General features: G+C 39.6%; 12 protein-coding genes and 1 pseudogene across 26 annotated transcripts in view; 8 read left to right on the top strand and 5 right to left on the bottom strand.

Moving 5' to 3' along the window:
* The window catches only part of LOC101163756 (transmembrane protein 47), a 12,947-nt gene extending 5,947 nt beyond the window's left edge, over positions 1-7,000 (bottom strand). Inside the window, exon 1 of the mRNA XM_004076348.4 lies at positions 6,655-7,000. Within this exon, the coding sequence (XP_004076396.1) occupies positions 6,655-6,871 (217 nt within the window). The 5' untranslated portion in view covers positions 6,872-7,000. The remainder of the gene's footprint in view (positions 1-6,654) is intronic.
* An 11,481-nt stretch (positions 7,001-18,481) lies between these two features.
* Positions 18,482-37,489, top strand: dcx (doublecortin). The gene is made up of 7 exons (XM_023962522.1): positions 18,482-18,672; positions 21,588-22,013; positions 23,078-23,418; positions 30,963-31,065; positions 32,481-32,570; positions 34,791-34,888; positions 34,974-37,489. The coding sequence occupies exons 2-7, from the start codon at positions 21,650-21,652 to the stop codon at positions 35,028-35,030; spliced, it is 1,053 nt and encodes a 350-aa protein (XP_023818290.1). The 5' UTR covers positions 18,482-18,672; positions 21,588-21,649; the 3' UTR covers positions 35,031-37,489.
* Positions 37,490-41,362: 3,873 nt separating this feature from the next.
* LOC101157719 (calpain-5-like) lies at positions 41,363-49,639 on the top strand. 2 transcript variants are annotated; one of them, XM_023962732.1, is made up of 13 exons: positions 41,363-41,433; positions 41,603-41,628; positions 41,814-42,002; positions 42,149-42,280; positions 43,001-43,209; positions 43,385-43,577; positions 43,658-43,848; positions 45,061-45,138; positions 45,239-45,368; positions 45,443-45,565; positions 45,807-46,003; positions 46,360-46,410; positions 49,390-49,639. In XM_023962732.1, the coding sequence occupies exons 3-13, from the start codon at positions 41,838-41,840 to the stop codon at positions 49,406-49,408; spliced, it is 1,488 nt and encodes a 495-aa protein (XP_023818500.1). In that variant the 5' UTR covers positions 41,363-41,433; positions 41,603-41,628; positions 41,814-41,837; the 3' UTR covers positions 49,409-49,639. The 2 variants fall into 2 exon arrangements, with proteins under 2 accessions (XP_023818500.1, XP_023818501.1); XM_023962733.1 differs by having other exon boundaries at positions 41,381-41,433; positions 41,770-42,002.
* A 12,419-nt stretch (positions 49,640-62,058) lies between these two features.
* On the top strand, positions 62,059-73,236 carry LOC111948689 (annotated as a pseudogene).
* Positions 73,237-93,977: 20,741 nt separating this feature from the next.
* LOC101158220 (calpain-5) lies at positions 93,978-123,957 on the top strand. 5 transcript variants are annotated; one of them, XM_023962155.1, is made up of 13 exons: positions 93,978-94,003; positions 94,144-94,376; positions 94,523-94,654; positions 95,374-95,582; positions 95,758-95,950; positions 96,031-96,221; positions 119,204-119,281; positions 119,360-119,552; positions 119,643-119,765; positions 121,112-121,314; positions 121,715-121,836; positions 121,918-122,054; positions 123,051-123,957. In XM_023962155.1, exons 2-13 carry the CDS (start codon positions 94,212-94,214, stop codon positions 123,231-123,233), a joined length of 1,929 nt encoding a protein of 642 aa, XP_023817923.1. In that variant the 5' UTR covers positions 93,978-94,003; positions 94,144-94,211; the 3' UTR covers positions 123,234-123,957. The 5 variants fall into 5 exon arrangements, with proteins under 5 accessions (XP_023817923.1, XP_023817921.1, XP_023817922.1 ...); XM_023962153.1 differs by lacking the exons at positions 95,758-95,950; positions 96,031-96,221 and adding exons at positions 116,990-117,182; positions 117,263-117,453 and having other exon boundaries at positions 93,980-94,003; XM_023962154.1 differs by lacking the exons at positions 95,758-95,950; positions 96,031-96,221 and adding exons at positions 116,990-117,182; positions 117,263-117,453 and having other exon boundaries at positions 93,988-94,003; positions 94,188-94,376.
* LOC101162700 (serine/threonine-protein kinase PAK 3) lies at positions 123,338-169,134 on the bottom strand. 4 transcript variants are annotated; one of them, XM_011483447.3, is made up of 17 exons: positions 169,046-169,134; positions 168,311-168,618; positions 138,427-138,620; positions 138,186-138,286; positions 135,911-136,064; positions 135,799-135,836; positions 133,066-133,128; positions 131,702-131,860; positions 131,455-131,629; positions 130,519-130,588; positions 129,157-129,205; positions 128,962-129,074; positions 128,112-128,229; positions 127,880-127,979; positions 127,600-127,796; positions 127,055-127,192; positions 123,338-126,321 (listed from the first exon to the last, which is right to left on the bottom strand). In XM_011483447.3, exons 3-17 carry the CDS (start codon positions 138,596-138,598, stop codon positions 126,232-126,234), a joined length of 1,737 nt encoding a protein of 578 aa, XP_011481749.1. In that variant the 5' UTR covers positions 138,599-138,620; positions 168,311-168,618; positions 169,046-169,134; the 3' UTR covers positions 123,338-126,231. The 4 variants fall into 4 exon arrangements, with proteins under 4 accessions (XP_011481749.1, XP_011481750.1, XP_011481751.1 ...); XM_011483448.3 differs by having other exon boundaries at positions 130,519-130,582; XM_011483449.3 differs by lacking the exon at positions 133,066-133,128.
* A 10,580-nt stretch (positions 169,135-179,714) lies between these two features.
* mepce (methylphosphate capping enzyme) lies at positions 179,715-190,864 on the top strand. The gene is made up of 5 exons (XM_023962449.1): positions 179,715-180,189; positions 181,941-183,757; positions 188,401-188,619; positions 188,718-188,841; positions 188,924-190,864. The coding sequence occupies exons 2-5, from the start codon at positions 181,988-181,990 to the stop codon at positions 188,956-188,958; spliced, it is 2,148 nt and encodes a 715-aa protein (XP_023818217.1). The 5' UTR covers positions 179,715-180,189; positions 181,941-181,987; the 3' UTR covers positions 188,959-190,864.
* Positions 190,865-193,990: 3,126 nt separating this feature from the next.
* LOC100301589 (beta-defensin) lies at positions 193,991-195,341 on the bottom strand. Of its 2 annotated transcripts, XM_023962098.1 has the most exons (4): positions 194,990-195,341; positions 194,654-194,803; positions 194,383-194,494; positions 193,991-194,256 (listed from the first exon to the last, which is right to left on the bottom strand). In XM_023962098.1, the coding sequence occupies exons 2-4, from the start codon at positions 194,760-194,762 to the stop codon at positions 194,235-194,237; spliced, it is 243 nt and encodes an 80-aa protein (XP_023817866.1). In that variant the 5' UTR covers positions 194,763-194,803; positions 194,990-195,341; the 3' UTR covers positions 193,991-194,234.
* Positions 195,342-195,672: 331 nt separating this feature from the next.
* spag7 (sperm associated antigen 7) lies at positions 195,673-200,737 on the top strand. Its single transcript, XM_023962524.1, has 7 exons — positions 195,673-195,901; positions 196,472-196,539; positions 196,620-196,708; positions 196,777-196,861; positions 198,586-198,675; positions 199,618-199,774; positions 199,848-200,737. The coding sequence occupies exons 1-7, from the start codon at positions 195,817-195,819 to the stop codon at positions 199,961-199,963; spliced, it is 690 nt and encodes a 229-aa protein (XP_023818292.1). The 5' UTR covers positions 195,673-195,816; the 3' UTR covers positions 199,964-200,737.
* A 1,502-nt stretch (positions 200,738-202,239) lies between these two features.
* On the top strand, positions 202,240-211,228 carry chrdl2 (chordin like 2). Of its 2 annotated transcripts, none has more exons than XM_011483452.3 (11): positions 202,240-202,395; positions 202,602-202,714; positions 202,812-202,905; positions 202,977-203,122; positions 204,971-205,064; positions 205,834-205,895; positions 206,255-206,423; positions 206,523-206,711; positions 206,802-206,975; positions 209,360-209,452; positions 210,012-211,228. In XM_011483452.3, the coding sequence occupies exons 1-11, from the start codon at positions 202,329-202,331 to the stop codon at positions 210,143-210,145; spliced, it is 1,335 nt and encodes a 444-aa protein (XP_011481754.1). In that variant the 5' UTR covers positions 202,240-202,328; the 3' UTR covers positions 210,146-211,228. The 2 variants fall into 2 exon arrangements, with proteins under 2 accessions (XP_011481754.1, XP_011481753.1); XM_011483451.3 differs by having other exon boundaries at positions 202,241-202,395; positions 202,599-202,714.
* Positions 211,229-221,058: 9,830 nt separating this feature from the next.
* Positions 221,059-225,337, bottom strand: xrra1 (X-ray radiation resistance associated 1). 2 transcript variants are annotated; one of them, XM_011483453.3, is made up of 16 exons: positions 225,070-225,337; positions 224,678-224,793; positions 224,523-224,594; positions 224,366-224,438; positions 224,200-224,297; positions 223,887-224,035; positions 223,246-223,350; positions 223,053-223,159; positions 222,849-222,973; positions 222,687-222,780; positions 222,501-222,619; positions 222,307-222,429; positions 222,082-222,226; positions 221,861-221,976; positions 221,678-221,780; positions 221,059-221,598 (listed from the first exon to the last, which is right to left on the bottom strand). In XM_011483453.3, exons 1-16 carry the CDS (start codon positions 225,152-225,154, stop codon positions 221,420-221,422), a joined length of 1,809 nt encoding a protein of 602 aa, XP_011481755.1. In that variant the 5' UTR covers positions 225,155-225,337; the 3' UTR covers positions 221,059-221,419. The 2 variants fall into 2 exon arrangements, with proteins under 2 accessions (XP_011481755.1, XP_011481756.1); XM_011483454.3 differs by having other exon boundaries at positions 221,678-221,782; positions 221,866-221,976.
* Positions 225,338-225,750: 413 nt separating this feature from the next.
* On the top strand, positions 225,751-229,677 carry neu3 (neuraminidase 3). 3 transcript variants are annotated; one of them, XM_011483400.3, is made up of 4 exons: positions 225,752-225,896; positions 226,089-226,328; positions 227,010-227,160; positions 227,239-229,677. In XM_011483400.3, the coding sequence occupies exons 2-4, from the start codon at positions 226,104-226,106 to the stop codon at positions 228,015-228,017; spliced, it is 1,155 nt and encodes a 384-aa protein (XP_011481702.1). In that variant the 5' UTR covers positions 225,752-225,896; positions 226,089-226,103; the 3' UTR covers positions 228,018-229,677. The 3 variants fall into 3 exon arrangements, with proteins under 3 accessions (XP_020564270.1, XP_011481702.1, NP_001274475.1); XM_020708611.2 differs by having other exon boundaries at positions 225,751-225,896; positions 226,090-226,328; positions 227,010-229,677; NM_001287546.1 differs by lacking the exon at positions 225,752-225,896 and having other exon boundaries at positions 226,104-226,328; positions 227,010-228,017.
* Positions 229,678-234,726: 5,049 nt separating this feature from the next.
* On the bottom strand, positions 234,727-266,719 carry LOC101158965 (voltage-gated potassium channel subunit beta-3). 2 transcript variants are annotated; one of them, XM_011483456.3, is made up of 14 exons: positions 265,406-266,719; positions 244,117-244,160; positions 243,992-244,029; positions 243,747-243,826; positions 243,521-243,565; positions 243,227-243,271; positions 243,086-243,129; positions 240,744-240,830; positions 238,926-239,011; positions 238,710-238,830; positions 238,533-238,627; positions 238,310-238,430; positions 236,478-236,566; positions 234,727-236,329 (listed from the first exon to the last, which is right to left on the bottom strand). In XM_011483456.3, the coding sequence occupies exons 1-14, from the start codon at positions 265,699-265,701 to the stop codon at positions 236,240-236,242; spliced, it is 1,281 nt and encodes a 426-aa protein (XP_011481758.1). In that variant the 5' UTR covers positions 265,702-266,719; the 3' UTR covers positions 234,727-236,239. The 2 variants fall into 2 exon arrangements, with proteins under 2 accessions (XP_011481758.1, XP_011481759.2); XM_011483457.3 differs by lacking the exon at positions 265,406-266,719 and adding an exon at positions 261,476-262,917.
* Between the last annotated feature and the right edge of the window lie 21,639 nt (positions 266,720-288,358).

Below are 288,358 nucleotides of genomic sequence, written 5' to 3'. Positions count from 1 at the left end.
TGAGGAGGTGATGGGCAGGTTTGGTGTGAAGGAAAGGAATCTGGAGGGACAGATGGTGGTGGACTTTGCGAAGAGGATGGAAATGGCTGTAGTCAACACTTACTTCCAGAAGAGAGAGGAACATAGAGTGACATACAGAAGTGGAGGTAGGAGTACTCAGGTGGACTACATCCTATGTAGACGAGGTCATTTGAGAGAGGTTAATGACTGCAAAGTGGTGGTAGGAGAGAGTGTAGCCAAACAGCACCGCATGGTGGTGTGTAAGATGACTCTGGAGGTCAGGAAGAAGAAGAGAGGGAAAACAGAAAAGAAGACCAAGTGGTGGAAGCTACAGAATGAAGAAACTTGTGAGGAATTTAGGCAGAAGTTGAGGCAGGTCCTGGGTGGTCAGGATGAGCTTCCAGAGGACTGGGAAACTACAGCAGAGATTATCAGGGAAACAGGTAGGAAGGTGCTAGGTGTGTCATCTGGAAAGAGGAAAGACGGTAAAGAGACTTGGTGGTGGAATGAGGAAGTACAGGAATGCGTCCAGAGGAAGAGGTTGGCTAAAAGGAAGTGGGATGTAGAAAGGACTGAGGAAGGTAGACAGGAGTACAAGGAAGCGCAGCGTAGAGTGAAGAGAGAGGTGGCAAAGGCCAAACAGAAAGCTTACGATGAGCTATATGACAGGTTAGACACAAAGGAAGGAGAGAAGGACTTGTACAGGCTAGCCAGACAGAGAGACAGAGATGGGAAGGACGTGCAACAGATAAGGGTGATTAAGGACAGAGACGGAAAGGTGCTAACAACCCAGGAGAGTGTACAGAAAAGATGGAAGGAGTATTTTGAGGAGCTGATGAACGAGGAAAATGACAGGGAAAGAAGGGAGGAAGATGTGGTTGTTGTGGAGCAGGAAGTAGCAGAGATTGGAAAGGATGAGGTTAGGAAGGCTCTGAAAAGGATGAAGAGCGGAAAGGCCGTTGGTCCTGATGACGTACCTGTGGAGGTATGGAAGTGCTTAGGAGAGACAGCAGTGGAATTTCTAACGAGTTTTTTCAATAGGATTCTAGAGAGTGAGAAGATGCCTGAGGAATGGAGGAGAAGCGTTCTGGTTCCGATCTTTAAGAACAAGGGTGACACGCAGAACTGCAGCAACTATAGAGGAATAAAGTTGATGAGCCACACAATGAAGCTGTGGGAAAGAGTAGTGGAAGCCAGGCTTAGGAAAGAGGTGGAGATTTGTGAGCAGCAGTATGGTTTCATGCCCCGTAAGAGCACCACTGATGCCATTTTTGCTTTGAGAATGTTGATGGAAAAGTACAGAGAAGGTCAGAAGGAGCTGCATTGTGTGTTCGTAGATTTAGAGAAGGCGTATGACAGGGTGCCGAGGGAGGAGCTGTGGTACTGTATGAGGTCGTCTGGAGTGGCAGAGAAGTATGTCAGAGTAGTTCAGGACATGTATGAGAGAAGTATGACGGTGGTGAGATGTGCTGTAGGTCAGACAGATGAGTTCAAGGTGGAGGTGGGACTACACCAAGGATCAGCTTTGAGTCCTTTTTTGTTTGCTATGCTGATGGACAGGCTGACAGACGAGGTAAGACAGGAATCTCCCTGGACAATGATGTTTGCGGATGACATCGTAATTTGCAGTGAGAGTAGAGAGCAGGTGGAGGAACAGCTAGAGAGGTGGAGGTTTGCTCTGGAAAGAAGAGGCATGAAGGTCAGTCGTAGTAAGACAGAATACATGTGTCTGAACGAGAGGGATCAAGGTAGAAGCGTTAGGTTACAGGGGGCTGAGGTGAAGAAGGTGCAGGAGTTTAAGTACTTGGGGTCAACAGTTCAGTGTGATGGGGAGTGTGGAAAAGAGGTGAAGAGGCGAGTGCAGGCAGGTTGGAGCGGGTGGAGGAAAGTGTCAGGAGTGTTGTGTGACAGAAGAGTGTCAGCAAGACTCAAAGGAAAGGTGTACAAGACAGTGGTGAGACCAGCTCTGCTCTATGGGTTAGAGACGGTAGCAGTGAGACAGAGACAAGAGGCTGAGATGGAGGTAGCGGAGATGAAGATGTTGAGGTTCTCCTTAGGAGTGACCAGGTTAGACAGGATAAGGAACGAGTACATCAGAGGGACGGCTCATGTTGCCTGTGTTAGCGACAAAGTCAGAGAAGCCAGACTGAGATGGTTTGGACATGTTCAGAGGAGGGATAGTGGATATATTGGTAGAAGGATGTTGGAGATGGAGCTGCCTGGCAGGAGGGCAAGAGGACGGCCAAAGAGGAGATACATGGATGTCTTGACAGAGGACATGAAGTTGGCTAATGTTAGGGTAGAAGATGTTCATGATAGAGTGAGGTGGAAAAGGATGATTCGCTGTGGCGACCCCTGATGGGAAAAGCCGAAAGAGAAAGAAGATTCTTAAAATACACAGCAATGTTTATGTTGATGAAGCCCATGAGTTTCAACAGATTGAAAAGCAATATGTAGAAAGCCAGAAGTCGCCCACATTTATTTTGACGTCAGTAAGATGACTGGAACTGGCCTTAAGTTTTTTTCTAAAGTTATCAAACTCACACATGAATGGAAGCTTAATGAGCCAAGTTTTAATCCAACAAAAGCGTTTTAGAATCTGCCAGCTTAGCCTTTGTCAAAATGGGAAAGAATTACTTAAAAATGAAACCAAGCAGGTGACAGATCCTTGGAGTAGGACTCCACCACTCAGATCGGTTTAGTCTGAAGCCTTTCACAATAAAATCCCTGCCTGAATGACTCAAGACAATGAGAAACAAAACCCTCTGATCAGATGACACGGATCCACAAACAAAGCCGTGTGGCTACGGCGATCAAATGTTCGACAATGCAACCAACTAAAGATGGATGAAACCAAGGGAGTGTCTTTGGAGAAGGACTGCATGTTCTCAGGCCTTGTGTGTTAGAGTAATCAAAGTGTAAAGCTGTGCAAACACACACAAACAAAAGTTAGCGCAAACGTGCAACTACAAAAAAAAGATGCAAAAAACTGTTAAAAACTAAAGACGAAGACCTAGAACTGTCACACATAATCGCTGTGACAAAGATCCAGTTCTGTTCTTGTCCTTGCTTCTGCTAGTGTTCTTCTTGTGTGTTTGTGTGTGTGTACATGTGGGGATGCATGTGTGTGCTGGGGTCTTGAACTGTATGACAAAATATGGAGATGATTGGTGTGAAGAATGCATACGGTGAGCAGTGTCTTCTCAAATGCCTCTCCTGTGTGCAGGAAAAGCAGCGTGCATGCTGTGTGTGTGTGGGTGTGTGTGTGTGTGGGTGTGTGTGTGTGCACATCTTCTGCCTTGCATTAATATTTCTGTCAAGAAGAAAGCCTGCAAAGGAACGACAAGCTAAAAGGATGCACACAGCGACGTGGGTCACTCTAATCAAATACTAGAAAAAGCCTTAAGTATCCACTCAGAAGCCTTGTTTTGCTTTTTATTCCTCAGTGATGCGTGCAGAAAGAAAAAAAAACAGACATAACATACCTTAGTGTGAGTCTAAACAAACAAAGTAGAATTCCGCTGAGACGGAAGCAGCATATCTGGGCACAAATTTGTGGTGACAGTCTGTTTTTTGCCCTTCAAACATCAGCTTTGCTCAGAGAAGTATGTGTTTCCACTTTTTACTGCCAGACTTTTCCATCTCGTCTCTGCTACAGCGATCCCTTAAACGCTACATAAATTCATACAGGGATGGGTGATATATCAGTGACAGTATCGGCTGATATTTGCATAACTTGAGTTTGTGGATATCGGTACGATATTTAAAAAATCTGCAGATATTCTTTTGACTGGTTTCAGAAACTCTTACTTTTTTAAATGTATTCTTGTTCCTCATTGGAACGCTTATGCTTCCAGTCATAGTCAGTAATTGACTGTTTACAGGTAAATGCTATTTTTGATAGGGGTGCATGTTGTTCCCAGTAGATCCCTGACAATGGGGAGCTTATGGTTTACAGTAGGCCTGCACAAGAAATCGCACATATATAGTTATGGCGATATCAAGATGTGCAATATGCATATCGCAAAAGATGGCGAAAATTTGTATCTACACATTGTAACAACAGTGTTGAGATATGACTTTTTTTCTGTCACCAATGACCCAGACCCTCCCCATTGGTAACCCATCTACACCCGTCCTAGTAAGGCAGCGCATTTATTGCTGCAGCCTCAGTCAACTCTGAACTGTATATGTGTATCTGTTGTATGTCTGATCTTGTTCAGGTTGTACTGGAACTAATTTTGTATGTCGGTGTAAGCTGTGCATATGACAATAAATGAATTCTGATTCTGATTCTGAAATTGCAATAGAGGGTAACCTTAAAACAATCTTATGGCGCCTTGAAGTATGTAGCGAATCAATGCAATCAATTTATGGATTTGACCAATCAGATGGACGCCTTCACGTCGCTGACCAATCGGATCTCTCTTATGTCCGCCTCCTATGTAGACGAGGCTTGACTCTTATTTAAACTGTTGGAGTGAAATGGAAATTATGGTTTTTCTTTTTTTGCTATTTGTTCATGTGTCGCAAGTTCTATCGTCATCGCAATATTGATCACTACTATTGCATATCGCGAGTTTTCCTCATATTGTGAAACCCTGGTTTACAGTTATGTCCAATATTCTATAAATGAACTGAATGCTCACAAATTTATTTAAACGAAGGTTTTAAAGAGATACTTGTTCCTATGAGATCCGTTGTTGTATGTTTAGAAGGTCAAGTACAATGTGATTGTCCAGTTAAAGAAAAGTTGTGCATTTCTGATAAAGAAACATTTTTTCGGTCGGAAAAAAATAAGATCTGCCCATTCCTTCTGCTAGACCAGTTACCCTGACGGGATAAATAAGTCAAAATGTCCAATGAAAAGTTTTTTTTTAAACTTAGCTTCAATCTGCAGAGAGCGAATCAAGTGCTGAAAGAGAATGATTTTGTATTTTTATGGTTTAATCAGTACTAAGAGAAAGGTGATTTGTAATAAATTGTGCATTTACCCAGACTAAAATATTTGGGTGTGTACGCTTTAACTCGGTGTGATTTAGCCTTCAGCCAAAATGTCCCTGCCATCTTTAATCAAGTATAAATGCAATTCTATTTTCACACATGCCTGCAAACAACGTTCTAAGATAACAGGACTATCTATCATCTTCAGCATTTTCCAAGGCTGTTATTTATTATGTTCCCTCACCAGAAGGTTATTCTCTTCTTAGCTGAAACATCTACCGAAAAACAAACTTGAACTCCAGAAACTCTCGATGAGGAGGGAAATCTGTGGACTTATCAGTTATTTAGGTGCCTTTTCAGCAAACTGCACCTTTAACCTCCACACCCACCACTCTGATCCACTGTTGCTTTACTGAGCGCTGCACCCTGAAAGCCAGCGAGCCGCCTGCCATTCAACCCCACACATTCCACAGTAACACAGAGCGGTCAGTCCCCTCACAAGGCCGGATCCCACTGTGAAAGCATGAGTGTGACTGTGGAAAAGCTCACACACACACGTATATGTAAATGTGTTTAGTAGGATCTGTCATTTAAAAGACCCAATCTGATGAAAAATTTGTTTTCAACATGTTCTTGTAGCATTTTTCTGACATATATATATAAGGACAATTAAAGACAATTAAGCTTTAAATTGTATTTCTGAGTATTTCTTTATTTATATTATTGTTGTGAATCAGGAGCAGACAAAAAACTGCAGTTTGAAAAAATGGTATTAGTTACCGGTGCATAGAGAAAACAATGTGCGACCCACATGCTTCCTGCTCCGCTCCATCCACCTGCAGACATATAGATCCATGTACGTCTTTGTTTTGCTCATCTGAGCTGGGATCAGGCTCAAAATTGTACGGCTGGATAGCTCCGATATTGCTCACCATTTTTGATGCTCTGGTAATGTTAGACTGGGGTTGTGAGGCACAAAAGGTTAGCGGGAAAGAGTGTAAACAGAAGAATGATGGGAAATGGTAGCAGACTTACAGAGGCAAATTTCTAATGAACCACTGCTGCTTTCAGAAACTATGTCCTAGAAAAGGGCAGAGATTTGGGGATTTTGACTAAAAACAGCATCAATTTAACATTATTCAAAGGTGATCAGAGTGGGAAAGTTAATATTTTCTGTAATGTGGATCCTCTGTCCTGTAGGAGAAAATAGCACAAAGCACACAATCCCGACCTTGATGCTAAAGAGGCTAAGTGGGAAGTAAATAACTTTAAAAAAGTCACTTTATCAGTGGTATGAGACCATCTGATGCTGATCAACAAGCTGACTTGCTGTCTCTGTGGTGGTGGTGGTGAGGTATTATAGGCCTACAGGTACCAGCACAGTGCGTCACTCCTAACCCTTCCTTAAATTGTGGCATTAATATTAGAAAGATAGAAATGTTTTTAGCCTATAGCACATTTATGCAGCTGTAATCACAATGCTATAGATTTGTATGAAGAGAGTCCTTCTGTATTTAAAAAGCACTGATGTTTATACGCTTTGATCATGACGTTATTGCTTTAATTACACGGGTTCACCTGCCTGCTTTAATTAGGGGTTTCGTTCTAACTTTAGCTAACGCCCATTTATTAAACGTCCGTTTTTAACAGCGAGGAAACAAATGATGTTTCTATGCCAGCAGTTCTGAAAGTAAGAGCATCACCCCTTACCAGATGTGAGGGTGGAGAAGCAGCTCCACCGAGCCTCCTCCGCGGAGTTATCCGGCCCAGACTGGGAGCAGGACTCCCAAAGGGACAGGGAGAAGCGGTCCGCGGTGACCCACGAGTGGCTCAGCAGAGCGACCACGTCCAGGCAAAGAGCGAGGAAGACGCAGAGCAGCGCGATGAGCTTGAAGGGTCGAAACACGGACACTTCGTCCACAGACATCTTCTCCTCCTCACGCGCTCAATCTCTGCGGCGCGAGCTCACCCGACGTCCTCCTGCGTTTGCTTTCACCATAGCCGTCTGTGCTTTGTGTGCGCGCGAGGTTGTGCGCGAGAGCGTCAGGTTGGAAAGCTGACCGCGAGATTTCCGGTGGACTGGATTTTCAAAATAAATAGCAGCGTTTGTGCGGGTGGGAGGAGGAGGAGGAGGAGGAGGAGGAGGAGGAGGGGGCTCTTAAAAGAGAAACACAAAGAAATGAAAATAAAAAATCATCAACACGATTCTTTTCTCTACTTAGTTTATTTGACAGGGACTATGTACAGGAGCACTAATCAAAAAAAGTATAGCTCTAAGAGTAAATTTTCATCTGCAGTCCCCTGGCATACAACTGCAAGACATTTAAAATATAAAATTTCAAGAATAGGGTTATTATAGAATACAACAATTTATTTGTGTGCATATTGTTTGTGTTTGAGGTGCTTAAACTTTTTTTTCTTGTAACATTTTAGTTTTTAATAAACATTGTTTACACTTGAGTTAGTTTTTATTGCTTTGATTTGTTATCAATTCAAGACAGAACAGACATCAACAAAGCAAGGTAACTTTAATTTGTGTAGCACCTTCTGTTCACAGAGGTGATTCAAAGTTAGAGAAAGGCAAAATATTAAAAATAGTTTTAAAAAAAGAGGTTTTAAAAAGTCCCTTAAAAGGCTAAAACAGCAAAACATGGGTGAAAATAAAAAAATAAACATACAACATGAACCAATGTTAAAAGTTAATTTTTACATTAACTATATTATAAATGCATTTACTGTTTTTATAACACATTTTAAGTTAGTGTTATTCCTTTTTCATAGGTGATAAGGTAGTTTTTGTTGTTGTCTTGTTTAGGTTTTGTTGTTTTGTGTGTGTGCATTGCACATGGCAGTAGTCCATACGGTTGCTATGCTTCTATTTTGAAACACTTAACTATGAAACTATGAAATTAGTAAAAACAGCCTAGAGTATGAGAATAAAGTGTATCATCAAAAGTAAGCGAAAATAACAAGAAACGTATAAAAATACTGCACACGATAAACCAAAGAAATGATTTAAATGTCTATTGTGGCATCATTAAGCTGTAACTCCAGAAACAATTTAGATTATTGGCTTGCCATTGTTTTGAACTACTTTATTTCTATTGGTTTGGTTGCTTTCTGACCATGGAAACTAAGTATATTTTGAATTATTTTCACAAGCCAAGCGCATAAAATGACACAACTGTTATAATCCAGCAGATGGCAGTCATCTGACATCTAAATGTCTTTTAACTCAGATGCTTTCCCAACCTGTTCCTAACACTCATTTCACGAGGCATTACATTAGGACAGACAGTCTGTGAGAAGCCAAAACCCCATGTCTAAAAAGTGTAAAATTCAGAAAATATGGGCCTATTGGCCTACTATGGTAGTCTTCTTTTCTCTTAATAATTTTTTAGCATCTCACAAAGCCAGTGTGTACTTAGAATTAACTCTGACATTTAATATTACACAGGGCCACTGCCAGATGAATAACATACACCTGAGAATAAACCCTTAAATAAAACAAAATAGTTGGCTTGATGTAATAAACATAGTGTTTTCTTTTACATTTTTGTTCAGCTGTAAAAAAAAAAAGTTTTTTAACTTGTTCTGTCCAGCATATGAACAAACAGACAAGAGCTGAAGGTCTCTTGTATTAGACAGAGTAAACTGTTACAAAAGGGGTTTATGAATCTTCTAACACATGAGGTGTATATTTGTATAAAACCCCTTCTGTATTTGAGCCTCAACTTTAATCATGTTTGTATACATTTCTTGTTGGAGGAGACGGAAAAAAACAAGAGAGAAGGAGAGTGTGAAGTTAGAGATGGGGAATAAGGGTACGAATAAAGGGGTGAAAAACAAGAAGTTAAGGAAGTTGAAAGATAAATAAAGTAGTGTGTGTGTGTGTGTGTGTGGGGGGGGGGGGGTTCAAACACAAAGCAACAAGTTGCTGGAGGTTTATCCTCATCACTGTCAGGTGTAGATGTTATTTTAAAGGACAGGGCCTGTCTACAGACACGCTCAAATGTTACAAACATACCTGTTGGCTCAAACAATCTTCACACACAGAGGGTAAATGGCGTATACTTATATAGCACTTTCTACCCTCTTTCGAAGGCCCGAAGTGCTTTACAGTCACATTCACCCATGCACTTTCACACACTGATGGCGGCTCCGCTGCCGAACACTGGCGCAAACCTCCCACCACAGGCAAGGTGGGGTTCAGTGTCTTGCCCAAGGACACTTCGACACATGGGCATGCAAGGTGGGAATTGAACCTGCAACTTATGATCATGGGGGTCGACCGCCTTACCGCTGCACCACGGCCGCCCCAGATATGTCAACATGTACACAATGCAACTACAGCTCACACACATACTTATGCAAACAAACAAACACATGTTCAAGGATATCATTCCATCTTGCATACTATTTGTGCAAAGGTGATCTAGCACCTGTGCTCAGGTGAGTGTTTGTGTTCTACTGTGTTGGATGATGGAATGTAAAAAAAAGGGGGAGTTCCAGGGCATCCCCACACCACGACCCCCACCAAAGAAGAGGGAGCAGCCAGGGTCCCCCACACACCAGCGTGGGGTAGCAGATCAAGGTAATCCACCCAATCCATGGATAGCCACCCAGACCAGGGCCGGCAGAATCACCACAGGGGCCCCCCAGCCCAGCCAGAGAACAGCCACCCAGGGGGCCCAGCACAAGCCCCCACCCACAGGAAAGTCCCCTCCAGCGAGTTGTTATTAAGATTTCTTCTATCTAAATTTCTTACTTTCTTTACTTTTAATTTTTAGTTTTGAGTTATTCATTGCCACTCAATCTTTTTTTCTCAACACAATTTAACAAGCTCATACTTCAATCAATTTTTAGGATATGTGTACTCTGTACATGTTTATATTTTAATTTCTAGCATTTATTTTTCAGATCAATTTTTGTATTTATATGGTCTGCCAAATAAGATTATTTAACTACATAAATTATTTCTTAAAATTGTGAATCTTCTTTCTTCTGTTTATCATTTAGTCAGAATATATAAATACAGGTTCCACTCTTAAAAAGAGTAAACCGTATTGCAAAGGCATTTAAACTGCTCCTAATACAAAATATGTGAAAGCACCTATTTTTATACACATAAAAACTAGTTTGGCCCTATAATTTGGAAAGTACAGCATTTGTTTTCCAGTTCCAGTGTGAGCTTCCAACAAAGCTGCTCTGTCTGTACCTCCATTGCCTTCTTACCCAGTTTTCTGTTTAATTCCAACCTTATCATTTGAAGCCAAGATTACAGGTTTTCCATGCATCTGAGATAATGAGAGTTTAAGACTAATGCCGGCCTTTTCAGTCCTAATGGCGCTGCCAAGCTGCCAGCAGGGCATCCGAGTAGGGGGGATCCAGCATTAGGCGTATCCATGGTCTCCTTTAAAAGCCCCGCCTCCCCGAGCCAACAGGCAGACTGCTCTGTCATCCTCCTCCAAAAAGCCCTCATTAGGAAATCTACCAAGCAGACAAAGCAACTTGAGACAGCACAATGGTGACTCCCCACATAGTGATTTAATTCCATTTATACAGTAAGTCCAAACCAAGTATAAGGATTTTTTGGAACCGTCTAAAACTGTTACTCTCACACTTTTTTATTTATTTAACCCTTCTGCTATCTTAGATGACCCCAACCTTACATTGGCGTGTTCTCCCTACCATGACAAAGGTGGATAAAGGTGGAAAGATTTCATGTAATCCATGGACACCAGTAAAGATCATAAATCATTGAAGAAAAAAGGTTCAGAGCACTGTCTAGTGGGTCTAGATGACCCAACTCCCAACGGTAAAGTGCCTAAGATAGCACAAGGGTTAAAATGACACTTTAAACATAAACCAAATTACAATCTGCTAATAAATGATCATTAACAGAGGTTTTGCATTTTCTCCAACATGTTGGCCAAACTGATCAATAAATTGTGACAGCAAAGATGTAGAATCTGGAATGGAAGAAGGAATAAAAGAACACTTTAGCTTTATCCAACTTTCTCTGACATGGTTTTATTGTGTCGAGACAAGAATTTTATGCCCCAAACTCTGCATGACATCACTCATTCTATGCTGGTCATCGTGGCTAGAGCTGAACAGATCAGAATAAGCCTCTAAAGTATTTTTCCGGCTGGATAAACATGCTTGTAATGGACAAATCCTGTTGTAAAAACAGCTGGCCATCTGTGAACAAACGTGTTTCATTGGAAAAATCTCAATCTATTAAGTTTTTGTTTTGAAAAAATTGTTAAAAAAGTATATCTGATCTTTGAAATCGTCTTTAAATTCTCTCTGTTAAATATTAAGCAATTCCCTAAAATAATCAAACAAACAATTTAACCCGTGGCAAAGAAGTAGAATTGAAAAAAACACACATTGATATTAAATACTGCAGGCGCTTTATGGGAGATGTTAAGAAATACCATCACTGAAATAGTCATCAATCGTCACATGACCCAGAGTTCTCTCTCTGCACTACTGAGCAGGTTCTGGTGATCCCGTGAGCCCTGAAAGGAATAGCAGGTTGAGAAAATGAATGGATGGATGCATGGATGGATGGATGGATGCATGGATGGATGGATGGATGGATAGATGGATGGATTTTTCTGGATTTGGTTTTCAGGATGCCCTAACCTTTCTCTCTTTGGCCGTCCCTTCAGAAGAGACACGGATGCAGATCTACCACCTTTTCTCCATGAATAACAGAGCTTCAAAGCATGTATGAGCAATTTGACACTCGGTAAAGGAGCATCATTTCTGCTGTCTGCTTGGGTGGTTTCACTGGTTTAGTCACTGTGAGTCCTTCATGTCTGCAGGTGAGATCATAAGCAGAAAAAAAAAATTAAGGCTCACTGTATACATTAAAGCTAACTAGACTGCAATAGATGAGTGGAAAAGTCAGAATTAAAGCTGCACTCATCACTTGATTTGACAAACTGTAACAAGAGCAGAGGTCTAGTGACAAAGCTTTGTTTAAGTACAGATTATTGGACTCAAAGACATATATTCACGGCTAAAAGTAATTATTTGAGCTCAGCTTAGCCACTCCTAATGAATGATTGTTAATGATAGTCATCCGGGACCCCTCATGCAGGCCAGGCCTCTAGGTGGTGCCCCCGGCAGGGGCTTATCTGTGCAAAAGGAACTGGCTTCCATGTGTTAATGAGGTTTTAGAAGCCATTGCATTTGATAACATAGCTCAGGCAGTCATTTTTGCACTATGCCACTTCAAGGGGCAGTTGATGAAAGGCTCCTCCTCCTTTCCCATCCAATTTTTAAGTTATCCACATAAATGAAGTAGCGTTTTTTTTTAAACATGCAGACTTCCCTTCAATTTAAAAAAAGTCAAAACATTTGGAAAATCTTAGCTTAAAAATCTAGAGCAAGGTAAAATAATGATTTCATTAATCTGAAGTTTTACTCTGTAAACCCGGTTTCAATGCAAATCGAATAACTCCATAAAGCCCTTGACATGCTTCAGAAAACTTAGGCATGTTTTGTTTTCCTCCATTGTAGAGGGAATTTCTTGGCATCAGATCCAGTCTCTCTATTCTCCCCCAAGCAGCTGGGTTTGGAGAGCTTTTCTCAAGGTCGTGCTGACAGTCAAAGTGGAGGGACGGCGGCAATATGTCTCCGACTTTCCTTTTACTGAGATTTCACGCCTTAAGTGGAAACATTATTTTTTGTGTGCAGGTTTTGAGTCATATGTAACCTGTAAAATGATGAATAATGGTAGTAAAAAACTGAGCCATAACAAATATGAGTAACGGGATCTTTTCTGTAATAATTATCACAGCTGAATCATTTACTGACCTGGAATTTACATTCACGGAAGCTGCTGACTCGTTCTGTCATCATTGGCTCCATTAGTCAGCATGTAAACATCCTTGGATCAGTAATGATGACTACAAATATGTCAATACTTTTACTGTGTGTTTTTCTCAGGCTTGAATGCAAAACAACCAAACTCTATTTATGCTAAATCCGTCACATGAAAAAACAACAGATTTATTTCTGAGAGAGTCTACTGTTGGTTCTCTATCCCGATCATCAGGATTTCACACTGACTTCATGGTCCAACTGTGTTTCTGGACGTCCACCTGTCTCTCAGCGGCTAGGCCACGTCAGGTCTGTGTGCCAGCTTGTGGACATCTGTTTACTTCCTCCTCCATCGGTTGCCATGGCTGCAGAACCCCCTCTCCCCCCTGACTTCTGACTGACTATGGCCACTAAAGTCCCTCCCCTCGCTGACCAGCTCACTCCATCCTTTTCTCGTGTTTCCTCCCCCCAGACACCAGCTGTGAAGCACTTATGTTGTCCTGCAGTCAACCTCACATTGACGACACACTGGCTGTATGTGTTTGCCTACATGAACATCTCCTGGACAAAAGTCCACACAAAAACAGATTTATTTCAGTTTATCAAATTTAAAAATTCTTTACTATTCTACTTACTTGTTTTGCCTTTGCATCAATATTATATTAAATAAAAATGTCACCTCTTGGAACACTTTTTTAAATCCTTGACGGCATTTAAGCAATTGAGATTTCTATGATCAACAGAAGATAAAAAGCCAGGTAAAATGTTCAATATATATTATTTTTTAGAAGAAATTTGCTTATTTTTAAACAGTTTCTCTAAATTAAAACTTAGAATATGTAATTAAAATTAGATTTCCTATTTTTTATTGCTTTATTTTGTTTGTTTTGAAGATAAATAATTTACAAAAATGATCAAATTGAAGCAAATTCTGCACAAAGATAAATGAGAACAAAATCTTCTTGGTTCCACTAAGCTCTTCAAGAGATGCAGGTAGCAGCCACACTCAAATCTGGACTTTTAGAGATTTGAGGAAATAAGTCTGGGCTGAGTCTGATGGGGATAAACGTGACTTTTACCCCCAACATCACTTAGTGTCTTTTGCTTCCAAAACCCTGTTTTCTGTAAGGATCAAATAAAAAAGCCGTATCTTCTCACAGCGGGCCGAGGTCGCTTTGTCGCCTCCCTTCAGGCAGAAAAGCCTCACTTTGAAACTCAGCTGTTGCCACATTCTGGAGCCTCTCCTTTGCATGTCACGCATAACTCTAATTCACTCTGATGATTGGCTCCTCCACACCTCCCTCAGTGAGCTGCAGAGATCGGCTGACCGTTGCCTGCTGCTTGATGGAAGGGTGGGGGTTCGGTGCAGAAGGTGGTTTATAGGGTTGGGGGCGTGTGAGAAGAGGAGCAGAATTATTTCTTTGCTCTCAGCTTGATGCCGTGTCTTTTGGAAGAGCGAACAAGCTCTCTTTTAATCTCATCACTGTTCAGCCATTAAAAATAGGCTTGTTTTGAATTAGAAATATCTTTAACTATCATTAAAATGAAACTGCTCCTTGGGGATTATTTGCAATTAGGATCCTGACGGCTGAGGAAGGACAACTGCTGACTAATGCCCTGATTTGAGCTGACTCACTTGTTAGAGTAAAGCAAATTGTTCATTTCTATTCTGCCTGATTAATAAAACTAATATTTTATCATACTCTGACAACTCCTGCAAACCATTTATGATTAGCGTTGTGATACAAAATTCAGCTAAATGAAATTACACAATATTTAGAACTGCCAATAAAATTCATCAAGTTTACTTTAGGCCGTTAAGTTAAGTTCTTATCTTTAAAGAAAGGAATGGATCTCCCATTTATGAAAAAGAGCACACTTGTACCTTTCCAGTTTTGAGTTTCCTAAGTCTTTTTTTTTTTTCATGTCCCATTTTAGCCAAAAAATGAGCTCCTGTTTCCCATGTTGTTCCTCTCTCCCTGCCTCTAAAGCTTAATCAATTTGCCTAATGGGTCCCACTGTTTTGAAACAGATAAATGTAAGACATAGAATCATAGAACTTAACAAGATCATGTGTCCAAAAGCATCTCAGAAAAAATTCTGTGACACCCTAACACATATAAGACATTTGTAATGAAACTGAGACATGTCAGAAAACACATTATAGTCTGTGCCGCCAGATTAATGATGTTTGTAACACATCACAAAGCAGATTCTTAAAGATGTATGGATCGAGCGATGAATCAGATATTTAGAGCCCTTGTTTTGTTGACTTTCATTAAAAAAGACACAATCATCGGATGTGGAGCTGCAAGTGCTTCACACAGCCTTCCTGCCTTCAGAGAAAAGCCAGGGCATCCCAGCAGCAGCGTTTGAATCATTTATTAACATTTCCATTTTTATATATATTTTTACCCAAAGTGAACTTATATTATACTTGAACGGCCACAAACAGCACTAAGTCAGACAACACTAAGATGCTAGAAGTCACTTTTTACAGATTTAGTCTGAAATCTCTTAAATTATCAACAACAATTATCAACAAAATATCCCTCAGACACTTTATAAGAACCAGCGAGGAACAATAATTGACATTACTTTCATTTTTGCCACAACAAATAAGAACGTCGAGCAAAATCAGAAAGCAGAACCATCATGTGATCCTTGGCACATGTTTTTAATGAAAAAGTAAAAAAGAAAACAACTAAACATTGTTTTGAAAGACTCATTCTCAGGTCACCAGACTGAATCCACACCTCTGTGGGATCCATAAATTCCTCCACAGTGGTCCGTTGAGAGGAGTCAGATGTGATGGATTGGGTGTCTGCTGGAGATGCTCTCCATTGATCCCATTGGAGGTGTTTCAATGTCTGGTAAAACAAAAACAACAACAACAAAAAAAAACAGAAAGAGGACAATGACCTTGAAAAAGTAGGAGGTGTGTCCCTTGGTTTATATTGGGCTGATCTGAACAGGTTTGCAGGGTCTGACAGTGATGCTATGCTGGAACTGACTGGATCTACCTCTTGATCATTTTTCCACTGTTGCTGCATAATTTTACTAAAAAATATTTGTGCAAGGAATAACAGATGCATGCAGCGGTACTGAAATGAAGATTTTGCAGTAATCATGAATAAAAACCACAAGGCTCTGCCTAAACAATAAAACAGTCTAAAACACGAGTAAAGCCAAACGACTATTATTAATGGGCTGCATGCAGGGGTTTTTTGTTATACATGCTTTGAGGGACATTCAGGATGTTTCAAAACACTTGACAGCTTATCACCTTATATGTGCACTGAAGCCGGCCAATGATGGCTTTGCAAAGGGCATCAAGATTAAAGTGCAGGCAGGGATAAGCCTTCTCATCAGCTCCCCTTCAGCACGAGCAGCCATGGGCTGAGAAAGAAAGTTATGGAAGAGACCTCCAAAGTAAAAGTGTGAAATAAAGAAAATGAAAAGGCCTCTTTAAACAACCAGACCAATGAAAATAAAGTTTTTGGTGTTTTAAACATGTTTTTAACATTCATGCCTGGCCTTTTACCAATCATGGAGGACATACATAAAGAAAAATAAGTTTAAAATTGCATTTCTGAGTGCTGTATGTCTTTATTCAAATCATTGTGAATCAGGAACAAATAAAAAAATGCTGTTTGAAAAATAGTTGTTGCGTAGAAAATACACTGCTCTGCTCCTTTCAAACATATCCACTTGCAGACAGCTATACGTCTTCATTTTCCTTGTCTGAGCTGGCATCTGGATCAAAACTATACGGCTGGATAGCTCAAATGTTGCCAGCCAATTTTGTTACAGCAGTAATGTTAGGGTGGGGGTGTGAGGGGTTGTAAGCTAGCGAGAGAGAGAGTGTAAAACAAAGAGCTCTCTGCAACTGGAAGGGAAAGAAGAGGTGGGGTTTCTCTGTGCCAACAGTCCTGCCCACGACTCAGAGGAAAATTTCTAATGAACTACTGCTGCTCTGCAGAAACTATGTCCTAGAAAACTACATTTTTAAAAAAAAATTTGGCTAAAAATGGCATAATCATAATTGAAAGACCTCTGGGAACAACTTGAAAATACATCAAAAGATGATCGGCGTGGGACTGTAATGTCAGCTTCAGTTACCATTATCCATCTGCCCCTTACTGTACTCAAAAGCACAAATATTGCAACCCTGAATATGGAAGAGCCCATGATTTCTTCACACCTGAAAAATAATGACACAAAACTGCAGAAAATTTGGGTTTAGGTTTGAGTGTGCACAATTGTCATTTGACGCTGCTCTTTCCAGTTATTCGCGAGTGTCATAATCGCCCATGTGATATTTTTATCCGTTAAACACAGGTAAGGCAATAAATAAATCAAGTGCAAAAGGTTTTTTTAGTACATTGTTTAAGTATGTTTTAAGCACACATTTTAAGCATTCCAAAGAATCCATTGTGTGTAATTTGGGATAGTAAATCTGTTAACGGTGATCATACAAATAAAATGTACACTAGAACTTTGGCTAAAGATTTGATTTGACTTAAACATTAAATAGTAAAATGCTGTCACAGAAATTCTAAAGTGCTTAAAAAAGGGTTTTAGCTTCTATGAGCTATTTAAATCCTTTTACAGCAGTCATGTTCCTGTGAAATGTTTTCAAATTATGATTTAAACATTTTTAGATGGAAATTTTTAAACTATGACTTGCGCTCATTTGTTGAAGTCTGAAAGAAAAGACAATTTATATTTTTCCCTTTTTTTGCAGACAGTTCAGACAAAATGAGATTTCCACTATTAGTTGAAATTGTGAAGATGAAGAAAGTTTCATTTTATTGTCCTCCCGTCTTTCACAGCACACTTCATTTCTAATACATTTATTTTAATTGTCATAAAGTTTCATTGGTGCTTTAAGTAGAATAGAAGGTAACCCCTTGATTTGGGGCAGGGGCCTATAAATAAAGGTTCTTCAATTTTAAATATTAACATTCCTCAACTAAAAAAAAATCTCACTTTTGTTTTTTAGCTTTTGTTTCTGAAGTCTGGTTTATTCAGTTGTATTTGCTGGAAAAAGATTGGATAATTTGTGATAAGATGTGTCTTTTCCCTGTATGGAGAAATAAAGGTGAATAGCTATTCTAGACTGATTGATCTTAATGTCATGAAATAATCCAAAATTGAAGCCCATTTGGACAAACTTCCTTTTTGATTTCCAGACAAACATACCAACTTTCATTTGAAGTTGTGGGAAACTCTCGGACTACCACACATTTGTTTTGTTAAAGGAAACAATGGTGTTTGAGTAGTCTTGATGTCTTATACAATCATGTTCTGCGTGGTGCACAAATCACTACATGGACTAGTGGCAATGAATAAGTGATTTAAAAGAACAGAAAAGGAAAGTCAAACAGTGATGTAATCAAGCTTTCATCTGCTTCAAATAAAGGCCAGAACCAGCATCAAAGCCCCGCAGCCTTGATGGTTTTGCTTTTCTAATGGAGAGCCACAACCGAAACAGAACTCCCAGAAAAATCAACGGGGATTAATGTCCCACAACACAATCACTTTTATCCTCCAGCCACCACAGCAATTCATCTCCTCCTTTAATTGCTGCAGCTGTTTGCAGGTCCACCTTTTGGGGGGCCCTGACGTCAGCCCCAACCAGCTGAGCTCGGGCGCAGACTCGCACCTCCGCGGTGGGCGTGGCCGCGGCTCTTTAGGACCCAGTGGCAGCGCGGCCCGGCAGGCGGGTGCTTGGTTCCTCCCGGAGAGAGAAGCAGACAAAGGCAGAGCGCACAGACGGCGTGCCGCTATCCTTCCTGCTGCATCGACGCGCACACGCTCTCATCCGCTCCCCCCTTCCCCCGCACCGCACCGCGCCGCGCCTTCATCCCGCACGCAGCCGCGCAGGTGAGTCTTTTTTTTTTTTTAAACCACATGACTCCTATTCTCCTAAAAATGAATAGAATTGGTTTTAAATCAGAGTGTCACTCACTGCACTAAAGCTCATTAGAGGATGTGATTCATTGTTCAGCTTTTCTACTGATGGGCGTTTTTCACCAGGTGCAGTGTAATTAGGGGCGCTCGCTCCATTTTTTTTTTCTCTGACAAAAAGGGGGAAAAAGAATATCAAAAACTTGTCTTCCTTGCTGTAACTCTTCGCCATGTGGCTGCTCTCCTCCATAATGTATAAGAGATGAACAATTCCCCTCAACCTCTACTTGATCATCATGTCTTTGAGAACCACCTCAGACAGCTGTGGTGATAAAGCTGATGTAGATGAGTTCTGATGAAGGTGACCACTGTGCTTGCATTCGGTGGGTTTTGTGTGGGTGGCTCCGTTTGAAACAGAACCAGGCCAAAACTCACAACCACTGCAGTGGGGAAAGCTCTGCTAATAATTTGCAAGTTAAAGTGTGCCTTTTCCCCTCCCATGTGATGATATATTACCAAAATAAATTGGGTGAAGCTACAATGTTGGCTCCCTAATGAGGGAATTTTTTTTTTTTTTTTTACTGCCTGAAATGTGATAATCTTGCACTAAGAGGATGCACATGAGCCGGCTGCTGCAGCAGAAGCAGTGATGGTGATGTCACTGTGAAAGCAGGCACCCTGTCTGAGACAATGGACCGCCCTGGCAGATCCTCTTCTGGGGACGGGTCACAGTATGGTGCGGCAGATGGGTCTAAAACCTGGTCTTTGTCAGCACCTTTAGCGCACAAGTCCCTCTCGCACCATGTGCCTGTCACAAAACCCCCGAGTCAGCAGCTCAGTTGGGGGTGTGCATGATTTGGAGGGCCCTGCCACATGGATGGGAAGTGACTGAATTAGTTGGTTATGTCATCATGTATTCACCTGCCTCGTCTGGAATTACACAAGGAAGCATCTTTAGGTCTTTGTTCTACTTGAAGACTTTTTTTAATCAATGTTAGTACACCATGAAAGTCAACGAGTTCAACACATCTTCCATTGTAATTTCAAAAACTTGCTGTTCATCTTTATAATGCAGTGAACAGCACTGAAAACTTTTTCTTTGTTTAACAAAGCAATGTATCTAAAGAGAGTTTTGTCTTCTAGAGTTTTTATTTCCACCTTCCAGTCCTATTTTTTTTCCTTTTGACATGGAAAAAAAATGCATTATTCCAAAAAACATTACCAATTATAAAATAATTTAACCGTTCAAAAGTAGAGTTCTTTTACAAAAAACAATTAAGGTTTGACAGACTAAACAAGTTGCAAGAAAAGTAGTAACTTGCCCAGGATGCCCTTGCAAAAGAGGTTTTTAATCTCAATTCGTTTTTTATCCTGGTTGAATAAAGGTGGAAAAAAAATACTGAAAATAGTAACTGCAGAGTTAAAAGTGCATGTCAAACATTGTGTGGGTGTTTGTTAGTTTCATTCACTTGTTATTGTGGCATGTCATGACTTTCTCTTTATCAAAAAGAATCTTTAATCTCTGCAGAAAACGTCCTCTTTTATGTGGCAGCTGGGTGTGGGTCTTTTGTTGGGTGCGTTTCATTTTCAAAGATATGGGTCAGCAGGTTTGTGGCTTTCAGTTCTTGGTTGTGGTCATCAGGTAGGAGTTTGACTTGAAAATTTTTTGTTTTTTTTTCTTTCTAAAAGCTGTTCTCTCAATGTAGGTCAGCTGACTTCATAGCATAGCTGGCCTATTGTCTGTTGGCCGGACAGGTGCATCATTTGCTTAATTTGATGGCTGGAAAGAAGCAACATTTTAAATTCAAATCTTCACAAAATGAAATGAAGCTGTATGGTCGGTTTATGAACTGGAAAAGGTGAGATCTTTAGCCATTTAAGTCAAGAATATCTAGGTTAAAAAATGATGCTAATAATTTGACTCCCAAATGTAGTGAAACAATTCTTAGATTTATTATCAAACTATTTGGGTGCTTCTTTTTTAATCTTATAGGGAAAAAAAGTTATGATTAAGCTGTGATTGTACACCTTTTTTGTTTTGGTTTATTTTGCAGCATTTTTACTAAATGTTCCTGCTTTTTAGCTGAGAAATTCTAACATTAAGGAAATATTAATATTAATGAAAATCTCTTAAAGGTCCTTTTTCTGTTGTGTTGGGTCTTTACGGGTGGTAGAATCGCACACTAAAACTAGCAATGTTGACCTTTTCTGCTAAGGATGTTTTTTGACATTACAGGTTTGACGGGATAAAGTTTTCTTGTTTGGGACTCTTGACTTTATTTTATTGCATTTGACTGAAAATGAAACAAATAATTAATGTTTCTATGAACAGGCTGTAATGAGTCAACTGGAAGTTGACACCTTACACCATTACACCTGCCTTCTTCTTGAGGGAAAAGTTCTTAATTTCACCTCGACATCCCTGGTCGATTTAATTTGTGCATAAAACTAGCTGAAAGCTGGAGATCTTGACTGAAGAATCTGCAGTTGAATTTTTGACAATCTTTTTGCTTCACACTTCTGCACCCATGCCAAATGTGTGGGGCTCTCACCGTAAAGCAGTTCTTGCATCCTAACGCCAGAAGAAGATACTTTTTTTTTTTAAAAGTTGACTCTTAAAGTATATCAATTATTTGGGCAATAATATAACTGTCTGTGAATTATACCATTCAAGATCATGTGAAAAAGTTTTAAAGAATCATTGATGTTTTTCCTGCACCAACATTAGAGTTGGTTAGCTTGTCTATTTGAATGCAGCTTAAAGGTCAGTTTGTTGTAAACCAGCTTCTGCACATAATGAAAAAGGGTACTCTAATGTACGAAGATGTGTAATTATCAGTAACTAGCTTAAGTAAATAACATTTTTGTTAAATATTTCATTCGTCTTGCAGACTCTCTGGCGCTGCTCTTCACTGCCTCACATCTGTCTAAACCATCACAGCTGTCAGCCATCATGGAGTTAGACTTTGGCCATTTTGATGAGAGGGACAAGGCCTCTCGTACACCTCGAGGTGGCCGGATGAATGGTCTTCCCAGTCCAACCCACAGCGCCCACTGCAGCTTTTACCGCACACGCACCCTGCAGGCTCTCACCAATGAGAAGAAGGCCAAAAAGGTGCGCTTCTACCGCAACGGTGACCGCTACTTTAAGGGCATCGTGTACGCCGTGGCCAGTGACCGGTTTCGCTCCTTTGACTCTCTCCTTGCCGACCTCACGCGCTCCCTCTCTGACCACATCAATTTACCACAAGGCGTCCGGTTCATCTTTACTATCGATGGATCCCGCAAGATCTCTACCCTGGATGAGCTGGAAGAAGGTTAGCACTTTGCAATGGAACACAAACGTTTTTTACATTATCTGTTCAAAGACTCTTGTATCGTAAATGGGACTGTAAGGTTTTGAGTTATTCTGTTTGGAGCCGTTTCAGCAGCCAAAAATTCTCTTGCAGTGTTTGAAGAGTTGACTTAGCTTGTTGAATTATTTTTTTTGAATAGTTCTTTATTAACTATGATGCTGAAAAACATAAAGTACAAACTTGCATGCAATGAAGTTATTTGTAAAGCTGTATCTAGCCAACAAAGTGATTAGGTACTAGATTTTACATCTATTCTTGATGCTACGTTCACACCAGGCTTGGAAATGCGCTTTTGAGCAACTGCTTCCAATGAAGTTTATGAAAAACTCACGCACATGCACGTTTTGAGCTTCCACGTTCAAAACTCTAGTGTTCACATGTCACTGCTTATGTTTTTAAGTAGTGATGCACTTGGTGATGATGTACGAGTACGATTCTTTTCAAAACACAGAACGGCCAATTGGTTGAAAATCGATCATGGAGGAGAAATTAATAATTACAGTTTGTGCTTGACTGGAATTATACGACAGTCTGTCATATGTCGGAATTGAGCTGTGAAAGAAAAAACCTGAAGCAAGACTTGCACAGCGTCGATATTTTGCGCAAAGTCTCTTCCAACTGTGAGTACATGTGCGAGTATTGGGTTGCAACAGAGCTGTGTGAACAGGATATGCTTAAAGCATGTTCAAGAATGCCTGTTCAGCGCACACATGCCCTGTGTGTACGTACCATGATCTATAATCTTTCACTGCCTACTACTGAGAGAACAAACTTTTTGAACAAAGGAACAAAAATGGTTGGGTTTATCTGAACCTATTATTGTACTGAAAACTACTTTGTAGGCAAAATCGATTTTAGTTTGAAGAATAAAAAATGTAATAAAATTTAATTAAAAAAATAAAATAAAATAAAAATTCTTTTCCCTTCTGGGTTAACTGGTATCTCCAAAGGTCAAAAGTTGCTTAGTGTTTCTGGTGTCAAATAGCTGATTGAGTTACAACACTAACCCATTATGTTTACCACAGGGGAGAGCTATGTTTGTGCTTCAGAGAACTTCTATAAGAAAGTCGATTACACAAAGAATGTCAACCCCAACTGGTCTGTGAATGTGAAGGCCTCAGCAAGCCAGAAGAACATGCAGTCTTTAGCAGCCAAGGCTGCCAGCGAGCCCAGAGAAAACAAGGAGTTTGTTCGGCCCAAGCTGGTCACAGTGATGCGCAGCGGCGTCAAGCCACGCAAAGCTGTCCGTGTCCTGCTCAACAAGAAGACGGCGCACTCCTTTGAGCAGGTGCTCACTGACATCACAGAGGCCATCAAGCTTGAAAGTGGTGCAGTCAAGAGGATCTACACACTGGATGGTAAACAGGTAAGTCCTACCTGTCAAATCATGGTGAAAGATGTGTGAAGCTGCTGATCGATTTGGTTATATTTAAAAGGCTTTTTTTGTTATTTGGAGACGGAAATAAAGCTGGGTTTAAACAGCATGTAAACATAACAGCTTCAAAGGAAAAATGTTGCTGGGATTGTGGACAATTCATAAATGATTACTGGACAAAGGACAGGCAAGTATTAGAATAAATGGAAAACTAGGTACCTGTAAATGCAAAGGGAAAAGGCCACATATGTAAAAAAGGAGCCGCTGTTTGCTGTTAACCTCAGTCAACAGTGATGTGGCAGGTCAATGGGAACACTGTTGAGACACCTTTGTTCATGAAAATCTCATTGTCTACATCCTTTGAGACTGCAACAGGAGTCTCTTGTGGTTCTGGACATCAATCACTTCTTTGGCTGTTTGACACTGTAGGCATTTAACTGCATAGCTGGACCTACATGTAAAGTTAAACACTTTTTTGGGTGTTTAGCTAATAGACATGTTTAACTTGCATCACACAGTTGCTACAAATTTGTTGTCTGCACATCCATGACGCCAATCTTCCGTTCCACCACATCTCACTACTGGAGGTCATTTGAAGACAGTGAACTCATTGTCATGTTCAAGAAACCAGTCTGAGATAATTCCAGCTTTATGACATGGCGTGTTATCCTGCTGGAAGTAGCCATCAGAAGATGGTACACTGGGGTCATAAAGGGATGGGCTTGGTCAGGAAAAATACTCATCAGATCAGGCAACGTTTGTCCAATGAGCCTGTGTGAATTGTAGCCTCAGTTTCTGGTTCTTAGCTGTCAGAAGTGAGACCCTGGTGTGGTCTTCTGCTGCAGCCCATTTCAAGGTTGGACATGTTGTGTATTCAGAGATGCTCTTCTGCAGAGTTCAGTTGTAATCAGTGGTTATTTGAGTTACTGTTGTCTTTCTATCAGCTGGAACCAGTCTGACGATTCTCCTCTGACCTCTGTCATCAATACGGCATTTCTGCCCACAGAACTGCTGCTAACAGGTTATTTTCTCTTTTTTTTTGTGACCATTCTCTGTAAACCCTAGAGATGGTTGTGGGTGAAAATCCCAGTAGATCAGCAGTTTCTGAAATATTCAGAACAGGCTGTTTGGCACCAACAACCATGCCAGTTTCAGTCACTTAAATCACTTTTCTTCCCTATTCTTAAGCTTTGTATAAACTGCAGCAGATCATCTTAACCGTGTCTACATGCATAAATGCAATGAGTTGCTCCCATGTGATTGGCTGATTCAAAATTTGTGTTAACGAGCAGTTGGACAGGTGTGCCTAATAAAGCGGTAACTGAGTGTAGACGCTCCAATTCTTTGTTTAATTTTTGGCAAGTTTTGGCAGCCACAGCAGACTTGGAGTTCAGATTTAAAGTAAATGTTGTGGCATAGGGTAAGAGCTGTTGCTTAATGTTGGAAATAACATACATGTAGAAAATGACTTTTGGATAATTTCATTGACGGAGCTCTTTTTCAGCAAGTGAACTAGGCTAAAAGCACACAATGCTTTGTCATTGTTCATTTTGCTGTAGTTATGTAAAAGTATACATAGAAGCACCTCAGTTGTAAGTTGCAAAAGTGATCTTGTTGACCCTTAAAAAATAAAAAGAGCATAGCCAAATATAATATACATTGCATGTTAATGCAGATACTTGTCTCACTCTTCCCTGTTTTCTCTATGCCTTGTGCTTCCCAGCATGCATCAAAAACTCTCCAGACTGCTGTGATTCAGTACAAATTAAAAGTGGTGGGGGTCAGCTTTTGCTGTAAAAGCATGTGAGGGTGTGGACATCTGTTCCTCTTTGATATGGTTAAGTGTTGGTGTATTCTCCATTGGGGGTAGACTTGTACTCTAGGTGTTTCCATATTGTCCTGCTCTTGCGTTTGTATCCAGTCCATAATCATATGTCTGATCAGGGCCGGTTCTTTGAATTGATAGAGGGCGTGGGGGATTAGATTTTAATGCAGTCTCCCTGGGGCGCAGTCTGCCCAGATCAGGTCTTAAAATGGCTTTTACAAAAACCCTTGCTGGACTGTAATCCCCTTATGTCATGTTGTGCTAATTTCTTTGCTATACATTTTTTATGAGCTACCACAAAGAAATTCGCTCACAGGATATTGATTTGTCATTTCAATGTTTATTTATGATGAGTAATTTGTCATAGTTATTCTGTGTGTCCAAAGAATGTGGGACACTCTTCATGTTTTTGGGATCTTTTTGCTGAGCCGCTCTGCGAGGTGCATGAGGTAGAAGTGGTATTGATGCATTGCCCCGTCTCTCCCAGACTCTGCGCCGATCCTCTTCCCCATTCCGCTGTGATAGCTGCTGGTTACTGGTTGCTAGGAGACCACATCTCAGGCACAAAGAGAGCCCAGCTGGTGTGGACCGGTCTGTCAGATACCACATCCTGAAGTGGGTGGGAGAGTTCACTATTAATGCAAGCCCATGAAGTCTTCTGTATTAATCTGTGGGCATTTCTTCACTGAGACAAGGCGGTAAATGAAATGGGTGCATTTTGCGACAAAAATAAAAGATATCGTATACTTTATTCAGTTTTTGTAAAATGGCTGCTCTGTGCCTCTTGTTCAGTGCCGCACAGACTCTCCCTGCCTCTGTTGTGGATTAAATCACACCCATTTTCCTCTCAAATGCTGATTTTCCTTTCAGCTTGATGAGGGAATGGTGGGGTTCAGGCATTCCATTCTTACAGCAAAATTAGGGATAGTTTTATTTTCAGGGGGGGGGGATGTAAATTACTCCTCCACTCTATTTAAGAAGAAAAAAACCAGAACATGTGCTCATCTTGCTTCTAAAGACCCGATTGCTGTATCTGGAGGGATGATGAGCTCTACTTTGGATTTAACATATTTTGTTTATCCATAAATTTTACAATTATTTATGCTAAGATGTTGCAGTTTGAACCAAATTGGGACCTACCTGAATTGTTTTCTAGGTTTAAAACCGATGAGAGTGATGCTTTAGGAGCACGGTCAGTTGGTTTGTCAGAACAAAAGGATTCAATTCTTTCTTTATGACAACCTCTATAAAAAATGTTCTCTTAAAAAAAAAAAGAATGGATGTATAATTTTTTTCCTCTCTGTCTAAAATGTATTTTAGAGGGAAATAAATCCTGTTTATCAGGGCTCTTGCAGTCTCCTTTAGCAGAGAAGCAGTTGTCATGGCAATAAGCTTACTGCAACGGATTCAATTCATGACTATCTGTAATGCGCTGAGTGGGCTCTTTGCATTGAGTTTTACCTGCTCTGCTGCATTTTTTTTTTTTTTTTTTTTTTTTTTTTACATAAGGAGCTCACAGCCTCCACATCTCACATGAAGTAAGCCCACACAGAGCGGAGGCAGCAGGTCTGACTCTTAAAGGGGCGTGGTCCCCAGGGTGAGCTTTTTACACAGACAAGGAACTGTACATGACAGCCCCCCCCCCCATCCCCACTAACACCATCAATGCCTTAGTCTGCAAACGGCTCTGATTTCCTGCCTGAACATTATGTCAACAACTGAGCATGACCTGGAGGGAAGATGAAGCAAAATTTAATAAAAGCTACGACCACATCAGTCGGCCAAATGAAAAGCTTGCTTCCGTGCAGAAGGGAGGGCTGGGGGTTGAACCAGCACCAGACACCAGCTGCTCCTCATGACTCTCCAGATATCACTCAAAGGGGCTCATCTGTTCCCCAAATGCACCCACTGCACCCTCATGGAAATGTAAAAGCTGTGCTGCATCAAGAGGTCACAGGGATGAAAGCAGTACAGTTTTTGAGAAGTGTTCCACTGAAATGGACTTTTATCCTGAAATTCTCTAGATTTCTTTACAAAACCGTGCTGGAATGTGTGAGGAAATGCAATTTCGCAAAGCTTTGAGGTTAAGTTATACAGGCTTTCCTTCTCTCTTCTTTTAGTGTTTACTCAAAAATTACTCAGATGCATGTTCTCCTTCTGCAGAATGCTGGATTATCTTGTCTGCACCTCCTAATGGCCTGGAAATGAAGAAAGCACAGTGTGTGTGTTGTTGGTTTACCCATTAAATTGCAAAACATTTTGGAACGTTTGCAGAGGTTTAAAAAGGAACTGTCTAGTAATGAGATCTCTCTTTGAAAACTCTCAATAGCTCATTGACTTTAGCTGTAGGCAAGCCTCTGAAAGGGTGAGCAGGACTCAAAACAAGCCAGCTGTGTAATCAGAAGAGGTGCTTCCTGCTACTAAACAAAATTGTTTTTGTTGCACAAAAAGTCATCTTTCACATATTGTCACGCTTTAGTTGTGCATTTTTAAACCACCACTCGCTGTTATTTAAAAAAGGATGCTCCTTATCTAATCTAGTCCCCCATTTTATGTTATGAATGGCATACTTTTATAATGAAGCAGCTTGAAGGAAAGTGTAGATGCCCGGACTTAACCCTTGACCTTGTTAGCAAGTTGGTTTAAAGAATCAATTAAAAGTAAACATGGTTGACAGAAGCTGATCTCATTCATCAGCCTCCTCTGTTTATTTGACCATCATCCATTTAGAAGGGAAATTACTTTGAATAATTCAGTTATTGCACTATCATAGCAATCTGTGGAAGTTGTCATGTGGTTCTGACAGCTGCTGAGAAAAAGATTAGGGATGGATCAATTGGTCTAAAACGATTTTTCTTTCTTTCTTTTAATATGAAGTTCAGCGGCTTCTCTGGATAAAAAATGTGTAACCCCTGGGAAATTTTGAGGGGCTTGGTGAATCATGTTGACACCGTTTGGCAGCTGCCAGATGCAGTTTAAACTGCAGTATCCAGGTGTTCCCAGACTATCCTCCTCCTCACATTTTAACTTTTCTGCCAAATTCGGACAAACTGGACTTTTTGATTAATGGTTGGCATTATTGTGGTATTCATGAAATGGTTTTCTTTACATGCTCAGGTCTGGTTGAAATCAGTTACTAATCGCTGGTGTTTAAGTCAAAGAATTACTTGTCATCGATGCTAGCATGCAAATTTTTCTAATCTGTTTTGTATTGAACCATTCATACCCGTGCATATGGAACAAGATACTAAGTTTTTATTATTATTTTTTTATATTTCAAACTTAGTATGTTTTGAAATCCATCAATAATTACTCAACAGTTTAGTTTAAGTGGCTCAGGATCCTAACTTTAAGTATAGATTAAAAGATTTAGATACGGCTCCAGTCTGTTAGATGAACATTTGATCCCTTTTAATCAGATCTTTCGTCTAAAGCTATTAAAACATGCACCGCTGTCTTTCAGCCCCCACCATTTTTCCATCTCCTGATCTCCACAGGTTTGTCCTGGAGGGAAGAGGGCATTTGCTGATGCTTCCATTTATGATTAACTGCCAGGCGCTCTTGTTGCCACATAACAGTTTAACTTAATGACGGCAAGTTAAATCGAATCTCTTGATAATGAATACGCACGAGAACCACAATTTTATACCCTGTGAATTGGACTGAAACAATTAGATTTTCGTCCCTGGAATTGAGGCAACATCTCTTCAGGTCAGCAGAGATCTGACAGGCCTGTATCCGGGGAGTTCTGGGGGTAAAGTGTCTCTGGGGTACAGCTGTTAGATGCCACGCCACCAAGTCACCACCACACACTGTTTTAGCTTGTCTAGCAGGATCCAGAAGCAGCATGGCAGCTGTTGGGTGGGGTGTTCTCAAATTATCTGCAGCTCATAGTTTGGATGTGCATCACAAAGGACACCGTAATGCATGTTGATTACCGGGGAGTTCTTCCAAATACAGATGACTCTATAGAACCATGAAATTCTCTGAACAGCAGAGTGGCTCCATTAAGGTAGTACAGGTGATCTGTAAATGACAAAAATTAATAAAGTTGATCTGGTTTTGAAAGGGAAAGCTTCAAATGCAACTGAATGACGACCAATCTCGTCTGCAGGAGAAAGCTTTTAGCTGAATGGCTTTAATAGGCGTGTCTGAGCTGCATAATGGCGTGTTCAGGAGAAGGCGTGGCCCAAAGACATCTGTCCACTAAGTAGACTTTATTGTTTCAACAGCTGCTATAGAGTGAAAAGACTGAGGAAGTTGAACCATTTAAACCTTAGTGTAAATATGTGGGGTTATCATCTCTTTGGTTTTCTTTATGCCTTTTGTCCAAGTTTTGTTACATAAATCCAGGGTGGATGAAGGTATTTCATTTGAGAAAATGTATGGTAAAGGCCTCAAACAGCCCAAAGCTTTAGTGGTCAAGAATTTAGACCCTAAATATTTTCAGATCCACTCAAGAATTTTTAATGTTAAGAGTTAAGAGTTCCCAGTTTTCAGAGACAATGGGGAATTTTGTTAAAAAGCATTTAAAACCAAAAAAATCTGATTTTAAATTTTCTTTAATTTTCTAAAGTTCGGAAAATTTTAAAATAACATAAAAATGCACAATTTAAGCACATTTTAATTTGGTTTAAACAGGCTAAACTACATTTAGATTCATTTGTCTGATTTGTATCTTTCTGTAAATTTTAAAGCATCCAAAAAGGAAAAAAAAAGTAATAAAATCCCCAATAGACTGTAGGCAATGGCATCTAGATAAAGCAAAAAATAAATCAAGAATGACCAATGGGACTGGACTTTCCTTTTCAAAGGAAAATGGTCTGTGTAAAACTCAGGAATTATTGAAGTTCAAATCTCTTTAAAAATTTAGATTTCCATCTGAATATCCTGGCGGATGAAATTGATACCGGGCTGGCTAGGAACGCTTACCAGCCTTTATCTAATGCACTAATTTGTCCTCATTGCGGTTTTTCCTCTGCTGTTGCAATGACCATATGCCCATACATGCCTGATTCTGATCTTGGACTGTTCTAATTAGTTTAGCTAGAATAAAATCCTTTTTCAGATGGAGGATATGATGGGTACATTTTAATGATGTTGGCATGTAAACCTCTTGTACCTGATCTTACGATGTTGCAACTTTTTTTTTTATCAACTGATGGTTCCTTAAATGAAAATACAGAACTTTATTTTAATTATTTTTTAATTGGGAAAAAAATTGGCTATGAAGGTATGCGTTCAGTTATAGGCAAATAATTATTTTACACGCTGGAATTCTTTCTTTTTCAGAATATCAAATAAAGTTACTGTTACTGCTGTGACTGGGAAGTTGGGACATAATACGCTGCTTTATGATAGCTATTACCAGGAAATCTGTTTTGAAGTTATTCAGAGATGTTCATAGTGTTGTAACATAAGAACAGTTTGAACAATATTCAGATTATATATATTCAAAATAAGATGTGCATGTAAATTCCAGCAACAAAATAAGGATGAGCGTTCCTGAAGGGCTCATACATTTGGCATTTAGAGGTACATCTGCATTCACTGAAGGTTGAGTGTTACTTGTTAACAAAGTTTCCCTCTGTAACAGTATTAGCAGTGTTTTAAAAGGCCAATGAAAACCTGAGTTCTACACATGAGAATTTTCTTCTAGCATCATGTGTTGTTCTCAGATCATCAGGTGTTGGATTTTCTGTTTTCCCAGGTTACCTGCCTTCAGGATTTCTTTGGGGACGATGATGTCTTCATCGCGTGTGGACCAGAAAAGTTCCGCTATGCACAGGACGACTTCTCTCTGGATGAGAATGGTAATGCAGAGCTGGCTTCAATTTTTCCTTGTTTGACGATCAATTTTAATGTGCAAATGAGTTGAACACAAATCAATACAGTGCTCTGAAAATAACTTTAAATGGCAAACACAGGCTTGTCTGTCTCAAAAGTGGGGAAAAAATATACCGCAAAGATATTAATATTCAGAGCAGAGTCAGAACAAAAAAGAGCCACGTGGGAGGGAGCCTGACAAATGGTGAGAGGAATATTGTGAAGGGAGTGTTATCAGCAGTCAGCAGTGGGTTGGAAAAAAGCAGGAAAACGGAGCTTTAATCTGTCTACTGACAGGTTTAGGCCAGCTGATATGTTGCAGCTGATACTGCTGAGAAGTCGAGGAAAGAAACGGTGAAATCTGCTCCCTGAATGTGTGCTCTCAGCAGACCTGAAAAGCCTATTTTTAATAACCTACTTCCACCTGAAGCCCTCTTCTTCTTCTCCTGCAGCATCTTTTCCAGATCCTTAAATTTGGCCACATCGTAGAGTCAGGCCTGTTTCCAGCTATTGTCTTTGCCATGGAAATTCTCTGCCTTTTTTTTAACCTTTTAATGATTTCCGTTCTACATGTATCCTTGGGGGATTCAAGCTGAAAGATTTGATGTAGTCTGTAATGACATCTGGGCCATTTCCACTTTAAATGGTGCATCCTGACATCAGAGTCTGCCTCAATAAAGCTGAGATGCCCCTGTCTGCAGTGCATCATAATGGCTTTTTATTTCAACTGTGTTCCACAACACTTTTCAGCTGAGATCAATCTAAGTTCTCTGGAGGAAAAAAAAAAAGATTTCTTAATGCAAAATGTTTGTGTGTAAAGTTGGAGAAGATCATCGTCAAATGTTGCCTTAAAATTAGACTAATCTGAGAGAAGGCACACGTGAAACCGGCTCCTCGTTGCAGTCATGGTTTCTGCTACAGACTAGAGAACCTGAGAGTCTGGACTATTTTGAGCCTGCGGAGTTGATCAGAGAGGCTGCCAGTCTGCAGGAGTGATGGTGGCACACCTCCCAAACAATGGCAAAGAAATGCAGTTGTATGTGGTGGTGTCTGTGAAGGTTAAGAGGAAGAAGATGAATGTGGTGAGATCCCAGGAGATGGAAGGAGGACAGACAGTATAATTAGCATCAAAAGAGGAAGAGGAGGGAGGGGGAGGGAAACTGCCTGACAGTACAAACGCAGAGGAAGCTTTTGGAGAGGTGCAGCAGTGTCTGGAGTATGTCTACTAATATGAAAAACACTGCTCCAGAATATAATGGGATTATAGTACAAAATAGAATTGCATATGAAGCTTTGCTTCACCATCTGACTGATGGATGCATTTCTAATCAGAAACAGAAGTGTTTGCAGCTTGTTTTTCCAGTTTGAAAATAAAGATCTTTTTTTGACTTTGTTTTGACAGAATGCCGGGTGATGAAAGGACCCAAAACCCCACGTGGTTCAGTGAAGAGTCCGGGTCTCATCAAACGCAGCAAGTCACCCACTGAATCCAGTGAGTCTATTATCTTGAGCACAGTGAATACTGACATTAAGACTGCTTTTTAAAAATAAAAATAAAAGGAAAAAAAATAAAAGGATGCCGATAACAATGGGGCACAATACATAGTGAACAGAACATTAGATATGAAAGTAGAGGGATGGAGCTCACCTTTGACCTTTGTCTAAGGGGGATGGTGAGGATTGGGGGATTATTCCTATTCAATAATGAATGAAAATAGATGACTGACTTGGTTAAAGATCCGCTCCATTGAAAATTCTTAACATGTTTTTGTGGCTTTTTTTTGATGGACATGTATAAAGAAAATAAAGGTCAAATTTGCATATCTGAGTATTTCTTTATTAAATCGTGGTGCATCTCGAGCAGATTAAAAAATGCCGTCTGAAGAAGCGTGTAGTTGTGACAAAGAAATTACAAATGGCAGGCCACAAGCTCCCTGCTCCGCTTTATTGTGATGGATCCACTTGTAGACGTCATGTACCTCCATGTGGCTCCAATATTGCTCGCCATTTTTGTTGCTGTGCCAGTTGTCCACCCACAACTCATAGGTGTTTTTTTTTTTTTTTTAATAAACTACTGCTACTATGCAGAAACTATATCCTAATAAACCACATAGAACACTTGACCTTGGGCTAAAAACACCATAGTCAAATGAACACTTGAAACGATTTTACAAAAGATGATTGGAGTGGTTCTTTAATGTCTAGTAAGGACAAATTTTTTGTGTCAGATGACACAATGTTTTCCTGCAATTTTTTTTGGTTTGAAAACCTTTGATAAAATCTCTCCAAAAAGAAATTTGACTGTCTAAAATTCAACATTTTTTATTCCTAAAACAAATTCTTTTACTAAGAATTAAGTCATTTAAAATTCTGCTTTTTTGTGGTTCTTTAATCTGAGTTGTAACGCAGTATGATGTGCCTTTTTACAAAGCTCTATGAATAAAACATAAGTAAACAAAAGCTCCTCTGAGCCATTTGTCAGAGAGGCAGGGGAGTTGAACATGACAATATCCAGAAGGCAGCAGATCATTGAGATTCTGCTGCTAGCTTTAAAGAGCTTTTGCATCTTTTAACAGATTCTACTCGTATCTGGTGGTAGCTTTGTAATTTGCTTTAAGAACAAATAAGCGTAAAGAAACTAGATGGATGTCTACTTAAGGACTGTGGAATTCTATTATTGGAGGTTTGATGAGGGATGATTGACAGTAAACACAGCTTATGGGCATTCAAGATGTCAGCTTTATCTATGAATCTGGAAGCTGAGGGTTCACAAATCTTGATAATGGGGTCACGGCACAGGAAACGTCTCACTTGCCTGGTAATTTTGACAAGTTTTCAATAATTCAAAAACAATTTCCTGACTGTTTCTGATATTACCACTTATCCAATGTTTTTTTTAATATAATTTCTTGCAAAAAGAAAAATTAAATTCGTTTTTTATTTTTATTTTTTTTACTGATTCTTTTACTGATGCATACAATATTTACAGAATCACAAAATGATCCATTCTACATCTATGTTTCTCTCTGAAGCATAACAGTTGCATGTGTTTTGTTTGCCCATTTTGCTCACATGCAGTAGGGAGAAGAGATGTCAGAAAAGGCTGAAGAGTCAGGAACTTTCATGTGCGATGAGGAAAACCTTTTTTTTTGTCTTTCAAGGCTCAGAATGTGATGACTGATCAAAACTCCTGCATGTTTTGTCTTGAAAGCTGCTTATTTTAAACCAACCTAGTTTCTAAAAATCAAGCAGTTTTAGCATTTTTCCTATCCTTGTGTGACTTTTCAGTGACAGTGAGGCGTTTTCCTCTTGTTGTATTCGGTGCCTTTTGGCATAAACGGAGACTCGCCATCTGGTTGCGAGTCTCCAGGCCTCCTTTCATCTTTCATGAACAAAAAGCCTTTTAAAGTGTTTAACTCACACGGCTAAATCACCTCACACTGCTCCAAAATACAAGCACAATGTCCCACACTGAGAGAATCCTAGCAACGAGACGCAACACTAAGTCTGTGAATACAGTGTGCACTGACAAACAGAACTCATCGGTTCAGTAGAGCTGGAGCTCCAGTCTGGCTTTATTTGTTGCCAAGTGAGGCCACAATAAAGGACCGACTCTTCTAAAGGGTTGAATCATCTTATGCATTGTTTAAGATACAAAGCTGACTTCATCTTTTACTCCTTCATCTGTCCTCTCCTGTATTGTCACTTTCAGCCAATGGGACCGGCTCCAGCAGCCAGATCTCCACCCCAATTTCCAAGAACTCCCCCACATCCACCCCAACTAGTCCAGGTCTGAACAACAAGCAGAAGGTACTGGTCCATTTCTCTGTAAACATGGTTATTTCTTAACACAGTCCTGATGCTCAGATCACGGATACCTCTGCTCTGTTTTCAGGATCTCTACCTGCCCTTATCTCTGGAGGATGATGATTCCCTTGGTGAATCCATGTAGACTCTCATCCTACGTTTGGCCTGAAACACTGAATTTTTTTTTCCCCCCTCTGCTGCTTTCAACCTTCCCTCACAGTGCCACTATTGAGGACAACCAGTTTTTGTTTTTTAAGGCCTTAAACACCATTCACTGCTCTGCAAAAATCTCTTTTGATCACATTAAAATCCTCTTTCGATTTCCAGAAAGGTTTTTTGCAGAATAAACAACTTCTTTCTTACTAATGTCACAGTTTAGTCACAGATTTCACTGTAAGTGCCCTTTTTCTTTAAAAACTTTTTAATCATTAAGCACACCAAATTTAGAATTTCACTCCAAATTTCAGGCAGCAAAGTTTTTTGTACAACATTTTTGTGATCATCCTCATATCCTTGTCGCTCTGCCCTAAGGATGACCTTCCCAAAGGACGTTTTTTTGTTTTTTACCCAAAATCTTTCTTACTTGCTGTAAATACGATGTATAGCCATCATACCATGTTTGCTCCGTGTTCATTGCTGTGCTTCCTTAATGTCAGAACATTTGCTCAACTCATCAGAGGGTTTGATTAAATAGAGGTAAAAGCTAAAGGAAGCTTAATGGTAGGAGTAGAATGCAAAACAGAGCCACACTTTTCAGACCAAAATCAGCAATGCCTGTGAGTCCATGTGGTGTGAAAAATTGCATTCAATCGGAAAGAAATCTTTTCTGGCATTTCCTCTATTTTGACGCTCTATGTAGACCGTAGACTACATGTGCTACCAAACCTTCATTAACTATTGTGCATGGATAGTTGATGAATGAAACTTGTCATGTTAAAAACTGTTTTGAAGGACCTAGAAGTGCGTTAAAAAAAACAACCAAAGGTGAAAAAGTAGGCCCTTTAAAAATACACCTTTTATTACAGTTTTTATACTAAATAAATCCCATTCTGTCTTTTTATCCCCCTTACCCTAATTTTCTCCTTCATGGCCATTTATGTGCAACTTGCAGTAAGATTTTTATACACGAGAGTTAAGTCTCAAAGCCAAAGTATGTGTCTTGACTACGGAAAAGAGGAGGAAAAGTTTGATGCTGGAGATTTTTCAGGAGGCGCACAAGAAGAATGAAGCATGCCATATTTTTTAAAGTCAAGATGACGTTATTGCATCACTTTTAGACGCTTTCATGACAACAGTGAGGTCTCCTCTTTTGTACTACTTGGCAATGATCTGCCGGGGATGAAGATGGCTTCTGTCTTAACCAGTGAAGGGTTTAAATTATATAAAATTTGTATCATTGTTAGTTCACATAGTTTGTATTTTTTTTCTCTTAACTTCACATACGAGTTCTAGCACCCTCCCACCACCACCAGGTGTGTGTGCCACTTTAGTACAAACTGAAATCTTTTTCAGTCACAGCGACTTGCAATGTCCCAAATCTACTGAGTTTGGAGTGGTTCTTTAGTTTAATTTTCTTTTTTGTCACTAAGAAAGTCTTTGAAAATGGCTGACACTGAAGCACAAAGCAGGGAGTAACTTTCCATCACTGCAGCAGACGCGTTACCGTCTACTCACCAGCATTTCAAAGCGTGGCCACAGTTATAGTTCACTGAAATTTGCTGCTCCTTCAAATTAAAAGCTATGCATTTGGGTTTAAGAATGGATCGTTTTTTCTTTTTGGTTAGGAATGCCCATTTTTATTCCAGTGGTATGATTTTTCAGAAAGTGGGAACAATGAAATGTCCATGTCTAATGTGATCAAAAGTGTATGTATCTGGTATGATCAGGTGTGCGCCTTTTTACCCACTTTTTTTTTGGTCAATGGCAAAGGGTAATACAAACTTTTCTGGTGCTGTGAACTCTGGTGCTGTTTTTATCCTGCAGGGAGCGCTATTATACCAGCCAAACCGCTTCTGTCCGCAGCAGGGTCGCCTCACTTCACCCAACACTATGTACAGGAATGTTACAACCAGTCTATTTCCTTCAAACCGTCAGTTGTGTAAAAGCTCACATACTAATCGTGCTCTTGTTTCCTTAACTCTTCTGCAGCTTATTATTCAGCTCCACAGCATAGAAAACAAAATTGTTGGTCTTGTGAAAAGCGGCTGCCACCTCGTAGGATGGATTGTGTGATTCATCGCCTTCAGTGGTGCCTTTTCTTAAAGACTGCTGTCTTTTGATGAACTTGCATTGGAGATCAAAGGCTTGCTCTTTAAAAATACCTGTTTGTAATTCTTTTTATTTATTTTTTTTTAAATGTCTAGAATGAGGAGGCCTCATACTAGTTTCATTTTGTAGAGACACGGGAAACTTTGTCGTGGTGTAAATATGCTCCCCTCTAGTTCTTTACCTTTTTAACGGAATGAATGACTTCAATCTTTGCTTTTATTAAAGTTGCATCTTTTCTAGTGGTATTTTGCAACGTCCCAGTGGCTTGTTTCAGTGCTTCATTCAATGTATTAACTGAAATTGTTTTTTTTTTTCAAATAAAACTGCTGTAATTCACCTGTCTGATTTCAAGTTTATTGCTACTTCAATTGTTTCTTCAGTTACTGTAATTCCAGAGTCATAAATCTTTAAGATTAATTGGAAATAAAATGGTGAATAAGTTGGAGCTGATACTAGCAATAGATTAGGCACTTATTGCTGTAACAATTAGCTAATCTATTTAGATCTTTGCATTTGTGTTTCAAAAGCATTAATGCGAACATACATTGTAGAAGCTGCTTACATTTTAATTGTTATATACATTTTTTAAGATGTATAAGGAAAAACCTAAAAGATTTTGTTAGTATATTCTTCTGTCTTACTTTGATACAAGTTCTAGATATTATTTTTCTTCCAACAATTAGAATGTTCCAAAACACTTCTAGTTTCTTTTTTCTTGTGCACAAATATATTACTGTGCTATCAAGGGAACGTGTTGAGCATGTATCTGATTTTCTACATGAGATTTGCTCCATAAAGTTTCAAAGAGAACTTGAAACTTTGTTAATCTGTGGCTGTACAATGTTATCTTGCATTAATAAAATAATGTACTTTAAAGACACAAAGTTTTTAATTTAGCCTGGGTCAGTTAAGCCCAGTTTAGATCCTAGCAACTTGGCCAACTATAGACCAATATCAAACCTCCCCTTTTATTTCAAAAAATCCTAGAGTTATAGTTAAGCAGCTTTACCGCCACCTACAGGACAATAGCCGCACTTGAAGATTTTCAAGCACCACAGTACGGAAACTGCACTAGTCAGCCTCAGAAAAAGGACTACTTTCTATCCTGGTCCTTTTAGACCTCAGTGCAGCCTTTGACACTATCAACAACAGTATTTTACTCCAAAGGTTAGAGCATGACATCAGGATCAGAGGATCTGACCTCCAGTGGTTTGAATCCTATTCATCCGATGGGTACCAGTTTGATAATGTAAATGGAGATTCTTCTCAGTGCACTCGAGTTAGCTACGAAGTCCCACAGGGCTCAGTTTTAGGACCCATCATCTTTATGCTTTATATGCTACCCTTACGAAACATAGCATTCATTTTCACTATTATGCAGATGATATGCAGTTGTATTTGTCTATTAAACCGGAAGAAAATGACCATATAGATAAACTGAATGCCTGCATTAGAGACATCAAGACCTGGATGACAATTAATTACCTCCTCTTGAACCCAGAAAAAACAGAGGTCATTATACTAGGTCCTAAAAACCTCAGAGATGCTCTGTCTGTTCAGATAGTCTCCCTGGATGGCATAAGTATAGCCCCCAATTCCATAGTTAGAAACCTTGGGGTTTTATTTGACCAGGATTTATCATTTAAGGCTCACATATCTCAGGCGTGTAGAACTGTATTTTTTCACCTGCAGAATATTGCTAAGATCAGAAATATACTTTCTAAGAGTGATGCTGCAAAACTCATCCATGCATTTGTTACGTCTAGACTGGATTACTGTAACTCCTTGTTAGCAGCGTGTCCTAAAAGTTCCTTAAGAAGTCTTCAGCTTGTTCAGAACGCAGCAGCTAGATTGTTAGCAGGAATTGGCAGAAGAGATCACATCACTCCTGTGTTGGTTTCGCTCCATTGGCTCCCAGTTGATTCTAGAATCAAGTTCAAAATCCTCCTGCTAACCTATAAGGCCTTACATGGTATGGCCATTAAGGACCTCATAGTCCCTTACCACCCAAACAGAACACCTCGCTCGCAAAATACATGACAGCTTGTGGTTCCTAGAATTAGTAAAAGTACAGTTGGAGGTAGAGCGTTTAGCCACCAAGCCCCTGTTTTATGGAATAAGCTCCCAGCTCATGTAAGAGAGGCCGACTCAGTTTCTACATTTAAAGTTAGACTGAGAACATTCCTCTTTGGACAGGCTTATTATCAGACTAGTTAGTATTCAGAGATTATTTAACTTAATGTTAATGTGTTTAAATTAAAATTAATAACAATAAAGTGGTTAGTAGGCTGCAAGAAGTTTGAAGCTTGGGAAACTATGCTGCACTATGGTGCGTTATACAGCACCCTCTGCTGTATAACGTCAGAATAAACAAATGTGCACTGATTCTAAAGAGGTTTAAAGGACAGTGGTTGCAAATGACTGTCCTGCCACCTGCTGACTGTGATGTCCACATGCTTGAATTGGTATCTCAATTGGTGAGATACCAATTATCTATTGGTGTCTCAACAAAAGAGGTTATTTTTGCCTGATGAAAGTACCATAACATTGACTCAGCTTCATGCCAAATGATTGAATGTAGGTGTGTCTCAGCTTTTCCTGGGTCAGCTGAGGAATTGTTAACACTTCTGTTTTAGATGAGGTGAGTCTGCATGATCTCACAGTCTGAGTGAAGTTTGTCATTTTTCTTTACAAACCAAATTAAATTTCATCTAAATATTTTGTTATAAATCTTTTGGCGACAATGACAGAGCTAAGACATTTTCTTTAACCCTTGTGCAATCTTAGAAGACCCCACCCTTACATTGACGTGTTCTCCCTACCATGACAAAGGTGGATAAAGGTGAAAAAAGATTTCATGTAATCCACGGACACCAGTGAGGTTCACAAATCATTGAAGAAAATAGGTTCAGCGCACTGTCTAGTGGGTCTAGATGACCCAACTCCCAATGTTAAAGTGCCTAGGATAGTACAAGGGTTAAATCTTCACAGGGTTTTTCACACATTGTAGCTGCAATTTTGGTCCATTCTTCTATGCAGATCTTCTCTAGAGCTGTTATTTATATATATATATATATTGTTTTTTTAGGCTGTTGCTGAGTAACATAGACTTTCAACTCCGTGCAAAGGTTTTCAAAGCGGTTGGGATCAGGAACTGGCAGGGCCACTTCAGGAAATTCAAATGTTTCTCAGAAAACCACTCCTTCATTGGCCACGTGGTGTGTTTGGTGTCATTGTTATTCTGGAAGACCCAGCTGTGTTTTTTTTTTTTTTTTTTAATGCCCTTACTAATGGAACGATGTTGTCCACAATAAAAAAAAGCACAGTTTTTGTTGCTTTACTGCTGTGCGGCATTCAGGTGTTTGGTTACTTCGAGTTACCCTAAAAGATGACTTTTTTTTGAATACCTTTCATGGGGCTGACGGACAGAACTGTGAAAGCAGTTACCTTTCCTCCTTATTTGTATTAGTTGTTTTTAGTCTATGCATGATGCCTCTTGCTTCAAAAATGCTTTTCCTGTCACACCGGTTTTTAGGCTGTGTCATGCAGCAATTGTTGTTGTTGTAGCTGTGGTGTAGAGGTAGAATAGTTTCTGGTTGGCGATTTCCGCCTTGCCTGTCGATGTGTCTTTGGGCAAGACACTGAACCCCAACATGGTTCCATGTTGGTGCCATCATGTATGGCAGCACAGTGGCCATTAGTGTGTAAATGTGTATGTGTAATTGTGTTAGCCAATGTCACGTGGAATAGGTTATAAAACTGTTTGTTTGTTGACTAAAAGCTCTAAACAAACCTAAAGGTTTGTTTGTCATTATTTACATTTGATGATTGTTTAAATTTGAAGTGAAAAACAACAAAATAATAAATGTAAAAAGGCCACAATGTAACATTTACATTTTTAATTAAAATGCAAAATGTTTATTTTTCTAGTAAACACCTAATCCTAAAGAGTTTTATTCTTAGTCTTTAGTTTAGTTGGAAATCAGAGGAACACTAGCGACCACGACCTGAACACACATCAGAAATCAGTCAGAATTAAAAATACTCAATAAGTTGTTTTCCTTGTTTACGTATTAGTGGAATATTAGGTATTGTAAAGTTGTGGATTTATTAGAATCTGCTCTCTAAGAAGAAACACAGGTGAGGTGTGGCTCCGAGCAGCACTTGGGAGGAGATTTGTCACTGGTATGTAAATTAGGCTCAGGGATTAAAAACAGGAGTTTCGCTTGTTGTTTAACAGTGAATCAGTATCGTGCTGCTGCGTGAGAGCTATTGTGAAGGTCAGTATTTTTTTCTCTTTTCTTAAATTCTTATTTCCTCTTTAACTCAAACTGAATTTGTGCAGAAACACTGCTGTGTGTGTTTGATTCTACTAGTTTATTTGTAGCTGAATTTGAAAGCTCCTGCCTCACCCATTTGACTCTTATTCTTTTGTCTTTCATGTTACAGTTGCAACATAAACGCTGAATCCAAAGGTTAGTGTGAAAATAAGCAAACGTGTGTTTGGAAGTTTAAGTGCTCTTTGGTAAAAAGTTTTTTTCATAACATATGGTAATTTAATCATAGATATTTGTACAGAAGATGCATTTGTGTCAAATCTGTTTGATTTGTTTCAGACCAAATCCGCAACCGATCTTGTCTGTTTATCATCCATCTCCAGCCGTGAGGTTTCAGTGTCTCAGCCATGTCCTCCTCTGTTGTCCCGTTCAAAAATCAACGTTATGCTGACCTGAAGAGGGAATCCATCCAGAGAAAGATTCTGTTCAGAGATCCAGAGTTCCCCGCAGACGATTCATCTCTGTTTTATAAAGAACCCCCTCCTGGTAAAGTGGAATGGAAACGGCCATGGGTGAGTGGCAGTAAAAAAAGGTGGTCAAAAGGAAATTGAACCAGAAAGCTATATTATTTGTTTTATCAGACTGAATTAATTCCAAATTTTTTGCAAATTTCTGTTGAAAACATAATCTAAACATCAATATCTTTTTTTAAATGTAGAAGATAAGCTCAGACCCTCATCTGTTTGTGGAAGGGATCAATTCCCATGACTTGTATCAGGGGGAAATAGGAAACTGCTGGTTTGTTGCTGCGAGCTCATGCCTTGCTATGATGCCACACCTCTGGCAAAAAGTGAGTATTAGAAATATATTAAATATATTTACGCACTGAATAAACAATAGACATATATCAATTATCTTATATAAAGTGTCATTGTTTTTTAAGATTTAAAAACTGCATCACTGTTTGTACTTTCTATTTCATGTAAACAAAATATGTCACAACTTGCTAAAAAACAATTGGAGATAACTGACCAAAAGCCATAAACCTTTAACCTTTGCAAACCCTTGCTAATTATTGTTAAGATTATCAAAACCTTGGAAAAAAATGTATGGTTTGAAATATATCTGAGAGTGTGAGATGAATGTTTGTTAATCAAAATTCTTCTAAATCAATACTTACTGAAGACCAAACCTGAACCATCAGATTGGGTGGTCAGTATTAACCATCTCAACAGCTTTGGTTGTGTCTGCTGTAAGACTAGAAAGTTGTGGGTTAACATTCTGACAAAGACATAATTTATGGGAGCTTTCTGCTTGACACTGAGCCCTGTGGCTAACCTTTAGTTTGGGTTACTGTTCCGAGTCTGCTCAAGAATCAAACTTTAGGGCACTGCCCCTTCAGGGGATGAGTTAGACGTAAAACAGACATGTGTATGTATGCAACAGCTAATAGCAAATAAACTTAAAATAAAAGAACAAAACAAATTGGCTTTTATGTTATTAGATCTTAATGCATTTTTAATGTTTAAAAACATTTGAATGAGTTTAATTTTCATTTACATGCTTCCAGGTGATTCCTGATTGGCAGGAGCAGGAGTGGGATCCCAAACATCCTGAAAACTATGCCGGGATCTTCCACTTTCAGTTCTGGGTCTTTGGTCAGTGGACAGATGTGGTCGTGGACGACCGGCTGCCTACTATTAACGGAAAACTGATCTACTGTCACTCAAACAGCAAAAAAGAATTCTGGAGTGCTCTGCTGGAGAAGGCTTATGCCAAGTCAGTCCACTTGATTTATGTACTCATGTTTCTGCCTATCAGAAATACTCCCAAGCTTGACGCTTCTTTATCAGACACCAGAATATTGTACAGTGTTATTCTTACCTTTCCTCCATGTTTGTATGGAGAAAAGGTAATCTTTTATTCCAACTAAACATTTGCATTTTTATCTCAGACTCTATGGGTGCTATGAGTCTTTAAGTGGAGGATTCGCTGGAGATGCTGTGGTGGATTTCACTGGTGCTGTATATGAACGCATTGACTTAGAGAGAGAGGCTTTCTACAAAGACCAAAGAAATCAAGATTATCTATTTGAAAACCTTCTCAAAGTTTATGAACACGGAGGAATCATCAGCTGTGGCATCACGGTGTGTACTGTCCCTTAAGATTTCTGATCTCTGCTGTTTAGATATTTTGACTGTACTTACCTACTTTCTGCATTTTACAGGCAGAACCGCATGAACTTGAGTTCAAGATGGCAAACGGTCTGGTGAAGGGTCACGCATACTCTGTGACGGCAGTGAAGAGAATTCATTTACGTCATGAGCTGGTGGCGCACTTCAAAACTGAAACTATTCCCATGATCCGAATGAGAAACCCCTGGGGAAAAATGGAGTGGAATGGACCCTGGAGTGACAGGTAAGCTGGAGGCATGTTGAAGAAGATTCAAAAGCCTCACTGCAGTTGTTGTGATTGACACTGACAACAATAATGTAAATAATTCAAAGACTTTTCTGTTTTATTTTGTTTCATTCATGTATGTATAAAACCATAGTTACATAAAGATCCAGAGTGATAAATATAATGCTCAGTGTTGAATCATCCTTTTTTCTTTAAACAAATAACATTTTTGTTATTGTTTTAATACAAATCCAAAAGACGACCGTTTACTCGTCCTGAAATGGTTGGCTTGTTTTTTTATATAAAAATCTTCCTTCATTCAACCAGTGTGCCACCCGACCATCTACCACAGCACACTATGGTCGGGTGTGTGAACAAAACAATGAAGCTCAGAGAAGCGAGTCTGTCTGCCATCTGCAGCAGTTTTCGCACTACACCTCCCATGATTCATAGGGTTAAAGTGACAGCATCTCAACGTAAAATGAGTCTTCCCTGTTTAACGTCTTGAAACTACAACAAACACACATCAAACAGTTTTTAAATCTTCTTGATGAAATCAGAGTTCAACAGTCTCCTTCAAGGTTTGTGTTTATTAACAGCCAAACATCCCAGATTTTGGTCCAAGTCATCTTTCTAAATAAAACACTTTATATGACTTAAACTTTATTCATTTTTAAAGACAAAATTACAATAACAACCCCATGACTTCCAGAAACCGAAACAAAACAAGAGAAGAATAGAAAAGAAAAAGATTGTTTGTAAGGCCATTTTGCCGGCCATCTTGAAAAATAGCTACATCCTGGATCTTCAAATAACCAATCGTTCACATTTGACAAGTATCCCCTACAGAATCATCATACCAAACTTGGTGCTTGTATCGTAATCTGCAGAATCAGTTCTGCTATTTTGTTGGATGTCACATAAAATAATCTTCTATCTTTTGCATCGATGCCAGTCAACCATTGAAAACCTGATACACATTGAAAATGTTTTCATAATTTAAGACGGAAAAATGTAAACCATCTTCAACCCACTCAAAAGAATTACTCAGTTCTTAGTATTCCAATCAGCAATTCCGCTTGACTAGGGACTTTTTTAACCTTTATGAAACACCAATTGATTATTGAGAAAACCTTAAAAGAATGGATTTTAATGGAAAGATTCTCCTTAGGAAATGTTTTCATACTGTTGTCACGTACATCAATCACCTTCTTTGCTTGTGTTTTGTAGCTCTAAGGAATGGTCCAAGATTGGTGATACAGAGAGGCACAATCTTGGTCTCACGGTAGAGGATGATGGGGAGTTCTGGTAAACAACAAAGATCTCTAAATCCATGCAGTCCATTTCTGAGGTTATAGTAAACCTTAAGGAAGTGTGCTAACAACGCCAGGTTTGCTCTCTTTCACAGGATGTCATTTAGAGACTGGTGCGGACACTTCAGTGATGCAGATATTTGCCACATTTACGATAATTTACTCACTAGCAACCGTAAGAAAGAAGTTTTGTATCATGGGGGTTGGACCAGACAAAATCCAAAGGTAACATTTATCTGCTTTTTTGTTAGCCCAAAAGCAATTCAGATTCAAACTGTCTTTTAAACTGTCTTTTTCAGTATTTGTTTGATGTGACAAAGATAACTGATGAAGTCCTGATCAACTTGCAACAAGAAGATCAGAGGATCAAAAAAAAAACTGGTCAGGAAAAAGATGTGGCCATTGACTTTAGTGTTTGGAAGGTAAAACGTATTACTTTTATCACTTAGCTTTGTATCCAACAAGCTGACCAAATTCATCATTTTAATTGCAAGTCAATTGTCTTTGTGTCTTTCTGAATGGAAACATATGTATTTTCTTTATACTTTAAAAGTATAAAAAAGTATTTCATTAATTTTAAATAAAGGGTTACTTTATGGGCTACAAAAAAAGAAATAAAACATAAGGGTCCACTCCTGTAAAATGTAAACTTTCTTTCTATAGGTGGAGTTGAACAGAAATTCTGAAATGCACCGGACTCAGAAACAAACGGGAAAAAAATCTTTTTCCAGTGTTCGATCAGTTTTCATGAGATGCAACCTGCCTCAAGGCCAATATGTCGTCGTCCCCTCCACCTCTGATCCTGGTGAACAGGGAAAGTTCATGCTGCGAATTTTCACCAATGTGGACCCAGGCCTGTGGTAAAACAGTGATTATCTTGGTGCTAAGCTTAGTCTAAGAGAAGTTTGACCAAACCTTTCAAGGTTAAAAAAAGGCAGATCTTGTAGTTATTGGATATTATATAACATCTTAGAGAAAAATACATATCTTTACCTTTTAGCTCTAACACAGCTTTTTTATTTCTATGGAAATGCAAAATCGTGCAATTCTTGCCAGGAGGCATTATTCACAATACTTAATTATCTATAAAGTAAATGCTAACTTTTCATCATCATTTTGCATCAAACTGGTTTGCTAAACTGACTGACTGTTACTCCTGTATATCACATCAAGGTCAAAATACCAAGCTAAAATATGTCTATCTCCATTTTGACAGGGAACCGACTAAAGACCAACCCAAGAGGAACAGCCTGACTTCATGTTTTGGGTATGCTTAAGTTGTGATTCATGTATTTGTTAAAAAAGCAGAGGGACTAGAAAACCAGGACAAGACAGGAGGTCCCAATGCAGGAGCCATCCTAGTTGCGGAACAGTGGACCAGCTCTATGTTCTACTGAAGAGCCTCAGGGAATTCACTTACCCTGTTCATATGTGGCTTGTCGATTTGCAGAAGGTTTTCTTATTGCCGGCAGTTAATGAGACCTGCAAGTTATACACTAGCAGGCCCATTAAGATTTTATAACTATTTCTGCAAATCAAGCAAGTAAACACTAGGAAGTGATTGTGTATGTCTTTTGTCTGTTTTGCAAATTTACTGGTTCAGCTAGGAAATTCTAAGATGGCTAAAACATACAATAATTTCAGAAATGGCTTTGTGAAAAAAAAAAAATCAAAAATTATCGTTAATGTTATTGAAGACCCTCTCTGTGACAAAGCATTAAAAAAGTTTTCAAAGCTACATTTATATCATTTGCTGCCCAGTTGCCTGGATGCCGGCATAACAAGCAAATGAGCATAGCTCTTTTTGCGGCTGGGCATAGCTCGCTCTGCGGTCGGGAATAGCGCACTCCCCTGCCGAAGCACCCTCCGCTGTCGGTGCATGGCATGCGGGCAGCCGGCTGCCCAGAGGAGGGAGAGGCACTGTGGTACCGGGAAGCAGCTTGCTGCTACCCCCCAAATCTTTGATATTTGTCTTATTTACAGCAAAGCAATGATCCCATGGTTTGATTCTTGTTTCTATTTTCCCCTCTTGACATAATGTGAGTCACAGACATAGATGTAGTGGTGGAAAGTGGTTTTTGCTGCAGGACGGAGAGCGTACCGGGAGAGACTATGAATGAATCCAAACATTGAGACGAGATTACTGATGTTTTTTTAGAGCTTTTTAAAATAAATTAATCTGTTCTGTGAAGCTAATCCAAATATTGCTCATATCTTTGTTTATGAATGACTTGTCACTTTAATTTTTATTTAGTGGGAAAAAATAATTTATTTTGTGAGAACAAAATATTCTTTCATGGGAACAAATTAATTATACAATTTATTGTACAATCTTATTCCTATGCACACACACACACACAAAAGTATATATACATATACACTGACCAAAAATATAAACGCAACACTTTTGTCTTTGCTCCCATTTTTTATGGTATGAACTCAAAGATGTGAAACATTTTCCACATACACAAAATAACCAGTTCTCTGAAATATTGTTCACAAATCTGTCTAAATCTGTGATAGTGGGCACTTTCCTTTGCCAAGACAATCCATCCCACCTCGCAGGTGTGCCATATCAAGATGCTGATTAGACAGCATGATTATTGCACAGGTGTGCCTTAGACTGGCCACAAGAAAAGGCCACTCTGAAGTCTTCAGTTGTATCACACAGTACAATGCCATAGATGTCGCAAGTTTTGAGGGAGCGTGCAATTGGCATGCTGATAGCAGGAATGTCCACCATAGCTGTTGTTAGGAAATTGAATGTCCATTTCTCCACCATGAGCCGTCTCCAAAGGCTTTTCCGAGAATTTGGCAGCACATCCAACCAGCCTCACAACCGCAGACCACGTGTAACCACACCAGCCCAAGACCTCCACATCCAGCATGTCCACCTCCAAGATCGTCTGAGACCAGCCACTCGGACAGCTGCTGAAATAATCGGTTTGCATAACCACAGAATTTCTGCACAAACTGTCAGAAACCGTCTCAGGGAAGCTCATCTGCATGCTCGTCATCCTCATCGAGGTCTCGACCTCACTCCAGTTCGTCGTCGTAACCAACTTGAGTGGGCAAATGCTCACATGCGATGCCAACTGGCATATTGGATAGGTGTTCTCTTCACGGATGAATCCCGGTTTACACTGTTCAGATGGCAGAAAGCGTGTGTGGCGTCATGTGGGTGAGTGGTTTTTCTGATGTCAATGTTATGGATCGAGTAGCCCATGGTGGTGGTGGGGTTATGGTATGGGCAGGCATTGTTATGGGTGAATAACACAGATGCATTTCATTGATGGCATTTTGAATGCACAGAGATACTGTGATGAGATCCTGGGGCCCATTGTTGTGCCGTACATCCAACAACATCACCTCATGTTGCATTATGATAATGTATGGCCCCATGTTGGAAGGATCTGTACACAATTCGTGGAAGCTGAAAACATCCCAGTTCTTGCATGGCCAGCATACTCACCGGACACGTCACCCATTGAGCATGTTTGGGATGCTCTGGATCGGCGTATACAACAGCGTGTTCCAGTTCCTGCCAATATCAAGCAACTTCGCACAGCCATTGAAGAAGAGTGGACCAACATTCCACAGGCCACAATAGACAACCTGATCAACTCAATCCAAAGGAGATGTGTCGCACTTCATGAGGCAAATGGTGGTCACACCAGATACTGACTGGTTGTCTAAGTCCCCTGACTCCCTTAAAACAAAACTGAAGATTTCAGAGTGGCCTTTTCTTGTGGCCAGTCTAAGGCACACCTGTGCAATAATCATGCTGTCTAATCAGCATCTTGATATGGCACACCTGTGAGGTGGGAAGGATTGTCTTGGCAAAGGAGAAGTGCTCGCTATCACAGATTTAGACAGATTTGTGAACAATATTTCAGAGAACTGGTTAATTTGTGTATGTGGAAAATGTTTCAAATCTTTGAGTTCGTACCATAAAAAATGGGAACAATAACAAAAGTGTTTACATTTTTGGTCAGTGTACATACAGTACAGACCAAAAGCTTGGACACACCTTGTCATTCAAATGAATGGGAAGGTGTGTCCAAACTTTTGGTCTGTAATGTGTGTGTGTGTGTGTGTGTGTGTGTGTGTGTGTGTATATATATATATATATATATATATATATATATATATATATATATATATATATATATATATATATATATATATATATATCGGGCAAAGAATTTTTTTTTCTTCGCCTGACTGTCAAACGTTTTTCTTCTAGGTGTGGAAAACCGAAGTGATGATGGATGAATGCTCCTGCCTTTGGTGGAGCATTCAATGTAATCAACGCACACTGAGAAGCACACGTTCGTTCAACCCATCTGCTTACTTGTTTCACCGATCTTGTGTGTATCTGTCTGTGTTCTTTCATCATTTTCATCTTTTAGTGGTATTTTGCAATGTCACAGTGGCTTGATTCGTGCTAACTAAAATTGTTTTTTTTTTTTAATAAACCTGCTGTAATTCACCTGTCTCATTTGAAGTTTATTTTGGTTACTTCAATTGGTTTTCTAGTTACTGTACTTCCAGAATCACAACTATTGTAACGAGCTAGCTTGCATGTCACTTGTAGCTGAGTTGGAGAGCTGTCCGTGCCCCATACACTGCATGACCCCGAATAGTGTCAGAGAGGGTGTGACAGACAGATAAGCTGATTACACGATCTCTTTTTTGGCATCAAAGTCCATTTATGGGTCAAATGCAGAGAACAAATTTCGCACACCTAGGTGTCTGACAGAAAGTGGGGGAAAAAAAAATTAGAGTACATCACACATACAGTCAGTTCCCTCAACAGCTTTCTCACTCATGGTACAAGATTTTGAGCTCTCAAGCTCCTCTACCATGTTAAGGTGGCGGTTCACAGAGGATCACTTGAGCTTGAAAGCCCGGCCTTCTTGGTGTCTATCGAAGGGGTACTGGAAAGTACCCCCAACGGGGGACTCCTTTGTCCTCCTGGGGGACTTCAGTGCCCATGTGGGCAATGACAGTGGCACCTGAAGGGGCGTGATTGGTATGAATGGTCTCCCTAATATGAACCCGAGCGGTGTCTTGTTGCTGGACTTCTGTGCTTGTCATAGTTTGTCCATGATGAACACTATGTTTGACCAAAAGGGTGTGGGATGAGTTTGATTAGGCCATGGAGAAAGACTTTCGGTTGGCCTAGAAGAGATTCTGGCAAACCATACAGCACCTCAGTAGGGGAAAGCAGTTCTCTGCAGGCACCATTTTTACTGCAGCTGGGAAGTTGTTGCGTTTGAGAGGGAACATTGTCAGAAGGTGGAAGGAATACTTCAAGGATCTCCTCAATCTCCCTGACATGGTGTCATGACGAGCGTAACGAATAGACCCAGACGCTGGAACCCGGAAGAAACACAGGTGAGTACGTGGTGGAATGAAATAAGGTTTTAATATTGATTCTTGGTTTTGTGGATTGTTCTTGGGGGAGTTGACGTCCTTGGAGGAACCCGCGGCGAGGATGGTTCGGTCCGGTGGCCCGTGGCGTCACTGGTGGGTCGGCAGAGGCTCGTGGTGTCTCTAGAGTTACGGCAGAGGCTCTAGGCGTGACAGGAGGGACTGCTGTGGCTTGGATCCGTGGATGAAGAAGACTCAGGCGACCACTCGTGTTTATGGATTCCTGGGAACAAGGTAGAGAGCGAGACTTAGACCAAGGCTTAATAACGAGAGCTATGAACATGACAACAATACTATGCACCATCAGGGGCAACGGACTGGCAATGAATACTGGTCAAGGGGCTCCTTAAGAAGACAGGCAGGTGATGAGGCAAGTGGTCGCAGCTGAGTCACATCAGGAACCAAGCAGAGAGGGGAGGAGTCTGTCTCTCTCTCTCTCTCTCAAAGGAATGCTCTTCTCCCTGTACCTTTTAAAAAAGAATCCAAGTAGGAGGTTACTTTTTCAAGCAGAGAAACAAATTTAAAGGGTTCATTAAGGGTGACATATTATGAACTATTTGGTAATGTTTTCAGTTCCAACAGCATTCTTTCCTTATCTGCTAAGGACAGTGTATCGTAGAACCCCCTCACCCGAATTGGGGGAAAGAAGTAGATGATAAAACAGAACTGTTTTTGAAAATGTAAAAAGGACTGCTTAAACTAACATTTAAAAATATATTTAAACAATGATTAAATCGAAAAAAGAAAATCTTTCACATAATTCCCTCCTGCTTATCATTGATAAATGTTAAAATCTAACATCACATCTCTTTTAAGTGTTCTGTGACATCTTCACTTTCTTAACACATTTGTAAAAATGTAGGGCAGATTGGTGGATTCCATGATTTTACAAGTGTGTTTTTTGCATGTTTTTTGGTGCTGTCTATTACAAACTTTTGCATGCTTTCTGTGGACACGCTCCCTTGATACACTCCTCACAGAACACCTGAGGGAATTATGAGAGATTATGAGAGGTTCCCCACTCCAGGAAGGGTCCCGTCTGGGAAAAGGTTCCCAAGCCACCAAGAAAGCGCACGCGGGCGCCTGGACCAGTGCGCCCTGGAAGCATAACGCACACACCAGAAGCGTTTGGACAGCTAGGACCACCAGTTCTGCTACGTGATTGACACTCAGGGGCAGGGCAGGGACCCTGCTTGTGGTGTGGGTAAATGCAGTAACGCTGCTGACTGTTTGGAATACACAAGAGGCACTCCAACATCCAGGCTCCCATCAGCATGTTTGAGTGCCTTTGGTTCTGCCGCTTGTGTCTCAACGGAGGAGTCCCAGTGCATTGTGGGAGGCCAGCTGGAAGTGATGTGACACGGGGATGATTGTGGGACGCTGAATGCGCAGAGGCAGAGGGGAACTCTGCCTGCCCTGTGAGTATGGGAAAGCGTGACCACACTCCTCAGGAAGCCTAGGGCAGCCGTGGTCGCTTCTGGTGCTGCCAGGTGTTTTTTCTCTCAGGTCCTGGTGCTTGTGACCGGAGGAGCTGGCTCGGGAACGAAGACTGTCTGGGAGAGGGTGCTTCCTTGGTTCCGGTTATGCAGCTTCCGCAGTTTAAGCTGCCTTGGCTTTTACCCTGTTTTTAGCCTTGCCTAGGACCTTAAGTATTTTGTTGTGTTTTAATCCTTCCTAGGACTTTGGAAACTGTTTTATATTTTTTAGTAGTTCTTAACTTTATCTCAGTGGCCAGTCAGGTTTTATTGTCAATAAATTGTTGTTGTGGCCAAGAACCTGGTCCTCTTTGGTGTCATGTGTGTTCTCACCCAGATCATCTCTCTAGCCCCGTAGTTTCCTAATTCCCTTTATTTTTTCATTCCATCTTTCAACTCCCCTTACAGTCTTTACATGTTTATCAATTTACAGTCAGATGAGAAGAGTTTTACATCTTACAGTTTCAAAATCATCACGGTTATCTTTTCTCCTTTTAACAACAAGCTACAGTATTCCTTGTTGGTTGTCCTCTTGTAGGTGGATAAGAATTCCAAAAGAACCAAATCCATGTGATGATTCCTGTCAGGTGTAGCAGGAACAGTAGACAAAAGAAGCTGTTTCTTGGCCCAGTTGGACACTCCATGGTGGATATGTGCCTATCTTGCGAAGGGAGAGATTACGAGTACATAACATTCTCAAGTCCTATAACATTGTCTAGTAGGCCTGCACAATTAATCGCAAATTTATCTTTATCGCAATTTCAAGCTGTGCAAAATCCAAGTCCCAAATGTCAGCGAAAATCGCAATAATTGGTAAACCTTAAATGTGCTAAAACAATATAATGGCAACTTAAACTATTTAATGAATTGAATAAATCCCTTTATGCATTTGACCAATCAGATGAAGCCCTTCACGTTGTTGACCAATCGGACGGAGCTTTTAAGTTAGATGTTGCCCTCCTAATTAGACGAGGGTCATTTGGAGAGTAATTTAAGGTATTTTGACTCTTATTTAAATTATGCTTTTGCAGTGAAGTGGAAATGTTTTTGTTGTTTTTGCTATTTGTTCATTTATTGCAAGTTATATCATCATCTCAATATTGATCAATAATATCGCGAGTTTTCCTCATATCGTGCAGACCTAGTGTCTAGGATCAGTATATTGCAAAAGGGACCTGGTGTGCTTTCTTCCCCAAAACTAGGTGGATCTCCCTGCTTCACTGACATTGAGACAAGCAGCTTCTATACAGCTGCTTCTCTTTGTAGTCAGACTACCCCATCTAACAGTTAGAATTAGCTTCACCCAGAGGCTTCATCTTGCAATGTGATAGGTGAATCCAAGATATACTTTCACAAAATGCTTTTACACCTTGTTCTGTTCATTTAATTTTATCATGAGCTGCCAGGCGTTCTCCATAAATCAAGTCTTGCTCAAATCTTGCTAAACAGTTTGAAATAGCCCCGATGAAGTCTTGTATAAGTGTATTTCTTTCCTTCAAAGGTGAATGAAAAGCAATATTGACTGTCTGGGTGCGGGACTGAGAAAAACACACATTACTTAGATATATTACTGAAATATATCTCTTACTCTTGCTTTGTACAGCTCATCTATCACAGGCCTTATTCCCTCTTTTGCATAATCTTTTAAAGGATATTGTTTTTTCCGTGGTCTGTATTAATGAGCACTGGTGGACATCCTTCAATTAGTCCTACATCTGCTGGCCCCTTAGTCCAGGGTGAATGTGGAAGATTTTTAAGAGATTCTTCCTCTGTCAACATAATTTTCCCTCGACTTGTTCTGTCAGCCAGATGCACATTAGGATGTGTAATCACCCACAGTGTAACACAATCCTTTTAAACTTAGTTTCGGGACTAGAAATTCCAGTTTTCGGATCAGTCTGCCAGCTCCCTGGGGTGCCGATAAGGACCCTCCAGTTATATACACGGTTAAACAGAAATGTTTTGAGTCTAGATTTGAACTTTGACACAATACAAGCCTGTCTCACAACCCCAGGTAAACTCATCTGTGTGTGTTTAAAACACCGAAGCACATTTGCGGACAAAAACACAGTACATGAAGCTCAAAAGGATGGTGGTGGGGGGGGGTCCTGTGTATCGGTCTTAGAGCTGGTGCATCTTCTAGGCAGTGCACATGGGTAGTAGGAATGCTGAGGTCAAGGAGAGATGAGCTGCAGTATCAACCTTAGCACACAGCTGCTGTATACACTTTGATGCAGAGTGCGAAAGCAGTAGTTGCAGACGGATGAAAAATCCAGACTCCGGGGAAGACGGGACAAAAAGCCTTGAGAATGGGCTGACACGGTAGGAGCGAGAGGAAAAAGCGCCTGTCGTCGGCGAGAGTCGGAAAGCAAAAAAATATATAAAAACTAAAAAGACTTTCTCGTATTTCAGAGTCAGATTTGTAGTTTAGGGGAGTAGATTTGACCAGAAATCAGATACTGCTCGTCACCTAGCATGCTGTCCTATAGGAAAGCATAAAAGCATGTTCCCAAAAACAAAAAATGTGTTCTAAAATGACCTCTTGACCATTTTCCTGACCAGTATTACACTGCTTTTTAATTTGCTTGCCAATAATTCCATTTACAGGTGGTCTTTCTGCATTGTAACACAGGAACTTATTACATGCAGTAATTGTATATCTAAATATTTCCTTCCTACTTACTGTAAAATAACCCTTTCTCTTGAACTGATCATGTTGTTTTGAACTTTTCTGTTTTCAGTTTGACCTGTTTCTGTCTTGGCAATGTGGTAGTCATTGTGCTTTGACAATTTAACTATCCAACAGCTTTTTATTCCCACAGCTCTCTCTGACAGCTTAAGGAAATAGCTTATTAGTGGCTGTATTTTCACTCACAGTGGCAGCCCGTAAATAGAGATTGATAGAGCTGGGGTTCTTTCTTTCAGTTTGACACAGATCAAACTGAAACTGAGGTTTCTTGGCTTCTGTGTTGAAAGCAAGTCAGTATCTCAGTCGTGAAGTGTGTTGATAGCAGGTGGGATATTTCCATTTCCAACATGCACAACAAGAATGTTGTGCATGTTGGAATTAGGACAAGGCTAGCTGCTAGAACATGCATCAGAAATCAGACAGTTAAAAATCCTCAACAAGGTTTTTTTTCTTATTTTTTAAGTACCGTATTAGTGGGTTTATAGAAGTAAAATAGCTGTCTATTGAATCTGTTCTGTAAAAAAATCAACACAGCTAGCATGTGGCTTTTAGCCCTACACTGGAAGAAATCTCTAACTTGTGTGTAAAAGACAATAGGTAAAAGACCTTTGACTAACTCGTTGTGAAACAGGAAACTATTCAGTGTTTTGATGTTAGATGAGAGCTATTATCCATTTCATTTGTTTATCTTTTTTTCTCTTTTCTTAAAATTTAAATATTTCTTTCTTAAACAGATTTGATTCAACAAACAGTTTATTAAGTTTGTACGGTTTAATGAGCGATGTGAAAACACTGCTCTGGGCGTTTGCTTCCACCAACTAAATTCTAGAAGAATTTGAACATTTCCTTAAAATAAAAATAAATTTTACACACACAGAACATAGAATCATCAAATTTGACTTTTGTTTTTTTTTTTCAGATTAAAGTTCCTTCATAAACACATAATTTAAAAACTGGCATATAAAACAAACAAATTTGGGCTTTGCATTTTCTGGGTGGTGGAAACATAACCCAATTTAATGGTGAATATTTCTGAGGAGCTTGCATTTGTGGCATGTGGTGCCAAATCTTTTTTGCTAACTCCAAACAATTTTATTTTTTATGTTGCTGTTTGTTTGTTTTTTGTGCTACTTCTAAGGGCTCAATATTTTCATTGGAACAACCAACATATTGAGCTCTACTGCTCATTCCACAAACACCAGTTCTTAACAAGTGCAGCACCATTTAAAGAGTGATACACAGACTTTTAATATAGTATAAGATTAGTTGGCATGAGGCAAAAAGAAACACTTTGAAATACACATGTCCTCACCTTACATGATAGGTTTAATGCAGTCTGGCTGGGACGTGGTGCAAAAATAAAAAAAAGGGGCACAAGGAACACGAATTCAACAGTAGCGGCTACTGGTCTGTCAGAGACGAGAAGCTCATTTTCAGCCTACATCACAAAATTGTAATAATTGTAATAATTGGCACCTGGAGGGGGGTGATTGGTAGGAATGGCCTCCTTAATCTGAACCAGAGCGGTGTCTTGTTGCTGGACTTCTGTGCTTGTCATAGTTTGTCCATGATGAACACCATGTTCCAGCACAAGGGTGTGGGATGAGTTCGATTAGGCCATGGAGAAGGACTATCCGTTGGCCTAGAAGAGATTCTGGCAAACCACCTCAGTAGGGGAAAGCAGTTCTCTGCAGTCACCGTTTTCACTGCAGGTGGGGAGTTGTTGAATTCGACTGGGGACATTGTCAGGAGGCGGAAAGAATATTTCAAAGATCTCCTCAATCTCACTAACATGCCTTATTTTGAGGAAGCACAAAATGAGGATTCAATGAGCTCATCAGGGGCAAGGCTCCGGGAGTGGAAAAAGGCCGCCTCAAATACCTTTCATATAAATGACAATAAAGACAATAAAGAAAAACCCAATAAGAAACCACAAACTTGGGGGGGGGGCTACTTGGGAGTGGCCCCCCTCCTATGGTTGCTGTATGGAGTGGGCCCCCCCTCTTTCGGTTTTATTTGCACCTTAGACATGTAGGGTCCTTGGTAGGGGGGGTGCTTGGACATCACTGCAAGCAAGCAGCAGATGTCCTCCTGGCACCCTACCCGCCAATTTTAACCGCACCTTAGACATTTAGGGCCCCTTGGTGTGGAGGGTGAGGGGACATCACTGTGAGTAATCAGGAGATGTCCCCTTAGTGCCCTACTCGCCAATTTTAACTGCACCCCCCTTAGTACACACACCCCTCCCCCTTCAATATATACATTCAAACATAAACACACACACATGCACACAAACACCCTCTCAACACCCATACATGCACACACATTTTACAAGGAAGGTGGGACCTGGGTCCATCTGTCCCCTACCCCTTCCCTGGTGGGGGGTGCGGGCCCCTTGGCGATGGCGGCCGTGTCCCTTGGGTGCCGGCTCCCTGGGCCCGGCGGTGCTCTCTCCGCACGGTGGGGGGGTTCATATTACACCTGAGCCGGGGGTGTTCGTGTCCCTGGGGGGTGTGTCATGGTCCTTGACCCTGGGCGCTGGGCCCCGCCAAACTTCCAACATGGCCGAGCCTGGTCGGGCCATATTTATAACACCCCTTGTGGGCCGCCCTTTTTTCCCCGGGGTTCCCCACTCCTGGGCAGGGGCGGCGGCCCCCTGCCTTGCTCCTACCTGGACCAACCGTGGGCCGGGTGGGTGGCTGCCTGGAGTGCGGAGCGGTCTCCCTTGGGGGGTCCTGGCTCATACCTGGGGTCGGGGCGGGGGGATGCCCGGAACTCCTGGGTGGTGGTGGGGTGCTCGTCTGGGGCTGTGGGCGTCCCTCTCCGGTGGGGCCCTGCGTTGGGCTCTTCCGGCGCGGCGGGGGGGCTGCTTCCTGGCTGGGCTGGGGCGGCGCTCTCTTTCCCTCTGCGCCTCCCTGCTCTCTGGCTCTGGGGGCCTCGCGGCGGTCCTGCTGGCCCTGGCCTGGGTGGCGGTCTAGGTCGCCCGTGGGGCGGTTGTTCCCTGCCTGTTCCCGTATGGCGTTGGGGGAATTCCGGCTGCCGCTGCTGCTGCGGCGGGGGTCTGGGTGTGGGGGTGGCTGGGCGCTCCTCCTCCTTCTTTTCACATTCCACCATCCATTTTAGAAGAACATAAACACTCACTTGAGCACAGGTGTTAGCTCACCTTTGCACTAATAGTTTGCATGATTGAGTGAATGAAAGATTTCACACTAGTTGGTTTAAAGGCATAGGTATGCGTTTGGTGAACACTATCTGTTTTGTGTACATGTTGACATGTGGACATTTTTGCAGCTAGCAGGTGTGTTGATAATATTTGAGTGTGTGTGAACAGGCCCCGCCCTTTTTGTACTACATTTGAACCGTACCGTAATGATAAACAACCAGTAAACCTGTCTGCTCTATGCTGCTTCATGGTCTTACCCCCCTTCCCCTCCTATTATCACCCCCTACCCCCCCCCTCTCTCTAACGTCCCTCTCTCTTCTTCCCCTCTTTCCTTTTCCGTCCGGTCCAACACCAAAGATTTTCAAACATGATTGAAATTAATAAAGTTTGGCCTCAATTACAAAAGGGGTTTATTCAGACATACCTTTGGTTTGTCTGAAGATGAATAACCCCTCTTGTTAAAATAAAATATGTCCAACACAAGAGGCCATCAGCTCTCATCTGTTTGCCTAGCTGTTGGACAGGACAAGTTAAAAAAAAGAAAGAAACCACAAACCACAACAAGTAAGTTTCTTGTATACAAGGGAGAATAGACAAAAGTGTGATAGAGGAATCCCAGCACCCTTCTTTCTCTCTCTCTCAAAGGATTGCTCTTTGCCATATACCTTTTATTAAGGATCCAAGTGGGTCGTTACAATGTACATCACAAAGTAAATACAAAGTAATAATCAAAGAAGTATGGGCATGCAGAAGATATTGCTTAGTAGTACATAGACATGAATCAATGTTCAATGCACTCGTTCAGTAGACATAGATAATGGACCAAAAACATAGAAAGTGGACGCAAAAACATATTTTCCTATTTTTTGCACAAATGGAACCTCATACAATTTGGTGTAGATTGGCCGAGAAGGGCGTGGTTTTTAGGTAAAAACATTTTTCCATGCCTTTAAACTTAAATAATTCATTAACAATCAGCCGTTTCTCCTAAAAGCATAATATTTGCACAACATATTCTGTGAATCGTGCCTGACATTTCGTTTCAGTACTTTTGCTCCTCTGAGTAATTATCTATGCTTGTTTTTTCAAAAGTATGCAAATAAGCGCTAAGTGTGGATCTTTTTAACAAAGTGGTAGTCTACACTGAGATGATGAAATCTGCTAAATTTGGTTGACATCCATCAAAGTACAAGCGTAGCGCCTTGTTTTTAAATTTTCCATAAAACACTTATCACGCTCAACATTTTTTTTTCACAATCTGAAAAGTCAAAGTCCCCCTAAAAAAATAAATAAAAAGGACTCGAACCTGTACCTTTTTCTGAATTCTGGGCCACTTCGTGGAATTGAACTCCTAATTAAACACTTTTACTTGCCTTGTTGTTGTGGTCCAACTGGTTCACATATCAAGGGAATCACACACCTCAGCCTCCCTGTAAAAGACAATGCCAGAGTACTGGAGACGAGAGTCCGTCCGATAGTCGAACCTCAGATCCAGGAACAACAGTGCGGTTTCTGTCCTGGTCATGGAACAGTGGACCAGCTCTACACCCTCTTTAGGGTGTTGGAAAGTTTGTGGAACTTCGCTCGTCCAGTTCATATGTGTTTTGTAGATTTAAAGAGGACGTTCAACCACGTCCCCCGTGGTATCCTGTGGAACAAGGTTGGGCAATCATTTTTTCCATGGGGCCACATGAGAAATAGATTATATTGTAGAGAGCTACCCAAAAGGCTCAACTCAATTCTGCAACAAGTTATAGTACTTAAACACAGCAATCTGCTTCCCGCAGACTAAACACACAGCTTTACCTCCGACTTTAGTAAAAAAGTACTTGGCAGTGCAAAAATTGGACTGCTAGGGTGGCTCTGGCATCTAGTCTGGATTTTATACATTTCCCCTCAATTGTATAAATTTTTTTAAAGATGCATAAGAAAAGCCTAAAAGCCCTTGTTAGTATATTCTTCTGACTTACATTTTTCTTGAAGTTCTAGGCGGTTTATTTCAATAACTAAAATTATCCAAAACACTTGTAGTTTCTCATTTTCTGTCTTTAATGTTAAAGACCTAAAATTTGGACATTTTTAATTTAGCCCAGTTCTGATCATATTTTTCCAAGGTTCAACAAGGACTGCTGACATTATCCGCTTCTTTGGAAAATGCATTGAATATTTTTTTTATGTTTAGTTTCAAACTCTTCACAGACACATTCAAACTATTCATTTTAGTTTTCTTTATTCATTCTTCTCCAGCACCCTCTGCTGTATAACATCAGAATAAACAAATTTACTCTGCTTCTAAAGTATGAGCTTCCATTTATTCCAAAAATATGTTTTTCTGTCCACTGTCTATGTCTTTTGTCATGGCTAGCAGGCTAAGGCAGACTCAAGTGCTGGAACCCGGAAGGACGCAAGGCAGGCAGATAGGTAAGTGTAACTGGTTTTAATGTGGCAGCGGGGATGAAGCTGAGTCCCAGGTATCCTGTGGTAGGTAACGGAGGAGGTTGGAGGGTCTTGGCGGCATCAACCGGTGGATGCAAAGTGGATATCCAGAGGAGCGACCGGAACGTGGACAGCGAGACGAGAGCAGTCACCAGAAGGGTCCAAACAGAGATGTAATCCTGTGATGAGGTAAGACAGACTGGGTTAACAGGGAACGAGGTAAACATGGTATATAAACGAGGCCAGGAGATGCACCGTGGAAGTACAACGAACTAGCGTTGATTGCAGGTCCGTGGTCTCCTTAAGAGCCTGCGGCCAGACGAGGCTGAGGAGGTGCAGCTGGAGGCATCAGGTGTAGCTGATGAGGAGGAGGAGTCAGCCGGGGGCACCGTGACATCTTTGGTCCATGGTCTACTCAAAAGCAAATACAAAGTAATAATCAAAGAAGCATGTGCATGCAGAAGATATTGCTTTGTAGTAAATAGACATGAACCAATGTTCAATGAACTCATTCAATAGACGTAGACAATGGACCCAAAACATTGACAGTGGACGCAAAAAAACGTTCCGTAGACGGAGATAATGGACCAAAGACATAGACAGTGGACGCAAAAACGTATTTTCATATTTTTGGCACAAATGGAACTTCATACTAAAGAAGCCTAAAGGACAGTGGTTGCAAATGACTATCCTGCCACCTGCTGACTGTAATGTCCACGTGCTTGAATTGGTATCTGTGTCTCAATAATTTAAATTTGAACATGTTTGAATTTAATGCTGTGAGGTCTTGACTTTTCACAGTCAGGGTGATTCTATTTTAAGGTTTTGGACTATTTTTCTGACACTTTAACATGCAATGAATAATCATCTCAGTTCATAAAATCATAATGTTTATTTCTGAACTAGATAGATGAGGAGAACATAATAACGATGGATGACTGGAGATGAATGACAAACAGACAAGTTTAGTTTCAGATTTGGTCAGCACATATTTATACCGTCGTGTCAGATGGCACATATTCCGGTCCTTCTTCGGCTTACTAGCTTTCAGTTTGACGCAAAAAGCAAGTTCCTTCACTTCTGTTTTGAAACCATGCTATTATCTCAGCTGTAGTGACAGCAGGTGACATATTTGTGCGAGAACAGGAATGTTGCTCATGTTGGACATCGGAGGAACCCTAGCAACCATGACCTGAACACACAGAACAAATAAATCAGTCAGAACTACAAATCTTCAATATTGTGTTTGAACTAGATTGCTGAGGAGCACATACTGACACAGGTGAGGTGTGGCTCTGAGCAGCACTAAGGAAGAGATTTGTCACTGGTATGTAAATTAGGCACAGGTTTTAAAAACCGGAGATTGCCTTGTTGTTTAACAGTGAACTCATTAATATCTTGCTGCTGTGTGAGAGCTATTGTCCGGGTTAGTATTTTTTTCTCTTTCTTAAATTCTTCTTTTCTATTTAACACAAAATGAAACTGTGCTAGCTAAATTTAAAAGTTCCTGGATCACCAATTTGACTCTGATTTTTTCGTCTTTCATTCAGTTGCAAAATAAGTGCTAGATATAAAAATGAGTATGAAAATAGGCAAATATGTGTTTGGAGGTTTGAGTGCTCTTTGGTAGAAAGTCTGTTCATAACTTATTTTAAAGGTATACTGTATATTTGTACAAAACTTATATCTGTGTCAAATGTGACCAGTTTCAGAGAAAATCTACAACTGATCTTGACTGTTTATCATCCATCTCCAGCCGTGAGGTTTCAGTGTCTCAGCCATGTCCTCCTCTGTTGTCCCGTTCAAAAATCAACGTTATGCTGACCAGAAGAGGGACTGCATCAAGAGAAAGAGGCTGTTCAGAGATCCAGAGTTCCCTGCAGATGATTCATCTCTGTTTTATGAAGAACCCCCCCCCGGTCTAGAGGAATGGAAACAACCGTGGGTGAGTGGCAGTAAAAAAAAAGATGGTCAAAAGGAAATTTAACCAGAAGCCATATTACTGATTTGTTAAACAGGCTGGATTAATCCCAATATTTTTGCAAATTTCTGTTTAAAAACACAAACTAACCATCAATTTATTTTTTAAATGTAGAAGATAAGCTCAGACCCTCATCTGTTTGTGAAAGGTGTTGATTCCCATGACTTGAATCAGGGGTTAATAGAAAACTGCTGGTTTGTTGCTGCAAGCTCATGCCTTGCTTTGAAGCCCCACCTCTGGCAAAAAGTGAGTATTCGAAAATGTATGCACAGAAAAAATAATAAACATCCATCACTGCTCTTATATTCAGCGCCATTGTTTTAAAATTCCCAAACTGCATCACTGTTGGTACTTTTTACTTCATGTAAACAAAATATGTCACAACTTGCTAAAAAAATAGATAACAGTGACCAAAAGCCATCAACCTTCAACCCGTGCCATTTGGCATTTATTTAAAAAAAAAGATAAAAACTTTGTAAAAAGTGATGTTTTAAACCATTTCTGATGAAGGAGTAGTAAATCTTTGCTAATGAAAATTCTTAAAAATCATTGCTTACTGACGATAAAACCTGATCCATCAGATTTCGTGGTCAGTATTAAATCAAATCAAATCAAATCAAACTTTATTTATAAAGCACTTTTCATATAAAAATATAACACAAAGTGCTTTACATTAAAACAACAAAATATAAAAACAAGCAAGCATTAATAAATAAATAAATAAATAATAGGGCCCCCCCTCCCCGTACCTAGCCCCCCACGCCTTTCACACCTCCCACTCTCTAACTGATGGAAAATGACAATGAAAAATAGGCTGTAAAACATATGCTGAGCACAAAAACATGATGCGGGAAACGCTAATAATTGGAACCTCCCCCCCTGTGAACAGCCGCATAGACAGCCAAATGCAACATCACAGGCGGGGACCGCTCCACCACAGCTAAGTGGTGATGCAGGTCCCCACCCAGAGCCGCAGCGGCTGAACAGCAGCCGTCCCAGAGGGAGAGGTTCCAGCTGAGGAAGCACCGGAAATAAAAATGAATAAAAATTGAGAATCAAAAAGTAAACATATTGATAAAAACGATAAAACATTGAAATAAGGTAAATTAAAATAACACGTTAAAAATCAGGTTCAAGTTCATAAAACAAGATAAAATGGATAAAGAAATAAAATAAAAATAGAAAATACATATAGATAAATAACAATAAATAAATAAAAGTAGTAAAATAAATAAATAATAAATAAAAATTAGCTAAAAGCCAGGTTAAAAAGATGGGTCTTGAGCCTTTTCTTAAAAGTATCAATGCTCTCTGCGGCTCTCAGGCCCTCTGGCAGACTGTTCCATAAGCGGGGACCATAGTGCTGAAATGCAGCTTCTCCATAGGTTTTAGTTTTTACAGTTGGAATGGTTAACAGACCAGTGCCAGAGGATCTCAGGGTCCACGAGGGTTCATATCTTACTAAAAGATCTGATAAATAAGAAGGCGCAAGACCGTTAAGACATTTAAAAACTGTTAAAAGTATCTTAAAATCAATCCTGAAGCATATGGGGAGCCAATGCAGGGATTTTAAAATTGGGGTGATGTGAGCCCGCCTCCTGGTCTTTGTAAGAACTCGTGCAGCAGAATTCTGGAGAAGCTGAAGGTTCCTAATATTTGTTTTTGGAAGACCAGCAAGCAGGGCGTTACAGTAATCAATTTTACTCATGATAAAAGCATGCATTAGCATCTCCATATTAGCAAGAGAGAGTAGTGGGCGGACTCTAGCCAGATTTTTGAGATGATAAAAACCAGTTTTAACCACCTGTTTTATATGGGGGATAAAAGTTAGCTTAGAGTCAAAAATAACACCCAGGTTTCTGACTGCTTCCGAATGACTTAAGGAAAGTTCCTGTAGCTTCAGAAACTGTTTCTCCCTCTTGGCTTCAGGACCAATAACTAAAATTTCAGTTTTTTCCTGGTTGAGCTGCAGAAAATTATTTGCCATCCATAATTTTACATCTAAAATACAGTTAAAAAGTGCTTCTATTGGTCTTGTGTCATCAGGAGACATAGCTATGTACAGCTGGGTATCATCAGCATAGCTATGAAAACTGATGTTGTGGCTCCTGATGACATTCCCCAGAGGAAGCATGTAAATGTTAAAAAGCAAGGGGCCCAGGATGGAACCTTGAGGCACACCACAATTAATTTCATGGACCCCAGAAAAATATGTGTCCATGCTTACCATAAAGCTTCTCTCCATGAGATACGACTCGAACCACTTGAGAACAGTCCCTGAAAGGCCAAGACTTTTAAGTCTGTTTACAAGGATCAGGTGATCAACAGTATCAAAAGCTGCACTTAGATCTAACAGAACTAGTACTGAGATCTGACCTGAATCCAAGGCACACCTGAGATCATTAACAATTTTTAACAAGGCCGTCTCTGTGCTGTGGTTCGTCCTAAAGCCAGACTGGTTTATCTCAAAAATGTTGTTTTGTAAGAGAAACTCGTTTAGCTGAATAAAAACAAGTTTTTCTAAAACCTTACTTAAAAATGGCAAGTTGGACACAGGTCTGTAGTTATTAAAAACTGAAGGGTCTAAATTAGTTTTCTTGAGTAATGGTTTCACCACTGCCGTTTTAAAGGCAGCAGGAAAAATACCCGTCTGTAGAGAGGAGTTAATGATATTTAAAATCTCACTCTCAAAAGACCCATAAAATGATTTAAAAAGTGATGTGGGGATGGGATCTAAAGAACAAGTTGTTGGATTAACTTGGGAGAAAACTCGACCAAGTGTTGCAGCTTCAACCAGGTCAAAACTGTCCAGTGCTTCCTCAGGTAAAATCAAGCCATCATAACCAATAGAGAGGCTTTTCTGTTCTTTTATGATGTTCATTCTGACAGAATCAATCTTGCTCCCGAAGTGGTCTGCAAAGTCCTCACACAATGAGGCCGAGGCTGGCATTGGGTTTTTGTTCACATTTGAGTTGATTAAAGATTCTATTGTGGTGAAAAGGACTCTGGGGTTATTTTTATTTACGGAAATGTTGTTCGCAAAATATGAATTTCTGGTCTGTTTTACGATTTGATTATATAGTTTTAGTTGGTTTTGGTATAATTGATAGTTTATTTCAAGTTTGTGTTTTCTCCAAAGTCTTTCGGCAGATCTGCAACGTCTCTTCAATTGTTTAATTTCCTCAGTTCTCCAAGGAGGCGTGGGTTTGATTCTTATCTTCTTAGATGTTAGTGGAGCAACTGAGTTGAGACTGGATTTTAATTTACTGTTAAAACTTTCAACAAGTAGATCACAGGGGGCCGGTAAGACAGGTGGAGAGTTGGAGCGAACAGATGTAATAAATTTTTCGACCACTTCAGGAGTCAAGTAGCGTTTCTTCACCGTTCTCACAGAGGTCTCTTGCTTTATAAAACCAGTGATGTTAAAAAGCACACAGTAATGGTCAATAGCTTTGATTATGTCTGCTGTAAGACTAAAAGTTGTGGGTTAAAATCCAGACTTAATTTATGAAAGCTTTTTGCTTGACACTGAGGTTTGTGAGTTGGTTTGGGTTACTGTTCAGTTTCTACGTAAGAATTAAACTTTAGTTCACTGCTCCTTCAGGGGATGAGTCAAAACAAAACAACTTGACTTCTTTTACATGCTTCCAGGTGATTCCTGATTGGAAGGAGCAGGAGTGGGATCCCAAACATCTAGAAAACTATGCCGGGATCTTCCACTTTCAGTTCTGGGTCTTTGGTAGGAGATAGATGTGGTCGTGGACGACCGGCTGCCTACTATTAATGGAGAACTGATCTACTGTCAATCAAACAGCAAAAATGAATTCTGGAGTTCTCTGCTGGAGAAGGCTTATGCCAAGTCAGTCCACTTGATTTATGAACCAATATTTCTGCCTTTCCAAAATAGGGCCGAGCTTTACGCTTCTTTATCCGAAACAAGAATATTGTACAGTGTTATTTTTACCTTCCCTCCAAACAAATATGGAGGAAAGATAATCTTTTCTTTCAACTAAACTTTTGTGTTTTTTTGTTTTTATCTCAGACTCTATGGCTGCTATGAGTCTTAAGACTAGGATTCGGTGGAGATGCTGTGGTGGATTTCACTGGTGCTGTATATGAACGCACTAACTTAGAGGGAGAGGCTTTCTACAAAGACCAAAAAAAAACAAGATTATCTATTTGAAAACCTTCTCAAAGTTTATGAAGACGGTGGAATCATCAGCTGTGACGTCAAGGTCTTTACTGTTCCTTAGCATTTCTGATCTCATGCTCTTCAGATATTTTGACTGTACTTACCTACTTTCTGCATTTTACAGGCAAAACCGCATGATCTTGAATTCAAGATGGCAAACGGTCTGGTGAAGGGTCATGTGTACTCTGTGACTGCACTGAAGAGGATACGTTTACGTCATGAGCTGGTGGTGCACTTCAAAACTGAAACTATTCCTATGATCCGTATGAGAAACCCCTGGGGAAGAACGGAGTGGAATGGAGCCTGGAGTGACAGGTAAGCAGGAGGCATGTTGAAGAAGATTCAAAAGCCTCATTGCAGTTGTTGTGATCGACACTGACAGTAATGTAAAACATTTAGAGATTTTCTGTTTTATTTAGTTTCATTCATGTATGTATGAAAACCATAGAATTAGTTACATAAAGATCCAGAGTTATAAATGTATTGCTCAGTGTTAAATTATCCTTCTTTTACCAAAAAATGTTTTTGTTGTTGTTTTAGTACTAATGATTTACTCATCCTTTAACGGTTGGCTTGTTTTTTTATGCAATAATCTTCCTCTTCGCCCTTTACTGCTGATCTTTTGCAATATGTTCCCTTAGCAAAAAGTAGTACGTTTGAAGTTTGCTTTTCGTGAGTACAAGTATAGCAAGTATATTGTGGACTATGTAAGTGTATTGTAGGAAATGTAGTATTTAAAAAAATCAAGTATACTGTCTCACTTTTAGTATAGACTAAGTCAGTGTTTTTCAACCAGTGTGCCGTGGTAGATGGTCAGGTGTGCCGTGGAAAATTGCCCTCATTCACTGATGTAAAAACATTTTTCCTTTTCAGGATATCAGCTCTGTGTTCATCCAAACAGGTGACACGGTTTGCTTGTTTTGTTTTTGGTTTTCACTCTGTGATCTTGTGCAGGTCTGCTGTGGCTTCTTCCTCTTGCTCCGCCCACTCTCCTGTGCTTCCTGCTGGAGTCCACAGCTGGTCCTTGTTAGTTCATTGGGTTGTCTGTCTATTTAAGCCACCTTGTTTTGTATCTCTTTGTTGGAGCGTTTTGTCTTCTACACCTTGGTTTTGGTCTACTGTTATTAAACTGTCTTCAAACTTGGCCTTTGTATACAGTATTACTCTGCATCTGGGTTCTTGAGCTGTAAACCGTAACATTACGCTCCAACCAACATGACAGACCCAGCAGAGTTTTCTCAGGCTTGTGATGTCCCGTTACCTCCAGCAGATGGAGCCATTCCAACTGATGGTGGGATTGCCTCACTTGTCCAGGACTTGCATGGCTGCATGTCTGAACTGCTGGAGCTTCATGGTCGTACGACATGTCTGGAGCAGCTTTCACCTTCACCCCGACAGATAAGACTTGGTTCTCCTGAACTTTTTGATGGGACGGCTGAAGACTGCCAGGCCTTTCTTGTTTCGTGTCGGCTTCAGTTTGATTTCAACCCCAGTGAGTTTCCATCCGAAAAGAGCAAAGTAGCCTATGCCCTAAGTTTTTTGACGGGAAGAGCAAAACGATGGGGTTTGGCTGAGTGGGATCGGGCGGCGCCCCATTGCTGTTCCTTCAGTGCTTTTTCCACTCAGCTTTTGATGGTTTTTGACCCCTCCAAGTCTCACCGAACAGCTGCTTCTCAACTCCTCCGGCTGACCCAGGGGTCCAGCACTGTTTCCGAATATGCAGTAGAGTTTCGCACACTTGCTGCCAGCACTCGTTGGCCTAACGAGGTGCTTGTGGATGTGTTCCACCAAGGACTTTCTAGCTCCTTAAAGGATGAGCTAGCAGCAAGGGAGGTTCCTGAAGATTTGGAGGCCCTGATTGATCTCGCCACTCGGATCAACCGACGCATGAGAGAGAGAGCCCTGGAACGGATCGTTCCTGGCCCTACGACACATCACCAACGTCAGCGACCGACACCACCTGTTCCTACCCATCGTATTCCAGAGGACTGGACTCCGTCCTCTGAGACTCCTCCGGAACCCCTGCAGGCAGCCTTGGGGCAGCTATCTCCAACAGAACGACAGAGACGCATGAGAGGTGGCTTGTGTCTTTACTGCGGGACACCCGGCCACTACGTCAGAAGCTGTCGGGCAAAACACCAGGGCTCATCAGTGAGAGGGCAACTGGTGAGCCGCGTTTCTCTGTTTTCTCCGCCCTCTCGACCTCCAACGACGATTCTGGTGGCTTGTGATCTGCGGTTGGGTGAGTTCGAGACTCTTATTGACTCTGGTTCTGATGGAGACTTGATATCCCAAGAGGTGGTGGACAGGCTGAGGATACCCATAGAGCCCCTGCCTGCTGCCCTGTTCATCAATGCCATCAATGGAGCACTCATTCACAGAGTGTCCGCTCGCACCATCCCTGTTAAAGTGACAGTCTCTGGAAATCATAATGAACTGATGTCTTTTTTTGTTGTTGAGTCAATGAAGCCCCATGTCATTTTGGGCTATCCATGGCTTTGCCGACATATCCCTCACATAGACTGGGTTAGTGGCAGGATTTTGTCTTGGAGTCCATTCTGTTTGTTGAACTGTTTGAATGCTGCTACATTACGTTCTTCTGTCCAGAACACACCTGCTCCAGAACCTCCTGACCTTGGCAAGGTTCCTTCTGTTTACCATGACTTAGGTGATGTGTTCTGTAAGACTCGGGCCAAGTCCCTTCCCCCACACCGTCCCTATGATTGCTCCGTGGATCTGCTCCCAGGAACTCAACCACCCAAAGGTCATCTGTACCCCTTGAGCCCTCCAGAGCGTAAAGCGATGGACCAATATCTTCAGGAGAGCCTTCAGGCAGGAATAATTCGCCCTTCCTCCTCCCCAGCAGGAGCAGGTTTTTTCTTTGTTGGCAAACGTGATGGTGGTCTGCGTCCCTGCATCGACTACAGAGGACTTAACAGCATCACAGTTCGCAATACTTACCCTCTACCCCTGCTAAGTACTGCTTTTGATTTATTGAAGGGGGCTAACATCTTCACCAAGCTGGATCTCCGCAGTGCCTACCACTTGGTGCGGATACAAGAGGGGGATGAGTGGAAAACGGCTTTCAACACTCCCAGTGGACATTTTGAATACTTGGTTATGCCTTTTGGGCTAACTAATGCACCAGCTGTGTTTCAGTGTCTCATAAATGATGTTCTCGGGGACATGATCAATAAGTTTGTTTTTGTTTACCTCGACGACATTCTGATCTTCTCCCCAGACTCTGAGACTCATGTGCAGCATGTGAGAGCAGTCCTTCAACGGCTTCTGGAGAATCAGCTCTACTGCAAGGCAGAGAAATGTGAGTTTCACACCACCAAGACAATATTTCTCGGTCATGTGATATCTCCAGGTTCCGTTCTTATGGACAATACCAAGGTCAAAGCTGTCTTGGATTGGCCCGAACCAACGGGAAGGAGACAGCTCCAACGCTTCCTTGGTTTTGCAAATTTCTATAGACGCTTCATCAGGAACTTTAGTGCCATTGCTGCCCCACTCCACAAACTAACGTCACAAAAGGTACGCTTCCTGTGGGATAATGATGCCAGCAAAGCATTTTCTGAGCTCAAACGACGTTTCTCTGTGGCTCCCATTCTGGTTCACCCTGACACCTCCAAACAGTTTGTTGTGGAGGTGGATGCGTCTGACACGGGGGTGGGTGCGGTGTTGTCCCAGAGGGCATCTGATAGTAAGTTGCATCCCTGCGCGTATTTCTCCTGCAAGCTCACTCCTGCAGAGAGAAATTACGACATAGGGAACAGGGAGCTCCTCGCTGTTAAATTAGCTCTTGCAGAGTGGCGTCATTGGTTGGAGGGAGCTGAACACCCATTTCTCGTATGGACAGATCACAAGAACCTGGAATATATAAGAACTGCCAAGAGACTTAACTCTCGCCAGGCTCGATGGGCCTTGTTTTTTGACCGTTTCAGGTTTTCCCTGTCCTATCGGCCAGGAAGCAAGAATGCCAAACCTGATGCTCTGTCCCGGCAGCACCAGAGGGAGAGCGACTCTATAGTTTCAGATAAAGAGTGTACCATCCTTCCTCAAAACATGGTGCTGGCTACAACAAGGTGGGCCCTAGAGCGGAGGGTTAAAGCCTCTGTGTCTGATGACTCTGTAGTTCCATCTGGTTGCCCAACCCATTGTTTGTTTGTTCCCTCGAGTCTCCGTTCACAAGTTATCAAATGGGGACATTGCTCTCGTTTGGCCTGCCATCCTGGTGTCACTCGAACAATTTTCTTAGTTGGACAGCGATTCTGGTGGCCCACGATGACCTCTGACATCAGAGCATTTGTCTCCTCGTGCCCTGCATGCGCTATTGCCAAGGTACCCCGAAGACCTCCTGCTGGCCTCTTACAGCCTCTCCCAGTGCCCTCCAGGCCATGGTCCCATATCGCCGTTGATTTTATTACAGGACTTCCAAACTCCAGAGGTTTTTCTGTAATTTTGACCATAGTTGACAGGTTCTCTAAGTTGGCCCATGCAGTCCCTCTACAAAAACTACCCACTGCCAAAGAATTGGCAGAAGTGATGTCCAGAAACGTGTTTCGACTGCATGGTCTCCCTGCTAACATTGTTTCAGATAGAGGACCCCAGTTCGTGGCAGAGTTCTGGAAAGAGTTCTGCAAGCTGTTGGGGATCACTCTTAGTTTGAGTTCTGGATTCCATCCACAAACCAATGGCCAGGTGGAGCGTTATAATCAAGATCTGGAGACCACCCTGCGTGCCATGTGTGCCAAGAGCCCTGGCACATGGGCCAGGCAGCTTCCATGGGCTGAGTATGCCCACAACTCCTTAGTCAACAACTCTGGCTTCTCCCCGTTCCAGGCAGCCTATGGATATCAACCCCCGCTTTTCCCACATCAGGAAGAAGTGACATCTACATCTGGTCCGGCTGCCTTTGTGAGACGCTGCCAGCGTACTTGGAGGAGGTTTAGAGCCAGTTTGCTGAGGAACCAGGAGCGGTTCACTGCTGTGGCCAACCGTCGCCGGTCCGCGGCTCCTGTGTACAAGGTGGGAGATAAGGTGTGGCTTTCCTCCTCAGACATACCCCTGAAAGGAGGTTCGAGAAAACTACATCCACGGTTCCTTGGACCTTTCACCATCACAAAGGTCGTCAATCCAGTAGCAGTAAGGTTGGACCTTCCGTCAACCTTGAAGGTCCATCCGGTATTCCATGTCAGCAAGTTGAAGCCAGTGAGGGAGAGCTGTCTTCAGACCACTGATTTGGAACCACCCCCACCGCGTTACATAGATGGTGGTCCTGTCTATTCGATCAACCAACTTCTTGGCTCCCGAAGAAGGGGGCGGGGCATTCAATACCTGGTTGACTGGGTGGGTTACGGACCTGAGCACCGTCAGTGGGTGCCTGAGAGACATATACTGGACGAGAACGTCATCGCCCGGTTTCATCGGGACAATCCCACCCAGCCTTGCCGTCCGTCTGGTAGCCGGACGTTGGGGGAGGGGTTATGACACGGTTTGCTTGTTTTGTTTTTGGTTTTCACTCTGTGATCTTGTGCAGGTCTGCTGTGGCTTCTTCCTCTTGCTCCGCCCACTCTCCTGTGCTTCCTGCTGGAGTCCACAGCTGGTCCTTGTTAGTTCATTGGGTTGTCTGTCTATTTAAGCCACCTTGTGTTGTATCTCTTTGTTGGAGCGTTTTGTCTTCTACACCTTGGTTTTGGTCTACTGTTATTAAACTGTCTTCAAACTTGGCCTTTGTATACAGTATTACTCTGCATCTGGGTTCTTGAGCTGTAAACCGTAACAACAGGCCCTGATAAAACACTGAGTAGTTAGGAATGTGAAAGATTGTAAAAGACTTTTTCTTTTTTGTTTATTTATTTCTATTAAAGACATTTTGATAAGAATGACGGTACCTCAATTTAGCTGCAGCCACAGCTGTTTACTGAAAAGTCCCGCCCCTTTAACTGTCTCCACCAATCATTCTTGGAGGCTTAATCACACGTCATCAGTCTGACCAATCAGAAGTGGTGAAAGTCTTCACTTTCTTGTTCCGAGTCGGTGATAAAGTCGCTAAGTTCCAACAAAAATACCAGCTAAAGCTTGTCTTTAGCGGTGTAGCTTTCCGTGGGATCCGGTATCAGACCGTGACCGTCGACCGCCCTACCACTGCATCACAGCCGCCATTATAGTGTAGCCATAATGGCGAGGGGAGCAATTGTAGTAGAAGCAGCAGCAAAATTCCACAGCGAATGTCAGACTCAAAATAATTAGAATGTTTCATCTGTGACCAGGAAGGTGATGTATAACCTTAGAGAAGCAATGACCATTGAACTGAACAAAAGGGTCAATGACTTTGCATCGGTATGTCACTGATGGTTCTTCTTAGTAAATGTATGTATATTGTTATCATGTACATCAATCACCTTCTTTGCTTGTGTTTCGTAGCTCTGATGAGTGGTTCAAGAATGGTTATACAGAGAGGAAAAACATTGGTCTCACAGTAGAAGATGATGGGGAGTTCTGGTAAACAACAAAGTTCTCTAAATCACTGCACTCCATTTCTGAGGTTAAAGTAAACCTTAAGGAAGTTCACTAATACCAGTTTGCTCTCATCCACAGGATGTCATTTAGAGACTGGTCACTTATGCTTGATGTTTGCCACATTTTCTATAATTCATTTACCAGCAATCACAAGAAAGAAACCTCTCACTATGGGAGGTGGACCAGACAGAATCCACGGGTAAAATCTGTCTGCTTTTTTTGTCAACCCAAAAGCAGTTCAGATTTAAACTGTTTTTTGAACTGTCTTTTACAGTATTTGTTTGATGTTACAAAGATAACTGATGAAGTCCTAATAACCTTGCAACAAGAAGACCAAAGGATCTATAAAAAAACTGGTCAAGGAAAAGATGTAGCCATTGACTTTAGTGTTTGGAAGGTAAAATCTATGACTTTTCTCACTTATCTTTGTTTCCTAATGTCAAAGTTGACCAAAATCGACATTGATTTGTCTTTACCAAAATATATTTTAACAAATGTTCTCACTTAGCTTTGTATCCTTTGTCAAGGTTAAAACAAGCAAAGTTGAAAACAGACAGGGTAGAGAGAGAAACAGTCTTGACTTGGACTGATGAGAAACAAATACATTCTGGGGGGGACTGAAATAGTGAGGGCTTTAAATAAAGGACATCTTCCAGCTGTAGTACTGAAATCTCCTTACATATGCAAACTGCAGGATGTCCCTTCAAGGATCAAAGAACGTTAAAAAACACACAAAACCTTAATAAAATGAAATGAAAATATAAATTCCTTCAGCCCAGATCTGAATCCCATTGAACATCTGTGGAAGGTGCTGAAACATGCCATTTGGAGAAAACACCCACAAACCTGAGACAACTGAAGCAGTTTGCTCATGAGGAGTGGGCCAAAATACCTGTGGACAGGTGCAGAAGGCTCATTGACAAATACTGAAACCGTTTAATTGCAGTGATTGCCTCAAAAGGTTGTGCAACAAAATATTAAGTTCTGGGTACCATCATTTTTGTCCAGCCCTTCTTTTACTGAGGGGTACCAACAATTTTGTCCACCACTGTATTAGATATTTTGCAACATATTAGAGATAAGTACATTTATTTAACTTTTAAATCCAGACATAGAATTTCATTTCTATAGAAATGCAAAAACTTGCAATTCTTGCAAAGATAAATTACTCAAAACAATTAATAATATATGAAGTAAATTTTATCTTTTCATCATCATTTTGCATCAAACTGGTTTGCCAAACTGACAGGCTGTTACTCCAGTTTATCACATCATGGTCAAAATACCAAGCTAAATCATGTCTGTCTCCACAGGGAACCGGATGAGAATTTGTTAAAAATGCAGAGGGACTGAAAACCAGGACAAGACAGGAAGTTACTGTGATGCAGTAGCCCTGTTGCTGAACGTTGAACCAGCTCTATATTTTCCTGGAGAGACTGTGGGAGTTCACTTAACCAGCCCTTATGTGCCTTGTCAATTTGCTGAAGGTGTTCGCCAGCAGATTGTGAGGCCTGCAAGTTATACACTAGCATGGCTATTAAGACTTTAAACTATTTCTACAAATTAAGATTTGTAGTGATTGTGTTTGTCTTTTGTTTGTTTTGCGGATTTACTGGTTTATTTAGGAAATTCCAAACTGGCTAAAACATACAGTCATTTCAGAAAAGGCTTGGTGAAAAAAAAAAATCCCAAGTTATCATTTATGTTATTGCAGATCCCATCTGTTTTATAATTAACTAAAAAAAAGTTTCATAGGCCACCTTTATATCTCTGGAAAAAAAATACATCATCCACTTGTTATTGGTTTTGTTATATTACGCAGGTGAAAAGGGTACGGTTTAAAACTGCCATAAAAAAACCTAACAAAGAATATTTATCTTGCACAAAAGTTACATTAACGTTACTTCCTTTTTGTCCTCGAGTTAAAATTCAATGCTATGTAATTATTACATTAGTAATCCAATTTATCCTAATATCAGGCTTTCTGCCTGTGGCTTCATTAGTAAGTATTTTTTTCTTATTATGTCCGTAAAACTTGAAGTTAAGAATTTTTACTATCTTTTTAAATAGTCAATCTTATTCCTATACACAAGGGGAAAAAAGAGAAAAAAAAATTACAACAAAAAGAAAAACAATTGACAGTCAGGCAGACACTTTTTTCTTCACCTGACTGTCAATTATTTTTCTTCCAGGTATTTAGTACCAATGTTATGAAGGATGAATGCTCCTACCTTTGCTGGAGCATTCAATGTGATCAAGGTACGCTCTAAGAAGCACACATTCATTCAACCCGCCTCAACTTTTTTACAAATATGGGCATGGGTACTGTTTTTACACCCCACTTTAATAATATTGGTTACACAAATCTTGTGTGTATCTGTCTGTGTTTAAGTCTTGTGAGATAAATTTTCTATCATTTTCATTTTTAATGGTATTTTTTGCATCGTCCCAGTGGCTTTTTCAGAGCTTCATTCAATGTATCAAATAAAATTGTTTTTTTCAAATTAAACTGCTGTAATTCACCTGTCTGATTTCAAGGTTATTGTGGTTACTTCAATTAGTTTTATAGTTAATGTTCTTCCAGAATCATAAATATTAAGTAGCTTCTTCTTTAAGATATATTTTGTTATACTTTTTATGACACCTTGGTAATAAAATGGTTATGTTATTAATATGTTGGAGCTGATACTAGCTATAGATAAGCTATTTATTGCTTTAACAAATTATCACATAATCTATTTAGATCTTTGCATTTGTGTTTCAAAAGTACATACAAATAGTGAGACAGTGTAAATACAAATTTACATTGTAGAACCGCTTGCAATGCATTATTATTATTGTATACATTTTTTAAAGATTTATAAGAAAAACTTAAAAGCTATTGTTAGTATTTTCTTCTGTCTTACTTTTTTCTCGAAGTAACAAGCGTTCTTTTTTTTCTTCCAATAATTAGAATCGTCTGAAACACTTCTAGTTTCTTTTTTTTTCTTTTGTGCACAACTATACTTTTGTACTATGAAGGGAATGTGTTGACCATGTATCTGGTTTTCTACATGAGAATTGCTACATAAAGTTTCAAAGGTAACTTGTTAATCTGTGGCTTTACAATGTTACCTTGCATTAATAAATTAATGCACTTTAAAAGACACAGAGTTTTTACTTTAGCCTGAGTTTGATCATATTTTTCCAATGTTCAAAAAAGACTATTGACATTATAAGCTTCTTTGGGAATCCCATTGAATATTTTTTTTATATTTAGTCTTAAACTCTTCACAGTCACATTCATACACTTCATTGAAGTTTTCTTTATTAAATCGTTCTTCTCCAGCACCCTCTGCTGTTTAACGCCAGAATAAACAAATATGCACTTCTTCTAAAGAGGCCTAAAGGACAGTGGTTGCAAATGACTGTCCTGCCACCTGCTGACTGTGATGTCCACATGCTTGAATTGGTTTCTGTGTCTCAACAAAAGAGGTTATTTTGTCTGATGAAAGTACCATAACATTGACAAGCTTTATACCACAACACTAAATGTAGGTGTGTTTCAAGGTTTCCTGGGTCATCTGAGGAACTGTTAAAACTTCTGTTTAATATGAGGTGAATCTGCATGATCTCACAGTCTGAGTGAAGTTTGTCATTGTTCTGTACAGACAAAAAAAAAATACAATTTCATCTAAATATGTTGTTATACATCTTTTGGCTATAATGACAGAGCCAAGACAACTTCAGGACCTTGAAATGCTTCTTTTGAAACAACTCCTTCATTGGCCAGCCAGTGTGTTTTGTAACATTGTCATTCTGGAAGACCCAGCCATGTTTTATTTTTAATGCCCTCACTGATAGAAGAGTCTTTTATACTAATAACAAATCAAAACAGGTGCCATTCATATAGCTAAAGCAGATGTCTTGTTTCTTTGTAAGTGACCAAAAACGTATTTTACTTCGGAACCTTTTTTATTAGTTGAGGTTTACGTTACAGGCTTCTAGCATTTTAAATGGGACAACTCAACCGACAGAGAGCAGAGAACAATTGCATTAGAAAAAACACTTCTTGTCAAGGCTTTGAAAATAAGCTATGAAACTGTAGAGTTCATATTATCAAACCTTCTTCTTTATTAAATGTTCTTGTTTCCTTCCATTTAATATATCCATTCATCCATTTCCTTAACCATCTGTATCCCTTTCAGGGTCACAGGCCAACCAGACCCTAACCTGGCTACTGTTGTGCAAAGCCCTGGACAGGTTGCCTGGCAGTCACAGGACTCTTTTTATCTTAAATTCAAATCAACTTAATGAATGAAAAGAGACTGTCTTACTCATTTGAATAACTCAGGAGAGGTGGCAAGAACTCCATCTTTACCTCTGCCTTTGCCATTTATTGAAAACCCTGAAGACTAATATCACAACAATACAAAACATTTCCTTTCTCCCCTCAAAGCTTACTTCAAATTAAAACCAATACGTAGTTTTTAAGTGTGTTTTATAACATTGCTGACTATAAATTATAAACATGTCACATAAATCATGCTTACAGTAACCAACAGTCAGGTGCTGCTTTAAAATGAACCTAAATGATGTTAGAAGTCAGAATCTTTACCCCCCTCTGGTCACCAGTGGGTACCATCTCCAGGATTCTATTCACAGCTGACTCTCATTCGCTCATCAACCTCTGTATACTTAAGCTCAGTGTGAAGTATTGTTTGTGCCATTCTGCCTTCATTATTGAGCGTTGCATCTGGATCTGATCTTCTGTCTCCTTACCCTGTTTGCTGCCTCTGCCCCGACTCGCAACATGTGTAAATCAAGTCATGGGATTCAATGCTTGTGTCCATCCTTACAAGCACGAGGTTAAGAGACCAGCCGTTCAGAGTATGAATGACAGTTATGACTGCTTCCCTTCGGCACAGACAAAAAACAGATTCAAGTTTCAACACTAACTTTACAGACTGTTCATGTCTTTAAATAACCAAATGAATGCTTAATCAAAAATTAAAAACAAGTATAAAGTATGATAAAATGCTAGATAAAAAAAATATCTAATCGTGCTACAGTTGACTGGCATTATGACTTATAATAAATAGCCAAAAGCTATTTTTTAATTTGCTTTCCAATTATTCCATTTACACATGGTCTTCCTGCATTCGCGCAAGGGAATGCTCCTAAAGGCGTTCACTTCATTCATTATATAACTACATATTTCCTTCCTCGCTTACTGTAAAACACCTTTTTCTCTTGAATCTTTACTGAGGAGCAGAACTGATCAGCATGACTCAATGTTGTTTTAAACTTTTCTGTGTTCAGTTTGACTTGTTTCTTTGATTTTTCTATGGATTTACCGGAATTGAACCTTTTAAACATTATTCTCCCAGATTTCTCTTTGACAGCCTAAAGAAAAAAGCTTTTGCCACACCGTTTATGAACTGAATGTGGCAGACCATAAACAGAGATTGATGAAACACAAAAAGTGAGGCATGTTTAGAAATGAAAACCCTCCTTTTGAAAACTCACCTTTGATGTAACATTCGTCTTTCCAGCAGATCTGGTATAATTGTTACAGCTTAAAATAATAACTTATTCAAATCAGTGCTTGTATCCCCCACCTTTTCACCTTTCTTCCTTTTACTCTCTTCCACCCTCCCCTCACATTCTTCCCCTCTCCCTCCCCACACACACTAAATGTAACAAATAAATAAAAAATAATACGACAAAAAGGGGTTTATACAAATCTACACTCTAGTTTCTTGAAGCTATATAACCTCTTTTTGTGATAGTAAAACCTGTCCAACACAAAAAGCCTTCAGCTCTAATCTGTTTGCTCAGCTGTTGGACAGAACAAGTTAAAAAAAAAAAAAAAAAAAAAAAAAGAAAAAAAAAAAAAAGAAATGAAAACTCCTCATTTTACTTTTTTGTTTAGGGGGAGGACGGACCATAAAGGGCAAGCACAATGGTCAAGTTTAAACTATTTGGGGGTTTTTTTGCCTTTTAGGTTCTTAAAGACAAGAATGTCTTGCAGCAGTTTCATTCTTACCTTTATTTATTTTTTGTTTGAGTTAATTATCGGTATTTGCATGCTCCCTTCTACTGCAAAAATGCTCTTCTTGTTACACTAGTTTTGAGGCTGTGTCATACAGCTATAGTTGTTTCGATAGCTGAGGTGGAACAGTTTCTGATTCAATGATAAAAGGTTTGATTCTTGCCTTGCCAGCCCATATATCAAAGTGTCCTTGGGCAAGATACTGAACCCCAATTTATATCTGGTGGTTACAGGTTGGTGCCATGCGTGGCAGCACAGTGGCCATCAGTGTGTAATTGTGTGCTTGTAAGTGAGACTGTGAATGTAAAGCACTATGGGCCTTTGTGAAGTTAGAAAAGCAGTAAACAAGTTTACAGCTTTAACTATTTAAATTTCTCCCAGTTTACAAAACAAAAAATGAACAGAAATGCTTTTAGGTCTTCACTTTTCACAGTCAGTGTGATTCTATTTTAAAGTTTTTGACTATTTTTCTGATGCTTTAACATGCAATGAAATAATCACCTCGGTTCATACAGTATAATCAGAATGTTTATTTCTGAACTAGATAGATGAAGAGAACATAATGACGATGGATGACTGGTAATGAATGACAAACAGACAAGTTCAGTTTCAGATTTGGTCAGCACATATTTATACCGTCGTGTCAGATGGCACATATTCCGGTCCTTCTTCGGCTTACTAGCTTTCAGTTTGACACAAAAAGCAAATTCCTTCACTTCTGTTTTGAAACCATTCTAGTATCTGTGTTGACAGCGGGTGAAAATTTTGAAGAAGAATAACATTGTTGTTTATGTTGAAAATCAGAGGAACACTAGCAACCATGACCAGAACACACGTCAGAAATAAGTCTGAATACTCAAATCCTTCATAAGTTATTTTTCTTTTTTAAGTATTGTGGAATATTAAATATTGTAAAGTTGTGAATTTATTAGATTCTGCTCTCTAGGAAGAAACACAGGTGAGGTGTGGCTCTGAGCAGCACTTAGGAGGAGATTTGTCACTGGTATGTAAATTAGGCTCAGGTATTAAAAACCTGAGATTTCTTTGTTGTTTAACAGTGAACTCATCAATATCTTGCTGCTGTGTGAGAGCTATTGTCCAGGTCAGTATTTTTTTCTCTTTCTTAAATTCTTAATAACACAAAATGTATTTGTGAATGTTCTTTCATGTTACAGTTGCTTAATCTAAAAATTGATATGAAAATAGGCAAATGTGTGTTTCGAAATTTGAGTGGTCTTTGGTAGAAAGTCTTTCCATAACCCAATTTAAAAGATAAATATTGGTACAGAAGATGCATTTGTGTCAAATCTGACCAGTTTCAGAGAAAATCTACAACTGATCTTGTCTGTTTGTCATCCATCTCCAGCCGTGAGGTTTCAGTGTCTCAGCCATGTCCTCCTCTGTTGTCCCGTTCAAAAATCAACGTTATGCTGACCTGAAGAAAAAAAGAGGCTGTTCAGAGATCTACAGTTCCCCGCAGATGATTCATCTCTGTTTTATAAAGAACCCCTTCCTGGTGAAGTGGAATGGAAACGACCATGGGTGAGTAAAGAAAGATGGTCAAAAGGAAATTTAACCAGAAGCCATATTACTGATTTGTTAAACAGGCTGGATTAATTCCAAATGTTTTGCAAATTTCTGCTTAAAACGTAAACTAAACATTAATATTTTTTTTGAATGTAGAAGATAAGCTCAGACCCTCATCTGTTTGTGGAAGGTGTTGATTCCCATGACTTGAATCAGGGGTTAATAGAAAACTGCTGGTTTGTTGCTGCGAGCTCATGCCTTGCTTTGAAGCCCCACCTCTGGCAAAAAGTGAGTATTAGAAAAAAAAACTGAAGTGTTGGCTCATTTACCCACTAAAAAACAAAAGACATACATTATTGCTCTTATATATAGTGCCATTGTTTTAAAATTCACAAACTCACAACTTGCTAAAACAAAATTGGTGATAACTTTGACCAAACGCCATAAACCTTTAACCTTAAGATAAAGACTTTGGAAAAAAAGATGGATTGAACCATATCTGACGAGTGTGTAATCAATCTTTGTTATGGTAGGTAAAATTCTTCTAAATCAATGCTTACTGACGACAAAACCTGATTCATCAGATTTGGTGGTCAGTATTTACCATCTCAGAAGCTGTGATTGGGTCTGCTGTAAAACTAGAAAGTTGTGGGTAAAAATCCTGACAAATACTTAATTTGTGCGAGCTTTCTGGTTGACAGTGAGCTTTATGAGTTGAATTGGGTCACTGTTCAGTTTCTCTGCAATAATAAAACTTTAAATCACTGCTTAATTAAACGTAGAGCAGACATGTTTGCAGCAGCTAACAGCAAATTAATTTAAAATTAAATAGAACAAAAAAACCTTACTTTTATGTTATTAGATCTTAATGCATTTTTAATGTTTAACAACATTTGAATAAATTTAATTTTCATTTACATGCTTCCAGGTGATTCCTGATTGGAGGGAACAGGAGTGGGATCCCAAACATCCAGAAAACTATGCCGGGATCTTCCACTTTCAGTTCTGGGTCTTTGTTCAGTGGACAGATGTGGACGTGGACGACCGGCTGCCTACTATTAACGGAAAACTGATCTACTGTCAATCAAACAGCAAAAATGAATTCTGGAGTGCTCTGCTGGAGAAGGCTTATGCCAAGTCAGTCCACTTGATTTATGAACCAATATTTCTGCCTTTCCAAAATAGGGCCGAGCTTTTCAATTTTTTTATCAGACACCAGAATATTGTACAGTGTTATTCTCCATGTTTGTGTGGAGGGAAGGTAATCATTTATTCAAAAGAAGCTATTGCGTTTTTATTTTTTTTTATCTCAGACTCTACGGCTGCTATGAGTCTTTAAGAAGAGGAGACACTGGAGATGCTGTGGTGGTTTTCACTGGTGCTGTATTTGAACGCACTGATCTAAATAAAGAGGCTCTCCACAAAGACCAAAAAAAAACAGTATTATCTATTTGAACACCTTCTCAAAGTTTATGAAGATGGTGGAGTCATCAGCTGTGGCATCACGGTCTGTACTGTCCCTTAAGATTTCTGATCACTGCTGTTTAGATACTTTGACTGTACTTACCTACTTTCTACCTTTTACAGGCAGAACCGCATGAACTTGAGTTCAAAAAAGCAAACGGTCTGGTGAAGGGTCATGCGTACTCTGTGATGGCAGTAAGAAAATATGTTTAGGTCATGAGGCGGCGTATTTCAAAAATGAAAATATTCCTATGATCCGAATGAGAAACCCCTGGGGAGTAACGGAGTGGAATGGAGCCTGGAGTGACAGGTGAGCAGGAGGCATGTTGAAGAAGATTCAAAAGATTGTAAAAAATTCAGAGACTTTTTTGTTTTATTTTGTTTAATTCGTGTCTTTATAAAAATATTAAATTAGTTACGTATTTAAAGATTCAGGGTTATGAAGGCTCAGTATTGAATGATCCTTATTTTACCAAAAAATGTTTTTGTAGTAATACAAATCCAAAAGACAACAGTTTACACATCCTTAAATGGTTGGCTTGTTTTTTTATATAATAATCTTCCTCTTGGCCTTTACTAGCAAAAAGTGAGTACAAGCACAGCAAGTATATTACGGACTATGTATGTGTAGTGTAGGAAATATGGTATTTAAAAATCAATATTAAGTACACTGTCTCACTTTTAGACTAAGTATAATGATTTTAAACTGACATAGACTTCTTTTGGCAAGGGTTTTATTTGATGCCTTGTCTCCTTAATGTCCTTCCTCTTTTGGAACGGCTGATAATCACATTTGCATAGGAATTCTGCAAACTGATACAAGCACCAGATTTTGTATGATTATTCTCTAGGGGAAACTTGCCCAATTTGCCAAATTGACCAATTGAAAATTCAAGATGGTGGCCATTTTTCAAGATGGCCACCAAAATGACCATTTGAACCAAGTATTTCATAGATATGGATATAGATATAGATGTGGTAGCTCACACGCTAAAGTAGGTAAAGATAGAACAGAGTCTCTAAGTGAAGAAAGTACTCTAGTATCAAATAAAAAGTGCATTAAGTCAAACTGGTTGAACAATGGAGCCTAGGATTATTTGATGGGCAAAACTAGAGCACACATTACTGCTTTGAAACTCAGCTTAGGGTTCAATGCCAGCTAAGGAGGAGTCAATTACTTAGTGCCTCAAATACTACCTGACTTACAATAGTTGAACCTGAATAGACAGGATATGCGATTGTGGGAGAGCCGAGCAAGGATAATGGGGGTCAAAATGATCTGGATGGTGTACAGAACCCAAGGGATGAATGTAAAGGTGGACCAGGATGGAGAGGTTAAAGCAGTTTATTTGGTAGGCACGACAGTCCTTCAAACAGTAGGGGGTGTCCAAGAGTATTTTGGGAAGACAGTCACTGTCAAAGGCCGAGTTAATCCAATACAAAGTAACGGAGAGAACTTCGATGCTAACCAAGTTATCCAAAATAAGTTCAGGATCTAAATGGCAGAGCAGTAGGCTGTCTCACCAGAAAGGCAGAGAAAGTCAGGAGGGGTAGGCACAGATCAGACGGCAAGGACAAAGGCATGGGTCGGAAACATAGAGGGCAGACAGATCTGAACAGAGGTGCCGGTGGGCAAAAGGCAGGACAGAAGGTCCAAGATATAAACGTGGGTTGAAACGAGGTAGGAAACGGGTAGGATTGGAATTTGCTGCGGTGCTAATGTACAAAATAAAACACTTAAGAGTAGAAAAAATGAACAACAATACGCAAAATAAAAAAAAATTACACAATGGTCAGAACAATAAATAGAATAAGTAGTGCAAACAGTGCAAACTGAGGATGATCAGGGTGCAGGTAGTGGACTGGTGACTGACTGGACATATAAGTGAAGTTTAAGGGGGGAGGAGTAAAAAGGTGTTCATTAGTCTGACTGCAGAGGAAGAGAAACTGTTTTTATGTCTCGAGGTTCTGGTCCTGATGGATCTTAGCCTCCTGCCCGAAGGGAGTGTCTCAAGTAGACCATGACCAGGGTGAGAGGGCTGCTATCCGACCTGGCCGTCCCCGGGTTCTGGAGACGTATAGGTCCTGGACAGATGGAAGGCTGCAGCCAATCACCTTCTCGGCTGAGCGCACAATACGCTGCAATCTGTTTATGTCCCTGGTTGTGGCTCCAGCGTACCACACGGTGATGGAGGAGGTGATGATGGATTCAATGATGGTTGTGTAGAACTGCACCATCATCTGGGCTGGCAGCTTGGCTCTCTACAACTTCCGCAGGAAGTACATCCTCTGCTGGGCCTTGTTGAGCAGAGAGCTGATGGATGGCTCCCACTTGAGGTCCTGGGTGATGGTGGTGCAGAGGAAATGGACTGAGTTCATTATGTTGATGGTAGAGTCTGTAAGGATGAGAGGGGATGAGGGGTCTGTGACTTTCCTGAAGACCACTATCACCTCCACTGTCTTCTTGGTGTTCAGCTCCAGGTTGACCTGAAGAGGGACTGCATCAAGAGAAAGAGGCTACAGCCGGTCCACCTCCCTCCTGTAGGCAGACTCATCATCATTAGAGATGAGCCCGATGAGGGTGGTGTCATCTGCAAACTTGATCAATTTGACAGAGTCATGGCTGGAGGTGCAGCAGTTGGTGTTCTGCCTTCCATTTTCCATTTTTGGACAGATGCCTTGGTCTTTCTTACAAAAGGGCCAGTTGAGTCTCTCAGCTCAAATACAAGCCTCACCTTCTCCTGTCTGCAGCCTAGGCTTATGGACTTCAGTGGCACCTGGAGTGTGTTTTTCCCAAATAGGCCTGTGTTGGAAAGACTTTGAGGTAAGCCAAGCCACGTACGTATAAAACTCTTGGCTTTGGCATCCACCTTTGCTACTGTTGATGACATAATCTCACACAACTTCAGGGGCCACATTAAGCACTAAAAGAGGATGAATTGATAGCATCACACTTTGAATTTCCCTGGGAGGTGGCTCTTGTCAATCCTCTCCAGTCTCGCCGTAAGCTGGAGCATGATGGTGGTGGGAAAATGGGCGTCAGACAGATCAGCAGTATACAGTCTTCCCAAGCTTCACACTGGTTGCACAGCCAACAATGGAATTCTTTCTCCATTCGTTAGCCGCGTTTACATGGGCAAAAGTAATCGGAAAGAACGCCTGATCGGAAAGAAAATGCGTCATGTAAACGCGCCATTCGGAATACTCTGCCCCGGTCAGACTCGTTCGGATCAGAATTTCTTTCCGATCAAGATAGGTGGGTTATACCGATCGTTCATCCGATCGTGGAGCATGTAAACGGTCATTCCGATCGTGTGTCACTACTGCTGTGGGTTACGTCACGCATAGATGGTGTTTCGCTGAGAGAAAGCTTTGGAGCTCATACGGGACCGACCAGCTGCTCTGCGGAAGCCCCGTGAAAAGCGCCACTCCGCTCTCGCCCCACTGGCTCTCCCGGGGGGTTCATGGTCCTGGATTTTGTGTCCATCAGGCTAATGTTGTTAGCCCGTGTTTATAGCCTGTCCTAACCCTCCAGCACTGATCACACGGATTAAATAAAACGATGAGCGAACAGGCGCTTCATACTATTCATGACATTAATAAAAGCACATTTGGAAGATTGTCTCGTATATTACCGAGCTGCTGCATAAAATAAATGTCTGTGGCAGCTGTTTGTTTAGAAGGGGACCTATTTCCTCATCCGGGAGTTTTTAACACTACTGCGCATGCCCAAATGATTCATTCCGACCGAAAGTGTGAGCCATGGGAACGTTTGTTCTAATCGGAAAAAGGTTTTCTGATCCCATGTGCACGGGTGAATTTTAACCCGACCATTGATCCGATCAAGATATTCTGCCCATGTAACCGCGGCTATTGGGAAAGACATGTGGTCATTTCTGACCTCCTTCCGGATCAAGAGACAGCGGGACTTTAAGGGTTTGATTCTCATTATGGCCCATCCGAGGAGATCTTTTAACCTCTTTAGGAACCTAGCAGGACATGGCACTGAATTCAAGACTAAAACCAAATGCAATCAATGATCTGGACTCACAATCACTGAATATAGCTTCTGGAATGATCACTGACCTTAAAGAAGACATCCGTCGTCTAAAAGCCAAACTAGAAATGAAGGACGCTCTCCTTTCCCAGTCTTAACGGCTAACCTCGCTTAGCGCCACACTCCAGGACACAGCTCCATGGAACCCGTCCACCTGCGCACACCCTTCTTCATCTTCAACACCCAAGCAAAGATCCCTGGATGAAGAAGTGGTTGTCCGAATGCCCAGAAGGAGATCTGATGAGACCCGGAAGGCTCCTGTCCTGAGTCTCTCCAACCGCTTCTCTGGCCTGGCTGCGGATTCTCCCTCTCCTTCCGCAGCGATCACAGCGGCACAGACTGCACCGGACTTGGGCTCCACCGTCGATTTACCCGCTCTTCGGGGTGACCCTATGGAGATCCCGAAGGAGGACGGACACATCGCGGCATGCAGCAACCCGGTTCGGGCCCCGAGGATCACCGCTAAAGCCCCATCAGGATCAGACGAGCGTCTGCAACTGGATCTCCCCACGTCTTCACGGGCTTCAGCATCTTCCTCCCGCCGTCGGATCCTGAAGGAAGCCGTCCACTTCCATTCCAGCAAGGCTCAGGCCTCGCCGCCGCAGATGGACCACCGGCCGCAAAGTGAGGCCACCCCTGTCGTCACGCAGGTACCTGTCGGCTCCACACCTGCGCCCGCATGTCCTCCTCCACTGTTTACCCCGACAACGGCAATAATCGGGGCTCCATAATACGGAAGGTCCGCTTCTTTAACGCAGTCACTCACTGTTTTCCGGGAGCCACAGTTCTGGAGATTCTGGAAAAACTCCCAGACCTGCTGCGTTCACTTCCACAGTCAGGAGGCTGATTTTACATGTGGGTTTTAAAGACACATCTTATCGGGAGTATGAAACGACTAAAAAGGCGTTAATCAGACTTTTTAATTTTTTAAACTCCTGTCCAATGACTGTTTTTATCTCGGGACCCCTCCCCTCCCTCTTCCGCGGCCAGGGCCGCTTCAGCAGGCTGCTGAGTCTGAGCACCTGGCTCCAGTCTGCCTCCAGCATGCGTCATGCAGCCGACTCACAACTGGGGGCACACCCCTTGACCTCGTCATCAGTCATGGTTTACCTTCCAGTGTGTCCACTGTTGTGGACCTGGCTGTATCTGAACATTACTGTGGGATTTTTAACATCACTGGTTTTATAAGGGAAGTACGGTAAAAAAAACATTTTTAAGATCACAACAACAATTTAAAAAAAAAAAATGTTAAAAAGCAGCATTACATTTTAGAAAACAAAACAAAATTTCAGAAACCAAAACTTAAAAAACAAAAATAAAAAAAATAAAAAACATTTCAGAAAACAAAATTAATTTCCAGAAAACAAAATGAAATATTAAAAAATAAAAACATTTCAGAAAACAAAATTAATTTCCAGAAAACAAAATGAAATATTAAAAAATGATAACATTTCAGAAAAAAATGAAATATAAAAAAATAAAAAACATTTCCAAACCGGAAGAGGTAGTTACTATGGGACAACGCTGATTGGATGATGCTGTTTGTCAATCATTTGAACTGAAAAGTATTTTAAATGAAGCGATGCCAGATTTTATCTTCTAAACAACAATGTACCATAATAATCCACTTATTTCCCATTTATATATCAAATAAAAAATGCAGCAAACTGTTAATGAACTTATAAATTCTTTTTTTAACATTTCGCCTGACACACGATCATCTGGAAGGAGTTTGTGAGCACTTTTACTATGAACGCTGTGCGCTAATGTCTACGGCTGCGAGGTTCATGCTGTCAATCATCTTCATTTTCCAGGTAAGAATCAATTCTGTGATCTTTTCTTTTGTCAGTCACATGTTTCTAAGGATGTTAATTTGAGGATGTTAGAAAAAAGTGCTGCTTTGAAAAGATAATTTTTTATCTTGCGCATGTGCAAAAGGAACCCGATGGAGACAAAGTGTCTTGACATGATAGCTGTTCCCGTTTTCGGTGACAACATGAGAGAAAAAGCTCAGAGCCAGCCTGATTCTGTGATTTATACAGTAATTATATGGCATCAGTGTTGCTCAAAATCTACTTTAAGATTGAAATCATTAAACAAGTTATTATCGGAAATAATATTAAAGTGCATTGTATAGTTTTGAACCATGCATATACATAAACTGACACTTAAAAATGAACTTTAAAAGTTTATAAAATACTTAATTGAATAAACTTGTGATATTTCTGCAGGTGAAGTTTCTCAAAGTGAAGTTTCAGAAAAGTTTGTGCTGCAGAAGAACAGATGGCAGCTCTACATGGGTATTAAAAAAAGACTAAAGTCATTCATCACTGTACAGTATACATGCAAATCACCATGATTTATGTGCAATGTAATCAATAAATATTATTTAACCTTATTATCTAATTTTTTTTTAAATTGCAGGTGCTTTAAAAAAAGTCTTTAACCTGCTGCATAAGCCTGATTAGTTGTAAAGGATGCAGTGGGGAGTGAAAGACGAAGCACAATTCCTGGGTTTAGCGACGGACTGATGATCTGGAAATCACATCTACGAGGAATCGCATCAAACAATTGTACAACTCCAAACAACTTAATGTTCCTTTAAGTAAAACTCCAGTTTAAAATGTTCATATTAGGCTTGCTTCATTTAGGAGTTTTTCCATGTTTACCATTTTAGGTTTTAAAGCTTTATTAACAAAATTGATGTTTGATTTTCAAAGCTGTTGTTTAGAAATGTTTCTTTGTCAATGAAAAAACTGAATGCTGATGTGAGGATTGTAATAATGGATATGAAAATAAACAAATTTGTTTCATAGCAATGCAGTAAATTTATTGAAAACTTAATGTGAAAACATTATTCAATAACAGAAACAAAGAAACAGTTGTGGATTTTCCTTTAAGGGCTTCTTCATGCATTCAATCAAATGTTACGTTTACATTCAGCATTTACTCAGCGTACCTGTCAGTCACATTTATTAAAGGAAAAAATGCATCTGGGAAAAGTCTGTTTGTGCTTAACAACTATATCAAAAAGAGTCATGTCAGGGAAGTTTTGTCCACATTGCTGCTCAGCATCACATCCAGAGGAAGATGCACAGATAAGGGACCGCAGTTCCTGCTCGTACATGCTTGCAGCTTCCTCTGCACTGGACTCCAGCTCCATTGAAATCCCTGACAGAAATAAAGTAATAAATAAAAATCCCTGACAGAAAAACATCAGCTGCCATTAATCTTTCATTCAGGAAAAAGTTGAGTTCATCAAAATGCGGAGAAAATGGGTTATACCACAAATTCATTAGGGAGGGGTCAAAACACCAAACTTAGCTTAAAATACATTATTTCAGTCTTATAAAAATACATTCTAAAACACTTTGGTATTCCTCCTGTGCCTGAAAGACTAAAATGTTTTTTTTTAAAGATTTTTTTTAGACTACAGACTTTGCCACCTTTAGTTACGAACCTGGACGTGTCTGATGATGTGCACATCCAGTCATTTACTGTCATGTTTCTGTGCACTGACACACTCTAAAGTCAAAGATCTTAATAGTGTGAATAAGAAGCATTCATAAATGCTTTCTGAGACACAAACTATTGCAGTTTACCAGACAGCTTTGCTTATTTATGCGGTTGGAACACCTGTCTGAGAATCCTGCCCACGTGACCCCCCCTCTCCAGCTGATGAGGTAACCTGTCATTAACGTATGACTCAAGGATCTTGGATCTGTCTGTAAACCCTCACCTAGAAATCCCGTTTAACGCTGCATTAATTAGATCAAACAAATGCAAGGTCTTTAACACCCGTTTCTTCAGACAGAATCCTCTCACAGACATTTCGAAACATTTGTAAACCTGGTTGGTGTTGATATTTCTGTGTGCGCTCTGTCAGCACATCCGCTAAATATTCAAAGATTAACGTTTAAGTTAACGTTTTATCCATTCGTCCTCCCCTTCATTGATTACCTGCAGAACGGACGTCATCCACACAAACTACTTCCGGGTGATTCCTGTGTCAGGCGAAATGTTAAAAAAAGAATTTAAACGTTTATTATCCGTTTGCTGCATTTTCAATTTAATATGTAAATGGGAAATACGTGGATTATTATGATCCATTGTTGTTCGGACGATAAAATCTGGCATCGCTTCATTTAAAATACTTTTCAGTTCAAATGATTGACAAACATCATCATCCAATCAGCGTTGTCCCATAGTACCTGCCTCTTCCGGTTTGGAAATGTTTTTCATTTTTGAAGATTTCGTTTTGTTTTCTGGAAATTAAATCTGTGTTCTGAAATGTTTTTCATTTTTGTATATTTCATTTTTTTCTGAAATGTTTTTCATTTTTTAATATTTCATTTTGTTTTCTGGAAATTAATTTCGTTTTCTGAAATTTTTTCATTTTTTAATAATTCATTTTGTTTTCTGGAAATTAATTTTGTTTTCTGAAATGTTTTATCTTTTTTGTTTTTTAAGTTTTACGTTTCTGAAATTTTGTTTTGCTTTCTACAATGTAATACTGCTTTTTTAGGGGCAAGGACCAGAACCCACACCCCAGGGACACGGACACCCCCGGCTCAGGTGTAATGTGAACCACCCCCGCGCGCGGAGAGAGCACCGCCGGGCCCAGGAAACCGGCACCCAGGGGACACGGCTGCCGTTGCCAAGGGCCCCGTACCCCCCACCAGGGAAGTGGTAGGGGACAGATGGTCCTAGGTCCCACCTTTGTGAGGGTGTGTGTGTGCATGTGTGTGTGTTTGTGTTGGAATGTATATTTTGAGGGGGGAGGGGTGTGTGTACTAAGGGGGGTGCAGTTAAAATTGGCGGGTAGGGCACTCAGGGGACATCTCCTGATTACTCACAGTGATGTCCCCTCACCCACCCCACCAAGGGCCCCTAAATGTCTAAGGTGCGGTTAAAATTGGCGGGTAGGGTGCTAAAAGGACTTCTGCTGCTTGCTGGCAGTGATGTCCAAGCACCCCCCCTACCAAGGGCCCTACATATCTAAGGTGCAAATAAAACCAAAAGAGGGGGGGCCCACTCCATACGGCAACCATGGGAGGGGGGACCACTGCCAAGTAGCCCCCCCCCCCCCCCCCCCCCCAAGGCGCATCGCAGGCTTAATCCCCCACACCCTCACCCTAATATGAGGTTATATGAGGAAGGGGGTAAGTTGGGGACAGCTCGTAGACTGTCCCCTGGTGGTGAAACAGCTGTCCCCCAGCCCCCCCCCAGCATAGGGCCTGGCCCCCCCAGCCCAGGGGCCCTATCCCCGGAGGTGCCGACACCCCAGGCCCAGCACCACCCACCCCACACAGAGAGAGAGGAGCCAGAAAGTGCCGGCCCCCCGGAGCAAGCCCAGGCCCCCACCCCCAAGCGCCGGCCCTAGAAGAGCTCTGGTCAGGCCTCGACGGGACCGAGGCAGCCAACCAGCCGGGGTAACCGCCGATTGCCTCAGCAGAGACCCCGACCCGTCAACCCCACAAGGTCCCGTACCAATAGTGGGCTCCCCCTCCCCCCCCACAGGACAGGGCCGACAAGCCCCCCACCCCCACCCCAACCCAGACCCCGCAGCCAAAGCGGATGACACCCAGAGCGACCGGGGGTCCCAAGAGGGTTGTCCCGTCCCGTCCCAAAGCCAGGGAAGGGCTGATCCCAGCCCCAGGTGTAGATGGGCAGTCCATCCAGCTCCGCTGGGCCCCCTCCCCCCCGAGCAGGGCCCCCCGCCAATTTCCCCAAGCACAGGCAAAGGGAACAACCCCCCAAGCCAAGCCAGACCACCACTCCACCCCCACCCCCCACCACGCACCCCCACACCCAAGCCCAGAGGACCACGCAGCGCCCCAGCCCGCCCCACCCAGGCACCGGACCCGGCCCCCCGACCAACAGAACCCCCACCACCCCCTGTCGGCCACCGGAGGCCCCGACCCCCACCCCGAACCACAGCAGAAGGGCAAAGAGCGGCGACGACCAGGCCCCCCACCCCCTAAGTCATGGAGTTAGCTATGGGAGACCAGATAGACTGAATTCTTTCAAAGTTACTTGAACTTTGGGCTGACATTTTATCCAAGCTGATATGATCAAACAGCAGATTTCTGTGTTGACTTATATTTATATTTTTCTTGTTTTTCCAATTTATTAAAATAGATTTTTTAGCAATACAAAGAGTTAAGAAAATGATAGATACTAATCGTCCTTCTATATTGATGGCACTCATGTCACCAAGCACACAAAGTGACGGTGAGGCCGTGATTGAAACCTTAAACCAGACTGATAGATCGGCACATACCTGCTGCCAGAGAGCCTGGACAGGTGTGCAGAACCACAGTGCGTGCATGTAACTGTCGGGTGGATTACTGTCACAGTGCTCGCAAAAGTTTTATGTTATTACGTTTATGTTAATACTTTTGAAACAATCCTTTTTTTTAACTGTTTGGCTAATAAATGGTAGATCTGACAGGTTGATCTTTCCATATAACACCTAACATAGACTTTCAACTCCGTGCAAAGGTTTTCAAAGCGGTTGGGATCAGGAACTGGCAGGGCCACTTCAGGAAATTCAAATGTTTCTTAGAAAACCACTCCTTCATTGGCCACGTGGTGTGTTTGGTGTCATTGTTATTCTGGAAGACCCAGCCGTGTTTTTTTTATTTTATTTTTATTTTTTTAATCCACTTACTAATGGAACGATGTTGTCCACAATAAAAAAAAGCACAGTTTTTGTTGCTTTACTGCTGTGCGGCATTCAGGTGTTTGGTAACTTCGAGTTACCCTAAAAGATGACTTTTTTTTGAATACCTTTTATGGGGCTGACGGACAGAACTGTGAAAGCAGTTACCTTTCCTCCTTATTTGTATTAGTTGTTTTTAGTCTATGCATGATGCCTCTTGCTTCAAAAATGCTTTTCCTGTCACACCGGTTTTTAGGCTGTGTCATGCAGCAATTGTTGTTGTTGTAGCTGTGGTGTAGAGGTAGAATGGTTTCTGGTTGGCGGATAGAAGGTTTGATTTCCACCTTGCCTGTCGATGTGTCAAAGTGTCTTTGGGCAAGACACTGAACCCCAACATGGTTCAATGTTGGTGCCATGTATGGCAGCACAGTGGCCATTAGTGTGTAAATGTGTATGTGTAATTGTGTTAGCCAATGTGACGTGGAATAGGTTATAAAACTGTTTGTTTGTTGACTAAAAGCTTTAAACAAACCTAAAAGTTTGTTATACGTTATTTACATTTGATGATTGTTTAAATTTAAAGCGAAAAATAACAAACTAATAAATGTAAAAAGGCCACAATGTAACATTTACATTTTTAATTTAAATGCAAGTCTTAAAAATGTTTATTTTTCTAGTAAACACCTAATCCTAAAGAGTTTTTATTCTTAGTGTTTAGTTTAGTTGGAAATCAGAGGAACACTAGCGACCACGACCTGAACACACATCAGAAATCAGTCAGAATTAAAAATACTCAATAAGTTGTTTTCCTTGTTTTAGTATTAGTGGAATATTAGGTATTGTAAAGTTAAAGATTTATTAGAATCTGCTCTCTAAGAAGAAACACAGGTAAGGTGTGGCTCCAAGCAGCACTTGGGAGGAGATTTGTCACTGGTATGTAAATTAGGCTCAGGGATTAAGTTTCGCTTGTTGTATAACAGTGAATCAGTATCGTGCTGCTGTGTGAGAGCTATTGTGAAGGTCAGTATTTTTTCTCTTTTCTTAAATTCTTATTTCCTATTTAACTCAAACTGAATTTGTGCAGAAACACTGCTGTGTGTGTTTGATTCTACTAGTTTATTTGTAGCTGAATTTGAAAGCTCCTGCCTCACCCATTTGACTCTTATTCTTTTGTCTTTCATGTTACAGTTGCAACATAAACGCTGAATACAAAGGTTAGTGTGAAAATAAGCAAACGTGTGTTTGGAAGTTTAAGTGCTCTTTGGTAAAAAGTCTTTTCATAACATACTGTAATTTAAACATAGATATTTGTACAGAAGATGCATTTGTGTCAAATCTGTTTGATTTGTTTCAGACCAAATCCACAACCGATCTTGTCTGTTTATCATCCATCTCCAGCCGTGAGGTTTCAGTGTCTCAGCCATGTCCTCCTCTGTTGTCCCGTTCAAAAATCAACGTTATGCTGACCTGAAGAGGGAATCCATCCAGAGAAAGATTCTGTTCAGAGATCCAGAGTTCCCCGCAGACGATTCATCTCTGTTTTATAAAGAACCCCCTCCTGGTAAAGTGGAATGGAAACGGCCATGGGTGAGTGGCAGTAAAAAAAGGTGGTCAAAAGGAAATTGAACCAGAAAGCTATATTATTTGTTTTATCAGACTGAATTAATTCCAAATTTTTTGCAAATTTCTGTTGAAAACATAATCTAAACATCAATATCTTTTTTTAAATGTAGAAGATAAGCTCAGACCCTCATCTGTTTGTGGAAGGGATCAATTCCCATGACTTGTATCAGGGGGAAATAGGAAACTGCTGGTTTGTTGCTGCGAGCTCATGCCTTGCTATGATGCCACACCTCTGGCAAAAAGTGAGTATTAGAAATATATTAAATATATTTACGCACTGAATAAACAATAGACATATATCAATTATCTTATATAAAGTGTCATTGTTTTTTAAGATTTAAAAACTGCATCACTGTTTGTACTTTCTATTTCATGTAAACAAAATATGTCACAACTTGCTAAAAAAAATTGGAGATAACTGACCAAAAGCCGTAAACCTTTAACCTTTGCAAACCCTTGCTAATTATTGTTAAGATTATCAAAACCTTGGAAAAAAATGTATGGTTTGAAATATATCTGAGAGTGTGAGTTGAATGTTTGTTAATCAAAATTCTTCTAAATCAATGCTTACTGAAGACCAAACCTGATCCATCAGATTGGGTGGTCAGTATCAACCATCTCAACAGCTTTGGTTGTGTCTGCTGTAAGACTAGAAAGTTGTGGGTTAACATTCTGACAAAGACATAATTTATGGGAGCTTTCTGCTTGACACTGAGCCCTGTGGCTAACCTTTGGTTTGGGTTACTGTTCCGAGTCTGCTCAAGAATCAAACTTTAGGGCACTGCCCCTTCAGGGGATGAGTTAGACGTAAAACAGACATGTGTATGTATGCAACAGCTAATAGCAAATAATCTTAAAATAAAAGAACAAAACAAATTGGCTTTTAAGTTATTAGATCTTAAGGCATCTTTAATGTTTAACAATATTTGAATGAGTTTAATTTTCATTTACATGCTTCCAGGTGATTCCTGATTGGCAGGAGCAGGAGTGGGATCCCAAACATCCAGAAAACTATGCCGGGATCTTCCACTTTCAGTTCTGGGTCTTTGGTCAGTGGACAGATGTAGTCGTGGACGACCGGCTGCCTACTATTAATGGAAAACTGATCTACTGTCACTCAAACAGCAAAAAGGAATTCTGGAGTGCTCTGCTGGAGAAGGCTTATGCCAAGTCAGTCCACTTGATTTATGTACTCGTGTTTCTGCCTATCAGAAATACTTCCAAGCTTGACGCTTCTTTATCAGACACCAGAATATTGTACAGTGTTATTCTTACCTTTCCTCCATGTTTGTATGGAAGAATGGTAACCATTTATTCCAACTAAACATTTGCATTTTTATCTCAGACTCTATGGGTGCTATGAGTCTTTAAGTGGAGGATTCGCTGGAGATGCTGTGGTGGATTTCACTGGTGCTGTATATGAACGCATTGACTTAGAGAGAGAGGCTTTCTACAAAGACCAAAGAAATCAAGATTATCTATTTGAAAACCTACTCAAAGTTTATGAACATGGAGGAATCATCAGCTGTTCCATCAAGGTCTGTAAGGTCCCCTAAGATTTCTGATCTCTGCTGTTTAGATATTTTGACTGTACTTACCTACTTTCTGCATTTTACAGGCAAAACCGGATGAACTTGAGTTCAAGATGGCAAACGGTCTGGTGAAGGGTCATGCATACTCTGTGACGGCAGTGAAGAGAATCCATTTATGTCATGAGCTGGTGGCGCACTTCAAAACTGAAACTCTTCCTATGATCCGAATGAGAAACCCCTGGGGAAAAATGGAGTGGAATGGAGCCTGGAGTGACAGGTAAGCAGGAGGCATGTTGAAGAAGATTCAAAAGCCTCATTGCAGTTGTTGTGACTGACACTGACAATCATAGAATTAGTTACATAAAGATCCAGTCATAAATATAATGTTCAGTGTTGAATGATCCTTTTTTAAACAAATAACGTTTTTGTTGTTGTTTTAATACAAATCCAAAAGACAACCATTTACTCCTCTTTGAATGGTTTGCTTGTTTTTTTTTATATAATAATCTTCCTTTTCCCCTTGATTACTGATCTTTTGTAATACGTTCCCTTAGCAACAAACTTGAAGTTTGTTATATGTGAATATAATTATAGCAAGTATATTATGGACTATGTATGTGAATTGTAGGAAAAATTGCATTTAAAAAATAATCAAGTATAATGTCTCATTTTAAGTACATACCAAGGACATGTATTACACTTATATAGACTTCTTTTTGCCAAGGGTTTTATTTCATGTCTTGTCTTTTGAATGTCCTTCCTCTTTTAGAAAAGCTGATGATCACATTTTCATAGGAATTCTTAAAACTGATACAAGCACCTGATTTTGTATGATTATTCCGTAGGGAAAACTTACCAAATCTGCTCGATTGGCCATTTGAAAATCCAAGATGGTGACCATTTTTTCAATGTGGCCTCCAAACTTACCATTTGAACCAGGTTTTTCATAGATATGGATGTATTCAGTTGATTTGAGGGATTTTGATGTATAGTTGTGTTAGCTCACAGGTTAAAGTAGGTGAAGGCAGCACACAGTCTATGAGTGATGGGAGTAGTCTAGCATCAAAAGAATAAAGCATAGGATTGATTGTTGGGCACTACCAGGGGACACTGGTGACAGTTAATGCTGTGAAACTCATCACCTGCTTCAATGCCAGCTGCGAAGGAGTCATTTACTTAGTGCCTCAAACGCTACCTAAATTACAATAGTTGAACCTGAATTGACAGGGTATGCCAGTATGGAAGAGGCGAGCAAAGATAATGGGGGTCAAATTGATTTGGATGGTGTACAGATGGCAAGGGATGAATGTGTCAGGTTTGGTATGTGAAAGTGGACACCAATATGCAATGACTCAAGGTGGAGAGGGTAAAGCAGTTTATTTAGCAGTCACAAAAGCCCTTAAAACAGTAGGGGGCATCCAAGAGTGTTCTGGGAAGAGAGTCACAGCTGCAGGATGACATGGGACTAAATGGCTTCAAAAACCCAATTTGCCACCAAATGTACATCTTATCATACCGACTGGAACAAATGTTGTCCTTGTCAAATGGAGAAGAATGAAGGCCTCACATCACCACTTGCAAATCCTACTAGATTGGGTAGAGGATGAGTATAGCCATGATGGCAAGGGGAGCAATTGCAGTAGCAGCAGCAGCAAAATACTATCGAGAATGTCAGACGCAAAATGGTTAGAATGTTTCATCTGTGACCAGGAAATTAAAGTAGACAACTAGTGTGCCGTGGTAGATGGTCTGGTGTGCCGTTGGAAATTATCAATTTTCCCTGACCTAAAAACGTTAATCATCTCCAGCATATCAGCTCTCTGTTCATCCAAACAGGCCCTGATAAAACACTGGGGAGTTTAGAATATGATAGATCCTAAAATACTTTTTCTTTGTGTTTATTTGATTCTATTAGATAACAATGGCAAAGCCACAGCTTCAGCTCTGTTTTTGGAAAAGTACCGCTCGTTCAACTTTCTCCACCAATCTTTCTTGGAGGCTGAATCATATGTCATCGGTCTGACCAATCAGAAGTGGTTAAACTCTTCACTTCCTTGTTCTGATTCTGCTCATAAAGTCTGTCAATTCCAACAAAAATAACAACTAAGGCTCATCTTTAGTGGTGTGGCTTTCCACAGAATCCGGTGTCAGACCGTGGAACAAGTGAACAAACAATGAAGCTCAGAGAAACGGGTCTGTCTGTCATCTGTGGTAGTTTAGCATAACACCTCCTATGAGGGTTAATTGACAGCGTCTCAGCGTAAAATGAGTCTTCCCTGTTAAACGTCTTGAAACCACAACAAACAAACATGAAACAGTTTTTTAAATCCTCTTGTTTAAATCAGAAGTCAACAGTTTAGTTCTCCTTCAAAGTTTGTGTTTATTAACAGCCAAACATCCCAGAGTTTGGTCCAAGTCATCTTTGTAACTGAAACACTTTTCTTTTTTTTATGACTTAAACTTTATTAATTTTTAAAGACAAAATTACAATAAGAACCCCATAACTTCCAGAAGAATACCAAAACAAAAGAAGAATAGAAAAGACATACTAAAAAGAAAACAAACCAGCAAAACAAAAAAGACTGAAACACTTTTCTAATAATGTTTCTAAATTGAAACAATTTAATAATCTAAAAAGAAATAAAACGTTTTTGTTAAAGTCTTTAAAAACTTAATTGCTGATTAAGACAAAAGTAAAACTAATAAAACTTCAACATGTTCATTTTTTGTAGCTACAGAAAATATAAATATAATGTTAGTCTTTTTGTGTAAAAATTATCGAACATATTGTGATCATATAATTGTTCAAAAATTACAGTTGCCTTTGCGTTAACATTGAAAAAAATATTTAAAAAATAAATCGTTATTCAGAAGGAATAGACTTGCTTTTTTGAGAGGTTACATAAAATTGCATGTGATTAAACTGAAGGGAAAAAACAACTACCAGGGTAAAATTTTAAATAATTTAGTTGAAAATTAACACAGAAAAATAACTAAACTTTTATTGCATCTTTTAGAAAAAACAGCTGCAACTTCCAGCTTTTTCTGCCACAATTATCACAAAAATGCGCGTGAGATTGTGGAGGGACTGTACATCAATACAGACTATGAGTTTCTACTTTTTTAATTTTTGGATGCTGGTGTGCTGCAGGATTTTTGTTAAGGACAAAGTGTGCCTTGGCTCAACACTGAAAACACGGATGTAGAGAAGCAATGACCATAACACTGAACAAGAGGGTCAATGACTGTGCATCAGTCAGTCACTGATGGGAGTGATGCATTTTTCTGTAATTACCATTTCAGCCACTTAGAGTATCTTAATCTCCAAACTATTCATGTTCCCCTGTGTTGATGTTATATGTGCAATTAAGATGCAAAAAATAAGAAGAAAAAAAAAAAAAAAAACTATATGTAATTGAAGCTTCCAAAATAAAAATGAAAAGAGTTGGCATGCTGAAAGAATATAACTAGACACTTAAATCTCTCAAAATGAACAAATAGGTGTATTTCCATTAAAAAGACGGTGTGTAAGGCCATTTTGCCACCCATCTTTAAAAATAGCTACATCCTGGATCTTCAAATAACGAATCGGACACATTTGACAAGTATCCCCTACAGAATCATCATACCAAACTTGGTGCTTGTATCGTAATCTGCAGAATCAGTTCCGCTATTTTGTTGGATGTCAGTTTACACATAAAATAATCTTCTATTTTTTGCATCTGAGTCAGTCAACCATTAAAAACCTGATACACATTGAAAAATGGTTTCATAATTTAAGACGGGAAAATGTAAACCATCTTCAACCCACTCAAAAGAATTACTCAGTTCTTAGTATTCCAATCAGCAATTCCGCTTGACAAGGTATGACTTTTTTAACTTTTATGAAACACCAATCGATTATTGAGAAAACCTTAAAAGAATGGATTTTAATGGGACGATTCTCCTTAGGAAATCTTTTCATACTGTTGTCATGTACATCAATCACCTTCTTTGCTTGTGTTTTGTAGCTCTGAGGAATGCTCCAAGATTGGTGATACAGAGAGGCACAATCTTGGTCTCACAGTGGAAGATGATGGGGAGTTCTGGTAAACAACAAAGATCTCTAAATCACTGCAGTCCATTTCTGAGGTTATAGTAAACCTTAAGGAAGTGTGCTAACAACGCCAGGTTTGCTCTCTTTCACAGGATGTCATTTAGAGACTGGTGCGGACACTTCAGTAAGACAGATATTTGCCACATTTTTGATAATTTACTTACCAGCAACCTTAAGAAGGAAATTCTCTATCATGGGGATTGGACCAGACAGAATCCAAAGGTAACATTTATCTGCTTTTTTGTTAGCCCAAAAGCAATTCAGATTTTAACTGTCTTTTAAACTGTCTTTTTCAGTATTTGTTTGATGTGACAAAGATAACTGATGAAGTCCTGATCAACTTGCAACAAGAAGACCAGAGGATCAAAAAAAAAACTGGTCAGGAAAAACATGTGACCATTGACTTTAGTGTTTGGAAGGTAAAACATATTACTTTTATCACTTAGCTTTGTATTCTACTGTCAAAGTTGACCAAATTCAACATTAGTTTGTCTTCTCCAAAATGCATTTTATCAAATCGTAGTCACATTGCAAATGCAAAAAGGATTTTTCTTTGAATTATTTTGCCAAAAAACATGAAAACTCAAAAAAACTTTTGATTTAGCTTTAATCTAAGACTTAAATTTGAAAAGTAAAAAGTATGAATAGGATTGTTTTCATATTTATTTGTAATTTGCAAAATTTATATTTTAATTGCAAGCTTGAAGTGTTTATGACATTTTCAAACTGCCAGAAAAAACTTCATATTTCACCCAAACACAATGTAAATTAGTCAGTTGTTTTTGTGTCTTTCTGAATGGAAACATATGTATTTTGTTTATATTTTATAAGTATTCTAAAAGTATTTCATTAGTTTTATATAAAGGGTTACTTTATGGGCTACAAAAAAAGAAATAAAACATAAGGGTCCACTCCTGTAAAATGTAAACTTTCTTTCTATAGGTGGAGTTGAACAGAAATTCTGAAATGCACCAGACTCAGAAACAAACAGGAAAAAAATCTTTTTCCAGTTATCGATCAGTTTTCATGAGATGCAACCTGCCTCAAGGCCAATACGTCGTCATCCCCTCCACCCCTGATCCTGGTGCACAGGGAAAGTTCATGCTGCGAATTTTCACCAATGTGGACCCAGGCCTGTGGTAAGACAGTGATCATCTTGGTGCGAAGCTTAGTCTAAGAGAAGTTTGACCAAACCTTTCAAGGTTAAAAAAAGGCAGATCTTGTAGTTATTGGATATTATATAACATCTTAGAGACAAATACATATCTTTACCTTTTAGCTCTAACACAGCCTTTTTATTTCGACGAAAATGCAAAATCGTGCATTTCTTACCAAGAGGAATTATTCACAATTCACAGACTCAGAAATGGGGCCAACATCAGTCACCTCCTCTACCAGGGCTCCAGACTGCGACCAGTCTGGTCGCAGTCTGGATTACTGGATTACTGGATTACTGAATTTTACATCCAGTCGCACATGTGCTACCAGTAAATTTGCCTACCCACCCATACATTAGATGTGGAAGGGGCACGTCAACTATCAATGAAATAATCAATGAGACGCGAGCGCACAGGCGCGCAAACACACACACAAACTCGCGCACATACTCATGAGACGCAAGCACACAATCACGTATCATTGAGTGATGCCTGTCTGTGAGGCGGCCAATGCGTGTGAGAAGAATAGGGTATGGCCACTGTAATTGGCTAAAATGTGTGGACAAAGCAACCAATCCCAGTGGAGCATACAACTCTTGGGGGGCGTGACAATGACCGGGCTTGAAAGCAGCATTTAAGGCAGGACACCTGACAGCCCTCTCCTCGGACCACACTAAGTGGTTCCTTACTTTCCTTTTTAGAACGTATTTATTCGCTCGTAATTTTCTAAATACATGCAGTCCGTGCTGAACTTTTCTCTGGGCCGCACAGAGCCGGAGGAGGGTTAAGGTTATGGTTACGGTTAGGCGTGCGGCGGTGTATCAACCCCGACCAAACAGTTCTCATGCACGGCTGTTATGGCAGCACACCGCTCCCATGAGAGATGGTCAGCTGAGGAAAATATATGTCCCACACCTACATGCGTGACAGCTAATGGGCTTTAACATTAAACACTTCTTAGACGCACTTAAAAAATATGTGGGGAAAATGCAACGATAGCCGTGTTTAAGATGAACCAGCACCGTGTCTGGATCGTTGGGGAGACCAGGCGGGGTGGGGATGAAGGGGAAACTGAAGGAGAACAGACAGTTTGAGTTGTCCTTAACATTCAATTTAGTTTTAATATGCCTCTCCCCCTTAGTATGATCTGTGATATTATATCTTTTATCCTTTTTTAATCTCTTGTAATTGGTATTTTAAATTGTTTTAATTGATCACTGAACTACAAAAACCCATCAGGACACATGTCCCATAATAAGCTAAGAGCGAGTGTGACATTGACTCCCTGATCCACACCACCAGGATTTGGATGTCATTCGGGCTCTATAAATGCACCCGGATGGTGACAAAGAGAGACAAGGTAGTCCACACAGGAGGGGTCTCACTCCCAGAAGGAACAATAGCAGACATTGAGGACAGTTACAAGTTCCTTGGAATTCCGCAGGCAAATGGCAACCTGGTGCATACAACAAGGAAGCTGCAAACGCTAAATACCTCCAACGAGTAAGGCAAGTCCTGAGAAGCCAGCTCGATGGCAAGAATAAGACCCGGGCAATAAACAGCGACGCACTGCCAGTTATCAGATACCCTGCAGGAATAATAAGATGGCCAAAAGAAAAGATACAGACCATGGATGTTGAGACACGAAAGCTCCTCATCATGCATGGATGATTCCATCCCAAATCCAGCACCCTGAGACTGTATGCTAGCCGCAAGGAAGGAGGCCGAGTCAGCATGCAAGCCATTCTCCAGGATGAAACATCCAAGATGCATGAGTACATCAAGCTCAAGGCCCCAACTGACAGTGTGCTCAGTGAATGTCTCAGGCAATGGAGAGCAGAGGATACAGTGCTGGAGGACAGATCCTCATGGGAGAACAAACCCCTGCATGGGATGTACCACCGGACCATAACTGAAGTGGCTGATATCAAGAAGTCCTACCAATGGCTAGAAAGGGCTGGCCTTCAGGACAGCACCAAAGCACTCATCCTGGCAGCTCAGGAACAAGCCCTGAGCACCAGAGTGATGTTGGAAGGTAAAGCATACATGAGGCGCCACAATCAAATGGCTGGAATAATATACAGGAACATGTGTGTAGAATATGAACTGGAAATCCCAAGGTCAAAATGGGAAACACCTCAAAAGGTGGTAGAGAATGAAAGGGCAAAGATCCTGTGGGACTTCCAGATCCAGACCGATAGAATGGTAATGGCGAACCAAACAGACATTGTAGTGGTGGACGAAGAACAGAGGAAAACCGTTGTGGTGGATGTGGCAGTGCCAAGCGATGGGAACATCAGGAAGAAGGAACATCAGAAACTGGAAAAAATCGCAAGTTTTCCTCATATCGTGCAGCCCTAGTGTCTAGGATCAGTGTATTGCAAAAGGGACCTGGTGTGCTTTCTCCCCCAAAACTAGGTGGATCTTGAAGGAATTTTATATTTTTGTGGTCCTCATTTCTCCTAGGCTTTTATCTTATCTTTGTTTCATTGAAGGTTTCCTTCAGGTTCACTGTGTGTGGTTCCTTTGAATTTCAAAGGGACTTCCTGAAAATTGCATATGTAAAGAGGTTTTGATGCTGCAGCTTCGAACTCATCCCCTTCAGGAGAAAACGGTCTTTGATCTTCTGAGGCCATTTGGTTGTAGGTCTGACTTGGATCATAAATCAATCATCTCTGAGACTGATTCAATCCCTGGGAACCGCCACAGGCATCTGCTCACGTGTGGGGAACAAAGGTATATTGTCTACTGGATGCTAGGAAGATCCGGCCACATGTGGGGGACCACCTGGGGAGCCATTTGATTGCGGGACCATGTCAGTCTGGGAGGTGACTTCCGACGCGGGAAACGGATGCTGACTCCTAACATGGACTGACAGAAGTAGGCAGGCTCCCTGCCAGCCAATCCGAGCGTCCAGAGGAGGAGTCTGGACGCCATGCTGTTTTACGAAGGAGGAGGCTGAAACCGACATGTTAAAACAGCTGGACGGAGAAGCTTCCGATGTTCTCAACAGGCTGGCACTAAGACGTTGGTAATTTTGGCGCTGTGCAAGCTCTGAAACTTTGAGAACCCAGATGATCTGTTTTATTTTGTTTTATTCTGTTTTTAGAAATATTGTTAGGGAATAAATTTGTTAAACTTAATCCGGTGGAATCCCGTGGTTTTCTCCTTCTCGACTTTTTTGAACATGCAACAAGGAAAGTAATCTAAAAGCGACAGGATTATTTCCTACAATCTCCCTGCTTCACTGACATTGAGACACGCAGCTTCTATACAGCTGCTTCCCTTTGTCGTCACACTACCCCATCTAGCAGTTAGAATTAGCCTCACCCTGATGTTTCTTCTTGCAATGTGATAGGTGAATTCAAGATATACTTTCACAAAATGCTTTTACACCTTGTTCTGTTCATTTAATTTTATCATGAGCTGCCAGGCGTTCTCCATAAATCAAGTCTTGCAGTGGGGCTGCTATTTCAGTATAGTTTGGAATCTACATGCCACAATAATTACATAACCCTAAAAATAATAGTTTGTTTCTTTGTTGATTATGGAGCGGATAAAATTACACATTTTCTGACCTCAATTACTTTTTCTACCCTGTAATGTTAAAGTGCGGCACAAGTATTTAACTTGTGGGGCCCATAGCTGTAATTTGTCTTTTTTTACTTTGTTTCCAGTCTGTGCCAAGTAAGTTAATGAAGCTATGGTGTCTATTTTACAAAATCACAATGATTTAACTTTTCCTAGATGGCTCAAATCTTGCTAAATAGTTTGAAATAACATCAGAAAAAATGTTAGGGTTTTCTGCGTAACCCTGATGAAGTCTTGTATAAGTGTATTTCTTTCCTTCAAAGGTGAATGTAAACCAATATTGACTGTCTGGGTGCGGGACTGATAAAACACACATTACTTAGATATATTACTGAAAACCAAGTTGCTCTTGAATATAAGGTGTGTGGATCTGGTACAGAAGGTGTTCTTTGTACAACAGCATTATTTAATGGTCTCAAATATTGAACCATCTTCAAAGATCTAGAAGGAGGAGCCTTTTTTATTGGGAAAATTGGTGTGTTACAAGGTGACTCTGGGAACTGGACTATTACTCTTGCTTTGTACAGCTCCTCTATCACAGGCCTTATTCCCTCTTTTCCATAATCTTTTAAAGGATATTGTTTTTTCCGTGGTCTATAATAATGAGCACTGGTGGGCATCCTTTAATTAGTCCTACATCTGCTGGCCCCTTAGTCCAGGGTAAATGTGGAAGATTTCTAAGAGATTCTTTCTCTGTCAACATAATTTTCCCTCGACTTGTTCTGTCAGCCAGATGCACATTAGGACGTGTAATCACCACACAGTGTAACGCAATCCTTTTAAACTTAGTTTCGGGACTAGAAATTCCAGTTTTCGGATCAGTCTGCCAGCTCCCTGGGGTGCCGATAAGGACCCTCCAGTTATATACACGGCTAAACAGAAATGTTTGAGTCTAGATTTGAACTTTGACACAGTACAGGCCTGTCTCACAACCCCAGGTAGACTCGTATAGCTTTTAGCTGCATAAGACTGAAATGCTGATTTCCCTTCAATCAAATCAAATCAAATCAAATCAAGCTTTATATAGCACTTTTACAACACAGGTCAAGTACTTTGCATAAAAATATAATCAAATTTATAAACAAAATGACAAGACAAACAAATGTTTTGTTTAAAACCTGCACTATGACCCCCTCCCCCACACGCACACACCATCATAAAAAGAGTAATAAAATGAGATGTAGAAACCTGGCTTTCTACTGAGGTGGGGAAATACTATTTTGGGAACATGTCCACATCATTAACCCCCCACTCAATTTCATGGAATACACTATGACAGGACCCCCCATATCTGATCAAAAGAGCCAGACCCAGGAGATCCCACAACAGTAACCTTGTTTACTGAGGAGGGTCAGTGAACATACTCAAATGATGAAAACACTCCCAGTGATAATCTGTGGGTTTCAATATTATCTCTAAACAGTGCAGAAACGCATGCACCCTTTTTTACTTGAGTTGAATTGAATGATGCTTTATTAATCCCACGATGGGGTAATTATGTTCAAGTACAACTCGAACAAGATCCGACATACAACAGAAATCCACACATACAGTTCAAAGTTGACAAAGGCGTGACGTGACGTGAGCACACCTTGCTTAGCGTGTAGATGGTTTACAATAGGTGGAGGGGTCATTGGAGACAAAAAAAGTCGTATCTCAACACAGCGTACAATGTGTAGATACAAGAAAAAAAACAACACAATTTAAAACACAGAAGCACATGTGCGGACAAAAACACAGTACATGAAGCTCAAAAGGATGGGGGGGGGGTATCGGTCTTAGAGCTGGTGCATCTTCTAGGGCAGGGGTCGGGAACCTATGGCTCGCGAGCCATATATGGCTCTTTTGATGGTCACATGTGGCTCGCAGACAAATCTTTAATTATACTTTTTTTTTTCATTAGACCAGTCCTTCTCGGGCGCGATGCGATGCCAGAGGCGCGCAGTAGTAGCGGTGCTTGGAGAACAAAATCTACGCCAGCACCATCAGTTACTATTATCTATTATTTCACAGAGTTTGTACCAGCCGGAAACCTGTGAATAGACGTGCCTAAAACTGCGGGGACGGGATGTTAGAGGAAAAAAGCAGAGGGTGGTGGGGGGCACGGCCAGTAAGGTGAACCGCGCAGGGATTGTAAAAACGTAAAACCCGCTGCCCGTCACTCACTGCAGCGTGTGAGTGTGTGTTTGGTACCATGTCTGTCTCACATCTAAAGAACATTCAGACCTAAGATTCCGTTTAAAGTCTCAACGCCTGCATGAAGCAGAAACTCACCACGTATCAACCAGACTAGACAATCAGCAAAACTACCACGAGAAATACTCATCATTTATTAGCAACAGCATAACGATGTTATTAAAACGAATCCACAGACTTATTGTACTTTAAAAATGTTGAAATTGCATCAAATGCACACATTCATTTGTATATTTAGTTTTAAACATATTGTTGCGGTCTGAGTTGGACTGGGTGGCTGTTGGGCTGCGTTAAAAGTTCTGAAGTTTATTAAACGCATCAAGCAGAGATCTGATTGGCTCTCAGTTCTGTCGCTCAGCCTGTTGTTAGGTAGTTTGGACCAATGGGGTTCAGCTATGGGCCGAATAAGGGAAATGGGAGGGCTGACGCGGCAGTGAGCGAATATAAAGTTGGGAGAAGCGCTCTCGTCTCAGCGGGAGAGATTCAGGATTTGCTGAATTTACTGTACGGCGTTTGTTGCGGTCTGCAGTAACCAGAATAAAGAACCTTAAAAGAGGTCACGTCTCTGTGCCTCAGTGTGGTAAAGGGACACTACATTAATGTGTGGCTCTTTCGAAATTACATTTAAAAATATGTGGCGTTTATGGCTCTCTTGGCCAAAAAGGTTCCCGACCCCTGTTCTAGGGAGTGCATGTGGGTAGTAGGAATGCTGAGGTCAAGGAGAGATGAGCTGTAGTATCAACCTTAGCACACAGCTGCTGTATACACTTTGATTCTGAGAGCGAAAGCAGAAGTTGCAGACGGATGAAAAATCCAGACTCCGGGGCAGACGGGACAAAAAGCCTTGAGAATGGGCTGACACAGTAGGAGCGAGAGGAAAAAGCGCCTGTCGTCGGCGAGAGTCGGAAAGCAAAAAAAATTAAAAATAAAAAGACTTTCTTGTATTTCAGAGTTAGATTTGTTGTTTAGGGGAGTTGATTTGACCAGAACAATGTTTCCTATGTTTTTGTCAAGCTATATTTGGTCTTGGAGATTGCCTTTTTGTAAAGTATTTTGTCTCTAATATTTGAAGTGAAGCCATAATTAAAATGACAGTCCTCTCATTATTTTTTTTGGGAGAACTTGCACAATTGGTGGCCGACTAAACACGTTTTTGCCCAACTGTAAAAGCTACGCACATGGATTTATGGATCTGTTTTATTTTTTTTTTCCAGATGCCTGCTGTGAACAGTTTTCATCCTGCAGAAAGCGCTATTAGTATACCAGCAAAACAACTTCTATCACCAGCAGGGTCATGTCACTCACCACTTTGTGTCCTTTCAGTTCTTTACCTTTTAACTGAGTGACTTTCATTTTTTCCTTTTCTTAAAATTGCGTCTTTTAGTGGTATTTTGCAAAGAAACACTGTTTTTTTTCAGTGCTTCATTCAATGTGTTAACTGAAATTGTTTTTTCATATTTTACTTCACTGATGTCAAGTTTATTAGTTACTTCAGTAAATGCAATATATTATTAGAGATACATATGTTTTTACAAGTGCTGTAACAAAGGCTTAACACAACATTACATAGATATTCACATGTGTGTTCCCAAATTATAAATGCAAATCAAATTTTTTAATGAAAAGCATTTTAGAAACTGCTTATGTGTCAAAGATTTAAATCATTTTAAATATACATTTAGGCTTCTGGGCTTGCCCTTTTCAGTAATTTATTACAATAATCCAAAATACTTCCAATCTGATGTTTTTCCTTTTTTGCACACTAAGAAAAAGACTGTTGTGCCTTTAAGGCAAAGAAGTCTGTATTAAGAAACACTCTAAAAGCTTTAAAGAGAATATGTAAATCTTTGGCTTTATATAATGTTTTTACCTTACATTGTGTGAAGTATGTCCAAACCCAGACTCTCGGGCCTTGTTCAAATTTCCACAGGCCTGCAGGCTGCTCTTATAAAATCAATAAAATGTTCCCCCCAGCACTTTCTAAGATCTACAACTTTTTGATTGTGATTGGCTAAATTACATTAGAAGCCATTGTAGTCTTGTGACAACAACGTGTGGCTACTTAACCCTCAGAGCCTCTAGGCCCAGATGAGAAGAACAGATTTATTTGTGTATCTGATCAAAACTGAATTTTAACTTGGAAGTTTACAGCGAGCATTCCATTGTGAGTAGTATGTAATGTTTTATATGAACCCCGATTAAAGGTTTTTTCCTGACCTTTTTTTCCCTTTGATTTATTTTTGGTCTTCAAATATGATATTAACAGTAATTTTGACAAAAATGTATTTAAATATATTTGAGTTTATGTGAAGAAATGAGAAGTTTCCCAATGCGAAATATAAATGTTTATCAAATAGTTAATTTGCATTAAATTTTATTATAAGGGTTTTAAAAAATTAAAAGTGGTTGGCCCTCACCCATTTTCACCTCACAAAATCTGGCCCTCTTTGCAAAGGTTTAGATACTGCCATTTATCCATAGTAGTTTTATTTCAGTGTTGAATTTTTCTGTAGCATCCTCTGCTGTTCAAACGTCAGAATAAAAATGCCAACACTGCTTTTGAACAGTCCTGTCACATTCCTTGTGAGAAACTTGTGTCAAAACTGATCTGTGTCCGATACCGGAACTAGGGGGTGAGGGAGGTATAAAGGAGGGGGGAGTCAACCAATCAGAGTGCAGGATTCAGAGGACTTGGTAAAGTTAAAAAGATCTTCACAGATTCGGACTTCCTGCTTCAATAACTCTTCTGATAAATGTTCAAATGTGACAGAGTATCTCAATCATTTTGTATTAGCAAAATGTGAACTACAAATGCATTTCTAAAGAAAAAAACCCTTTTTTTCCTGCATTTTAATGAGAAAAGATCTTTTCGTGCTTTAAATGCAGACATGCAGCGAGACGGCTGCCAACGGACCGTCAGAAGGAAAATCATCTTTGTTGTAGCAGGACAACAGGGCCAGGGCTATTGAGCACTTTTATTATAAATCATATGTAGTAACATTTGAAAAAATATATTAGATTAGATCATGGAGCCCGCTGGCGGGGGCGGAGCACAGCTGTCGCGGACCCCGAAGCCGCGCTCCGCGCAGGAAAGGAGAGGAGCCTGCGCGACAGCCCCAGTGTTTGGGTCCACGACAGCCGCGCTCTGCCGCCGCCCAGCGGGCTCCTCGCCTCTCCTTTCCTCAGTGTAGCACAGCTGCTGTGGCTGCGGCAGCCGCGGGGAACGCGTTGATCTATTCTAATAGTTGATATCCTGCACTCTGATTGGTTGACTCCACCTTCCTCTAACCCTCCCTCACCCCGGACACAGATCAGTTTTGACACAAATTTCTCGCAAGGAATGTGACCGAAGTCAGAGCGCAGTTATAGTGCTCTTGTGATTTGCGCCAGCAGATTCGAGCACACCCAGAAGCACATTTGAGCAGTTGTAATCACAGATTGGAGGTTGTAACTCTAAATGAACACATGCAAATGGAAATTTGTCAGTTCACAGCATAAGATTTTTACACACAGATGCAGGTTTTTGGTGCGAGTTCTCACATTCTAAATTACAAGTTCTCACATCAAATCTACAAGTGCGTTCTTTTTGGATCATATTTACCTTCATAGCCCCCTGCTGACTCTAAGATGTATTAATGGCTGTGGTAGCTTACTACCAGATTACTGAGTGCAGATGTGTATGTCATGTATTCCACGGCGAGCCAAAGACCTCCTTCAAAATTATTAGCTGGGAAACTAAATTGTTAACATTTCTTTTTTTAAATGAAGTGAGCCTGTAAGATCCAGCAGTTCGAAAAAAGTTTGTCATTGTTATATACAGACCAAAATGTTCATCTCACACTTTATTGACTTTTTTATCAACAAATCACCAAAACCCATCTATCATACTGACACTTTCTTTTTAACTTCAAGCAATTTGTGACCAATATGTGAAAATAGGAAAACAGTCATATCAGAGGCCTAAATGGAAAAAATCAGATACTGCTCGTAACTTAGCATGCTGTCCTATAGGAAAGCATAAAAGCATGTTCCAAAAAACAAGAAATGTCTTCTGAAATGACCTCTTGACCTCTTTCCTGACCAGTATCACACTGCCTTTTAATTTGCTTGCCAATAATTCCATTTACAGATGGTCTTTCTGCATTGTAACACAGGAACTTATTACATGCAGTCATTGTATATCTAAATATTTCCTTCCTACTTAGTGTAAATTAACCCTTTCTCTTGAACTGATCGGAGATATTTCATGTTGTTTTGAACTTTTCTGTTTTCAGTTTGACCTGTTTCTGTCTTGGCAATGTGGTAGTCATTGTGTTTTGACAATTTAACTATCCAACAGCTTTTTATTCCCACAGCTCTCTCTGACAGCCTAAGGAAATAGCTTATTAGTGGCTGTATTTTCACTCACAGTGGCAGCCCATAAATAGAGATAGATAGAGCAGAACAAGAGAGGAATGTTTGTGTTTGTGTGGAAAAACCCAGAATCTTGCATGCAGGAAGGGCAGGTTTTAACTTGTCTTTACCTTTAGGGGGCTGACGGACACAGACGTTGTTGCAGAGGTTTGTTTTAATCATATCAGCCTTTGCGCAACACCTTTTGCTGTAGAGACGCCCTTCTTGACAGACCAGTTTTGGCGCTGAGTTTGTGAAGCTACTATTGTTAAAGCTCTCTCAGTTGACAGATCTAAACAAGAAACTACCAGACATTTGAACGTGTTTAAACTTAATGCTGTCAGAACTTCACTTTTCAGTGTAAGTATGATTCTAATATAATTTTTCTGACTATTTGCTGTAAAATGCTTATTATCAAGTGTGGTTTTTGTTTGTTTGTTTGTTTGCTGGGGTTCTTCCTTTCAGTTTGACACAGATCAAACTGAAACTGAGGTTTCTTGGCTTCTGTGTTGAAAGCTGCTCAGTATCTCAGCTGTGAAGTGTGTTGATAGCAGGTGGGATATTTGAACGCACAACAAGAATGTTGTGCACGCTGGAAATGGGAGAAAGCTGGCTGCCATGGCAGGAACATGCATCAGAAATCAGGCAGAGTTAAAAATCCTCAACAAGGTTTTTTTTTTCCTTCTTCTTTTTTTTAAGTATTAGTAGGTTTAGTGAAAGTAAAATTGCTGTCTAAAAAATCAACACAGCTAGTATGTGGCTTTTAGCCCTACCCTGGAAGAAAGGTAAAAGACCTGGGACTTCCTCAAAACAGGAAACTATTCAGTGTTTTGCTGTTAGATGAGAGCTATTATCCATTTCATTTGTTTATTTTTTCCCCCTCTTTTCTTAAAATTAAAATATTTCTTTCTTAAACAGATTTGATTTAGGAAACAGTTTATTTTGTTAAAAGTTTGTATGGTTTCATGAGCAATGTGAAAACACTGCTCTGGGCGTTTGCTTCCGCCAACTAAATTCCAGAAGAATTTGAACATTTCCTTCAAATAAAAATTAGTTTAACACACACTGAACACGGAATCACCATATTTGATTTCTGTTTTGTTTTTCAGATAAAAGTTATTTCATAAACACTTTTAAAATTAGCATTAAAAACAAATGTGTGCTTAGCATTTTCTATGTGGTGGAATCATAACCCAATTTAAAGGTGAATATTTTTGAGGAACATGCATTAGTGTCGTTTGGTGCCAAATCTTTTTTTCCTAACTCCATGCGTCTTTATTTTTATGTTGTTGTTGTTTTTGAGCTTATGGTACCTCCAAGGGCACAACATTTTCATTGGAACAACCAACATGTTGAGCTCTACTGCTCATTCCACAAACACCTGCAGCACAGTTTAAAGAGTGATACACAGACTTTTAAAATAGTATAAGATTAGTTGCCATGAAGCAAAAAGAAACACTTTGAAATACACATGTCCTCACCTTATATGATAGGTTTGATGCAGGTTGTCTGGCTGGGACGTGGTGCAGAAATTAAAAAGGGGCACAAGGAACACGAATGTACCACTTTACAATGACAACTTTAAGGATAAAAACCTATATTGTATCAACCCGTATTAAAAAATCTCTGTAGTCCTTCTAGGTTGCAAAAGCATGATTGCTCACATCTGCTGTGGATACAAGCTTCAACCTTCCCTTCCTCTGGCTTGTTCTAGTACCTAACGTGGGGAGTCAGGGCCTGCTGATGCTTCTTCCCCTGTGTCCTGTTCATACCTAAACTCTTCTTCTCTGCTGCTAAGGGCAGACCTATGCAAAACCACATCTACAATTTATAATGTCGCTACGGACTCACATTTTTCTGCTGCAATTCAGTCACCTCAACAATTGTACAGGTCATATCCAGACACAGGACAAATTCAAAGCTATTCAGTTTCAGTTTTGGACTTTGCAACACCAACACCAGTTTAAGAAAATGTGCCTGACATTGCACATACAAGGCCTTTAGATTTCTTCTTTGGATTCTTGACTGAAACCCCTCTTAGCATTTGCACCCACATTTGCAGCCCCATTGGAGCAATGACCCCTGATGTGGTCTATCTTCAGTTCAGTTTCTTCCAGAAGAGACATCACAATGTTTTCAAGAGCCTCTGCACTTGTCATTATGCAACTGAAAGAAGCATTCTTTTGTTTCCATGTTGTGTTTGTCACTGATTAGGCATGAAACATGTTCAGTGACACATCTGTGTATTTATTTGAAAAACAGCTTTGTCATATTATAAGTGACATCGCAGGGCATGGGCAGGTGTTAGTTAGGTGTGTTTGTTCAAGAGGGTTTGGTTGTGGACTCTCACTGACCTCTGTCTCTATCTCCTGTCTAGCTGTTTCTTTTATGTTCTCCTTGGGCTTTAACTCCATCTCTGTTTCTTTCTTTTTAGCCTCACTTTCCTTCTGGCTTGCAGTTTCCATCAATCTCCCTGTTTTCAGTGGACAGTATCTTCTATCTCCTCATTTTCTCCTACCTCGCCTGACCTTTCACTCACCTCTTTCAGTACATCTGAAAACATGGCACAATTATGATTTTAAATTCAACTGTTCATCATTAGACATACTCGATGACACCAAGGTTATTATAGTTACTCAAAAAAAACTATAGCCAAATGGGATAAAACATTTAATTTAACTGAAATCTAGTAAATCCACACTGGACACTAAATAAAACTAAAATAAATTAAAAACAAAAGTTAAGTTAAAAAACAAAAATTAAAAAGTTATGGAAAAATACAAGACTATGTCTAACTGCGCAAATGAACATTAAATGGTGATTTAAATAAAAAAAAAAAACACAGAGGTCTTAAACAACACAAATGACTGGTCAGCACAATGAAATAACCTGATAATAAAAAAAATGCGATGCACGTAAAATAATGGTGGAGCAGATACCTGGAAAATATTCTCCATCGGCTCACTTGAAACCCAAACACAACAATCAGCCATGGAACACCCAGCTCACGTCAACTGGGCTCACGTCAATGCCGTGTGCGTCAGCTGACACCTCGGTCACGTCAAATTGGGTGGGGGCAACCACCCCAAGAACTAAGAGACTAAGGGACAGATCTTCAGCTCCACAACATTCCTCTGGGCATGTGAGGTGGGCAGAGCATGTGAGGAGGGGCATCCAGGTACATGTCAGGGAGGGACATGTTCTTAATGATTTCCACACTTATCACTTTATATGGCTGAATTATTTTATTAATTTATGATGATGTTGGTTAATGAATGTCACAAACAGGCGTTCACACATATAAACCCTGTGACAAAAAGGGCACTTTGGGCATACGAGCAAAAGGGGCGGGTGCTCAAGCACTCTCATCCCCCTGTGCCTGGTCTGTGGGGGACACAATGTTTGACATTCTGGTAATAAGTCTTCTGAATTACACAAATTACCTTTTTTTATTTATTTCACATTACGGTGACTCAAAAGAGACTTTGGATTTAAGCTCAGTTGTGTTTGATATCTGCCAAATAGATTTTCTCCTTTCAAAATTTATTGTCGTTGTGAACTTTAATACAGTATGTACTTACAATAAGTGATTTGTTTGCACTTTAGGGGGCACCGAAACAAAAGTCATCACAGTTTGAATCAAGTTTCAGACCAAATCTACAACTGATCTTATCTGTTTCTCCACTATCTCCAGCCATAAGGTTTCAGCAACTCAGCCATGTTCTCATCTGTTGAGGCGTTCAAAAATCAACATTATGCTGACCTGAAGAGGGACTGCCTCCAAAACAAGAAGCTGTTTGAAGATCCAGAGTTCCCTGCAAACAATTCATCTGTGTTTTATAGGGAACCCCCTCCTGGTACAGTCCAATGGAAACGACCAGGGGTGAGTGTCAGTAAAAAAAAAGATCATGAAAAGGAAATTGAATTCTGTTAAAAACATGATCATTAACTTAATTTTTTTGATGTAGGAAATAAGCTCAGATCCCCATCTGTTTGTGGAAGGTATTAATTCCCATGACTTGAATCAAGGAAATGTAGGAAACTGCTGGTTTGTTGCTGCGAGCTCATGCCTTGCGTTGAAGCCACACCTCTGGAAAAAGGTGAGTCAACTATAATAAAGACTACATAGCCAAAACTGAAGTGTTGGTTCATTTATGCACAAAATGATGAAGAGACCTCTATCAATCTTGAATAGTGTGCTTTTTTTAACTTTACAACCTACATCACTGTTGGTACTTTCTGTTTTAAATACATTAAATCTTTTGAAATTTCCCAAAATGTCAACCAAATGTCACAAACCTTCAACCCTGTCTAAGGGTAAAAATGATTGCTAAATAAAAAATCTATCAAACTCCTTTGGGGGAATCCCGAGATGTTCATATACCAGCCAAGAGATACAGTCTCTTTAGCATATCTTCCCCAGGGTCATCACCCAGTAAGTCATCTAGAACATCTTCAGAGGATTCTGTCCTGAAGACATTTGGACCAGATGTCCATGCCACCTCTGCAGGATTCTCTCAATTTCTCTTACTTATGAACAAGATGCCAAGATACTTGAACTCCTCCACCTTTGGGCAGGAGCACTCTACACACTCAGAAGTAATTAAATACCTATTTCTGGTCAACAAGCCACAGACTTGGCGGTGCTGACTCTCAGTCCAGCTGCTTCACACTCAAGTGCAAACTGCCCCAGGGGAGCAGTGGCAGGAGCCCCAGCCACAAAGCTTGTGAGCAACTACCCCAGGCCTGCCTCCAGAGTAGGGCCCTGGTGATGCCAGTCTGGGTGACATAATCAGATCATGTTTTAGAGTACTGGGTAATTAACCATATCTAGTGGGGGGAAAAAACTTGCAACATAAAAAACTTTAGATTTGGAAATAAACAGTGATAATTCTTTGTCAGATTTGGAGCTCAATTTCAACTATCTCAATAACTGAGTGGTAGTGTCTTTTATACTGTAAATCTGTAAGGTTGTGGGTTAAAATCTTGGCAAGGACTTCACCTATGGGAACTTTCTGCTTGACACTAAAAATGTGGGTTGAACTTTCAACTATTCAGTAGCTTGTTCCCCTGGGAGAGTAAGTTTGCAGTTGTTGAATCAAACATAAAGCGTTGTGTAGTTAAGTATGCAACAGCCAGTGGCAAAACAACTTTGAATATCCTTGCAACAAGTAAAACAACATGAAATGTTTTTATAAGTGAATGACATTTTATATTTAAAAACATTTGAATGAGTTTAATTTTCATTTGCATGCTTCCAGGTGATTCCTGATTGGCAGGAGCAGGAGTGGGATCCCAAACATCCAGAAAACTATGCCGGGATCTTCCACTTTCAGTTCTGGGTCTTTGGTCAGTGGACAGATGTGGTCGTGGACGACCGGCTGCCTACTATTAATGGAGAACTGATCTACTGTCAATCAAACAGCAAAAATGAATTCTGGAGTGCTTTGCTGGAGAAGGCTTATGCCAAGTCAGTCCACTTGATTTATGTACCAATACATTACGCTTCTTTTTTGAGAAACAAGAATATTGAATAGTGTTACATGAAAGGTGTTTTATAAGAGTGAGAGGGACATCTTTTGTTCCAACTAAACTTTTGTGTTTTTATCTCAGACTCTATGGCTGCTATGAGTCCTTAAAGGGAGGAAACACTGGAGATGCTGTGGTGGATTTCAGTGGTGCTGTATATGAACCCATCAACCTACAGGAAGGGGCTTTCTACAAAGATCCAGAAAAACAAAACACACTATTTGAAAACCTACTCAAAGTTTATGAACGCGGAGGAATCATTAGCTGTTCCATCAAGGTGTGGAATGTCCCCTAAGATTTCTGATCTCTGCTCTTTAGATACTTTGACTGTACTTACCTACTTTCTGTATTTTACAGGCAGAACCGCATGAACTTGAGTTTAAGATGGCAAACGGTCTGGTGAAGGGTCATGCATACTCTGTGACGGCAGTGAAGAGAATACGTTTAGGTCATGGGCTGGTGGCGTACTTCAAGAATGAAACTATTCCTATGATCCGAATGAGAAACCCCTGGGGAAGAATGGAGTGGAATGGATCCTGGAGTGACAGGTAAGCTGGAGGCATGTTGAAGAAGATTCAAAAACCTCAGTGCAGTTGTTGTGACACTGACAACAATAATGCAAAGACTTGTGCAACGCTCACACTGAAAGCGACTCATACGTCCAATTTGCGTCAGCCACCTCTATTTGGACGTTCTGCAGCTCGACGTCTGTCCAAAAATGTCTTCATAAGATTAACACCTCAGACATGTGTGGGAGGAGTTATCGCTGAATGTTTTCAGCCTGATCGCTACACGGATCAGTTGTTGTTTACCTTTCAGCTTTTCCCGTTGGGGGCACGACAGTAAGTCAGCTTTCACTGATACGCAAAGGTGGTTTGGCAAAGAATTTTTACGCCAGATGCCCTTCCTGACACAACCCTGTATTTTCAAGGCACAGGGAAACCCAGTTAGGCTAGTTAGCAGGACTTTTGGCACATTGCACACCCAGGGTAGCAGTGTTTGTAAATCTCATTTACAATGCATGGTAGACTCGGAGGATGTTTAGAGATCAGGTTAATTTATTTCAAAGAGCCCTACAAATGAGTCAGTAATCACGTGTCATGAGATCATTCATAGACTAATATGGTGAAGTGTACTCCTGCAGCAGTAGCTGTATGTGAATGACGGTAGCTTACTGCGCTGTTTCTGTCTCTCTGTGACCCAGTTTAACATGTTGCTGTCCCAAATGAGTAAGAGGAGGGAAAATTAAAAATAAGAACAAAAGCAGAGGAACTTTTTCTCAATGAAAATAAGAAAAAAGAATATTTTTAAATAGCATATAAATATTTTTAAAAATCGTTTTGTGCCAGATCACGCTGCATCGCTCACATGGCGCTGCTGCCGGACCGACGCACTGCGCCTGATACTCAAATCGCACTGCAGGGCCTCTGATTGCATCTGGACATTGACTTAACATTGGACACTTCTGCTGTGCAAATCACGTTCAGTGTAAACACAGCTTTAGCTATAACTAACTTCCTAACTCCCATTAAAAGATCACAAGTCAGGATATAGCATCCAAGCCTCTGATTTGCTTTGTTGCGTCCATCTGTTTGAAAGAAAACTGTAGACACACAAAAATCCTACCACGAAATTTAAGTGACACAAAATTAGTGGGGAGCCATCATGTATAACAATAAAGCTGTTATCATCTCAATTTGCTAAAATAACAATTTATAGAAAAGATATTTTCAAAATAAAATTATTAAACTAAATCAAAACTCTGACACTGCGCTGAACACACACAAGCAGCAGGACAATGACAATAGATTCAAGATGCACCTGGAATTGATGTGAACCCAAACAATGAGGCTGATGTTGACTTCCTGTTTCCAGTAATAAGCATAAAACTGTCTTTCAAAATAAAATACAGTCTGATTCAATTATTCAATGACTATGTTTCAAAACAAAATGATAAAAGCAAAAATAAGGACAAAATGGCAGGGGTTTCTCAGGCTAGTGCAAGGTCAGAGTGGTCAACCTCTAATTTATAGGTTCAGTTCCCACCTTGCCTCCCCATGTGTCACGTGTCCAAATGTGCAAATCAGTGAAAGCTGTGGTGATCCATGACGTGATATGCCCAAAGGTGAACAACATTAGCATACGCCTGAAATAAAATATTTTTGTCTTAAAGACAGTAATGAACAATTGTCAGAAAAGCCTCAAATGATGGATTTTACTGAAATTATTATCAGTCATTTTTACATGTGGTTGACATTTTGGAGTACATCACTCACCACCTTTGCTTGTGTTTTGTAGCTCTGAGGAATGGTCCAAGATTGGTGATACAGAGAGGCACAATCTTGGTCTCACAGTAGAAGATGATGGGGAGTTCTGGTAAACAAAAAAGATCTCTAAATCACTGCAGTCCATTTCTGAAGTGCATTAACATACAACGTTTAATCTCATCCACAGGATGTCATTTGAAGACTGGTGCAAAAAATTCACTGATGCTGATGTTTGCAGCATTATCAACACCTCACTTGTCAGCATCCATAAGACATGGAGCGAGGTTTTGCATTTTGGGAGCTGGACCAAACATGGCGATCCACTCCTAAACCGCTGCGGTGGTTGTGGTAATAACAATACATTTCTGCAGAACCCTCAGGTGGAGCATTTCGTGGAAACATGTGTCTGCTTTTTTTGTTAACACATAAGAAAATTACATTTAAACTGTCTTTTGAACTCCCTTTTCCAGTATATGTTTGATGTAACAAAGGAAATAGAAGAAGTGCTGATCACCTTGCAACAAAAAGACCGGAGGACCTTTAAAAAAACCGGTCAAGGAGAAAATTTATCCATTGGCTTTAGTGTTTTGAAGGTAACATCCATGTTACTTTACTCACAATCAAGGTTTGGGGAATTCCACGCTATTTAAATGGGTAATATTGGGATGTTTTATGACTAGGTGATATTACCCATACAGTGGTCTCTTGCTGTAACCCTGTTCACCTTTTGTGGTCTTGCTGTTTCGCTGGGTTTTTTTTCAGTGAAATTTGCAAGCTTTATTTTTCTTTTTACAGTACACTGTTTTCTGTTTCCTGATTGGCCACAGAACACTGTCAGTCATTTTCCTCCGTGTTGTGTCTCCTGTACAGAAAGTATTCAGCTTGCCAAATTTACTTAAATCTCCAATCAAGAGCAGATCTCTTTTTTTCATTCCATAATACTGGACTTGTTTTGAGAGTTTAAACAAGAGAAAAGTGTGAACATTTATAGCCCTGTCTGAAACAAGAGTTAAAGGGTGTAGTGAGGGTTTTTACTGCCTTAAAACACGTAGAATCCTACATCTTAGATTTCACCTATCACATGTTATTCCCCTGTGATAAAGGAGACAACACTTTTCTTTAGGGCTTGCATACCTTTTTATGTTGCCTTGTCAGCAGACCCCTGGTTAATTGGAACAGTCTAAGGAATAAATTAAACTTTAATTTGGAAATTTGTCTGGTGGAAAATTAGAAAACATCCTTTACAGCCATTGAAACACAATCTTTATGTGGTAAAATTGTCACGAACTGGTGGTGGAGGACCCAAAATGCAGGAGACCAGGATTGGTGACAGGAAATAAAACCTTTAATTAGCAAACTGAAACATGAAAAAACTATGAGGAGAAACAAAACTGTGACAAAACAGAGCAGATGACCTGACCAGGAAGAACAGAAACCAAGACACTCAAATAGGCTGAGGATAATTAACTGAACTGAAGACAGCTGTGGATCATGAACCTGAAGGTGGAGTGACTGACAAAGAAAACCAAAAACATGACCAAGAACAAAACCACTGAATCCTTACAAAAATGCCTTCTAAGCAGCTCATACAGCAGACTTACACATTTCAGAGGGTCTCTGTTAAGACAACAAAGTCTGCCAGAACCAGGAAGTTAGCATATTACCAATAGGTGATCTGCAAAGCATGACAGTTAGGACATAAAATTGATTGCATTTAGCAATGTGTTATTAGTAATATAGAAAAATAAAAAAATAAACACTTGTGTCTAACAATAAATTACATTAGTTATATTTTCTACATTTTGTTTCTATAGTTTTGCATTTTATTGGGTATTGTCTTTTGATATATTTAAGTTAAAGAGTTACTTCGTGTGCAACAAAAAATTTAATAAAGCATAAGATTGGTTTCACTCATGTAAAATGTAAACTTTGTTTTCAGGTGGAATTGAACAGAAAGTACAGAATACACCGACTGCTGAGTCAGAAATCCATGGAAAGCTCGGTTTTTATCAACGCTCGGTCAGTTTTCGTGAGATGCATCCTGCCTCAGGGCCGATACATCATCATCCCATCCACCTTCCAAGCTGGTGAACTGGGAGAGTTCATGCTGCGAATTTTTACCGATGTGGACTCAGGCTGCCGGTATGACAGCCATTATCTTGTTGTGAAGCGGAGTCTAAAATCCCAAGTTTGGCTAAACCTCTTAAGGTTAAAAAGAGCAGATTTTGTAACATCTTAGTGAAAAATACATTTCTTTACCTATTAGATCTAGACACAGACTGATTTATCAGAGGAATATGCAAAAGTGTGTAATAGTTGCCAGGTGGAATTATTTACAATATTAAAAAATCTATTAAGTTATTTCTATGTCATCATTTTGGATCAAAACCGATTTGCCAAACTAAAACTCCAGTTTACAACATCAAGGCCAAAGAACAAGCTAAAATATGTCATTGTTGTAAATGAGAACATGTTCTTAATAGCTTACCTTTGTTAACTAAATGTTCAATTTAAAAAAAAAATTCTGTCTCCATTTTCCTAGTGAACTGACTGAAGACAAACCCAAAGTGAAATGCTGGACTCCACTTTTTGGGTATCCTCAAGCAGTGACTCATGTCTTTGTTGAAAAAGCTGAGAGACTGGAAAACCAGGACAGGACGGCAGGTTAGAGAGCTTTTTGCAAAGTTAAACTTTAATTACAACCAATTCAGAGCAGAAGAATAATTGTTATGTCTTAACATGCAGGTGCTGACCCTTATGTGATCATTTCTTGTGAGGGCAAGTCTGTGAAATCCATTGTCCACAAAGACACTCTAAATCCACAGTTCGATACAAGCGCTGTTTTCTATAGGAAGAAGCCTAGCAAGCCCATAACTGTGGAGGTAAGAAGGCTCTTTTGTTTTTTCCTGACCAATACAAATCAATGTAAGACATCTCTAAGGAAATTCTGTTCTTACTCTAAGAATCCAGCAATCCAGTATTATTCAATCATTTAACATTACTAGTTAAAGAATTTTGCATCTTGTGTCAATAGGTATGAAATTGAAATTTGCTTTGAAATTCTTTTACAGAACCTGGCAGCATAACAGACAGCTCAAAGAATGTCTAATTTATTTTAATTTAAAAAGATTTACTAAAAAATTAATACATGAAAAATGTATAAAAACCTCACTTTAAGTTACATTTAATTTTCTTTTTTTAACCACTTGTAAGTCAGTACAAGTATGTGAACTACCTTTATTTCATAAAGGCTTAAGGTAAGCCTTGGTAGAAAAATGGAAACGAATGTTGTAAACATATCTTTCAGATCAGTTACCCTTTTTAAGCTTGTGTGAAACCTACATGCCTGACAAAATCAGAGGCAGAACTAGTCCTATTCACAAAAAGAAAGGGAAAGTGACAAAAAGGAGACAAGAAAAGTCAGAATAAGGAGAGACTTGAAGTCAGTAATTGAGCATATTGCATCATCATAGTAGTAACAGTCATGCAGTTGTCATCAAATCTGGTCCAAATCTACATTTTAACCTCTTTTTTTTTTCAAGCATCGATGTCCTACCTGCTGTAATGTATTTGTTGAACCACAGCTTTGAACCACCTGATCCAGCCGACCAACAATGAGCGGTTCTGGAATAATTAATATTGAGGGCCTATAGTCCAATGTATAGCATGGTAGACCTATACTGTACTGTACAAGGTAACTCACATTAGTCTTAAATATGCTGTTTTAAGGCTAAACCTAATCTAGTGTCTTAATGAAAGCAAATATACTTAATTCACTTGAAAAAAAAGTCATTACGTTGCCAAAGGGCACTTTAGCTCCTGCATACTGGGGGAAGACATTTTTATCTTCACCTGACTATCAATTGTTTTTTTTTCAGGTGTGGAACAGCAATGCAGTGGCGGATGAATTCATGGGCCAGGTGGTGTTGCCTGGATCACCAAAGGACTCTCAGCAAAAGCTGAAGCTCCAGCTCAGGAAGAGGGGCAGTAACATGGCAGACGAGATGCCCGGCAGCATCATCCTTTGTATTGCTACTGACACTGAATTGACAGCCATATAATGCATATCAGAGTAGTTATATGAGATTACACCATTGATGCTGTAGCTAAAACCAGTCAGAGCCTCATTTCTTTATAGAAATGTTAAAATGTTAGAGAAGTTGTGAACAGTTTTTTTTGTCCTACCTCTTTTGGCAACTTTCCTTGTTTACCTGAAAAGCTTTTTAAAAACCCTTTTGTACATTTATTATCTTTCAATAATCTAGAGCTACGTTAATTGCAAATATGGATAATAATTTGGAATATATATATATATATATATATATATATATATATATATATATATATATATATATATATATATATATATATATATATATACACATATTTATATAGTGATTAGAACATAGTGATTTCAGTAAACTTTTTCCAAAGATCAATTTCTCCAGCAGCTCTTATCTTTTCCTCTCCTTTTTTTTTAAATATTATTTGAGTTCCCAAACTGTTTTTATTTATTTTTTTATTGTTTTTTTTTTTATACACTCAAGACACAGCCATGCACAATTTAAAGTTCAAAAAGTCTATTGCTTCAAACACAATTAAAAATAGTTTATCCAAAACCTCACTTCCCCGTCACTCATTTGTCCTCTTTTTAAAGATGGGGTGGGGTAAGGGTGGTGGTGGGGGGTCGCTGCTGAGGTATGTCAGATGGATCAGCAGTTTTACAAAGCTAGACAAGAATAAGAGTTATAATAATAATAATAAAGATAATAATTTAAAAAGTAACTGTCTTTGTTCCATTCTCTTGATAGACATTAATAGAAGAATTTTAACACCACGTGTACAGGTTTACACATTCATAACAGAAGAATGTACAGGAGCAACCACAGAAAAAGGGGCCACATCAGTAGTGTGTCTTGTCCCAAACTTCACCTTTTGTGCTCATAAGTTTCTGTACATGGGTTGGGGGCCGGTGAAGGCTCCCAGCAGGCCGCATACACCTGCTGCACACATACAAAGCATCACAGGACAGCAGTGGTTGTTCAGACTGTGTGGGCCCGCGCACAGCCTGACGCATCTCGGTTCGAATGACAGAGGGGCCAATGAAGTCCAAACAGAAGAGGAGGATCCAGAAGTGCAGAAGCTCTCTATTCCATTTCCAGGGTGCAAAACATTTATTACACACTATATAGCAACCTTAATATTGTCAGTTTAAGTTACACAGTTTTGGAAAAAGGAGGGGTTTCCTGTTGTATATACAGTACATACAGACATTGCCTAACAATCTTAACCTATCTGGAGTTACAGTGTATATTTGTTTTACATGCAGGAAATTTGTTACACCTCTTTTCTTTTGAACAGCTGCCATAAAAAGAGGTACAATGTGACCAAAGCAGCTACCCTGCACCTCGGCGTTAAGGTGGAATGCTCGAGTGAGGCGTTTTGTTTTGTAGACTGAGGTAGCCCCCTACCACGCACACTCAAGTGCAGAGGGATGCTACAATGGGGATGAATGACGAAGCTACCTGTCACAGATACAAAAGACAACCTGCGTACAAGAATGGACTCTGAACCAGAAATGCAAGGAATGTCGGGAAACCGTAAACCTCCGGGGTAATGGTACAATCATGGAATGGCACTCGCTCAGTGGATAAAACTGCTCCTGCTCTCCAAAAGCTTTCCAAAAAAGGTACTCCTCATTTAAAAACTCTAAGACAAAAAGAACTTCTATAAGACACGAAAAACTAAAGCATGAGCAGCATTGTTAACAGCATGTTTGGTGGAAGGGGACAGGTGGTGGTCAGTGCCTGAGCGTTTCCACCTGAGAAGGCAGCAAATTATCCGAACACCTCCAGGATAACAGTTAGGATTTATCTACGGCCATGACGTGATGACGTTTTCCTTCCGAATCCTTAAATTAGGCCATCGATATTTTCTGCTCTAGGAGCTGGAGCAGTAAAAGAATCCAAAACCTATCTTTAGCGAGGAGGGGGTTCAAGTTTGTTGTTTAGCAGCACCTTATCAATGCATTGCTCGTTGACTTTTGAATTTTTTTCTCCTGTTACTTTAAGTTCACACACAATGAAAAATATCTAAATTGCTCATTCAGTTCTGTTTACTTTACACAAAGTAAACCCAAAATGTGTAGATACTTTTATCTTGGATGATTCATCTGATATAAATATGGATTATAAATTATATAGTAGGTGATAATCACATTGAACACTTTTGTACAGAGTCTGTTTTAGGGACAACCGCAGGTAATTGTCCTGAGGTTGGATGATTTCAGCTTGATGACAAGGATCCATTTTTTAGATCTGCACCTCCTGAGAGATATGAAATGGATCCTAGAAGGGAGTTTAGGCTGTAATTGATCATGTCAACTGATTCCTGACTTATACCCCAGTAGCCACATCCCTGCACTCACTCGCACACATATGTACACAGTAAAACACACAGATATGCCACCTTATGATGTGACAGTCGGCAGAAGGTTTGCAGATTTGTCCACAGAGCCATGGTCATGCAGCCAAACGCTGGGTTATGGAGTCGCTGTTCCACGTCGGCTCGCTGCTGCAGGTAAGGTGAAGCCGAAGTCGTGCTCCATGGAGGGACCAGAGGAAAGGGAACCAATCCTAAAGCGCAGGCCAGCATCTTTGTTTCACTCCTGCAGGGTTTTTTCCTGTGAATGATCCTCTTTTCTTTTTATTTTATCTTATTTTATTGTCCAACTACTTTCCGGAAAGATGCAACACAAACAGAAGTGCAAACAAACACACACTCCTTCACACATACTTGTGATGAACTGCTCTACATGTACAGAGTGCTGGACAGAGAAACGAGGAGATACTGTCTTTTTTTCAGCAGCACAAACCTAGAGGCTGCAAGGCCAGATGTCAGTCCTCCATCTGAGGCCTGGGGAGGTTTTCTGTCCTTGTGCTGTCTTTGTAAGTCACACACCTCCCCCTTTTGCTGTCCCTACTCTCAAAACTCCTGCTGCTATGAGCCGGCACATCCCAGGCAGGGCGTCAGCCTCGGGCGCGAACAGGGAGCCACCCCTTAACGACTGCTGTTCTTGATGGCTTCCTTTGCAGCTAAAATTAGAGGCGTCAGGCTGGAGAGAGGCTTTGCCAATTTGAGGAAGGAGTGCTGCAGACAAAAAAAAAACAGAATCAGTGGGTGGAAGAAACTGAGCAGAGCTGCACATCGCAACTGAGCATTACAAAAAGGTAACATTACAGCTTCAGGTGGGACTAGTTTAAAAAACACGATCTAGAGTCAGGTCATTTCTTCCAATTACTACCTGTTGAATATATATTAGGATCAAAACTGGAAGGCTGCATGGTGGGGTAGTGGTTGGCACCCTTGTCTCGCAGCAGGAAGGCCCAGGCTCAGGCTCAAATCTCAGCTGGATTTCTGTGTGGAGCTTGCATGTTCTCCTAGTGTTGTGCATGTGTGGTTTTTCTCCGAGCTTCCTCCCACAGTCCAGAAACAGACTTCATAGGTTAAGTGATGATTCTAAATTGTCCCCAGGTGTGAATGTGAGACAGACTGGCAACATGTCCAGGGCGTACCCTGCCTTTGCCTAACGGTTGCTGGGATAGGCTCCAGCAACCCCATGATCTCACAAGGGATTAAGCCGGTTTAGGCGATGAAGGATCAGAATTGAACAGAAATAGGGGCATGGTCATCTGACACTGTCAAAGCCCCAGCTACAGATTAACTTCACTGGGCGTGCTCCAATAACTGTCTGACACAGTTGTCCTTTTTGCCCCTTTTCTAGTCTTTCCAGCATTGTTGTTAAAGCTCCACATACCATACAAATATCCAATGTTTTGTACTTGCATGTTTTAGCAGAGTATAAATTCATTTTCAGTGTAACCTGAAGCAAATCCTTGGCAGAGCCTCTGCGGTCCACGTCCATCTCCAGACAGCGGTTGAGGAAGTCTCTGAAGACCGACGACAGCCTTTCAGGGTTCTGCAGCTCTGGGGTCCCATTGGTGGCAATCAGGTAAAGTGCCTAACAAGATGAGAACAGTTTAAACATAAAAACAGGTTTTCATCGAAACTGTTTTTCTTGATTTGCTAAATAGAAAGTTTCACAACTAAAATGGTTGGTGGTTTCACAACTTATTCACACATTTATTTAACAGACACAAAGTAACTAGAGCCAATTTCTGCCATAGTGATTCTGAAGAAGCCGAAAGAGAAATGTGTTCACATCAGGTTCCATTAAGCTCTCTTTAATGATCAATTATTAAAAAATGGAAACTAAATTAACCTTTGTGATTTTAAATAGAAAAACTTCACTTTCGAAAGGTCAGACAATGCAACAAAATAAGTACTTTAGTCTTTTTGTGTCTGTTAAATAAAGGTTTGACAGAAAAGTGTTGCTTTTTTGTTGTTTCTAGGTGCGTTTAGCCTTACCCTGAGAGGATTCTCATTCAGGTAAGGCGGTTCTCCCTCCACCATTTCTATGGCCATGATCCCTAGAGACCAAATATCCACTTTTGGGCCATAAGCTTTCCGAGTCACCACCTCTGGCGCCATCCAGTACGGCGTTCCTACCATTGTGCTGCGCTTGTTCTGCTCTGGGGTGATCTGAGCACAAAAGCCGAAGTCGGCTACAGAGAAAGGGAGACAGAAAAAACTCAGTCAGATTCATGTCTGTGCGTTTTTAAACTGCACTAAATAGAAAAAGACGTACTGAGCTTGACCGATCCATCCATGCCCAAGAGAATATTGTCACTTTTTATGTCTCTGTGGATCACCTGGTTGGAGTGTAAAAAGTCTAGTGCTTGGAGACACTATGAAGACAGAAACAAAAATGTTTGTTTTTTAAAGAAAATTATGATTTTCCTCAACTTTCGTCTCAGTGTGTGGCTCAATTACAGATATGCAGTGGGTGTTTCTGCTGATGTCTAAACTTGGCTTCTTACCTCTCTGCAGACTGCAGCAATCTGGCCCTCATCCATGCAGGTCTCAGTCACCACATCTGTCAAAGAGCCTCCTGCCAAATACTCCATCACCACCCACAGCTCATCTCCTACCAAGTAACTAAGAACCAGGTGAGAGTTAAGGAACAGAGAAGAAACACCGTCTGTAGTTTTGTTGTGCTCCAGCAAACAGTTGACTGCTTTGACTCATTCAGGCCTGCTTCATGTTGGCTAAAACTAACTGAAAAAGCTCAAAATGCAACACTTGTACTTTGAAAAAGTCATGAACGATGCAGAAATGTAATGCAATCAGAGCTGACAAATGATATATATATATATTTTCAAAAGTGGACTTTCATTTGAGCCAGTAGGTGGCAACACTGCACTTTTGGATAGGTTTAGAATGCCACTAAAAAAAAAGAAGATTTGAAGAGGAGGTTCAGAGCTGTTTCTCAGCTGTTTCTGTATATTATCTAGATCCTTGGTTCCCTTAAGCAAAAAAATCAAAATGTTTTGTTTTTTTGTGAAACATTTTGTTTTTGGTACCAAACTTATTTGGTGGGTTTGGATCCCTCAACCAAGTTTTTGGCCAAGAACCTAAACAAGGTTTAGCAGTTTTTTACATGCATCATCAACAGTCTACTGGAATATTAACAAGACATAAAGCATTTTCTAAAGGTAAAAAATTATTTTGATTTTACGTCAGATCAAACAGACAACAGTCACCCTAACTTTATCTCATGGCCTTGACGTAATTAGAAGCTTAAAGAAGTTTCTTTTTATTGTATTTATTTTTGTCTTAGAACAGTGTTTGAAGCTGGATTTATTTCTCATATACAGAGTTAAAACCCACCTGTCCAGGTAGTTCACAATGTTGGAGTTTTTGTTTTCCCTCATCACCAAGATCTCGTTTATGATCAGTTCTTTCTTGGGTTGCTGCTGCAGGTTCATCTGCTTGATGGCCACCTGACAGAGCAGAGAGAATAGGTGAAGCTTAGTCAAATCCAAATAATCATAAAGAAATGGTTAAGAAAAGACTCCGGGATACCTCTTGGCCAGTTGCTACATCGATGGCGGTGTAAACAGTCCCAGATGCTCTAACAAAACACAAGAATCACAGGAACATCAATATTGTACTACTGAGACTTTTTTTTTTACCCATTGATGAGTAGAATCAAACTTTTCATGTTGGGTAGAAACCAAAATTAAACATTTATTTCAACAAATTGCAAAGAAATTTGAACAGTTTTTACGAAATGTCCAGGACCTTATGTAGTGAAGTCATAAAGGTCACACAATTAAGTGTTTTTTTATCTGTTGTCACTCAAAGTCATCTGTCATGTTATAGCCCAACAGGGCCTTAGACATCATCCCATGGTTTTTTGACTCAAACATTTTACACAACATTATTTTAGAAAGCTGTCTTGGTTTTTAAAATGAAGTAAATAATTCTTGAGCCTCACTTTGAAAGAAAAAAAATCTGGTCTATTCTTTTAAAAACTACTCATTTCAAAATTTTACTTAAGATCTTATTAAAAAAAAGTCTAAAAGCGGTTAGCTGCTGTTTGGGTTTTGGCTGCTGATTGTTATAATTATTGTTCTGTTTGTTTGATTTGATTTAATTTGATTTATCAACTTATTATTAAGTATATTTAAGTTACTCTGGGTGATGTGATTGTGGTTAGAGTTATTTTTTGTGCTCCTTTTGTTTTGCTCTAGATGCTCCTTTTTGAAGTATTAATTTACATTAATGTCTAAAATTTTTTTCAAATATTTTGAATAATGCTTCATTGATAAGATTAAATCACTCCAGCACCAAAGTGTAAAACAGCTTTAATGTTTTGAGAAGTTTAGTTTTTTGAGATTCATATTTTGACAAGTACTATGTTAAATTAAATTGAGTGTGAAAAATATTTCATTGTTTCAAATTATTAGTCAGAGAGACACGTAAAGCTTTGGTTCACAAAGCTTCAAAAAACGGTTTATCCTTTGTTTTGTTTTGTTTTATAATCAATTTCTGAGGCATATGTTAGAAACTTGAAAAAAGCAAAGTAGTTTCGAACATTGCAACAGACAGACAGATACTGTTGTATCCAAAACAGATCATGGAAAAGTGATCAAATCAGAGCAGAAGAATTTATGTATGATGTGCCGTGACCAGGGAGTCTAAAAAAACAGCCTTAAAGCGAGACAGAGATGAGCAAAGAGCTGCAGAGCAAGGGACGTTTGAGCCAATCTGGCTTTTGGCCTTTTTGGGATTTGAGTTTCATTTCCTGTCTTCTTCTTTTTGCCCTCAGTCATTCAATCTTAACCCTGCCTCGGCTGTTTCAAAACAGCCGGTCTGTATCTCCTGCAAAGACTGACTTTTCCTCAAACTGCTCCATTTTTTAGTGATCGCCCAGTTACTTACCCTTGTCCTATTTTCTCGAAGCGCGTGTACTTCTTTTTGGGATCTCCCACGCTCACGATACTTCCTGAGTCAGAGAGAAAACATACATATAATGATTGTGCCTGCTGTTGAAAAATGCGTGTTAGTGCACGAGGCTGTTCTTTACAGATGATTCGAGTTTAAGCGACATTGCAGAGACAGAGAATATTTGCTCAATAAAGAACACAGATGAGAAAAAAAAGGACTTTTTTAAAACAAAAATCCAATCATTTTGTATTTAAAGAATTCTTCCAAACGCAGAGTCCACATGGAAATCAACCACAGGAAACTAATAGCCTGTCTGGCTTTTGCATAACATACTGAATTATTAAAGACACACACACTGACACAATAAAAATGTCGACAAAGGATCATATCAGGACACAAGTTCAAAACCCAGATCATTACTTGGAAAAGACAGATCAGAGCATTCAATAAATGACATTTGTTTATTGTTTTTTTCATTAAAGCATGGAGATGGAGCATATCAATAAATAAGCTGGCATAAATACAAATTGAAAAAATTTGTAATGTTTTTTTTACAGTTTACATGTTTTGCAGATCGCATGTTTTTTACACTTTTGCAGCTGTATTTATTTAATATTTAATATTTATGTCTTTATTTAATAAGAATCTCATTTTTGATAATAATTTTTCATAATAATTTTAGTAATATTTTTAATTATCTAATATAAATGTCATTTGTGATGTCCTTTATTGATGTTATATTATATAGATTATTTCTGAATGTCGTGTTGCTGCCACAGAAATGAAATTTCCCCATTGTGGGATTAATAAAGTCATCTATCTTTCTGTCTGTCTGTCTGTCTGTCTGTCTGTCTATCCGTCCGTCCGTCCGTCCGTCCGTCCGTCTGTCTATCTATCTATCTTAAATACATACATTTTTAAGTAACTTACTGAGTTTCTCCAGAATTTCCTCATCAGTCATCTTTGACTTCTTCCTCTGCCGGTCAGTGTGGCGGTACATGGTGTTGGAGGTATTCTCTGGCTGCACCTGCGACTCTGGGGGAGTCACCACCTCCTTCACGGGGCTGGGGGGCTTTGGTGGATCCATGACAGAGCGTGTGTAGATCTGGAGGGGGGGCAAAAGAAGATTAGATGTGGGAAAAAACAGAAGAGTTTTTAGAAAAACGGATGATCTCACAGATTTGGTATGTTCAGGTCGTGGAGCAATGACTGGTGGCAACTCATCATCGTCCTCTTCTTCCTCTTCCTCCTCCTCCTCTTCCTCTTCTTCCTCATCTTCCTCTTCGGACACTGGCGGAGCGATTGGGGGATCTGTTGAAGAGGACGTTTTTGCACCCTGGACAGAGGAGATCAGAGTGAGTGTTCATGACCGAGCCTTGTGTTGGAAATGGAATGGAAAAGGTCTGGGCAGAGTCCTTAAATAGTTTGACAAGACAAAGGCACTGCTGTGGCGGGTTACCAGCAAACAGTCAGCAAACCCCAAATTGGCGACAGTTCGAGATGTGTCCCGCAGAAACTTTGGTGCACTATGTAAAAAAAGGTTTTCTTTGTTTGTTTAAGCTGCGTGAATCCCAGCAAATGTGTGATCAGAAGCATATGAAAAAAAAGTATTTAAATGCCTTAAAAGGAACATGTACAAAAAGCAATTTCAGCTAAGAAGTAGCATAATGAGTCAAGTGAAAGCTAAAGAGGCAAAAATGAGGGATCATTCAGTGCAATTCCTTTGGTAGAGTTAAAGGTGTAAGATGCGGTGGGTGTACACAAACCAGTTTGTAAGAATTCATTCCAAAGGTCATCCGTTTACCTGTGCTCTCTAAAGTTGCATCTCTAGTATGTGCAGAAGTTGATAACTTTTAACAGACCTGATTAATAATCCTCAGTCCCATTTATTATGCCCCTCCTTACTTCATCATCTAAAACGTGGAACATCCGTCTCTTAAGGAATGAAAAACCTTCATCTATTTCCACTCTCGTCATGCATTAATGAAGCGCTGCAGCTTAGCGTTGGTGTTTAAAGGGATATGGTCTGTCTGGAGGAAAATTCCAGCCCTCCATCGACTTCCTGGGCTCTGATGAGGCCAAGACTGTATTGCAGAGCTGAGAGCCTGCAGCAATTCTTTTATTTACTTATTTATTTATTTTGAAGAGCCATGCAGAATGTTAAAAATGGTGATGATACAGACATGTGATTGTGGAGGAAACTATTGGGAATAAAAGCTCATGCATAAATTTTGACAGCCGACACAACCCTGCACTTTTGGACAGTCTGGAAAAAATATGTATTTATATATACACACACATATATGATCATATACTGTATATTTGATCTTCTTGTAGATGCAAAAATACACCTCCAAAAGCTAACAGACCTAATTTTCCCCCCATAAAATAACCAACCCAGAGAGTGATGACACCTCTGAAATCGAATGTTTTTCTGCATTAGTCAGATGGCATAATCAATAGTTATTGATCAAATAGTTTAATTTAGCTTTAAAGCCAATGTAGCGATACATTATGTATAAAGTAATATGGAGGAGTTACCTTGTCAAATAATGCGCTGCAGGTTCTAAGGCTGACAGGAGGCCCAGAAGACAGCAGTCGGTTCTGAATGTGAAGGTTGAAAACGGGAGGATTTACTCAAAACAAACCCACACAGTATGTCAGACCAGGGAGGGGGAGGGTGCAGGGGTGGTATTGCTAGGAGGGGCACTATATCTGTACATTGTCTCTATATACACACCATGACGGGACATCACAAGGACTATTCATGCCACCTACGGGCTGTCCTGTTCACAGCCGACACCCCTGCATCTGTGTGCTTTTCACGAGATGTAAGCCTTTGAACCTTACGCCATTTATAAAATTCTGGCCATACGATCTCATTCAGCTCATGCACTTATAATTATCTTAATTAGGTCAATAAACTAAGTAAGCTTAAGTAAATGAGACGTAGAATTTTCGGGATAGTAACACTTGCTACATCTTAAGCTGACCATACATTTAAATCCTGATTTTCTGATATGCTTAGGATTTCATAATCAACTCAAAGACAGAAAAATGTTCAGGTCTTCAGACGATTAAAAAAAAAAAAAATTAGCCCAGACCATAACCTGTCCACCACCATGCTTGTATGAGTGAAAGCTTCCGTCACATTTGTGCTCAACCATTTCAACTGTTATAGAAATATTGAGGCAAAACAAAACCTTTCTTCTTTTTACCCCGTTTGTAAAACTTTGCTGAAAAACATGTAAATTATTTATCTAAATGATGGTACTATATTTATGAGAGACTTTTACTGACCTTGAATTTTAGATTAATTTTCCTGCATCCAGAAATTACCATGAATTTATAAGGAAGTTTTAAATAATGTGTTTCATATGCCTCTTGTGTTGTGCTACACTTTTCTACATGTGTGTTTTTTTTAATTATCTTGCTTTGCATTTAACATTTAAAGCAAAACATGTCTTAGGGGAAATATTATATAAAATCAAAGATATACCTCAGCTATTAAAAGAACGTATATACTGGTTAAGGTGGTCATAATTCCATTGAATAGTACGAAACATGTAAAATACTACTTGTTTCAGTCAATGGATGCAGCAACACCAGCAGCACTGCATGCTGGAGATGGATCTGGAGTCTATGCATAAAATTAATCGAACCGACAGAAAGTCTCCACGACTAAGATATAAAGCAAAACTAAGATAAACTGAAGGTTTTCAAAATAAAATGCCACTGGCAGCTCCCCAATAATCCCAATTTAAAAAAAACTACTGCAACTATGATCTCACAAGAGTTGCCAAATTTACAGCATGTAGAGCTGCTTCTGACAAATGCACATTTAAAGCTGCAGACAGAACTAAACTGTTGCGCCTGCTTGTGCCTTTAGTCAAGGTTAAAAAAATAAAAAGGTCACCTTTCACTAATTCTTTTTTCCTGCTTTTTACCTTACCAAACATGAAGTGCCATGAGAGGCAAGCAGGCCTCAAACTTTATTAAATGTATTTGAAATACATAAGAAAATCATTTTAACAAACAGCTTCGGGCACCAGCAGAGGCTGATTATTTGTCAGCACTGTCATGGTGTCAGTGCTGTGAATGTGGATTTGTGTATGCAGGACAAACCCCACACATGGAATGGATTTCTATAGCTAAATCATTACACAAGTGACTTGAGGGATAAAAAAATTATTTACTCTTTGAGTGTTTCTCAAAACACAGCGGAATCATATTCTGCAAAAAGAGACTTACACGCTCATAATTAGCAAATAGGAAAAAGACGTTAAGTTTTTATGTCCTAACAAGTTTCTTTAATTAGAGGTGACCTAATCTGCCTGTCTTTGTTGGTTCAAAATATAGATTATATAGCTTTGCTGTTACAATTTTACACTGAGCAATTATTAAAGTAAGCAACTTAAGGGTCAAATACAAATCTGGAATATAAAGCACTATGTACTTTGTATTAGTGAAGTGGACTGCAGCAGGGACTTTTTACAGAAAAAATTAGTCTGCAAACATTTACCCGCCCAGCAGTTCCTCACAGTGATATCATGATGCAACCTTTTTTTCCCTCAGAGAACAGATCATTCTCTTCTGCACACCAGCCACTGGAACATCTTCCTTGATGAAGTCATTAAATGTGGCTAAGTCTCCTCTGAAAGGCCGAGATGCTTCTGAATGCCCTTTTCTGGACCAGCGCAGCCTATGTTAACCCACCCATTTGGATCGCATTGGCTCATCAAAGGGAAGGGATGTAGGGATCCCAGCATAGCCTCCCTAAAGGGAACAACCCCCCCACCCCCTCTCCACTTTGTCTTCGGCTAGTGCATAGATTACTCTGGTCAAAGCCAGCATTGAGGTCAACACAGCGGGAGTCCTTCAGGATGCAGCTGCCTTTGATAAAACTCAAAGTAGATTGACAAAAATGCACAATAAGCTGCAGAGCAATGGTCATAAAAAAAAGTTCAAAAGTCAGTGCACTATATGACCCCCACAAAGGCACATGTTGACTGAACAATAACTAAGTGAAACATGTTTTATCCCATAAACCCCCCTGATAAGAAGGTTGATCACAAGTTAAAGGCAACATAAGGAATGTATTCAGCTTTGCAACTTACCTGTTCCAGCTTTTTTTCTATAAATATCTTTTGATACGTCTGCCTTACTATTTGTTTTTTATGCAAATTGCTGCAACAAACCTGCACTGACTGACTGATCAAACACTGGCCAATAAAGAAAAATAATGCTAACAACAACAATATCACCCAAACTCACCAAAGTGTTTGCTGCAATGTAGCCATGTGCCGTCTTGTCTGAAATGGAAAAAAGAAATACTTAAGAATATTGCTCCTTAAGATTGTCCGAAGGGGTTGATGAGTAACCTCACCTCCTGAAGTGAAGCTCATGTACTTCTGGTTGTTGACAGTCTCTTTGGAGTCGTAGAACTTCAGGACATCTATGACGGCCTGTGGGTTCTTCTTCTGCTCCAGCTTGGTAATGTTGGAGGTTTGCAGGAGGCGGGCCCATTGCTCTGGGATACCCTGCAAAAGCAGACAGAGGTCACATGCTTTTGCATGCAATTCCTAACAATCCACATAAAACTGATTTATGAAATTATTTCGCCCATGACCTATATCAGCCTCCTAAGAGGCAGAAAAGACATTCTACAGAGGTTTTTCGACGAGGCTGAATAGACTTTACGAACAGCCACATAGATTTTTTGAACGTCTATTCCTCATATATTATTACTATTGAAAATAATAATAATATAAAGTTGGTTCATTTTATGTTAGAAAGGGAGCCTGCCTCCTTTGATTTCTCTGCTGCAGACGACTCTTTTTAAGTTAAAGTTTGTAATAAAAAAATCCGTCTGACCACTATGATAAATAGTGCATGTCGTGTAAAGCTAAACTATAACGCATGAACCGTCTATTACCCGGTGAGGGAAAATGAGGATGGCTTCTGGTAAGAGAGAGTTTGTGCGCCTGACTGTTGAAACTATTAGGGTTCATTAAATGAGCCAAAACAATCAAAACAGGTAGAAAACATCATAGTTGGTGGGATGTTTTTGATTCTCTGATTCACATTTGAACTCTATCTTTGGTTCAGGGCCCGTTTTGTCAAAGATCTCTTTGTCCCATGCTTTGTTTCTTATTAGGTCTTCTTTTTTTATCCATTGCGTGAGCTTTGTTTACTTTCGGACTAATTTACTTGCGGTTGTTATGTTTGAAAGACCTAATTTCAGTGTCTTGTGTAATAACTGGATGCCAGCCTTGTCACATTTGATTGAACTTGCCCTTCCCACCTGCTTCTGCCTGATCTTCTGCGGTTTTTGCCACCTGCGTCTCATCAGCCCGCGAGTGTTTAAGTAGTGGCGTATTTGCTTCTCGTCGGCCCATCTGTTCTGCCAGCCTGTTGTCTCTCTGCCTTTTTGCCTGGGTTTCCACGTAGGTCTGTCTGATGAGTTCACCGGAGGTTTCACTTTTTTATTAATGACCCTTTTGCTCTATTCCATTTCATGAACTCAGTGCTGCTCTCTGTTATCTTCTGCCTCCTACATTTGTATCCAGCTTCACACAACTTCACAACAAATAACTAAAACAATTTGACGGAATCATCTGATTTTGTTCTGTTAATATTTGGTTTGTCTTTAAATGTTTAATATGACTTATTCTGCATATTTTAGCTCCAGCAGAGGTTCAGCTTTACAATTGCTACAAACTCCACCTCTTGCAGAGCTGATTGAGGCTTCCAACTCCACCAATCACCAGGGTGGGAGAGAGAGAGAGATTTGAAGACTCATTCTGATGAAAATCACGTTTAAGATGTTTTTAACGTGTTCTTGTAACACTTTTCTCATGATGGAGGGCAAGAAAATGAATACCTTAAAATCACATTTCTGAGTATTTCTTTAACGAAATGCGTGTGAATCAGGAGCAGATGGAAAAAAATGCTAATGTAAGAAGTTTGTAAGTGTGGCGTATAAGTTACTACGGCAAGTCACAAGGTCCCTGCTCTGCTCTATTCAGATGCATCCACTTGTAGACGACTAAATCCTCTAAGTCTTTGTTTTCTTATCCCAGCTGGCTTCTGGCTCAAAACGAAACAGGCTTTTTGATTTTTCCTAAAAACAGCATCATCATAATTGAAAGACCGCTGGGAACTCTTTGAAAATAGATCAAAAGATGACTGGAGTGGGACTTTAAAACCTTCCAGAAACCTCTGCTGTAGTGGTAGCTGAATGCCTGGGTGGAATCTGTTCCTCAGCCTTTCCCCATACTGTCTCTTAGGCCTATAGGACGCTTGTTGAAGTCCAGTTTTCCTCTGTTTTTGGTTCTAGCCCTATAGTCAGGCTTCTTTTTTTTGATCCTTCGGTTTAGTTTCTGCTTTTAGCTGTCATTTTATCATGTACTACTTCAGTAGTTGTTGTGTTTTGGGCTTAGAATTCTGGTATTAGTTTTAGGTCTGCTGCTAAAAAAAACCTGAGAATTTCTGCTAATTATTTCAGACATTGTAACACTTTGTAGTGTTCAGTCATTTGTGTTTATTATTAGTTTGTTTTGTCTTATTGCTGCCATCTTAACCCTCACAGTTTCAAAAAGTTTGTTTTGTTACCCATTTTCCCCCGGATCAGGGACGTAACAATCTGTGGCTATACTCACTGTGAATTCTCCTGTTACAGCATCAAAGCCAACGTGAATGGTGTGCTCAAAGTCTGAGGGTAGGGATATCTCAGGACGTTCCTTCTCCTTTTTCTTGTTTGCTACAGAGGAAACAAAAAAAAGAAGGAAATCAGATTATAGACTGGCTCCAAATTGTTAAATTGTTTTAAACCTCAATCCTCAACAAAGAACAACTTGTGTGAGGATGCAGAAATGACTGAAGCTGGGGATGGATGCTCACTCTTATCTCCTCCAGGAAAGATGGATCGCAGGCGGACTTTCTTGTTTTTCTCTTCTGGAGCCATTGGTAGCGGTTTGGATGCGTGATTCACTGATGAAGAATCTCGGGAACTACTGTTCATTCTCAAGGGGGGGGCCGGCGGTTTCTCTTCAATATCGACACTATCAGACATTTTTAGCAACGCTCACAAAATCCTGGGAATGAGAAAGAGAGAAAGAAAATCTGTGTGTGGTAACTGTTAATGAACTGTGAACTTGGAAGAAGCAGGACATCAAGGTCCACACACTCGACTTATTTATTATTATTTATTATTGTTGGACAGAATGGAGAAAGGAAAAAGAGGCATAGAAAATTCTGGATTTATTCTCAGAATTCTGACTTTAATCTCAAAATTCTGAGATTAAAGTGAGAATTTTGAGAAAAAATTCAGAATTTTATATGGCCTTTTTTTCTTTCTTTCTCCGTGGCCCTAATCCTCTTCCGTATTGTACTATAAATGGTTTTGGTATAAAGTTGGACCTTTTATTCCTGTGCTGAAAAAACATCAGGGTCAATGAAAAAATGCTCCTTTTTGAAAACAGCCCCCAATGGTCATTTGAGGAACTGCAACATTTGGTATGGTGCAGTTTGCTTCAAACCTTAAAACTAGGAGCTTGGCTTTTGGTCAATGTGGACTTGACTAATCTTCATAAATGCCTGTAGAATACAAAAAACAGCTACAGCTACAAGATATATTCCATTAATCTGACTTTTCTAGAGTAAAGATCTAGAAAATTAGGATTTTCTTAGGGTGATATGTGGAAAAAAAGAAATTGTGTTTTTTCACAAATACCACACATTTACCATTAGTAGCATATAAACATGTGCAATGTCACCAAAGCCTTTTTGGACTGATGTAGAAAAGTCAGCTATTATTTAGCCATTATGCAGTTATAATGCACATGTGTCACTTGCGTCATGCTCTGATTGATTTAACAAGACTGACCTAGACAATTATGGGCTGTAGTGGATTATATGGTGACTGGAGAAGCCAAACACACATCAAAAAACATACAGATCATACATAAAATATCTCCAAAATAGAAAACACACTTTATTACTTTGAAAATGCAATCTGCAAACACTTAGAAAACAAATACAGAGATAAAAAATAAAGTCTCAGTAAAACACCAAAAAAAACTGCTTTTATACTACAAAGTTTGTGTTTGTGAAAAAAAAAAACACTGTATATTTCCAGATATTTGCAAGAGGATGGATGAGCTGTAATTTCATGCCTCAAAGCACTGAAGAGAGAAATTGGATTTGTTAGTCCCAAAAAATGTATCTCTATTGTTGTTTGTTTCTCTGTCTATATTTCGTTTCTGCATCATTTTAATGGATTTTGGGATTTGCAGAAACTTTCATTATTAGTGTTCTTCACAAAGAAACCTAAATATAGAGACAAATAGACAACCTTTTGTACTTTCAAAGCATTTTCTTAAGATAATTCAAATCTGAATTTGGACTTACTGTATAACTAGGCCTGGTTGACATTGCAACAAAATTTTTTTTTACACAGAATCAAGAATCTTCTTGTTTTTTGCTATATTTGCTTTAGCTGACAGCTATCTCGACATATTAAAAAAAAAAGCTGCAAAATTGTTTCTAATGGTGTGCCAAAATTAAAAAAGAACATAATTTATCTATTATTCGTATTTTTTTTATGTTTGTTAACAAACTGTTGCATTTATGAGTCTTGCATTTAAAAAAAACGTATGAAAATAGCAATCTATATGTAATACTGTTTACAATCAAATCGAATGTAATTGTAGATAAATGATCATTAAATAAGTCTAACCCAGCTGGGAGAGTCAATCCAGCACTGGGACTGGACTGGTGTAACCACGAGATGAGAACGAGTCTGATGTTTCCATCATCTTTAGAAACAGGTACCAGGATTTAACTTGAAGCGAATCTGGCACAGGGAACCCATTCCATCACGCCTACCCACCATGTAACCACCCCAGTACCATCTTCAGCTCCTTCTCTGCCTCACCCCGAGGCCAAGCCCATCATGTGATGTGCAGCGCCGCTACTGCAGTAAGCGGGACATCCATGCTGCCCCCCCTCAGCGGAGACCTACATTAGCAAACAAAGAAAGCTGCCCCTCCACTGCCCTTACACAGCACGCATGCACCTCCCCCTGACAAATTACTCATCTGTCTTCATGGTGGCATTAGCAATTTATGCAGCCGCCATGAATGCAGGATACAAGTCTGGCTGTGGTTTCAACAGACTTCTGTCAGCTTTTAAAAACAAAAGATTTTTTTTTCAACAAAGGAATTAGATCACTGGAAAGATGGGTTGATAAGAAGCCATAATCTACCTAACAGGATTATTACACAATACTTATCTGGATTCTACCATACCATAATATGTTTAACAAAAAAATTCTTGCAACATAAATGTTCCAGTTATGTGTTGCTTCCTGTCCAGGCAAATCATAGACACCATTGATGTTTATTTATGACGAGAAAAGTTTTCACAGAACACGTAAATGCTGTTTTCATGCAAATCACTGCATGATTTACATGGTACAAACTTGATACATTTTAATGGAATATACCATTCCAAATAAATATGTTTTTAGGAGAAGACTGACTGTGAAACTAATTTGCTGACCTTTTCAGTTAGAAAAACTGATGGTTAATAAGTGACTTGTAAAGCCTAATTGTGAAGGCAATTTAACCTTTCAAAAAGAGAGCCAAATATGAGACAACAAACACAGAAAAGCTTTCAAACATCATTAATACTCACAAGTACCTTTTGATGTAATATTTCTAAATAAATAAATAGAAATAAGTGCCCAATCGAAGAACATAATGGCTTCAAATGTTCTTGTGTTAACTTGATTATTTTCCCAGTTTGCTGCCAAGATCTCGTGAGATATAGTGAGTGGTGGCAGTGAACTGTGTCAGCAGTTTCTGTTGGGCAAGATCCCAATTAGAGTCCAGACAACAGCAAAAAACCGGTTTTCTCAGTTTGTAGTCTGGGCGTATCTGTGACAAAAACCCAGCAAAACTCTTCTGTTTACAAAGTTGCACTGTGTAACCTAATAAAGCGACCGTCAGGTGTTAAATACAACATGATTTATTTAGCAAATGCAGAAAAAAGGGGTCATAAATGCATTAAAAGAAGGGATCAGAAAGGGTGAACGTAAGACAATACACTTTTTCCTGGTTTAAAAATACTGTAACCCAACTTATTTACACTTGAATCTAACTTTTTCAACTGCCTATTAAGGTCCACTCAATGAACTCTGCAGGAACCCATTGTCAGCAAAAAAAAAAAAAAAACAAAAAAAAACAAAAAGAAATACAATGCTGTCAAAACTGGAAAGACCATCCTTCTCACTGTGCCTCAAAATTCTGATGGTGACATTATTTATTTTTAAAAAAATCTAAATTTGGGTTAAAACTGTCTTAATTTGCCACAGTATAGTTAAAAATATCACCAACACAGATACCTAAGTGCCAAAGCACCTCAGTGAGCTAAAACCTGAGCAGTCGGCCATTGCTATAACTCCGATCTTTAATATCTTTGTGGTCAGACACATTACAACACCCTTAACTGTTTTTCCGCCTATGTGTGAAATGTGTTTTTTGTTACAGTGGAAAAGACTGACAGTCATCTTACAGTCATCAGGATACAAGTGGTAAAAGATACCAGAATGAAAAAATGACATCAGATTATTTTCCAGGCTCAAAAACACTAAAATATATATCTGAATAAGGGAACCACTATAGTTCACATTTGCAATATATATATATATATATATATATATATATATATATATATATATATATATATATATATATATATATATATATATATATATATATATATATATATATATATATATATATATATATATAATATATATAATATATATATTGCTATTGACAGTGACAGTGGGTGTTCTAAACAAACTGTGGTCATAGTAGTAGTTGTGCAGATCCCTGCTCACCTGCCTGCTGGCTACTGGCTAAAAACAGCCAATTCATGAAGGCCCAGACATTACTGATTCTTTACTCACATAAAACACTGACCTATTTACGCCATGAACCACTGACAGGCAGGAAAGCAGTCAGTGTCACTCTGTCCCTGAAACAAGCAGCTCCTCTTTTTGAAACACAGATACTATAGCCGAGTGTCTGGACGTCAGACAGGAAACGTACTTACAGACTAATCAACTCAGGCAAATATTAAACAGAAACAAGGTTTCAATAAAGTCCTCAATGTGCTCTGATGTTAAAAAACCTGATCCACAATATTCATATTAAAAGAAATCCCAACCAAAGTTTCTTTGGTGCGATAGTTGACAGTAACAGAGACACTCCAGCTCAGCCCAAATATTTCTGAGAATGTTCCCATATCTCTCTTACATAAAACATTAAAGCTTCCATAAAAAGCAAGGCTTTTTTCCCCACTCTTTCAAACATTAATGCTGAATTTGGATGGCTAACAGAAAGAAACTAATCTTCAGCCCATGGCAGCTGAGTAATGGCCCAGAGATGTGGGGGGAGGACTCCATAAGCTTGGTGCTTCATGCCCCTGATTAGGACACGCTCTCTGTTTGACTTTGCTTCAGCTTCAGTTCTGCTTCTTTGAAGGATGCTGATTACTGGGATGGGATAGACAGTTCGAGGACATCCAAAGCACACTGAGAGAGGAGGGATACTCTGCTGCTGCAGTTTATGACTGTCATTGTCTTTACAACAACTTTTTCCAGTTGAGTCTTTTTACAAACAAAGCCGGACAAAACAACGCGCACAGATATTATAACAGGGCTCAGTGATGACACACAGATGCCACTTCCAGCTCACATGCACTTAAGTTCAGAGTAAAATACTCCAAGCTACAGTGAAGCAGCAACACAATCCTGTTTAATTTCAACTAAATGCTGACAGGAGGAAGGATGCATTCATTCCTATCAAGGAGAGCTTATCTAAAAGGGAATGAATATGAATTTAATTGATGGTGTATTTATTGAATTCACCAAAAAGCACAAGCTGCTGGTCTAAAGATTTTTAGTTCATTGATTTAGCTCTTGCTGGGGAGAAAACAAGACTTGTTCCTATAGCTAAATATCATCATAAAACCACAGAGGTCTCCTTTTTATTCATATATTTACATTTTGTGTAAGTTGTTAATCAGAAGCAAATTTAACAGATGTTGTCTATTAGTTGTGTTTTAATTGTAGTGACACCTGTGGTTTTTATAACTTTCAAAAGTAATGCACTTTTTGATAGAACAAAAAGACTTCAAGGATGTAAAGTTTAGCTAAAAAGGAAATATATTCATTGTATGTCTATATGACCATACAACTTGTAACACTTATATGTTTTAAGTTCCATATACATTTCTTAAGACAGGTGGTATATAGAGTACATTTCACTAACTTGGTCTACTGCTTGGGCCATCTAGGTCCATAACCGCAGCCTTAAACACATGGCACTGGCCTCTTGTGGTCTTTCTTGTGGGTGGTAGACTTATGACAAGGTGAACCAAAGCTGTTATTTTTTCTTTTCGCCACTTCTACTATATAACTTGTTTTATTATCCTTCTTGAGCTGAGCTTGGGCAGGTCCTGAGGGAAGACACAGCATGTCAGTAGGGACAATATAGTGGACCTTGCTTTTAAAGTTTCTATAAGGGGCATCTGAACCAGGAGATCAAGGGCGATTGACTGGCCCTTAGAATCAGTCAAGTGCTTAAATCCAACCCCCACCATGATAAGGTGGTGGTTGATGGAGGAGTGACTGGGGTGGGGTCTTTAAAATAAGAGGGACGAGAGGGCAGAATGCAGCCTCCAAATGGGAAGGTCACACTACTCAGCCTCTCTGATAAAGTCTTCTCATGGAGAGGAGAATTAGGCCAATGGTCAAACCTCTGATTCAGTAGTGGAAGGGAGACATTTTGTGAATTTTCAGAAAAGTTTCAATCTTGCCATTTGCCGTGTTCTATGAGGAGGTATTCTTGGAATATGGAGTATGGACTCTATCGAAGGCTGTCCGGTTCTTATTACTGGCAGCAAGTCAAACTTCTTTGCTGGGCATGCTGGGCATGCTCTGGCATCAAGAGAAGCCAGTTGACGTGGCTTAAGAATGTCTTTCAGATATCTCCTGGGTACCTTCCTGGGGAGGTATTATGGGGGCTGTCTCACAAAGAGTTGTCCCTGAAGAGTCTATGTTTCTCGAGTGGCCTGAGAGCACCTTGGGGTACCCCAAGCAGAACTAGAGAAAATTTTCAGTGGACTGCTTTCTTGGGGTTTTTGCATAAGAATAAACAAACAAATCTGGAGGCCCGAGGGTCTGTGCATGTAATGGCTGACTAATGTTCTACTTGACAAAAAAGAAGAAAATAAAAAGCTTGCTGATGTGCTGAAAAGTAATCGTGCTGCAGTTCTCTAAGATTGGTGCATTAACATAAGAAGTAACCTGTGGCGGCGGGGGCACTTTGGCACAAAACATTTGGGGTTTTTTTAGAAAGAGAGACCAAAAGCATTTTTTTAAAATTGTCTTATTGCTAGATTTTATAATTGGATATGCGCTGATAACAGGTGGATATGAAACTGCTTGAAAATTATATTCTAAAACAGAATATGACATTTAAAAAAAAAACGAACAAAAAAACCCAACAAATAGTCAATCCTCTCCCGTCATAATCCTAATAAAGACTTTGAGGGCTGCAGCTCCTCACGTCTCACAGTTTGCGCAGCTGCGCTGTGTTCTGCGCGTCTGTTTCTCATCCAGTAATAATGAAAATGTTGTGATCAGTGTGACCAGGTGGGCGTGGCTGACTTTTTCCCTGGTGCCTCCCTACATGGCACACCTGATCCTCATCTCATCAAGGTCTTTAAATGCCTGAGCCTGTTGCTTCTCCATGCCGGATTATCACTTTTCCATTGCTCTACATATCTGTGGTTTTCCAGTTTAGCTCCCTGATTCTGCTGCCTGTCCAATTCTGTTCCTTGTCCTGTGAGGAATAAAAACTGTTTAACTGCCCTCGGAGTCAGATTCTGCTTTGGGGTCCTACCGCTCACCATAACAGAATAATCCAGCCAAAATATGGACCCCGCAGCGTTTGAAGAGGTTAAACATGCCCTTTCGTCCCAAGGGGCCCTTGTTGGACGGCATGATCAAGCTCTCCAGGAAATCATGAACACCCTTCAACATCTTTCCACCGGAATAAATCGTCTCGGCGGTCGCCTGGAGGAGGTCTCGTCTCAACTCACCTCAGGAAGATCCCCGGATCCAGTTCAAGCCGCAGTATCGGATCCAGCCCCGTCACTTGCTCCTCACGTTCTTGCATCATCTCCCCGTGAGCCCTTCATCCCCACTCCCAGCAGGTACTCCGGAGAGATAGGTCTATGCAAATCATTTATCCATCACTGTAGACTCGTGTTGGATCAGCAACCTCTCACTTATTCCTCTGAAAGATCCAAAGTGGCGTTCATCATGAGTTTACTGTCAGGCAAAGCCTCTGCCTGGGCTGTTGCATTAGCCGGCAGTAATTCTCCCCACTGCGACTCTTTGGCTTTATTCACGGCTGAAATGCTCAAAGTTTTTGATCATCCTCTCCAGGAAAAAGAGACTGGAAATCGCCTGCTCTCCTTACGCCAAGGTCCCGCTTCAGTTTCGGAGTACTCCATTGACTTCCGCATCTCCGCTGCGGAGTGTGGCTGGGATGAAAAGGCCCTCACCGGAATATTTTACCGGGGTTAGAGAGGAGATCAAAGACGAACTACTAGCTGCTCGTGACGAAACTTCCAACCTAGAGGAGTTAATTTCCCTCTCCATAAGGCTGGATAACCGCCTTCGGGAGAGACGAAGGGAAAGAGCAGCTCGACCCTCTCGTCCCGCCAGCTCCTTGCCGGTCACGCCCCTTCATCTGCCGGTGTTCCCTCCACCTGCAACTCAGCGGGACTCCGCGACCACGCCTCCCCAGGAACAGAGCACGCCGCGCTGCAGCGAGGAGCCTATGCAGCTCGGCAGGATGACTCTCACTCCTGAGGAACGTCAGCGCCGCATCTACCAGCGGCTCTGCCTCTACTGCGGCCAGTCTGGCCATTTCCGGCCCAACTGCCCCGTACGGCCAAAAGACCGGGCTCATCAGGCTCAGGAGGGGCACTGGTGAGCCGAACCCCTGTGGATCCCTCCTCCAGACGCATCCATCTTCAAGGTACGATCTCATATGACACCACAACATTACAGATCCAGGCTTTAATGGATTCCGGTGCAGATGACAATTTTATTGACTCTCAGTTTGTGTCCCAATCCAACATCCCCACTGAACTTCTACCAAACCCTAAAAAAGTGTTTGCTCTGGATGGTAGACTGTTATCCTGTGTCACTCACCGAACACGTCCTGTGTCCCTGCTGGTTTCTGGCAACCACAGAGAACTGATTAGTTTTAACATCATTTCATCTCCATCCTCTCTGCTGGTGTTGGGTCTGCCCTGGCTTTCACTCCATAATCCACACATAGACTGGTCTTCTCAATCCATAGTTAATTGGAGTCTTTTTTGCCACTCTCACTGTTTACATGCTGCTGTACCACCTGTTTCCACCTCTCCTGAGCCTCCTAAACTTATTGACCTTTCTTGTGTACCATCGGATTATCATGACCTCAAGGAAGTTTTTTCTAAGGACCGTGCTTCCTCTCTGCCCCCTCATCGACCCTATGACTGTGAGATTGAGTTGTTACCTGGTGCTTCTCTACCCTCCAGTAAACTGTACAACCTCTCCAAGCCTGAGAAGGATGCAATGGAGACATATATAACTGAGAGTTTGGCTGCTGGACTTATCCGTCCATCCTCTTCCCCTGTTGGAGCGGGATTTTTCTTTGTTGATAAGAAGGATGGGTCCCTTCGCCCATGTATTGATTACACAGGTCTAAACAATATAACAGTCAAAAACAAGTATCCTCTCCCACTCATGGACTCTGCTTTCAGCTCCCTCCAGACTGCAACCATCTTCACCAAGCTCGACCTCCGAAACGCTTACCATTTAGTGAGAATAAAGGAGGGTGATGAGTGGAAGACGGCCTTCAATACTCCTCTGGGACATTTTGAGTATTTAGTGATGCCGTTTGGACTGACTAATGCTCCAGCTGTTTTTCAATGTCTCATCAATGACGTTCTGCGTGACATGTTGAATAGATTTGTGTTTGTTTATCTTGATGATATTCTGATTTTTTTCACGGACTCTTGATGAGCACGTTCAACATGTCAGGCTTGTGTTACAGAGGCTGTTAGCAAACAGGCTCTATGCTAAAGGTGAGAAATGTGACTTTCATGCCTCCAGTGTCAGTTTTCTTGGGTTTGTGATTGAGAAGGGCCAACTCAAGCCAGATCCTGCCAAGATCAAAGCTGTAGAAGGGTGGCCTACACCCACAACCAGGAAGCAACTCCAAAGGTTTTTGGGGTTTGCCAACTTTTATCGGAGGTTCATCAGAAACTACAGCTCTGTGGCTTCTCCCTTGACCAAGCTGACCTCTGTACGAGAACCCTTCTCCTGGTCCTCAGGAGCTGAGGCAGCCTTTATTAAGTTGAAAAATCTTTTTTGTTCTGCTCCTGTACTGTCTCATCCTGATCCTACAGCTCAGTTCATGGTGGAAGTGGACGCCTCAGAATCTGGAGTTGGGGCGGTGCTCTCTCAGCGTTCATCCTCAGATCGGAAGATGCACCCCTGCGCTTTCTTCTCCCGACAGCTGTCTCCTGCGGAGAGGAATTATGACGTGGGGAATCGTGAGCTGTTGGCAGTTGTGCTGGCCTTGAAGGAATGGCGCCACTGGCTGGAAGGAACATCTCAACCTTTCCTGGTATGGACAGATCATAAGAACTTGTCGTACCTCCGTTCTGCCCGCAGACTGAATCCCCGTCAAGCTCGGTGGTCCCTTTTTCTGGGACGCTTCAATTTCACCCTCACTTACCGCCCAGGGTCCCGCAACCTAAAGCCTGATGCCCTGTCCAGGCAATTCGAGCTGCCAGCCTCCTGTGATACTACTCAGGACACAATCCTACCTCGCTCCTGTGTTGTCGGTGCTGCCATCTGGGAGGTGGAGCGTGAGGTTGAGAGAGCTCTGAAGGACCTTCCCTCTCCACCTGAATGTCCCACAGGTCTTCTGTTTGTTCCCCCATCTGCTCGTTCCTCTGTGCTGCAGTGGGGCCACAACTCCAAGGTGGCTTGCCATCCTGGAATACACCGGACTTTGACGTTGCTTAAACAGCGGTTCTGGTGGCCCTCCATATCTGCGGACACACGGGAGTTTGTCCAGGCTTGCTCTGTCTGTGCTCGTGGAAAAGCTTCTCATCGAGCACCAGCAGGTCTTCTGCGACCACTCCCAGTTCCTCATCGACCCTGGTCCCACATAGCTGTGGATTTCATCACTGGCCTTCCACCTTCTGAAGGTAACACAGCAGTCTTGACAATCGTCGACCGTTTTTCAAAGTCCGTCCATTTTGTGCCACTTCCCAAGCTCCCTTCTGCCCTCGAGACAGCCAACCTCCTGGTCCAGCAGGTATTCGGTTTGCATGGTCTGCCCCAGGACATTGTGTCAGACCGAGGCCCCCAGTTCACCTCCAGGGTGTGGAACGCTTTCTGTCGGGCCATTGGGGCCACAGCTAGCCTGTCCTCTGGATACCACCCCCAAACCAATGGCCAGACTGAGCGGGCTAACCAGGACCTGGAGGCGGCTTTGCGCTGTGTGGCAGCTACTCATCCTGCTTCGTGGTCAACTCATCTTCCCTGGATTGAGTATTCACACAATTCCTTGGTCTCCTCTGCAACAGGTCTCTCTCCATTCATGGCGTCCAATGGCTATCAGCCTCCCCTCTTCCCCTCTCAGGAAAGAGCCGTGGCCGTCCCTTCTGTCCAGGACCATCTCCGCAGGGCCCGTCGTGTTTGGCACGAGGCCCGGGCAGCCCTCTCCCGCACTGCCTCTCGGAACCGTGCTCTGGCGGACCGCCGCAGGGTCCCAGCCCCGGACTACAAACCGGGTCAGAAGGTTTGTAGTACACGAGACATTCCCCTGCAGTGCGAGTCCAGGAAGTTGTCTCCGAGGTTCATTGGCCCTTTTGAGATCGACCGGGTCATCAACCCCTCGGTGGTCCGTCTTAAGTTGCCTGCCTCAATGCACATCCACCCTTCCTTCCATGTGTCTCTCCTGAAGCCTGTCTCCTGCAGTGTTCTCAGCCCTCCGGCCGAGCCCCCTCCTCCCGCCCTGGTCGTGGATGATCATCCGGCGTTTCCTGCCTTCTGGATGTCCGGCGACGGGGTCGCGGTCTGCAGTATCTCGTGGACTGGGAGGGTTATGGCCCGGAGGAGCGTTCCTGGGTTCCCCGCTCCTTTATCCTGTCCCCTGCTCTCTTTGATGACTTCTATGCCCGTCATCCCGACAGGCCTGGTCGGCCGCCGGGTGGCGTCCCTTGAGGGGGGGGCACTGTTGTGATCAGTGTGACCAGGTGGGCGTGGCTGACTTTTTCCCTGGTGCCTCCCTACATGGCACACCTGATCCTCATCTCATCAAGGTCTTTAAATGCCTGAGCCTGTTGCTTCTCCATGCCGGATTATCACTTTTCCATTGCTCTACATATCTGTGGTTTTCCAGTTTAGCTCCCTGATTCTGCTGCCTGTCCAATTCTGTTCCTTGTCCTGTGAGGAATAAAAACTGTTTAACTGCCCTCGGAGTCAGATTCTGCTTTGGGGTCCTACCGCTCACCATAACAGAAAAAAGCAAATTGCAGTTTCTGCTGCAGCTACGCATCTGCGTTACCTTTTCACCAGAACAGAGTTCCCTCGTTTGTTACAGGAGTTTCATTCTAAAAATAACCGTGATCGTGAAATCCACGGAGTCTGATTACAGACGTTTATGGAAGTAAAACTCCTCACAGACATAATAATAATAATGGATTGGATTTATCTGTGCTTTTCAAGTCACTCAAAGCGCTTACATTGTGTCCATTATTCAGTCACTCCTCATTCATACTTGGTGATGGTAAGCTACTGTTGTAGCCACAGCTGCCCTAGGGCAGACTGACAGAGGCGTGGCTGCCAGTTCACGCCTACGGCCCCTCTGACCATCACCGGGGCATTCATACACATTCACACACCAGTGGAGCCACACTGGAGGCAAAGAGGGTGAAGTGTCTTGCCCAAGGACACGACAGTTGACTGGGGGGAGTGGGGATCAAACCGCCAACCCTTCGATCATTGGATGACCCGCTCAACCGCCTGAGCCACTGCCGCCCGAACACACATGAACATTATCACCATTTTCTATGGTTTAAAATCCCAAACCCTCCTAGCAATTAGGTCCAGGATCTTAGAATGAAAACAAAGATCTGATCGATCAAAGATTTCTGTAGATCTGAAGAGCTCCGCGTTTCTGTACAGGAGACAGGGCACGTAGGGGAGTGATTGACAAGATCTCCAGCCAATCAGGACACAGAACAGGATGCGCTGTTTAAAAAAAGCTGCATAATCGCTCTAAAACAATGAGCTAAACCAGGAAAGATGAACTGCGACGAAGAAAAGGAAGACTGTCTTCTGTTCTATTTGACTGAGATTTTTAGAGGGTTTTAGATTGGGACACAGACTGCAGAAGGGTGGAATAAAATGTCACGTCTTGATTGTGTGGCCAGATTAAAAAAACATGGGTCTCTGATAATGTTCAGTGGGCCGGACCAAACATGGAGGCGGGCCGGATCCGGGCCGCAGTTTACCCACCCTAGGGAGTACAGATGACTGTAAAATGACTAAATTAAACCAACATACTGACCGAAAGAAAATCCAGATACACTTGGATGTGCTTGTTTCAGTGCAAAAATAATAATCTAATCCCATCTGCTCTTTTTCAGATTTAAAAAGGCTTTAATCAGGTAATTTAGTACAAGAATAACATTAAAAACATTGTCCAAAGATTCAAAGACCTACTCCAATCTTTTTTTAAATCTTTTTTAAAATTATGATCACGCCGTTTTTGTGAAAAAAATAAAAAAACGATGTCGTTTTCCAGGACAAAGGTTCTGCAGAGCATTAATAGTTCATTAGTAGTTCATTAAACATTTGACCCAGTTGTGGGCAGGACCCTTGGGATGGAGCGATCCCGCCCCCCTTCCCCTCCTATTGTTGAGAGCTTGCCCATTGTATTTTCACCATAAATAAACTCTTTTTCAAATGACATTTTTTCATTTGAATCTGATTCACAATGACTTGCATAAAGAAATACTCAGAAATGCAATTTGAGCTTAATTTTCTTAATATATGTCTTCTATTATTGCAAAACTTTTCACAATTTTCATCAGAGTAGGTCTTTAGGTTCAACAAAGAACTGTGGATCTGGGCAACTTCCAGATATTAATGTGAAACTGAGCAAATCAGGGTGTCTTAGTGAGATAAAGGTTTTACTGTCATTGGACTCCCCTACAATGGGGGAAATTTAAGTCTTAATGGACTGGAGAAAACCAAGTTGTAATTTTGTGAGGCAACGTACACTGTAAGTGATTTGAGTGGTCATAGGTGGACAGAAAAGCATACTACATTATGAAGAAACATGAGCCACTCTGCATTCATTAAAACCACAAGTGTGGCCACATTCTAAATGACTTCCAGTTTCACGTGAGGTGCAACTAGCTGGGTGGTTAGTTAAAATCATGTCATGTATTTTGAAATCATTCTAGCTCAAGTCATCAGCTTGGCCATGTTTATATGAAAGTTGCATTTTATCCCTGCTCTGCTCCATTCTCATGCATCCACTTGCAGACTAGATTTATGTTTTTTTTATCCTCATCCATGCAGGCATGTGGTTCAAAATAGTACGGCTGGATAGCTCCCATTAGCTCACCATTTTTGTTGCACTGCTAATGTGAAGTCAGAGGTGAGAGCAGCTCTAAGCTAGTGGGAGAGTGTGCAAATAAAGGGATGATGGGAAATGGGGGAAGGCTTACTCAGTGCAAACAGTCCCACACCCACAACTCAGGGATGAATTTCTAATGAACTACTGCTGCTCTGCAGAAACTATGTCCTAGAAGATGTTTTTCTGATTTTGCCTAGAAACAGCATAATCATAATTAAAAGACCACTAGGAAAGCTTTTAAAATAGATTAAAAGATGATCTGAGTGGGACGTTAATGCTAAAGATTTAGTCCAAAGAGTGGTACGAATGATTTAACTCGACACAGAGACATTGGTATTTTGTGAAGAAACTATGGAATGACAACATTATTTGATGTAAATCTTTGAAGGTTTGCCCAGTCAAGTATGATTTAAACTGTGCTTTTTCAGAGACATCATGTCTGAAAGAAGATATAACAGAATAAAGTTGCTGACTGTATCAAAGCAGAACGAAGGTCCAATAAGAGAACTGCGTGATTCTGTCAGACAGCAAAGCTGTTTCTGTTATGCAACACACTGTAATTTCAACCTTAACCAAAGAAATTTGAGATTTGCAATTGACATGTTGTTTGAAGAACCTGAAGACATCCAGTTATCAGCCTGAGAAACCTTGAGGGAGGATTTTTAGACTGAAGATCTAACTTGCACTATAGCTTGGAAGCAAAGGAGAAAGTGTCAAAAACTAGTAAAACATGTATCGCGTGTATAAAATGGCTGGCACAATGTGCTCACAAGTGCCCATCACTGGTGTTTCATTTCACTCAAGCCAGCAAGCTACAGGTGGAAGATTTGGATAATTTCGGCCTCATGAGAATGTGAATCCAGGAACAGAAATGCTGTTTTCAGTGGGAATCAGGGACAAATAGACCATCAAGCTAAGAGAGTTATAAAAACCATATCATTTTAATTGTTGGAGAAAAAAATTGAAATCCATAAGCCAAAGATAACTCCCTAGCATTATACTGTATCACAGATTGTGGTATTGTTAAGTCCATTCTTTGCTGTTGATTGTGAAACAGGAAAAGGGAGACTATTATCCCAGGGCTCCTAAACATTTCTTCATGTTAAATTTAAGACCTTGCATATGAAAAATTAGGACCAATTTCTCTTCCTACTTCCCAGCCTTATGAAGTCACCTATGGTTTCATCTATGCAGTGAAACCATAGGTGACTGATCAAAAAATGTCCGTAAACAGTTGTCTCTGACATTGTCTCTTGGGTAACCCTTGTGCTATCCTAGGCATTTTAACATTGGGAGTTGGGTCATATAGACCCACTAGTCAGTGTGCTAAAGCTATTTTCTTCAATGATATGTGATCTTCACTGGTGCATTACATGAAATCTTTTTACCTTTATCCACCTTTGTCATGGTAGGAAGAACACGTCAATGTAAGGGTGGGGTCATCTAAGATAGCACAAAGGTTAAATGAAACAAAACCAATACTGATGAAAAACTGATGCATGCTTGCACGCCTGTGCACTAATGCAGAGTTGGAGATTGATCAAAGTGATTGATAAATATGGACTTGACAAAAGCGTACGGTTATTCAGCAACTGGAGATATTCATATTATTTCCAATTTGCTGAAAACAAAGGCAAAAATATTTCAGTTAAGTGCAAGTTTTGTCCTGAAGATGAACTGCTTTCCACTGCACTAGTGTCAATGAGCTATATAGTATTTTGCTATAAAACACCTGATTGCCCTTGTGCCTCTATGTTTTTATTTAAAGGGTATCTTATTTGTGCTAGCTTTATTCCCTTGAGAATTTGTATGTGAGTGGAAAAAAGTATGAGTAGTGAAATACTTTTTAAGTTAGAGAATTAGTAAAATAGTTTAATTTCAGTCAGAAAACTCATGCAGTAAAGAAGATTTATTTCCATAATTCTTTTAGTTTGGCATAAGGCTCCGTTCAGATACTTAAAACAAAGTTCTCCATAGAAAACTTAGGGTAATAAACAACCCCTGACGGAGCTCACAGGTGGAGGGGGGGGGGGTGACGAACCCAGGCCTCGTGGAAATGGATGAAGAGGGATTGGACAGTACACCCGGAACTTAAGTAGGACGCTGAACAGGTAAGTTGATTAGACTGAACCGCCCGCAGGGAGGAGTAACCAGGTAAACGCACTGCTCGAGTTGCCTGCCTGAAAAACTCCCAAGGTCGTTCATTACTATTTCATTCAGTAAATAAAGCAAAGTAATCAATTACTCTGTACAAGTAATTTACCAAACAGTGATTCTTGTTTACTTGTTTGTACACATATTTAAATTACACACAATTACTTGCAAGAAATACAAGGAATGTGGAAAACTTCACCTGCACTGTTCAGTATCCTGGTATTTCTGTCAGAGTCACACTGGTTAAAGTTTGGTTCCATTTTAGGTATGTGAATCGGATCGTTCAAAATGAATCAATATCCACTATGAATAGTCAGCCACAAAATATGATAAATCAAATTGTTGTTTTTTTTTAAATGAGTCATTACATCCCTAATGCAGTCAAATGTGGTTGACTGTAATCTTGACTTTAAGTAAAAATGTAGACAGGGCTTTGTGGAAAAAATATTTGAATTGATTATTGTACTAAAGACCTTGATAAATGCAGGAAATGCACCTCCTTTCTGATTTTTTCTTCTCCTCTGCTATTTTGAGCTTTTACATCTTCAACCTCACTTGCAATCTTCCTCTTGAACAATCTTCCCTGCATTGTTCTATTTTAAATGACATTTTCAAATATAAATATTTTTTTTGCTGCATGTTTCACCTCTACCATTTCACTGAGTTTTATCTTGAACTATCAAAACTTACAGTTCAGATGGACTTTTTCTTGTCCCGTTGCAAACTAACCAACCTCCACTTTCCATTAAAATATGCCAATTTGACTGTGAATGAATTGAGTGTCCTCGAACAACAAATTGAACGTTTCCTGGCTGTAACACGTACATGCTCAGTGTCTTTGTTTTGGGGAAGCAACAGAATTAGCATAAAACGTGAGAAGACAGAGGGACGCTACAAGTTGTTGCAATTATAAGACACTAAAAACCACAGAAACGCTAAAATGGTTAGATAAAACACAGCCTGATTTACAGTTTTAGCTGCATTAGTGGCAGTTTTAGTCTGCTTTTGTATGAGTGTTAAAGCAGCATATACCAAACACACAGCTGTGCGTACCTCCGCCATATCTTTTACCGGTGCACAGTACCGGCCGGCTTACTTTCAGCCCTGGTCACATCTAGCTGAAGCGGGTCCTTCTTTTTTTTCTCCTCTTTACCGTCTTTTTTAAAATAAAAAAAGATTTATTAGCAGTTTGCATCCAGTGTAATTGTGCATGACGCACTTTTTTTGCACAATTGTTGTTAAAAACAAAACTTTAGACCACAAAAATCATTTGAAAAAGTTTTAAACAGCATAATTTTTAAGACCAAGATATCAAAATGTAAGACTTTTTTTAATGCTTTTTAATACCTTATTTCCAATTTTTTTAATTCAAGGCTTTTAAGACTTTTTAAGACCTCGTGGGAACCCAGAACCCCTAAAAATCAAAAGTCACACAATTTTCAACATTTTCCTCTTGCTGTTTCAAGTTTGGTAAGGAACAACATTATCGTATGTGTTATTTGGTGATAAATGCAAAAGTAAAAAAAAAAATTGGAAAAGACACAACGAAAGATGGTGAACAGTAATTGTGCAAAAATGAGTTCGAAATGATATGACTCTTTCTTGAACCAACTGGTAAGCAGTGCAGTGTATGTGAGGCTTAGTCATTTGCCTATCCTTTCATCTGTGTGCCACCTAGCTTGGTGCACAGATGACCCAGTTGAGCTCTTTATTTATTGAAGGGTTTTAAACGATGCCTGAAGCCACCATAGCCGCCACTGTTACAGTTTCAGCTGTCTGTTCTGACAAAGTCACATGAAACTGCAGAGTCTCATCGGTTAGAGAAATGTGGCAGCAGGGTGCGACTTCAGATCGAGGTCTCGACTTTTCTGTCACGCATGAGATTAAATAGGCTACAATGGTATGTGAGTACTTTGAATGGGCATTTGCAAAGAAAATGTGTTTCCTGGCACAGAAAAGCCCCCATTAATGTTTAAACCAAACAGATAAGAAGCTCTTTTCAGAAAAAGAGTTTTATCATTGATTTTTATCTCTTGAAATGGGTTATGTTGTGCTGTGTATATATATATATATATATATATATATATATATATATATATATATATATATATATATATATATATATATATATATATATATATATATATATATATATATATATAACTTTCTTAAATAGGTGTGATTAATAAAGTCCTTCATGTTTGGGCAAATTGTAATGTAAAAAGGCCTAAACTAAGCATGGAGATTGAACTCTTAAGAAGGGGTGTTTAAAGAATTTAGACCAACCAAGTTTATGAGAAATAGGAAGCTATTGAGCAAGAACGGTAGGGAAGGAAGTGACGTTTCAGCTGTGGTTCTTTTCTATACAGTCTGTGGTGGCAGTATGATAAAATGGTATCTTTAGTTTGTCAGGTTGAATGTCAACATTGTTTTGGATTAAAAATGAGGATTTGTTGACAAGCCAAATACAAAACATTAATTTAAATAATAAATTCCATAAAATATATTCCAAGATGGCAATGGACTATACAGTGTATAGTAGGACATTGTATAGTAGGTTTATTCACACCTACTTTTATGTGTTTTGGTTCAGTTGGACCAGATCAAGTGTGTAGGTGTGAATGCACTAATGCGAGCCCTGAGGGGTATTCCAGGAAGCATGTTCAAACTACCCTGACTTTAAGCCTGAACTCTGGCTGAAATCCGCCTGAACTTACTCGGGGTATGTCGGTTCCAAAAGACCAGATATGAGTTGGCGTAATTACGCTCGACTTGGTAACCCTGGGTTAACGCACGTGCACGGCATGTACATAAAGACATTCTCAATGGATCGCCGATTTACGGAGTCACCATGGAAACGCATGGAGAAAAAAAGAGAGCGCAACACTTCAGTGAGACGGAGTCTGAGCTTTTAATGAAGGCGTATAAAGATTATACGTCCATCAAAAAAGTAATACGGCTGCATCGTCAGCTAAAGAAAGAGTTTCTGCTTGTAGTAGAAGAATAGACAAGCTAAACACACGAGTTTCTGATCTTATTTCCATTTTCCTTGTGACGCATATATATATATATATATATATATATATATATATATATATATATAAAACTTATCCAATTTTGCCAACTTACCGTAAATGAATTACTTCTATTGGTAACATTTAATTGAGTTAAATTTATTCAACCTAATTTCTTACGTCTATAAAACTCAATAATTGTTTATACAACTCAAATTTACATATTTATGTAACTAAATGTCATATTACTCCAATTCAATTAATCTTATTTCCATCTTAATTAATTATAATTCTTGAACTCTCATATGTCTAAGTTTGAGCCGGCAGATGTTCTCATTTTTATTAAAAAAAAAAAATGAAACGCTATGCACAAAGGGCATACAATTAGTTTAGGAATTTCCATAATTTTCCTTCTGGTAGTTGATTGTAGGGGTGCTATATAAACTCATCATCCTTTCCCTTCCTCTCACTTATGGTGCAGAGACATAAGCTTAGTAGGACAATATAACTCAACAAAACACGGTGAAACACAGTAAAACAGCTAAACAACTAAACACATTTGGTCAAAAAGCCACACTTAAACCCAAATCCGTCCAGACAGGCAAAGGGAATGGTATCCCACAATCCCTTGCGGTGCCGATCTAACAGCAACACCAAAGTTATACCTACTTAATTGAATTAATTTGAATGAAAGTAAAATAACTGTCTGAAAACTACGTGTTATTTTTAAACTGACTAAATAAAAAAATGATTTATCTTAACTGAAGCAAATAATTAAGTTAGATCAACAATGTAAAAAAGTTTATTCTTCCAACATCCATATGTGGTCTTATCACCCTCTCATGGTGGAAAAAGTATTATCTGAGCTTCTTCATCCACTAAATCCTCTTCAAATGGACACGCCATGCTGCTTCACCTCTCTGAAAACAAACTAACCTTCAATTAAACCTGCTCCAGACCAGGTTATGTTCAGAGCATGAGTTGCTATAGCAACTTGACATATCCTGAAACATACCTCCATTTCTGGGACCGAAAGCTGAGGTTATCAACTTCCTTAGCCTCAAATTTACCGTGGGAGCTAGCATAACCTGCTTTCTGGAACACCCCCCTGATCTCAAACGGGCAGACCTACACCTGTCTAAAGTGATGGTCTAGGTCCATTTCCAAATACATTGTGTATTGTACTAGGGCACTCACCTTATAAACCATGAGCTTTGGGCAAAACTTAAAGCAACAAGGCTTAGAGTGCTTCCTTCACATTTCGGAAAACTGACTCATAAATACAATGCAGTGGCATTTTAAATGTAGCAAAAGCCTGAAAAGAGTGGAGGTTTGTGCTCCAGAACAGTGCCAAATTATAGGGAAAAATTTGAAAACCCCAAGCAAAGGTACATGATATGCATTAAGCAAGAATGTATGTTCTGATGAAGAAAAAGACGAAGGCTCATGGTTTGACAAACTGTAAAATACTCACAAAGAGATGAGATGTTTACCATTGCCATACTATAAATCAACAACCCTACAGAAGAGCTTCCATGTTGTCACATTTTATGCTGCAATATAACTAGCATAATGTACTGAAATGGATTTAAAAGGATGAAGTGGGTCAACTGACTTTCCTGGTGGAAATACAACCTTAGTTTTTACAAGGCTTTAACCATAACATTCAAAGAGAATTTTGCATTATTTTCACATTTTGACTGGTAACCACATCCATAATTAAATATGATCAAGATGGCTTTGTTTCCTACTTTGTTTACTCGAGGGTTTTGGATTTGTGTTCCAGTCTAACTTTGATTTATCTATTTTCACGCCTGCTAAATCCCTTTTGGGGTCACGAGGTTGCTGGAGCCTATCCCAGGTACTATTGGGCAAAGTCAGGGTCCAGAACACCAGTCTGTCGCAGGGTCAGAGTAAACTTCCAAAACGCCTAATATAAACTACAGTGAATGGTAAAACTATGGCCATTTTCCTTTTCATGATTTATACAAACTAAGGTAAAAAGTAAGACCTGTCAATTTACATTGATGTTATAAAACATATAAAAATAGTCATATTTTTAAACGGCCTGTCACAAATGTCATCTGATTCGTATTAATCAATGAGGGACACCGAGTTACACTGAAGCAACTCTTTTTCAGCTAACAAAGCTGTTGGAAACATAAGCTAAGTGAGGGCTTACGGCTAAGAAACGAGCCGTTCTGACCTAAATTCAACTGTCCCACTTTAACAATAGACATGTTGATTAGGTATTGCCTTATATTGCTAATCGTTAGGTCTCATCCTTGTCTCAGTCTCACTAAACTGTTTGCTACTTTTATTCCATAAAATCGCCGTGGTTGGTCTCCATGTCTGAAATAATAACTATGTCATTTATTTAGCTGCACAAGCAATGAAGATGTTCAGCCGTTTCAGTGGACAGGTACCTGTATTTACACAATATCCCTTTTCAAAGGGTAACAGCGGGTCATATTATATTTCCTTTGGTAGCTATACCAAACAGTCAATATTATGAAGCTGATCCAATCACACAGCTGCTAACTTTGCATAAAACTAGCTGGATCTCTGCTGGAAGACTGTAGGTTTCTGTTGCAGCAACTTCTAAAAAAAGCTCCACCAGTTAGTTTTCCCTTTTGCAAAAGAGCTGATACTGTTTGGGTAATGAAAATGGAAAATTCAAAGCATTGTGTTGTCAGTACACCTGCAACAGTTGGGAGAAGGAAGAGAGAAACACACACACAATGATTATCTGTGTTTTTAAACACTAGTAAAGCACACATCACATGTATGTAAATACTGAGGAAAACAGAAACATTAAAAATCATAATTCACATGTGTTACTTTAATAATCATGCCCCTTTCATTGCTTAACGTCTTTTAGATTATGTATCTAAAAAAAAAGAATTAAGAAAAAACCTTTTTTGGTATTTTTAGATGATTGCTATCCCTTATGGGAAAACCAAGAATGTCTTGTAATCACACTGATTTAAAAGCCTCACACCCATTCCCAGGATGCCAACTAGAACATGATTACATCATAATAAAGGCAAAACGAAGCAAGACCTTGTTCTGCTTTTAATCGAAACACTGAGCTGTTTTGATATTGGTGAATTTGACTGAATCATGCAATGTTTTTGTTGCTCGTGGTTTTTTTCTGGGTAAATTTCCATTCACAAACAAAAGTATTGACCCCTGCCAGAGCTCCTTAACTAGGTTAGGTTTGGTTAGATACAGAGGTTTCATTCAACCATGGGGGGGCGGCCCTATAAAAACACTGTAAGAATAAATCTACTAATTATTGTCCTATTACGGCTGTTTTTTTTAAAAACAACAATCTGTTGATTTCATTAAATTATAGCATTGTTTTTTTCCTCTTTTTCTAATCAAACCAGTCAGAGAAGCTTTTTTTTCCTAAATGCTATTTATTTTCAGTTATGTTTAAGTGAATTTCATAGTTAGAGTTTAGACTTTTCCACCTTCTTCATGGTTTGTCTTGCATGACAGGTTTTCCAAAAAGTGTTACAGATTGAAACGCAGATCCCTTATGGGTTTATTGTGTATTATAAAGGTAAGTCATTTGCTGACAAATATCAAGTGTGCCACGTATATTCCTTTTAATTTGAATATTTTACAAAGAACCCCTGATAAAAATAGGCGGTTTTCACGCGATTACCCTAATTTTATAAGCAATGAACAACTTTTTATAGAGGGTCCCAAAGCACTTTTTAAAAATTTATTCATTTATATAAATCAGTTAGGTTGCTGCATTGCTCTTTTATGTTTGCTTGTTTAGATTTTAAACCTGATTCTTAATTCCAAAGCTAATTAATCAGCAAGAGATTATGGAGGCATAATTACCTGCTTTGATTTCTCACTGATGGCTAATTTCTTACTCGCTTTTGCAGAACTGTTTCTGTCACTCATTTCCCTGACTGAATTCTATCAAATATCAAAATCAGCTCATACACAGTGTGTGCTAACATTCTCTACTATTCAAAGCCAAATAAAAGCAGGTTATGCTACAATGGAGACCTATTTAATCCCTGCTGCCTGCACTCAGCAGTGACTCTCATTTTATCAGGCATCATCCCTTCCGATAGTCCCCCACCGGGGGAAGCCTGAGAGCTCGCTCTGTCATTTAATATTTAGTTCTGGCCAACCTGCTCCATTGCTGCTTGCTAATGCGCTTTTATGTGCACACGCACACACACATTCTCATTTCTTAAATCCAGATTTTTGTGTCAACGTTGCAATGCTGCAGAGTGCATCCGAAGTGACCAGCGTTCACTTACATCAGTAGAGTAGAACTAGAACAATAGCGTGTCGCCTGCTGAATGTGGAGAGATTCTTTCTTTGTGACAAATACATTTCAGATTCCTGACATCATGAAGTAAACGTCCTAATTTCACTCTTCCAAAATAAATTCATCTTTAAACTGATACTTTAGATGCACAAAATGAAAAAAAATCCCAAATATGAATTTGGATGACTTACTATTTGGTATAATAGCATAGCAAGGATTGAATTGGTTTGCTTTTTCAAAGCAGTTTATGTATAAATACACTTTTACAGACAACTGATACAATGGATATTGGTGAATTTGACTGAATTATGCAATGTTTTTGTTGCTCATAGTCTTTTTCTGGGTAAATTTCCACAAACAAAAGTATTGACCCCTGCCAGAGCTCCTTAACTAGGTTGGGTTTGGTTAGATACAGAGGTTTCATTCAACCAATCACATTATCCAGATTTGTTAGCTCAGCTGCCAGAAGCTTCATTTAATGCATTTCAAGCCCTGACATGATGCCCGTCTGTATTTTAAAGCCTAGTTTTAGCTGAAATTATTTTTTGTTATGCAAATGTTGTGACTTGCTAAAAGTTTGACTTCTACACTCTTCTTAATATAGCTGGAACTGTATTTAATGGGGTAAATGGCGAGAGCAGCTGCAGACAGAGCAGCTGAAATCATGAATAAGACATTTCCTGTGTCTGTGCAAAAATGAGCGCAGGAGGTGCCATGCAAAGATGCTACCAAGAATGGTCATCACTCAATCTCTACAAGAGGGCAGAGAAGATGAATTACATTCAGAACACAATATTTCTTTTTTATTTTATTTTTTAGGATCTAACATAGACTTGGGTCATTAGGGTCACTTTAATTATATTCAGTCAACTAAAATAACCTCTGTCTTCATATTCACTAACAAATTGGTGTATTCAAAAGTTTTTCTTCACCTTTCAGCATATCCCTACCGGGGTCGCCACAGTAAAAGTCACATTTAATTAACTTTAAAGAGGTCAATGCCCTCACCAGCAAGTCCTAATTCAGATGCAGCCTGTTGAATTAGATAAACTAAAACAAACTAAATAAACGCGAAATTTTGGGCAATCACAATTTATTCCAAACAGAAGTCAACAGGTTACATATTTTCCACAGTATAAGGCGAACCCTAAATTAGTTTTGAAATTTTGTCATATAAGGCACACCCAACTATAATGCGCATTAAGACAGACAGAATATTCAGAGATAAAGTCGTCAGACTTGATTAATTTTGTTCACGCTAAACGTTAGCCTTGTTGGAGTATTCACAATACCTGAAACTTCCCTCCATGTTTACAACATGTAAAAAAAACCATACTTCTTGTTGTTCATGTTTTGGCTGTTAGGGGTTGCCATGGAAAATCGGCTTTCACTAATCTGCACAGGTGGTTTGGAAGAGAGTTATTACGTTGGATGCCCGTCCTGACTCAGCCCTGTATTTTCAAGGCACAGGAAGACCCAGCTAGGCAGCTGGAATTTTAGGCTCATTGCACACGCCCTGTGGATCGAACCAAGGTTTCCTGCATGGCAGTCTTCCACCAAGCCAACTGAAAAACAGACTGATATCGCTAAAACAAAAGTTACTGTGACTATGCTAACTCCCAACCTTGTTAGTAACGTAAAAAAAAACAACAACAGTCCAACACTGCTACACATTAGGTAGCGTATTTACAATAACACCCAACCTTGTTTGCAACTCGTAAAAAAACAAACATTTTGACAGATCATTGTGTACCTCTCATGCTATGTTCATACTGGGCTTGGAAACTTGCGTACCAGCGGCCACTTCCCAAAGTGGCTTCTGTGTTCACGCATCGATACTCACGTTTTTAAGTCCATTTTTGGGCACTAAGCTAAATGCATGTTGAACGCGAATCAAAAGTTAAACTAGTTGAAGTGTGACCAATCAGGGAGTCAGATTTGGTAGTGATGTATGGGCAGCGTCCTTTTTTAAAACGCAGAAGTGCCAACCGCTTGAAAAGTGATCATGAAGTGAAGTGATCATTAATAATTGCGGTTTGTGCTCGGCCGGGCTTACATGACACTAAGACTTTCATATATCCGAATAGAGGTGTGAAAGAAAAAGCCTGGAGCAAGATTCGCAAAGTCTTTTCCAACTTTGCACTTCACCGTGCGGAAAATATGGTCAACTGAGCTACACCTGTTTCTTCCAATGGGGTTAAACTTTTTTGCCACTGCGAGTTTTGAGTTGACAGGTTTCACAGCGTATCTTTTCTAATGGGGAGTTACGAGAGTGGGGAAGGTTGAGAGCAGCTGCTAGCAGAGAGGGAAGTGGATTCTCCTCTGCCAGGCCATCTGTTGCACCTGCTCAGTCTCCAGTTGAAAGGGTTAAAGGGACACCGCCATAGATCAGACCAAAAGTGCAAACAGCTTGTCGATCTGAAATATCAGTACCAGCAACTGTCAGTCACCCAAGAGCCACAACACTGACCTCCAGTTTGAAGGTGTTGACCGTTGTCAAATGATTAATCTTACCACCAGAGGCGTTACTTCTATCAGCAGCTGTTCTATGAGTCTGCACATTTCAACTGGGATATCTTTGATTGGGCTGTTTGATAAAATGTTGATTTCAGACACAAAACAACATTTATTTTTAATGGAGACGATAATGCAATTCATTTTTACATGTGTCAAATTTAAAAGGAAAAAAGCAACATGATTGGTAAAAGGATCAACATTTTCTGAGAGAATTCTGCCGTGTACAGTACAGTAAAACACACAGCGTTATAAATCTGCAAGTCATCTGCAGTCTTTTCATTTTCTGGAACCCGTCCTGCTCGGTGACCTTCAAATTTTGACATTCTTCAGTTTTCCTTTCACAGCTCCAGCTCGCCTCCCTGAGACCAACTCTTGGCTGCAAGAGACTTCTTTCATTCCCACTCTCTTTTTTGTTGTGCAACATTTCGGCCTTCTGTCCTGCAAAGACACCACCACCCCGTCACACTCTGAAGGGCTGCTCCCGACACAAGTCAAGAGGGCCGACAATATTTTTAGCGTGCACAGACGACACCAAAACACATCTACCCACACGTGCAGGTAAACCTACTCTAAGCAGCAACACAGCAAGTAGGAAGATTACGAGAGGGAGCTGTGTCAATGTGTCAGTGTGTGAGTCTTTCCTCTGTCTTCCTCCATCCATCTCTCGCTCACTCCCCTCCCCTATCTGAGACAAAATGGCCAGATGGCTTCCAATCCTGAATGCTAATCCCCAACACACACACATTGTAGCTGTGACATACCTACTGCTAGACTGCTGCTTTTGCTCAGGGTCCTCCAGCAAACAAGCTAAGATGTGGTGGTGGTGGTGGTGGGGGGTCATCCCTGTCATGAGTGTCTGTCAACATAGGTCCAGCGCGATAACTTCACTTCACAAAAGCAGCATAACTTACCCAAACCAAGTCCTCAACAGATGGAAGGAGGCCTCTTTCTATGTGTTTTGTGTGTCCTACTATCATATTTCAGACGGGCCGGTTAGCAGGCTGTGGGCCAAGATGAGCCTCTGTGTCTACTGCTTTTGTTGGCTGAGGCGAGGTAAGAGAAGCTGCGTGTGTTGGGTTACACTCACCAGTGGAAAACTGGGGGAAGCCCAGAAACACACTCCAATACTTAGTTGGGATTATAAGAAAAATGAAAAAGAAGAAAGAAAGAAATGGTCTTATATCATTTGTTATATTTATTTAAGATACCGACAAAGCACATATTAAGTCCTGTCACTTCACTACTGCACAAACAAAGCTAGAGATACATTATTTATGATTTAAACAAACACCACAATGTCTTAGCAGAGCATGGACAGTAAATGCTGTCACTTTCTTCAATGTTTAACCGTTTTAAATCCTATTACAACCATTTTCTTAAAACATTTAGTCATAATGGTTTTACCTAATAATCTAACACACTAACTGGGACTAATTTAACCCTTTAACACTTAAATAACGTGCTTTATGACATACCGTAACTCCTCAGCCATTCATGCCATCAACGTGAATCAGTTGATTGTGACGCAGAAAAAAGCGTTGTTTTATATCGGCTTTGCGCCGTAACCCAGCCAGCAAGGCCATGTGGGCCCCATATGGCTTAAAAGTGGGCAGAAAATGTGGGCTCTGAGTGGGTTTGTCCACAGTTTCCAAGGTGGCCAACAGGTGGGTCCCAACACGGAAACAGCAGACACTTGGCCTTGCTGGCAGGGAATGCAACACTTTACGTTAGTCGCTTTTCTCCGCAACGACATCAGCTAATTTACGTTGATTGTGTAAACACTTCAGTTCTGTAAAGCAATGGTCCCCAACTTTTCAAACGCCACGGACCGGTATGACGTCACACAAAACTTCCACGAACCGGTCTTTCAAATGTAGGATGAATATTATAGTAATACTACGCTGATAGGAACAGAGACGTGACAGGACGAACCCTGGGCTTTTATTTTGACTAGCTTAGCATTGTACATCGCACAGGTATCATCATCCTCTCCCCTTCTCACACTCATGATGCAAAAAAGAAGTACTGTCTATTAAACGTAGCTTTCTTTTTTTGGAAGTCGAAGGCTCCTCTTCCGTCTCCTGGCTGGGCGTTTTCCCCTTACCCAAGAAACTTTCCAAAGACGTTTGTTTGTTAGTCATTTTGCTAGCTCCTGGGTTTTATTTTAGCGGTAACCTATTATGTGACCGAGAAGAGCGCCTTGGCCTGCGTCTAGAGTGACATAGACGGATGTAACAGAGAATCGGGCAATTTTTCAAAATAAAACATCTTTAAAATTCCGAAATAAATAAAACGGAAGTAATGCAAGTTGTTTATTCTTTCTGTCAGTCAAAATTTGCCGTAGCTTTTTGAGTACAAATAAAGCCAGAGCTAGCTGTCTAAACAACCTAACGCTAGCAGAGTTTTTGTATCTGTGGTTAGAAGTGTATTATGACTAGCTTTATAGGAGCCTCAATTAGGAAGCACAGACAGCTTACTGAAGAAACTGAACATCAGTGTGTGCAGAGACTAAGAAAAACAGAGCTACAACAAGCCCATATTCCTGCGACAGCTCTTTGTAGATAAAGGTGTGTTGGATTTTTTATATTTTTAGCTTTCCAGGCATGTTAGCATTCTGTGTGAAGCTGGGAAGCAGTCAGCATCACAGATTTGATGAATAGTGAGATGTTCAAGAACCAAATGCCTCTACTCTTGACAAGTGTCACCGTGCTTCCCTGGGCGGTTCTATCTCCAACACCTGACTGTGTTGCCGTGTTGGATTAGCTGCTGTAGCCCTGGTCTCTGTTCTGTCAAGCCCAGAGCTGGATAATGAGCTTTACTTGAACTTGATTAGATCAGAAATTTGTGGTGCTGAAGTCTCGAGGAACGTTTTGGTTGTTTTTTGAGTATGACTGATACGTAAGGTCCTCAGAGGACATGGTTGTGACAGATCCTTAGGTATGAGTGACGAGGAGGAGGAAACTGATCCTATCTGCATCGGAACAATGTTTATATCTTTGGTAACCCATCCCCCAGTCCCTGTTGTCAACCTTTTCACTCTCCGTCGTTGACATGACTCCCTAAAATCCCTCCTTTGTGCCAGACAACAGGTTTTCCAACAGGCCTTGCACTCTACAGGATAACTGCACTTCCTGGGAGAGGGATCTCCCTGCTGGATCTGACACGGGTGAAACCAGCACAAGTAGTTAAAAAAAAAAAATCAGCTTTTGCTGCAGTCAGTTCTTGAGGGCTGTAGGAGGAATTGGAGGTAGCTCAGCTTTCACTAGAACCGGTCCCCACCCCCACTCTGATTCCCAGTGAAGTCAGGTGACCAGATGTTGTATATCTCCCTGTCATTCCAACCGCCATGAAGAGGCTGCACAGCCATGTCAGTGCCAGGATACAGAGGCACGTCCCTGCTGTGGGCGAGGAAGCCTGCATGATCCCTGCTGGCCCTTCCCTTATGAAGTCCACCTCAAGGGAGGCCATCCATGAGGCGGTGCACAGATAACAAAAGAGCATCTACAGGCATATTGCTCCTCCATCACCCTCCCACATCCACAGCGACTACGGCTTCAATCCACCTCTGGATATACAGCCTCAGAATAGCTCCTTTTATTGTGTGTATTTCAGATGTGAAACTGCAGCTCTCCTATTTACGCATGAATCCCATTCAAATGTCATCATTGATTGCAACCCCCCACCCCTTATTTGATAAGGGGGCTATTTGTGAAGCACAAGTGGGTGTATGCAGCCTGATACAGAGGATGGTATATGATGATATAAAGCAGCCGCCTGATGCAGGCATCCATTTCCATTCCTCCCCCCATGAGCAGACTGCTGATGAAACAGATGCCTCCTTAGAAGGGCAGAATGCAGAGTGGAGGAAGAAAAAAAATGAAAGGCTACAAAGCACCCCTACATTTACAGCCCCCCTCCTCCTCCTCCTCTTCTCTCCTCTCCTCCTTCCTCTGCCTCCCCTTTCCACATCCCTTTTAACATTACAGAGAGGGAATTACCTGAAATATATATCTTCACATTCTCTTGCGCGGGCTTTCTCCTGTGGATCTGGAGTCCTGGTAGATTCATCGTCAGCCGTAAAAGTCCTACTGACAGTTTAAAGGCAGGACTGCCATTCTCCTGTCAGACCAGTTCCTGACCCTAAAAGCAAGCTTGTTCGGCAGGCTGGATGCTTCACTGGCTGCTCACTGTTCCCTAGCCCGTGATGTCATCCACCCTTCACCGCTGATTGGCTGAGCGGCTGAATATTCATGCAGGCGGCCGCTCGAGGGGCGGGGACAGCCAACGGGCAGAAGCGGTTGGTTTTCTGTTTCACAGACCAAACATGCAGGGAAAAAACTAACTGGAAGAGTGATATTAAAGGTTGATTTAGAGATTTTTTTGAACATGGGAGCACTTGATTGACGAAAACAATTCTATATAACTATGCCACGTGTAAAAATACAAAAAAATGGCATTTGTTAACAAAAACGAATTATTGTGTTCAAACTGTTTCGTTTCATTCTCTATAGTTTCACCTAATTAAAAAAACATAATCATAATTATAGAACCACATAGATTCTACAGTCATAATGCAATTTTCTATTAAATGTTTAGTGTCTTTCATAAATTTATTATTACCTTTCTCCCCCGTTTACCTCATACAAAAGGGCTCCCGTTCGGACACAGCAACCCAAACATTTTCTGCATGTGCCCTCATTTGCCTATGATGTCATCTTTTACCCGTATCTCACCTGTGATTGGCTGCCTGCGGCAGCACCTGCAAAGGCTCACGGCTGGGGCTTCAAGGTGGTCTTTCTGAGGCTCCCTGATTTGGGGCTGGTTGTCCTGACAACCCTTGTGATGTCGATTTCTTTGCTCGAGAGAAACATTTCTGTTCTATGATAGAGCTCAATGAATCCGATGGAAAACATGAATATGAGAAAAAAAACGTCCTTTACGATGCGTTTATTAACAAAATATGGTGGCTTTTTAAAAATATTGTTTCTAAAATTCTATGTGATAACAAGCCTTATTTTTAAAATAAGTCTTAGGTGTTAGCACCAAAAATCAATGTATTTTTCATTAAAACTTTGTATTTTTAATTAATGTATTATTTTATTTTTGCTTTGCTAATGTTTATCTTTAGAATTAAAGACCTTTTTTAAGCAGATTGAAAGCTCACGTGTCTCAGAAAGCCAGACAAGCATGGTACTTCTTTAAAGAAAAGGAGTTGCTTTGTCTCTCCTAGACTGTTTTTTAAGATAATAATTCCTACTACTCCTTTAAAAGTTAAAGATAACAACAACAACTATGTTTTCCTTCCCTATATAAAGACCTACATTTGACAGCAAATTAATTATAAAAACTGTACGGGAGATCCATGGCAGAACGAGAAAGAAACAACTTTAAAACATCTGCTTTGTTATCTCAATATAGACCCTCTCCCATGAAAATCGTGTTTGGTGTTTTAACAGGTTCTTCCGGCATTTTCCTCCTGATAGAGGACATGTATAAAGAAAATTATCCTTAAAATCGCATTGTATTGTATTTCTTCATACCCTGCTTCACTCCATTTTAATGCATCTGCTTGCAGACAAATAAATCCACGCAAGACTCTGTTTTCCTCATTCAAGCTGACATCTGCTTCAAAACTGTATGGCTGGATGGCACCCATGACCAAATGAAATGTTCTGCAGTTACAAAGTTTGCCTGCAACATTTATGAGTCCTTGCCCTGAAATAACCCACATTACTAATGAGACACCAGAGAGCAAACAGTGTAAAAACCTATGTCTTTTCCTTTGTTTCGTTGGATAAATCCAATGAAAAAGCATATTTTCATTTGAATAAACCCCTTCAGTTTGGTTTATGTGGAAGGGCATTTGTTTTGTGACCTGAAAGGCAGAAACTGTGATGGTAACAGGTTTTAAAAGGGCGCACAGTCAACTCAAGCAGACATGCTGGCTGCTCCCTTTACCAGCCCTGAAGCTCATCCTGCTCCATTACTGTGAGCCAGCATCCATCCAGGCATACATGAAAGTAGAACCTAAATTCCATGTTTTAGACTGAAACGTATCACAGGATCATTTCAAATCTGGTCCCACACCTGTTCTAAATTAGGGTGAGGAGAATCACAAGTGAATGTGGACACATTACATGTAATATGGACAATCTTAAAGAAAAAAAAAACAGAAAGAGAAAGCAAAGGCAGTTTGGGAATGAATAAGAAACAAAATACTGCTTTTGTAACTTCTAAGAGTACATGCACTTGTTCCATAGATCTTTGAACAGGTGGGACCAAAAGAACTTTGATCAAAGCCACAATGCAACATGGTTTTACAAAACCAAACGCATCTGGGCACAGAACTGCACCATCTTTGTCTCCTTGGAAGAAACCCTTTCTCTCCACATTGGCCCTACTTTGAATTATGGGATCCATATTGGATAGGCATGTCTGATTAATTCAATGCTACAATTTTATAATCCTTTATATATAAAATAGGATTTTGACATAAGTGATGCATTATACCATAGACAGTACTTCTCTTTCTCAGATTTGGTCAAAAACCTATTTTCATAATGTTTTTACGCAACCTAAAAAAGTGTATTTTCACACTTTTGGTGATGGTGAAAAGTATGTACTTGTTAAAGGGAGGCATGCGAGAAAATGCAGAAGACAAAGTAACTCTGAAATGCATTCATAAATGCATATCATTATTATCTTTCCATCCAGCGTCTTAAAGAAAAAAAAACGTGAAGGATTCTGCTAACTGGTGCAGTCAAAAGAAGCCAAGTTACATCCACCCTTTGCTACTGTAAGGCCGTAAACGCTGACAGGACATCTTGCTGCTGCATCTTAAAGCAGCATGATTTACTGCAGTCAGTGATCAAGCTTTTATCATGAATCCTGTAAATTTCCTTGGAGGCAAAGCACAAATCTGCACCAACATTTAATAATGAGCTCTGTTTGGAATTTACGACTGTGTTGAGAAACTGTTCTTGTAAAAAAATATATATACATATATGAGCTAAGATTTGTCCCCTGATCAACAATTTAATGATTACGCTAGAAAACCAGGGTTGATTCTTTATTTAGAATTAACTTCAGAAAAAGTGAAAATGGTTAAATAATTAAAACTGCAAAGGTGATAAACTTAGAATAAAATACTGAAGATTGTTCATAACCACAAATCACAAAGTGTGGCTTTTATTTCATTTTTTGCGACAAAAAGGATTTTAAACTACGTGATGAAAATACTACAATGGTGTTATCCCAAAGGAGAAATAGAAATTGATCACAGAAAATGGAAAACAAACTATCAAAAGGGAAAACTGAGGAATGCACAAACTCCTAGAAACTCCTTTCAAATGTTATATTCTTTGTTCAGCTATCCTAGTCAGGCAATCCTTTGCATTGGATCCTGGTTAATGAGGATATTTGTTTTCTTGGACATATGAAAAATATCTGTTTAACCCACTTTTGGGATAAATAAGTGTATCAAAAGAAAAAACTTTAAAGACACAACACAATGTCTGTTCAGCTATTGCAAGCTAACATCCATTCATTAGCAGAATTCTTTTATTGCCAATTTTAGTCATATTCAACTTACCTTCTTAATTTTTATTTCTCACCTTTTTTGTATGTTAAACAAATGTATCTAATTTAATTGAAATGCATCTATTATGGTGCTAATACAACTGATCTGTGTTGTTAATAGTATTGATATAAAGACTTACAACTGTGTGCAAATCCATGAAGTTGTGTTACTTTTTTCATTTATGTTCCATTAGCTACAACATTTTTGTTAACTTTCTTATTGATAATAACACAAAAATTGTAAATTGTCTTTCAAAATTAAAATGTTGGAAAGGAAAAATTTTAAACAGTTTCAAAATAGCTTATCTTATAAACATGTACTTAAGCAAGAAGTTCTTATTACATGGATTTTATTTCATACAAACTGTGGTTTACAAAATTATGTTTTAAAGTTTATTTTCCTAAACAGTGTAAAATGTTATGAAGCTGAAGCTTAAAAACTATGCAATATGTTTATAGTGAAAATGTAATAATATAAGTTGTATTAATTAATTGCAATTGGTAGTTTCCCTATAGTTTGATTGTTCTGAAATAATGAAATAATAATGGATTGGATTCATCTGCGCTTTTCCAGACATTCAAAGCGCTTACAATGTATATCCATTATTCATTCACTCCTCATTCATACCTGGTGATGGTAAACTACTGTGGTAGCCACAGCTGCCCTGGGGCAGACTGACAGAGGCGTGGCTGCCCCTCTGACCATCACCGGGACATTCATAGGCATTCACTCACACCAGTGGAGCAATTCTGAAGGCAGGGAGGGTGAAGTGTCTTGCCCAAGGACACAATGACCGCCGACCCTTTGTTTTTTTGCCCAAATGTTTTCTAATGAGGGAAATGTTTTCTAAATTATAGAATGGCTCAAGAAAAACACCAGTCAATACAGCATCTATGAACCCAAACTTTTAGGGACAGTGTGTTTCAAAACTGGTCCAAATCTGGAAAGTCAGAAAGAAATAATAATGTAAAATGTCTCAGCATTAGAAATAACCCTTTAGCAAATTAGCCCAAATATAAATCATTTGTGTGTGATTTACTGTTGCTCTCAAAATTGCTAAATCTGTTTTTGGTCAGAGAGTAAACTGGTGTACATCCCAGCTGTCACTGGAATTGGCCAAGCCTCCCCAAGCAATTCATAGCTGCAGACGTCAACGCATGCAACTGGTGTGTTGTCATTCAGACTGCTGGTGAAGGATTCCTTGGTCTATCTCAAGGAGGTGTTAAATATCCTTGCAGGACCCCTGACAGTTGGTCAGCAAAGCATTTTAGTAATTTGCTCAGTAAACTATGGGGTACACCCTGGATCATAGGTGGGCACTTCCAGGCCTCGAGGGCCGGTGTGTCTCCATGATTTCCAGATATTCTTGCCCTACTCATGGCTAATTACCTGGTTCAGGTTTGTCCAGCAAATCAGAACATGCCAGACCAGGGTATGTTGGAAAATATGAAGGAATGTGGCCCTCAGTGCCCACCTCTCCCCTGGATAGTTTCCCAGTCCATTGCTGGGCCACACACAGGCAAACACACTCCCATACTCCTAAGGGAAAATTTGGAAAAATCAATCAACCTACTAAGCACGTTTTTGGACTGTGGATGGAAGCCGGAGTGCTTCCATCTAAACACGCACTAGGAGAACATCTAAACTAGAAACTTCCTCTGTGTTTATACGAGCATCACTCCTCTGCTGCTCCTTCGTCAATCCAAGAAGGATGTGCAGCCCCACAAAATGAAGGGTGGGAAATTGGAGATGATGGGTTCTATGGCTTGTTATCAAATAATAACAGCACTGGCCAATTACAGTGTATAAAACATATCAAATTATGGTTTAGATGATCACATTATGGCAGAACTCACAGTGCTTTGGGAGTTCAGGTAGAGGAAATGTAAAGCATCACATGAAATCCTGTTATATGAGGGGAAAATAGAAGTTAGTTACATTCAACTGAAAAAAAACTCAGGATATCTATTAAATATTTCTTCAGGTATTTAAATAATAGTATTCTATCTTCTAATGCTGACAATATGAAGTGTTGCTAAGAGAAAGCTTGGCTTTAAAACTATATTACATTTTGAGGGTTTTGAAGGCAAAGATTATTGGACCGCAAATGAAAAATTGAGTTGAATTTTCATTATTGCAGACTAAAGGAGAGCTCCTCCCAAAAGGGAAAAGGAAACTGGAAAACAAACAAAATCAAAAAGTGTTTAACAGAGAACTTTTTTGCACTGCAGCTTTTAAAATGAGCAGAAATATTGTGTTAAAGTCAATTCATTAAATGTTGCGATCTAATAAATTAGTAAAATGACATATATGATGATCTAAAAATAGAAAAAATAAGGAAAACACTAAAAATGTTACTGTCTTCCACTGAGTAGATATTGTTCAGAGCTAAATGGACAGATAAAGTGTTACTTATTTAGAAGTTTTATTCTGGCATAGGGGAGAATACACAAAAACAAAGAACCCCTGTTTTTTGCTTATTATGTATTTTGATTATTTACTACTAGTAGAAATTTTTTTCTAAATGTATGACATTATTTGTTTTAATCTTAATGATGTTGATCAGTAAAAATCCTGTTTACCAGATTGATACAAAGATGGATTTAAATTTAATCTAAAAACTATTTTAAACTTTTGCAATCCAGTTTTCTGTTTAAATGAGAATTAGTCAATAAAACAGAGATGTTTACCTAATGGCTTTATTTATTTTTTAATTTACTGCCGCATTATCCTGCCCTGAGCTGTTTGAGTATATTTTGGGATTCTTTATTATATAGCCTGTACAATCTAAATCAATTTCCAGCTTCTGTTCTAATGGAGTTTATAAATCCTGAAGAAAATGATGGAATCACCACTCATATAGAAAATTGCTATAAATCTGTAATTAGTAAAGCAAGAATTTATGAAGCCCACAACAAATAAGCTATTTGTTGACCACCTTCAGAAGTCTAAATATGCAAAGAAGAGCCCTTTGAAGAAGAGATATTGAAGACTTGAATGACTGCTTACAGCTGGTTGGTCAACATATACCATCACCTTAACAAGAGAGCTGTCATCTGAATGACCTAACACAATTATAAAACTCTCCCAAGAGACAACTGAGTGCAGCAAAATGGATGTCAATTGTTCCTGGTCAGCATGAGTCCAAAATCTGAAGCAAAGCTGCACTTAGAATTTACAAAATACACAACAAGAACTAAAAGAATCAGGAAAAACTATCAAATTCAAATCTATTTATTGTTGTATTTTCATTCATTTGATTTGGAAGTTTTATTTCTAACTGCATTGCATTATGTCAACACTATTTCCTCACAAAAAACAGAACACTTGAAAGATTTTTGTGATCTCAAATAAGGAGGAGCTCGCTGCTTTACAGTTTTGTCAGAGAGGAACAGCCCAGGCTCAAGAGTAATGTTTGAAAGGACAGCTCTCTCATGAGCATAGCAGCCTGATTTGACACATAAGTAATTCATGACCCTCAGCAAGGACACGGGATCACACACTGGCAGGAAGACACAGAAACACACCTCTGTAAGATATGTGCAAAGGGGAGAATCAGTGACCTCGGATATACAGAGCTGTTTTGTGTGGCTCCTTGATCTTATAAGATAAACCATATTAGTGCTATGGAGTTTTGGAAAAGTGTAAACTAAAAACACTGGTTACCAGAAGGTAGACAAAAATCTAAAAGGGATTCATACATTTTTGTGAAAATGAAATTCCAAGAAAGTTATTTGTTATTCCTGAAAAAAAAGAAGCAAGTTAATGTATAACTTTGAGCATTATTGTTACAACACTTTTATATGGGTCCAAATCCTTTTGCTCCTTACTCTTGACAATAGAAAAACTTGATTTAAGACTTGAAAATAATTGCACTGTCATTTTTGGTACTGTTTTGAGAATGTTTTAAATTTTATAATGTTTTATGAGGTTTTATTAATTTAGGCCAACTTGTACCAGTTTTTTCACATTTTCTTCTAAAATGACTAGTTTCTACTCATTGCACTATAATACTATCACTATAATCAGAATGAACTACATTTAGGTGCATAAAACGCAAAATAATACAAATCATTTTCTTAAAACTGGTTAAAAAAACGTATTATTGGGCTGTATAACATTCAGTTTTAAGTAATTCTATCGGACAGGATTTTCCTCTTTTGAAAGCTTGTGTAAAACATCTTGCTTTTAGATTTTGATATCTTATCAGATTTCTTCTTAAGTATAAATTGCTAGATTTGCTACCTTTTGGAGATGTTTTTCTCTTAAGATTGGTGTTCTTTTCCTATTTTTTGGGCTACCTCTAGTGTATAAGCCGTCACGCACTCTTCGCGTCCGATCCATCTAACAATTAACCAGACCTGGGCGTGGGGGCACCGATCAGCTCCCAAAGGGCAACGCAAAATGCTGTCCATGACAACACAGGCCTGATCGAGCCCCTCCCCCTGACAGCTGGCTCATTGTGTGGCGTGGCTCTGAAGCGGCCTTGTTCCCCCTTTGCTTGGACAGTTCAATAACTAATCTCGGTGCAGCCAAGAGAATGCAGCTTTTTAAACGAGGGGGGCAGCTCTGATGGAAAGTCATAATCTGTGTGTCAGTGTGGTGCACGTTAACTGGTGGACCACCTCGTCAGTTCAAATGAGGTAGAAAACTAGTTTTGCAGTGGTTGCAGGGGTGATATCACAAATCTGACATACTTCCTTTCATTTTTTTTCCACAATTGTGTTACCATTAACAGTTTACTCCTATTTTAACAGCTAAAGACTTCAAGAAGATTACTAAATGTGTTTTCTTTGTTAGGAATGAAGTAGTTACTTTAATATCTAACTGCACTTGCAGAATACTTAGTTTGACAGTTTCAATGTTTTTGTCGCCTTCATTCTCCTTTGCAGCATTTTTTTAGGTGTTTATTCAAATGTATGTTTATAATATCAATATTAGAAAAGCATCCCACACTGTTCACATTTGTCTACCTAAACTCATAGGAATCATTCGTAAGTTCAAATCAGGCAGGTCATTTAAAAGGCAATCACTCCCGCTTTTGATCCCACGTGAAAGATGACACAATCACCACTTTGCTGACCAGCAGCCAACGGTCACTCACAGTGGCACAGAGTGTGAACTCACAGAGTAGACATGGGGGTTGTTCTGATGTGACCGCACACGGGACACGCGAGCCGGCCCCTCCCTCTGTCACACGCAGGATAATGACCAGCCGGCTCGTGCTCTTCACAGAGGGCCTCAAGAACCATATGTGTTCACCACTTTCTGCTTGGACACACACAAACAATTGAATATGTCCAGAGCGCTTGAGGCGCAGACCCTGAGGAAGGGCAGATGGTGTCCGGGATTGAAGACCGCACCCACATTACCATGAGAAAAGAGGGTGACAGAAAAGGAGGGGGACAGGTACCCTCTCGTTTTAGTTTTCTTCCATAGAGACTACAAAGGAGGGGTGACTCATTAAACCGGAGAGTCTGTTGCACTGATTTGAAAAGCAATTAGGAGCATGCTCCACACTCAGACTACCAGAGATAATAAAACACCCGTTGAAACATTTTTTTCCCTTTTTCCAAATGTTACTTTGTTATTTATTTTTATTATATTGTCTTCCAAAAAGTTTTATATTAGCATAATGTTAAGGGTTAGGGGAAAAATATATCAAACTTTCTGCATTATTAATATTACATGTATAAGTCACTGATAGTCGTTATTATTGTATTATTGTTTTAAGAATTGATGCAATGATTTGAATTTCTGTTTTTGTGGAGTTTTGTGGGGTTTTGTGATAGCCATCAGAACCAGGCCTACAGTACAGAGAGATAACACTGATGTTACAGCTGCATTCAAGCATTTATTGAATATTACTGGAGGATTTTACTCTGGATAAGAATTTACTTATGAACTTGAAATGTTCGATTGACCACATGCACATAAGCAGTTTTCCCTCTGGAGGGCATGCAAACATTGTGCTGGTGCCTGTCACAATTACAGTAACTCAACATATACATCCAAAGTTAAGTGATATTTTATTTTACAAATCAAAATCGAGTCTGTTTACTTACAACGATGAAAGGGAAAACTAATATAGCCTTAAAAAACGCGTAAAAATTAAATTCTGAAAGAACATCCAGTGTTAAACGCAGGATAAAACTGTTTAGAAAAATGGTAAAAAAAAAAGATTTGATCGCCCCCTTGTGGCCATTCAGAAAACAGATGTAAAAGGTCACTGAAGCAACATCAAGGTGTCCATGATGGCAGTCATATCTCACACTAACACCCAAATAGACTTAAATACCAGAAATACTTCATAATTGTGTTGGAAATATGAAGTATGTAGAAGAAAACAACCCTAAAGCTTATGTGTACAACTGTAGTTGTACACTTTCATTTGACCTACAACAATAAAAATACATAACATGTAGAGTACAAAAAAACATGCTACTGCAAGAAAGAATAGTTTATTGTAGTCATTGATTTTTTTTCTTTCATTTACCTGTTACTGTACCTTCCATATATTTTGCCAATTTGTTTTTAAAAAAATAACTATTTTGATTTTACCCTCAACGTAATAAAGGCTGTAAGACAGAAAATCACATGGCTTGATCTATAAACAGTTGAGAGTGATGATTTTCAATCAAAATACAGGGAGAGCTTTGTGTAGCAAATGCAAAAAAAAGGGTTTGGAAGAAAAAAAAACAAGTTATTCAAAGCAAATATTTAATGTTTTCATTTGCTACTTAGAAAGTTGTGCTTGTGTTAGCATGAATATCACTTCATGCGTGGTAAAATGAAAAATTAATTGTGGTCATTTAATTTAGAAATAGCTGTTACATCAGCTAAATGTCAAATTTGAGACACTTTTTAAAAATGTGTTAAAATGTCTTTTGGCTTCAAACTAAGCATTTCAGGCTGCTAACTGTAATGAATTTGCTTGAAAGTGTTGAAATTTGCTGCCGTAAAAGAAAGCTGTTATAAATCAAGAAATAGCCCTTTACAAAAAGAAAACAAATGTAATATAAAATGATGAGAAAGTTCATAACTCCTAAATTCACTTTATTTTCCCAAGTTAGATAGTTACAAATATTACAGGAAACTATTGTACTTTCACAGCTTTGTATCAGACAGCATCTCACAACTGTTTGGCCAATTTCTTATAAGCAGCGATCATGCATTAATGTAAAAGGTTACATCAATCTGAAATTCTGCTAAGAATCTTCCTTTCAAGAAAATCCAAAGTAAAGTTGTGAGCAGGTTACTGAGGAGGCCACTTGTGGATCTGTTCCATGACTTAGAATTAAGCAAAGGTTATTCATTTGACTGCTGCTGCAAAAGATTAAACAAATCTAAACACACACTGTTGAGGTGTTTGACAGTCAGTATTATTTTATACTCTCGTTCAATTACAGATCTGAAATTAAATCTATTACTATTAGAAATTTTGCTTTTTCCAAACTTTTAAGCACTTTATCACATTATTTCACTTAAAGGACGGACAGACAGACAGACAGAAGATAATTAATGGTATTGCTATAATTTTTTTCTCTTGACAATAAGATTTATTTTATGCTTTAAAAAGTGCTACTAATATACTGAAGATGAGAGATTACTGTTAAAATGATGGATGAAGGATGAGGTGGTGGGAGGGTGGTCAGGGCCGCAGAATTGCTCAATGTGGACCTACTTTGTGTTGTTGGGCATCTGTGCCTTTATAGTCCCGTTTTTAGACCAAAACAATGGCCAAGTTTGTTCATTAAAATGTGTTTGCTGACTGTCATTAAAAGTTCCACTCGCTCGCGGCCTCTTCTGGGATTAGGGGTCTGAATCTAATGGCAAAGAGTTCCCACTACCTTGCGCGAGCTCACAGATCTCCGCCCCGGTCACGTTAAGCTTACAACTCGAAGCCCGGATGCGCCGCCATGCCGACTCTCGTCAGCGAATGCTGTCATTTATTCACCAAACTGTCCGCCTGGAGTTGACCGAACAAGTCGACAAGGCAGTGGGGGAAACAAGAGAGACCTAGTGGGGTACAGGCCGTGCTTTGCGTGTAAACCGTGAGCGCCGTTGGGCTCGGAGACACTGGGGTGCTAGCTAGGCTAACGTTAGCTTGAGTGGAAGCAGAGCGGGGTGGAGACGGCCCGGCCGGAGGCGGGGAGAGCACCACCGCGGGGTGACACTGGGATCCTGACGGTGACCACACTGTTCGGCGGCCATCTGGGACATAGTATCACTTTCCCGTACCGGACTTGGGATTTGTTTGTTTATTTTTGTTCTGGATTCACCCGTCAGCGCATGAAGGTGGGTACTTGGTCGTTTATTTATCACCACTGTTGCTCCAGAGCTAAACGTTTAGGCGACGTTTTCAGAGCTCTGGCCCACGATGGAGGAGCTAAGGGCTAGCATGCTAACCCAAACTACTGTTCCAGACTCTGACTCAGAAACTTCTCAGGTCAGCAACCTCCGAGTGGACACGCTTCAGATGTCAGCCTGTCAGGAGGGCAATGCTAACGAAAAATCTGCCGCGGACCGTAGGACCTTTAAAATTAATATAATAAAATGCAACACTCAGCTAAAAACAAAGTAATTTATTTACTATTAAGAAAATTATATGTTTTATATATTCAATATGCCCGGATTCTCCTTTATGATTTTATTTGCTGTTCGTTTTGTCCATCTTATTACTTTCCTGACTTAATTATGGAGGCCAGAATCTGCACACTGACTCCCCAGATGACTTTTAATGCATGCAACCATAAAGAACAGATTGAAGTTTCCTTAAAACAATGTCGATGAATCTCAAATCAATTCTTTTTTTTTTTATCAATCATAGATAATGCAGTTTGCATGATTTTAAAATAAGGCTAAAACCGAAAACACTGAAAATCCAAATATTTTGTTTGGATTTTTTTGCAAATGACATCATCATGACAATATCCTACAGTTTTATAAAACCACTTTCTGAGAACTTCAAACTTTAGTTTTGGTAACATCCAAATCTATTTTTTTAATGTAAAGCTGATAATGAATTATGAAGTTGCAGAAATGTTTATCCAGGAAGTTGTAGATATACAAATATAGGATTGTCATCTTTTTTTTTTTTTTTTTTAAAAGTTAACTCTTCAATTGAAAACAACAACAAAAGCATTAACCTTTCTTTTAGGCTCTAAACAGTAGGAATAGTGGAAGAACAAACATGTTTCTTCTACACAGGCACAAAAACAATAGCAACAACAATAGCAACGTCACATCTTAAAGGTGTATTTTTGGTTTTGGAGAATATGATGACCTTCTGTCCCTTCTCTGTTAGTTTAAGTTTGAATGTAGTTTTGTTAGGAAGTGCATGAGGAATATTTGTGCCTTCTAATCAGGTGGCACAAATGCTATAAACCTTATGTATCTCTGATAAGGTAGAGCAGCAGAGACGGGTGGAACCTCCCTCTATATGCTACCATGAACCAAGCAGGAACAGTGTGGTTAAAAAAGAAAGATGTTTTGTCTGTACTAGCATTTTTGACCAAAGCATGTTGCAGATGACATCCCAAATTATGATTTTACTTATTTAAAGTCTATTTTAAAAAGTGTTCTCAGTGGTCTTTTAATTAAAATTTTGTCGTTTTTAGTCCAAAAAAAAACAACCTATATCATTATCTAGGATGAATAAATTTGTTGCTTGTCGTTGTAGGTTTCACATCACAGCTTCAAGCTTTTTCCAATGGCATTTTTCATCTGCCCCTGATTTGGAACAACTGGAATAAAGGAACACTCAGAAACAAAATTTTTAGCTATATTGTCTTTATACTTGTCCTCCATTGTTAGAAAAACGCCACAAAAACTTTCATCAGATTAGGTATTTAAAGTTTTTGTTGGCAAAAACATCAATTATCATTGTCTTTTTTTTTTGCATTCTTTGTAATGCAATTAAACAAAAATCTACCTATCGGTTGTTTTGGCACTTTTTTGGAACTTAATTTAATGTTTACGGTGTTTTATTCAAGGGATTATAAGAGATCAGATGGTCCTTTAACAGCTGTATTCTTCCTTGTTTTCAGACAAAGGACAAACAAGTTTCAATGAACAGTTCTGGAAACTAACAGAGATGTCTGTCGAGGAGGACGCCATAAAAACTGGCAGTTTAGAGGCCAGGTCAACGCCATCTCTGCAGCTCTCAGACTGTACTGGAGGTTACAGCAGTGTGTCCGTGATGATGGAGGAAAATGCAGCCACGCATGACTTTGCAGCTGCCTGTCCTGTCCCGGGCACTGCAGCCTCACCAAAGCACACGAGCACAGACAGCGCGGGACAAAAAGCCAGAGGGAGCGAGAACAGCATCAATCGCAGGAACAGCTTCCCTCACTCCAAACAACAGCAACAGCAAACGAAATTAACCAAGCGGCGCTACACAGCCAGTTCTAACTTCAAACATCCCACATCGAGCAAGAGGAGACGAAGAGCCATCTCCGAGAGTGACTCTGTCCTGCCCACCAACTTTCTCTTGGGTGGCAACATTTTTGACCCGCTTAATCTGAACAGCCTCCTGGATGAGGAGGTCAACAGGGCACTTAACGCAGAGACACCAAAATCCTCTCCACTTCCTGCAAAGAGTCGAGATCCAGTGGAGATCCTCATTCCGAGAGATATAACTGATCCTCTGAACCTGAACAGCGGGATAGCAGACAACTGCTTTTTGGTGTCCCCCTACAAGAGCGGAGGAAGAAGAAGGCATCGCAACAGACATCATGGTGGGGGTGGTGGAGGAGGCGGAGTTGGTAGTGGGATTCCAATAACGCAGGCGAACCACTCCGAATCGACAAAAAGTGAGGTCAAAATGAGCTCCTCCACACAACTTTTAGGTACGCAAGGCTCTTGTTCGGTTCTCGATTCTTCTAAAGAGTCCATGAGTTTCTCTAGTGTCACGGCAGATTCCCACGAGAGCACAGCTGAGAACGCAGCAAGCGGCAAAGATGAGACGCTGTTTGTACCTGTCGAAGAATATACCTGCCCCCTGTCGGGGGGGCCAAGCCACCACGCCGGAAGACGCAGACGAAGGCGCAACTCAGGCAAAATTGATCCTCCTGTCACCCATTCTACTCCCAGCGGTAAATTAGCACCAAATGACAAAAGTTGTGGTACAGGCGGAGCACAAAATTATTTTCACACACCAAAAATTGGTCCCAAAACTGGAGGGGGGTCACGTTCGTACCAGCAACCTCACAGTCAGGCAAAAGGACACCAAAAGAAGTTCCAGTATGGAAACTACAATAAATATTATGGTTATCGCAACCCGGGCAACAGTGAAGACCCGCGTGTTCGTGTATTGCGTCCGGAGTGGTTTGAAGGTAAAGATGTGCTGGACTTGGGGTGCAATTCAGGTCACTTAACACTCTACATTGCCAAAATGCTGCGGCCTGCACGCATATTGGGGCTCGATATAGATGGTGGGTTGATCCATGCAGCTCGTAAAAACATTAGGCATTATCTGTCTGAGCTGCAAACCCAGGAGGCCAGACAAGCTGCTAAACAGGAAGAAAGAAATGACAAGGATGTCAGCACGGGGACAGACGAGAAGCACAGGGACACCGAGCGCAGAGAGGAGCACTGCAAAGCAGAGAGAGGACAAAGAGGCACTGCGGAGGCTGAGAGTGACAATGGCTTCTGTCACACAGATGATGTAGGGACTCCAAGGCAAGATGACAAAACAGGAGAGACAGGACAAGGAGACTGTGAAAAGCAAAGCGCTGATCAGTCAGTGAGCTGCTCCTTTCCCGTGTCTCTACGGATCTCCAGAGGACCCATCGCTGCACCTCCTTTGACCGAAACACCCACCCCTCAGCCCGGGCAATTTCCTGCCAATGTCTCCTTTATCAAGGTACGTTGATGTTGGGCAATTCCATTTTAATCTTCGTAGTTTTCACGTGTTTCTAATGTCTTAGCTATGTCAAAAAATCACAGAAATGTATTATTCTGCTTCCAGACTTCAAAAGAGAATTTGCACATTCTTCTTGTCTACATGTCAGTGTATATAATGAGGATCTTTGTTTGTATGAATGTCCTCCATTGTCTTCATAGCTGTTGGAATCTTGGCTTTTTTTTTTTTTGTTCGTGTTAATCAACTAACAGGAGCATGCTAAGTCAATTAGCAAGTCAGCACATATGTGGCTAATCTAATCTAGTTGTTATGGAAACATTAGTAGTAAAAAATAACGACTCATCTATTTGTACGGACAGTATTTTAGTTTCCTTAGAAGACAGCAGAAGTCAATACTTAATGAATATTTAACAGCATAAAATGCTGCTTCCACCAAAGTGCTGAGACCAGAGACTGGAGAGTCGGGCCTTCTTGTTCTCACCTGAGATCATTGTGAGGCTGCAGAGTGCCACAGTCTCTGCCATCTTGGATGCAGTGTTTAAGCTGCTGCTCACATCAGTCTTTTAACTCCTTTTACTACAAGTCAGATGCTCATGCAAGTACTTGAACTGCTGTTTTGTGGTAATCCGAGAGAGCATTTTGCTCCACCGTTTAAAGAAAAAGAGCATGCAGAAATAACACAGACACTGCAGTAAAGGCATGCACCATTATAACTAGACAACTCAGTCCCTCCTGCAGTCAGTCTGAAGTTACGTTCACACCACCCTCGCCGAGGCGCGTTCAAGCTTCCAATGAAGAGTCTATGTCAGGGGTGTCAAACTCATTTTCACTGAGGGCCACATCAGCATGGCGGCTGTCCTCAAAGCACCAGATATAACTTATACATGTAACTAAATGTAATGAAAAATAAATGTAACTACTCCTTAATGTTAAATAACTCATTATTTATTTATTTATTTAAACTTTTTAAATTGACAATAACAGTTTCATAGAAAACATATGTTTGTTTGTTATTCTGGCATAAATCCTTTTAAATTTGATTCTGACAGGTTAGGTTATATGAACAGTGTTTAAGTCCTAATGTATAGTTGGTCAATCAGATATTTTAAGTCCAATTCCCCCTAGATATGAATAAATACACACCAATTTGTATTTTTTATTCTAAGAAATTAAAAACTTTTATGCTCTCGCGGGCCACATAAAATGATATGGCGGGCCACATTTGGCCCCCGGACCTTGAGTTTGACACATGTGGTCTTTGTAAACACGCGTAAACGCTTGTTTCAGGCTTCCGGGTTCAAAACTCTTGCAGTCTCACATAACTGCACAAGTTTCTACAACCACTTTAAGGCTTCATGTACATAAGGTGTGGTATGGAGAGAAATTAGACTCAGTCGGATTTTTGCGTGCGTAATTCTTGATTTGTGCATAAATTAGGATTTGTGTATGCATATTCTTGCTTTGTGCGTGCGTAAATTAGGATTTGTGCACAAATTTGGATTTGTGCGTGATTTGTTACTCACATAATACGTTTTGTGTATAAGTTAAAAAAATATAAAATGAAAAAAATACAAAATGCAATTTACGTATGCACAAATTAAGATTACAACAGCTTGAAACTACTTACACACACACATCTTTAAAAAACACGCACGAATCCCTTGTTACGCACACACGAAGCCAAAGTTACGCACGGATCTACCGTGAGACTGTTTTGACGTCTCACAAATCCGTCCGTAAGTGCTGCGTTTAAATACCAGTGGAATGCTCGGTCATTAGAATTTTCCTATCAGCCTTCCCTTCTAAACGTATCCAGACAATGACTCGATCAATACATGAAGACAGTAGATGTTAGTGTTGAACATAGAGGCTACTTACTTCGGGGCGCTGACCACCGAGATGGGCCGCCGTTCTTCCCGTGACTCTCTCAGTTTGACTGCCTTTGATTTTTCCGGAAGAAAATAAACAGTGCCCCCTACTGGTCGTTCCTGTTACGCATTTTGTATCAATTCGGAGTCTCGGAGAATAATATACTTTTAATATATATATTAGCCTTTAAAAGTGAACGTCATATTCTCAGGTAATAATTTTTATTTTCCTTTAAAGTTTTTTTAAGCCCTGCTACACCCACTGAAGGAAATACGTGAAGAAGGGAAGGCTGATAGGAAAATTCTAATGACCGAGCATTCCACTGGTATTTAAACGCAGCACTTACGGACGAATTTGTGAGACGTCAAAACAGTCTCACGGTAGATCCGTGCGTAACTTTGGCTTTGTGTGTGCGTAACAAGGGATTCGTGCGTGTTTTTTAAAGATGTGTTTGTGTGTAAGTAGTTCCGAGCTGTTGTAATCTTAATTTGTGCATACGTAAATTGCATTTTGTATTTTTTTCATTTTACATTTTTTTAACTTATACACAAAACGTATTATGTGAGTAACAAATCACGCACAAATCCAAATTTATGCACAAATCCTAATTTACGCACAAATCAAGAATTACGCACGCACAAATCCGACTGAGTCTAATTTCTCTCCATAGTGTGGCCATTAAACACGAGTTGAAGGTTAAACCACGTTTAACTTTGACCAATCAAAGTGGATGGTGTCCCTTTTCATTCACGGAAGTGCCAACCGTTTAAAAATGATCATGGTGGAGAAATTCGGTTTGTGCCCCACCAGAATTTTATGACAGCATGTTTTTCATATATTGGAATAGAGCTGTGGAAAAAAAACGCCTGGAGCAATATTCGTGAGATTTGCACCTCTTTAAAATCTGACACCAAGCCTCGTCCATCTGTAGGTGGTGGCAGAAATGTGCTTGTAAAAAGTAGCAAAAGAACAAGAAGATGCTCTTCCATGTTTGTCCAGCGTGAAGACCATAGGGTAAACGTGTGTTCAAGAATGTGCGTCATGCCTGGAATGTGGTGTCCATTAAATTCTAATGACTATTTTGGTACAGGATTTTGGAAACATTTTGGGACAGCGTTGATGCTAATCAAACACAATTGTTCTCTCTGAGGTACCAAATGCAACTAATTTGTCGTCATTGATCAGAATGGGGTTTCCTCAAGTTTTGATATTATGTATTTAAAAGAAGAGTTGTGTGTTAACAGAGGTTTCTAACAATATTCTTGGGACACTAAATTTGTGTCATCAATTGAAGTTTAAAGTAAAATTCCTTAAACACAGAGGGCTGAAAAGTAAGCTCCATTTTTGTCTGATTTTGGAAGAATTAAAAAGCCAGGAATGGGATTAGATGTAGTGCTTCAAATAAGGTTACTTATGTAAAGTATGCGTTGCATGAAAATAGTCCGACCCCAATACAGAGCCCTGCAGAACACTTTTAATGCAAGTTGTGCTAGTCTAATTTCTCATTTAGTCAGACTATGTCCTCATTCTTTGCACGGCCAGACTACTTTTTATTTTTTCCTGTCAATTTAACACATCCTCTTAGCATAAAACATTCTACATGAGGCTTTAATATTATTCGTTATTCATGAACGTGAAATCGTATCCTAATGTGTATTAATGTGCATCAAGGATCTTCACTGTACCAAATGTGAGTTCTCACACGTGTGGGTTACAGGTGTCAATGACACTGGTGTTATTGTCATTATCATGGTGATAATCTGAAAACAGGCGCTCATTTTCTTCAAGTTGTGTGGATTTGAACCTTTCTCAGCCCACTAGCTTGGAGATGTATTGTAGTTTTTCTAAAGTGTTTTTATCGTTTCATCAGTATGTTGATCTGGAGCTGCATCAGTTTTGTGGAGCAACTAATGGAATTGGCTGGTTGAAGACAGCTGCGTGTTTGTGAATGAAATCAATCATTTCCTCCTCAGCTTTTATGGAAGAGATAATGGGAGCACAGCAAAAAGCTCCTCCTGTAAATCACTAAAATGCCTGCCACCATTTAGTGTACACAAAAGAACTCAGTTCAAGGGTTGAAAAAGCAGGATGATCATTGTTTGTGCGACAAAAGAGTCCATTGAGTGCAAAAAAAAAAAGCCAACCAAAATGCCTGATATAGAATTAGTTATATTTCCAAAAATATATTTCAATGCTGAAAAACTGATGTTGCTGTTGATTGATTGAATCTGCTGACCCTGATCAAAGAAGCACATACAGTTTTCAACTATTTGCCAGCTGACCAAAAATAAAAGCAAACCATTTCTCAGCAAGTAAAGTGAAAACAAACTGATCTGCAGCTGCTTGGACTGAATTGTCCCCTTAATTTGAGCTGTAAAATGTGGATTGTATTTATGCAAACACATCAAGGGAGATGCCACAGGGGTCATTATCTGGTTTTGTCCCAGAAACATTATGTATTGCACTTGCAAGGCCTTTAATGTTTTATTTCACTGTTATTGTTTAAAGGTCAGCTAATAGTGAACTAAAAAGAAAAGTGATGTGAATGTTCCAGAACTGTAAATTCAGGCACAATATCTCCTGATTCTGCAAACTCATTTTACAAAGCAAAAAGCTGACACTAACCCGTCTATAATTGAAGTCAAGTTACTTGTATTCCTGAAATGAACGATCAATTAAAACTCAATTAAAACATGATAAAGTCTTTACTATGCCACAACTACAGCCCTCGTCTGAACTGTCTTTTCTTTGAATCCCCCTCTTCTCTCTTTTAGGCCAATTATGTTTTGGAGAATGAAAATCTGCTGTTAACCCAACGGCCAGAGTACGACGTGATCCTGTGTCTCAGCGTCACCAAATGGGTTCACCTAAACTGGGGAGACAGTGGCCTCAAACAGCTCTTCAAGAGGGTTTATAAACATCTCCGTCCTGGAGGCCTCTTCATCCTGGAGCCGCAACCCTGGGAGTCCTACGTGAGGAGGAAGAAGCTGACTGTAAGAAGCTGAGCCATGATACACGCCATGCAAAACCTTTTGTAGCTGAATAAGAAGTATCTAGATTTTAAACTGTTATTTTCTTATTCTCTTGACAGGACAACATCAACAGGAATTTTCACAGCATTCGGCTCAAACCTGATCAGTTTGCATCATATCTAACAAGTGAGGTGGGATTCACAAGCTTTGAGTCCCTTAAAGCTCCCAAGTGCTCAGCAAGAGGTAACAGTCTACACCGAGCTCCTCTACAGGTCTTCTGCACAGTTCTTTCTTAAAAACTCCTTTCTTTCTTTTTTAATCACAGGTTTCCAGAGGCCAATCTATGTTTTTCAAAAGTGACTTTCCCAATCAAACACCATTGACTGAGTAGCAGAAGTCGCCACCGTCTACTCATGTCAGCTAGCAGGACTGGACTACAAAGGAATCCTCCGGAACAGTTGACTCTGAAAGTCAAACAGGAAAAGAAGCCTGGACCAAAAGTTTAAAAATGGCATCCATTGGAATTATTTGGGACTAAACACAAAAGAAATGTCAAGGGCACCCAAGTTAAGACTCTGCAAACTAATATGACACAAACAAAACAAAACAAAAAAGATTGTGCTGACTGGTTCATTTCTTTTAACTGTCCCCATGGTAACGATGCACAAGACCGATTCATAATTGTTAGCAGAGTTTGACTGTCTTTGGTTGTTTCTCATCTCATCCATCCCACTGTTGTGAGCCCCAACAGGTTACAATATTCTTCGACTCCCAAAATGGTCTATTCGTCAAGTCTGTTTTCCAGAATAGACCTGTGCTCTCTGCATTTCACAACAAACTTCCTTAAAAAAAAGGTTTTAAGAACCCAAGTGCAAATAATGTGCTTTATTCTGAGTACACAAGTGTGAGGCCTATCAGTGACCACGGATGGAGCAGAATTCATAGTCACAGTTCGTTTTTTTTATTTACATCCCGATTTAGGCTTTGAACCCTGTGGCATAGAGCACATTCGTTCAACTTTCTTCTTATTTTTAAAACCATCCATCATCAGCCTTAACATCTGTAATTCATCCGTCTTTTTCCAATTGTTCCCAGTGTCTTGTTTGTTTCCAATTCTTTCGTTATCACTGAAAAAGCGATCAGAAGTTGAAGTTTTGTACGTTTTAGAGCTGTCAACACATACATTGGCATTAAAAATAAGATCAATGAAAAGTTCCGAAGTTGCACAAAGATCTTAAGAATTTAGTTGCTTATCAAAAGTAAGCCAGTGTGTTCACATTCGGTTTGGAAGGAGTTCATGTTGAATATCAGCTTAGTCCTGAGCAAGATTTTTTTTTTTTGAGTCATTAACTCAAATTCAATGACAGATGGAGAAAAATGTTGAGAACAGAGTAGTTTTCCTGAAATCTGCAATTTTTTCCATTCATCATACTCCCAGATTATCAAAAAACAAGCAGTTTCTTCACGAAGTTCTTTAGTTTATAAAATACATTTTTTTAATTTTCCTCAAATCACATTTGATTTGTGGTGGTTTGGCTCAAAAATAACCATTTTAAAGGTATCCTCAGATGTAAGAGCATCGTCAGGGCTGTAAAACATCCGTGTTCTAAACTTTTTATCACTGAAAGAGAAATTTAGACTCCATCAAAGACTTTGGATGGATTTTCTATCTTTAATTGCGCTAAATTGAGCAATGTGCTGAAATTACTCTCAAATCCGAATGTTTTTTTTAAGACTTGAACATGAACATGTTTGTATTGAGGTATTCTACAGATGTTTTGCTTTCTTACAAGATTTTGCCAACAGTATGTCTGAATCCTCTCTGTGAGGTCTGTGGAGGTACGATCTGTCTGTCTTTGTAATATCTGCATTTTTCATTAGTAGTCAGGACAGAGAATTTCTGTTTTTGTTTGTTTGTTTGTGGGGCTGGTTCATTCAGAATATCTCACCTGAGCAAGAATAAGGTGGAAAAAGTAGATTAACTGTTTTTCTGTAAAGATTAATTTGTAAATAAGTTACCAATTTTTTTTTTCCTGTTAATAACTGCTATTTTTTACTTTTTAATGCTTTTTTTATGTTGATTAGTAAGACCCTCACTGTTCTTGTTCTTTAACAGACTGCTGTTCTGCTCTGTAACAACAAATGAATGTGGACTTTCTCCTGTTTTTGCTTTGTTCTGTCTTGCCTGGCACATTGTAAGATTAGTGCTTTATTTTGTTTTTTCCTTGTTTTTTCCCCCTTTTTTATAAATAGATTGAAAGGAGAATTGTTGTCAGTGCACTCTCATTTCCCTTTAATCATTTTGAGATTCTTGAACTTTTGTATCTCACTCTATAACAAAGTGCTAAAATGAAGCTTTTGTTTGATTGACAAAGCTCCAGATTAGAGTTTGTGCAAAGCTAAGACATTCAATCACAGCCTTTGTAGTTGCAATATTACTGAACATCTTTCATGTCATCTGCAAGAGACAAATCTCCTTTATGCTTCCCCAAAAAGCTGTAAAATATATTGGCATATTAGCAGTGACTAAATGTTAGCTCACACTCATAAAAACAAAGCTTTTTAAATCATAGTTTTTAACTCCTCTTGAGGATCTTTGCATATTTTAAGAACAAGATGATCAAATATGTTTAAAAATTTCTACTTTTTCAATAGGCGGATGTTAATGCTAGCTAAAAATGTCTTTAAAAGATCAGTACCCAAAGAAATTACACAATTATATTGCACCTTTGCACAGATAATTTGTGTGTTGTGTCTACTTGTTAGAAAAATTAAGAATTGAAAATATTAAAGAGGATAAGTTGTAGTGAGGCGGCATGCACATTTTTTGTTATTTTCTATAAACCTGTTCCAAGTACTGATAAGTATTTCCTATCCATTCATTTCTGACTTGTTCATGAAATAAACGTGTCTTGAAGCGTAGATAATGTAGGAATGTTGTTTTTTTTTGCTAAATACTTTAGTTCAACACAGATAAGCTTTCAATCTGAGTAGATTTTGTATGAGACAAAAAATAATGTCAAGAATAAAGACATTTTGACAAACCACTTGGTGCAGTGGAAGTTTTAACGTTAACAAAAATGAAGCGTTTAGTTTGTCTTGAGGCGCAGAAACGTTACACTCATGTTATGGGAGCAGTATACATAATTCTATTGATTTATTTTGTTTTTTGTGTGTCATCTTTTTCTTTGATTCTTTTGGGAAAACATTCTAATATCACCATTCCTTGCCCCCCTCCCAATTGACATCTATATGTTTTTCTGCGTTTAACTTTTAAATTGTTTCAATTTGGTGATTTGGTCACTTTAGTTTTTGTTCTGACAGAACCTTTATATCTTGAATAACCCTATGACCAAACAAGCTGAAGTTGTGCTTTTATAACTGCACTTTTCTACACACATTGTAGAGACAATTTAGTAACTCCATGTTACAACAAATGTCAACTGAGTACCTGAATACTTAGAAAGAAGAAATAAAGCAGTAAAAGGATGGTTTTTAGTACATTATTTTCAGAAGTGTTTCCAGATTATGCCAAGACTCAAGAGGATTTTAGATCTATAAGGTTTGGTGAGCACATTGGTTACCGTCAGAGGACTCCACGCTTTAACCTCCTTGTGCTTTGAGGCTTCTCAAGAAAGTTTGGCTAGGGGCTCAGGGGCTTCATGTCTTCGGTTAGAAGAACATTTTCATGGTGTCATTTGTTGATATGGTGAAACATGAGAAGGCTGTGTCAGCTTATATCTCTAATCTTCTAATCCTTTATACTAACAATATTTTTTCTTTAACTTCTCTCCTCCCTGTCTTTTTGAAACTGTTTTTGGCAAATTCCAGCCTTGCTTGAGCAGTTCCTTGAATTGGCTTCCTGTCGTGGTAATACAGAGAGTTTATCTGAATTATCTTAAAGTGTATGCAAAAATAGAAATTGAATAAATGTCTAAATACTCATTGACAAACACACAGTGTTTGATAAAAAACATAATTTAGCATAAAAAACCCTGAAAGCAGTTTTCTGTGAAGCTGTTAAATTATTTTGAAGTGAAACCATTGAATAGCTATGATCGGCATGATGGATATGTGAAATACATTGAAAATTAATAAATAAATAAATACAAATGTAAACGCCAAATAACTTAGACTCTTGCTACACATCACTGGTTGTTTGTCTACAACCTAATGGGGACCATAGTAAAGTTTGATCTTCTTGCATGCAGGAAGGTCCAGATGTATTTTAATTTCTTTTTTAAATTTTTTTATGCTTTTCTTTGTTTACCAAAAGAAAAAAACAAACTGCATCCACTGCTACCAAAAACATTCTTCATAAAAAAGCTCACCACTTCATGTATTTTAACAGAAACCAGGATAAAAGTTAAAATGACTCATACTATGGCCGGATTGGCTCATCACAGTGAAGGTTTTCCTAACATCCTGAGTGGGTTGCAACTTTTGGAAAGTCAAACTTAGAAACACATAGAAATCTGATTTTATTTTAAACCACCAATATTATGTTATACATTTCTAGAAAAAATATCTAGCTCCAAAACTAGAAAATGTAGCCTGGACTCTTCAAGCAAAGACACTTTTGTCACAATCTAAACATTACAAATATTGATATTTACCAGGAAACATTGGTTTTATTACTTCCCTGCAGTTCTATTTCCCAGCTTTTAAAGTAATAGCGAAGGGCAGTACCGTAATTGAATGCTGTCAGTTTTGTAAAGACAGATGGGTAAACAGCACCATTGTGGGTGTACCTCTTTATACTTTAGTCACTGACTGTTCTGTCTGACGAGTACAAAGGTTAAACCCAGACAATAATGCAGGCCGCACAGCAGCAGCGCTTGTTGACAAACAGAGTGCAGACATGTGATGCCTGCTGGACGAGGGGATCAGACATCTTCCGCCGACTCAATTAATACAAGATGCTAGCGTAGTAGGAAGTTTTCAAATTGACACTTTTTGCTCCTAGATCTGAAAGCACATCAATCTAATAGCAAATTAGATCAGTAAATGAGAGACAAAGCCAAACATTTGGTTTTATAATGTGATTCCTGCAAACAAAGCAGCAATGAATTATCTTTTCAGTTCAGTGGTGTATTGTGACGTCGTCCGTTGGTTCCAGACAGTGTTGTTCAGACAGACTGAATGGTGTGATGACATAAACAGACAAGAGACCGATGACATTTCATTCACAAAAGCCCAGCTCTGTAACAGCTATCTGGGTCACTTGACCATCATTGTGTCAGTATAGTGCAGAGAAAAAGCATTTCAGAACTCACTTCTGTTGCACGGATGTGTCAGCACTATGTTTTGAATCTTTTTAGAGGGTAAACCATTATTAAGAGCCATCTTTGGGAGGGACACCTTTTGAATAAAAAGCGCAACCAATGAAACATCAGGTAAGTCATTTTCATGTGTTTAATAGCAGCACTGCATTTCAGAGAGTTAACAAAAGTTCCACTCTCACTACAACGTATCCACTTTATGGTTATCTAACGTGCTAAAGTTCACTTCAAATCACTCATGGTCAATCCCATAATTGTAGGAGCGCTAAAGTCAAACTGTAAAAAGATTCATCCAGAAGACCCTCTGCATCGAGCCTGTCGGACCTCAAGGTTCAGCTTCTTGCAGGTCCGGTGTTAGAACCGCATGGCACAGCACCTGAAAACAACAAAGTGTGACACACGTTTATTTCTTAAGCACTAAAAATCTTACATCCGCTGTAGAACAAAGACATTTGTTTTGTTTAAGTGTATGAATTTTGGGAACTAGTCTTTGCAGTTGTACCTGTATCTTCGAGGGCAACCATGATGCCCAATAATGTACTCCTGGGCATAACAGAACCGCCTGCAGAGTCCTCTATACCCACATGTCCAATACTGCATCACCGGGTCTTTTTCTGTTAAAGAACATACCACATTTTTAAGATCAAAAGCAGCTCAGCTAGTGATGATCACTCTCCAGTCATTCAAGCAGGTTCAGTGTAATGTGAGCAATTATACCTATCTGCTGTGATTTTGATGTTATTCTCTAAAACTAGATGCTGTCTGATGCTTACCCTCCCCATCTGCGAACATCAGAAGAAGCACAAGGAGAACCAAGCCCAGTCCCTTCATGTTGGGGTGCCAATAAGCTCTCACACTGTTGCTCACAGGCTGATGCTTCATTTATAAAGCATTTCAAGCATGGGGGAGGAGTCCAACTCCCTCTGTTCAAATGACAGTGACAGAAGATTGCTGAATGAGGAGAGGCAGACTGGAGATCAGGATTGTACCTTGCTTGACTGACTTTTTCTTAAGGTTTTGAGATGGCTTATGAACATTTTATATATGTGGACATTTCCATGAGTAAAAGCCTCATGCAAATATTAGTGTAGTTTTGAAAAGTATCGTACCTACATACGCTGCTGTGGATGGACAGCCAGGATCCCTCAAATTAAGTCTTGTTGAAATTACAGTTGAAGTGCTGTTTGTTTGGACACAGAAAGTGATCCTGAAGTATGTTTTTCAGTGCAGTCCGCTCACCATCCAGTCCCCACATCTGATCACGGCAGTAGTTCCCATGTTATTGCTGATCCTGTGAAACAACAATCCCAACACACAAAACCCTCTGCCTGGTGATGCAGGGAAGGATTGTTAGAAAACAATCCTCTAGGTATGAACAGGTACAGCATACCCCCCTAGTGTTCACATAAAAGTGTTCGTTTGGTGTCATATTTTAAAGACCCACTCCTATCATCTTTTGATCTATTTACAAAGTGTTCCTAGTGGTCTTTTAAATATCATCCTGTTGTTTTTAGGCAAAATCAAAAATATGTTTCGTTTACTTGTTGCGGAGCAGCAGGAGTTCTTCAGAAATTTGCCTCTGACCTATCGGTGGACTTGACTAACGTGACTGATGCGAAGTAAGCCCCGGCCTCAACTTCCCATCATCCATCTCTCTTGCTAGCTTACACCCCCTCACAGCCCTAACCTGACATTAACGGTGTTGTATTTAGTTGTTTGGGAGTTCACTTTCACGTGTATCTCTGCAGATCCCACTTCGTGATTTTAAAAAGAACTTAAATCGACAAAGACAATGGATGGTAGATCTATCCTGTTGTTGCAGTACCGCTTTCTGGCGCTGTGGCGCAATACTTCACAAGTGCGACGTTTTTGGTCAGCAAAGAAAACAGGGCTCATCGACGCATGCGCACCACTGTCCTCCGGTAATTAGTCCATCATGGCGGATCTACTCGGTTCAATCTTAAGCTCGATGGAAAAACCTCCAACTGTCGGAGACCAAGAAAGCCGGCGGAAGGCCCGAGGTACTTTACACAGACCTGACCCTGGCGTAGGTTTAGGTTTGCCAGAAATGTTTATTGGAGTTGCAGATATTTGTTTTTATGCATATTGACCCGGATAGTCTGTCCCTGACCACTTGAGGCGACCGTCGGTAGAACAACACAAAATTCGGTTAAAATATCAGTGAGCGAATACGAAACAAAAACTAAGAATACTTTTTGTTTCTCCAAGTAATTTGTATTGCCACAAAAGAAGGACAAACTAATTATAAATAAAAGGATTGTTTTTTTTTTTGTATTTTGCTGTCCACAGCATAAGAATTATAACAAAGTGGACAAGTCCAAGGTTTAAGACCTACATACACTAAAACTATTGCTGTAGTTTTTATAGAATAATAATTCAGAGCGTCATAAATGACAATTGTGGCATTATTAAAGTGTGTAATTCAACAATTAAACACTGATAAGGAAATCTGAAGTTTGAGTAGCTTTATCTTGTTCTCATTAGCAATAATTCTGCGCAGTCGTGAATTTTCTTGTGGAAATTTGGAATTTATCTAAAAAGATCCTAGTGAAACAAACTGTTTTCTAAAGAGCAAGCTGCGAGACTTAAGAAGATGGAGGAAGAGGAGAAACGGAAGAAAGCAGAGTTCAGGAAAAAGGTTAGTCTGTTTTTGTGGTTCAAATTGTATTTGTTTTTGGGATTTACACCTCCTTCCCCTCTGTTTAACTCTACATTCAGATGGAAAAGGAGGTGTCAGATTTTATCCAGGACAGTTCACAACAAAAAAGAAAATACAAACCCATGGGGAAGATTGAAAGAAGTATATTGTAAGTTATTATTTATAAAACAGGGTTTTATTTTGGTAAAGACTAAATCAAGTTTGGCTTCCCTAAAGGCACGACGTTGCAGAAGTGGCTGGTCTGACTTCCTTTTCTTTTGGTGAGGATGACGAGAGCCGCTATGTCATGCTCTTCAAAAAGGTATTCATTTTTGGTTGTCAAAACAAAACAGGTGTCATTATAGGTTTTACAGTCAGGACCATAAATATTTGGACAGACACACATTCTTTCTAATTTAGTTTCTGTACATTACCACAGTGAATTTGAAATAAAACAACTCAGATGCCATTGAAGTGCAGACTTTCAGCTTTTATTCCATGGGTTGAACAAAAAGATTGCATAAAAATGTGAAAAACTAAAGTATTTTTTAAACCCAATCCCTTCATTTCATGGGCTCGTAAGTAATTGGACAATTGACTTCCATGCTATTTCATGGGCAGGTGTGGGTTATTCCCTTGTTATGTCATTATGAATGAAGCAGATAAAAGGCCTGGAGTTGATTAGAGGACTCGTGCTTGTATTTTGAAGATTTTGCTGTGAACAGACAACATGTGGTCAAAGGAGCTCTCCATCCAGGTGAAAGGAGCCATCATTACGCTGAGAAAACAGAAAAAAACATGCCAGAAATTGCTACAGTATTAGGAGTGGCTATATCAACAGTGTGGTACATCCTGAGAAAGAAAGAAAGCAATGGTGAACTCAGCAACGCAAAAAGACCTGGACGTCCACGGAAGACAACAGTGTCGGATGATGGCAGAATCATTTCCATGGTGAAGAGGAACCCGTTCACAACAGCCAACCAAGTGAATAACACTCTCCAGGAGGTAGGCGTATCAATATTCAAGTCTACCATCAAAAGAAGACTGCATGTAAGTAGATACAGAGTGTACACTGCAAGATGCAAGTCACTCATAAGCCTCAAGAATAGGAAGGCTAGATTGGACTTTGCTAAAAAGCATCTAAAAAAGGCAGCCCAGTTCTGGAAAAACATTCTTTGGACAGATGAAACCAAAATCAACCTCTACCAGAATGATGGCAAGAGAAAAGTATGGAGAAGGCGTGGAGAAGCTCATTATCCAAAGCACACTACATCATCAGTAAAACCCTGTGGAGGCAGTGTGATGATCTGGGCGTGCATGGCTGCTAGTGGCACTGGGACACTAGTGTTTATTGATGACGTGACACAGGACAGATGCAGCCCAATGAATTCTGAGGTGTTCAGAGACATACTGTCTGCGCAGATCCAGGTGAATCCAGCCAGACTGATTGGGCAGCGTTTCATAATACAGATGGACAACGACCCAAAACATACAGCCAAAGCAACTCAGGAGTTTATTCAAGCAAAGAAGTGGAATATTCTTGAATGGCCAAGTCAGTCACCTGATCTTAACCCAATTGAGCATGCATTTCACTTGTTGAAGACTAAACTTCAGACGGAAAGGCCCACAAACAAACAGCAACTGAAAGCCGCTGCAGTAAAGGCCTGGCAGAGCATTCAGAAGGAGAAAACCCAGCATCTGGTGATGTCCATGAATTCAAGACTTCAGGCTGTCATTGCCAACAAAGGCTTTTCAACCAAATATCAGTAATGACCATTTTGTTTTCAGTTATTTCATTTGTCCAATTACTTACCAGCCCATGAAATGAAGGGATTGTGTTTAAAAAATGTTTTAGTTTTTCATGTTTTTATGCAATCTTTTTGTTCAACCCATGGAATAAAAGCTGAAAGTCTGCACTTCAATGGCATCTGAGTGGTTTTATTTAAAACTCACTGTGGTAATGTACAGAAACTAAATTAGAAAGAATGTGTGTCTGTCTTGTTGATTTTGTAATTTGGTTGCTGCTAACCTCTGGTGTCATGGCAGGAGTTTGCTCCATCAGATGACGAGCTGGAAGCTTATCGTAAAGGCGAGGAGTGGGATCCTCTGTTGGCCGAGCAAAGGCGCAAACTCAAGGTACGACTTAATCTATGTCTTTGTTTAGGGTTATAGTTAATGGATTATTAATTCATGAATGAGATGTTTTATGAAAGATCGTTATTTATTGAAAGTTTAACAAATGTTTTACTTAACCTTTTTTCAGCAACGTATGTTCAAGTTGAAGTAGATGAATACTTACAGCCTTAATTTGCCCTATGTTTACATCCACACGAGGAAACAAATCTAACTTTCAATGAAATCTCTGTTTTGAGATGAATCCATATGCATTAAGGAAAGAAAAAAAAGGCATATACTTATATAGCGCTTTTCTACCTACACATTCACACACTGGTGGCGTGTCCACTGAAGAACGCTGGCGCCAACCTCCCACCAGAGGTAAGGTGGGATTCAGTGTCTTGCCCAAGGACACTTCGACTTATGGGCGTGCAAGGCGGGAATCGAACCTGCAATATTACAATCATGGGTCGACCGCCCTATCGCTGCACCATGACCGCCCCAAGCAAGAAAAGCTATGGATTTTCTTGCTTTAGCTTCATTAATAATACACAAGTCTCAGCTCTGCTAAGATTTTAAACCCTAAAAGGGTTAAGGGTTAATTTTAACCCTAAGGTTTAAATTATCTTTTTAAAAAAAACCTTGAGTTGACTTCATTTGACTTAAGGTCACTGTAAATCTGGCTGTAAATGGATGTTGCATTTGTGAGGAAACACTTTCTAATTTACCTCATGAATGATTAAGGTTCTTACCGTTTCTCCCATTAGTGTAAAAACATTACCTACTGTGGCCTGAATGCAGTATTATTACTGGATCCAGGAATTCAGCTATAGTGAACAAGACACAGTTGTATTGTTGACAAAGGAAAAATGATTAAAAGTATTTTTTTTGGTCAAAATACAATTTTATACAGTTTTAATGTATTGTTTCATTTTCTCTGATAAGTTTTGCTTTTCCTTTCAGGAAAAAGCTGCACTGGAGGAAGCATCCTCCGCTCAGGCAGAGAAGTCACAGATATGCCCCAACTCCAACTACAGAGACAAGTACAGTCATCTGATTGGCACGTCGGCTGCAAAAGACGCAGCGCACACGCTGGAGGCCAACAGGTCTTACGGCTGTGGTGAGTAGATGCTCTGAAAGGCAGCACGAATGCACCTCGGTTCAGCTCTTCATGGGTAATCCTCTGTCCTCAGTGCCTGTGGCCAACAAAAGGGACACTCGCTCCATAGAGGAAGCCATGAACGAAATTAGAGCGAAGAAGCGGCAGAGGAGAGAGGGCGACACAGCAGCCCAGAGCAGCTCTTCTTGAACCTTCTCTGCTTGCGTGTTGTTGCAGTGTGAGAGTGCAGTTGTGTGTCTGTGTGCACATCATCTATCATGTTCTTCAGATGAGGATGCTCAGGTGAGGCATCCTTGAGGAGGAGGGTGTTATTCATGTTTTTCATTCTGCAAATTATACACAGTCTCATGCAGAAATGGACAATGTCAGTATAACAAACAGGTTGCAATGTATTTATTTTTCATGTGCAGAATCTGAAAAAAAGATAATTTTTTAAAGCTGACTTTGGCTATCTTTACTATTTTAAGACCCCAAATAAAATTACTGATGTATGTAGATGTATAACTAAAAAAAGTCACATCCTTGGGTGCAAAGGATGGTGGGTTTTTTCAGTTTTTGTTTTAAGATGTTGCTGAAAAACTTTTTTAACAAGAAATGTGGTCGCCTTCCTTCAAACTGCTTAGATGTGGGTTTTTATTTTTTTGTTTTTTTTGGCAATGTTTTTATTTACAGCCAATTTTAGAATTTTAGAAGTTTGATCCAGTCATGTGTCAAAAGAATATCTTCAAAAATGTATTAAACTCCCAGAAATGTCAAATAGTCTGATATATGTATATTTTTTCATTTACCGTTTCTTTACATTTGCACTGATTTGTATCAGCTGTAACAATAATGAAACCAGAGCTTACCTGAAACATCAAGCTGATGGGCAGAAACCTGCTTCCCAAGAGGTGTATTTTAAAAAAGATTGCACTGTTTTATCCCCCAAATGTGGTAATAAATGGAAATGAGTGTTGAACCATCTTTTGGTCCTTTTTGTTTTGTTTACTGGCCTAAGACGCTTTTTTCATGGTTTCATGTCATGGTCTTCTTTACACTCACAGGACACTTTGATCTAGACTACTTTAAATTAAAACAGACAATACAAACGTAATGAAAATCTAGAAGTATAGTTTCAGTATCTCTTCCTGTTGTCTCTACTGTCTTTTCATGTATATGTGATGTCAGCAAAAAGACGTCCAACCACAGGCTTGCTCCTTAAGTTGAGTCGATTACAGTTTTTATCAGAGAAAATAGTCTAAAAGACTCAAAATGCCAGATTTTAACGTTTGACGCTGCTATGTGCTTTAAACAGGAAAAAAGAAAAGGAAAACAGTTTCTACATTTTTTTCCATTTATAGTTTTAAAAGCCAAATGAATAATTTATATCTAGATTGTATAAATTTAGGTAAAAGAATTGGATTGTTTTGTCACACAATTAGTTGAATCATAAAGATTTGTAAACCATGTATAGAGAAGCATGTATGGAAAGATGCACAACCCAAGTTAATGAACAACCACCTATATGCCAGATTTACATTCCTCTTCTTAGTAACATACGTTTCATTATGTGGGGGTTGAGGGCATCAAGTGTATTTTTTCTGTAATATGTTGTATTATCTTTGCATGAACAATGCTTTATAGTGTTACATTTGATAATTATTTTGTAGAGTTACAGATGACAACGGTTTAAAAGCCAGACTTGCATTAAAAGAAGGTAAAGCACTAAAAACAGATATGTTTTCTTTATAGAATTTTTTCAAACATCATTGCACTTTGTAAAACACCCACTTCTGGAAGTACACCTTCTGACCTTCATTGTAGTGTGAAAAGCATAATCAAACTTATTTTTCCCTGAACTACTGACATGCTTTTGGGAATTTTAATTCCATCCATCCATCGTCAGATCCTGCTGAATCCCTTTGGGGTCATGGAGTTGCTGGAGCCAACCCAGCTACTGTTGGGCAGAGGCAGGGTAGAGTGGGAAGAAGCTGGAGTGCCTTGGGAAAAGCATGCCTGCATGGGGGAAAAGATGAAAACTCCACACAAAAATTGTCATTTTTTTAAATACTAAACTAACTTTCTTTCTTTTTGTTTTTATTTTTATTTGGGTTTAAACAATTTGATCTATAATTCGATGTTAAATGTGGTTTGGAAACCAAAATAACATTATAAAAGAAAATTTTTGTTTCTTTTTATTTTCCTTTTAATTTATTTAATTGTATTTGTAAAATAAAATCTTCCGGATTTTCACTGGGCAAACCGATCTAAAATTGTAGTTTTGACTCATTTTCCTAAATAAACTTATGAACAGATATAAAATTAAAGTTGATTCGTTTTTGGCCATAATAATAAATAGAAGTTTTTAGAATTTTACCCGTGTAGGATGTTAGAAGACCTCCTTAACCTTTGCCCTGAAGAGGGCGCCATAGCTTTACCATAACACTAAATATTTGTGTTTTTTTTTTCTTCTTTTTTTTCTGTTTGCTCTTACTTTTCACCCTCCTGTAGTTTCTGTGCAGCAGAAGCTCATATTTATCGCGCGCGGCGGACTTCCTCACTCGCACGTAACAACATGAAGTCCACGTTTTTGGTCCTTTTCATCATCTGGTCCGCAGCTGGAGAGCTAAGACCGCGAAAAGGTAAGAGAGCAGAACGATCACCCGTTTTCAGCCCTCATCTAAATTTGAGAATAAAGAGTTGAAGGCGCAAACTCAGTCATGGGATGCTCTCCATGCGTCTTGCTTTATTTTTTTAAAGTTTGCTCCACATTTAGACGACTTTTTTTGAATCTTGAAGTCACTTTTTTATTGCATTTTCTTAAAAGCATGTGTTTTTTTTAAAGCAGGTTCTGGAGTTGTTTGTACTTTCAAAGACAAGACGTACAGCTATGGAGACAGCTGGCATCCCAACCTGGAGCCTTTTGGTTTCATGTTCTGCGTGCGCTGCGTCTGCGCAGAGGTATCTCCACGTAAACACGCTAAAGGGCCTTTTCGTTAGACTTGATTCTCACTGACTGTGAAGAAATTGGACTTGATTGATGCGGCTTCTCTCTTAGACAGGTCATGTGAAGTGCAGCACGCTCAAGTGTCCAGCCCTGTCGTGTGAACACCCGGTGACTGAGCCTCAGCGCTGCTGTCCCAGATGCACAGGTACGCGCCTCGGGAGCTTTACGCACAGAATGACCCGTGGATCCGCTGTGAGTGATGCGTCTTTCCTTTAGACGAGCCGCGAGTCCCCGCAGGCCTGAGGGCATCGGTGAAATCCTGCAGGTACAACGGGAGCATTTACCAATCAGGAGAGACTTTCTCCAAACATGATCTCTTCCCATCCAGGCAAAGCAATCAGTGCGTAATGTGCACATGCTCTGTGAGTTACATCCCCTTTTCTATTGGTTGTCTGACCACGCTCTTCTTTTGTGTTGTTGTGTTTTTAACGGAGTCTGGTAAAATATGATAAGGTTAAAAAAAATCTTTTACAAAGCAAACTTATGAATTTCTCACCTTTACTTTAATTTTGAACAACTGCTGGAAAAATAGTAGAGCGAGGGATTGAATCTATTTTTTATTTTTATTTTTTGCTTTGTTTGTATTTAAATATATGAAGTAATTGTTTAGACCAGGGGTCTGCGAGTGTCTCCTTCAACACTTAAAGACCATTAGGGTTGATTTCTCACTGACAAAACGCAGAAGGACAAGGAGCTCCAAAGTCTTACTTCACCCTTTAGAAAAATAACACACTGATTTGTATTCACGTTACTGTTATGAGACATGTAAATTAACCATAGTTTTTAATAAATAAAACTTAAACATAAAGAGAAAATTAACTTTTGACATGACTTCCTTTCAAAGTAAAATTCACCCAGTGCCACATGTAGGATCATTTCGCAGCAAATGTAGTGGCAGGTAGTATGATGTCAGCAGTAATTAAATAAAAATACACAATTAATTTGTAAACTGCACTAACAAAAATTAAATCAGAACTAATTAAGTGACCTTTACAGTTTTTAGGATCATAAGGACTTAAATGTTTTGAAATGTCTTTTTCTTCTTCAAAAATAGAAAATCCCCTTCAAATGCCAGTGCATTGGACTTACTGATCTTAAATTGATTTTCTGTGGTACACGGTTATTAAAAATTGATGGATTGTTGAAGCATACTGTACTCAGGAGCCTGGTGGATTGATGCATACTCTGCTTGTAAATGAGTCAAATACAGTTTGACTATCTGACCACTTGTTTTGCTTGATGTGCAGTGGTCTGAAAGATATGTCACTTTTTCAAATTAAGAACATTTTATTATCTTTCAACCAGAGAGCTATGTTGGAGCGATAAAATAACCAGTTGTGGAGCTGCAGGTTGCAGACCCCAGGTTTATACAGATTTTCATCAAATATAACACAAAATTGACATTACTTATGAGAAGTAAAACTATAAAGAAAAGTCAAGTTTACAATCCTTGTCATGAAAATATGAATATTTTAGAAAGAAAATATAAAACTGGGCAAAGAGAGTCACTGAAAGTATGAGACCGAGCCTGCTTTCCAAGAAAATAAATAAGCAGCATGAGGTCTGTTACATGTTTAGGAAATGTGTTTTGATTCTCTCTACAAGGTTTTACCACATAAACTTAATAAACACATAAAGACTGACATTCCCACAAGCTGCAGCTCAGGGGAACTGTGAGGTTTAACAGTGTCAGCATGTCTTTCAACGTGCTCATGAAGGTGTGTTTTTGAAGGTTAGTGCGGCACATGCATATGAAGAACATCTGCTGTGTAGCAATGCTGTAAAAAGAGATGTGCATTGTTACATTCCTTCTTTTACAGAGCGAAGCCGGCGAAAACTCTTGTTTTTGCTTTGTGCCCTGGCTCATTTAGGTATAATCAGCAGAGAAAAGCAGGCGCGAAGCCAAAACTAAACTCAAATACTTGTTCTTTAATAGACTGCCTGATGAGAAAGACCATAAATCTTCAAGCCATCGTTGCTTTGCAGTAAATGTGACAAATAATGTGCACTGCAGCAGATGACAAAAAATATTTTTTCACTTTTTTTGGGAACTCTGTTATTAGTTGGAAGTTGGAGCAGAATGCAGTTTGTATTTTTATCATCTAAAGGAAGAGTCAAGTCAAGATCTTGGTGTAACCCTGCAACAGTATTTAAAAAAGAATTTTCTGCAGCATGTGAACCCGGTGCCTTTTTTTTCTTTAATTTCACAGAACGGAAATATCTTCTGTGCTTTGAAAACTTGCCAACCTGTCACCTGTTCCTCCCCTGTTTCATTGACAGACACCTGCTGCTTGGTATGCAAAGGTAATCAGATTCCTCAAGTCACAAAAAAACAGCCAATATTCTGTTTCAGACCTGCAGTGCTCTTCTTTTGAGATAATTTAGGACACATATTAAAGAGCCACTCTGCTGAAAACAGTGTTTTTGGTGTTTTTAGCATGTTCTTATAGCATTTCTCTCACCATGAAGGACATGTATAAAGAAAATGACGCTTAAATTGCATTTGAGAGTTTTTCTTTATTTGAAACGTGAATCAAGAGCAGATGAAAAAAAAGACGTTTGAAAAAGCTTTTAGATGTGACTTAGGTGCTACAATCGGCGGGGCACAAGCTCCCTGCTCTGCTCCATTCTGATGGATCCAATTGTAGACGTCTAGATATTACTCGCCTTTTTTTTGCACCGATAATGTTAGGTTGGGCGGTGTGAGGGGCTGTTAGCAAGAGAGAGTATAAACAAAGGGATGATGGGAATGCTTATTTCTTGCCAACTGTCCGGTCCGAAACTCAGAGGTAAATTTTTGGTAGACTACTGCTGCTCTGTCCAAGAAAACAACACAGTTTTTTTTTTGTTTAAATTTTTGCTAAAATCAGCATGATCATAATTAAAAGACCACTGGGAACGCTTTGGATGTGGAAAATGACAGATTTTTCATCAGGCTGTATTCTTTGAGATGCATTTGACAAATTAACAAGTCTTGGTCTCTACACCACTTAAGCTTGAGAGTTTTGCAATATCTAAGAGTGTTGGGTTGCAAGTTACACGTAAGCCATCTTTATTCTTGTTTTTCGCATAGATCATGGCGCTGGCGGCTCATCATCAACAGAGGATGGAAGCCTACAGCTGAACAGAGGCGTTGTATGTTCTTGCTTACTTTCAAATATATTATCCTATGGCACACTAAGCTTTGCTCATCAAAAATGATTTGTGAAACCCTATTTTTGCAGTGATCATTGTAATAGATATCAACAATAGCAGCTTCAAAATGTTTCTGGAGATCCACAGACCTTTTGGACTAACCACAACAACCATTGGTTTCTGTGTAGTTCTGTTGTCAAATGCTGGAAAAAAAACTGTTGTGTTTCAGAAATCTGCAGCCAGACTATGAGTATTTCTGATTTAGTGCATGAAGAAAGCTCCCCAAGCTAGAACACAGAAAAGTGAAAACAGCCAATAAAAGGAAGCTAACTGCTTTTCATTACCTCTCTTTTCAACAGAGGCATTCGGTCGACCAGTGTCCTGGAGAGCAAAGCCGACTGCGTCTCGATCGAGCCCCGGCACCCAGGGTCAAGACCCCTCCCAGGGGCCTGAGCCTCAGTAAACTTAACCTGAAAGGAGCTTCCGAGACCACTGTGAAAATTTTGATGCAACGGAAACACCAAAAAGGTCAGACTACACCTGAATACATAGGTGTTTAGACCGTTTGGAGCATTGTCAGCTTTACTGTTGTTTCAATTCTGCTCAGATGTTTTTCATTTCTCCTAGTGTGTTTATACAATGGCAAGACGTACTCACATGGAGACATGTGGCATCCAGTTTTGGGGAAGGTTCTGGAATGCATCCTGTGTACTTGCATTGATGGTCTCCAGGACTGTAAGCGCATCACGTGTCCCAGTCAGTACCCATGCCGGCATCCCATCAAATCTGCAGGAAAATGCTGCAAGACATGTCCAGGTAGTCAAACAGAGACCAGATGAGCTGCGTGTACCTATAGTGTGTAAAGCTGAAACAACTGGCTTCTACTTTTTTTCTTTTTCCCTGCAGAGAGTAAAACTGAAAGTAACCAGACGCAGTGCCACGTTGGGTATAAAACCAAGCTCCTGGTGTATAGAGTAGAATCATCTCCGAAAGCTGATTCACATAACACAGTTAGGATCATCGCTGTGGAAAGGCAAAGCACTGCTGAGGTTGAAGTGCAGGTCTGGAACACTGTAGAAGGTACTGGAACACCTCTTTTCAAATGTTAACAGATCAGAAGGCTGTAATACTTTGTTACCATACCACAGTTTGAGAGAAAAATAAAGTCAAAAGCAGCCAGATATTGTTGCAGAGTCAGAGCGGTCAACCTCTGATCACAAGATTGCAGGTTTGGTTCCCACACTGTGCACTCATGTGACAAAGTAACCTTGGGCAAGACACTGAACCCCACATTGCTGTGGCAATGGCGCCAAGCTATAATAATTGATGGTTATAAGTTGACGCCAGTGTTAGGCAGCAGAGCTGACATCAGTGTGTGAATGTGTGTGTGTATGGGTGCATGGGATTGTTATTTTACAGTGCTTTGGGCTTTCTAATAAGGTATTAAAGCGGTATACAAGTGTGCACCATTTACTGTGTTATTTAATAATAACGTTAGGCTTTTCTCTTTAATAGATAGACAAATACTAAAAAAGAATGATAATTTCTAATAACACCCATCGAATATTTAGGGTAAAAATGAAGCAGAAATTAGGTGGGACATATTGTCAGAAGTGTGTCACAAAGTTGCCTGAAAATGAGCAATTGAAGCCTTTTGGACCATAAACACACACTAGGTTCTTTTGAATCCACCAGTTAAAAACACCCCCTAGAGCAGTGTTTCCCAAACCTGGTCCTCGGAGCACACTGTCCTGCATGTTTTCCATGTTGCCCTGCTTATGCACACCTGCTTATGCACACCTGCTTATGCACACCTGCTTATGCACACCTGCTTATGCACACCTGCTTATGCACACCTGCTTATGCACACCTGATTCAGCTCATCATCAGGCATTGCAGAAGCTTGACAATGACAATCATCAAAAGTAGGTGTGTTAGAGCAGGGTTGGATTGAAAATATCCAGGACAATGTGCCCCGAGGATCATGGTTGGGAAACACTGCCCTAGAGGCACCTACAAGCTCACAGTTGAGTAAGGAAACACACATGAAAAATGGAAATTATGCTGTACATATGTTTATTTTGGGTGTATATTATAGTCTTCTGAGAATAAGTTGTGATTTTTTTCAAAGTTTGGCAGGGGGTGCGACTAGTACTCAGGTGTTCAGTGGTCCCCAAACTTCTTTTTTGACATCACTAAAAACTTCCACAGAACGGTCTTTCAACTGTAGGATGAAGATTATAGTAATACTATGCTGATAGGAACAGAGACGTAACAGGACGAACCCTGAGCTTTTATTTTGACTCGCTTAACATTGTACATCGCACAGGTGTCATCATCCTCTCCCCTTCTCACACTCATGGTGCAAAAAAGGAGTACTGTCTATTAAACTCAGCTTTCTTTTTCTGGAAGTCGAATGCTCCTTTTCTGTCTCCAGGCTGGGCGTTTTCCCCTTGGCAAAGAAACTTTCCAAAGACGTTCGTTTGTTACTCGTTTTACTAGCTTCTGGGTTTTATTTTAGCGGTAACCTATCACGTGACCGAGAAGAGCGCCTTGGCCTGCGTCAAGACTGACATAGACAGATGTAACAGAGAATCGGGCAATTTTTCAAAATAAAACATCTTTCAAATTCCAAAATAAATAAAACAGAAGTAATGTAAGCTATTTATTCTTTCTCTGCGGCCCGCTACCAAATGACCCACGGACCGGGGGTTGGGGACCACTGCTATATGTGATTAAAAATAGTGCTAACAACCACTAGAGGGCCCTTTAGGTATACATCAGTATTTGGTTCTGACAGCAACGCAGAGGAAGAAACGCCGCTCAGTCTTATGCCAGGCCAGGTGGTATCGTTCCAAAGAGACACAGAGGATGAAGAATTCAACGCATTCAGTGATTTGAAGTGATGTCGAGAGTTTAGTTGGCTCGTTAGCATGTTTTTTTTATGCTAAGGTTATCTTAATAACTGTTCATATGTTGCACTAATGTACTGTTGCAATAATATGTAGCACTATACTTCTAAAAAGCCAAATAAGCATCAATGTGTTATAGAGAAGCGTGCATATATTTAGTCTATTATTATTATCTACTTCGCCATGATTTTCCTTTTGAAATGAAATGTTCGTTCTTGTTTCCATATTTTCTTAAATACATTTCTCCCAAAGGTGCGACTTATATGTGATTTTTTCTTCTTTATTATATATTTTTTAGCCACTGCGTCTTGAGTGCATTATAGTCAAGATAAATGCAGTAGCTGGACTTTTAAACATAGGAAAAAAACAGAAAATACTCCTTTCCCTTCTGAAACCTGTCTCCAGTGGTGACTTAATGAACTGCAATACTTCTTTCTTCCTTGTTGACTTCAAATTTAAGAACAACCTTAAAAAAAACACAGAATTAAGACAAATTGTTGGTCCTGCTTCTCCAAGATTCTGGGTTCTCAGCAAAATTCTTCATTTTTACAGGAATTTTGCAAATGATGGAGATTGGGGATGTTCAACGTAAAGATATCACGGACCATCCAGAAAATTACACACTGCTTACAATGCTTGATGAAGGTTTGTTTATGGTTTGATCTTCAGTTACTGCATGATGTATTTTTAAATCAGAATAATAAATGCCAAGAAAAATAAAGTTCACAAAAGAGTACACGGTGGATGTGGACAATAACAGTCCTGCTACCTTGCTGTCCTGTCACCCATGTTTGACAGTCTTCCTTAAAATATATGCATAATAAAACAGAATTATTTAAGTTGTGGTTCTCCTTTAAAAATCTATTGTGGCATTTACCATGCATCTCTGTTGTTTAACCAAGGACCACAGTGTGAGCGCCTTGCATTTGTTTTACCCCTCTAAAGCACATGGTGTGACGGATAATGGACCAGGCAGTTTTGCGGATTGGTCCCCAACTTTTTCATCCAGTTGGTTTTTGGGCATGTCTTAACTTTAGCTGTCTCATCATTCACATTCGCTTGGACAGAATTCCTAAATCCCAAAGCGAGAAGAAACCTCAGCATTCCTCCTCATAATTATCACTTATCTTTTGGTACTACATGATTTAGTGTGTGTGTCTTGTGTTTTGGTCTCTGCATTCATTCTGGTTGATTTTTTTTCCAGAGATGTGGAAAAAGTTTAAGGATGTGGGGGAAAATCTGAGCAAGGCTCCGCAGACCACCATTTGTGAAGATGGCATCCGGGAAATATTGACTTTCCTAAATCCCAAGCAAACTGAGGGCCTGTGTTCCCCTTAAAGTTGCTGCTCAGAAATTTTGCCGCTAAGATAATGTACTTAATCAACTTATTCAAGCTTTCCTCTGTGTATATGGAACAGGAACTCATCTGTCATCCTTGTGCCTTTCAGCCCTGTAACATAGGCATAAAAGCATTGATCATTTTGCAATTTTATCATTCTTACCATGAGGCGTTTTTTGCATTCAGCATGCAAACAACGAACCGTAAATGTATTCCTGTCTTCCTCCCAACATGTTGTATTCATTTGCATCACTTTATGTCAAAGGTAAAATCCATAACACTAAACAAAATATGAGAGGTTATGGTTTTTAATAGTCATGGAAAAATGTGAGTTTTTTATCTCTATAATGTGTTTTCTCATTTGGAGTTTTATTTGTAAATTAATAGCATAATGAGTGACCATTTTTTTGGTTGTTGACTGCACTTGTAAGGGTTGAAGTTGTTCATGTGATGGATTGGCCCGGAAACTGACAAATAATTAAGACTGAGGAGTAAAGGGTCGCTATATGAAGACTGCATGTGAAAAGCAGGCTATAATGTTTTTGACAGATGTGATGTAAATATATGTTGAGGTTTTGTTACCTTATTTAAAGCATTCTGGTTTCATTTATGTGAATGTAAGCTATTTTTAATGAAGACGCCTGTAAGATTAAGGGTAAAGATTGACATGTTTTTATTAGACAACAGCTTGTAACCCTTGTGCTATCCTAGGCACTTTAACATTGGGAGTTGGGTCATCTAGACCCACTAGACAGTGCGGTGAACCTTTTTTCTTCAATGAATTGTGATCTTCACTGGTGTCCATGGATTACATGAAATCCTCTTCACCTTTGTCCACCTGTGTCATGGTAGAGAGAACACGTCAATGTGAGGGTGGGGTCATCTAAGATAGCACAAGGGGTATTGGAATTACATATAATACAACATGTTTTATCCTGTTGCAAAGATTTTTTTATTTTATTTTCATGGTCTGACAACACAAAACATCAGGAGCAGTTTTATTTTGCAAAGCTGAGTTTGTTTGCGTTCACAGCTTTAAAGAAAAATGAAAAATGTAAAATAAAAACAAAATTTTCTCACTATTACTGTTTTGGGCAAATATTTTGATGTCTACCTCAGTGTCTACCCAGCTATTCCTAAATAACCATAGCTGTGTGCTTGCAGGAACCATGTTCAAGTTAACTGTTTGATTCCCTTTGCGTATTATGAAGCATGTATCAAATTATGAAAATGTAAATATGAAGGCTTTAGAATCTTTAATGGGATTCATGACATTTTGCCAAAGGTATATACATTTTTCAAGTTAAGTCAATCAGTCTTGTCTCCAGCATTCCACCTGTGAGTCCTAACAATAGCTAGGATGCACAGGCTGTGCCCCGATAACAAATCCGGACTGAGTAATAGATGGATGTTTATTTTGAGTAGCATTGCGCACCGTCTGTACTTCGTCCAGTGAGCATCTCTCATACGCGCTCCAGACCCCAGCCACCGTTTTCTCCTGCGTGCATAGACCCCTTCTTTGATCCAGCTTGTTCCAGATGCAGGCCTGTATCCAGAGTGTCCAGCACTTTCATGTGTATAGCACAGAGAACACAGTGTGCATCTCATGCGTAATTTCAGACCATTGTCAAGGGCTTTGTTCCAGCAGCACCCCAAGTCTGGAGCTGCTTCTCTACGCCCCATATTACAGCCAAATCCTCATTTAAACTACAGTTTATGGCTTGCACAACACTTTGTAGATCTTAACAAACCCTAAACAGCAAGTGCAGTCTAACTAGTGCACCATTTTCATCATAATGTGATTCTTCTTTAACATTTAAAGTAACAAGTGAAGCTAAAGGTAACTTTTGAGCATCAGACCGAAAATAGTTTTCTTTTTCATGCTGTCATTGTCAACATAAGCTGATCACTGTTTGAATTATTCGTGGTCGAACTGCCTGCAGAACTGCTGCTCTATACTTGCTGGTCTTCCAGCCATGTGAATAGCACGATAAAATCAGCCAATCACACGCTGAAGCTAACTTTTTTTTAAACCTAATTTAACTTATTTGCAAACAAAGTAATAATCAAGCAAAAGAACAAAAACATTTCATTTAAAACGGTCAGTGCCTTTGAAGCTAAGGTCAAGTGTCAAATCATAAAGTCAAAGTCAAGTTTTGAAAACTGTCTGACAGAATCAAATTCCCCATCTCTGGACTGTTGTACGCCTTTTAAGAAGCAGTCAGGACAGCTATGTTTGCTTAAGACAGGTCTGGATGTTCAAAGAGGTTTTGGTCTTTTGAGAAAACACAGCGTGAGCTGCATGGCATAGCCTGAGGGCCTATATTAAGCAAATCTTTAGAAGCCCAGAAAACCTGTTTTCCCATATAGAAGATGAAATGTTATTGAATGCATGGAAATCAAAAGCAGAAGCTGAGCAGCCCATTTGAAACCCTCACTCACAATTGGTCATTTCAGTCCTCAACAGACTTGCTCTTGTTTGTCTCACACTTCTTTTTGTTTCACATTTAAGCCTAATCTCAAAGAACATGTTGGTGCAAAAGGCTTATTTTGAACCCCTTATTTTTACAAGCTGCAGAATGCTGAGGAGCCAGGATCACTTTCATGTTCCTGCTCTGTGTCATAAAGTTAAATCTCTCTTTTGTGAACTTTTTGTCTTAGCATAGAACATGGAATGTAGTACATGATGTTAAGAGGGAAGCTGATGATTTTTCATTCGTCTTCTGATTTTGCTTATTGACCCACTGTTAAAGTTCACTGCCTCTACCCTTCTTTCATGATCTCTGCTACACTCACAGCCTTTCAGTTTCCATGCAAAGACTTTTAAAGCCCAACTTAACTCTTTGTGTTTATGTTTCATATAAAAACAGGCAAAGATACAGATGAAGCAGCTCTCATTAACCCTTGTGCTATCCTAGGCACTTTAACATTGGGAGTTGGGTCATCTAGACCCCACAAGACAGTGCGCTGAACCTTTTTTCTTCAATGATTTGACTTTCAACAAAGATCTGAATTTATTGCAGCATGATTCATCAAGCTTTTGTGTCATGTTCCATAATAGAAGTGTCTCAAAGAACTTAGTCACGACTGTCCTAATAGGTGGATACGGGCTGTCTGAGAGAAAGAGGCAAACCTGTATGAGGCACACAGGGGACCCTCGTGAAATATCAAAGTCATTGACCACGCTGTGAGCCTGTAGAGGAAATTGTTCATGCACGTTTTTTTACGCACTTTTAATTTTTATTACATTACTTGAGGGGGCTTCCAAGCCTCAGGGGAACTACAAGACTCTTGCACTCCCCTTAGGATGCAGCTGCTCCTGTCAATGAACCTCCACTGGCCCAGAAAACCCCAAAACCCACAGCACCTGTGCGGGTTATGGGTGCATGTGACTAAGACTTAAATGACAGTCAAGATAATCAGGAAAAAAAAAATTTCATGCGCGCACCAAAATTAATAGAATAGTCTATCCTTCTATTTTTTTAAAAACTTTTTTAAACCTTTTAAACCTGTTAGACCCCACCCAGCTATTGTTTTGTGAAAGTGGGGTACACCATAGGCTGCCCATTGGAGGGCTGTGCAAAGACATACAACCACAAATTTCGTAGATAGGAACTTTTGGAATCATCAATCAACCCCAGATGCATGTTTTTGGACTGTGGGAGAAATCTGGAGTTCCCAGAGTAAACCCAAGCAAAACCCAGAGCATGCAAACTCCACTCCAGCTGGGATTTGAGCCTAGAACCTTTTGGCTATGATGTAAGATTGTCAACCACGCCACCATGCAGCCCCAAAAAATGAATTCAAATTTGGATCAAACTTAAAGTTTTTTTCTGGCCTATAAGTCACTTTGAAGTATAGATCACAGCTGCCAAAAAAATGCATAATAAAGAAGAAGAAATCATAAATAAGTCACACTTTTGGGAGAAATTTATTTAGCAAAATACAAGAACAAGAACGGACATTTCATCTTGAAATGCAAATTAAATTAGTGGAATAGATATCAACAATAAATTCAATATATGCATGCTTTAACACATTCATGTTATTTAGCTTTGTGGGAAGAATCTAGCACATTTAGACAACTCATGAGCAATTTTTAAGATAGCTTTAGAAATAAGAACATGCTAACAAGTTAACTAAACTCTTTGGAAAAATCACTAAATTCATTGAATTCTTCATCCTCTGTGTTGCTTTAGAACAATTCCGCCAAACCCGGAGTGAGACTGAGCAGTGCTTGTTCTTCTGTGTTGCTGTCAGTAGCAAATACTGATACCAACACAGACAGTGCCCTCTAGTGGTTTTTGCTATTTATATATTTATTTTTAATTAGGTATTAATCATACCTGAGTATAAGTCGCACTCTTAGCCAGACTATGTAAAAAATTCCTGTACTCTGAAAAACAAAAACAAAAGTCTAAATATGATCCTGATGTTTTTCTCAAACCATAGTAACCACTGAGGCAACCTGTGTTAAGTCTAGCTTGTTTTACTGACTGAAGTAGTTATATCTAATCCTAAACTGTATATATATTTTTTTTTACCTCAGTACAGTCTTTTCAATTTGTGTCAACTGATTCTTGTCCACCAAAATATTTGTCTGTGGAATGGTATCAAAATCCCATCATCTCTTTATTTTGTTTTTATGCAAACAATAAAACTTTGAAGCACTGATTGTATCGAAAAACTTACAAAAACCATCAAGTCCAGACTGTTCCAATGTAATGTGATAAAGCTGCTAGAAGGTAAAATAATGCTCTCTATTACTAGGACATGAGAGCAGTATCAGTCATTATGATGGTAATATTTTAACAGCCTTGTTAAGGCAAGGTGTCCTCTGAGTGGGAAGCAGTCTAAGCAAAGATGCTCACACTTCCTTTTCTCCGGCCACTTCCTCCAGCTCCTCTAGGGGAATCCCAAGGCATTCCCAGTCCAGCCGAGAGATGTCGTCTCTCCAGCGTGTCATGGCTCTTCTCATTCGGACACGTGTGGAACACCTCCTCAGGGAGCCACCTCCACGATTTTTATAACTTATTCAGGAAGTCACGGTGGATTAAAGAATAGTCTTTGTAAAAAGTTCAAATTTATTCGGTTTTTACTTCAGGAAATTGGTGACATCATATTTGGCATTTTAAAAAAAAGTAGTGAGCATGGTGTCCGAATTGCTTTTAAAATTCTGAGCACTAAATAATCCTGCACTATATAGTTTTAGGGGTTAGGGAGTTTTGAGGGAATTTGGACATAACCCATTTTTTTACTTCACCAACTAAATGCTGAGGTAACCAACCCTTACCGCTCCCAGGGATGCTTAGGCTATCACAGCCAGGGATTTTCAAAGGTACCACGTCTAAAGAAAGTCATCTCAGTTTTGTGGAAGGAAAAACCTTCATGCTCTGAGAGACCATGATTTTAAACTTTAGACCAAGTTTGTGTCAATACATACTGTAATGCTGCCACTATTAGGTCAGAATTCCCAAAACATGTTAGGTTTCCTTCAACCCTTTAACATCCCACCTTTAACTTCTGTGTTGAGATTTTTTTGACAACTGTAAATCTTCAATCGTTTACACATCTAACGTAATTCCAGCAGAGTCTGAAGCAGAAAAAAGCAGCTTTAGATGCTGATATTCAACCCGGCAAATCAGTGTGAAGTACTCACACAATGGACATCAGTCAGCTGATTCTTAGCGCTTTATGCAACACTTTACGTTTTGAATGTGTTATGTGCAAAGTCGACATGAAAAGCTGCTTTTCACGTTGATCCTGTAAATGATCGAAGACTTAAGGTATGTCAAAGAGTGTGTGATATTTGGGTGTCACAACCTCACATATGCATTTCAAGTGAAATAAGACATTTTCCAGAGACTGCAGACTATAAGCCCCTTTTTGTTGAAACTTACTGCAAAACTAAAGCAGTCAAAACATCAAAGTTTTCTCAGCAGCACTGTGAGCCGCTCATCTGCCTGCCTGATCAAAAGGGGTCCATTATGACTGTGGCTCCCAGGACTCGACAAGCGTACAGCAGCAGGTTTGGTTGGCTGCATGGGGGAATCAGAAGTCTTCTCTTCTCTGAGGACTCCCAGTGTGCTTCATCCCTTTGTGTTGCTTTTACACTGTGGGCGCATCTCTGTTGTGTCTTACCAATGTCAATAAACGATTTTTTAAAAAAATGATCCCCTTTCTCTGTGCGCCTTTACCATTTTGACAAAACGCTTCGTATGTTTTAGTGTTTATCTTTGTAGCTGACTGTTTACAACTGTCTGTCAGCTCCCACCACAGTGAGAAAGAGCAGTTTCATTTTCTTCTTCTTTTTTTTAAACACATTTCTTGTTGCAGTCATGAAAGTTCTGTCGTTTTTCAAAATTAAAATCCTGCTCTAAAGTCTTATCTCCTTTAAGATCAAAAGCAGTCCAACTTTTCTTTTTAGGAGTTTGAATTTGTCCCGTGGGCTAATTCAGCTATGCATGCTTTGTCTTGGCTGTGGCGATTGTAACAGCTGGGGGCAGTCAGTTGGTATAAATCAAACAGCCAGTCAGCTCTCACTGTTTTTGCTGCCCAATAACAAGAGATTCAGTGAGAAGAAAGAGAAAATTCTGGATAGGAGATCATGCACGTCTTCAATTGAACCCAACTTTTTTTTTTTTAAACTTGAATATTTAGATCTCACGTGCATGCATCAGAGAAAAAAGTTTTGTCCCCCCCAAACGACTATAAAATTGGTGATGCAAAATATCTTCTGGGATAAAATCTTTGCCATTTTCAAAAAAAAAAAGGCATTATCTGTGTTTTTTTCTTCTAAAAAATCCTTGCAGTGTTTGTGGGGAACTCAAGCATTGCAAATCTATCAAGCAGTCCTTTGATTTAAGGAGGGCCAAAGTGTGTTAAGTTAATCAAAACTGATAGATATGTTTGCTTTCATAGCTGATTAAGGTCCTCAGCAACCCCCCCGACCCAAGTTTATACTTCATCAAAATACTTCCGAAATCTATCAAGAGGTCTGTTTTTATTACACCCTTGCCCCCTCATTAATTAGGTTGATCCTGATTATTTCAGCTGAATTTTGGCGCTTTGCCTCACGGCTCGGACAATGGCTGGGTACATGTCATGAACACGTTAGTTACATCGTCCTAACTGCAAACGTCAGAGTTTAAACAAAAGCTTTGTAAGAGTTTTTAAGACAAATCCCAACAAAAGCTTTTCCTTTTTTTCCCCCTCCCCCACGTGATGAAAAGGAGCGGGGGCCGCTTCACAGTTTTAATCTGTAATTAACAACCAGCTCTTTTCAGATGTCAGATGGAGCATTTGAAGTCTGTCCAGGATTACATGATAAGTGTGTTACAGTTCAATTGTGCATCAAAAGAAATAATGAATAGGTCCAGTCTGCAGTGAACTCATTTGGCACTTGAGTAATGAGGAGTGTTTATGAGGTATTCAGGCCTCTTCTTCCTGAGCCAAATCTGGTGTCCGAGTCTCCACAGGCTTCTTCGCAGAACGTAACTGTTGGCCCTTAATTTGAGAGTCAAGCAGGTCTTACCCAAACATCTCAGAGCCCTGATTGCTGTGATGACTGCTCCAGATGTGAAACCATGCCTTGCTCAGACTCACAGGAAAGAGAATATACACCCATAAACACATATTTGTCTTCAGAAGACACAGACCGCTTGTGCCTTTCTTCAACGTGTCCTTTGTTATTTTTGCTTTTTGGACAGAGTTTTCCGCTCTCCTGCCAGATTTTGTTAGATCACCTAGAGCATTGGATAAAAATGTGTTTTCAGTCACCTCATCGTTTGAGAGTAAGGGAGGTTAGCGGACAAAAACAAAGAAATAATAAGTGAGTCTCTTTGTGTTCCTGTTAGGAAGTGTCCAATCAAAATAATACAAGGATTAAGTTCTATTTGCCCTTCAAAGTCAAGTAAAAACAGACTTAGTGCTTATTAAGGTAAATAGCTTTCCAAATTTGAAGGGAAATAAATTGCAGTCATGTGTGGACGCAGAATCCCCACTCTTAAAGTGATTCCGCCAATCAGTTTTCACTTCATTAGTGTGCAGCTGTTACTGCAGGCAACTCTCTCCTGCTAAACACTTTGAAAGGTAACTTTTTACATACTTTTAGTCATGGAGTTCACTCATTAAAATAAACTGTTTTTTGGGGATTTTTATCCGTGTTGGAATTCAGTTCTACACGGAGCCCGTGAGCCGACATGGGTAAAAAAATGATGAATTTGTTCCCATGAAATAATCACTCCCACAAAATATTTTGAGCTTTATTTGGCTCCAAAAATCCGATATGGTGCTTTGATTTGGGCTTTTATTGATCGCCTAAGATGACGCACTGCATTTATTCAGTGTATATGAAGTAATTTTGGTCATCAAAGTCCCACTCCGATCATCTTTTGATATATTGTAAAAGCATTCCCAGTGTTCTTTTATTTCATTTTTAGCGATTTTTTTTTTTTACTGTTGTTTTATAGGACTTTTTTTTGCAGAGCATCAGTGTTAGAAATTCACTTCTCAGGTGTGGGCGGGACTGTTGGCGTGGAATAAACCCGAAAAATGCCACAAAAACATGTTACAAACACCAAAACCCCAACTTTTTAAAGGTTTGCCATCAGTATTTTTGGCCAAAAGAAATTGATTTATCCAGAAATACAGAAACCAGCAGCATCATCATATCTTCAAATAAGCACAAAGAAGGAAAGTTGAATGTCACTGAATAAGCAGACACTGAAAGAGCTCAATGTAATCATCTTACCCTTCCACATCTTGTTATCATCACATGTAATGGAAGTCTGTTTCTGAAGGTTTGTGATGAGATCAGTGAATCCTCCTGCTGTGCTTGGAAAAGAACGTGCATTAGCGAGAGTTATCATTTCCCAAAGCTGTAGAGCACTTACATGTACAACAGCTTCTTGCACAATCACCCTGTAAAACATCAGAGAAATACATGAAAAACGTCATTCTTGGGCAACCACTGATCCTTAAAGTGCTCTTAATTGGCACCTCGATACAACTCTGTAGCAGCATTCCGGTCAGGGAAAAACAAGTTCATACCAGGAGTGCCAAACACCTTTTTGATGCCCTCCAGACTGGAAAGTGCGGCAAAGTGTTGAGGAAAATAAAACATGTATGCCATCAATCTTTAACAGTTTTGGATTCAAGGATATTTGTGGTGTCCGGTGCTGTCTGACGTGGTTACCAGACAGACGGGCTCTGCTGAGTCGAGCTGAACTCCAGTGGGCTGGAAAATACTATTTCTGCTGCAGTTTCTGCCATTTGGCACGTTCTCCTCATTACCCGTCAAATATTGCACCAAAGATGGAAAGATGCCAAACAGACACTCGATCGGGACACTTCCTGCACTCCTCAGGGTTGATATATTTCAGTGGTAATTTTAAAAAACTGTATTTGTATATGCTGCATCTATGAGGCTGACATATGCATTTGTTGCAAATGTAAACATCTATTTGTGATGGATGACCAGGTTTTCAATGCAAAGCTGCTGCATCCTGGTGACGAATTTTGTTGAAAGCATCTCAGTTCTTTTTCATCTTTCTTAATTTCTTTAGCATTTACTTCAAACACAAAATATTTACTGTGTTTAACGCTTAATATTCCTGTACTAAATCTCTTCAGAATGCCCACTGACTCGTCTCCCAGGGGCCAAATGTGCATACCACATCTGTAAGCTGCTCCAAAGACAAATAATGGAAATCATATGACCGGCGGGGCCATGAAATTAAACAGAGAAGGAACAAGGAAAAATGAAACTGGATCAGAAATGTAGGAAAAACTGCAGCTCGACCCCTCAAGTCATGTGCCATGGTGCATTTTGAGTTGATAAGCTGTTAATCATTTCAAAGTAGAGATTTTCACTAATGTGAACCAGAAATCAAAATGAAATGGCTTATTTGATGGTCTCACGAACACACTGTTTTCTGCCCAATATATAAGAATTTCATGAAGGATAATGTAAAAAAGAAATAACAACTTTGTTAAAATAGATATTCACTAAAATGGATAAAGAGGTTGATCTCTAAGACGCACTTTTGTTCTTACATAGATTTTAGCATCTATTTCTCACGCTTTGATTTTTGACTTCTCAGTGATTTTGTGATTTCTCAGTTTATCTGCTCCTTTTGAACTAAAGGAGGATTATGTTGGTTCTGAAGACAAGTTTAGGCTTTATTTTATGAAAAAGAGTTGGAGATCTACAGGTACATAATAGGCCAGAAGATTGGACAAAGAGGCTTTACAAACATGGAGAAAGCAGACTGTCCTACAGGGATCTTAGGTCTCTTTTTGCACTTCTGTCAGTTTGCAGAGAATATTGCAACATTTTTTCTGTTGTTGGACCCCTTTTTACATTGGAGTGAATAGGCCCTGAATTGTGTGCACAACAAACAATTAGGGATTTAATGGTACAGTGACCTGGCTCTACTACATTTGGTTTTGTAAAGTGCTTCAAACTGGAAGTCAGAGTTGCCACATTACTTCACACCATTTTAGATGTGCAGAAGATCGAACTGTTTGATTTGGCCTTTCATCATCCAGGAAACAGGAGAAAAGGACCTCACCTGCTAGAAGGTTGGGGACAAAAGCAACTCTCTGCAGGGGATGTATCATGCAAGATATCATTTTTGTGTGTTTTCACCTTTGCCTGTTTCAAAGTAAGAAATTTGACCTCATCCCACAGCTGCTGTATTTTTGCAAAGAGGCTTTCCAACTTTTTTGGACCTTTGTGCAGACTGACTCTGGAATTATTGGTCATAATGTTCCAGTGTCTCTTGTTCCGCTTCTGGAGACATAACGGTTCTGCAAAAACAGATGTGCCTTCAGTCAAAGGCATCTGCAGCTCCACTCTAACAAAAATTAAAACAATACTTTTATGATTCACAATCTAAGCCTTTGTTTCATTTGTACCAGTAAGAAAAGCATTTTCTTTAGTTTATTTTGTATGCATTGGATACAATTGTTTTACGTGTCGTCGTGCAGTCAAACTGCTTGGTTGTCATATTGGTTGTGCAGCTGTTGGAAACCATCATCCTCAGTGCTCTCACAACTGTCCACTTTAAGGTTGTGTTTCATAATCCCTCGCAGCCGGCAAGCTTCCCTCTGAAGAGTTCAGTGCCGGTTGAGGGGAGTCAGACCTTGGTTTTCAGCTAAAGATGCTCTGCAGGGTTTGAGGGTTTCTGCTTTCCTTTCCAGGGATTCTCTCACACGACTATCAGCAGGATGCAACTGAAGCCCAAATGAAATCCCAGCTACGGCATGAATTAAAGAACAGGTGGAGACTCGTCACCGCCTCGCTCTTTGTTTCTGCCAAACGCCATAGTGGCGACTTGTTCCACCGTTTTCTCATGGACCCTCTTGTACTTTGATTTCATGTCCCTCAGCAGGGTCAGGGCTTCCTTCTGCTCCTTTCTGTCCATGCCTTTGGTCTTCAGCGCACTGGCTGCACAGAAAAAAACAAAGTATTGCAGACATTTGCATTTGACAGCTATCAGAAATGACAAAAACATAAGGGAGTTTACCGAAGGACACGACTGTCATTGATGAACGGTCCTTGATTTGCTTTATTGCATCAACCCTTTCGGTCGGCTGCTTCGCTGATCGTAAGGGTGGCAGAACTTTGGTCTGTTCTCAGAAACAAAGAGCAGTGATAACTTTGTTTTCAGTTTCGGAAAATGGACGTGGTATTTAGTAAGACATCCAACCTTCTTCATTCTTTCCCTGCACAGAGTCTGGATGCTATCAAGTTTTGGTTTGGAGTCTGGGTAGACATTAAGATTCCTCAGAGTGTAGTCCAGCATCCGAACAGCTGTTTGGATTCCTGTAAGGAAAAATAAAAAGCTTGACTGTTTTCCATGCGGGGCATGTTTGGCTGAGCCTTAGTGTGAAGAAACAAAATAAAAAAAACAGCTGCTGGGATCCTCACCGACAGATTTCAGCACATCAGGATTTGCTTTTAGACCCATCATCATTTCATAGGACGTGTTATTTGTTTTCATTGCACGCTTGTTCTTGGCAGCTTCATTCTCTACAGAGAAAGAGTTTGATTCAGAATTAGAATCGTCTCCTTCCTGCAAAATAAAAACAAATACTCTCAATAAAAAGGACGTTTTAGAATTTAAATGTAGTCATGGGTACATAATGTCCAAACCTGAGTGATGAAGAAGGGCTCTGTTTTTTCAGGGTCACTGCAGCTGATCTTCTTCCTGTCTCCCCTGGTCATTTCCTTTATTATCATCGGCCTCTTTGACACATTCATGTCGCTTTGTCCAACCTGAAATACAGCAAGTTTTCTTTTAAAATTCACTCTTTTCCCTTTGAAAAAAATGCCTTCAGCCTTCCGACCTTCCATCTGGGAGCTGCAGAGGCTTTCAGGGAGAGCCTTGATGCATCCTCTGGCTTCTTCCCCCTAATCCTTATTCCTCGTCTCTCTTGGAGGTAGAAGGTCAACAAAGGAGGGTCTCCTATTCAAGCAAAGACATGAGAGGGGATTTTTTTTTCATCTTAAACCGGCGCTGGTTTCACGCTCACCTTTCCTCTTTGTGGTTAGAGGGTTGGAGTGAATGTCTAATTCCAGCAGCTTTGGGAAAAGAGCAGCACCCAGCAGAGCTTCTTCTTTGACTATCTGAGGACAAAAAACAGTTGACAATTCTGGAAAAACTATGAGTGACAGTTGTATGTTAAGAATCAGACCTTGTTGTCGGCTAAATTGAGGATCTGAAGCTCTGGAAGCGGCAGACTGGATGTTTCCCAGACTTCTTGAATGTTCTTGAGGATCTTCACATGTTCTTCCACATGAGGAAGTGTCAGAGACTGGACTGTATCGAGAAAAGGACAAAGAGCAAAGTTGATCCTTTGTGGAAACTAGATATGTTAACAGTTAGTTGTGAGGCCTACATTTGCCTTCTTCCACATAGGAAATCTGCTCAGGCGTCAAACCTCTTGTCATTTGCAAGCAGGGTATTTCACAAATGAGGTTCTTCTGAAGGTTGAGATGTTTCAGTCTTTAAAAGACATTTAAAAAAAATATTTACAATAATATTTGTGATGAATGCATAAAATATAATACAGTGGATTTCTAAATAAATACCTCTTTAAGTTTACCAGACTGTAGAAGACGACAGAGGACAGTTTGTTATCATCGAGGATCAAGACTTCAAGTGATTCAAAGTGTTTTCTCTCCTGTTCAGAAGACCTTTGTGAAAAAATATACAAGATTTATATTCATTTTGTTTCCCTTTACTTAAAAAAACCCCTCTGATATCAAAATAACATTTGTATACTTTTCCTCACATTGTTTTCTCCACTGTGCAGCAGGTGCCTTGAGTTTGTGTTACTTTTGCTTCACAGAAAAATCATTAGTAAGATTTGTGCGCCCTCTTGTGGTTGATTTGAAAACTGATTTGAAAAGAAGAAGTTTAAGTTTTGCTATGCTATATTTGCAGAATATATCATATTTATTGGGTTCACGTTTCTGATTTTTCTGTAATATGGAAAAAAAAGATAATTTTGCCCTCAAAAAGTTTTTGTCATAAGAAAAAAAAATTAAAATGTGGATTATTATTTATATTTTAACCCTAAAAGTTTTTTAAAATCACACATAAAAAGAAAAAAATGTTAAAATATAATATTAGCTTTAACTTCTAAACTGACAGAAGGTTTTTTTCATCTCCTCTGCTGTAAAAGGTGAGGTATCCTTCAACAAAGCTGTTTTTTTTTTGTCAAACTCACATCTCAGTGGGGTCTTGGTCTGAGGAAGACAGATTTGGAGGAAGATGATGAAGGCCATTTCCAGTTAAATGAAGGACTTTGAGAGATGAAAGACCGCTGAGGGAGATCAGGCTCTCAGGTGATAAACTGTTATAGGACAAGTTTAATACCTGCCAGAGGTATGAATGAAAACAAAACGGATGAACATAATTAAAGAGTCACAGGGAGGGAACAGTTAATCAAAAAATGATTTTTTTACAGAAAAACAAACCACAAGTGATAATATGAAATTATATCTTGATTAGTTCCAGGAAAGCAGCAAAATGTAAATTACCTGAAGGTGATGGAAGTCAGCAGAATCCAAATCCAGGTTTTGAATTCTGTTCAGAGACAGATTGAGTTCTCTCAAAGATGGGAAACAGCTAAAAGAACCTGCAGGTAACAAAAACACTAAAACACTGCTTTGTGCAATACAAATGAGACAGATAATAAATCCACACCTAATGAGAGGGAGTTGATGGATGCATCTATGTAAGCTATGTTTTCAAACACCTGGAAACCCTCTGGTTTAACCTGCACATAGAGGAAGTAGAACTTTAGAAACATAATCCTTGAGGGAAAATCAGGAAAGAATGGGCAAGAGGCAAACATTCTTACTGAGTTGAGCTTTTGTTCACTTATATCAACGGAGCATATTTGAGACGGGTCATCAACACAGTGCAGCTGAAGCTGCAAAACAGGAGTTTTGCTAATTATTTACACAGATTTGGTCTCTGTATACTAATTTGATTGCATAGATTTCCACCTCTTACCAAGAAAAGCGCATCCAATGTGAGTTGATCTGCTTCTGTGGTTTTACATTTCTTTCCTCTGTTTGCTGCTCTGTTCTCTGACTTCCTGTGAGCCTGCAGAAGCCAACAACCAGCATCTGTAAAAAGAAGAAAAATGTATGTGCCAGCAGGCTGCAGGTTAAAACTCCAAATATGATCCCTTTGAGTTTTATTTACAGACAACTAACATATATAGAATAAAAAACATGAAATCTAAAAGATGTCAAAAATTAAGCGGACATGCTTGTATGTAACACATATACAAAGTGTTTAGAAAGAATTTCATGTATGCGTGACAGAAAACATAAAAAAATCAGTATTAGCTTTATTAAAAAATGTCTATCGGTTATTAAATTTGACTTTGTTTTACCCACCTTCTCTTTTTTGACTCGTCCCAGCTGGAAAACCTTTGGCAGGACAGCTCAGTCCATCTCCTAATCTATGATGTGCAGAAGTCATCCCTGATATTAATGTCGTTGATCCACAAACAGCTTTTCGTCACAGTTTCTTCAGCTTAAAAATACATCCCACTGCGTTCATTTTGGTTCTAGCGACACAGCCTGAGCTGTTATGTGAGCCGAAGCAACGCACAGGCGCTCTGTATCCTGGCAACCTCGTGAAGGAGGCCGATGCATTCCTCCCGTCCAGCAGGGGGCACGAGAGGGACAGAAGCGACGCCGCTGTGCGCAGCTTGTCAAAGAGTCGTTATTGGAGTAAGATAATGTATGCACCCTGCTCACAAATGGTGACAATGAATAAATAAATTGTATTGGTTTTGAAAAATAGAGATTAAACTTATACTTACCATCTATAGTTTTGTTAATATATACATACATATTTCTTACAAAAAACACGAGTTAATGTATTCCAATGACTTGTTTTTTTATATTTCAAAACAATTAAACTCGTAATATATCACTAAATATATCACTTATATATCACTTATATATAAATTCACAAATATTAACACACAATTGTGCTCCAGATGTAATTTTACACCAAACAAGAGGCGATATCAGGAAGCCACCAGACGAACATGGAAGTAGGAAACAGCGTCCCTCTTGTTCTCGCTGTTGTCTTCGTGCCCGGTGAACCTTCAGTATCAAGTGTCGTGAACGTCGGAGGGTCCTGGTTCCGCGTCCAAAAATGATGTTATAATGCCGAGGTCGAAGACAGCCCAGGTGAAACGCGACAAGTAAAGGTAAGAGCTGCTGCCGCTGTGACGCGCTAGACGCCCTTTTGCTTCTTTTGCCAGCGAGGAGATGCAGGAGTGAGAAAAAGCCTCCTCTGGATGTCAGCTCCAGAGGTTCTTATTGGATTATAAATGAAAGTAATGCCGGTCACGCATATGTGGGGTATTTGTTTTTCTTTTTCTTTTTTTCTTTCCTGCTAGGACTTCTCATCCACCATGGGAAACAGACCATCCAAGAGTGACAACGTGGAGGAACCAGTCAAAACAACTTTGTTTCAAAGGGAGCCCAGCGGGATAACATACAGGATTCCTGCCCTCCTCTACCTGAGACACAGTCGCACCTTCCTAGCCTTTGCAGAGAAGCGATCTTCCCCCTGTGATCACGAGGCTAAGATTCTTGTTATGAGAAAAGGACTGCTGAATGATGATGGCTCTGTTAAGGTTTGTAATCAACATTCAAGGGACATGACATTCAAAAATAAAATAGTAATTTTAATAAAAAATCCCCCAAATTAATCATTGTGGCCACCAGTTAGCATTTTAGTATAAATCAACCCTGATTACTAATTGGTGCCCACAAATATTAATTTGTGCACACAGATGCTCTCTGTGACAAAATACTAATTTTTCTGCACGAAATTTCTGCCAGCAAAATGCTAATTTGTGCACACATGTTGCAAAATTGTGGCAACAAAATGCTAACTGCACAAACATGCTACTTTGTACGTTGCTGATAAAAAAGCTAATTTGGGACAAAAAAATACTAAATAGTGGCCATAACATTCTAATTTGTGTGAACAAAGTGCTAATTTGTGCCCACAAAATATTAATCTTTGCCCACAAAAGGGTAAATTGTGTGCGCAAAATACTAGCTTGTAAGCAGAAAATGCTAATTTGTTCCTACAAAATGCTAATAAAATCCTCATTTGTGTCCACAAATCTAAATTGTGGCTACAAAATACTAACTTGTGGATAGAAATTATTTTTAGGAAACAAAGTATTTATTTATTTATGTAATTATGGCATCTCCAGGGCTCCGTATATATATTTTTTTGTTTTTTAATAATTTCAGTGCGTTTTTTAAAAAAACTCAAACTATGATCTTTTGTTCTGTTTCTCCAGTGGTCGTCCAGTCAGGAGCTTTTGAGTGCATCTCTGCCAAACCATCGCACCATGAACCCCTGCCCTGTGTACGAGAAAAACAACAAAATCCTGTTTCTGTTTTTCATCTGTGTCTGGGGAAACATCACAGAAAAGAAGCAGATCATCACAGGTAAGAACAAGACGCGGCTCTGCTACGTCACCAGCCGCGACGACGGGCAAACCTGGAGTCAAGCTGTGGATTTGACAGAGAGCGTGATCGGAGAGGCCATCCACAGGTGGGCCACGTTTGGGGTGGGCCCCGGCCACGGCATCCAGCTGGAGAATAACAGGCTGATCATCCCTGCATACGCGTACTACATCCCTTACAGGTGTGGTTCTTTTCCAGTTCCTTTCACAGTCTACCCTCGTGCACTCTCAGTTTACAGTGAGGACTTTGGACAGACATGGCATTTAGGTAGGATGCTTCAGAAGAAGTCATGTGAGTGCGAAATGGCAGAGATCATAGATCACGAGGGAAGGAGTCACCTCTACTGCAATGCTCGTCGGGCTGGGGGCCACAGGTGTGAGGCCCTGAGTGAAAACAGTGGCGTTTGTTTTGATAAGCCCCACATGGCCCCAGAGCTCATCGAACAGCCCTCCGGCTGCCAGGGCAGCGTCATCGGCTTCCCGGCGCCAGAATTCATCCCTAATGACGATGCTGAAAGCAAAGCCTGTGGCACGTCTCTGTTGTCGCCAGACACACAAACCTGGCTCCTCTTCATGCACCCAACCAACAAGTCCAGCCGAAGGGACATGGGCGTGTATCTGAACCGCTCTCCTCTGCACTCGTCCGGGTGGGACCGGCCCCGGATCATACACAGCGGACCCAGCGGTTACTCAGACCTGGCGTACAATGTAGACAAGGATCAGTTTTCCTGCCTGATAGAGTGCGGCAAAGAGAGCGAACTGGAGCAGATTGCCTTCATGTCGTTTTCCCTTAACGATGTGATGCAGACGGGCAGTAAGAAAGACAAAAAAATGGTCTGAATCGCTCCTCTACTTCTGTGCCAATGAAGATCGAATCCCATCCTGTTTTAGGCCAAAAAAACAACAACAAAATAAGCAGCTTTGTAAGGCTGTGCAGTTCCACTCGTCTGTGTTCCGTGTTGTTCTTCATACTAGAGATGATGCATGTAAGTCATGTGTTTTCTTGTCTCTATTTACAACAAAAAAATGTCCCGAGTCTTAATATGCAAGTTTCTGTCTTATAAAAAGAACTATTTTAATAATAGCTTGTTCATTTGAAGCATGCTGTGGTGGACTGATTTTATTTTTGAAAGCACCTCATCCTGTTTCTGATCTTACAAAGCTGTCCGTTTTCCTTCTGAGCAGTGGGGAGCATTAGCCTACCTTCTTTTTATTTTCATAAAGCAGTCAGAGCAAGCCTATAAGGTAGAGCATCGAGGTCCCGTCATTGCTCAGTCTCTCCTTTTACATTTAGAATTTTCTGATTCACTTATGCCTTCTGCATCATTTGTACCTATGCGCTGTGCAGCAGCAGCAGGCGTCGTCAGACCACAGAGGAAACCAAAACCCTGTTTTGAAAGATTCAGCCGCTGAGTAAAGACTCAAAGTGTCAGACATTGAGGATGGGAGTTTTCCTGTGAATCAAGCATTTTGCAATCAGATGAAAGCTTTTATAAATGTTTCCGGGGTAAAATAAATGGAAGGATTTGAAAGTTATTCTTGTACTAGTTTTATAGCATCAGTACGACATATGTGGTTTTGACATTTTAATCAAAATGTGTAGACGTGTGACATGTTTCTGTGGCCAAAGTTGATGGTCCACCTATGTGTTTCTGATATGTTTATGCCTTAGAATCATATACCATCCTGGATCTGGTGTTAGGAGAAACTAATACAATTCTATGGAGTGTTGCTTCACTCAAAATGGCCTAAATGAAGCAGGTTTAGTTGGAAAAGTAGGTTTCCTAGAACACAGCCCTGTGGGAACTCCACAAATAATTTAGATGTGAATCTAAATTATTTAATTTAGATGTGAATATCAACAATATAGATATTGTTGATATGAGCCAAAACACAAAACAAACAAGCCAGGAGCATCATTTTATGATTTTAAAAAAATGTTTTTGATACATGGGGTGATATATTTTTTTCAGGAGTTCTGTGCGAACCATAGATAATTCCTTATTTCCAGGAGTATGTCTTTAATCTGACAGACGTGTGTATTTTAGCTGTTTTCACCAGATGTTATACTGCTGATATGAGCCAAACTCATGAATCAATTAGTTTGGTCTGTATATAGATTTGTAATATTTATTGGTTTTCCATGTTTTATTACTTTCTGCCTATATGTCTTGCACATTTAGCATTATTTTGTACACTGATTTCTTTCCTCCAAGCCTCGTTTCTCTTGTGTGACTGTGATCAGGTTAAAAAAAAACTTTGGTGTTAAAAAAAAAAAAAAAAAAGCATGCAACAGCAGATGACGACTCCCTATTCATAAAGCCACTAAGAGTTTGCACGAAAAAACAACAACTTCTAAGTGACTTTAATGTCCAAACTTACGTACTGTTGTAGGAAAAAAGGCCTCAACCTTATTCTAAAATTGTGTTTCTGTTCACTGTTGTGGAAAGTGAAAAAATACCTTGCATGAAACATGTATTTTAGTACAAAATAAATGTAACCTGTGATCACAGAGCCCATCTTTCCTCTTGGTGTTTTCCTCCCCTGATTATGATTGGAAGTAATGATGGTAATTTGTTTCAAACGCTCTGAGCAGCTAACGAGAACAGCAGTAGTCATCTGTCAGGCGGGAGTAACGGGTGAAACAATAGGCTGGGTGCAGATGTGCGCAGATGTGCGCCTGAACGCAGCGGCAGGCGACGGCTTCAGCTGAAGGAGGCGATTGGCTCCCTCGGCAGACGCGGAGGCTGAGCGCTGCAGCGTGCTGGAAGGATGTCGATGACTCTCTGGGGAGCTGAGTGTGATTCAGCAGATGTGCGGAGGGCAGGAACAAATAGGGGACAAACAGGAGCGTTTTGCTGGATTGCCTTTTTTTCCAAAGCATGACCTCACTGCCATTCCTGAGCATTATAAGAAGTAGAACAATAACAAAAAAGGGGCACAACTGATTCATCATTACAGCGTATAGGATGCAGGAAAAAACAGAAGAGCGTAATAGTAAAATAAATAAGTAGATCATACATTTAGACTCATAATGGCTCACAGAGGAAGTTGCATGCATTGTAAAGGGATAAATGTAATTTATTTGAATCCTAATGAGGAAATACATATAATGTCAACAGAAAAGTCACAGGACTTACAAGTATAGTAAACAAAGTGGCAAAAAATCAAAAATGACTGATTTTTGTCTGTTTACAAAGAGAAAATTCAAAAAAGGGAATGCTTTTAAAAGATAAAGAGTTGATGTTCACTAGCTATCAAAATATTTAATAAAGTTCATAGGTTATAAACTGTGTCTCTCACAATTTAAAGTATGACAAGGAGATTTTTATTGGTTGTGCATCAGCAAAAGTTTAGAAGTCTCATTTAACTAATGCAATTTTGGACCAAGATAACAATTATGTCCCTAAAATGTATTTTTCAATGAGGTTTATTCATTCTAAGTGCAAAACAAACTAATATTGTTGAAATAAGAAAAACCAGCAAAGAAAGGAAATGAAAAATTGAAGTTGAAAGCAAATTAAAAACAACAAAATCTGAACAACACAGTGTCTTTGGTGGGTTATTATCACTTTATTTTGAACATTGAGATGATGTTTACTTATTTTACTCTCAGTTTTGTAGCTGAGTGCAGAAGATGTTTCCTCTGTGACGTTCTCTCTGTTTTTATTTGCCATCCACAGTGGAGGAAATACGTATTTCATCCTTTGCTGATTTTGTTGGTCAGTCCACCTTAACCCTTGTGCTATCCTATGCATTCTAACATAGGGAGTTGGGTCATCTAGACCCACTAGACAGTGCACTGAACCTTTTTTCTTCAATGATTTGTGATCTTCACTGGTGTCCATGGATTACATGAAATCTTTCCACCTTTACCCACCTTTGTTATGGTAGGGAGAAGACGTCAATGTAAGGGTGGGGTCATCTAAGATAGCACAGGGGTTAAAAGACATTGACAGTCTGTCGTCTTAATGGTTGGTTCATTTAAACAGTAAGAGTCAAAATATTACAAAGAAAATCAAGAAATCAACTTGAAAGAAGTTATATCAATTATTTGCATTTTTTGAGAGAAATAAGTATTTGATCTACTAGTAATCATGAAGAGTCCTGGTTCACACAGACCAGTTAGACTCTCCTAATCATCCTGCCTCCTGAATTGAAGATGCCTGTTTAAACAAATCACCAATGGAAAAGACACCTGTTCACAGAATCAGTCCATCAGTCAGACTCCTAACTCTCCAACATGAGAAAGACTAAAGAGCTTTCATTGGATTTACGGGAGAAGATTGTAGACCTGCACTAGACCAAAATAGACTACAAAAGCATTAGCCAGAAGCTGGAGGTTAAAGTGACAACTGCAAAACTCACAACATGAGCATCAATTCACCTTTATGTCTGGGGCTCCAAACAAGAGCTCACCAGGTGGGGGTTCATGATTATGAGAACTGTCAGAAATAGACCTAAAACTACACGGCTGGATTTAGTTGATGATCTCAAAGCAGCTGGGACAACAGCCACCAAGAAAACCATTGGTAATGATTTACATCGCAAAAGTTTAACATCTTGCAGTACACCTACCTGCTTAAGAAGACACGTGCAGGCCAGCCTGAAGTTTGCCAATGACCAGTAATGATTTACAGAGTGATTGGGAGAAGATGCTGTGGTCAGATGACATCAAAATTGAGCGCTTTGGCATCAACAACTTGTCATGTTTTGAGGAAAAGATATGCTGCATATGACCCCACTGTCAAGCATGGAGGTGGAAACATTATTCTATGAGGTTTTTTCCTTCACAGGGTTATTTCACTGTTTCAATGGGAGGACGGATGAAGCCATGCACTGTGTTCCTTACAATGGATGGTGAATGGGTCTTCCAACAGGATAATGACCAAAACAAACAGCCAGGGCAACCAAGAAACAGCGGAAGAAGAAGCAGATCAAGATCATGGAGTTCCCCAACAAGCCTCTGGACCTCAATCCTATAGAAAACCTATAGAGAGAGCTGAACCTCAGAGTTGACAAGCGACAAACACCAAATCTTAATGATTTAGAAGTCCTTGCAAAGAAGAAAGGACCAGAATTCCTCCTGATATGTTCTGGCTCATCAACTACAAGAAGCGTCTGATCTCTGTGCTTCCTAATAAGGAATTTACCACAAAGTACTATGGGTTAAATTACTTCTTTCGCTCAAAGAAGTGCAAATACTTTTATATAGATTTTTTAATTAGATTCTTTAAATTTTTCTGATTTTTCTCTCTCACACTGTTCAAATGAACCTACCATTAGGTAGGATTGTCAGTTTCTTTTTAAGTGGGCAAACTTAAGTGGGCAAACTGTTAAAAATACAACAACCCAGATTTACGTCTCAGATTTATATGTTTGGGTTGTATTTACATAATCAAGACAATGAATCAATAAAACAAGAGTGAATAAAATCCTTTATCTTAGAAGCAGCTTTTGCAAGAATTGAGCATCAGGAAAGGAAAGCACACAGGATTTCTCACAAGGAGCTAAAAGACCAAAAGCTAACAGAACTTTGGAAAATTAGCTCCAGTTATTAACTAGTTGCCTTGCCATCAGTTCAGTGTTTCTCTTCTGACACTCAGGGCTGGAAAACTGTTCTAATAATAAAACTGCATGTGACACATTTGAAAAGATTCCCTTTGATAATTTTAGCTCTGCAAGAAAAAAAAACACATTTTAAACTTAATATCATAACTCTAAGATGTTTTGAATCTGCAGTCTACATCCAAAGAACACAACACAAGATAACAACAAGGGAACTACAAACAGGAGCGAAAAGCTTCATTGTGCTCAATCCTGTCACGGGTAAGATGGCAGATCGGACATGTTCTGTTTAAAAATAAAACATCTAAGCAGTTGGATGCACAAATTAGACACTTGATTGTGTGTATGGAGGGTTTTGTCTGTGAGCCTGCACACGTCAAACATGCCTGTCAGCTTGCTGGCTCCACTGAAGTCTTTGTTTCTTTGTCATGTTGAAGTTATTTCAAAGAAGCACGTGGGACATCCTTTTCTTTTCTACTTAAAGACAGCCAACTCCTCAGATGTCACTCTCACGATTTGTGCCTGCAAGTGTTCACATCACCTCCGCATCAGTGCAAAAATATTATTTTTCTAATTTATTCCGTAAAAACTACACCTGTAAATTTAAATTACCGGTAGTCATCAAGGTTTTTTTTTCTTAAGGAAGTTTTAATTGTAGCAGGACAATGCCATATCACTATTCGCACAAAAAAAATGACTTTGAACTAGTCCAGGTTCTCAACATGACCTGTAAGGAGTCCAGAACACGGGATTTTGTGTTCAAATATTTGAATTTGTTCTGATCAAAATTAATTAATGCATCCTCATGCATGAAAAAAAGGAAAAATCTACAATTTTTAATTTTTAAATGTAAGTTTTCAGCAATGACTGATTCTAGCTGATCAAATTTCCCATAATGCAACTTTTGGATGTACAGAAGTACCAGCCTGTCACAAGCAATGACTTTTTTTTGCATTCACAGTAGTAAATCCGAATATGGCTGTTGATTCCAAATGTCGTCGTTAAAAATGTTACAGTAAAAATAAAGTTTGAACTGAAGAAACATTTTAGCTATACTGACACTTATTTTGCCCCAATGATATGTCAGATTTGATATGGAAGGGTGACAAAGCAAGATCAGCCTCTGTTGTCACCTTATCTTAAAGACTCACTCAAATGAAGACCTTGTTTTTTGTGTTTTTAAGTTCAAGTGGCATTTTTCTGATGATGGAGGGCATATATTAAGAAAATTAAGCTTAAAATTGCATTACTGAGTATTTCTTTATTTAAATTATTGTGAATCAGGAGCAGATGGAACAATGTCTTTGCCTGGCTTGGCCTGAGTGTGACTGTGCGTTTCAGCTCTACACACCCAATGTTGGCTTTGTGCAAATACAGGGAGCAAAGACTGAGCTTTGGTAAGAACCAGACTTGATAAGCTCAACAGGAATGCACTGTTCTGAATAGTATCTCCTGGTAGCAGATAAAGGTATGAACTTTTACAAAAAGCAAAGTAGGAAATTCCAACTGACTGTTATGTTGCAACGAGAAAAGGCTAAAAAAGTGCAAATGTTTGTCTCACTTCAAGAATCAGAAAAATGTAAGCATCTCGATTTAATGCATCACCATAGTGCAGTAATCCTGGCTGCATATCATGTAATTAGTCATTATAAAATATTTATAGATAAATATATTTTAAAATATATAATTCTTTAACTCAAAAATGTTTACATTTTAAAGTTGCATGGTTTATAAGGTTTAAAGTTAAAGCTGTGATAGTGTTGCTTGATTTAAACAATTGCAACATTAAAATTGTCTTTTTTTTTACTTCAGAGAACATTCAGTATAAAGGGTCCTCTAGTTCAAATTGTTAAGTTTAAAAAACTCTGCAAGAAATAATCACAATTTTGAAAGTTTGCATTAATATACACTGTAGGCTGCACTCGAAAAAAACAAACAAAACAGAACATCATCATATATTTCATGAATCTGACAGAATCAGTAAATGTCATATTTATCATTTTATTTCACTGCCAAACAGGAAAGCTTATTTACAATACAATGTGACCCAATGACAGCTTCGACAGTGTCTTTTAAAAACAGCTGTAGTTTTTAAAAAATGTGCTGTTTTGATGGGAAATCACACAGAGGGAACAATATATTTTGTTTTGTATGACCTAATGATGAAGTAGATGCAAAACGGTTGATAAAATGATGTGCACAGTATAAAATTCAGTGTGCAAGTGTGTAACCATTAAATGAATAAACGACAGATAACTCTACTGGAGAAATGAATAGATAAACAGATTTTTTTGTCTTTATTGTGGGATTTTAAAGAAAGGCGATTTATCAATTGCTAGATGCTACCTTGAATGACCTTTTAAGATATTAAATAAACACATTTAGCATAAATTTCCTAGAAAAAACAAAAGTTTCACCACAGTGAGCCGTACCCCTAACCTCTGCTTCGGTGGCAGTCTTTGCAGCCAACACCTTCCCATTCACTATAGACGTCAGACGGACTGCTGGAAGTCAACACTACCACGGGAACCCAACTGCCAGGCCATTTATTACAAAAAAACATAAATAAGAGGTGGCTTATATGGGTACTGTTAATTTACATAAGCTATCAAAGCCATGCCACATTTACAGCCTGTCAGGGCTTTTTCTCTCTTAAAGGGACATGCGCACAGTTTACAAACAGGGGAGGCGAAAGACTGCTGGGAAAGCAGCAGGGTTGGGAAGGCCACTTTCAAAATCTCACCCACTGTGGATTTCTAAATTATACTTGATTGATTTTTTTTTATTATCATTTCATTTGTGCTTTAATCATTAACACAGCTGGTTCATGTTATTTTATTTGCTTATTAATTCATTTAAAAAAGAAATCTTGGATTTTTTTAACAGTAAACCAGACTGGTTGGTGCTTTTTTTTTCAACTCTGAACGTAAGACATAGTTCCCAACCCTGTAAAGCAGTTAGCGTGGCAGACCAGTCACATGCACATGAGGAGAAATGTTCGGCTGAACACATTAGTGCTAGCCTTTGGTTCCCTGGCTGCTGGGTACTAAACATCATACAGAATCACAGGCAGCTGCAAAGCGAGGAGACTCATGTTCAGTGAAAGCACCATTCACGCATTAAAGTTGCTCTTGAGCACAGGAGTGGGGCTTCTTTTTCACTTGGAAACCTTGAAACAGCCAGTCTGCAGAGATAGCGGCTGAATTTGCTGAGACTCACCCCGGTTTGTGTTTGTCAGACACCCATGACTCTCATCCGACTGTGCAGAAATATTTGTTATTTAGCAATTTATGACGTGCATTTTTCACAGTCTTTTTTTTCTTCTTCATATGTGATGCAATGTACCGCGCAAAATGAGTATGCGCACATACTGGAAGCATGATGTTGCTGGGAACATGCAATTTTGAGTATACAGCAGAGGAAAAAAAGTGACATTTGCCAGTCATTTCTTTTATTTGCTGTTGGAGCATCATCTGTCATTTCCATTTGCATCTTCAGGCGCGCGACTCTTTCTTGGAGTGTGGCTTGTTTCCCAGCAGGGCATCAATCTCAGTAATGGTTTGAGGAGTCATTTGTGATAGAATCTGAAAGGGAGAAGTTGGCAATCAGGTTTGAAAAGGAGAGTTGGCTCTCACGCTGAATTGCAGCTAACTTAACATATCTGGTGGTTTAAAAAGCTGCGGCTTGTCATGTCCAAATACTAATGTGTTGGAGGAAAGAATAATATTTTACCTGGAGGGCACCTAAGTTCTCGATGAGCTGGTCTGTATTAGAAACACCCAGAAGCACTGAGCTGACTCCTTCACTGCGCAGACACCAGGCTGTAAAAACAATAGACTCCTATTTTAAATGATGCTTTTTCTGTTGTTTTAATGAAGTAAATTCAAATGAATAGAATTCCAAACACATAGGCACTAAAAAAGTATTAATCAATATATTTAAAACAAGCTCATAGTTTGACAATTTTCACTTATAGTATTAATGCTCAGCCTTATCATCAGAGGTCCTGTTGATGTTAGTGTAAAAATGTCAAACCGAATAATGCTTCAGCTGATCCTCTCCAGTGAATTCTTGTGTTGTGTTTTTTTGTTATGTAATGCAAATACATTGTGAATGAGGGGCCTCACTGCTGAGCAGCTAAAATCCACTCTCCAGCGAATGCTTTCACTTTCATCTGTTCATTATTAAAAGACCATGTCAACAAATTTCAGCTAAATATGGGCTTAATGTGGTTTTATGAATAATTGCCGCATAGAAAATGTGGCAAGTTAACTGCTTTTTTCACAACCTCGAGTTGATTCAAATGCTTTCAAATAGAAGAATTCACTGAATCTTTAGACAAAAATAGCAAATTAGTACATTTGATAATAAACAGGAAAATTCAAGGTAAAAATATGTAATTAATAGGAATCATTTATAAAAAACATATACAAAAAAACCCAACAACAACATTAATTATCTTCAAAGGCAGATTTAATGAAAAAATAAAAAAGGGTTACCCATAAATAATTACACCAACTAGCGAAAATTAAGTAATAAAGTAATTTAGAAATAAAAATAAAGGAAAGTATCATAAATAACCTATTATTTAAACTGTGTATTTCTAAATGTTTTTTTTTGGAAGTAAAACTTTCATATTTACAGGGAAAATTTATCCGAACATATAAGAGAAGTTGAGCTTTTGAATCTTGATTTTTCTGCCTTCAAAAAAAAACAAGTTTAGGGTTACTTCATTAAAAAAAGCTGATAAATGTGACCTTATCTCTAATTTCTCACTTGTCATAGTCCACCTAATCCCTTGTGCTATCCTAGGCACTTTAACATTGGGAGTTGGGTCATCTAGACCCACTAGACAGTGCGCTGAACCTTTTTTCTTCAATGATTTGTGATCTTCACTGGTGTCCATGGATTACATGAAATCTTTCCATCTTTATCCACCTTTGTGATGGTAGGAAGAAACCGTCAATGTAAGGATGGGGTCATAGGATAAACCAAGGGTTAAAACTGTTTCAATTACATTTTTCAATTACATTTTAATTTTTAAGTTTTTCTAAAAATTAAAAAGCATCTACAAAATTTAGTAGAGCACCCTCTTACAGTTCCACCTTGTAGACGTTTTTAATTTTTGCCACAACTCCCAGGAAATCTATTCTCACTCTGATGGACTGTTGAACAGTTCTAACAATTAAACAGATTTTTGGATTTTACTGTGGCTAATCATTTTAAGTACTAGTTTTGAAGTATTTATACAATTTTTGATTTAATTTGTTTTTGCAAACAATAGATGGTCTCTCCATAATCTATGGAATCCTAATAAAATTCTAATAAGCCATTAGTGTTGCTTTTAAAAAAATCTTTTCCCCAAATTCCTGCCTACCCACTCGTTCCCTGCTGTCTCTGTGGGTGGAAAGAGTAAACGTTGTGCGTCGACAATTCTGTGACTCACGCTGTACCACTAAAATACTTTTATTGGATTCCTTTAATCTGAACCTACAATAACAAGTAGGAAAATGAACAAAGACTGTGGTTAAAGCTGTGAACTCAGGCTGTTTGCCCGGATGTACCTATGGCTAACTGTGCTGCAGTGCAGCCCAGTCGGTCTGCCAGCAGATGGAGCTCTTTAATTTTAGCGAGCTGCCTGCGCCCCTCCTCACTGCTCACTCTCTCCTTCAGCCACTGGTAGCCCTTCATCAGAGCCAAAGAAAAAAAGAACATCAGTGACACCATACTGATGGGAAACAGAATCCCACAGAAGAGGAAACTACGAGTCAGTTCAATTAAACTGACCTTCATTGCTGCTCTGGAGCTCTCAGGGACACCATCGCTATACTTCCCAGTGATTAATCCACAAGCAAGCGGAGACCAGGTCATTGCTCCCACACCTGAGAGAATGAAATGTGAGTCAGTGAAACCAAAACGAGCCGTACGTTTATCCCAGGCGAGTGAGCACTGTGGATGACTGACCGATCTTGTGGTAGAGTTCAGGAAGCTGCACCTCAACTTTATCCCTCTGGAAATAGTGATATTCTGCCTGTTCACACACAGGTGGTATCAAGTTAAACTGGCGTGCAACAGAGTATGCCTCCTGGTAGCAAAGAGAGGAAAACAAACAGTTGCAGATGAGCTTTTTGATGCCAGAAGCTTTAATATCCTTCTACAAATGTGAGCTCATCAGTTCACCATGATCTCCATGGCACTCCAGCGTGACGTTCCCCAGTACATAGCCATACCTTGGTTTATTACAAACGTCATGGCCCGGACAATTTCTGGAAAATAGCAAATCATATTATTTTTGAATAGATGATTTCAAACAAATCATCACATAACTTTTTACCACACAGTAGCCTGTCAAAGCAAAGAGCTACAAGGTATCCTAAACTTCAATAGTAATAGTCATAAATAACCCATTATGAGAAGAGCTGGTAATATTTTGAAAGTGAAATGGATACATTGATTTGTAGTGTTATACTATACTATAGTATACTATACTATAGTATACTATACTATACTATACTATACTATACTATACTATACTAGGGCTGCACGATATGAGGAAAACTTGAGATGTGCGATATTAGAGATTAGTATTGCGATAACGAAATGATTTGCGGTATATAAACAAATAGAAAAATAACCAAAAACATCATTCCCATTTCATTGCAACAGTTTAAAATTATACTCCAAATGACCCTCATTGACATAGGTGACAAACATCTAACATAATAGGCCTCCATCTGATTGGTAAACAATGGGAAGGCGTCCATTTGATTGGTCAAAGCATAAAGGGATTTATTTGATTCGTTAAATGCGTCAAGCTGCCATAAGATTGTTTTAACACATTTTGGGTTTACGATTTATTGCGATATTTGCAGTCTTTTGCGATATGCCTATGGCAGAGCTGGATATTGCGATAACGATAAATTTGCGGTATATTGTGCAGGCCTATACTATACTATACAATACTATACTATACTATACTATACTATACTATACTATACTATACTATACTATACTATACTATACTATAGGATGCCGTGGCATGCCATACTCTATTCTGTAATATTCCATTCTATCTATTCCATCCTATCATTTCTATCATATTCTATTCTATTTCCACAAAATGTACTTATACTCCTGATGAATTTAGGGCTAAAATTCACCTGGGGTTTACATGTTACCCAAAAGCGGCACTCACACAGCTTTGCATGAGTGTTGAGCTAAAGTCCTCTGAGTGAGATTGTCTGTTTTTGTCTCCAATCAGTTACACTTTAGTTTCCAGTGTGTCTGGCAATTCCTTTCTAAAACACAAAGAGTAATCTAAAGACATTCTGGGTCACCCAACTGTTTTGTAGATGACTAGATCCATGTAAGTCTTTGTTTTCCTCATTCGAGCATCTGGCATAAAACTGTACAGCTGAATAGCCCCAATATTGCTCACCATTTTTTGTTGCACCGCTTATGTTAGGTTGGGGGCATAAAGGGCTGTAAGCTAGTGGGAGAGCATGGAAACAGCTCAGTTATGGGGGATGTGAAGGGGGAAAGCGGGGTCACTGTGTGGCAACAGTGTCACCCACAACTCAGAGGCAAATTTCAAATGAACTACTGCCACTCTGCAGAAGCTATGTACTTGAAAATGACATTTTTCTTTTTACTAAAAGCAGCATACTCATTTAAAAAAGACCCAATGACCCAATAGGAACATTTTTACAATAGATACAAAGATGATCAGAGTAGGTCTTTAAAGATCAACAATAAGGCTTTGGGGAGATCTTTTTTGATTTGTCTTAGATATACTGGTAAACTGAGTGAAAGGTAACATGACAACCTTTGAGGAACGAAACCATTTAGCTGTACTTTGTTTCTCCGTCAACATTTTCCATAAATTGTACAAAGTCCACCTTAATTAGACTGAAGTTACCACCATATAAAGAAAATGGTGCATGAAAGAAGTTGGTAGTTAGTATGTATGAAAAGTCCTCTGAAGCATCTCAGACTGACCTTCCATTGGGCTGTTGACATCATTTCTGTTTGCAAAGACTATGTCCACATAATCCAGCTGGAGTCTTGATAAGGATCCTCGTAAACCTGCATACAGGTAAAGCTAATGAGGATCTGAGACAGAGTGCAGCATTCTAAGGAAAACATACTAACAACCACTAACAGGAGTAAAAAAAAAAAGCAAGCTTGAACAATGGTCTTAATGAATTTGGGATATAGAGGCTTCAGTACTTCTTATTGATAACTAGAATAATACAGGAATCATCACATTATTGTGTATTTATGGAGATCCTTTATCTTCAGATCATCATTATCAGACTGAAGAATTAAGTTAAACATATGAAAATCCAAAGACTCTATATTGACCATATTTCCACTCAAAAAAAGAATGCGGTAGAAGTTTAGATGTTTAAATTTGAAGTTCCTGGTATTGAGTGAGCAAAGTTAAAAGAAAATCTGCCCTAATATGTTTCAGAATTGTAGGAATCTAGAGAATAGAAAATATAAACAAAAAAGTAAAATTGAAAAGTGATTTAGAAATGTTTAACATGAATAGCAAATCGAAGACAAAATCTTCTTTGTATTTTATTTTGATTTTCTTTAAATTCATTTTTTAGAAGTTTTTGAATATAAACTTGTTTTTTTTGTTTGTAAGTCTAACTTCTTAGTCAACAAAATAAAAAAAATATTTTAATCAAAATTTTAAGACAATGCAAAAAATATTTTTATTCTTTTGAATTTTAATGCTTGTAATATTTTTACAAAAAAGAAGTCAAGCCTGGATTTAACTTTGTGCTTAAGCGCAATTCATAATTTGAACTAATATTTTTTTTCCTGGTTTAGTATGGATGTTAAAATGCTTTAAATGCAGTTTCAAGACAAAGGATCCCTCACAAACCACAGGTTGGTTTTAAAATACAAACTAATTACCAGCATAAAAAAAAAAGGTTTAAGTGTTTGAAATAAAAATCCCCATCTTTAAAGTGAATACCTAAAATATGTAAAAACTCACTATTTTTGTTTTCCCATCTGTGCATTTTGACTATTTCCATTTGTGTGTTACTAATCATTTGTCCTACATTTTTTTCATTTATTTTTACTTGTTTGAATCTTTAAAATGTCATCTTAAATACATTTTAAATGTTTCTGACTATTAAGCCTAAAACAAAACTGCGTATTTTTCTGTCTAATGACAGAAAAGGAAAGCCCGATAAATACAGAGCTTACTGATGGCATTTGGAAAGAAATCAAGAAATAAATAGGGTAAGCATTCCAATGAGTCATTCATTGTCTTCCATGACGACAGCTTCAACTCCTTACAGCAAAGCACTTCAATAATGAAAAACCATATTCTTCATCGTTCATCTTCATTCTCCTCATATAGCAGCTGACAGATCAGCTTTGCAGGATGAAACTTTGTCAAAATGCATTTAGTCAGTTTCTGCCATAAGTGTTGAAATCCAGACTGTCTGAATGCCACTGAACTTACGCATCTTTGTCACGCATCCATCTGTGCATACATTTCAAACTGTCATCTATCAGACATGTAAACCTTCCTTTCATCAATTATTATGAGCATTTGCTGTTTTCTTTCACACTTTCTCCCTCATATGCTTCATCAAATCCGTGCCAAATGTAGGAAGTGACTATTTTATCACAAAAAAAAATATTTTTATCCAGTTATCCACAGTCCATCACGATTGCCTTTCTTAACAGTTTGTGCCTATAAATCCCAATTCCCATGTCTAACACTTCAAACAACCTCCCATTTCTATTTATTTGTTTGTAAATTGCTTTTCTTCAGCTATTTTTTCCCCAACAAATACTACTTTGAAATTCACATTCTCTCTGACATTTCCATTGTTAGTTCCTGGTTTCCTGTCACTCAGGTGTATGCAACACCTTAATAGATTGATCTTTAACCCAAACCTCACTGGTTTATTTAAAATTCGTATTTTTCATTTATTTTATTTTTTTACAAGTAATATTGTGTTACTTTTTTTTTTTTAAACAAAACATTTATTTAAGGCAAATAATTGCCAATCAATTACAAAAACAAATATCTGGTTAAAACTTTAAAGTTTTATATTTGCAATTCATTGAGCTTTTTGAAAATTCATCAATTTATACCATTATATACAACACACGTTTTGTGTTTTAAGTGCCCATCTCAAAGCATTTTACCCTCCTGTCTTTTGACTAAATATATTTTTTAATTATATTTCTGTTTGAGCTTTTAATTGCAAACAAATAAAGGCTCCGGTCCTTCTGTGCTAAACACATTCTGTAGTTAAGTAGTTAAAAAGTACAGTAGTTCTTATTCCGAAACACATTTGTTGTACCTTCTATGATGTGTTTTCTGGAGAGCCCCCTTTCTGTTTCTGCTCTGTTGAGAGATTAAAAAAACACAGGTTAGAATAAAATATGTTAAATGTAAATAATAACATTTAATGGCAGAAACTGTTGTTTTGTGTGATACTTACTGGCCGCCCCAGTAAATTTTTGTTGTGATCACAAAACTTGAGCGCCTGGCAGAAACACAGTTGTGAGAATAAGCAGTTTTTCTTTATTTGTGATTTAAAAGCTTTGTTTTTTTTTAGTATTATTAACTAATTGCTGCCAAATACTGTATTTATCTTTTTCAGTTTTTGACTCACTAGTTTGGGATTTTTTTTTAAAATAATGTGGATTCATTATTTTATTAAGTTGATCAGCCCTTTCCCTTTCTTTTTCTTTTTTCCATGCATATGAGTTATTTGAAAACTATATATTTTCACCTCCATCCTTTCTTCTTGATTATGTTCCCCAGAGTGATTTCCGCTCTGTGGAGAAAGGCAGATGTGGATTTGTTGCTGATTTTGAAATTGCTGTGCAACAACAGTTACTGTCAAACCTTTTATGCAAATTTCACGAGTTACTCTAAATGAAACGTTAATAAAAGAAAGGGATTTCATTGCATTTAAAATGATGTTTTAATTGAAGCTTAGGAGAAGAAAGTCTGACCTCCCAGAAGCGTACACCTCCGCTGTGTCAAACAGGTTCACTCCACTCTCATAAGCTATAGTCATTAGGTTTTCAGCCATCTGGGGGAAACGCAGACAATTAAAAAATGAAGGGGGTGGATTTAAAGAAGGCATTCCTTTCTTCAACAATGGTGAAAAAAGAAACCTAAATTCTGGATTTTCACAATAATTAAAAGCTCTTTTTTTCCCCAAAAGCAAACAATATGAGAAAAGACAACATCTCACCTCATCAGAGATCTGTGATCCAAAAGTAACCCAAGTACCTGAGCAAGGGTATAGGAAAAACAGAGAACTGATGTAAGACAAAGTTTGATGTGTGAACATATTTTTTTATCCTTTTTATCACTCACCTAAGCCAAGGCATGACACTCGAAGGCCTGACTTTCCCAGGTTCCTATAAAAAGAATGTTGAAAAATGTTAAACCCCTAAAAAATGGGAAAAACCCAAATGGTGAAACAAAATGGTTGAAAATTCTTTAATCATTCTTTAGGCAGAACCTTTTCCTTATATTTCTTCATAACTTTTTAGAAAAGAATTCAGGCAACTCTTATTTAACGTTATTTAAAGACCCACTCCAATGAAAATCAAGCTTTTAGTGTTTTTAATATGCACTTGTGGCATTTTTCTCATGATGGAGGACACTTGTAAAGAACATTAAGCTTAAAATTGCATTCTTGGGTATTTCTTCATTTATAATTGTTGTGAATCAAGAGCAGATAATAATAATGGATTGGATTTATCTGCACTTTTCAGACGCTCAAAGCGCTTACAATGTGTCCATTGTTCATTCACTCCTCATTCATTCTTGGTGATCATAATCTACTGATGTAACAGACTGACAAAGGTGGGGCTGCCAGTTTCACACCCACGGCCCCTCTGACTATCACCAGGACATTTGTACACTTTCACACACCAGTGGAGCAACACTGGAGGCAGGGAGGGTGAAGTGTCTCGCCCAAGGACACAACAACAGTTGACTGGGGGGAAAGGGGATTGAACCGCTGACCCTTTCATCATTGGCCGACCTGCCCAACCGCCTGAGCCTCTGCCGCCCAGATGGAAAAATGCTGTCAGAAAAAGCTTGTAGTTTGACGTAGAAATGTCTCCACTTGTAGACAAATAGATCAATGAACGTCTTCATTTTCCTCATCTGAGCTGGCTCAAAACTGTATGGCTGGAAAGCTCAAATATTGTTGCACTATTTTGGTTAGAGCAGGCTTACTCCAAGCTCACAATTTAGGGGCAAATTTCTTGTGAACTGCCACTCTGCAGAAACTATGTCCTGGAAAACGACACACGTTTTCAAGTTTTGGCTAAAAAACAGCATCATAATAATTAAAAGACCACTAGGAACGCTTTTAAAACAGATCAAGAGATGACCAGAGTGAGACTTTAAAGTTGTTTTAAATAAATAATAGTTTCCTACTTATAAAGGTCATTTGCTGTTTTCTCAGGAGAATGTAGGAGACTTTAAATGTTTCTTTCTGTCCATCCTGGTTTGAAGTAGATCATCAGCTTGTCCTTGGCTAAAATATGTTCAAAGCTTGTTTTTGATGTAGCACCTGCACCCACCTTCAAATGTTTTGATGAAACTGCTAGCATGCAACAGATATCACATGAGGCTGGATCCTCTCTGCTGGGTCAGAGGACCTTTTCCTTCGTCCAGGCTCAAACAAAGCCTCTGGTTTCATGGCTACTTGTCTCTAATTGTTTCTGAATAGCTGACCTTTTATCCATCATATGTTAATGGTACAGCAGTGAAACAGCTGGAGGGGACAGGGCTCCGTTCAGTTTTAGTTTCAGCAAAAGCCTCTTTTCTGTGTACATTAAATGCCCCAAAATGCTCCATAAGCTGCAGAGGAGTCCATTACTGTACTCAACTTGCCCCATCTGATTATCCAGACAGCTGAATTCTGAGAGGCTGGCAGGAAGATGCAAAGAGCTGCATTACTGATCACAGCAGAATGTACAACTTCGTACTTCATCCTCTCCTCTTCCTCCTCCATGAATGCTCTCCCCCACTCTAATTAGGCAGGGAGCGAGCTGGAGGGGCAGCAGAACTGCAGTGCAAGTTGCTGCTCACCGTCTTTTTGTCTCCAGTGCCGCTCTCCTCCCTGCTTCAGTGACTGCATCTACCACAAAAAAGCCAAATGCAGACAGACAGCTTGTCAAAGCATTTAGACACAGTCAGACAAGTTCTGCTTTTATTTCCCAGCTCTATTATTAATGCTGAACCTGGAGCTATTTTTAGATTTCTGCATATGTAAGTATTTGTGTCACTCTGCGTGCTGTGTGGGGGGCATCGATGTGTGAGTGTGCACCACGTGTGGGTGTCAGATATACTGTTTGTGTCATTACATTAAACGCACCGGAAATAGCACACAGGTGAAGGGTTAGGGATGACAAATCAAGGCATGTATGTCTGTGGGATTTTGTGTGTGGATTCCTTGTATGGTAATCTTGCTCCTGGTTGTCAGTCAATGACGGCTCTGGTTGTTCTCTCACGCTGACAGTCACTTTGAACGCTGTGAGTAAAGATCTATAACAAATATCAGAGCTTGTTTTCTACGACAGTTGTTTAAATATTCATCATGGTTTATTTATTAAGTTATTTATTGTGGAAAGTTTCTGACATCCTTGAAGAGAGTTTTTTTTGGCTTCAAGTTATGACAAGAAATCTTAAAAGTCGACACCAGTCATCTTATGAGCTATTGTAAAAGCGTTCCCAGTGGTCTCTATGCTGTTTTTACCCTCATCCCCATTATCGATCTACGCTCTCCTTCGAGGTTACAGCACCTCACAACCCAAACCTAACATTAGCGGTGCAACAAAAACAATATTCCGAGCTATCCAGCAGCACAGTTTTGAGCCAGATGCCAGCTCGGACGAGGAAAACAAAGACGTACATGGATCTATTTGTCTACAAGTGTTTCCATCAGATTGGAGGGGAGCAGGGAGCTTGTGGCCCCTAGCATATTGTTAACGTCACTGTTACAAGCTTTTTCAAACGGCATTTTTTGTCTGCTTCTGATTCACTGGAATTTGAATAAGGAAATACTCAGAAATGCAATTTTAAGCTTAATTTTCTTTATATACTGTATGTTCTCCTTCGTCAAAAAAATGCCACTTAAACATGTTTGAAACAACAAAAACATGATTTCCATTGGAATGGGTCTTTAAAAGTAAGTTTATCCAAAAGGATCTGACTATGTTTGACTATAAATAGCCTTAAGGAAAGTGTGTCAAACATTGTAAACATGCAGAATTACTCATGTATCACAGAAAAAACAAATATGTGCATTTTAGCTTGTAAAGTAATTTGGATAAATTGATAGTAAAATGCAACATACTGCAAAACATATCGTTTAATAAGACGCAAAAACTTGTTTTTACCTCGTTTCGCCATCTTTTACATTCTAATTTCTACCATAATTGGCCAAACAGTAAAATGATTCAGCATGAGGAGATTCTGCAGCTGTTATACAAGTCCTATCCTTTTCATACGCCTGCATTCAATATTCTTTTAAAAGAAGACTGCGTGTGCGTGACCCTGTCTCACTGACATGCATGGCCATCACTGGGAATTAATGCAACATGCCATGAGCAAACAAGAAGCCGGCATGAGTTCTTGGTTAAATTACATGACCGCTGTGTCCCATAAATTTTTTTTCCAGCTTGTTTCTGGGCAGTGGAGGATGTCATTGTTTCTGTGTGTGACAACTGGCTGTCCCCCCCCCCCTCGCTTTCAACTCCACCGCTCTCTGCAGTGCTGCAGTCTGCTAAATTACTATCGGAGAGTCTGGAGGGACACATGCTCACTCTTTTCTCCCTTATGACAGTCTTTGCCACTACGTCTCCCACACTCACAGCCACACTCATCAACGCAGATGCTTGGCCTGTGCCTCATCCAATGTGGTGCAAAAAAAAAAGAAAGAAGATCTTTAATGTGCGAGCGACAGCTAATGCTTCCACGTAAATATTCACGCTTCATGGGAATTACACTGGGACACAGGCACAGATCTACATACAGACATGCATGAATGCACTTGTGAGCAGGACACACAGAAACACAGATGCTTCATTGTGGTTCTATAAGTAGAGCTCCCTTAGCTACATTGTCTAATTTTTTCCTTTCTGTTTGTTTTGCTATAAATCATCACGTCCAAACAAGATGATTATAGGCCCATACCATCTATAAAATATTAATAAGACACACAGGTGCACTGTCACGGTGTTGTCAGCACTTTAACCTGTGCTGACATTTACAATTGGTTTTCACCTGAGACAGAAGACAGACTCTCTGTACAGATGCTGAGGTGCAGAGGAATCTTTTTTTAATTCACTAAAGTTGCCAGAAAAAAACCACACACAAGCACACACATGCTGAGGAGGCTTTCCTCCGGAGGAAAGCTCATACTGATATTATTAAAAACATTCACGTCCCTGCGTGTGCTCATATGAGCATTTCTATGTTCATAAGCCCTAAAAAGATTGTGCTTGTTGTCTTTTAATAACCCGTATAAACTGTTTCCAGCCTCTAAAGGGTCAGCTCACTCTTGCTGCAAGATAAAAATGTGATTAAATTGTTTTAACCAGAATTTGAGATACAAAAATTCACAAAAAGCTGAAATTAAGCAGCAGATTTCCCAATTATTAAGATATTACACCAATAAAAAAATATATAAATAAATAAATATGCCTATTGTGTTATCATGAAATGACTGAACTCATTGCTTGAAATACAGAATTTCTATCAGTCGTTCATCCCATTGTTTGAGAAAGTGAGACAAGAATTGAGGTGAAACTAAAGAAAAATTAAGCTTGGATTTGTATTTGAAATAGATTTATTTCAAGCAATTGAAACAACAAAAAAAAAAACGAAAAGAAGACAAATAAAAGGGACATGCATCTACATTTACATAAATCAAATTTAAGATTTTTTTTAAAATGATGAACCCAAACCCCATTTATAAGGCAAGAAATCACACTTCTTAAACCTGACAGGGCACACATGTGAAGTGAAAAACGTTTCTGGTGACTACCTCTTGAAGCTCATCAAGAGAATGCCAAGAGTTTGCAAAGCAGTAATCACAGCAAAAGGTGGCTACTTTGAAGAACCTACAATGTGACAATTTTCAGTTGTTTCACACTTTTTTGTTATGTAATTCCACATGTGTTAATTCATAGTTTTGATGCCTTCAGTGTGACTCTACAATTTTGATAGTCATAAAAATAAAGAAAACTCTTTGAATGAGAAGGTGTGTCCAAACTTTTGGTCTGTAATGTACATGAACATGTAAATGATGCCATTGTAATTACTCTTAATCATAAATCTCATAGATGCAATACAAGTTTAAAAAAACAGTTTTAGTAACTGCTCAAAAGGGGAGTGGGAAGAAGGAAATTTATATAACACCACCCCTGTTATGAGTTACCTGCCTAATTTAGCTTTTTTACGTATATATCTCATTCCAGTTCGTAACATCAAATTAAAGTCCCACTTCAATCATCTTTTGATCTATTGACAAATGATAGGCAATTCAGCCGTACAGTTTTGATCCAGATTATCTGTCTACAAGTGGATGCATCAGAACGGAGCAGAGCAGGGAGCTTTAGGCTCGCTAATTGTAGCTTCTACTTTACATCTGCATTGACATTTTTTTTGTTTGCTCCTGATTCACAACAATTTGAATGAAGATATACTCAGAAGTGTAATTTTAACTTTAATTTTCTTAATATGTCCTCCATCATCAGAAAAATGCCACAAAAACATGTTAAAAACACCAAAAGCACAATTTTCATCAGAGTGGGTCTTTAAAGATATTACATTATTACAGAAATCATTGCACACATCACAGATCAAATATGATGAATTGTTTTCTATTTGTGGTGGTCAAAAATAATACACAACACAAATACAAAATAAGCAGTATGAATACAAAACTCCTTCCAACACGGCTCCTGCACATTCTGCTCCTGGTTATGAAATACTCAGTAAGCAGGGACACAACTTTTATCTGCTTGTGTCTAGTAAATCCTAAAATTTCTCAATTGAGAAAGTTTGACTTGGAACTGAACCTCATCAATCTTGCTTCTGTCCCATTGGAATACATTTAAAATAATAAAATAATGTTGCACTAATTTCACCTTTTAATGAGACTGGACTTTAATTAAAGAGGTCTGAGATGACTAACTTTTTTTTTCTATAACTTTAGTACTTTCTGGCTTTCTTAGGACTACACAGAGTGTTTACTCATTATTTTGTGTTCTTGTATTTATTTGGACATGTCTTATTTGTTTTTCACTCCATGTGTCGTACTATGCAACTGAAGCCAACACCCGGTGAACAAACTTCTGTTGTGCCTTTTTTATTAGCTTATTCCCTTTTTTAACCCTTGTGCTATCCTAGGCACTTTAACATTGGGAGTTGGGTCATCTAGACCCACTAGACAGTGCACTGAACCTTTTTTCTTCAATGATTTGTGATCTTCACTGGTGTCCATGGATTACATGAAATCTTTCCACCTTTATCCACCTTTGTCATGGTAGGAAGAACACGTCAATGTAAGGGTGGGGTCATCTAAGATAGCACAAGGGTTAATATACACAATTTTTCTGCATAATGTTCAAAAATAGTCACTTTCACCCAGTTTTTAATAGTGGCAATCCCATAACACATTGAATCCTTTTCTTCACTGACTTTATTTTTTGTCATGCAAAATTGCTAATCCAGTCTCACTGGACCTCCAAAGAATTTTTATTTTTTAACACAGACCAATAAATTCTTCTTTTTTAAATAGAAAAAAAAAATCTGTTTTCCATGCCTCTTCAAAAAGGATTGTTAAACGATTTAAAAGTTGCGTCTTTTCAGCTTTTAAACTTTGTTATCACAGTGGTCCTTTGTTAGTTTTTGTTTTTCTATTATTAGACCTATCTCCAGGATGTCTTGTATGTATTTTTCTATTTGACTTTGAGGACCTGACATTGTAAGCAGTTTTTATCCAGCAGCAATGTAAGACTTTCAGTCGCCTCAACAGGTTCAAATGTTACTGAAAGCCATTGTTTGAAAAGGTCACTGCACTGTGCTGCTGTTTTGTGTCTAAGCCGCTCAACTGTATCCACAGAGGCCAATATCTTGAATGATGGGGATGTTTACTGGTTTTCCTTCTCTTACATGATAGCTAATTGAGAAGAAAATGAATTTTCACCATCAGAAAAATGTTTTTAGACATTTTTCATCCATCTGCATAACATGAATCTCAGCAATTTGCATCATCTCTTTGTAGCAATACATTATGGAGAAAATTGTAAAAAACTGCATTTCTTTTTATAATATGTTGAATTAAGGTTTTGAATCCTCTTTTGGTACTGTACTGAACATTTCAAATATAAAGTCTTTTTTTAATAACATTCATTCATTCATTCATTCATCTTCTTTACCGTTTATTCCCTTTTGGGGTCACGGGGTTGCCGGAGCCTATCCCAGCCACTTGGGCGTAGGCAAGGGATGCCCTGGACAGGTCGCCAGTCTGTCGCAGGGTAGAATATCCTCAATCACACATCCATCCATTCACTCTCACACTCACACCTATGGACAATTTAGAGTTGCCAATCAACCTATGAAGCATGTTTTTGGAGGGTGGGAGGAAGCCGGAAATCCCGGAGAAAACCCACACATGCACGGGGAGAACAAGCAAACTCCACACAGAAAGGTCCCCCATTGATGTGTTTTTCAGGTCCCCCAGCCGGGACTTGAACTGGGGGCCTTCTTGCTGTGAGGCAAGAGCGCTACCCACTGCGTCACCGTTAATAACATTCTCGCAAATTTGATATTTAAAAAGAGTAACATGAAATGTTTGTTGTCACTCACCATCATGCTCTGCCTTTTTATACTTAAGACCCACTCTGATTATTTTTTTAAATCTACTTTGAAAACTTTCCAAGTGGTCTTTTATTTATAATGATGCTGTTTTTAGGCAAAAGTAAAAAAAAGAAAACTGTGTTGTTCTTTTAGTTTCTGCAGAGTAGCAGTAATTCATCAAAAATTTCCTTTATTAGTGTGGCGTAAGCCTGTTCCTAACTCCCGTCATCCATTTGTTTACACTCTCTCTCGCTAGCTTACAGCTCCTCACAACCCCAACCTAATAGTACCGGTGCAACACAAATGGCGAATAATTTTGGAGCTAACCAGCTGTCCAGTTTTTAGTCAGATGCCAGCTCAGATGAGGAAAACAAAGACATACATGGATCTATTTGTTTGCAAGTAGATGGAGTGGAGGAGCAGGGAGCTTGTGGCCAGGGAATTGTAGCTTTTAAGTCACAGCTAGCTTTTTCAATAGCTTTTTCTTGTCTGCTTCTGATTCACAATTTAAATGAAGAAATACAAATGAAATGCAATTTAAGCCTGATTTTCTATATATATATATATATATATGTCCTACATTATGATGCTACAAGAACACCAAAAACACCATCATCATTGGCGATGACCATGGGTCTTTAAGAAACTGCATTGATTGGTTATTCTGTTCTAGAAAACTCCATCTGAGATTTTGAACATGTCCTGATCTTGATGTAGAATATTTTGGCCTTGAAAACTCAGTAGTTGACAAATCCTAATCAAACAGAATCTTCTATTTTTTTTGTAGAGATCATGTCTGACATGGCCCTGGCTAGTTTGGTGAGCCATCCAAGGGGAATCTTGCCTTTCCCCTCTAGTAGTTGGGATAGGCTCCAGCAACCCCGTGACCCTGAACAGCAACAAAGCGGGTTCAGAAACTGGATGGTTGGATCACAGACTGGAATATATAAAATAAACGTACTTCTAATTGTTGTGAACCAGGGAGTAAAAACGTGTGGGTTCTAATTAGCAGGGCAACATGAATTCTATACAGATTTTTAGAAGTTGTACATGGAATGAGCAGCCAGAACTAAAATCTTCTCACAGTTTGGATGTGTTTTGGTTGGAGGCCAATCTAAAATCAAGCGAGAGAAGATAGTTTGACTATGCTTAAGATCTGTTGGGCCTCATGGTGACTCACTAATCTGTTCATCCAAGTGGAAACTCAGCAACAAAAATCCAGAGAGAGAAAGAGAGAGGAGAGTTGAAGGTCAGACTCCATGCAGCAGCTCTCTTGTTTGCCTCAGCCACACGAAATCCTGCTTTCAGTAATGACAGTAAACTTTTAATTTTGTTGATCCTTTATGGTTTGTTTACCACGCAGAAAAAGGTTTTAAAAAGGTTGTTACAAGTTTTTTTTAATCTTTTTATTTTTTTTTGTCTTTGAACTAAAATGACAGTATTATTTTAAAGTAGAGTAACAGGCAGGCCTGTTCTGGATCAATGTCAGTGAAAGCCTAATTACTATATATCAGTGGAACTTGAGTGCTGACAGCTCAAACATTACTCCATCAGGTGCTGAGATTTCAGAACTCACATTTCAGGCACGATTTGTTATTTTGAAAATGTAGCTGCACGCCTAAGCATCAGAACCCCTTCAAATCCTTATGTCACCTTCCTGTTATTGCTGCTTAATCTGACTAGATTTTGCGATAGAAACACAAAGTACTGAATCTTTGTTAAAATAAAATGACAACATGTTGCGTTAGAATTTTAGAATTATTTCAAGATTAGCTTCATAAAACACTAAAAAGTTCAAATACTTTTTCATAAGACCTTACAAAAATGGATGTACAATTTTTATGTTGCATATGCGTTAAAAATAATGCTAAACCAAAGTCAATTGATGGAAAATATCTAAAAAATGAAAGATTATCTTAAAAATACTTTTTTTTTTTTAACTTGTCCTGTCCAACAGATGAGAAATGAGGGCCTCTTGTGTCGGACATATTTTACTTTAACAACAGGGGTTATTAATCTTCAGACAAACCAAAGGTATGTCAATTACAATTGTGTTTATCTTAAAAATACTTTGCTAAAACAAAAAAAGGTCAGACTTACTTCACAAAATGTAATTAGAGAAAAAGATCTTTGTTGGGTCTTTTTTCTTTTTTTTTCTTTTAACTTGTCCTGTCCAACAGCTGGGCAGACAGATGAGAGCTGAGGGCCTCTTGTGTTATACATATTTTACCTTAACAACAGTGGTTATAAATCTTTATTCAGAGGTATGTCTGAATAAACCCCTTTTGTAATCGAGGCCAAACTTTATTCATTTTAATCATTTTTGAAAATCTTTTGTGTTGGACCGGACGGAAAAGGAGGGAAGAAAAGAGAGGGATGTTAGAGAGGGGGGGATAGGAGGGTGATCATAGGAGGGGGGAGGTGGGTAAAACCATGAAGCAGCATAAAGCAACAAGCTACTGGATGTTTATCATCACGGTAAGGTTCAGATGTAATACAAATCTCAAAGGGGCGGGGCCTGTCCTCACACACACACAAATGTTATAAACACACCTGTTAGCTGCAAAAATGTCCGCATGTCAACATGTACACAATACAGATAGTGTTCACACACGCATACTTATGCCTTCAAGCAACCTAGTGTGAGATATTTCATTCAATCACGCAAACTATTAGTGCAAAGGTGAGCTAACACCTGTGCTCAGTTGAGTGTTTATGTTCTTCTAAAATGGATGATGGAATGTGAAAAGAAGGAGGGGGAGTGACCAGCCATCCCCACACCAAGACCTCCGCCGCAGCAGCCACGGCAGCCAGAAGCCCCCAACGCCATGCGGCAGCAGGCAGAGAACAACTGCCCCCCGGGGGACCACGTCCGCCACCCAGGCTAGGGCCAGCAGGACCGCCACGAGGCCCCCAGAGCCAGAGAGCAGGGAGGCATGGGGGGAAAGAGAGTGCCGCCCCAGCCCAACCAGGAGAGCAGCCCCCCCACAGCGCCAGAAGGGCCCAAAGCCGGGCCCCACCCGAGAGGGGTGCCCCCAGCCCCAGACGATTACCTCATCACCACCCAGGGGTTCTGGGAATCCCCCCGCCCCAACCCCAGGTACGAGCCAGGACCCCCCAAGGGGGCCTGGTGGGTCTTTAATGAGGGAAAGGTTTCTAAAATTTGACAGAAGGACCGTACCAGAAGCAGATGCTGGACTGTTTTGGTAACCCAACTCATAAGAGAAAGAAATAACATGGAATCTGGACAAAAAGATGCTTTCATTTTGATAAAAAATTTATTTATCCGTTTTAAAATAAACACGTTTGGAGATTTTATTTCAAAACTGTGGCTTTTTTTTCTCACTTTAGTTTATTTCAGGGGGTCGTCGTGCAGCGGTAGGGCGGTCAACCCATGATCGTATTATTGCAGGTTCAATTCCTGCCTCCCATGTGTCCACGTCCATGTGTCAAAGTGTCCTTGGGCAAGCGACTGAACCCCAACTTGTCTCTAGTGTAAGGTTGGCGACAGTGTTTGGCAGCCGAGCCGCCACCAGTGTGTGAATGGGACTGTTATGGAGAGAAATTAGACTCAGTCGGATTTGTGCGTGCGTAATTCTTGATTTGTGCGTAAATTAGGATTTGTGTATGCATATTCTTGCTTTGTGTGTGCGTAAATTAGGATTTGTGCATAAATTTGGATTTGTGCGTGATTTGTTACTCCCATGTTTTGTGTACAAGTTAAAAAAATATAAAATGAAAAAAATACAAAATGCAATTTACGTGTGCACAAATCAAGATTACAACAGCTTGAAACTACTTACACACACACATCTTTAAAAAACACGCACGAATCCCTTGTTACGCACACACGAAGCCAAAGTTACGTACGGATCTACCGTGAGACTGTTTTCACGTCTCAAAAATTCGTCCGTAAGTGCTGCGTTTAAATACAAGTGGAATGCTCGGTCATTAGAATTTTCCTATCAGCCTTCCCTTCTAAACGTATTTAAACGGATAATATACTTTTAATATACATATTAGTGTTTAAAAGTGAACGTCATATTCTCAGATAATAGTTTTTATTTTCCTTTAAATTTTTTTTAAGCCCTGCTGCACCCACTGAAGGAAATGCTGCATTCATATGGTGTTGGAAAAATTCCTTTCCAAAGTTTTTTCGGAAAAAACGTAAGATACAAGGATAATACAAGGAGAATCCAGAACTACAGGGAAAATAAAACATTTCTAAAGATTATCAATATAATTTATTCCAGTTTGGTGGCTCAGAGTAAATATTTTGAAGCATAAGGCCCCCGTAGTTTGCCCATACCTCCAATAAACCCAAAAAGCAGTGTCTAAAAAACAAAATCCTTCAAATTTGTCCATGAAAGACGTCCTATCATTCTGGATTTGTTGCCTTAAACTCATGTTTAGCTGTCAGATAGCCTCACATTTGTCTCCATCCTGGTATACAGAGGAAATCCTGGTAGACAAAATGACTACATGATGTGCAATATGGCTGCAAAATAAAGCCTAAATTATTAGCCTTCCACCACTGTGCTTGACAACTGATATGAGGTGTCAGCCTTATTTCCAGATTGCTTCAAGCCACAATCTGTCGGGAGCTGCAATGGCTCCCACCTTCAGCATTATTAATTGCACTGCTTGACTCAGCTCAGAACCCAACCCATTAACAGAGAACAGCTTGTCTCAGCCCAAAATCCAACAAGCCCATCCAGAATGAACAGTCGCTTCCACACAACTTTGACTGAGCGTTTCTCCAGGTGCAGAGCTTTTAAAATAAACTCCTCTACATTTAGCACATCTGTGCTATTTCTGAATCCGGATCCATTAACTTTGCTAAACATATTTTTCCAAAGTAACAATTTTATTCTGGAAACCCTTCAAAAAAATGTGATACTGTAAGTGAGTTTTTTTTCTCTCAACATCAACATAGGCCTATTTTATTATAGATTCTGTAATCATTGTATGCATTCAAGACCAGTCAGATAAAATTTTTGTTTTTTGTGTTTTTAACATGTTCTTGTGGCATTTTTCTCTTGAAGGAGGATAAATACAAAGATTTCTGTGTATTTCTTTATTTAAATTGTGAATCAGGAGTGGACAAAAAAGAAAAACAGTTCAAAAAAAGTCCAGTTTGTGAAAATACGCTGGGCAAGCCTATGGAAGCGATTCTGTAGCATAGTTAAAAATAAAAGTCAAAACCAGAAATGCTTTTTCATTTTCAAAATGAAGCTGTATTTTTGACTCCAAATTAAAATGAAAAAGCAATCCGCCAAAATGCTTTTTCATTTTCTACTTAAACACCGCTTATTCTGTCTCTTCATTTTCAAAAAGTTCTCTGGTTAAATGTGTAGCAAAATTTATTTAGAAATGTCTAATTTGACAATTAAAATGGATTAACAGAAATGCTTTTTCATTTTCAAAATAAAAAAATGAAAATGCAATCCCCTCTTTGCATTTTTATTTTAATTATGACACAGAATAAGCGGTTTTTAAGTAGAAAATGAAAAAGCATTTGAATGATCAATTTCTTATTTTAATTTTGAGTCATTGATGCAGTTACATATTGAAAATGAAAAAGCATTTCTGGTTTTGACTTTTATTTTATAATTATGCTACAGAATCGCTTCCATAACAAGCTCCCTGTTCCGCTTCGCCCAAAATGCAGAGGCGAATTTCTAATGAACTACTGCCACTCTGTTCTAGAGAACGACACAGGTTTTTTGGGTTTTGTCTGAAAACAGCACAATCATAATTAGACAATTAAAATATTCCGTCCCATCACCCAACTCAGACCTCATGGGCTAATAGCCAACAGGGTCATTCTCTGAATTCGGTGCACATTGGGTTATCTGGTAATTGAACATTTTTCCCAAAAAATGTGTGTTTCCTAGCATTACATCAAATTAAGGACTATTTAAACCTCTGAGAAAATATGTTTTCCCACTTTAGACATGAAATCCCAAAAGTATTTGAAAAATTAGTCACTGTAACAGTTTGTTTTGTTACAAGGTTGAATATTTTAGCGAAAAGTTGTCACATGTCTACATTAGCTAGGATATGGAGCTACATATGGCACAAGGAGAACAAGAAATAAATATATTTTTCAAAATAATTGTTTGCTTTTTCCCAAACAATAGTAAACATAATTTATGCATGTAACAGAGTTCAAGGGTTGAGCTGGACAATGTCAATCTGACAATAGAAACAATGAAATATGGGTAAGAAAGTAGGCTAATACTTATCCGTCTTCAAAGTATGAGCGGGAAAATATTCAGTGTTGTCACTTCCTGGTTGCAGAAGAAGTTGATCTTAACTATCATTTTTTTTAAAAGGGAGGATTATTAACCTGTTATGGGGTTGCACAAAACTGATGGACATGATTAAATGGTGACACTTTATAAAGATTCATGTATTTTTTCCTCTATTTCTTTTATTTAAGTGAAACTAAATAGGCAAATGATCAGGTTAGCAGAAAAAAAATGTGGTTATTGGCTATTTTTATCAGTTTTGCATTCAGTGAAAAAGTAACTTTGGTTGGTGGGGACATGCTCATTTGGCTGACCTCTACACTTCAACAACCCATGAAATTTTTTAAAACGTAATTTTTAAAGTATTTTTGTGTGCTGTAACGCAGAGACACCTGGATCTTTCCTTTTTATGATTTAAAATGCATTTTATGGCTTGATCAACACGAAAATCTTTGAGGTAAACCTGTGGCACACAAAGTGCACTGATTTCAGAGAATCACCCAGCAAATTAATAAAATATGGGCTTTTCTGGGATTTCTCTGATCTTGACTTCTGAGGAAGAAACAATTGATGTTTTTGTCTTTGTGGTTATTTTCCTAAATAATGCAAAATGTTGTAACAGTGCTATGTGTAATTGCTCTGAGTCTTGGTATTTTAGAACTAGAATATTAGAACCCGAAGTATTTTTTAAGTATTTTTAAGTCCTGACATTATGAAAATATTTTAAACTATATGATCCATAGAGCGTTTATCATAAGTGAAAACTTTTTTGTTAAAACTCCTCATTTTTTCTTGTATGAATAAAGCTTAGTTTAAAAACTGGATTTTAGTTGGGCATTGACTCCTATGCCATGCACAGGTGCTGCATTCTTCATGCAAAAGAGGAGTTGCCAGGCAACCGGCAAAAACATGTGATTGTGAGTGCAAAACTGAATTGCTGATAATTGTTTTGTGCAAGCTATTCAGACATAAAAGTCATGTTGACCTTTTCATTTAGCTCTTTATATTCTCAGCCAAGAACTAAATATCCCAGAATAATTCTTTTGACAAACTGGGGCTAATATTCTTGTACCAAATAAATGAAATGCATCAACATGATGCAGAAATCAATTCTTGCTTCCGTTTTTTTTAGATGACTTAAGTTGTTTTTGAGTTATTGAAGAGCCGGCAGATAAAGTTTGCCTGATCTTTGACTTTTTATCAGTGCATCCCTGTGCTGAATATCTACTTTTGCACATGCTCAGACTCTTCCTCCTTCCTCATTGTTGATGCATCCAGCTGTCTCGTGCTGACAGAATTTGCAGAGGCCATTAACCTCCCAGCATTTGGAAGTAATCAGCAAAAAATAGCAGCAGTAAAAAAAAACAGCATTATGGGTAAAGACATTTGACCAAAAGAAAATGTTTATTTTGTTTAACTTTTAATATCGACATCTATGTGTCTTGTTTTTCTGAATAATTTGGATGTTTTTATTTCTTAATTTTGCTATTCTCACAATAATTTTCAAATGAATGAAAAATGTTTCTGCTGGTAGAAAGTGGATTTTCCTGACTGAACCTAAAAACAGAGGCACAGGCTCACGAAATGCTGCTGCTCTTACAGACCCACTCTGATTTAAAAAAGGTGTTTTTAACACGTTCTCGTGGCATTTTTCCCATGATGGAAGACATATATAAGATTAAAACAGCATTTCTGAGTATTTTATTATTCAAATTGTTGTGAATCAAAAGCAAGCAAAAAACTGGAGTTATAAAAAGCTTTTACCTGTGACATGCTAGTATGGCAAGCCACAAGCACCCTGCTCTGTTCCATTCTTATCCATCCACTTGTAGATGAATAGATTCATGAAGGTCTTCATCTGAGCTGGCATCTGGCTCAAAACTGTACAGGTGGATAGCTCCAATATTGCTCCCCACTTTTGTTGCACCGGTAATGTTATGAGAGAATGTAAATAGATAAATAGACCTGCTCAGAGCTTAGAGGCACCTTTTTGATGAAACTATGTCCTAGCAAAGACACTGTTTTTTTTGGCTAAAAAATGCATTATGATAATAAAAAAAACACTGGTTATGCTTTGAATCAGATCAAAAGATAATTGGAGTGGAATTTTAAATACATGAAAATGTGAAATATTGTCCTAAGTGATGTTTCCTTGCAGGGAGGTTAGAAAAAATCTAGTCAAACAGGGTGAGGACTGATAAAGATAGATGCCAGCTGGAAAAGAGGATTAGATCAAATTCACTCCCAACTGCTCTCGTTTCTTTTATGACAATATTCATCTTGCCTCAACTAAGAACTCTGATTCTACAGTAATATCTAGTGATACAGCAGGCAGACATGTTCAATGCACATCTCTGTTCCTGTTGCCCTCGGACGCCGTGGATGGCGCTGCCTCATCCCCACGGCTGCAGGAGCTTCAAACGGGCTCAGTTGCTCAGAGAACTGAGAGGTGACAGCAGTGCTGCCTGATTAGAGAATAAGACAAAAAAACTAAAAGCAATGCCTGGGGAGTTGCCAATGGCAACCCTAGCTGGCCATATGCTGCGCAGACTTACTGCACTCCATATTTGTTGTACTATGCTCGAGACAGCAAAACAAATGGAATAATCCAACTGCATCATAAGTGAGTTTGCGGTTCAACAGGAAGTGGTGGAGATATCCCAGTTTTTGCTCGGAACTCGCTCCTTTTTTAAGCATCCAATTAAATGAGAACAAAATTGCCCGAAGAGAATGGCAAAAACTCAATCAACCTGATTACCAAGAAACAGGTCATTAAAACTCTCCTCCCAGTTTTTGAAAATTCCCATCTAGCTAATGAAACATATGGCGCAAGACTGAGAAGTGATATCAAACTGAGCTTCTTGGTGCTGCATTCACATCCCAGTAAACTGGTGCCTTCGGACCCCCACCCTGTGTGCATCAAAGCTGAAGGAAGTGCTGTTCCTGTCAAGACGAAGCTCCAAACCATCAGGCTGGACCTAATCTAAAACAAACACCTCTTTTCTCACAGTGTATCTAATCGGATTCCCTCCCCTGTTCTGTGAATCACATCTGGCTTGTGATTTGAAAGTTTTCAGATCAGAACACACTTGGCTGATTTCATGAAAATTAGAGGCTTTTAAAGGCTGATGGGTTTTCAGAAAGCTGTTATTGAAGGCACGGCTTTTTATTAATCACCTGAAATGAGCAAGAGGCCAGAGAAAAACCTGCATTAACTTGATGGCAAACACTCATGTATGCAAGCTAGCTGTTATAGTGTGATAACATGATGGCTGCTTGGTATGGATTAAATTTTTACATCCATCAGCACATCTTTTTCTAAGAGTTAGTGTCAGACTCCTATGACAAGGCTGTGCATGTGCACTCTGGGGGATTTCTGGTGCAGTTTAGGCAGCACAACAGTCAGGTTTGTGACTTTTTGCCCCAGCAAACAGACTGACAGGAGCTGGAAAAACAAGACGGGGGTTTTCCACTTAGTATGATAATCTACCACAATGGGATCACACGGAGGTCACCAGCAACAGTAATCAGAGTTATTCGAGTGTAAATGAATCCTCCAACCCTGATACACCTCCCCCTCCTGCCGTACTCACCTGTACTTCATACTGGTGTAGCGCCCGATGGCCTCCTTCATGTGTGCGTGGCCATGTGTCGCCTGGCGGGACCCAGGGCCCTCCCTGGTCTTGACCGAGCCTTGGGAGATGTAGTTGCCATTGTTCCCTTGTCCGCCACTGCCTCCTCCACCACCACCACCTCCCCCACTGCCTCCTCCTCCCCCTCCTCCTCCACCACCACCTCCTCCTCCACCTCCTCCACTGCTTCCTCCAGGAGGTGGAGCAGTGCGAAGGCCACAGAGCCGGTCCTCGCTGCGACTCTTCAGGTTGTGCTCAGTGCATGCGAAGGACACCTGCATCTTGACCCTGGTCTCTGCTGGGTTTGGAGCTTCGGGGCTGGATCCCTGCGAAGGGCTGTGCTGATGGACAGCGATTCCTGTCGTGCTGCTGATGCAGCACAGAGATGCTCATGCAAAAGGCTCAAATTGAGGAGGCGAGAGATTTTGGCTGCAAGTTAGAGGGAGCAGACAGGAGTCCGGCTTCTAACATAACAGAGTCGATGTCGACTGTCTGGTGATGCAAAACTGGCAAAAAGGCTCTGAGAGTTCTCACACTCACAACATGCATCGGGGCGGCCCTCCAAGAACCATCAGGAGGCTTGAAAAGCTCGCAGCAGTCCTCAGATGGATGTGGGGATGTAGCAGTTCTCGGGAAGCCCCAAAGCTCCAGTGCAAGAGATTCGGCTTCTCTGGGGAGCGTCTGGCCTCCACCCTCCCCACAGATACACGCACGGGCTCCTATGTGGCTTATGTTGGATGATCCAGCACCTGCCAGCTTGCTGTTCTCTCTTCAGCTGAGGTTAGTTGAGTCTGTCTTGAGCTGAGGAGCTCTGGAGTGTGCCGCAGCAGGGAGGACACAGTCACAGCCACAGGCATCCTCGCAACTTCCGTCGAAATAACGCATCATCTATCATGATTAGTTTTATTGGAAAATTAAAAAAAAAAAGAACTCCCAGCTTTGTGGAAATTCACATCGCAGTGTCCGTAGAGCATGCAGGGACTTCACACATCCAAACCACGATGGATCTACGCGCAGCAGCTTCACGCAGCATAAAATTGGTGCGAGGAAGGGAAGCCGATTCTGCGGCTTTGTTGAAGCCTCAGTGTTTGAGGCAGAGTTCGTGGACCGGCGTGAGCTGCTGTGGAGCTCTCCCGTCATTCCACGGCGCTCGGAATTGAATGAAGAAGGGGGAAAAAAGCCGGCATACTAGCCTCAAACGCAGCTGCAGCAGACGCCTGGCTCCACACAGACCCACGCCGCGTCCGTCTCCTCCATCAGCATCCTCACCTCCACCAGTTTTAGGGGGGGATTTGCCTTTTTTCCAGAGGTGCCAAAATGTTCACGACGCGCAAGCAGAGAGGTTTGGAGGATAACTCCGTGCATGTGTGTATGTGTGTGTGTGTTTCGTTCACTCTGCCTCTACCCCCCCCCCCCCCCCCCCCCCCCGACTGTGATCTCTGCATTTTTCATCACTGGCTGCACACATTTCATCGCGTCTTCACAGTAAAGCTTTTCATGAACCGAGCTTCTCATTTGCATGTTAAAGAAAAAAAATGATTCGTTTGAATATGTTCTCCTATTGCTTCTTTTCTTCCAGAAATTCCCTCTTAAAATCCCCAGAGCTTTCCCACATGCAAGAATCTCTCTTTTACCACACCCAACTTCCCAAGTTGCTATGCAAAAAGGCTGTTTTCAGTGCCTGGACAAAATTGATATTTCTTTTTTTTCCTTTAATTTCATAAAATCAGTAGATTCTGCTTTTGTGGCTCATATATGGTGAAAATAACACCCTCAACCAACAATCATATGAGGAAAATGTCAATCCCAGACCTCAAAGTGTGTTCAGAGTTTGTTCTGCTGGCTCAACTTCCCACAGAGAGACAATCTGCAAAATACCTCAGGCGTGCATGAAAATCTACACACGTACATTCATCATTTCTGTCCATCTTTCCTCTAATGAGATCTTGTTTAGAAGCACTTTGGAGTCCCACAGCAGATTGTATGGAAGTCAGCTGCCAGCAGGAGGAAACTGTCATCAGCTTTTTAAAGACCAGCTCAGCTGCAGATTGGAGAGTTTCTGGTGTCCAGACTTATTTTGCTTTAGAAAGACCTTAGAAGATGTGCTAAGAAAAAGCTGAAAAAAAAAACATAATAAAGACTCCTCACATCAGAAACTATCAATAAATCTGTTTAACATTTTTACATTTGTTCTAAAACTAAAATATCAGGACGTTCCATGCAGAACATTATTGTGATGAATGGAAACTCTCAAGAAATAAAACAGTATAGAGGATGACAGTTTTTTTTCTCCTTTTATAGGTGCATAAAGGGTGATTTAGTGAAAATCTCAGCACCAAAGCATCTCATTTATTTTGTTTTTGTGTGACTATAAGCTTCTATAAACTGCAAAAACTATTCACCATAAAGCACCTTATTTCCAGGATTCCCACGGTGACAAAACCTGCACCACAAGCAGAAACTGTGTTTTGAAGGGAGAAATCATTAGGAAAGTCAGGACAGCTCTTCCACTGTAACACCGTCTTTGGCAACCTCTTTGCTGTTTTTAACCTGCTTCAACTGAAATGGCTGCAAAGAATGCTGGGAATAAGTTTTGGTATGGATCAACACTAAGGCCCTTGAAGCGCTCGTTCAGAAACCTTGTTTTTCCTTTAATATGAAAACAACTCACTTTATTATAAGATTTGTAAAAACAACTCATATTTAGTTCTTATAATTTAAATTTTAGCCCACATTTTCCCAAAACAAACACGTTTTACTCTGTTTTAGGAGATTAAGAGGTAAAACAACAATATTTGTGTCATTGTGTCATGCAGAATAACAGGATCTTTCTCCTCTGACACAGAAATAAATGCCTCCAAACTAAAGTGACAGCCTTTAGGTTGAAGAGGTTTTTACTTTTAGAACCACATCCTACTCAAGGAGACGCTGCCACCTAGAGGCCAGTGTGCTGGATTCCTGATTAAAGTGTCAGAATAGTCATTTCTACAATCAAACTTTAAGTTTATCATTTAAAATTTTATTAGGAAGTTGTTTAATGAACACAATAATATCTTCTTTCTCTTTTGGCTTTTCCCATCAGGGGTCACCACAGCGAAACAACCTCTCCTTTGAGGATGAGTCGCATGGTTAACTTGACAATGTTTTATGCTGGATGCCCTTCCTGATGCAACCCTCTCTATATATCCGGGCTTGGGACCGGCACAGAAGCAGAGAAGGGAACAGGGAGCAGCCCAGATTTGAACCCTGGTTTCACGGACGGAAGGCGCCGCAAACCAGCACGAGGTGAACCGGCTCCTGATGGAACAATACTAAAACATGTGGAAACGACTTTTGCAGATTTCTGAGTCTGCAGTCCCAAACCAGTTGTTTATAACACACTAATATTTTACAGAATTTCAAAGATAAAACAAGAGCAGTTACATTTTTAGAGTTAAACTTCATAGTCCGAACACTTTTAATGAAAAGATGCAAGCAACAGAGCAACTAGCGGTCCCCTGCTGTCAGATCCATGCACCATTAACCCTCAACGTCTGCACCACTGATGCTGTCTTTCGAAGGCTCAAATTACACGAAGTCCCATTAGTGAATCAGAATGCCCAGATGCTTGTGTGGTTTAGCCACAATAATTCTGTGGTCTTCTGCCTGTTTTCTTTCTGGGTCACCAGTACAAAAAACAAAAAAAATTTTTTTTTCCAAATAGAAGCTTTTCCCTGGTAAATTGGGTTTTCACTGATTTACAAGAACATCTTTTAAAGGTGAAATGTAGAAATGAAAAAAGAAACTCTGCCTTGGCTGGGGGCATGATTTGAATCACAGAGAATATTTAATTTTGAGGTTTTAAAAAAACTGTGTTACTTATTTTTTTTTTTTGTGGGTTGCAACGCTCACCTGTAGGTCATTGCAGAGTGGCCAGCCTCACACTCGGCCAAGGAGAGGCCACATTCCCGCAGGTAAAGCTCCAGTCTCCTTCGCTCCACCAGCCGATGAGCTGCCTCCAGGATCTGTGAAGCGAAGGCCTCCGACTCGCTCTTCTGGTCTGGGGTTTTACTGCTCCGGGTGCCAGATTTGGGAGCGATGCTCCCAGATGAGGTGGATGCCTTTGGCTTCTTGGTGATGCCATAGAGATCCTCTACTGAATATTTGCCCCCTTTTCCCCCTCCACTGCCACCACGGCTGGCAAACATTTTTATCTGGATTCAGGTGTTGGAGCTGATCATAAAAATCCCTTTTTGCCGCTCTTCTACGCTGCCACATCTGCAGGAGGCAAATGCTGCATCTGATTTAGACAGAAAACAACAAGGCAGTTCTATTTTGATACAGATTCGAGAGAATTTGAAGCGTCCAACCCCAGGATGTCACACATCAAACCACCAGAAAGAAAAGCTTAAAGCACCTGTGATATATCAAAAAGTCTCGATTTCTCCTTTGAGGAGTCAAAATCCAAAATAAAACAAAGCCGAGTCCTAATGCATCAGCAGCAGTCACCAACGATGACTCCTGCTGATGTGAGGTGCTTCTTTCAGTAAATACGGACAGGAAAAGCAATCAGTGAGGCTTTATCCCTGGAAGGAGGGACACTGAGAGGATTTGTGAGCTTGCATTTGTTTAGATTAAGAGAGTAGGCAGAATTAAATGTACTTCTGCCTCTTCAGTGAAAGTCAGACCTGTAGACTCAAAAGGCAAAGGTCCTTTTCCTGTGTTTTTCCTTATCTGTGTTTGATTTTTTTCAGCTTTTTGTAAGCACAACCAACACTCCTGCTGATTACCGCCGGCCTAGCGAGAAAGGTGTCCTCTGAAAGAGTGGTTGTGACTTTCGGTGGAGTTAATGTGCGAGCCAGACCCCTGCTCTGTGATTGCTTTTCACACTGAGGAAGGGAGAGAAAAAAGCTCTCTTGGTGCTGTTTAGAGGGAAAGACTGTGCTGTGGAAGGAAATGTCATTAAAGAAAATGAAACACAGTCAGGGAGACAGACAGGGGGTGGAACACTGTGTGCTGGAGTCTGAGGAGTGAGGCTGATGGGGATGCTTGTGCTCCGTTAGATTTTTGGAAAAGAGCAAAGAAAAGAACTTCTTCATTTAATATCTGTGCATTGAAAAAACTAATTCAGTAAATAAAAAATAAAAACAGATTCAGGTAATAAATATCACTCACTATGACTAAACCTTCCTACATGTTTACTTTAGTTTAAAGAAGATTTAAAGTCCAACTCCAATCATCTTTTAATCTATTTTATTAGCATTTCATGTGGTCTTTTAATTGTCTTAATGCTGTTTTTTTTGTCAAAAACTTGTGCCATTTTCTGGAACATAGTTTCTGCAAAGCAGCAGTTCTTTAGAAATCCCCCTCTGAGCAGGATTGTTGGTGCAGAGAGCAGAGAGCCTACCTCACTTCCCTACATCCATCTGTTTACACCCTCTCGGCTAGCTTACAGCCCCTTCCAACCTCAACCTGATATTGCCAGTGCAACAAAAATGGCAAGCAATAATAGAGCTAACCAGCTGTTTAATTTTAAGCCAGACGCAAGGTCGCCAAGGAAAATGAAGATGGATCTAGCAGTGGATCCATCAGAATGAACCGGAGCAGGAGGCTTATCGTAGTAGCCTCTAGGTTACAGTTACAAGCTTTTATTCCACTGGATTTTTGTGTCTACTCCTAATTCACAACAATATGAATAAAAATAACTCAAAAACTGGATTTTAAGAACACTCTTCTTTATATATGTCCTTCATCATCAGAAAAATGCCACAAGAACATGTCAAAAACACAATTTTGATCAGAGTGGGTCTTTAAGGGTTAAATGACTGTATACAGAAGAAAAGCACTCCTAATGGCTTAATGGATGGATTAAGTTCATCAAGGCAGTCGTCAAGCTCTTTGACAACATTGCAGCCCAGTCCTGCCTCTGTTTGACCACCTCAGCTTCCTTTATCGTCCAGCTGTCATCAGCAGCCTCTCTGCAAGGGCTTTTAAAGGCAGAGATCAGCTGGGATTAAGCTGCTATAATCACTCTTTTGATTGACCAGAGTCACACCGGCAGCTGCTTGAGGTCAAACCTTGATGGTTCCAGTGTAAATTATGTCACACAGCCTCTCCAGGATCAAGGTGGGTAAATTTTAGCCTCCATCAGCTTTAAGTAGTGGGATTAATTTAATGCAAGGCAGGAACTAGATTGAAAAAAAATATAGGTTTTGCTGGAGGTTTATTGTATAACTGGGGGATATCTGGGTTGCCTCAGTGAAGTTTGTTTTTAGCGCGCTGTTGCGTAACTGTGCCGATAGATTTAGTCGCTCTAACAATAAAACAAGTCAAGGTTTTCTTCCAACTTGTACATAGTGTGCAGTTATGAGTGGGTGGATGGCTCAGCTGTTATGAGAGTGGGTCCACTGTAGAAACCGACAGACCCCCCATTTATATCCAAACGAGTTTAGTGGCTGGTCAGGTCAGTCACACTAAACCACACTTGTGATGATGCAATAAAAAAAAAAGGTTTAAATGATGACTTCTAGAAAGTTTGAGAGAAAAATGTTACCAATTTTTTTTTTTCCGCCATTTTTTTCCTGACAACTTTTGTTTGTTTCAAAAGCAAAGCCATAAAAAAAGTTGGAAAAATATTAAGTTTGGTAAAAGAGAGCAGTTCATGACTGATAAATTTAGTTTTTAGTTAATATAGATCTATTCCCGTATATACGGCATGGAATTTCTTCCAAACATGCCGCAAAAGGAGCAATTTAGGGCTAAAAATGTAGGGTACGATAAAATGTAAATGTCAGTGATTGATTGAAATTAATATTTGATGAAAGTGCCTCACAATTATTGAATATGCCCCAAGAAAATGACAAAATGATTTTCAAAATAGGGTATTTTACATAAAGCTCAGCACTTTAAAACAACAGCTTATGTTGCTTAGGAGAAAAGAAACATTAGAAGAAGGAGAAGACAGATGATAGTTCTGCTTCACAGTTGGTTTGACCATCATCTGCAAAGTTTGGGTAATTAAAACTGTGATAGCAACCATCCAAACTATTTTAACCAAAAGGCGTGTAGGAGGTGTGAGAAATATTAACTTTTTTTTTTTGCAGCAGCAATTTCAGAATGCAATTTTTCTTTTTATCACTGAGGAAGAACAGAAACAAAATTTGTGTATTCCCTCAATACAGAAAGTGGTGCAAACTTAAATGCTGAGGATTTCATAAAGAAATTATGACACGTTTTTGTATTAAACGGACAAAAATAAAATAAAAGTTTAAATGTCGGGTTGGAGTTATCGTGCTTTGATTTTGGCACCAATAAACGCCTTTTTTTCCCCCACAATCTATTGTTGTGTTTATCATTTGGAAAACATCTTCAACTAGTTTAGAAACTGTAACAAACACAAAATACTTCAATAAATATCAAAAAAGAAATTGACCTCTGTCATGAACAACCCTGGTTGTTCATGACAGAGGTCAAAGGTCTCTTGTAGGGTTTCTCCATGTTTGTACTGTTGCTGCTATTTTTGGCCCATTTTTCAATGCAGATCTTTGGAAGAGCTTAATACAGATCAGTTTTACCTTCTTATCAGCAAAGAAGACCCAACGTATTACTCCCCAATGCTTCACAGTGGGTATGGTGTTCTTGGGACGCTCCTCAGCATTATTCCCCTTCCATACACAGATAGTGACATTTATGGTTATGTCAAACTGGGGGCCTGTGATGAACAGCTTCCTTCTGGTGCTATACCTGTAGTTGCACTACGTAGAATGCAAAAAAGGGCAGTTAGACTGTCCAATCACAGAAATCTACTTCAAATCCCTTGCAAGAAGGTTTTGACCAGTCCCAAGGAAACTAATCTCAAACTTGCTGCACTCAATATCAGATCTTTATGCAACAAATCATTTTTAATCAATAATCTTATCTTTTCTTTTAGTCTTGATTTTATGTTTTTAACTGAAACATGGCTTGACAGAAACACAGGAAACATAGTTCTAGTCGAATCAACTCCCCCCAACTACAAACATGTATCGGAAATACGAGAAAATAAAAAGGGTGGAGGCGTTTCTGCACTGTTTAGAGATAATATTGCAACCCGCAGACTATCATTTGGTGTATTTTCATCATTTGAGTATGTGGCCTTAAGATTGAGTTAAAACAAACTCCTCCCTTACTCTGCATAGTCATGTACAAACCTCCTCAGCACAGCCAAAGTTTCATCGATGATTTCACTGAAATGCTCTCAGTTGTGTGCACAGACTTTGATGGTCTAGTCATTACAGGTGATTTTAATGTTCATGTTGATAATGTCAATGACAGAAATGCAAAAGAGCTCAATGCTGTCCTTGAAACCTTTGATCTAATTCAGCATCTAAGTTGCCCCACCCACAGCAGAGGGCACACTCTGGACCTGCTCATCACAAAGGGGGTTAATATTTACAATGTCAGTGTGGTTGATGTCGCCCTCTCTGATCATTTCTGTGTATTCTTTGACCTGTCTGTTGCTCCCAAACCACCGCCTGGCCCTGCAGTTGTCCATGGGAGACAAATAAATGAGAGCACTAGGGCACAGTTTGTAGAAATGATAGACCCTGAAAACGCCTCTGGTGCCAATGTTGATGAAATGCTGAATTCTGTTACTTCTAGCATCTTGAATGCTCTGGATGCCATTGCCCCTATGAAGGTTAAATTGAGAAAACATAGACAGAAAGCTCCCTGGAGGAACGATGATCTAGTCAGGGCACAGAAACAACAGTGCCGCAGAGCTGAGCGAAAGTGGCGCAAGTCAAAACTCCAGGTTCATTATGAAACGTATAAGGGGGAGTTGTACGCTTACAACCAGATCTTATGCAGAACAAGGGAAAGGTACTTCTCTGAAATCATTGGAAGTTGCAGCAGCAACTCTCGTGTCCTGTTCACAACAGTAAACAGATTAACTAACCCTCCAACCCAGCTACTAATAGAACTGGTTTGCACACCTAAATGTAATGAGTTTGCTGTATTTTTTAATGACAAGGTTCAGGGCATTAAAAAAGCCATCAACTCCACAACACATATAACTATCGAACGGCCACCTACTCACTCTAAGCTAACTCACTTTGTACCTGTCACTGACCAAACTGTCCAAGAGACCATCACCTGTCTGAGCTCGTCTACATGCTGCCTTGATGTGTTACCCACTAGATTTCTAAAGTCTGTCCTGAACAGTGTGTTGCCATCAATTACTCAAATAGTTAACATGTCTCTTCAATCTGGAATATTCCCAGAGGCCTTAAAAACTGCAGTCATTAAACCTTTCCTGAAGAAAAGCGGTCTTGATCCCACTGTACTGAATAATTACAGACCTATCTCTAATCTGCCATTTTTAGGAAAAGTCCTTGAAAAAGTTGTCTACCAACAGCTCACTGATTTTCTCTTATTAAACAATTCAATTGATGTTTTTCAGTCAGGTTTTAGACCCCATCATAGCACAGAAACTGCTCTTATCAAGGTAACCAACGACATCCGCCTGAACACTGATGATGGCAAAGTCACTGTCTTAATCCTGCTAGACCTGAGTGCTGCCTTTGATACTGTTGATCATGGGATCCTTTTGCACAGACTCCAAGACTGGGTTGGCATCTCTGGATCTGCCCTAAGTTGGCTCAAGTCTTATCTGGAAGACAGGAAATATTTTGTTGAAATTGGGAGTTGTGTCTCAGACTACATGGCCTTGACTTGTGGTGTGCCCCAGGGATCGATCCTGGGACCCCTTCTGTTCAACCTCTACATGCTGCCACTAGGGCAGTTAATACGCAGTAATAACATATCTTATCACAACTATGAAGATGATACTCAGATCTAAGTGTCACTGACAACAGGTGAATATGGGCCGGTGGATTCACTCAGCCACTGCCTCCAACAGATCAGTGCGTGGATGCAGAACAACTTTCTCCAGCTAAACTCAAACAAGACCGAAGTTATTATTTTTGGCCCACAGAAACAAAGAGAAAGTGTCAGCAGCTACCTTCATTCTCTGTCTCTAAAACCCTCAAATCAAGTCAGAAATCTAGGGGTAATCATGGACTCTGATCTGAACTTTAACAGCCATATCAAGTCAGTAACATCAGCGGCATTTTACCATCTGAATAAAACATTGCCAAAATCAAAAACATAGTGTCAAAGCCAGACCTGGAGATACTTATTCATGCATTTGTCTCCAGTAGGTTAGACTACTGTAACGGCCTGCTCACCGGCCTCTCCAAACAAGCTGTAAAACAGCTTCAGTACATCCAGAATGCTGCTGCTCGAGACCTGACCAGAACCAGGAAGTATGATCACATTAGTCCTGTGCTCAGGTCTCTGCACTGGCTCCCTGTACCTGAAAGAATAGACTTCAAAGCAGCTCTGCTTGTGTACAAGTCTCTCCATGGCCGCACACCAAAGTACATTTCTGACATTTTAGTGCCATATGAACCATCTCGTACTCTGAGGACCTCAGGGGCCGGCCTCCTGTTGATGCCCAGAGTCAGAACTAAACAAGGGGAATCAGCGTTTCAATATTCTGCAGCTAAAATCTGGAACAGCCTCCCTGAATTCGTAAGACAGGCCTCTTCTGTGTTCATGTTCAAATCTAGACTTAAAACATTTCTGTTTAGCCGTGTATATGACTGAAAGGTCCTATCTGCACTTTTCTTTCCTTTCCTTCCTTTATTTTTAAATCAATTTTCAATTTTTTTTCCCCTTTAAAGTAAACTTTTCATTGATTATTTCTATGATGTATTGTGATTTTAATGCATTTTTCTGTTTTGTGAAGCACCTTGAATTACTTTGTGTACGAATTGTGCTATACAAATAAACTTGCCTTGCCTTGCCTTGCCTTATATCAAATAATTCCATTCTAGTCCCATCTGAACTCACAACATTCTCCAAACCCTCTTCTGGATCATCCAGTTGGTTTTTGGTAAACATTAGACGGGCCTGGATATGTCATAACTAAAGCAGAGGGACCTTTGGAACATTGCAGGATTTGAATCCATAACAATGTTCTGAGTTGCTACAGTAACTTTTTACTATGGTCCTAGCTCTCTTCAGGTCATAAATCAGTTCCCCCATGTGGTTCTGGACTGTTTCTTTACTGCCCTCAATATTATTTGTACCCCACCAGGAGAGATCTTGACTAAAGCCCCATGTGGAGGGACAGAGTTCATGTTTGCTCATTGGAGCTAAATACTTATATTTGGCTCAATTCTAAAAAAAAAAAAAATCTTTAAAAATCACACAGTGGGATTTCCTGGATTCTTTTTTAACATTCTGTCTGTCATACATTAGTTAAAGTGTATCTGACAAACATTACAGACCTCTCTCACATTTTTAAGTGACACAGGAGGGAGCATTTTAGTAAAGACTTAAAAACAAAGATGTAAGTAGCATGCAACATTGTAAAAATATTTTACTGCTTATTTTATTAAACTCATTTTAAAGGCAAGTTTTGAGGTGTTATTATGAACACATAATGTTCTTTGTGACATAATCACTAGACTTTAAAAAACATTTTTTTAAAGCTTTGCACACAGCATTTTTAAATTCAAATTCTATTTAATTTAAAGACCACTTTTCCTCGTGCAGAACAGCTCAATGCTTTAAACAAACAAACAATAAAAGCCAACCAACATACAAACACATTACACAGAAACAAACAAGGAGAAACAGTCCAATTAAGTTATAGTTCATAGGTTGAAAATAATAAAAAATAATACAATATTCACACCAAATTAAAAAAGTTTTCTGACTGCAGTTTAGCCTGATTCTTTTGAAAGAATAGAGAAAATGTATTGTTTTGTAAAAAACTTGAGTCAGGGGATAAATATACTTCAATGTTCCAAGCTTATAAATTAACTTTGATACACAATAAACAAGAAACAAAAGAAACTTTACTTTACATGGATGCAGTTAAAGGTGTGAGTATTCCCGTATCTGAGTAACCTCCCCATCATCCAGACCTGTGCATCTCTGATAAAAAACTATAAAAGAAAGGAAATAGAGAGTTGTTGTTTTTTTCAGTATTTTAATCGTTTTACGTCTGTGTGACATCTTTATTATCAATTTTGTTTGCTAACAGAAGTAGATCAGCTGATTCAGGGCCACCGCCCTCCCTTATTTAACCGTGTTGAAGGATTGTACAGCATTCCTTTAGGGTCTCAGTGGAGTACAAGCAAGGCCGCAGCGGGCCTGACTCCAGAGTCAACAATCAATCCAGCATGAATGTTTTAGAACATGTGGGAGGAAAGCGTGAGGCAATAATGGTGACCAGAACATGCCCCCTCCTTACATTTTGAAGTGCTTTTTATGGTTGATTTTTTTGTGCATGTAGATAAATAGATTAATTAATCAGATCTAACAGATCAAAGGAAGCACTGATTGTTCTCTATTTCATCTGTTATTTAAAAAGGTTATTTTTACTAACTGGATGATCTTAAAACTACTTCTTGAAAATGTTCTGATCATATTTCTAGGGCTCTTTGTTTTCCTCAGAGGTTTCTTTACGGTAAGTAAATGTAGTTGGTATTTCTGGCTTTGTGCTGTACTTTGTACTTCTGCTCAGCTGCCTGATCTCTGGGATCTGTCTGTCATTGGTCCTGCATGAGAGCTGCCATTTTCTGCTCGAAAGACTGCTAGTAACCACATTCATTTTTACATTATTGTTCAAAATACAGCTTGTTGTCTAGCCTCTTGATCTGAATTTATTTCCTATCTGAGTGAATTTGTATTTAAAGTCCAACTCCAATCATGTTTTCGTCTGTTGTAAAAGCATTCCCAGTGGTCTTTTAATTATGATTAAGCCGTTTTTTAACCAAACTTTAAAAAAAAATTTGTTTTCTGCATAGTTTCTGCAGATCGGCTGGAGTTCATTCGAAATTTGTCTCTGAGTCATGAGCGAGACTGTTGGCGCAGAAAAACTCCGCCCCCTTTCCGTCACCCAATGAGAGCTATCTGTTGGCATGCTCTCACCACTAGCTTACAGCCTCCTACAGCTTACAACCACACATTATTATTTTAAAATAAATAACTTAAATGTCACATATTGGAATTAAAGAGATTTGTAAAACTTCTGTTTACCAAAACTGTCCAGCCATCAAAATTCTAATGGAAACTTTAAAACGCATAAGCATATAATTTGCCTCCCCTAAATCTAAATAACTGGCAAACATTTTATGATTTTCTACTTGATGCATATTAAACTTTACATGAAACACTTACAGAGCTGCATTGAGAATGTTTCTTTTCAATGCCTTCTGACAGGACAAATTAGTCAGTGCATCCAATTTATGTTTAAAGCTCGTGATTTCTTTTGCTCCTTTATTTCCTACCTTTGCTTTTCCTTCTATGAGGTGACACTTCACTTTTGAAATCTTTTTCGTTTTCATTCAGATTTTCTCTTGAAGAGAAGCAGAGCCTTTTTTCCTTTTTTCTCACTCTGATTAATGCCAGGATTTTTACATTAAAAGCACAAATGCAGAAACTGTGAACAAACAGATCATAGAAAACAGGGCCTTATTACATGCAGAACCATTCATATTTTAAATTAAGTAGGAGGAATGGGTCAGCTCCAGTTCTTCCATGAATCATTAAGTGACACAGAGGAGACAGCAAATCACATCTGGGTTGTCATATATGATCTTTCTTACACTGGCTGTGCAAAAACAGAGACAAAGAGGTGCTCATATCTGATGATTTGTTAATTTGTGTAACACCTCAATGAAAAACACATTTTGAAGTTTTTCACTGTAAGAGACAGTTACTGGCACGCAATCGGACTATAGATCAAAAAGAAAGTAGCTGACCTCAGTGGGCTGTGTTTCAAATCTGAAGAGGATTGACTGTTCATTATACCATAGTCATTCATACGGATAACAGCAACAGATGACATTTGGGGATCATAACCAGACCCACAAATAACCCCAAAAAATCCATAATAACAATGTGGAGAAAGAATACTGTGTCTCTACTAAAAAAGGGTCAAAAACTGGAAGTCAAATTCAAAGCATGCTGTGCTGTCAGATATGGAAAAGTAATAAAATGTAAGATATTTGCAAACTACAAATGCAAAAAAGTCACACCTGTTGAATATTGATCCAAATACCAGCCAATCACAGGGTTGCTGCTAGGTGAAATATCGACGTTAGCACAGCATCATGCTGAAAATCAAACCGAGCTCTGAAATTAGGTAGAACAGAGGATAATTCAGGCAACTTTTAGAGAAGAAAAGAAAAGTAATTTAAGGAGGACTTCTTATACTTGTTGATGCCAAAAGTGACTAGAAGAGACAAAAAGGTAAGAATAATGCATCTGTAAACTCATGCGATGTGGAGCCTTGAAGCAGATGGGCCGCAGCAGAGAACCACAGGTCAACTCGGTCAGCTCAAAACAGGAAACGAAGGCTAACCTTTGTTAAGGCTCGCTGAAAATTCTCAACGAAAGACTGAGATTTGGACGGGAGGATGAGAATTTATCATAAATAACATGAAATGATCCATATGAAAGCATCTGAAACACGTGGATTCTTATACTGCCTTTTTCTTAACACTTGATCCAGAGCTCTTCAGTAGATCATCTATGTAATTCACAAGCAAAATTTGTTTTTAATACATTTTGAAACAGAAAATACAGCATTAGGTAAAATCTTGCCTCTAGGATATTACCGTAATTACATTTTTAAAAAGCTTCCTAATCCTGTTTTTTCTATTAGTTTTTGAACGTGTCAGGATTGTCACAGAGACTGAAGAGTAAAACCAGCTGGGTGAATCCTACACAGGGGTGTTCAAATCATTGTATTTCATCATTATATTTCATTAAGTTTGTGGGAAAATGGAGCCTATGTAAGCTGCTATCGCAGATTTTTTTTTTTGTCTCAATCCATTCACAAAAACTTTAAAACAAACAACGATCCAAGGATTTTTGTATCTTAAAGTTTGACGATGTTTGAAGATAAGCCCATCAGTACACACAGGGAACCTGTAATAAAGCCAGATGGAGGAATTTTGTGCACAATCTTTTTCAACTTGTTTTGAAAAAATGTGTAAAAAGCTGTAATTATGTTGTCTGTTTGAAAGGTGACAGGATGGAGGAAAATGTTAAAACAAATAATATTGTTTTACTCACTAACTACCGATATTCATATTTTTGGTTATGTTGGTTGAGTATATGCAAATGTGTTTGTAACTATTGATGAGACATTTTGTTTAAATCCAATTCTGTTTTTTCAGGAGATCCTAAAGTTATTAGAATCTGGACCCAACCTTTTTTTTTTTAATTATTTTGTTTTTATATTATTCTATTTTCTTTTATAATTCCAATCTGCTACTGTAACGCACACATTTCCCACGTGTTGGATCAATAAAATACTTCTGATTCTGAAGTTATTGGCTCCACTGTCAGTCTGCCAATCTCACACCAAGACCTCCAAGTCTGCTTCAAATGGAGCCCTGAAAAAAAGTTCTGGATCAATTATGAGCAGACTGCAGCCGGATCCCACTCTCCACACCTTCTCTCTCAGCGTGTCCGTGATCCAGACGGTGGCACGGGTTGCACGCAGCGCACAGGCGCTGCCATGAGGGAATCGAGCCGGCTTCAAAAGGCTTCCCTGCAGGCGTGACTGACATGTGCGGATCGTTGCAGACTTTGCCTGCCCCCCTGCGTGCTCTCACACCCCAGTTTGCTCATCTCAGTATTAACCTTCAAACCCCTCTCTCCAGCCACCACTGCTGTCAAAATGAAGAACAGAACTGCAGTTTCGCCATCCTCACGCTAGAGGGAGCTCGCAACACAGTTGAATTTTCACTTGTTTCGGTGAACGCAACGAAACTGGGGAAGGATAAGCAGGATTGGATTTCTTTAAAATTGTAATCTGATTACTTTCCATACTGCACCCACAGCCACACACGCCTCGCAAACCCGGCTGTATTGCGTCCAGATGCTGCTTTAAATCATAACCATATGCGCCTCGTTCATATTTCCATGTGGGCAACACTATCAAACGCAGCGCAGCGCACGCACAGGCGCGCCTTTATGCCCCGCAGACTGCCTCAATGTGAGCGCCAAACGCCCGTCCTCGCGGGGTCAGCGCTGAACGTGAGTGGTCATGTTTTTACAGTATAAACTGAAATTGTAATGGACTGTTGACTGGAGGAGGCTGAAAATGCGGGCGCAGCTCTGGGGGCCCCTCAGGGTCTGCAGGGCTCCAGCGGGGGAGGTGGTGGTGCTTGGTAGTGGGGGGGGGGGTAATCTTTTGCTCCTGCTGTAAAGGAAAATGCATTCATGAAAGTTCACTTTTAAGCAGAAAATCTCTCCTCAAAAGTGGTGCTACCAGATGTGGGCAACTGTTTGTCGCTCTGACTTTATTCTTCCTGCTTTGTAAACACTTTTGAAAAGAGCCCATTTATTCCATTGGTCTGCAGAACTATAATTAAAACGTAGAAAAAAGATCAAGAGACATTCATTTGAGGTAAACAAAAATGTTTACTGCATAAACATAAAAGGCAGACTTTCTTGTAATCATTCCAGTCCCACAAAAATGAGGCTTTGATGATATATTTCAACATGTCCTGCAAGATCAACAACCTTTGATAGGTTTAGACCTCTGAAAAAAATGTTCTTCTTTGGTGGTAAGATGGCTTCTGTGGGCATTTTAGGAGTCTCCCAAAGATTTTCTCCACAGTGTGGAGGAGTAGAGATGCAGAGGTGAGGCCTTTGTGAGAGCCTAAACCCAATGCTGATAAGTAAACCCATCAATCTCCGCTTACAGGGACGAGTTTCACATTGGTGATCAATCACACTGTGCAGAAACATCTTTAACCTGAGATGTTTGTCAGTTGTCATCATGGCCTTTTCATGAACTTCCCCCCTCGCCACACTCACAAAATCCTCATTAGGTCTGAGAAATTTGATAGTTTTTCTATGATTTTAATTCCTTCCAAGCAGCCCCCTGATTCATTTTGATTGAGTTTTCTAATATGAGGTTATCCTTACGGTGAGGACAAGGAGCGGGAAGGTCAAATTCCTTTCATTTCCCCCCTCACTAGGCAAAGAGTCCATCTTTGTGGAGTGGAAAACAAAGGGGCGCCACAGGAGAGATGGATGGCTGCTGAAAGCCGAGACCGAGTAGGAACCTGCCGACACCTGTGCAGGAGCTGTTTGTGGATCCTGAAGGGGCTGATGTCCATATTCTTCATGGGACATATCCATCAGACCCTATCTGAAGGCTGCTGATGGATACTTGGAAACAGGCATTCAGTGTCGCTGATGGATTTCAACTTATTTGTTGTAGATAAACCTTTTGACTGATCAGTAATCAGATACACAAACAGAAAATGGGTCACAGATGTTTCTGGGATGCTGTTCCGATATCAAACACCAGATGAATTTATGCTACATTATATGTCTAGTTTGTCCCATTATTCTTTAAAGACCCACTCCAAAGATAACAAATTATCTTTGAACTTAGATAAAACCAAAGTGACGTTTTTTGGTATGTACATAGCCAATACCGAGCTCTCAATTGAAATAAACTATATCCTAATGGAAAGTGTTACGGAAATAAAATTCTTAGGGGTTGTTATCAATGACAAATTAAATCGGAAGCAGCACAGACACATACAAACTAAACTCTCAAAAAGTGTATATATATATATATATATATATATTTTTTTTTTTTTTAACGTCCATTCAAAAAAGAGTCAGGGGTCAATTCAAAAACCAGCCATCAGAATTGTATATAAAGCCCAATATCTAGATCATACTAAAAATTTATTTGATCAATCCAGCTTTCTAAAACTGTATGACCTTGTGGATTTTTACACTGCACTACTTCTATACAAATAGATCCATGTAGGTCTTTGTTTTCCTCATCCGAGCTGGCATCTGACTGAAAACAGTATGGCTGAATAAATCTAATATTGTTCACCATTTTTGATACACTGCTAAACTACGGTTGGGGTTGTGAGGGGTTGTAAGCACGCAGAACAATGTGTAAACTATAAGAACTGAGGGGAAAGGGGGGTGGGGTTGCTCTGCACCAACAGTCCTTTCCACAACTCAGAGGCAAATTCCTAATGAACTCCTCCTGCTGCTCTGCAGAAACTATGTCATAGAAAATAACACAGGTTTTTTTTATTTTAATTTTGGCAAAAAACATCATAATCATCATTAAAAGACTAGTGGGAACACTTTGAAAATAGATCAAAACATGATTGGAGTGGTTCTTTAAGTGTTTTGTCTTCTTGTGCGTGTGCGCTTTAAATTCAAATGTATTTGTCCTTTCAGAGCTTCAACACATTTCCTTGTAAACCCCCAGTCTAAATATTTCTCCATGCTTCTTTGTGCACATGCTTATGCCGTGTCATGGCTTTGGTGCTCTCTTTTGACCTCTCATTCTTCTTCTCATTCATTCCTGGATTGAAGTCGTGCCGTCAGCATCGACATCATGTCACGAACAGCAAAAACGCAGAAAACAAAATAAAAGTCTCTTTACTTTAAACATTCAAATGGCGAAAGTCTTTGATGGTGACATCGAAGGCTGAAGATTTTCTTGCTTTAACACCACAGTAGACGTTATATTTGTGTTTGCAGAAACTGTTTTCTAAAAGATTTGCTTAATCGCTTTAAATTATTTACAAAAAAATAAAATTGCTTCATGATAACAAGAAGCTGAGTATTTTGCTTCCCTCATCTTTTGCTTCCCTCAATTACATGAATTTGTCAGGCGTTATAATTATCAAAATTTCATTTAGACTGTAAGATAAGGATGGACTCTTATTTGAAGGCTGGTGTTTTGATTAAAAAAGCAGAGACAGGAATGAAAGCACGACGGGAGAAATGATAACAGTTCCATCACTCACACCAAAGAAGAACAAACGTTGGAGTCTGGAAGAAGACCCAGACTCCAAAATCTTCATCCAAGATTGCAGCATTTTGGGCTCCATTACATTTGAACTCTACAAATTACATGTGTCCATTTCCAACATGGATAACTACGAGTAAATAAAAAAATAAAAAACGTTTTGATATCAAAAGGTGAATAACTGCCCTGTATTAAAAACCTAAAGAGTGATGAGCACTGAAAAGTAGAAACTATAACCCTGGAATAAGGTTTTTCATCTCTTAGTAACTTGTATGATTTCCTCTCAAGTTAACTGATTTTAAAAAAGATTGAAAGTGACAGAATGGGAATAAATGATGTGAGATATTTGAACAGTCTTCTACATCAGTACTTACATTTATATGACAGCAGGAGCTTGTTGATTTATTGATTAGGGGGAATTAAGAGCAGGATAAAAAAATACTAGTCTGTGTCTACAAAAACTCTGCTACAGCATGAAGTTAGGATTACATTCTTAAAATTTTTATTTGAGCAGGTGGGACTGCAGTTTCTGCAATGACCTGGCAGGAGCTTCCACAGAGTCAACAGACAGGCTGAGTGAGGAGTGACAACCTTCTCTGGGATCAGATTGAATTTGGGGCTGAGAAGCAGCTCTCCGCTCCCACCTCTGATGTTACAGCGCAGTCATCAGTTTGCGTACACATGTGAGAAATAATCTCAGCGGGCTATTCAGAGAGTTCCCTCAGAAATATTGGGGAATCTAAAAGCCCTGTCTGGAAGGAAATTGGGCCGTGTTAGGAGAGGCACAGGAATGGCTGAAAATCGCTTCTGGTGGGAAAGTGGTGCAAATCCAACAGGAGGAATGCTGAGAAAATGAAATCAGGCTGAAAATGGGATTTTCTTTAGGAGACAGAATGGGTTTAATTGAGAAACGTGTGATCTGCGAAAAAAAATAAAACTTTTCACGGTGCCCCTGAAACTGTCATCCAAAACAGTAAGAAAATTCTTTGTATTCTGCTTTGTCCTGTTGGAAACATGAGCCTTGTGATGCTTCCAGATCTACAGCAGAGTCTACTGAGCTGTGACTTGAAAAGCCCTCATTTGATGCAGACTGAAGATTCCTGAAACTGCACCATTTTTTGTCAACCCTGCAACCCCCCATCTGTTTCCAGACCCGCAGGTATCTGTCCCTTTGGTTAACCCCCACATATCACACGGCTATCAGCGTACACACACACAAGGTCTTCACAGCTGAATGCACACAAGAATGTGAGAGGAATGACACAATCTGGCAAAGGCAAGAAAACCTTGTTGGCCTGGTCCACTTGGAGCCTAAAAGCAGCCCTAATGAACGTCCATTCAGGCCCGCAGACAAAGCTGAGCTGGGTTTTCGCTCCGCACGGAGGTCAGGGGTCACTTGAAGCATTGACAGAAGTAGAAACCAGAGTTGAATGCTCGTCTTTTTCGGAATAACTCAGACGCTGGGAGTCATGCAAGCGGTGGGAAATCAAAACAGCTTCCGGTTAAAGTTGCTCATCGTTGTTTATCTCCACCTGTGGGCCTTTGTGGGCCACACAAGAGCAATAGAAAAAGATGAATGAGTCAGAGAGCGCAGAGATAATCAAAGCGCATTAATCCATGAATTTAAACACCCTTTGTGGGTCTCTGAGCTTAGCCAGGCCGTGGCTGCTTTGTAGGACGGGAGAAGGAAACAAAGCACATGTGTGTGAGAGAATTTAAGCTTATGCTGCGCTTTAAGCTGCTCTCAGCCCAAGGCACAGGAGAAGAAAAGAACATCTCTTTATGATTAAAAAGGCTGAGGACTAGGAAGGAAAACAGAGGAGAGGACAAGCTTTGAGGCCTGGGGGGAATGGGGGGGGGACTGCAGAACCAGATGAAAAGCTGGAAGAAAGTGAAGCTGGGACATGTTGGGGGAGTGAGAGTCAACTTTAGGCCTTACGGTCTCCTGTTTCTTTCTCATTATTTAAAAAAGTGGGTGACAGGATAAATGAGAAGCAGGTTGGTTACATGAGGCGCAAAGAAAACAGAAAAAAAATACCCTGGTGGACATTTTACTTCAGTGGCCTCAGACTGTAAGGTCTACTGGGAGCACTTTTCTAAACCAGCTCCATTCACACAGCAGAAACCAGGGGCTAAACAAAGTTCCGGAGTAGAAATCTTACTCCTGAAAAGCACTTCTGACATTCAAACAACGTTGTTCAAACAGTGTAAGCTGACTGAAAAGTGGCAGAACCAGTGATGGTCAATCCATCTACAAAATAAACGAAGAGAAGCAGTTCTGATCACAACCAAAGAGCAGTGAATTCCACCGTTTTGTTTACAGTCATTCTCTAACTCTCCTTATATGCACAAAAATCCCGATGTAGTTCAATTTTAAACATTTGAATACTCTCCAAGGTTTCACGCTGCACTTCGGCATGGCAACGGCACAACATTTTGTTCTTCGGTTTGTCCATTTTTGTCTAAATTTGAACCAGAGGCCATATTCCTTCTTACCCCTTCACAAATTATTATTTTGTTTTGAAATATAATTTGATTTTTACGGCAAAAAAAACATTTTTTGGGAGTGCTGCTGACCCTAATGATGTCTTGTTCATTCTTTGATGAATGAATGCACTGACTTCCCACTGAGAATGAATGTCTCAGACTTTCTTCTAAAGCTATGTTCACATCGCCCTCGGCAACACATGTTCAAGTGGCCACTTCCAATTAAAAGTCCTTGTAAATGCGCGTCGGGCCTCCGCTTTCAAAACTCTCGCATTCATGCGTAGCTGCGGGAGTTTCAACGTACAAAAAGCGTGGCCATTGAACGCACGTTAAAAGTTAAACCAGGTCAAACTTTGACCATTCAGGGACTTGTTTTTGTTGGTGACAGGATGGCGTCCCTTGTAATTCACGGATGTGCCAACCATTTGAAAATAGGTCATGGATGAGAAATTAATAATTAATAATTCCTGCGTCCGGCAGGAATTCTATGACACCAAGTTGTTCATATATTGGAATAGAGCTGTAGAAGAAAAAGCCTGGAGCAAGATTCGTGAAATTTGCACCGCTACGTTTTGCAGGAAACCTTTTCCGACTGTAGGTGGAGGAAATGCGCTAGTAAACAGTAGAAAAAGAAGCCCCTCACTGCTTGTCCAGTGTGAATACCATAAGTCCATTCTTGAAAGTGTGTCACTTGCTCGGTGTGTCCGTAGGTTCTGGAGGAAATCCTAGGCTTCTAAGTTGAAGCCTACACGAACAACACCGTTTTAGTAAACGTCATTGTAAAATGCTCCCACTCTTCCAAAAAAATATACAATTCAAAGCTTTATTGCCTTATTTGCCTCCAAAAATTGGTTTTTGATTGACAAGTAACAGTGGAGTTTGGCCTGTCTTTGAAAAGAACAGTGTTTGGTGACATTAAAGTTTACCTGCTGTTTCTATGGTCATGAATGAGTTCAAGCTTTGAATGGGTTTCATTTAAAATTAAAGGTCCCATAAGCTTGATTTACTGAAAAGAAGCCAAAGATAAAAACAGTTATTTATTTATTAGCACTTTATAGCCTAGAAGTATCAGAATATTATTTGCTGCTGCGTTTTTGTGTGCTGATCCCTGCTGAATAAAAGGTCAGTGGTAGTGAAGGTCGCAGAAACCGAACAGCCTGCCCCCAATGCAGACAGCAGGCAGGTAAATCGTTTATTTTCCCCTTCAGGTCCGCTGGGACCCCACGAGACGTTCATACATTGACATCCATGTTCATTTATGCAATTTTTCGGCTTCACTTGCTGCAAGAATGACTGATGAGTTTGAACATCTGCAGAGACCATGTGACGTGTAAACAAGCAGTCTTTGATGATCTTTATTATGAAGATCTAATAGTGGCACGCTCAGTGCTAAGCAAAATACTTTTAAGCAAATGTGCTTTTAGAGTAGAAAAAATGTAGATTTCCTGTGATCTTTAAAGGAATGTCTCTTGCATGTTAGCACTAAAGCTTATTCATAAAGAATAGAAAAGGGTGATTTAAAGTTACGAGCAACATTATGGTCCTTTTTCCATTTGGACTGAAATGTATTCAGCAGAACCACACTTCTAAATGGATTTTAATGTTGATGTTTTACTGAAGTTGAAATGCTTGTCAGATAGATAGCACTTTAAATCCCCCGGAACCTTGAAAAATGATTACACATTAATCGACTGAGAAGTAGAAATGTTGTCGCTGTTTTCATTTCCCAGGAGGAAAGATAATTATTGTGATGCACTAAATAAATCTGAGCTAAAATGGGGGGGAAAATAAACCCAAACGAAGAAGCTATAACCAGAGATGTGAACTGGATCGTGCGTTTTGGAGGCAAAAAAGGATTTAAAGCTGGTTGTAGCACCTTTTTCTTTTGTACATATCTTCATAATGCATAAAAAGCTGTGCGGCAGGTACAGTCCTCAACACAGAACCACACTGCTGTATCATGTGCAGACGTTTGTTGTTGCACTGATAGCTGCAGGGCCCTCCCTGATCAAGATACCGTCTGTTTGGCAGCACATGTTGCTCGACAGTGTGTATACGTCATTTTATATTAATAGAGTCTTTTGTAGATGTGCATTATTCATTAAATCGTTCCTATAAAAGATTTTTCAATGTCAAAGCCTTCCTGGTAACCTTGTTAGTGTATAGTCTATAGGTGGAGGTTTTCTTATTTTATATGGTAAAGCGTTCAATACGTTGAATTAGTTTACTTGTTTAAAAGACTACTCTTAAGATTATTGGCAGATATATTGTCACAGTGTACATATAAGAAATAACTGAGCCTGAAATTCAAACAGAAGACGCTGGGATGTTACGTTTATGGGCCGGTTTATCCTTCATAGCAATCGGCCATCGCATCAATTGTATGAACCGTTCGGTCTGTTTCATACAAAGGTTGGCCGATTTTTGCTTGCAACCGTCATCGATAGCAGCAACAAATCTTTGAGTGGCATTTATACTTTTAAAACCTGATGACGTTTCCAGCGTTTCAGTGGTTTGGTATTGATAGTGATGAATCTTTGAGATTCCTATTTTTTTATACAGTGGGGCAAAACAGTATTTAGACAGCCACCAATTGTGCAAGTTCTCCTACTTAAAAATGTGACAGAGGCCTGTAATTTTCATCATAGATATACCTCAACTATGAGAGTAAAAAAAAAAAAATCATTGTCTCATTTTAAAGAACTTATTTGTAAATTAAGTGGTAAATAATTATCACCTACAAACAAGCAAGATTTCTGGCTCTCACAGACCTGTAACTTTTTCTGTAAGAGGTTCCTCTGTCCTATCTATAGGATAGGAGGACATCTATAAAAAAAAGACACCTGTCAAAAGACTCAAACTCAACCCCATAGAAAATCTTTGGAAGGATTTGAAAGTCTGTGTTGCCTATGAGGGGCCGTATAAGACATTATTTATTCTGAACCATTCACATTCATACATTCTTGCTCTCACAGTCATATATACTCTCTTTCGCATACATATATTCTCTTACGCATCCATATATTCTCTCTCTCACATTCATACATTCTTGCTCTCACAGTCATATATACTCTCTTTCGCATACATATATTCTCACTTGCACATCCATATATTCTCTCTCTCGCATGCATATATATTCTCTTACGCATTCATATATTCTCACTTGCACATCCATATATTCTCTCTCTCGCATGCATATATATTACTTTACACATACATACATTCTCACTCTCATTGTCACTCTTAAAAAAGAATGTATGTATGTGAAAGACAAGTATATATGAACGTGTGAGGAAGAGTTTATATGTGTGTGTGAGAGAGGAGTATGCATGAAACGGAAGTTACTTTGCATGAAAAGGAAGGCACTTTGAATGAAAAGGAAGGCACTTTGAATGAAACGGAAGGCAGATGATTTCTCGTGCTCTGATTGGACGAGAGGCCGCCACCTCCCATTTTGAACACACTCTAAACCCTATCACTTGTACTGACTCATAACTATTAAGGTTACACAACTTAAATGTCATTTTGTAGTTGATTCAACTATAAAGTATTAAGCTTTATCAAGATTTTTTTCAAATTTAACTTAACAGTGCTAAATATTTTAAAGCTTATTTGTATCTGGCACTCAAAAATTTTAAGATCCGTGAAGTAGCGTTATGACGTCATCACGTACTGGTGGGAGGGTCTTTCGTTTTCTCTACGTTAGCTCAGGTGGCCATGTTGGATTTGCCGAATGCGAGTATGCGACGTTTGAAATTGAAAGTCGAGCATTTTATTATCCTGCAAAGCGTTGCGATTTCGTCCCGCTTCAAGACGCCCCAACCTCGGGTTTTTTTTTCATCCGCCTCATCGCTGATGGTGCCGTCTTGTCTTCAGCCCTGATTTAATTTGGTAAGTATCGTTCATGGTTTATGAATGAATGCTTTAAAAATGCTCTTATACTACCGTAAATGTGGTTTACTGTTGTTTAAACATATGTGTGTTATGATTGTTTTAGAGATTAATGTGGAAATGTATACATGATTAGTTTGTCATAGCAGACGTATGGCGAGCCAAACCCAAAATGCATTTCTGCCCGTAAGTTACGACAGTGATGAGGTTTTTTTTTTCAGAGGTAGAAATGATCTGTTATGCTGCAATCACACTAAACATGATCCGCGTGTGAAATTCGCGTTGGAGGCCTCTGTCTGTGGCTAAAGTTTGCTGCTGGACATTTGTCCAAAAATGTCACTCAAAGCCTCTAACGGTTGTGTGGGAGGAGCTACCGCCAACAGTTTTAAGCCTGGTTGCTACATGGAAGCATTGGGTTTTGAATGCAGCTTTAAGCTTTTTATAAATCACTGATCTCCGTTATAAAAAAGGTTTTTGTAAAAATAAATTAATCAACGTGCTCGTGTTGTGTTCAGGTACCGAACTACAGAGTGTTCAGTGTTTCACCTCCAGGTAGACGCCAAGGCCAGCGAGGTAACTTGTCTCCTGATCAGTTATTTGTCTAGAGCTATTTTAAAAAAACAAAAAATGCAATAGGTTGTGTAGTGCAATAAATGTTTTTTGATCAGAATATAATTGAAACATTTTTTAACATTGAAAAATCTCTTTTGGACTTTTTCAGATACTGAACTTCAGAAAGTTCACCAGAAAGTCACCATTTCACCAGAAAAGACCTGTCAGTGGGTGAGTTTTATACTTATTTAATACATTCATCCTGAACTATTACCATTATTAGATTTATACGGCAGCATGGAAACATTTATGCACATTTTAACTAGCCAAAGGTCTAAATAGAGCTGAAATTATTTACAATTTAACTAAACATATTTAGATTGCAGGCTGAAGGTGGCACAATGGAATGGAGGTGCAAGTTGTGTTCTGTTACTTTGGCACTATGCAGTACTACATATAATACTGCAGTACTACATAGCCAATATTCCAAAGTGTTTCCACTGCCATGTATGTGGAGACACTTTGGAATATTGTCATGTCTTTATGACAGTATATTACAATAATAAAATGATGTTGCATTAGCACCATTCCATCATTTGAAACCATGAAAACTCATCTGTCAAGATCTGAAATGGATTTATGTAGAGTAGATGCAGTCAGAGGAAATTGTGCAGTTTTTACATGTTTGTGTAACTTAAAGCTGCCCTTTTCTGAGACTAAGTCCACCAAAACAGACAGGAACTGGCCAGCTTGGTTAGGATTTATGACCTCCAGGTGAATTTCTAATGTGCATAATTCAAAAACGGATAACAAATCATTTGTAAACAGCTGTAAGAAGCCACGGTGTAACTTGCCTTCAAATGACTTTGGGTCTTTGACCTGAAGTGGATCATGACATAAACACTGTATTGTCCTCTTACTAGAAATAGACATCTAGAAAAGGTATCATTTTATTATTTCTTAAAGTTCCTTAAGTAAATATTGGAAGTGTTTGCTCTGCATTTGCTTCAAAGGTAATGGATATTTCTTTTTATTCTTTTAGGACCAGCGTGACGTGAACATGA

Source organism: Oryzias latipes, chromosome 14 (assembly GCF_002234675.1).
Source record: "Oryzias latipes chromosome 14, ASM223467v1".
In the NCBI taxonomy this organism is placed as follows: domain Eukaryota; kingdom Metazoa; phylum Chordata; class Actinopteri; order Beloniformes; family Adrianichthyidae; genus Oryzias; species Oryzias latipes.
This window is presented reverse-complemented; position numbering and strand designations above follow the sequence as displayed.

Excerpts from the sequence above, each read along its gene's own strand:
- dcx (XM_023962522.1), top strand. The coding sequence starts at position 21,650 with ATGGAGTTAGACTTTGGCCATTTTGATGAGAGGGACAAGGCCTCTCGT. Across the intron at positions 31,066-32,480 it reads CTTCTCTCTGGATGAGAATG|AATGCCGGGTGATGAAAGGA; the intron begins GTAATGCAGAGC and ends TTGTTTTGACAG. Across the intron at positions 34,889-34,973 it reads GTCTGAACAACAAGCAGAAG|GATCTCTACCTGCCCTTATC; the intron begins GTACTGGTCCAT and ends CTCTGTTTTCAG.
- LOC101157719 (XM_023962732.1), top strand. The coding sequence starts at position 41,838 with ATGTCCTCCTCTGTTGTCCCGTTCAAAAATCAACGTTATGCTGACCTG. Across the intron at positions 45,139-45,238 it reads GAGGATGATGGGGAGTTCTG|GATGTCATTTAGAGACTGGT; the intron begins GTAAACAACAAA and ends TCTCTTTCACAG. Across the intron at positions 45,566-45,806 it reads TTGACTTTAGTGTTTGGAAG|GTGGAGTTGAACAGAAATTC; the intron begins GTAAAACGTATT and ends TTCTTTCTATAG.
- LOC101158220 (XM_023962155.1), top strand. The coding sequence starts at position 94,212 with ATGTCCTCCTCTGTTGTCCCGTTCAAAAATCAACGTTATGCTGACCTG. Across the intron at positions 94,377-94,522 it reads TGGAATGGAAACGGCCATGG|AAGATAAGCTCAGACCCTCA; the intron begins GTGAGTGGCAGT and ends TTTTAAATGTAG. Across the intron at positions 122,055-123,050 it reads GCAAGCCCATAACTGTGGAG|GTGTGGAACAGCAATGCAGT; the intron begins GTAAGAAGGCTC and ends TTTTTTTTTCAG.
- LOC101162700 (XM_011483447.3), bottom strand. The coding sequence starts at position 138,598 with ATGTCTGATAGTGTCGATATTGAAGAGAAACCGCCGGCCCCCCCCTTG. Across the intron at positions 136,065-138,185 it reads CTGTAACAGGAGAATTCACA|GGTATCCCAGAGCAATGGGC; the intron begins GTGAGTATAGCC and ends CTGCTTTTGCAG. Across the intron at positions 130,589-131,454 it reads GGAAATTCTGGAGAAACTCA|ACTCAGGAAGTATCGTGAGC; the intron begins GTAAGTTACTTA and ends GTTTTCTCTCTG.
- mepce (XM_023962449.1), top strand. The coding sequence starts at position 181,988 with ATGTCTGTCGAGGAGGACGCCATAAAAACTGGCAGTTTAGAGGCCAGG. Across the intron at positions 183,758-188,400 it reads CCAATGTCTCCTTTATCAAG|GCCAATTATGTTTTGGAGAA; the intron begins GTACGTTGATGT and ends TCTCTCTTTTAG. Across the intron at positions 188,842-188,923 it reads TCCCAAGTGCTCAGCAAGAG|GTTTCCAGAGGCCAATCTAT; the intron begins GTAACAGTCTAC and ends TTTTAATCACAG.
- LOC100301589 (XM_023962098.1), bottom strand. The coding sequence starts at position 194,762 with ATGAAGCATCAGCCTGTGAGCAACAGTGTGAGAGCTTATTGGCACCCC. Across the intron at positions 194,495-194,653 it reads GATGTTCGCAGATGGGGAGG|AAAAAGACCCGGTGATGCAG; the intron begins GTAAGCATCAGA and ends GTTCTTTAACAG. Across the intron at positions 194,257-194,382 it reads GGTTGCCCTCGAAGATACAG|GTGCTGTGCCATGCGGTTCT; the intron begins GTACAACTGCAA and ends TGTTGTTTTCAG.
- spag7 (XM_023962524.1), top strand. The coding sequence starts at position 195,817 with ATGGCGGATCTACTCGGTTCAATCTTAAGCTCGATGGAAAAACCTCCA. Across the intron at positions 196,709-196,776 it reads AAGATTGAAAGAAGTATATT|GCACGACGTTGCAGAAGTGG; the intron begins GTAAGTTATTAT and ends GCTTCCCTAAAG. Across the intron at positions 196,862-198,585 it reads ATGTCATGCTCTTCAAAAAG|GAGTTTGCTCCATCAGATGA; the intron begins GTATTCATTTTT and ends GTGTCATGGCAG.
- chrdl2 (XM_011483451.3), top strand. The coding sequence starts at position 202,329 with ATGAAGTCCACGTTTTTGGTCCTTTTCATCATCTGGTCCGCAGCTGGA. Across the intron at positions 203,123-204,970 it reads GCGTAATGTGCACATGCTCT|AACGGAAATATCTTCTGTGC; the intron begins GTGAGTTACATC and ends TTAATTTCACAG. Across the intron at positions 205,896-206,254 it reads TACAGCTGAACAGAGGCGTT|AGGCATTCGGTCGACCAGTG; the intron begins GTATGTTCTTGC and ends TCTTTTCAACAG.
- xrra1 (XM_011483453.3), bottom strand. The coding sequence starts at position 225,154 with ATGACTTCTGCACATCATAGATTAGGAGATGGACTGAGCTGTCCTGCC. Across the intron at positions 223,351-223,886 it reads GACCAAGACCCCACTGAGAT|GTCTTCTGAACAGGAGAGAA; the intron begins GTGAGTTTGACA and ends TTTTTCACAAAG. Across the intron at positions 222,620-222,686 it reads TCTAACCACAAAGAGGAAAG|GAGACCCTCCTTTGTTGACC; the intron begins GTGAGCGTGAAA and ends TTGCTTGAATAG.
- neu3 (XM_020708611.2), top strand. The coding sequence starts at position 226,104 with ATGGGAAACAGACCATCCAAGAGTGACAACGTGGAGGAACCAGTCAAA. Across the intron at positions 226,329-227,009 it reads ATGATGATGGCTCTGTTAAG|TGGTCGTCCAGTCAGGAGCT; the intron begins GTTTGTAATCAA and ends CTGTTTCTCCAG.
- LOC101158965 (XM_011483457.3), bottom strand. The coding sequence starts at position 261,795 with ATGCAGGTGTCCTTCGCATGCACTGAGCACAACCTGAAGAGTCGCAGC. Across the intron at positions 244,030-244,116 it reads AGTGTCATGCCTTGGCTTAG|GTACTTGGGTTACTTTTGGA; the intron begins GTGAGTGATAAA and ends ACCCTTGCTCAG. Across the intron at positions 238,628-238,709 it reads TGAACTCTACCACAAGATCG|GTGTGGGAGCAATGACCTGG; the intron begins GTCAGTCATCCA and ends TCATTCTCTCAG.